Source organism: Hordeum vulgare, chromosome 5H, assembly GCF_904849725.1.
Source record: "Hordeum vulgare subsp. vulgare chromosome 5H, MorexV3_pseudomolecules_assembly, whole genome shotgun sequence".
Lineage (NCBI taxonomy): Eukaryota > Viridiplantae > Streptophyta > Magnoliopsida > Poales > Poaceae > Hordeum > Hordeum vulgare.
In genome coordinates, this window is record NC_058522.1 from 42,924,772 (window position 1) to 43,213,129 (window position 288,358).

A 288,358-nucleotide genomic window follows, 5' to 3' on the forward strand; every position below is an offset into this window, starting at 1 on the left:
TAGGTACAAGTTGAAATAGCACTTGTGGAATAAAAGAGAGAAAAGGTTTGACACTGACAAGGGGGGTTTGAAAAGAAAGCCAAGCACCACACTCCACTACTTCACACCACAAAATCACATGTGCAATATCAACACATGTAATCACAAGATCACAAAATCACACCTAGCAAGATATGTGCACACAAGACATGACATGAAGCATTATGGTTTGTATGCATGCAAGGGAAACTAAATAAAAAATAAATAAGAGACACATAAAATCACAAGGACAAGGAGATGATATGATATGTTATGCTATGCATGCATGCAAGGAAGGTATGCAAGGGACACAAGGTGACACAGGAAATCATAGACACAAGTGACATCATCATATCTATGACAAGGTGGACCCACAAGAGATAGGTTCCAAATATGGCAAGTTTTACATCTGGGGCACTACAAAGAATCAACGCGAAACGATGCCCGAGGGGGTCACGAGCCCAGGAGACGCGCCCTACCCCCCAGGCGCGCCTGGCAGGCTCGTGACATATCCCTAAGGTGGTTCGGGCCCTTCTTTCGCCGCAAGAAAGCTAATATCTGGAATAAAGTCGTCTTAAAAGGACAGCTCAATCGAAGTTACGGATCTCCGGGAATTTAAGAAACGGTGAAAGGCCAGAATCGGTGAGCGCAGAAATAGAAGGACACAAAGAGAGAGATCCAATCTCGGAGCGGCTCTTGCCCGTCCGCCGCCATGGAGACCATGGACCAGAGGGGAAACCCTTCTCCCATCTAGGGAGGAGGTCAAGGAAGAAGAAGAAGAAGGGATGCTCTCTCCCCTCTCTCGCGGCGGCGCCAGAACGCCGCACGGGACATCATCGTGTGACGGCGATCTACGACAACACCTCCGTCATCTTCACTAACACCTTCATCACCTTCCCCCATCTATATTCAGAGGTCCACTCTCCCGCAACCCGCTGTACCCTCTACTTGAACATGGTGCTTTATGCTTCATATTATTATCCAATGATGTGTTGCCATCCTATGATGTCTGAGTAGATTTTCGTTGTCCTATCGGTGATTGATGAATTGCTATGATTGGTTTAATTTGCTTGTGGTTATGTTGCTGTCCCTTGGTGTCCATCATATGAGCGCGCGCGTGGATCACACCATAGGGTTAGTAGTATGTTGATAGGACTATGTATTGGAGGGCAAGGGTGACAGAAGCTTCAGCCTAGCATAGAAATTGATGCATACGGGATTGAAGGGGGACCAATATATCTTATTGCTATGGTTGGGTTTTACCTTAATGAACGTTAGTAGTTGTGAATGCTTGCTAATAGTTCCAATCATAAGTGCATAGAATTCCAAGTAAGGGATGACATGCTAGCAGTGGCCTCTCCCACATAAAACTTGCTATCGGTGTAGTAATGTAGTCAATTGCTTAGGGACAATTCCGCAAGTCCTACCACCACTTTTCCACACTCGTTAAACTAACGTAATTGTTTCTTTATCTAAACAGCCCCTAGTTTTTATTTACGTGTTCTTTATTATCTTGCAAACCTATCCTATCACACCTACAAAGTACTTCTAGTTTCATACTTGTTCTAGGTAAAGCGAACGTAAAGTGTGCGTAGAGTTGTATCGGTGGTCGATAGAACTTGAGGGAATATTTGTCCTACCTTTAGCTCCTTGTTGGGTTTGACACTCTTACTTATCGAGAAAGGCTACAATTGATCCCCTATACTTGTGGGTTATCAAGACCTTTTTCTGGCGCCGTTGCCGGGGAGAGATAGCGTGGGGTGAATATTCTCATGTCTGCTTGTTTCCTTTATCACTAAGTAGATTCATTTGCTGTTCTAAGTTGTTCTCTATCTTTAGTTATGGATATGGAACACAAAATACCAAAAAAATTAGGTGTACTTGCTAGTCATGGAGATGAGGAACCTCCTAAAACCCTCGAGGCTCGTTATGTGGAAAATATTATGCACTTCTTTAATAATCCTGAGAAAACCCCATTCAATTATACAATGGGATACTCGTTCGACCAACATGAATACTTTAGGGTTATCGCTTGACTCAAAAAGGGAAACTATTATGGGATCAAATTCATAAGTTGAAATGGTATGCTTGGGATCTATGCTTGAGATATGATATTAGTTGTTGCTCTAGGATGAAGGCTAAACACCTTCCCTTTTCTTGTAAATTTAATGCTAATGAAACCATGGCTTCTTATGCTAATGGTATATATGATTACTATGATGTGGAACAAATAGAAGAGTTTGTTGCTTTTATGGGTGCTTATGAAATTGAATCTCTGTTTAAAAAGTGTGATGATAATGATGATGCTGTTTACCGATCTGAAAATTTGGTTATGCTTCGTTATTGTTATACTAATTATGAATATAATGCCCATATTTATTGATTAATGGATAAATTCTCTGCTGTCCAAGAAGAGACTAATATTTTGCAGGAAACTATGGAAGAAGAAAATGCTGAAACTGTGAGCTCATTAGATGAAAAAGATGACGAGGAGAGCGAAGAACAAAAGGAGGAAGAGCGGACTAGCTACCCGTGCCCACCTTCTAATGAGAGTAACTCTTTCAACTCATACATTGTTTAATTTCCCTTCGTTCTTATCGAAGGATGAATGCTATGTTGATTGCTATGATCCCTTGGATTCGTTTGAAATATCCCTTTTTGATGAACTTGATGCTTGCTATGCTTGTGGCCATGATGCCAATATGAATGATGCTTATGAAGATGAACTTGCTATAGTTCCTTATGTTAAACATGAAATTGTTGCTATAGCACCCACTTATGATAGTCCTATTATCTTTTTGAACTCTCCCAACTACACTATATTGAACAAGTTTGCTCTTATTAGGGATTACATAGATGGGTTGCCTTCTACTATTACACATGATGATTTTGATGAATATAATATGCATGTGCTTGCTGCTCGTACTTGCAATTATTATGAGAGAGTAACTACATCTCCACCTCTCTACGTTTCCAATACGATAAAATTGCAAGAAACTGCTTATGCTATGTATTGGCCTTTACTTGATGTGCTTGAATTGTTCTTTTATGACATGCCAATGCATAGGAAGAGAGTTAGACTTCGTCATTGCATGATATATGTTACCTTGTGATCACTACTAAATTACAAATCATTGTTAATTGAAATTGGCTTTGATATACCTTGGGATTCGGGTGGATCCATTACTTCAGCACTTTATGCCTAGCTTAATTGCTTTAAAGAAAGCGCTGCCTGGGAGACAACCCGGGAGTTTTAGAGAGTCATTTATTTCTGTTGAGTGCTTTTATATAGTTTAAAAACAAAAAAAATATAGAGGGGAACTTAAAACTTTTTCAAAAAGAGAAGCGATTGAAAGGTGATGCATTGCAGAAGTAAGGGTCGACCTTGAACACTTGTGTTCATGCTCATGGAAAAAATGTAGAATTTTTCATGGAAGTTTCTCGCAAAAATAATTATCCCCTTGTACAATTCCATTGTATTATAAAAATAATGTGCCAAGTAAAGCCTTTATGATTAGTTTGGGTAATAGTTGTTTGATCATGCTGAGAAAGACAGAAACTTTGCACTCACGAAATCATTTCTTATTTCTATACAGAGAGTGATATTGAGTTGATTATTTTTGATGCTGATTGATATACAAATTTCCTTGATAATCATAATTTGTTCAGAATTTTTGGAGTATCAGAAGTATGGTATATGTTCATATTACTACAGATTGTTCTGTTTTTGACAGATTCCGTTTTCTATGCATTGTTCTCTTATTTTGATGAATCTATGGGTAGTATCGGGGGGTATGAACCATGGTGAAGTTGGATTACAGTAGATATAATGATAATATGAATTTGGAATGAGTTCACAACAGTACTTAAAGTGGTGATTTACTTTATTATACTAACGGATCTCACGAAGGTTTTGTTGAGTTTTGTGTGATTGAAGTTTTCAAGTTTTGGGTGAGACCACGATGGATGAAGGAATAAGGAGAGGCAAGAGCCTAATCTTGGGGATGCCCGAGGCACCCCAAGGTAATATTCAAGGAAGACTCAAGTGTCTAAGCTCGGGGATGCCCCAGAAGGCATCCCCTCTTTCGTCTACAATCTATCGGTAATTTTACTCGGAGCTATATTTTTATTCGTCACATGATATGTGCAAATGCTTGGAGCGTCTTTTGTGTTTATTTTTCCTTTTTATTTTATGCACCGTGCTGGTATGAGATAGACCCTGGTTGATTTATAGAATGCTCTTTGCACTTCACTTATATCTTTTGAGTATGGCTTTGTAGAATGCTTCATGTGCTTCACTTATATCATTTGAAGTTTGGATTGCCTGTTTCCCTACACATAGAAAACCGCCATTTGTAGAATGCTCTTTTGCTTCACTTATATTTGTTAGAGCAGGGCATATCTTTTGTAGAAATAATTAAACTCTCATGCTTCACTTATACCTATTTAGAGAGTTAACAGGAGTTGGTCATTCACATGGTTAGTCATAAAATCCTACATACAACTTGTAGATCACTGAATATGATATGTTTGGTTCCTTGCAATAGTTTTGCGACATGAAGATGTGATATTAGAGTCATTCTAGTGAGTAATTGTGTATTCATAGAAATGCTTGTGTTAAGGTTTGTGATTCCCGTAGCATGCACGTATGGTGAACCGTTATGTGACGAAGTCGGAGCATCATTTATTTATTGATTGTCATCCTTTGTGTGAAGGTCGGGATCGTGTGATGGTTAACTCCTACCAACCCTTCCCCTAGGAGCATGCGTGTAGTACCTTGTTTCGATGACTAATAGACTTTTGCAATAAGTATGTGAGTTCTTTATGACTAATGTTGTGTCCATAGATTGTACGCACTCTCACCCTTCCACCATTGCCAGCCTCTCTAGTACCGCGCAACTTTCGCCGGTGCATTACACCCACCATATACCCTTCGTCAAAACAGCCTCCATACCTACCTATTATGGCATTCCCATAGCCATTCCGAGATATATTTCCATGCAACTTCCATCGTTCCGTTTATTATGACACGCACCATCATTGTCATATTGCTTTGCATGATCATAAGATAGCTGGCATGATATTTTCATGGCTTGTCCCTTTTTTTGATGTCATTGCTACGCTAGATCATTGCACATCCCGATACACCGCCGGAGGCATTCTTATAGAGTCATATTTTGTTCTAAATATCGAGTTGTAAGTAAATAAAAGTGTGATGATCATCATTATTAGAGCATTGTCCCATGTGAGGAAGTAATAAAAGAGGCCAATGAAGCCCAGATAAAAAAAAGAGGCCAAAGAAGCCCACTAAAAAAGAGAAAAATAAATAAATAAAAATAAATAAAAATAAAAAATGAGATAAAAGAGAGGAGGGACAATGCTACTATCCTTTACCACACTTGTCCTTCAAAGTAGCACCATGATCTTCATGATAGAGAGTCTCCTATGTTGTCACTTCCATATACTAGTGGGATATTTTCATTATAGAACTTGGCTTGTATATTCCAATGATGGGCTTCCTCAAATTGCCCTAGGTCTTCGTGAGCGAGCGAGCTGGATGCACACCCACTAGTTTATTTTTGAACTTTCATACACTTATATCTCTTGTGCATCTGTTGCATGGCAATCCCTACTCACTCACATTGATATCTATTGATGGATATCTCCATAGCCCGTTGATACACCTAGTTGATGTGAGACTATCTCCTCCATTTTGTCTTCTCCACAACCACCATATTATATTCCACCTATAGTGCTATGTCCATGGCTCACGCTCATGTATTGCGTGAAAGTTGAAAAAGTTTGAGAACACTAAAGTATGAAACAGTTGCTTGGCTAAAACGAGGGTTGTGCATGATTTAAATACGTTGTGTGGGGAAGATGGAGCATAGCCAGACTATATGATTTTGTAGGAACAACTTTCTTTGGCCATGATATTTTGAGAAGACATGATTGCTTTGTTAGTATGCTTGAAATATTATTGTCTTTATGTAAAATGATAAACTATTGCTTCGAATCACTCGTGTTTTAGTATTCATGACATGATTAGATTATATGATCAAGATTATGCTAGGTAGCATTCCACATAAAAAATTATCTTTTTTATCATTTACCTACTCAAGGACAAGCAGGAATTAAGCTTGGGGATGCTGATACGTCTTCGTTGTATCTATAATTTTTGATTGTTTCATGCCAATATTCTACAACTTTCATATACTCTTGGCAACTTTTTATACTATTTTTGGGACCAACATGTTGATCCAGTGCCCAGTGCTAGTTCGTGTTTGTTGCATGGTTTTTGTTTCGCGGAATATCCATACCAAATGAATTCCAAACGCAATAAAAACCTACGGGGAATTTTTGGAATATTTATGATTTTTGGGAAGAAGAATCAACGCGAAACGATGCCCGAGGGGGTCACGAGCCCAGGAGGCGCGCCCTACCCCCCAGGCGCGCCTGGCAGGCTCGTGACCAATCCCTAAGGCGGTTGAGGCCCTTCTTTTGCCGCAAGAAATGTAATATCCGGAAGAAAATCGTGTTAAAAGGACACCTCAATCAGAGTTACGAATCTACGGGAATTTAAGAAACGGTGAAAGGCCCAAATCGGTGAGCGCAGAAACAGAAGGACACAGAGAGAGAGATCCAATCTTGGAGGGGCTCTCGCCCCTACGCCTCCATGGAGACCATGTACCAGAGGGGAAACCCTTCTACCATCTACGGAGGATGTCAAGGAAGAAGAAGAAGGGGGGCTCTCTCCCCCACTCTCCCGGCGCCGCCGGAACGCCGCCCGGGACATCATCGTGTGACGTCGATCTACACCAACACCTCCGTCATCTTCACCAACACCTCCATCACCTTCCCCCATCTATATTCAGCGGTCCACTCTCCCGCAACCCGCTGTACCCTCTACTTGAACATGCTCCTTTATGCTTCATATTATTATCCAATGATGTGTTGCCATCCTATGATGTTTGAGTAGATTTTCGTTGTCCTATCGATGATTGATGAATTACAACGATTGGTTTAATTTGCTTGTGGTTATCTTGCTGTCCTTTGGTTCCCACCTATGCGCGCACGCGTGGATCACACCATAGGTTTAGTAGTATGTTGATAGGACTATGTATTGGAGGGCAAGGGTGACAGAAGATTCAGCCTAGCATAGAAATTGATGCATACGAGATTGAAGGGGGACCAATATATCTTATTTCTATGGTTGGGTTTTACCGTAATGAACGTTAGTAGTTGCGGATGTGTCACGCCCAACATGCGACCCTATCCTCAATTTGACACGAGGGCCTCGTCAGGGATAGAAGCGCATCTCGTTGTGTCGCAAGAATGGATATCGTTACAAGTACATGTACTGAAAAGGAGAGATATATAAATAGAGTTGGCTTACACTCGCCACAAGCTACATCAGAGTCACATCGGTACATTACATATTCATCAAGAGTAAGAGCAGGGTCCGACTGCGGACGAAAACAAACGGCAAAAGAAGAACGACGTCCATCCTTGCTATCCCAGGTTGCCGGCCTGGAACCCATCCTAGATCGAAGAAGAAGAAGAAGCAACTCCAAATGAACAATCAACGCGCTCGCGTCAAGTAACCTTTACCTGCACCTGCAACTGGTGTTGTAGTAATCTGTGAGCCACAGGGGACTCAGCAATCTCATTTCCAAAGGTATCAAGACAAGCAAAGCTTAATGGGTGAGGCGTGGCTAAGTGGTGAGGTTGCAGCAGCGGCTAAGCATATGTTTGGTGGCTAAACTTACGAGTACAAGAAATAAGAGGGGGAAGATCTACGCATAACGGACGTGTCTGCTGATGATCAAATGAATGATCCTGGACACCTACCTACGTCAGACATAACCCCACCGTGTCCTCGATCAGAGAAGGAACTCACGAAAGAGACAGTCACGGTTACGCACACAGTTGGCAAGTTTTAGTTAAGTTAACTTCAAGTTATCTAGAACCAGTGTTAAACAAAGTATCCACGTTGCCACATAACCGCGGGCACGGCTTTCCGAAAGATTTAACCCTGCAGGGGTGCTCCAACTAGTCCATCACAAATTACCACAAGCCGCACAGAAATCCTCAATCACGAAGCTCGCGATCTCGTCGGATTCCCTAGTGGAAAACCTCAACTCTAAGATTACCCAAAGCATCACCGGAATCCCGATGCACAAGATATCTCGTCAAAGGTAAAACTAATCCAGCAAGGCCGCCCGACATGTCGACGATCCCGATACGAGTCGCGTACCTCGTTCTCAGGACACGACGGATGAGCGATGGTTACCACGCCAAACGCCGAGTTGCCCCGGGTAGCGTTAATAAGCTGCTCTGTTTTGGACCAACACTCATGAGGAGCACTGGCCTGGGGGTTGATTAAATTAGTCCGCGGGTGCCGGCGGGTCCCTATGCAATTTTTATTAGGTGATTAGGCAAATGTAGTACCAATGTTGGGCCTTGCCAGACCAGCTTTAATCTAAAACGAATTATCAAGGGGGTCCCCATAACAACCCCGATCGTGTTAGGAGCGCTCATTTATGGACCATAACACCGGTAGCCGGTAACTAAAGGGGGCAAAGGTGGAACAAAACACCAGGCTAGAAAGGCCGAGCCTTCCACCTTTTACCAGGTATATAGGTGCATTAAATTAAATAGCATTAATATGGTGATATGACAAGGAACCCATGCTTTGCATGGAAGCATCTGCACCTGCAACTAGCAACGCTATCAACAGGGTTAAGAAAGCAGTAACATAGCCAATCAGTGGTTTGCTAGGTCGAACAGGTTGAAGGTTAACATGGCATTGTTGAGAGGCTGGTATTTAACATGTGGTAGGCAACGAGACATTATCGACAGAAACGGTAAACTAGCATGGCAATGATAGTAATGGTATCTGGGGAAATGATCATCTTGCCTGAGATCCCGCTTGGAAGAAGAATGCCTCCGTGAAGCAGACGAACCGACGTAGTCGAACGGGTCCTCACAATCCGACGCGCTTGCGGAACTCTATCGAGACGGGGAAACCGGAAACAAGCATCAACACACGATATTCACTATGTGATGCACAACACATATGATGCATGAGCTACTGAATACATGCAAGTCACGGCATGACAAAACACACAATCAAACACTACACATTAAGTGAAGTTCAATATGCACGCGTTGCATATTGACGAAACTCAACGTTAATTATTTAGTTCACTCCCGGTTATCTACACGGAAATATTAATGTTGTCAAACATGTAATAGGTGAAGCGGAAATTAAACTACCTATCTAGAAATTTTAAATGAGGTCGGAAATGACATATAGCACCTCCGAAACGACCTCACATGTTAATTTACAATTCAGTCCAGATCTGAATTAACACCTTTAATTAGTTGTTAAACAGCAAAACAAATAGGTTCACGTGATTCTACGCGTCAAGGCAAGCAATCTACACATAAAGAACATCTCCAACGGAGCTACGGGTCAAAAGTGACAAGCACCACAAGATATGATGGCATGAATGCAATATGTGTGCAACAGCGGCTACAAGCACTTCATCACATGCAACCAGCAAGAGAAAATGAAAGTACACGAGATTCTAAGAAAGTTTCATGTAGGGCACAATAAAAAAGGATCTACGGTTCGAAAACTACGAGCAAAACAAGAAAACGCTACAATCTGCCAAAATCAGCCACATAGCATTTTCTACGCCCCACAACTACGGCTACACGACTCCGATGAGGTCAAGCAAGGCATGGCACGGAGGAGGTCAAGAAGCACTACAACAAACAACTAACAACAACTAGCATGGCAGCAAGGAACACTAGGGAAAGAAGTCACAAAATGGCTTCCCACACACTATTTCAGACTTAGTGAAAGTAACACCTCATGAAAGTGCAATTTTCAGCCTGAAGGCATATTGACAGCAGCAAAAACCTAAGTTACAGGTCTCCAAATGGCATGAGAATTTACAGCATGCTAGAGAAACACAAGGGGTTCAACTAACTCCATTGGCCAACCTCAAAAGAGCTACAGATCACAAGATGCAAGCAAGACAAGATAGCAACAAAATATAACAGATATCAGACTTAGAAATATTTCAGCTCCTCTAAAACAGCACTATTTCTAGCAACTTGAGAGCAAGCAATTCACACCTAAATATGCATTTCTATTGCAACCAAAAATACCAGGGACTAAACAAAACATCCAAGATCAACTCTCTAGTTGACAATTCCGTCAAACGACGCACGGAATAAATCCTACGAATTAAAAAAAAGGGCATCACGGCAAAATATCTCGCGAACTAACTTACTCAAAAGCTAAAACTAATTGCACAGAAAAATCCATGGGATTTTTCTACCCCGGAAACATATAAAATATGTGGGGTTTGCAACACAAAATAACGCCACACATTAATGCGATATAATCACCTAGATACGGGAAAATAAATTACCCGCAAATCCCACACGCAAAAATACGAGTGACCGCTCTAAAAAGCAAGGAAAAAATGGTCCCTAAAACATAGGCATTTCTATCATGGCATACGAGTAATCCGGACTTGCGAGAAAAATAAATACGGGGCGAAACCAAATAGGACAGCACGTTAAACTAGGCGTTCGGCACGTAAAACTACGTCAACTAATTATGCAAGTAGTGAAATCATGATCTACGCGCAAATCTACCTCAAAACCATATATTACACGTCGCAAACCGACTAACGGTTTAAAAGTTACGGACGTTTTAAATAACTGATAAAACCTGAAATTAACTAATTCGAAAGAACCCTAAAAATACTATCGGGCCGAAACTATTTATTAATGGGCTTCAGAGCATGGGCGTAACATAAAAAAAACACGCGGGCGAGGGTTGAACTCGGATGGAGGTACTGGTGTGGGCCAGCGGTGCAGCTGGGCCCCGGGGGCGAAGCAGGCTGGGCCGCGAGGCTTGGCGGTGCTGGCGAGTAGCGGGGTGCTCGTCCCCGTCCCCGATCCAGAACAGGAGCGAGGGAGCGGCGGCGGCGGCTGACCGGCAGGGCTCGAGGCAACGGGGGGGGGGGGGGGGGGGGGCTGGCCAGGAACGGTCGGGCGGCGGCTGGATCTGACCCGCCATGGCCGATTACGGCCATCACCGGCGGCGGCGAGGGCTGGGCCGCGCGGGACAACGAGGCGGCAAGGCTAGGGCGACGCGATCCAACGTCGGGGCCCCGGTAGCCGATGGCGACGAGGGGCTCTCCGGCGGCTTGCCGGTGACGGGCCGGCGGCGGGCATGGGGTAGGCGGCGGCGGCCCATAGGGAGGCAGTGGCGGCGCAGCGGGGAGGCTCCGCGCAGGGACGAGAACGGGGCAGCGGTGGCGCCCGGATGGGCCTGCCCGGGCCCGATCTGGGCTCGGAGGGCCCGCGGCGGCTGGGGGAGGAGAGAGGCTGTGGGGGCGGCTAGGGTTTCGGGATGGCGCGGATCCCGAGGTGGAGAGGGGCTGGTTCCCTAAAATTAAGGAGGAAGCCTATTTATAACAAATGGGGGGGGGGCTAGGTTTATCGGTTTTCCGCCCCGGATTCAACGGCGCGGGCGGATTCGGCTAATTCCGAACGCGTGAACGGGTACGTGGCCGTGTAGAGGGGATATCCAGAGACGAGAGGGAGAACGGGCGGCGCGGCACGAATTTTAAAAACACCGACAGACGTCCGACGAATAACCGAAGACGGTGCCGCTACAGGCGACCGTTCGTGTACCAGACGGTCTCCGATCGCGACGAAATTCGACAAGCGGCCTCGCTATAACTAAACACGACCGCACGTCAAATCTCAACCCGATCAGAGAAATTTTTAAACGCACTTTAAAAACAGGGTTTCGACGGTACCGCGGGCGCGTGCGTGTGCGGTCGGGCTCAGAACGGGCAACGACGAGAACCGGCAACTACTAACGGGTGCAAGTTTTGACAACGGGCGGCAACGGAGACGCCGATGCAATGCAGATGATGCGCATGATGCGATGATGATGCGGCAACTGAAAAATACCCACACGACGAAAACGGAAAGGAAAGGGAAGCTTCTGGGATGTCGGCATCGGGCTGTCACAACTCTCCTACACTACAAGAGGATCTCGCCCCGAGATCCAAGAATGAAAGGGGGGAGGATGAGGAAGAACAAGAGGTAAAAACTTAGTCGCTTCTTTGACAAACGAGTGAAACCAACGATCCTTGAAGGTTGCAAGGAGATGATGAATGACATGAGAAAGAAGCAAGAATTCACGGAAAATTTCTGCGGCACTTCGGTAGGAAAATGGGACAAAAAATTCGGAAAGGTGGAAGAAATAGACAATATACATAACAAACAACTAAGTAGAACAAAGGAACACCATGATCTTGACAGAACAAGATGATAGACCCCAAAGAGCAACATCACCATGCCTCTGGAACAAGAGAATAGGAACTAGCTCAAGCGGAAGGAGAGAATGAAGAAAAGAATGACAACTATCAACTCCAGTGAACTTGACAAGCATCCTTGCAAGAAGAATTGAACGAAGTTGTTGGAAAACAACAACGAAAAGAACAAGACAGTAGTGGGCTTATGAAAATCATCTCACAAATATGAGGTGACAACCAAACACTAAAAGAAACAAGGATAGATTGGGAGAAACAAGATATGAACAAACTTACACCAAGAGGATGCATTGAGAACTTAGATTAATGACAAGCACCATGATAGCATAATCCATAGGAAAAGCTTTAGGTGAAATCCACACCAAGATAGCTCAATGAACAAATCCTGGGTTGAAAATACCCCATGATCAAAGAATTGGTGGGTTTAATTATCTCATTCTTGAAAGGAAAACTCTTCGAGGCTCCTACACTAACAAGAAGGCTATAATACCACCTCAAAGGATAAAGGAAGAACAATTGCACATATAAATGCAAGAGAAAGGATACTTGAGGCTCTTCAACAAGAATCTTGAAGAACACTTGAGAATGAATTGAAACTTTGATGAAACACCATGAAGGACCTCCGTATACAAATGAATGATGCACAGACAAGAAGGTAGAAAAGAATAAGATTATGGCCTTGCCAGGATTTAGATGAAGCCTCACAAAGAGATACTTAAAAGAACTTGGAACTTCGGAAAAGAAAGATAAGCACACTAGAGAAAAGGAATTGATATCATGAGCCACTCGGGAAGAATAATTCAGATTACTATTAACAAGAATAAGAATTATGTTATGCTTGTCCTTCATCAAGTTTAATTGATGACAAGCACCGGACTTAGCATATCACTTATTCTTCTTGAAAGAATCTTGAAGAGAGAGATAGATATGCACCACATGAAGCATAATTGAAGGAAGCACCGGTAAGAAATCACCATTGAATGGGAATACCAAGGAAGCATGGAGACACATGAGAATGGAGAGATCATAAGCCACGTGAGAGAAAACTTGAACAAGGCACCGGATAATCGAGAGACGAACGAAGAGACAACAATTGAGAAGAATTGAGGATGAAAGCTGAAAGCTGAGAACAAAGAAGTCTTCTAAAAATGATGGCCTACAAAGGATCGAGATATAAAACCAACTCAGAAAAGCACCGGATAGCACGAAAGGAATTACTCATGATTGGAAACAATTCCAGATTATAACACAAGGCTGAAATGATGAATATCCAAGAGAATGAACCAAGATTCGAGAAAAACACTCCTTCGAATTGCAAGCTGAGAATGAAGACGAGAGCAACACCAAAATTAATGAGACACTCCGGAATAAAAAGAATGCAAGGTTGAGCCAAACATGAGAATTAACTCAAATAGATCTTGAAGAAGTAATAAGACTGATGAAAAACATACTTACGTCATAGTTGACAAGAATTAAAGATCTCTGAGAAAAGATTAAAAGAGCCAGGAGAGATCCTGGGAAAGAACCTGTGGGTTATGGGCCCACTCAAAGAAACCACCGTTGAAAAGCTTGCTAGAACGAGAGATATTGCACCGGTACAAGAAAACTAGATGAGGTTAGCACCTCGAAATAATTGAAGGAATTGATAACAAGAAACAACCGGGATATCTTCAACGCTCCGGACAGAATAGAGATAAATGCCAACAGAAGACAAGATAAAAATTTCCAACACAGGAAAGAATTACAAGGATGAAAAGGATATGATGACACGGAGAACTGAATTAAATTCACCGGTAAGGAAGACAAGAATGAACAAATATGACACGAAGCTCCTGAGAATCTTCACGATGAATCACCGGATAGGAGATGGAATAAAAGATAGCTGAAGCAGAATGAAAAGAATGCGCTTGGATGAAATCCAATCATCGAAGAAAAAGGGTGGGAGGGCGGGGAAAAACAAAGACGACTCGGGACAGATGAGATGAACTCCGGATGAAATGAGAGAACGATCTTGCAAAATTAGAGAGGATAGACTACACTTGGAGAGAAACACACCGGTTAAAAAGGAATTAACATGACGACTCCGGTTAACAAGAATTGACAAGACAACTGATTAAGCAAAAGAATCGGCATTCCCATAAAAATATGAGAACACCTCTTGGAAAAGATCTGAGATCACCACTTGACATCGACGCAACTTGAATTACCATATTCAACAAAAGAAAGGGTGAGGCTTAAGAAACAAGCTAGAACAAACTCATGAGAAAGATTTCGTCCGATATTTTCGTGGACAGAATCGCACGGGCACGATTTAGAGTAGTCATCAAGTGCAAGGCAGTGCACGTGACATACGAAGCGTCCCCGAGTCGTAGCAAGCTACAAGGACTCTTTAAGACACAACGTGTACCGCTGTAAGACGACCGTGAACAAACGAATCCACTAGATGTCGAACCCCAACCTAACATCATGTATTTGTTGGAAGATTGTCCTATAAGTACCTACTTGAATTCCCACCTATGAATTCCCGAAATATCTGGTCATGCAATCTGGTACACGGATACAAGGAGTAATATCACACAACTCCTATACTAACCCGTCACCTGTATGACATCCGTCAACACACAACCAGAATCTCGGACCTTCATCTACAACAGATCCTCGTGATCACAACGATACAAGTATGGCAGTACTCCCGAACAATCTGCACCAGTACTGGGGACATCGGGGTTATCTCGCCACTACTAGTATTGAAGCAATTACGAACATCCTTCGTTCTGAGATACTAAGAAATCTAAATGATAACGATGTGCTCAAGAATCCCCTGGAGCTCAACGCCCCGGAAGAAAATCAAGTCAGACAGGAGGCACCAAGACAGAACTCCGTCACATCGGCATCATATAGATTCCAAAAATATCCACGTGATCCTAAATTTTTTTTTTGAGTGAGAAGAGGAGTAGAATGAAAATATTACGTCAAGTTTCCTCACCAGAGCATAGAAGAGGAGAAAAAAAGAATCCTACTCTCCGATATATAACTAGACTCAAAGTATTTTTTACTAGGCTCGACTCGGCCAAGTTCGATCAATCAAGGGGGCTCCTAGGTCGGTCCTTGCTCTGATACCAACTTGTCACGCCCAAGATGCGACCCTATCCTCAATTTGGCACGAGGGCCTCGTCAGGGATAGAAGCGCATCTCTTTGTGTCGCAAGAATGGATATCGTTACAAGTACATGTACTGAAAATGAGAGATATATAAATAGAGTTGGCTTACACTCGCCACAAGCTACATCAGAGTCACATCAGTACATTACATATTCATCAAGAGTAAGAGCAGGGTCCGACTACGGACGAAAACAAACGGCAAAAGAAGAACGACGTCCATCCTTGCTATCCCAGGCTGCTAGCCTGGAACCTATCCTAGATCGAAGAAGAAGAAGAAGAAGAAGCAACTCCAAATGAACAATCAACGCGCTCGCGTCAAGTAACCTTTACCTGCACCTACAACTGGTGTTGTAGTAATCTATGAGCCACAGGGGACTCAGCAATCGCATTTCCAAAGGTATCAAGACTAGCAAAGCTTAATGGGTGAGGCGTGGTTAAGTGGTGAGGTTGCAGCAGCGGCTAAGCATATGTTTGGTGGCTAAACTGACGAGTACAAGAAATAAGAGGGGGAAGATCTATGCATAATGGACGTGTCTGCTGATGATCAAATGAATGATCCTGGACACCTACCTACGTCAGACATAACCCCACCATGTCCTCGATCGGAGAAGGAACTCACGAAAGAGACAGTCACGGTTACGCACACAGTTGGCAAGTTTTAATTAAGTTAACTTCAAGTTATCTAGAACCAGTGTTAAACAAAGTATCCACGTTGCCACATAACCGCGGGCACGGCTTTCCGAAAGATTTAACCCTGCAGGGGTGCTCCAACTAGTCCATCACAAATTACCACAAGCCGCATAGAAATCCTCAATCACGAAGCTCGCGATCTCGTCGGATTCCCTAGTGGAAAACCTCAACTCTGAGATTACACAAAGCATCACCGGAATCCCGATGCACAAGATATCTCGTCAAAGGTAAAACTAATCCAGCAAGGCCGCCCGACGTGTCGACGATCCTGATAGGAGTCGCGTACCTCGTTCTCAGGACACGACGGATGAGCGATGGTTACCACGCCAAACGCCGAGTTGCCCCGGGTAGCGTTAATAAGCTGCTCTGTTTTGGACCAACACTCATGAGGAGCATGTTGGAATTATGCCCTAGAGGCAATAATAAATATAGTTATTATTATAATTCCTGTATCAAGATAATCGTTTGTTATCCATGCTATAATTGTATTGAATGAAGACTCATTTACATGTGTGGATACATAGACAAAACACCGTCCCTACCAAGGCTCTAGTTGGCTAGCCAGTTGATCAAAGATAGTCAGTGGCTTCTGATTATGAACGAGGTGTTGTTGCTTGATAACTGGATCACGTCATTAGGAGAATCACATGATGGACTAGACCCAAACTAATAGACGTAGCATGTTGATCGTGTCATTTTGTTGCTACTGTTTTCTGCGTGTCAAGTATTTATTCCTATGACCATGAGATCATATAACTCATTGACACGAGAGGAATGCTTTGTGTGTATCAAACGTCGCAACGTAACTGGGTGACTATAAAGATGCTCTATAGGTATCTCCGAAGGTGTTAGTTGAGTTAGTATGGATCAAGACTGGGATTTGTCACTCCGTGTGAACGGAGAGGTATCTCGGGGCCCACTCGGTAATACAACATCACACACAAGCCTTGCAAGCGATGTAACTTAGTGTAAGTTGCGGGATCTTGTATTACGGAACGAGTAAAGAGACTTGCCGGTAAACGAGATTGAAATAGGTATACGGATACTGACGATCGAATCTCGGGCAAGTAACATACCGAAGGACAAAGGGAATGACATACGGGATTATATGAATCCTTGGCACTGAGGTTCAAACGATAAGATATGGGCATCCAGGTCCCGCTATTGGATATTGACCAAGGAGTCTCTCGGGTCATGTCTACATAGTTCTCGAACCCGCAGGGTCTGCACACTTAAGGTTCGACGTTGTTTTATGCGTATTTGAGTTATATGGTTGGTTACCGAATGTTGTTCGGAGTCTCGGATGAGATCACGGACGTCACGAGGGTTTCCGGAATGGTCCGGAAAGGAAGATTGATATATAGGATGACCTCATTTGATTACCGGAAGGTTTTCGGAGTTACCGGGAATGTACCGGGAATGACGAATGGGTTCCGGGAGTTCACCGGGGGGGGGGGGGGGCAACCCACCCCCGGGAAGCCCATAGGCCTTGAGGGTGGCACACCAGCCCTTAGTGGGCTGGTGGGACAGCCCAAAAGGGCTCTATGCGCCAAGAAGAAAAAATCAAGAGAAAAGAAAAAAAAGGAGGAGGTGGGAAGGAAGGGGGACTCCCTCCCACCAAACCAAGTCCAACTCGGTTTGGGGGGGGGGGAGTACTCCCCCCTTGGACTCGGCCGACCCCCTTGGGGCTCCTTGAGCCCCAAGGCAAGGTCCCCTCCCTCCCACCTATATATACGGAGGTTTTAGGGATGATTTGAGACGACTTTTCCACGGCAGCCCGACCACATACCTCAACGGTTTTTCCTCTAGATCGCGTTTCTGCGGAGCTCAGGCGGAGCCCTGCTGAGACAAGGTCATCACCAACCTCCGGAGCGCCGTCACGCTTCCGGAGAACTCTTCTACCTCTCCGTCTCTCTTGCTGGATCAAGAAGGCCGAGATCATCGTCGAGCTGTACGTGTGCTGAACGCGGAGGTGCCGTCCGTTCGGTACTAGATCGTGGGACTGATCGCGGGATTGTTCGCGGGGCGGATCGAGGGACGTGAGGACATTCAACTACATCAACCGCGTTCACTAACGCTTCTGCTGTACGATCTACAAGGGTACGTAGATCACTCATCCCCTCTCGTAGATGGACATCACCATGATAGGTCTTCGTGCGCGTAGGAAAATTTTTGTTTCCCATGCGGCGTTCCCCAACAGTGGTATCAGAGCTAGGTTCATGCGTAGATGTCTTCTCGAGTAGAACACAAAAGTTTTTGTGGGTGGTGATGTGCGTTTTGCTGCCCTCCTTAGTCTTTTCTTGATTCCGCGGTATTGTTGGATTGAAGCGGCTTGGACCGACATTACTCGTACGCTTACGAGAGACTGGTTTCATCGTTACGAGTAACTCCGTTGCTCAAAGATGACTGGCAAGTGTCGGTTTCTCCAACTTTAGTTGAATCGGATTTGACCGAGGAGGTCCTTGGATGAGGTTAAATAGCAACTCATATATCTCCGTTGTGGTGTTTGCGTAAGTAAGATGCGATCCTACTAGATACCCATGGTCACCACGTAAAACATGCAACAACAAAATTAGAGGACGTCTAACTTGTTTTTGCAGGGTATGCTTGTGATGTGATATGGCCAATGATGTGATGTGATATATTGGATGTATGAGATGATCATGTTGTAATAGAAATATCGACTTGCACGTCGATGGTATGGCAACCGGCAGGAGCCATAGGGTTGTCTTTATACTAACGTGTGTGCTTCCAGATGCGTTTACTATTTTGCTAGGATGTAGCTTTAGTAGTAATAGCATGAGTAGCACGACAACCCCGATGGCAACACGTTGATGGAGATCATGGTGTGGCGCCGGTAACAAGAAGATCGTGCCGGTGCTTTGGTGATGGAGATCAAGAAGCACGTGATGATGGCCATATCATGTCACTTATGAATTGCATGTGATGTTAATCCTTTTATGCACCTTATTTTGCTTAGAACGACGGTAGCATTATGAGGTGATCTCTCACTAAAATTTCAAGACGAAATTGTGTTCTCCCCGACTATGCACCGTTGCTACAGTTCGTCGATTCGAGACAGCACGTGATGATCGGGTGTGATAGACTCAACGTTCACATACAACGGGTGCATAACAGTTGCGCACGCAGAACACTCGGGTTAAGCTTGACGAGCCTAGCATGTGCAGACATGGCCTCGGAACACATGAGACCGAAAGGTCGATCATGAATCATATAGATGATATGATTAGCATAGGGATGCTTACCACTGAAGCTATACTCAACTCACGTGATGATCGGACTTGAGCTAGTGTAAGTCGATCATGAACCACTCAAATGACTAGAGAGATGTACTTTTTGAGTGGGAGTTTAGCGAATAATTTGATTAAGTTAAACTCTAATTATCTTGAACATAGTCTAAGTCCACTTTGAATATATTTGTGTTGTAGATCATGGCTCACGCGACAGTCATCCTGAATTTTAATACGTTCCTAGAGAAAGCTAAGTTGAAAGATGATGGAAGCAACTTTGTAGACTGGGCTCGTAATCTTAAGCTAATCTTACAAGCTGGGAAGAAGGATTATGTCCTTAATGCTGCGTTAGGAGATGAACCACCCGCTACGGCTGATCAGGATGTTTAGAACGCTTGGTTAGCACGTAAGGAGGACTACTCAATAGTTCAATGTGCAGTCTTGTATGGCTTAGAACCGGGACTTCAACGTCGCTTTGAGCGTCATGGAGCATTTGAGATGTTCCAGGAGTTGGAGTTTATCTTTCAGAAGAACGACCGGATCGAGAGGTATGAGACCTCCGATAAATTCTATGCTTGCAAGATGGAGGAAAACTCATCTGTCAGTGAACATGTGCTCAAAATGTCTGGGTACTCAAACCGTCTAGGTGAGCTGGGGATTGAACTCCCGCAAGAAGCTATCACTGACAGAATCCTTCAATCACTGCCGCCAAGCTATAAAGGCTTTGTGTTGAACTACAACATGCAAGGGATGAACAAGTCTCCCGGCGAGTTGTTTGCGATGCTGAAAGTCGCAGAGTCTGAACTCCGTAAAGAGCATCAAGTGTTGATGGTGAATAAGACCACTAGTTTCAAGAGAAACGGCAAAGGCAAGAAGGGCAATTCGAAGAAGAGCGGCAAGCCTGTTGCCAATCCGACGAAGAAACCCAAAGCTGGACCTAAGCCGGAAACGGAGTGTTACTATTGCAAGGGTATGGGTCACTGGAAGCGCAATTGCCCCAAGTATCTGGCAGATAATAAGGCGGGCAAAGAAAAATCAGGTATATTTGATATACATGTTATTGATGTGTACTTAACCGGCTCTCATAGTAGTGCCTGGGTATTCGATACCGGTTCTGTTGCTCATATTTGCAACTCGAAACAGGAACTGCGGAATAGGCGAAGGATGGCGAAAGATGAAGTGACGATGCGCGTAGGAAATGGTTCCAAGGTTGATGCAATCGCCGTCGGCACAGTGTCACTTCAGTTACCGTCAGGATTAGTGATGAACTTAAGTCATTATTATTTGGTGCCTACGTTGAGCATGACCATTATATCTGGATCTTGTTTATTGCGAGACGGTTACTCTTTTAAGTCAGAGAATAATGGTTGTTCTATTTCTATGAGTAACATCTTTTATGGTCATGCACCAAATGTGAGAGGATTGTTCATATTGAATCTAGATAACGATACACATATACATAACATTGAGACCAAAAGAGTTGGAGTTAACAATGATAGCGCCATATTTTTGTGGCACTGCCTCTTAGGTCATATTGGTGTAAAGCGCATGAAGAAACTCCATGCTGATGGACTTTTGGAGTCACTTGACTTTGATTCACTTGACATGTGCGAACCATGCCTCATGGGCAAGATGACCAAGACTCCGTTCTCAGGAACTATGGAGCGTGCAAGTGACTTGTTGGAAATCATACATACCGATGTGTGTGGACCGATGAGCGTGGAGGCACGCGACGGATATCGTTATTTTCTCACCTTCACTGACGATTTAAGTATATATGGTTATGTCTACTTGATGAAGCACAAGTCTGAAACATTTGGAAAGTTCAAGCAATTTCAGGGTGAAGTGGAGAATCATCGTAACAAGAAGATCAAGTTCCTACGGTCTGATCGTGGGGGTGAATATCTGAGTTTCGAGTTTGGTGCTCACTTAAGACAATGTGGAATTGTTTCACAGTTAACACCGCTTGGAACACCACAGCGTAATGGTGTGTCCGAACGTCGTAATCGTACTCTATTAGAGATGGTGCGATCTATGATGTCTCTTACTAATTTGCCGTTATCATTTTGGGGCTATGCATTAGAAACAGCTGCATTCACTTTAAACTGGGCACCATCAAAATCCGTTGAGACGACACCATACGAACTGTGGTATGGCAAAAGGCCATAGTTGTCGTTTCTTAAAGTTTGGGGATGTGATGCTTATGTCAAAAAGCTTCAGCCTGAAAAGCTGGAACCCAAAGCGGAAAAGTGCGTCTTCATAGGTTACCCAAAAGAGACAGTTGGGTACACCTTCTATCTCAAATCCGAGGGCAAAGTGTTTGTTGCTAAAAACGGAGCTTTTCTCGAGAAGGAGTTTCTCTCGAGAGAATTGAGTGGGAGGAAGATAGAACTTGACGAGGTTGTCAAACCTCTCATCCCTCTGGATGGTGGCGCAGGGCAAGGGGAAACCTCTGTCATTGCGACGCCGGTTGAGGAGGAAGTTAATGATGATGATCATGAAACTCCAGTTCAAGTTTCTGTCGAACCACGCAGGTCGACGAGACCACGTGCCGCTCCAGAGTGGTACGGTAATCCCGTCTTATCAATCATGTTGTTAGACAACAATGAACCTGCGAATTATGAAGAAGCAATGGTGGGCCCAGATTCCAACAAATGGCTGGAAGCCATGAAGGCCGAGATAGGATCCATGTATGAGAACAAAGTGTGGACTTTGGAGGTACTGCCTGAGGGCCGCAAGGCCATTCAGAACAAATGGATCTTTAAGAGGAAGACGGACGCTGACGGTAATGTGACCGTTTATAAAGCTCGACTTGTGGCAAAGGGTTTTTCACAAGTTCAAGGAGTTGACTATGATGAGACATTCTCACCCGTAGCGATGCTTAAGTCCGTCAGAATCATGTTAGAAATAGCTGCATTTTTCGATTATGAAATCTGGCAGATGGATGTCAAAACGGCGTTCCTTAACAGTTTCCTTAAGGAAGAGTTGTATATGATACAACCCGAAGGTTTTGTCGATCCTAAGAATGCTAACAAGGTGTGCAAGCTCCAGCGATCCATTTATGGACTGGTGCAAGCATCTCGGAGTTGGAACAAACGCTTTGATGAGGTGATCAAAGCATTTGGGTTTATACAAGTGGTTGGAGAATCTTGTATCTACAAGAAAGTGAGTAGGAGCTCTGTGGCGTTTCTAATATTATATGTGGATGACATATTGCTGATTGGAAACAACGTAGATTTTTGAGAGAGCATAAAGGATTACTTGAATAAAAGTTTCTCTATGAAGGACCTAGGAGAAGCTGCTTACATTCTAGGCATTAAGATCTATAGGGATAGATCAAAACGCCTGATAGGACTTTCACAGAGCACATACCTTGATAAAGTTTTGAAGAGGTTCAAAATGGAACAGTCCAAGAAAGGGTACTTGCCAGTTCTACAAGGTATGAGATTGAGTAAGACTCAGTGCCCAGCATCTGATGAAGATAGAGAGCATATGCGCTCCGTCCCCTATGCTTCAACCATAGGTTCTATCATGTATGCGATGATGTGCACTAGACCGGATGTTAGCCTAGCCATAAGTATGGCAGGTAGGTTCCAGAGTAATCCAGGAGTGGATCACTGGACAGCAGTCAAGAATATCCTAAAGTACCTGAAAAGGACTAAGGAGATGTTTCTCGTGTATGGAGGTGACGAAGAGCTCGCCGTAAAAGGTTACGTCGATGCAAGCTTTGACACAGATCCGGACGATTCTAAGTCGCAAACCAGATACGTATTTATTCTTAATGGGGGTGCAGTAAGCTGGTGCAGTTCCAAGCAAAGCGTCGTAGCAGATTCTACATGTGAAGCGGAGTACATGGCTGCCTCGGAGGCGGCTAAGGAGGGTGTCTGGATGAAGCAGTTCATGACGGATCTTGGAGTGGTGCCAAGCGCACTGAATCCAATAACCTTGTTCTGTGACAACACTGGTGCCATTGCCTTAGCAAAGGAACCACGGTTTCACAAGAAGACCAGACACATCAAACGACGCTTCAACCTCATCCTCGACTACGTCGAGGGAGAGGACGTGAATATATGCAAAGTGCACACGGATCTGAATGTAGCAGACCCGCTGACTAAACCTCTTCCACGGCCAAAACATGATCAACACCAGAACTGTATGGGTGTTAGATTTATTACAATGTAATTCACATGGTGATGTGAGGGCTAGATTATTGACTCTAGTGCAAGTGGGAGACTCTTGGAATTATGCTCTAGAGGCAATAATAAATATAGTTATTATTATAATTCCTGTATCAAGATAATCGTTTATTATCCATGCTATAATTGCATTGAATGAAGACTCATTTACATGTGTGGATACATAGACAAAACACCGTCCCTAGCAAGCCTCTAGTTGGCTAGCCAGTTGATCAAAGATAGTCAGTGTCTTCTGATTATGAACAAGGTGTTGTTGCTTGATAACTGGATCACGTCATTAGGAGAATCACGTGATGGACTAGACCCAAACTAATAGACGTAGCATGTTGATCGTGTCATTATGTTGCTACTGTTTTCTGCATGTCAAGTATTTATTCCTATGACCATGAGATCATATAACTCACTGACACCGGAGGAATGCTTTGTGTGTATCAAACGTCGCAACGTAACTGGGTGACTATAAAGATGCTCTACAGGTATCTCCGAAGGTGTTAGTTGAGTTAGTATGGATCAAGACTGGGATTTGTCACTCCGTGTGAACGGAGAGGTATCTCGGGGCCCACTCGGTAATACAACATCAAACACAAGCCTTGCAAGTGATGTAACTTAGTGTAAGTTGCGGGATCTTGTATTACGGAACGAGTAAAGAGACTTGCCGGTAAATGAGATTGAAATAGGTATACGGATACTGACGATCGAATCTCGGGCAAGTAACATACCGAAGGACAAAGGGAATGACATACGGGATTATATGAATCCTTGGCACTGAGGTTCAAACGATAAGATCTTCGTAGAATATGTAGGATCCAATATGGGCATCCAGGTCCCGCTATTGGATATTGACTGAGGAGTCTCTCGGGTCATGTCTACATAGTTCTCGAACCCGCAGGGTCTGCACACTTAAGGTTCGATGTTGTTTTATGCGTATTTGAGTTATATGGTTGGTTACCGAATGTTGTTCGGAGTCCCGTATGAGATCACGGACGTCACGAGGGTTTCAGGAATGGTCCGGAAACGAAGATTGATATATAGGATGGCCTCATTTGATTACCGGAAGGTTTTGGGAGTTACCGGGAATGTACCGGGAATGACGAATGGGTTCCGGGAGTTCACCGCGGGGGGGGGGGGGGCAACCCACCCCGGGGAAGCCCATAGGCCTTGAGGGTGGCACACCAGCCCTTAGTGGGCTGGTGGGACAGCCCAAAAGGGCTCTATGCGCCAAGAAGAAAAAATCAAGAGAAAATAGAAAAAAGGAGGAGGTGGGAAGGAAGGGGGACTCCCTCCCACCAAACCAAGTCCAACTCGGTTTGGGGGGGGGAGTCCTCCCCCCTTGGACTCGGCCGACCCCCTTGGGGCTCCTTGAGCCCCAAGGCAAGGTCCCCTCCCTCCCACCTATATATACGGAGGTCTTAGGGCTCATTTGAGACGACTTTTCCACGGCAGCCCGACCACATACCTCCACGGTTTTTCCTCTAGATCGCGTTTCTGCGGAGCTCGGGCGGAGCCCTGCTGAGACAAGGTCATCACCAACCTCCGGAGCATCGTCACGCTGCCGGAGAACTCTTCTACCTCTCCGTATCTCTTGCTGGATCAAGAAGGCCGAGATCATCGTCGAGCTGTACGTGTGCTGAACGCGGAGGTGCCGTCCGTTCGGTACTAGATCGCGGGACTGATCGCGGGATTGTTCGCGGGGCGGATCGAGGGACGTGAGGACGTTCCACTACATCAACCGCGTTCACTAACGCTTCTGCTGTACGATCTACAAGGGTACGTAGATCACTCATCCCCTCTCGTAGATGGACATCACCATGATAGGTCTTCGTGCGCGTAGGAAATTTTTTGTTTCCCATGCGGCGTTCCCCGACAGAGCACTCGCCCGGGGGTTGATTAAATTAGTCCGCGGGTGCCGGCGGGTCCCTATGCAATTTTTATTAGGTGATTAGGCAAATGTAGTACCAATGTTGGGCCTTGCCAGACCAGCTTTAATCTAAAACGAATTATCAAGGGGGTCCCCATAACAACCCCGATCGTGTTAGGAGCGCTCATTTATGGAACATAACACCGGTAGCCGGTAACTAAAGGGGGCAAAGGTGGAACAAAACACCGGGCTAGAAAGGCCGAGCCTTCCACCTTTTACCAGGTATATAGGTGCATTAAATTAAATAGCATTAATATGGTGATCTGACAAGGAACCCATGCTTTGCATGGAAGCATCTGCACCTGCAACTAGCAAGGCTATCAACAGGGTTAAGCAAGCAGTAACATAGCCAATCAGTGGTTTGCTAGGTCGAACAGGTTGAAGGTTAACATGGCATTGTTGAGAGGCTGGTATTTAACATGTGGTAGGCAACGAGACATTATCGACAGAAACGGTAAACTAGCATGGCAATGATAGTAATGGTATCTTGGGAAATGATCATCTTGCCTGAGATCCCGCTTGGAAGAAGAATGCCTCCGTGAAGCAGACGAACCGACGTAGTCGAATGGGTCCTCACAATCCGACACGCTTGCGGAACTCTATCGAGACGGGGAAACCGGAAACAAGCATCAACACACGATATTCACCATACGATGCAGAACACATATGATGCACGAGCTACTGAATACATGCAAGTCACGGCATGACAAAACACACAATCAAACACTACACATTAAGTGAAGTTCAATATGAACGAGTTGCATATTGACGAAACTCCATGTTAATTATTTAGTTCACTCCCGGTTATGTACGCGGCAATATTAATGTTGTCAAACATGTAAGAGGTGAAGCGGAAATTAAACTACCTATCTAGACATTTTAAATGAGGTCGGAAATGACATATAGCACCTCCGAAACGACCTCACATGTTAATTTACAATTCTGTCCAGATCTGAATTAACACCTTTAATTAGTTGTTAAACAGAAAAACAAATAGGTTCACGTGATTCTACGCGTCAAGGCAAGCAATCTACACATAAAGAACATCTCCAACGGAGCTACGGGTCAAAAGTTAAAAGCACCACAAGATATGATGGCATGAATGCAATATGTGTGCAACAGCGGCTACGAGCACTCCATCACATGCAACCAGCAAGAGAAAATGAAAGTACACGAGATTCTAAGCAAGTTTCATGTAGGGCATGATCAAAACGGATCTACGGTTCGAAAACTACGAGCAAAACAAGAAAACGCTACAATCTGCCAAAATCAGCCACATAGCATTTTCTACGCCCCACAACTACGGCTACACGACTCCGATGAGGTTGAGTAAGGCATGGCACGGAGGAGGGCAAGAAGCACTACTACAAACAACTAACAACAACTAGCATGGCAGCAAGGAACACTAGGGAAAGAAGTCACAAAATGGCTTCCCACACACTATTTCAGACTTAGTGAAAATAACACCTCATGAAAGTGCAGTTTTCAGCCTGAAGGCATATTGACAGCAGCAAAAACCTAAGCTACAGGTGTAACATCCCAAAATTATAAATTTTGGAATGTTAATAATATTATTAGATTTGCTTGTTTGTTGGTTGCCTCAGTGATTGAAACTTGTGTGAAATTTGAAACTTTTTCAAACTTTCGAGAGGGAATAAAATGACTTTCCCCTTCTCCGATGAATTCAAATTCAATCTTTTAAAAGCAAAGAGAGAAGATGACATGACTTCTTCAACTATACAAAATTCGAACGAAGATATTTGCATTGAATTATTTTGCATTTCTATTCGTTTTCTTCGTGCAACAAAATGCCGGGAAATACATTCTAGAGCGGAGGAACATGACCCTCGAACCCACGGGCATTTAGAAAGTTATTTGAACCCTCAAACCTAGAGGGTCATTAGAAAATTATTTGCAAAAGAAAATAAACCTTTTGGCAATTTTGTGAAAATAATTTTTTTGAAGTTTTTATTTTTGCCGTGGAAAAAATGCCCATCTTTTATATTTTATTTTTCTGATAATTTTAGTATATAAAAACTCTTTATTCCGAATTGATTTGATTTCCTTTTTATCGTTTTAGTTTCCTTGTTTTGAAAATAGGAAAGAAATCGTTTCTATTAGGAAATACCTGCTGGCCCATTAAGACACATTCCTATTTCAGCCCAAGAAGATCATCTTCTTCCTCCTCTCTCCCTCACGTTACAGGAAACTTGCCTTCCATGGAGAGGAGATCCCCACCTCCGAGATTCGCGAAGCTCATTCCTTCCCGGCGCTCCCGTCGCCTCTATAAAAAGCCCCACGTCCTCCTCGTTCCATTCCCGTTGAAACCGCCGCCTCTCCTCGCCTCTAGCTCGCGCACCCCTCGCCGGAGTCGGCACCGGAGAAACATCATAGGAGCTCTCTGCACCTCCTCCACCTCCACCCTTCGGCCACCTCTCCCCACCACTTCGGCCCCCTCCACCGCCGCCCCCTTAACACCCTCTCGCCACACCACCTTCGGCCCCCCTGCTGCCCCATCCCCATCCCCATCGCCATTGCTACGAGCAGCAGCACACCAGCAGTTTTCCTCCTCCACCTCGCCCCCCTGCAGCCCCCTTGCCCACCTCGCCCCCTCCCCTCCCAGGAGCACCCCACCCCTTCGCCCCCCCTCCACCACTCCTCTCGCCGGCCACCACCCCCTTCCCCACCGGCGACCAGCCCCCTCGGCCACCATCAGCCACGGGAGCAGCTCCACCACGGTAAGGACCCTCTCCTCTCTCTGTTATTTCTCTTTTATTGTTTTGTAGCCCTTAGATCTCTAGTAGATGGTGTAGATTAGATCTTAGGATAACCTTTCGGTTTAGAGTAGAAAACCAGCGGTTTTTATTTCACTTATGTTTTAGCCAACCAGTTTTATTAGCCTCGGCCGTTTGCTCCAAACATTGCGACAAACAGCACCCGCAGCCTACAGCAACATGCCACATGTACCCCTTTTTTAGTTACTAGTTAGCTTCAGTTTTTCTGTCTAAATTGCAAAAACAGAAAGTTTCTGTTTTGTTTTGGCCATAATGTTTGATCCCGAAGTCCAATAGAGTTGATTCTTTTTCCAGTAGCTCACAAATTTCCTGTAGTTTTTAAAAACATATAATTTGTCTATGTTTGAAATTTTCAAATATAAGTTAGATCAGATTTAGTTTAAACCTTGTTTTTCCTATTCGAGGAGTTTAAAAATAGCTTTTAGTTTGATTCCTTTTGGTACTGATCACTAGTGATCTTATATATCAGTGGTAAAAATTTAAGATTTGTTTGAGTATTTTAGCTCACAGTTTCATGTGAAACAATTTCTGTTTCACCTCCTTTAGGCTTTCGGCTAATTCCTTTTCTACTTTTGTTTTAAAATATTTTCTTTATTATTTCAGAAATATTATGTTTTGTTTCTGTTAGTTAAACAGTAGTTTTGCAACAAGTTTTTATTTTATTTTATTTGTTATCATGAAATCAATTCTAGTTCCTTAGTAACTTGCAATTGGTTTCCGCATTGTTTCGAATCCCGTTTGGGAATACTTTCAAAAAGTCTTGTGAAAAATACTTTATTTTATCTTAGTTAAACTTATATCTTAGTTCCTTGTTATTATTTTCTGTTAGACAAAAACTATTTAGTGTTTGACGTAGTAGAAGACTCCCTAGTCTTATTTGAAGTTTCTTTCGGAATTCCTATTCGCTCTCTCTTTTGTTTTGATTGTTAGAATGATTGCTAGTATGAGTGCTTATGTGAATGATATGTTTGTTATATAGATTTCATCGGAGAGTGACGAGTAGTCTATCAAGTTATTTTCTCGAGAAATTCTTCTTCGTCAACATCACAGGCAAGTCACTTTGATCATACTATCACCTATGTTTTATGCATCGTAGTTCTACCATCCTATGCCCAATTGCATGCTGAGCAGGTACTTGGAAATTTTAGTATAGTTTGTAGTATCATGTGGTAGGCACACAACAACCCCGATACTTGGCCCCGGGACGACAAAGTTCATATTGCTATGCTTGAGTAGACGGGATTTCGGTTGAGTGCATAACACGAGTGATGCGAGGTTGATTAAATAATCAAGACCGGTTAACACAAGATTTTCAAGACCTCGGACGCAATGCAACTCTGGGTGAAGGACGGTTGATCGGCTCCCTGGGGAACCCAGTGGATGCCCGGGATGCTGGGGACGGCCATGACATCCTGCGGAAAGCTTCACCCAGGCTCAAAGAGACGGACGGATATTTTCAAGACCCAAGGCTTACCTGCACAGCCACAAGTCATTATGGGCTCTGGCTTGGTTGGACAACGCGGCGACTCTAGACAGGCGGTGCTAGCAGATGTAGAAGAACAGTAGGAATGGATAGGCACCGACAGGGATTCAGAGGGACCCGTTGAAAGACCATGTTTTCATCATCCGGTCTTCAAACACCATAAAGTACGAGGACATACACGGAGGCGATCAAATCTTGTGGGGAACGTGTGCAAAACTCTGCAGAGTACTCAAACCTAATCGATTAGCCGTGTCCACGGTCATGGACAACTTGAGCCAAAGGAACTGAAGTTATCTAGATTTCTCAACACCATTAAATATATTTGATGAGGGTAATTATGGACAACTCGGGTACGAGAACTGGTTGGCGGAACCATCTCGTTAACAACCAACAATGTAGTAACATTTTACTTTTAGCCCCCTCTTGATGTAGGAGAAAACTTGCTTTTCGCTAAAAACTTATAGCCCCACCTGCCATATATGCATATAGTATAGATGATTACTTTTCACCTCTCTCTGATGTGACTTGCCGGCATATTCAATATGCTGACCTACACAGCTGCAACGTCTTATGTTGCAGATATTTTTCTTCGACGAGTAAGAGTACGATTCAGGGTTATGGTCTACACTCAACCTGTCGTTGGTGTTTATTGGGACTCCACTCCCTTGACCGCTTCCGCTGAGATATTTAAGGTATATATCAGTTTTACGCTATTTTACATGTGATTGCACTTTGATATATACATTGATGTACTGTGTGTGCCAGCATACTGATCCAGGGATGGCACAGATACACAGAGGCTTGACTCGTCTTGAGTCGGGTCGCTACAGAGATGGTATCAGAGCACATGTTGACTGTAGGACGTGACCCTAAAAACTGGAAATTTCTTAGGAAAGGATCTCTCAATTTTTTTTATTTTCAACAACACCTTTTACTTCTCATCTCTTCCGATTTCATCGAATGTTCTCTCTCACCTCAAATAGTTAGACAATACCCTTACCCCTTTGACGACATGAAGGATCAACTGAGTCCCACTTCAATGTAAAGAGGATTTCATCATGCATTGAAGAATTGAAGCTGCACCAATTGAAGACTCTCAAGACCCGAAGAATTCAAAGACCCTGAAGCGTTCGAATATTTATATGACCATTAGAAGTCCAAACCCCTGTTATATACCCACGTTAGATACGATGATTTGTGAGCCGTCATTGGTGTGTGTTTTCCGACGGCCACAAGTAAAACCCATTCTCAAAAATATTGTTTGTATTGTGTGTATCTCCCTCCCTATCTTACCCGTCTCATCCCCAAAACATCAACCCTACCAGATGGAGTATGAAGCTGGACTTGTAGTCTCTGGACCAATGACCCAGCTAGAGGCTGAAATATGGATTTAGAACATGGAGAACGACTTCGGGAGCAACTTGATCTCAAGGAAATATGAAGTGGAACACGCTCTCCAGTACTTTACACAAGGTGCTGCAATCTGGTGGAAAATGCATCATGCCATACAAGGATTTAGTGGAGCAGAAAGTTGGGAAGAATTCAAGAAGACTCTGTTAAGATCCTGACTTATTCAGAAGGGCTATGACAATCCGAAGGAGAAGACTTGTGCATGCAAGATCTGTGGAGAAATAGGACACACCCAGGAAGAACACAAGGATGGATGCACTCATTGTGAATAAAATCACCCAGCTTAGGAGTGCCCAAGTAGTCAGGTGACTTGTTTCTTGTGTGAAGGAACCAACCACTACCCAGCTCAGTGTCACATTTACCCCAAGGTGCAACAAGTTGTCAAGCAACAGAAAGATGCAGTGAAGGAAACCCTCAAGAAGAAGATTCTAGAAGAACCTGTGATGAACAAAAATATTGAAGACCCTGATGGACAAGGCCTGACCAGATTTTTCTCCAATGCATGCTACTCATGTGGAGAAGAAGGACATTATTCACAGGACTGCACGAAGAGAAGCCAAGAGTATCTGGGAAACTTCCCGACGTAAGAAGTGGAGTTTGATCCACTTGAAATAGAAGAACTGGCCAAAATAAAGGAGTTCGGAAAGAAGAAAAAGTACCCTCGGAAGAACCAAATCTCTGCGGACATAGACCCGAGTCATGTCAGATGTTACAAGTGTATGAAATTTGGCCACCACAAATACATGTGCTCAGGAAGGAAGCCAGGAATCCAAGGAGCAAAAGCAGAAGCTAAGAAGCCTCGAGACTTGTTAGAAATCATTTGCTTTTGTTGCAAGGAAGCAGGACATTTTGCCAGCGATTGTCCACAAAGGAAGAAAGCTAGAATGGAGTAGTTAAGTTTTGACCATGGCAATAAGTGTAATCCGAAGCACTCTTGTTTTTCATGAGATCATGGAGTGCATTTTTTTTGTAACAGAAGTCCCTGAGATTGTAATAACATCATGAATAAATGGAATTTATTGTCTCATGATTGTCTATGTTGAAACTGTATGCGTTGTTTCTCTTCAAACAAAGATCTCTGAACAATTATGAGGATATGAGAAAATATGGTCTATGCAGGCATGAGTATAATTCATTTAAGTGTGGTAGTAATCGGTAAACCCACAGGATCCATTGAGTAGGAGTGTACCATGATTACCAAGGAGACACATACATTCCTCTGAGTACCTATTCACTGACACCTGCAGATAACAACTCTCTACGAGTCATTCCTCAAGGGACCAGAAACGATCATGACTCTGACCAGCGATCATGATTACCCGAAAATCCTGAAGGACATGATGAAGCACATTCACCTTGAAGGAGATGCAGTCTACAAAGGCTACCCATTCATGGAGAATGAAGTGGAACTTTGGTACGTGGAAGTACACCTCCACCATGTGAAAGAAGTTTGTCCAAAGACTATGGGGCAATACCTTTTCATTTCATGCATACCACGAGAAACCTTCTTTGATGCTGTTCGTGAAGCTGCCATGGAAGCCATACGTCAGATTGGAGAAATACTTGAAGCAAGACTCCATCATACCGAGGAATACATGAGTGAGGTACGTGCGGAGATGATGGAGATGAAGCTCATGACCACCATGATGAAGCGAAAGATGGATGATTTCAGGGAGCACCTCGGAAAGTTCAAGTGGAACTAAAGTACCTCCAAGAGAGGCCGTTGAATAAAGTTGGCAGAAATGCTCGACCATACCGAACCATGTGGATGGTAGCATTTGTAATAAATTACTTTTGAGTTGGAATTTTGAAGAAAGCAAGGATGTAATAAAGGATTGATTATGAAATGAATATGATTTATGGAAGAAGCTATGATGGATCAGCAAACGTTTTCTTAGGAACATACGAAAGCCAGAGAGTTGTGAAGATACGATAGATGTTTTGTTTAGCTTGCAGAACCAATGGATTATCCGAACTCCGTTCGTGGACAAGAGAAATTCTGCAACGCTTGTGAGGATGCCCAAGTGTTAGAATACGAGATTCACTAAACCTTATATAGAGAAATGATTTGGGTGCGGAATGGATTTATCACCATGACGACTTACTCTTATCATTGATGTTGCTATTCGGAATGGTAAATCTGAGAGACTTACCCATAGTGAGAGACGACATTCTTTGAAGCTTTTGTTTAAGCCTTAGAGTGGTATAAGAAAAGCCCATGTACATGGCACTTGTTGTCACGCGTATGAAATTTTACGGTGAGGATGAAAACCAAGACCCCTCTCTCTGCAGGATAACCACAAATGATAGACCACCATGAGAACCATCGATATGTTATTTAGAATTGACCACGAGGCTGTCAGTTAAGAAGACCAGTAACGGAAGAAGCTTATATCAATGGAAGAGCACTCGATTTTGATGGAAAACGTTATAAATATAACGAGAGAGCATCACCAAAGGATTGAATATGAAGACTATGAGAAGTCAGTTGCCAAAACCCAGAGGATCGTTAAAGCATTTTGAGGGACCAGTATCTCTCATTTTAAGTGTGGTAGCACCCCACCTTGCCGGAGATTGGATTTGTTAGAAGGCCCCCAAACCCTAACCTTTCTTTCTAGCCTCTTCGAATCTCGAGGACGAGATTCATTTTAAGTGTGGTAGTTTGTAACATCCCAAAATTATAAATTTTGGAATGTTAATAATATTATTAGATTTGCTTGTTTGTTGGTTGCCCGAGTGATTGAAACTTGTGTGAAATTTGAAACTTTTCGAAACTTTTGAATGAGAGGGAATAAAATGACTTTCCCCTTCTCCGATGAATTCAAATTCAATCTTTTAAAAGCAAAGAGAGAAGATGAAATGACTTCTTCAACTATAAAGAATTCGAACGGAGATATTTGCATTGAATTCTTTTGCATTTCCATTCGTTTTCTTCGTGCAACAAAATGCCGGGAAATACATTCTAGAGCGGAGGAACATGACCCTCGAACCCACGGGCATTTTGAAAGTTATTTGAACCCTCAAACTTAGAGGGTCATTTGAAAATTATTTGTAAAAGAAAATAAACCTTTTGGCAATTTTGTGAAAATAATTTTTTTGAAGTTTTTATTTTTGCCGTGGAAAAAATGCCCATCTTTTATATTTTATTTTTTTGATAATTTTAGTATATAAAAACTCTTTATTCCGAATTGATTTGATTTCCTTTTTATCGTTTTAGTTTCCTAGTTTGGAAAATAGGAAAGAAATCGTTTCTATTAGGAAATACCTGCTGGCCCATTAAGACACATTCCTATTTCAGCCCAAGAAGATCATCTTCTTCCTCCTCTCTCCCTCACGTTACAGGAAACTTGCCTTCCATGGAGAGGAGATCCCCACCTCCGGGATTCGCGAAGCTCATTCCTTCCCGGCGCCTCCCGTCGCCTCTATAAGAAGCCCCACATCCTCCTCGTTCCATTCCCGTTGAAACCGCCGCCTCTCCTCGCCTCTAGCTCGCGCACCCCTCGCCGGAGTCGGCACCGGAGAAACATCATAGGAGCTCTCTGCACCTCCTCCACCTCCACCCTTCGGCCACGTCTCCCCACCACTTCGGCCCCCTCCACCGCCGCCCCCTTGCCACCCTCTCGCCACCCCACCTTCGCCCCCCCTGCTGCCCCATCCCCATCCCCATCGCCATTTCCACGAGCAGCAGCACACCAGCAGTTTTCCTCCTCCACCTCGCCCCCCTATAGCCCCCCCTCCCCACCTCGCCCCCCTGCAGCCCCCCCTCCCCACCTCGCCCCTCCCCTCCCAGGAGCACCCCACCCCTTCGCCCACCCCTCCACCACTCCTCTCGCCGGCCACCACCCCCTTCCCCACCGGCGACCAGCCCCCTCGGCCACCATCAGCCACGGGAGCAGCTCCACCATGGTAAGGACCCTCTCCTCTCTCTGTTATTTCTCTTTTATTGTTTTGTAGCCCTTAGATCTCTAGTAGATGGTGTAGATTAGATCTTAGGATAACCTTTCGGTTTAGAATAGAAAACCAGCGGTTTTTATTTCACTTATGTTTTAGCCAGCTAGTTTTATTAGCCTCGGCCTTTTGCTCCAAACATTGCGACAAACAGCACCCGCAGCCTACAACAACATGCCACGTGTACCCCTTTGTTAGTTACTAGTTAGCTTCAGTTTTTCTGTCTAAATTGCAAAAACAGAAAGTTTCTGTTTTGTTTTGGCCATAACTTTTGATCCCGAAGTCCAATAGAGTTGATTCCATTTCCAGTAGCTCACAAATTTCCTGTAGTGTTTAAAAACATATAATTTGTCTATGTTTGAAAGTTTCAAATATAAGTTAGATCAGATTTAGTTTAAACCTTGTTTTGCCTATTCCAGGAGTTTAAAAATAGCTTTTAGTTTGATTCGTTTTGGTACTGATCACTAGTGATCTTATATATCAGTGTGTTTGAGTATTTTAGCTCACTGTTTCATGTGAAACAATTTCTGTTTCACCTCCTTTAGGCTTTCGGCTAATTCCTTTTCTACTTTTGTTTTAAAATATTTTCTTTATTATTTCAGATATAGTATGTTTTGTTTCTGTTAGTTAAACAGTAGTTTTGCAACAAGTTTTTATTTTATTTTATTTGTTATCATGAAATCAATTCTAGTTCCTTAGTAACTTGCAATTGGTTTCCGCATTGTTTCAAATCCCGTTTGGGAATACTTTCAAAAAGTCTTGTGAAAAATACTTTATTTTATCTTAGTTAAACTTATATCTTAGTTCCTTGTTATTATTTTCTGTTAGACAAAAACTATTTAGTGTTTGACGTAGTAGAAGACTCCCTAGTCTTATTTGAAGTTTCTTTCGAAATTCCTATTCGCTCTCTCTTTTGTTTTGATTGTTAGAATGATTGCTAGTATGAGTGCTTATGTGAATGATATGTTTGTTATATAGATTTCATCGGAGAGTGACGAGTAGTCTATCAAGTTATTTTCTCGAGAAATTCTTCTTCGTCAACATCACAGGCAAGTCACTTTGATCATACTATCACCTATGTTTTATGCATCGTAGTTCTACCATCCTATGCCCAATTGCATGCTGAGGAGGTACTTGGAAATTTTAGTATAATTTGTAGTATCATGTGGTAGGCACACAACAACCCCGATACTTGGCCCCGGGACGACAAAGTTCATATTGCTATGCTTGAGTAGACGGGATTTCGGTTGAGTGCATAACATGAGTGATGCGAGGTTGATTAAATAATCAAGACCGGTTAACACAAGATTTTCAAGACCTCGGACGCAATGCAACTCTGGGTGAAGGACGGTTGATCGGCTCCCTGGGGAACCCAGTGGATGCCCGGGATGCTGGGGACGGCCATGACATCTTGCGGAAAGCTTCACCCAGGCTCAAAGAGACGGACGGATATTTTCAAGACCCAAGGCTTACCTGCACAGCCACAAGTCATTATGGGCTCTGGCTTGGTTGGACAACGCGGCGACTCTGGACAGGTGGTACTAGCAGATGTAGAAGAACGGTAGGAATGGATGGGCACCGACAGGGATTCAGAGGGACCTGTTGAAAGACCATGTTTTGATCATCCGGTCTTCAAACACCCTGAAGTACGAGGACATACACGGAGGCGATCAAATCTTGTGGGGAACGTGTGCAAAACTCTGCAGAGTACTCAAACCTAATCGATTAGCCGTGTCCACGGTCATGGACAACTTGAGCCAAAGGAACTGAAGTTATCTGGATTTCTCAACACCATTAAATATATTTGATGAGGGTAATTATTGACAACTCGGGTACGAGAACTGGTTGGCGGAACCATCTCGTTAACAACCAACAATGTAGTAACATTTTACTTTTAGCCCCCTCTTGATGTAGGAGAAAACTTGCTTTTCGCTAAAAACTTATGGCCCCACCTGCCATATATGCATATAGTATAGATGATTACTTTTCACCCCTCTCTTATGTGACTTGCCGGCATATTCAATATGCTGACCTACACGGCTGCAGCGTCTTATGTTGCAGATATATTTCTTCGACGAGTAAGAGTACGATTCAGGGTTACGGTCTACACTCAACCTGCCGTTGGTGTTTATTGGGACTCCACTCCCTTTACCGCTTCCGCTGAGATATTTAAGGTATATATCAGTTTTACGCTATTTTACATGTGATTGCACTTCGATATATACATTGATGTACTGTGTGTGCCAGCATACTGATCCAGGGATGGCACAGATACACAGAGGCTTGACTCGGAGTCGGGTCGCTACAACAGGTCTCCAAATGGCATGAAAATTTACAGCATGCTAGAGAAACACAAGGGGTTCAACTAACTCCATTGGACAAACCTCAAAAGAGCTACAGATCACAAGATGCAAGCAAGACAAGACAACAACAAAATATAACAGATATCAGACTTAGAAATATTTCAGCTCCTCTAAAACAGCACTATTTCTAGCAACTTGAGAGCAAGCAGTTCACACCTAAACATGCATTTCTATTGCAACCAAAAATACCAGGGACTAAACAAAACATCCAAGATCAACACTCTAGTTGACAACTCCGTCAAACGACACACGGAATAAATCCTACGAATTAAACAAAAGGGCATCACGGCAAAGTATATCGCGAACTAACTTACTCAAAAGCTAAAACTAATTGCATAGAAAAATCCATGGGATTTTTCTACCCCGGAAACATATAAAATATGTGGGGTTTGCAACACAAAATAATGCCACACATTAATGCGAGATAATCACCTAGATACGGGAAAATAAATTACCGGCAAATCCCACACGCAAAAATACGAGTGACCGCTCTAAAAAGCAAGGGAAAAAATGGTCCCTAAAACATAGGCATTTCTATCATGGCATACGAGTAATCCGGACTTGCGAGAAAAATAAATACGGGGCGAAACCAAATAGGACAGCACGTTAAACTAGGCGTTCGGCACGTAAAACTACGTCAACTAATTATGCAAGTAGTGAAATCATGATCTACGCGCAAATCTACCTCAAAACCATATATTACACGTCGCAAACCGACTAACGGTTTAAAAGTTACGGACGTTTTAAATAACTGATAAAACCTGAAATTAACTAATTCGAAAGAACCCTAAAAATACTATCGGGCCGAAACTATTTATTAATGGGCTTCACAGCATGGGCGTAACATAAAAAAAACACGCGGGCGAGGGTTGATCTCGGCTCACCATGGGCCTTGGCCCGGCTCGGCGTTCGAGAATGGAGCGGGCCGGCTCGGATGGAGGTACTGGCGTGGGCCAGCGGTGCAGCTGGGCCCCGGGGGCGGAGCAGGCTGGGCCGGCCCAGCTGGCCGACTGGGCCGCGTGGCTTGGCGGTGCTGGCGCTCAGCGGGGTGCTCGTCCCCGTCCCCGATCCAAAACGGGAGCGAGGGAGCGGCGGCGGCGGCGGCTGACCGGCAGGACTCGAGGCAACGGGGGGGGGGGGGGGGGGGTGGCCAAGAACGGTCGGGCGGCGGCTGGATCTGAATCGTTATTGCCGATTACGACCATCACCGGCGGCGGCGAGGGCTGGGCCGCGCGGGACACCGAGGCGGCAAGGCTAGGGCGACGCGATCCAACGTCGGGGCCCCGGTAGCCGACGACGACGAGGGGCTCTCCGGCGACGGGCATGGGGTAGGCGGCGGCGGCCCACAGGGAGGCAGCGGCGGCGCAACGGGGAGGCTCGGCGCAGGGACGAGAACGGGGCGGCGGCGGTGCCCGGATGGGCCTGCCTGGGCCCGATTTGGGCTCGGTGGGCCCGCGGCGGCTGGGGGAGGAGAGAGGCTGTGGGGGCGGCTAGGGTTTCGGGACGGCGCGGATCCCGAGGTGGAGAGGGGCTGGTTCCCTAAAATTAAGGAGGAAGCCTATTTATAACAAATGGGGGGGCTAGGTTTATCGGTTTTCCGCCCCGGATTCAACGGCGCAGACGGATTCGGCTAATTCCGAACGCGTGAACGGGTACGTGGCCGTGTAGAGGGGATATCCGGAGACGAGAGGGAGAACGGGTGGCGCGGCACGAATTTTAAAAACACCGACAGACGTCCGACGAATAACCAAAGACGGTGCCGCTACGGGCGACCGTTCGGGTACCAGACGGTCTCCGATCGCGATGAAATTCGACAGGCGGCCTCGCTATAACTAAACACGACCGCATGTCAAATCTCAACCCGATCAGAGAAAGTTTTAAACGCACTTTAAAAACAGGGTTTCGACGGTAGCGCGGGCACGTGCGTGTGCGGTCGGGCTCAGAACGGGCAACGACGAGAACCGGCAACTACTAACGGGTGCAAGTTTTGACAACGGGCGGCAACGGAGACGCCGATGCAATGCAGATGATGCGCATGATGCGATGATGATGCGGCAACTGAAAAATACCCACACGACGAAAACGGAAAGGAAAGGGGAAGCTTCTGGGACGTCGGCATCGGGCTGTAACAGGATGCTTGCTAATAGTTCCAATCATAATTGCATAGAATTCCATGTAAGGGATGACATGCTAGCAGTGGCCTTTCCCACATAAAACTTGCTATCGGTCTAGTAACGTAGTCAATTGCTTAGGGACAATTCCGCAACTCCTACCACCACTTTTCCACACTCGTTAAACTAACGTAACTGTTTCTTTATCTAAACAACCCCTAGTTTTTATTTACATGTTCTTTATTATCTTGCAAACCTATCCTATCACACCTACAAAGTACTTCTAGTTTCATACTTGTTCTAGGTAAAGTGAACGTAAAGTGTGCGTAGAGTTGTATCGGTGGTCGATAGAACTTGAGGGAATATTTGTCCTACCTTTAGCTCCTCATTGGGTTCAACACTCTTACTTATCGAGAAAGGCTACAATTGATCCCCTATACTTGTGGGTTATCAGTGGTACTATCATTACTAACTTTACATCTTTTGGCATCAATACTATGAACATGTGTATCACTAGGATCGAGATTCAATAAACCATTCATCATGGGTGCATGATCGTATAAGATATTATTCATGTAAACAGAATAATCCATTATTCTTTAACTTACATAAATAATCATCTCACAATAAACAAAATTAATATAATGTTCATGCTCAATGCAGACACCGAATAACATTTATTTTGGTTTACCACTAATCCCAAAGGTAGATGGAGCGTGCGATGGTGATCACATTAACCTTGGAAACAGTTCCAACATCCATCGACACCTCAGCCTGAGCTAGTCTTTGCTTATTCCGTGACTCCTGTTTTGAGTTACTAGTATTAGAAACTGAAGCGGTATCAAATACCCAGGGGCTACAACGAGCACTAGTAAGACACATGTCAATAACATGTATATCCAATATACTTTTGTCGACATTGCCAGTCTCCTGATATGCTGAGGATCCGGGGCAGTTCTTCTTCCAGTGACTGTTCCCCTCACAACAGAAGCACTCAGTCTCAGGTTTGGGTTCAACCTTGGGTTTCTTCACTCGAGCGACAACTGGCTTGTCATTCTCGAAGTTTCCCTTCTTGAACCAGTGGTTTTACTAACCATCAACACTTGATGCTCCTTCTTGATTTCTACCTTCCCAATGTCAAACATCACGAACAGCTTAGGGATCATCATCTCCATTCCTGGTATGTTATAGTTGATCATGAAGCTCCAATAGCCTGTTGACATCGACCTGGAGAACTATGTCAATCACTATCTTATCTGGAAGATCAACTCCCACTTGATTCAAGTGATTGTAGAACTTAGACAATTTGAGTACATGCTTGCCGATTGAGCCATTCACCTTCATTTTTTAGGCAAAGAATCTTGTTAGAGGTCTGCTACCTCTCAACATGGGCACGAGCCTAAAATCCTAATTTCAGCTCTTGGAACATCTCATATGCTCCGTGACATTCATAACGTCTATGGAGACTCAATTCAAAGCTGTAAAGCACGACACACTGAACTATCAAGTAGTCATCGAAAGCGTGTTTGTCAAATGTTCACAACATCCACATCTGACGCTTGGGGATGTCACACCGAGCGGTGCATAAGGACATAAGCCCTCTGTGGAGCAATGAGGACAATCCTCAGTTCTACGGACCCCGTCCGCATAATTGCTAATATCATCTTTCAAATTAGTTTTCTCTAGGAACATATCAAAAATATACAGGGGAGCTACAACGCGAGTTATTGTTCTACAACATATTTTGCAAATACAACTTAGACTATATTCATGATAATGAGTTTAATTAATCATTTACTTAAGAACTCCCACTCAAATTAACATCCCTCAGATTGTTCGAGGGTAACATGATCCAAATCCACCAACCCAAGTCCGATCATCACGTGAGATGAGGTGGTTCCAACGGTGAAGATCTCCATGTTGATCATATCTACCTTATGACTCATGTTCGACCTTTCAGTATCCTGTGTTCCGAGGCCATGTTTGTACATGCTAGGCTCATCAAGTTTAACCCCAAGTGTTCTGCATGTGCAAAACTGGCTTACACCTGTTGTATGTGAACGTAGAGTCTGTCGCACCCGATCATCACGTTGTGCCTCAAAACGACGAACCTTCGCAACGATGCACACTTGGGGCGAACACAAATTTATCTTGAAATTTTAGTGAGGGATCATCTTATAATGCTACCTCGTCCTTAGAAGAATAAGATGCATAAAAAGGATTAACATCACATGCAAATCAAAATAGTGACATGATACGACCATCATCTTGTGCTTTTGATATCCATCTCCAAAGCACCGACATGATCTCCATAGTCACTGGCATGACACCATGATCTCCATCATCGTGTCACCATTGAGGTTGTCATGCCAACTATGCTTCTACCACTATTGCTAACTCATAGTGATCAAGTAAAGCAAAAAGTCAAAAATAATTAAAGACAACCCTATGGCTTGTGCCTGTTGCCGTACTCATCGACATGCAAGTCGTGATAATCTATACAAAACAGGATTATTTCATACATCACATATATCTCATCATGTCCTTGGTCATATCATATCACAACATACCATGCAAAAACAAGTTATACGTCCTCTACTTTGTTGTTGCATGTTTTACATGGATGCTATGGGTAACTAGCAAGAACCGTTCTTACCTACGCAAAGCCACAACAGTGATATTCAAGTTGCTATTTAACATGCTACAAGGACCGCCTTTGTCGAATCCAATTGAACTAAAGTGGGAGAGACAAACACCCACCAGCCATCTTTATGCAACTAGTTGCATTTCAGTCAATGGATCCAGTCTCTCGTATGTGGACGAGTAATGTTGGTCCGGGCCGCTTCATCCCACAATACCGCCGAATCAAAATAAGACTAAGTAACTAAGCAATCTGAACATCAAGGCCCATAAAATCTTTTGTGTTCTACTCATGCATATTATCTGAATATCGCATGGTAAACAAAAAAGTTCCTATGCTCACCAAGATCAATCTATGGAGATCAATGATACGTCTCCAACGTATCTATAATTTTTGATGGTTTCATGCTATTATCTTGTCAAACTTTGGATGTTTTCCATGCCTTTTATATATTTTTTGGGACTAACTTATTAACTCAGTGCCAAGTGCCACTTCCTGTTTTTTCCATGTTTTTGACACCTTTCAGAGGAGGATTTTGATCGGAGTCCAAACGGAACGAAACTGCCAAAAAGATTTTTTCCGAAACAGAAAAAGATCGGTAAGCCTCAGAATCAGGGCAGGGGGCCTGCAGGGACCCCAAAAGCCCCCTAGCCGCGGTCAGGGGGGCCCGCGCCTCCCTGGCTTGTGGGCACCCTGGGCCACCTCTGCCCTAGGACTTTCGCCTACAAATTCCCTAAAATCCCAGAAAAAATCAGGAGATCATCGAAAGTACTTTTCCGCCGCCGCAAGCTTCTATCTCCGCAAGATCCCATCTGGGGCACGTTCTGGTGCCCTGCCGGAGGGGGGATTCGGACACGGATTTCTTCTTCATCAACACCATGACCTCTCCGATGATGCATGAGTAGTTCACCATAGACCTACGGGTTCATATCTAGTAGCTAGATGGCTTCTTCTCTCTCGTGGATCTTCAATACAAAGTTCTCCATGATCTTCATGGAGATCTATCCGATGTAATCTTCTTTTGCGGTGTGTTTGTCGAGATCCGATGAATTGTGGATTTATGATCATATTATCTATGAATATTATTTGAGTTTCTTCTGATCTCTCTTATACATGATTTCATATCCTTGAAATTCTCTTCGAGTTGTGGGTTTTGTCTGGCCAACTAGATTTATGATTCTTGCAATCGGAGAAGTTCTTGGTTTTGGGTTCATACCGTGTGGTGACCTCACCTAGTGAAAGAAGGGGTAGCGAGGCACGCATCGTGTTGTTGCCATCAAGGGTAAAAAGATGGGGTTTTCATCATTGGTTTGAGATTATCGCTCTACATCATGTCATCTTGCTTAAGGCGTTACTCTGTTCGTTATGAACTCAATACACTAGATGCATGCTAGATAGCGGTCGATGTGTGGAGTAATAGTAGTAGATGCAGAAAGTATCGGTCTACTTGTCTCGGTCGTGATGCCTATATGTATGACCATTGCCTTAGATATCGTCATGACTTTGCGCGGTTCTATCAATTGCTCGACAGTAATTTGTTCACCCATCGTAATATTTGCTATTTTGATAGAAGCCTCTAGTGAACACTATGGCCCCCGGGTCTACTCCACACCATATTTTCAGCCTTACACTTTTTCTTCGTTGCACTTTCCGCTTTCAGATCTCACTTTGAAATCAATCTTGAAGGGATTGACAACCCCTTTATAGCGTTGGGTGCAAGCTCTTTGTGTTTGTGCAGGTACTCTGGACTTGACGAGATTCTCCTACTGGATTGATACCTTGGTTCTCAAATTGAGGGAAATACTTACTGCTCCTGTGCTGCATCACCCTTTCCACTTCAAGGGAAAAACCAACGCAAGCAAGTCTCCGTCAACGTGTCAATTTTTGGCGCTGTTGTTTGAGAAGTAGCAAGAAGAATTTCTAGCGCCATTGCCAGGGAGGATCAAGTCAAGAACTCATCCAAGTAAGTGTCGCAAACTCATCTCTCGCATTTACTTTTTTGCCTCTCGTTTTCCTTTCCCCCACTTCTGAAAAACAAAAAATTACAAAAAAATATTTGCCTTTTTCTTCGTTTGCCTTTTTCGTTCGCCCTTTTCTTTCGATTGCTTTCTGTTCGCTTTTGTGCTATGTGCCTTCAATATGCTTGCATCTTCGCTTGCTGAAAATCTAGTGATATGGATCCTCATCCACTTGCTAATCTCTTTAAGAGATCCAATTATGTTGATCCAATTGCTAGTGAGTTTAGTGCAATTGACTTTCTCTATGGAGTTTTGCTTGAGATGCGTGAATCTGAAAATCGTGATGAAGAAATTTATGAAGTGATTCACGAGGGCTCCTTGAATGAAATGCATGATTGCAATGGTTTCACTATAAATTCTATTAGTGACAATCATGCTAAAAATATGCAAAACCCTAAGCTTGGGGATGCTAGTTTTGCTATGTCCACTACTTGTTGCAATGATCGTGATTGGGGTAATGATTTTTCTTATGATCTTGAAAATTTGTTTAAACCTCAAGATGATTATGATATTTGCAATATTATTGAAAGTGGGTTTGGAGAAGTCATGACTTTAGTTGATGATAATCCCACTATTTTTGAAGAGGGTCAACTTTGCATGCATGTGGATCATGAAAAGAATATCCTATGGGATAGATATATTGTTGAATTTGAATATAATCCCACATGTCATTGCTATGAGAGAGGAAAATATCGTGGTAGAAACTTTCATGTTACCAAATTACCTCTCGTCATGTTGAGATTGATATTGTCTCTTTCCTCTTCCTTGCATATGGTAACTATTGGTTGTCTTGACAATCTGTTTTCCTATAAAATGCCTATGCATAGGAAGTATGTTAGACTTAGATGTTATTTTCACGTGCTTCATGATGCTCTCGTTGTGCTTCAATTCTTGTCTTTTGTGTGAGCATCATTGAACTATCAATGCCTAGCTAAGGGCGTTAAACAATAGCGCTTGTTGGGAGGCAATCCAATGAATTTATCTTTTTATTTCTCTTTTGTTGCGTCCACACCATCATAATTCTGTTGTGTTTGTGTTTTTTGTGTTTCTTTTAGTGTTTGAGCCAAGCAAAACCTTTATGACTAGTCTTGGTGATGGTTGTTTGGTCCTGCTGGAAAAAGACAGAAACTTTTCGCTCACGAGATGATTTTTCATTTTTATTCAGAAAGAGATTTTGAGTTGATTATTTTTTCTTATGGTTGGTATGCCATTTTCCCAGGCATTCGTAATTTTTCAGAATTTTTGAGGTACCATAAGTATACGAAGTATACAAATTGCTACAGACTGGTCTGTTTTTGACAAATTGTGTTTTTGTTGAGTTGGTTGCTTGTTTTGATGAAACTATGGATAGTATCAGGGGGGGGGGTACTAGCCATGTAAAAGTGAGAATATAGTAGCCCAACACCAATACAAATATAAATCAAGATTTCTAGAGTACCTAAAGAGGTGGTAGTTTGTTTTCTTGTGCTAATGTTATCACAAGTTTTTGTTTAAGTTTTGTGTTGTGAAGTTTTCAAGTTTTGGGTGATGTTCTCATGGACAAAGAGATAAGGAGTGGAAAGAGCTCAAGCTTGGGGATGCCCAAGGCATCATAAGCCAAATTCAAGGACACTAAAAAGCCTAAGCTTGGGGATGCCCCGGGAAGGCATCCCCTCTTTCGTCTTCAATCCATCGGTAACATTACTTGGAGCTATATTTTTATTCACCACATGATATGTGTTTTGCTTGGAGCGTCTTGTATCATAGGAGGCTTTTCTTTTTGCTGTGTCACAATCATCCTTGCAGCACACCTTTAGAGAGAGACATGCACTCATCGTGATTTTGCTAGAATGCTCATAGTGCTTCACTTATATCGTTTGAGCTAGATAATTTTGCTGTATGTGCTTCACTTAGATCTTTTAGAGCACAGCGGTGCGTGACTTGGTAGTTGGCTTATGCTACAAAAGTAGTTCCAAAGGTGATAGGTACCCAAAGAGGATACAAAAACCTCCATCTTCATGTGCATTGAGTCGAAAGAGAAGTTTTGATTCCTCTCAATTAGTTTTGAGGCGTGGATTTGGTAATATTAAGAGTTATGTTAGTATGTTGTTGTGAATCTAGAAATGCTTGTGTTAAAGTTAGTGATTCCCGTACCATGCACGTATGGTGAACCGCTATGTTAGGAAGTTGGAGCATAATTGATCTATTCATTGTCATCCTTTGTGTTGCGGTCGGGATCGCGCGATGGTTAACACCTACCAACCCTTCCCCTAGGAGTATGCGTTTAGCACTTTGTTTCGATTACTAATAAAAACTTTCGCAACAAGTATGTGAGTTCTTCATGACTAATGTGAGTCCATGCTAAGATGCACTTTCACCTTCCACCATTGCTAGCTTCTCTAGTGCCGCACAACTTTCGCCGGTACACAAACCCACTATATGCCTTCGACAAAACAGCCACCATACCTACCTACTATGGCATTTTCATAGTCATTCCGAGATATATTGCCATGCAATTCCCTCCGTTCCATCTCATGACTTGTGCCGTCACTCTCATATTGCCATTGCATGATTGTAAGATAGCTAGCGAGATGTTTCAACGTCATACGCCTAGCTAGATCGTTGCACATACCGGTACACTACCGGAGGCATTTCCTATAGAGTCATCATCGTTCTATGCTTTGAGCTGTGAGTAAATAAAAGTGTGATGATCATCATTATTAGAGCATTGTCCCATGTGAGGAAGTAATAAAAGAGGCCAATGAAGCCCAGATAAAAAAAAGCGGCCAAAGAGCCCAAAAATAAAAAAATATAGAAAAAAGAGGCCTAAGAGCCCAAATAAAAAAAAGAGAGAAAAAGAGAGAAGGGACAATGCTACTATATTTTTCCACACTTGTGCTTCATAATAGCACCATGTTCTTCATGATTGAGAGCTTCTTCCTTTGTCACTACAATATGCTAGTGGGAATCTTTATCATATAACTTGGCTTGCATATTCCAATGATAGGCTTCCTCAAAATTGCCCTAGGTCTTCGTGAGCAAGAAAGTTGGATGCACACCCACTAGTTCTACTTTTGAGCTTTCACATACTTATAGCTCTAGTGCATCCCTTGTATGGCAATCCCTACTCATTCACATTGATATCTATTAATGGGCATGTCCATAGCCCTTTGATATGCTGAGTCAATGTGATCATCTTCTCCTTTTTGTCTCACAACCACCACCACACTCTATTACACCTATAGTGCTATATCCATGGCTCACACTCATGTATTGCGTGATAGTTATAAAAAGTTTGAGAAAGTAAGAGTGTGAAAACTATTACTTGGCCAATACCAGGGTTGTGCATGATTTACATTAGTTGTGTGAGGATGATGGAGCATAGCCAGACTATATGATTTTGTAGGGATAACTTTCCTTGGCCTTCTTATTTTGAAAGTTCATGATTACCTTGCTAATTTGCTTGAAGTATTATTGTTTTCATGTCAATAGCAAACTATTGTTTTGAATCTTACCGATCTGAACATTCATGTCACATGAAAGAAGTTGCAAAGGACAACTATGCTAGGTAGCATTCCATATCAAAAATTCAGTCTTTATCACTTCCCTACTCGAGGACGAGCAGGAGTTAAGCTTGGGGATGCTTGATACGTCTCCAACGTATCTATAATTTTTGATGGTTTGATGCTATTATCTTGTCAAACTTTGGATGTTTTGCATGCCTTTTATATATTTTTTGGGACTAACTTATTAACTCAGTGCCAAGTGCGAGTTCCTATTTTTTCCATGTTTTCGACCCCTTTGAGAGGAGGATTTTAAATGGAGTCTAAACGGAACGAAACTGCCAAAAAGATTTTTTCCGAAACAGAAAAAGATCGGGAAGCCTGAGAATGAGGGCATGGGGCCTGTAGGGACCCCACAAGCCCCCTAGCTGCGGCCAGGGGGCCCACGCCTCCCTGGCTTGTGGGCTCCCTGGGCCACCTCTGCCCTAGGACTTTCGCCTATAAATTCCCTAAAATCCCAAAAAAAATCAGGAGATCCTCGAAAGTACTTTTCCGCCGCCGCAGGCTTCTGTCTCCGCAAGATCCCATCTGGGGCACGTTCTGGTGCCCTGCCGGAGGGGGGATTCGGACACGGAGGGCTTCTTCATCAACACCATGACCTCTCCAATGATGCGTGAGTAGTTCACCATAGACCTACGGGTCCATAGCTAGTAGCTAGATGGCTTATTCTCTCTCTTGGATCTTCAATACAAAGTTCTCCATGATCTTCATGGAGATCTATCCGATGTAATCTTATTTTGCGGTGTGTTTGTCGAGATTCTATGAATTGTGGATTTATGATCGGATTATATATGAATCTTATTTGAGTTTCTTCTGATCTCTCTTATGCATGATTTCATATCCTTGTAATTCTCTTCGAATTGTGGGTTTTGTTTGGACAACTAGATCTATAATTCTTGCAATGGGATAAGTGCTTGGTTTTGGGTTCATACCGTGCGGTGACCTCACCCAGTGACAGAAGGGGTAGCGAGGCACGCATCGTGTTGTTGCCATCAAGGGTAAAAAGATGGGGTTTTCATCATTGGTTTGAGATTATCTCTCTACATCATGTCATCTTGCTTAGGGCGTTACTTTGTTCGTCATGAACTCAATACACTAGATGCATGCTAGATAGCAGTCGATGTGTGGAGTAATAGTAGTAGATGCAGAAACTATCGGTCTACTTGTCTCGGACGTGATGCCTATATGTATGATCATTGCCTTAGATATCATCATGACTTTGCGCGGTTCTATCAATTGCTCGACAGTAATTTGGTCACCAACCGTAATATTTGCTATTTTGAGAGAAGCCTCTAGTGAACACTATGGCCCCCAGGGTCTACTCCACACCATATTTTCAGCCTTACACTTTTTCTTCGTTGCACTTTCCGCCTTGAGATCTCACTTTGCAATAAATCTTGAAGGGATTGACAACCCCTTTATAGCGTTGGGTGCAAGCTCTTTGTGTTTGTGCAGGTACTCTGGACTTGACGAGATTCTCCTACTGGATTGATACCTTGGTTCTCAAACTGACGGAAATACTTACTCCTCCTGTGCTGCATCACCCTTTCCTCTTCAAGGAAAAAACCGACGCAAGCAAGTCTCCGTCAACGTGTCAACTTTTGGCGCTGTTGTTTGAGAAGTAGCAATCAACAACTACGAGTGGGAGAGTGCATCTACATACCCTTGTAGATCGCTAGGCGGAAGAATCAGGAAATGCGGTTGATATAGTTGAACATCTTCGCGATCCAATAACGATCTGTCCCGCGATCCAATCATGAACATCCCGATCAAGTGCCGAACAGACGACACCTCCGCATTCAGCACACGTATAGCTCAATGATGTCTTCACCACCTCGATCTAGCGATCCTGGGTGAAGTAGTAGTTGAGTTCTGAGGCAACACGACAGCGTGGCAGCGGCGGCGGTGGTGCTATTCCGGCAGGGCTACGCCGAGCGCAACCAAAACCTTAAACGGAGGAGAAAACAATCGAGGGAGAGAGAGGGGTGCCAAGGGCTTGGTGTGTCCTCTTGGAGCGCCCCTCCCCTCTATATATAGGTGGAGGGGAATGGAGAACAGACCCTCCAAGCCCTAGGGCGCAACAAAGGTGGGAGGAGGTGGAATCCTAGTCCTCCTCCTCCCCTTCTATACAAAGGTGTACTTTCCACCTTTCCCATCTACTTGGGCCTTGAGGAAGTTGTGTGCCTGGCCCAATAAGGCCATGGTGCCTCCCATGAGCTCATGCAAACCCTTCATGCAAAATCGAAACTTTTTTGGTAGCCAAAATATGACTTCCCATATATAAATCTTGACCTCCGGACTATTACGGAGCTCCCTTTGATGTTCAGGAGATCATCCGGGACTCCGAACAACATTCAGTCACCAACACAATAACTCAACTATGTCTATATCATCACCGAATGTTAAGTGTGCAAACCCTGTGGGTTCGAGAACTATGAAGACATGACCGAGACACCTCTAAGGTCAATAACCAATAGCGGGACCTAGATCCCATATTGATTCCCACACATTCTACAAAGATCAATATCGGTCGAACCAACAATATCAAGGATTCAGTTAATCCCGTATGCAGTTCCCTTTGTCCATTGGTATATTACTTGCCCGCTTATTGTGATGTTGTATGACTGAGTGGGCCCCGAGATACATCTCCGTCACATGGAGTGACAAATACCAGTCTTGATCCATGCCAACTCCACACACACCGTCGGAGATACGTGTAGAGCATCTTCATAGTCACCCAGTTACGTGATACGTCTCCAACGTATCTATAATTTTTGATCGTTCCATGCTATTATATTATCAACTTTGGATGTTTTATATGCATGAATATGTTATTTTATATTATTTTTGGGACTAACCTATTGACCTAGAGCCCAGTGCTAGTTCCTGTTATTTCCTTGTTTTGACCTTTTTCAGATAGGAATATCAAACGGAGTCCAAACGGAATAAAACTTTCGCCGTGATTTTTATGGAAAATATCAAAAACACCAGAAGAAAAAGATACCAGAGGGGAGTCCCGAGGAAGCCATGAGCCAGGGGGGCGCGCCTGGGGGGCTCGTGACTCCCTCTTGGGTCCCCCTAACTTGTTCTCGACGCCATCCGCTCCTATAAACACAGAAACCTCCAGAAATAAACCTAGATCGGGAGTTCCACCGCCGCAAGCCTATGTAGCCACCAAAAACCAATCGGGATCCCGTTCCGGCACCCCGCCGAAGGGGGAATCCATCTCCGGTGGCCTTCTTCATCATCCCGGTGATCTCCATGACGAGGAGGGAGTAGTTCTCCCTCGGGGCTGAGGGTATGTACCAGTAGCTATGTGTTTGATCTCTATCTCTTGTGTTCTTGAGATGTCATGATCTCGATGTATCGGGGGCTTTGCTACTATAGTTGGATCCTATGATGTTCTCCCCCTCTCCCTTCTTGTAATGAATTGAGTTTCCCCTTTGAAGTTATCTTATCGGATTGAGTCTTTAAGAACAGTTGATGTATGTCTTGCACGTGTCTATCTGTGGTGACAATGGTATATTCATGTGAGTACTTGATGTATGTTTTGGTGATCAACTTGCGGGTTTCGTGACATCGGGACCTTATGCATATGGGTTGGCACACGTTTTGACTCTCCGGTAGAAACTTTGGGTCACTCTTTGAAGTTCTATGTGTTGGTTGAATAGATGATTCTGAGATTGTGTGATGCATATCGTATAATCATGCCCACGGATACTTGAGGTGACAATGGAGTATGTAGGTGACATTAGGGTCTTGGTTGATGTGTGTCTTAAGGTGTTATTCTAGTACAAACTCTAGGATAGATTGAACAGAAAGAATAGCTGCGTGTTATTTTACTACGGACTCTTGAATAGATCGATTAGAAAGAATAACTTTGTAGTGGTTTCGTACCCAACAATAATCTCTTCGTTTGTTCTCCTCTATTAGTGACTTTGGAGTGACTTTTTGTTGCATGTTGAGGGCTAGTTATATGATCCAATTATGTTATCATTGTTGAGAGAACTTCACTAGTGAAAGTATGAACCCTAGGCCTTGTTTCCACGCATTGCAATACCGTTCATGCTCACTTTTATTATTAATTACCTTTCTGTTTATTTTCAGATTACAAAAACTTATATCTATTATCCATATTGCACTTGTATCACCATCTCTTTGCCGAACTAGTGCACATATACAACTTACCATTGTATTGGGTGTGTTGAGGACACAAGAGACTCTTTGTTATTTGGTTGCAGGGTTGCTTGAGAGAGACCATCTTCATCCTACGCCTCCCGCGGATTGATAAGCCTTAGGTCACCCACTTGAGGGAAAATCGCTACTGTCCTACAAACCTCTGCACTTGGAGGCCCAACAACGTCTACAAGGAGAAGGTCGCGTAGTAGACATCAAGCTCTTTTCTGGCGTCGTTGCCTGGGAGGTTAGCGCTTGAAGGTATATCTTTAGATCTTGCAATTGAATCTTTTAGTTTCTTGTTTTATCACTAGTTTAGTTTATTAATAGAAAACTACAAAAAAAATGGAATTAAGGTTGCCTCATATTCATATTTTTAATGTCTTTCGTGAAAATGATGGGAAGGAAAATTGTGCTCAAGTGCTAGAAGAAGAATTACATAGAATGCTTGGCATAAAATATGTGAATGATGAGCATGATTGAAATGTTGTTAGTATGAATTCTTTGAATACCCATGATTCTAATGATATGCCAAGCCACAAGCTTGGGGATGCTATGTTTGATGAAGACGATCTTTTTAGTTCCCCCACTTTGAATGATCAAATTTATTATGATGAAAGCATGCCCCCTATTTATGATGATTATTGTGATCATACTTATGCTATAAAGAAGAAAGATGATAAAACTTGTCGCAATTATGAGTACCCTTTTATCGAACATTACTCTTTTAATGTGGAAACAATTTGTAGTGTTCAAGTCTTTTACGATACTCCCACTACTATTGATGAGAATAAATTTCCTTATGTGGAGAGTAGTAAAATTTTATGCTTGTAGATCACGAAAATAATGCTTTAGGTGCTGGTTATATTGTTGAATTCATTCATGATGCTACTGAAAATTATTATGAGAGACGATCATATGCTTCTACATATTGCAATAATATCAAGCTTCCTCTCCATGTGTTGAAACTTTTGAAGTCATGCTTGTTTTATCTTCCTATTCTAGTTGATTCTTGCTCCAATAAATTGTCTGATCACAAAATCCCTATGCATAGGAAGTGGGTTAGACTTAAATGTGCTAGTCATATGCTCCATGATGGTTCCATTATGTTTCAATCCTTATCTTTTATGTGAGCATCATTGAAATCATCATGCCTAGCTTGAAAGGCATTAAAGAAAAGTGCTTGTTGGGAGACAACCCAATATGTATCCTTACTGTTTTTGTGTGTTTACATGATTAAGCTACTGTATTAATCATGTTTTATTGCGTTAGTTTCAATAAAGTGCCAAGTAAAGCCTTTATGATTAGTTTGGGTGATAGTTGTTTGATCATGCTGAAAAAGACAGAAACTTTGCGCTCGCGAAATCATTTCTAATTTATATACAGAGAGTTATTTTAGGTTGATTCTTTTTTCTGCTGATTGATATAGAAATTTCCTTAATTTTCATAAATGTTTCAGAATTTTTGGAAGTGCGGAAGTATGGTTATCATTCAAATCATTACAGACTGTTCTGTTTTTGACAGATTCTATTTTCAATGCGTAGTTTGCTTTTTTGGTGTTTCCATAGATTATATTGAGTAATATAAATTGTGGAAATAGTAAGATACCGTAGGCATTGTGTAAAAATAATTATGAGTCTTGTTTTGACAGTACCCAAGTGATTGAGTTGCTCGTTATCATACTAACCCATCTCACGAAGTTCCGTTAAGTTTTGTGTTGTGAAGTTTTCAAGTTTTGGGTAGAGTTTCGATAGACTATGGAACAAGGAGTGGCAAGATCCTAAGCTTGGGGATGCCCAAGGCACCCCAAAGCCATATTCAAGCACACCAAAGAGCCGAAGCTTGGGGATGCCCCGGGAAGGCATCCCCTCTTTCGTCTTCAATCCATCGGTAACTTTACTTGGGGCTATATTTTTATTCACCACACGATATGGGTTTTGCTTGGAGCATCATTTTCTTTTATTAGTACTTGTTTGATGTTATTTATATTAATGTTTTGCATCATTTAGTTCAATAAAAATGTCAAGGATAGCCTTTACCATGCTTAATTTGCAAGTTTAGGAGTTGTTGTTCCAAAATAGAAAGTTTGCTTGTAGTGCAAAAATTCCCTAGAATTTTCTGTATGGCAGAATAACTTGAAATTTGGACACAGTATGATCTTATAAATTATCTACAGCGTGCAATTGTTTCAGATTTTTTGGAGTTAATTAAGTATGGAGCTTGCTGCATTCTTCACAGTCTGTTCTGTTTAGGCAGATTGTTGTTATGTTTGCATTGTTCGCATATGTTTGCTTGTTTAATGATTCCATTTGAGGATGGGAGTTTTAAATATGCAGAGGCATTTAGTATGCAATGTCAAATAATTATTATAGTGATTTTCTACAGTAGAGGATGATAAAGTTTTGATTGATTTATACTAACCTATCTCACGAGTTCTTGTTGAGTTTTGTGTGAATGAAGTTCTTAAGATTTCGGAAACCGTCATATGAGAGGAATTAAGGAGACACAAAAAGCCCAAGTCATCCTCAATCCGTATTTCAAGAATTCTCAAGCGTCTAAGCTTGGGGATGCCCCGTTTGGCATCCCACCTTTCTTCTACAACAATTATCGGTTAGTATCGGCTGAACCTAAGTTTTTGCATCTTCACATGTTTCGTGCTATACTTGAAGTTTTTTTTATTTTGTTTGAATAAGGTACTTATGATATGAAATTCTTAGATGGGAGAGTCTTCACATAGCCAAATAATTATTCAACTACTCATTGAGCTTCGCTTATATCTTGTGGAGTGATGTCTACTACGCAACCTTCTCCTTGTAGACGTTGTTGGGCCTCCAAGTGCAGAGGTTTGTAGGACAGTAGAAATTTTCCCTCAAGTGAGTGACCTAAGGTTTATCAATCCGCAGGAGGCGTTGGATGAAGATGGTCTCTCTCAAGCAACCCTGCAACCAAATAACCAAGAGTCTCTTGTGTCCCCAACACACCCAATACAATGGTAAGTTGTATAGGTGCACTAGTTCGGTGAAGAGATGGTGAAACAAGTGCAATATGGATGGTAGATATAGGTTTTTGTAATCTGAAATTACAAAAAAGCAAGGTAACTAGTAACAAAAGTGAGCACGAACGGTATTGCAATGTGTGGAAACAAGGCCTAGGGTTCATACTTTCACTAGTGAAGTTCTCTCAACAATGATAACATAATTGGATCATATAACTAGCCCTCAACATGAAACAAAGAGTCACTCCAAAGTCACTAATAAGGGAGAACAAACGAAGAGATTATTGTCGGGTACGAAACCACCATAAAGTTATTCTTTCTGATCGATCTATTCAAGAGTTCGTACTAGAATACCACCTTAAGATACATATCAACCAAGACCCTAATGTCACCTAGATACTCCATTGTCACCTCAAGTATCCGTGGGCATGATTATACGATATGCATCACACAATCTCAGAATCATGTATTCAATCAACACATAGAACTTCAAAGAGTGCCCCAAAGTTTCTACCGGAGAGTAAAAACGTGTGCCAACCCCTATGCATAGGTTCCCAATGTCACGAACCCGCAAGTTGATCACCAAAACATACATCGAGTACTCACATGAATCCACGTGTGCCAACCCATATGCATAGGTTCCCAATTGTCACATACCCGCAAGTTGATCACAACAGATAGACACGTGCAAGACATACATCAAGTGTTCTCAAAGACTTAATCCGATAAGATAACTTCAAAGGGGAAACTCAATTCATTACAAGAAGGGACGGGGAAGAACATCATAAGATCGAACTATAGTAGCAAAGTCCACGGTACATCGAGATCAAGACATCTCAAGAACATGAGAGAGAGAGAGATCAAACACATAGCTACTCGTACATATCCTCAGCCCCCGAGGGAGAACTACTCCCTCCTCGTCCTGGAGATCGCCGGATGATGAAGATGGCCACCGGAGATGGATTCCCCCACCGGCAAGGTGCCGGAACGGGCTCCAAATTGGTTTTTCGTGGCTACAGAGGCTTGCGGCGGCGGATCTCCCGATCTAGGTTTCTTTCTAGAGGTTTCCGTATTTATAGGAATTTATGGCGATGGAATTGCGTCAGTTCGGCCCACGAGGGGGTCACAAGCCTGCACGGTGCGACCTGGGCGGTAGGCCGCGCCCCATGGGCTTGTGACTCCCTCATGGCTCTTCTGGTCTTCTTCCAAAGCTTCGGGGGTCTCTTTTGGTCCAAAAAAATCATTGTAAAGTTTCATTCCATTTGTACTCCGTCTGAAAAAGGGTCAAAAACACGGAAAAAACAGAAACTGGCACTTGGCATTGAGGTAATAGGTTAGTCCCAAAAAAGATATAAAATAGCATGTTCATGCATATAAAACATCCAAAGTTGACAAGATAATAGCATGGAACCATCAAAAATTATAGATACGTTGGAGGCGTATCAAGCATCCCCAAGCTTAACTCCTGCTCGTCCTCGAGTAGGGAAGTGAAAAAGAATGAATTTTTGACGTGGAATGCTACCTAGCATAGTTTTCCTTTGCAACTTCTTTCACGTGACATGAATGTTCAGATCCGTAAGATTCGAAACAATAGTTTTCTACTGACATGAAAACAGTAATAATTCAAGCAAAGTAGCAAAGTAAGCATGAACTTTCAAAATAACAAGGCCAAAGAAAGTTATCCCTACAAAATCATATAGTCTGGCTATGCTCCATCATCCTCACACAACTAGTGTAAATCATGCACAACCCCGGTATTGGCCAAGTAATTTTTTTCGCACTCTTACTTTCTCAAACTTTTTATAACTATCACGCAATACATGAGCGCGAGCCATGGATATAGCACTATAGGTGGAATAGAGTGTGGTGGTGGTTGTGAGACAAAAAGGAGGAGATGGTCACATTGACTCGGCGTATCAAAAGGCTATGGAGATGCCCATTAATAGATATCAATGTGAATGAGTAGGGATTGCCATACAAAGGATGCACTAGAGCTATAAGTATGGGAAAGGTCAAAAGGAAAACTAGTGGGCGGGCATCCAACTTGCTTGCTGACGAAGACCTAGGGCAGTTTTGAGGAAGCCCATCATTGGAATATACAAGCCAAGTTATATAATGAATATTCCCACTAGTGTATATGGTGGTGACAAAACGAGAGGCTCTCAATCATGAAGAACATGGTACTATCATGAAGCACAAGTGTGGAAAAAGATAGTAGCAGTGTCCCTTCTCTCTTTTTCTCTTTTTTTCATTTGGGCTCTTAAGCCTCTTTTTTATTTTCTTTTTTGTTTTGTTTTTGGGAACTTTGGCCTCTTTTTTTTTAATTCCTCACATGGGACAATGCTCTAATGATGATCATCACACTTTTATTTACTCATAGCTCAACGATCACAATGATGATGACTCCATAGGAAATGCCTCGCGCAATGATCTAGCGTAGCAATGACATCAAAAAATGGACAAGCCATGAAAACATCATGCAAGCTATCTTACGATCATGCAAAGCAATATGACAATGATGGTACAAGTCATGAGACGGAACGGTGAAGGTTGCATGGCAATATATCTCGGAATGGCTATGAAAATGCCATAATAGGTAGGTATGGTGGCTGTTTTGAGGGAGGCATATGGTGGTTTTGTGCACCGACGAGAGTTGCGCGGTACCAGAGAAGCTAGCAATGGTGGAAGGGTTAAAGTGCGTATAATCCATGGACTCAACATTAGTCATAAAGAACTCACATACTTGTTGTGGAAGTTTTTATTAGTAATCGAAACAAGGTGCTAAACGCATACTCCGAGGGGAAGGGTTGGTAGGTGTTAACCATCGCGCGATCCCGACCTGAACACAAAGGATGACAATCAATAGATCAATTATGCTCCGAATTCCTAACATAGCGGTTCACCATACGTGCATGCTACGGGAATCACCAACTTCAACGCAAGTATTTCTAGATTCACAACACCCTACTAACATAACTCTTAGTATTACCGAATCCGCGTCTCAAAACTAATTGAGAGGAATCAAAACTTCTCTTTCTATTCAATCCACATGAAGATGGAGGTTTTTGTATCCTCTTTGGGTACCTGTCACATTTGGGACTACTTTTATAGCATAAGCCAACTACCAAATCTCGCACCACCGTGCTCTAAAGATATAAGTGAAGCACAAGGGCAAAAGTATCTAGCTCAAAAGATATAAGTGAAGCACAAGAGCAAAAGTATCTAGCTCAAAAGATATAAGTGAAGTACTATGAGCATTCTAGAAAAATCACGATGAGTGCATGTGTCTCTCTCTCAAAAAGGTGTGCAGAAAGGATTATTGAGACCAAACAAAAAGAATAGACTCCTAAGATACGAGACGCTCCAAGCAAAACACATATCATGTGGTGAATAAAAATATAGTCCCAAGTAAAGTTACCGATGGATTGAAGACGAAAGAGGGGATGACTTCCCGGGGCATCCCCAAGCTTAGGCTTTTTGGTATCCTTGAATATGGCTTGGGATGCCTTGGTCCTCCCCAAGCTTAGACTCTTTCCACTCCTTGTTCCATAGTCCATCGAAACTCTACCCAAAACTTGAAAACTTCACAACACAAAACTTAACGGAACTTCGTGAGATGGGTTAGTATGATAACGAGAAAATCAATCACTTGGGTACTGTCAAAACAAGACTCATAATTATTTTCACACAATGCCTACTGTATCTTATCATTTCCAAAATTTATCTTACTCAAAATAATCTATGTAAACACCAAAACAAGCAAACTATGCATTGAAAACAGAATCTGTCAAAAACAGAACAATCTGTAATGATATGAATGATAACCATACTTATCCACCTTCAAAAATTCTGAAAATTATTAAAATTAGGTAAATTTGCATACCAATCAGAAGCAAAAAGAATCAAGTCAAAATATTTTTCTGGATAGAAATGAAAAATAATTTCGTGAGCAGAAAGTTTCTGTCTTTTTCCAGCATGATCAAACAACTATCACCCAAGCTATCATAAAGGCTTTACTTGTCACAAACGCAAAAAGAAACACAAAAAACACAATCAGAACAGAATTATGATGGTGTGGAAAAAGAAAAACAGAAAAAAAGCAAAAATAAATTCATTGGGTTGCCTCCCAACAAGCGCTATTGTTTAACGCCCTTAGCTAGGCATGATGATTTCAATGATGCTCACATAAAAGATGAGGATTGAAGCACAACGAGAGCATCATGGAGCATATGGCTAGCACATTTAAGTCTAACCCACTTCCTATGCATAGGGATTTTGTGATCAAACAATTTATTGGAGCAAGAATCAACTAGCATAGGAAGGCAAAACAAGCATAGCTTCAAACATTTCAAGACATGGAAAGGAAGCTTGATACTATTGCAATAAGTAGAAGCATATGATTCTCTCTCATAGTAATTTTCAGCAGCATCATGAATGAATTCAACAATATAACCAGCACCTAAAGCATTCTTTTCATGACCTACAAGCACAGAAATTTTACTACTCTCCACATAAGGAAATATATTCTCAAGAATAGTAGTGGGAGTATCGTAAAAGACTTGAGCACTACAAATTGTGTCCACAATGAAAAAGCAAGGTTTAGCAAAGGGGTTTTCGAAAGTATGACAAGTTTTATCATCCCTATTCTTCAAAGCATAAGTATCCTCACAATAATCAACATAGATATGGGGCATGATTTCATCAAAATGATTTTGATCATTCAAAGTTGAAGAACTAGAAAGATCATCTTCATCAAATATAGCATCCCCAAGCTTGTGGCTTTCCATATCATTAGCATCATGGGTATTCGAAGAATTCATGCTAAGAACATTGCAATCATGCTCGTCATTCACATATTCTATGCCAAGCATTCTATGTAATTCTTCTTTCAACACTTGAGCACAATTTTCCTTCCCATCATGCTCACGAAAGACATTGAAAAGATGGAGCATATGAGGCATCCTCAATTCCATTTTTTTGTAGTTTTCTAGAGAAAGAACAATAAACAAAAAGATTTGATTGCAATATCTAAAGATTTACCTTCAAGCGCTAACCTCCCCGAAAAATGCTTTGTTGACGGGATGTTAGTGCCGCTTAGCTAGCCTCCCCGGCAACGGCGCCAGAAAAATGCTTGATGTCTACTACACAACCTTCTCCTTGTAGACGTTGTTGGGCCTCCAAGTGTAGAGGTTTGTAGGACAGTAGCAATTTTCCCTCAAGTGGGTGACCTAAGGTTTATCAATCCGCGGGAGGCATAGGATGAAGATGGTCTCTCTCAAGCAACCCTGCAACCAAATAACAAAGAGTCTCTTGTGTCCCCAACACACCCAATACAATGGTAAGTTGTATAGGTGCACTAGTTCGGTGAAGAGATGGTGAAACAAGTGCAATATGGATGGTAGATATAGGTTTTTGTAATCTAAAATTACCAAAACAGCAAGGTAACTAGTAACAAAAGTGAGCACGAACGGTATTGCAATGCGTGGAAACAAGGCCTAGGGTTCATACTTTCACTAGTGAAGTTCTCTCAACAATGATAACATAATTGGATCATATAACTAGGCCTCAACATGCAACAAAGAGTCACTCCAAAGTCACTAATAGCGGAGAACAAACGAATAGATTATTGTCGGGTACGAAACCACCATAAATTTATTCTTTCTGATCGATCTATTCAAGAGTTCGTACTAGAATAACACTTTAAGATACATATCAACCAAGACCCTAATGTCACCTAGATACTCCTTGTCACCTCAAGTATCCGTGGGCATGATTATACAATATGCATCACACAATCTCAGAATCATCTATTCAACCAACACATAGAACTTCAAAGAGTGCCCCAAAGTTTATACCGGAGAGTCAAAACGTGTGCCAACCCCTATGCATAGGTTCCCAATGTCACGAACCCGCAAGTTGATCACCAAAACATACATCGAGTACTCACATGAATCCACGTGTGCCAACCCATATGCATAGGTTCCCAATTGTCACAAACCCGCAAGTGAACACAACAGATAGACACGTGCAAGACATACATCAAGTGTTCTCAAAGAGTCAATCCGATAAGATAACTTCAAAGGGGAAACTCAATTCATTACAAGAAGGGAGAGGGGGAAGAACATCATAAGATCCAACTATAGTAGCAACGCCCATGGTACATCGAGATCAAGACATCTCAAGAACACGAGAGAGAGAGAGAGAGATCAAACACATAGCTACTGGTACATACCCTCAGCCCCGAGGGAGAACTACTCCCTCCTCGTCATGGAGATCGTCGGGATGATGAGTATGGCCACCGAAGATGGATTCCCCCTCCGGCAGGGTGCCAGAGCGGGCTCCAGGTTGGTTTTTGGTGGCTACAGAGGCTTGCGGCGGCGGAACTCCCGATCTAGGTTAATTTCTGGAGGTTTCCATATTTATAGGAATCTATGGCGGTGGAATTGCGTCAGTTGGGCCCACGAGGGGGTCACAAGCCTGAACGGTGCGACCTGGGGGTAGGCCACGCCCCATGGGATTGTGACTCCCTCGTGGCTCTTCTGGCCTTCTTCCAAAGCTTCGGGGGTCTCTTTTGGTCCAAAAAAAGTCGTAAAGTTTCATTCCATTTGGACTCCGTCTGAAAAAGGGTCAAAAACACGGAAAAAACAGAAACTGGCACTTGGCACTGAGTTAATAGGTTAGTCCCAAAAAAGATATAAAATATCATATGCATGCATATAAAACATCCAAAGTTGACAAGATAATAGCATGGAACCATAAAAAATTATAGATACGTTGGAGACGTATCATGGAGTAGTTTGTCTTTTGCTCTAGTGCTTCACTTATATCTTTGTAGAGCATTGAAATAGTTTTATTTTATAGTAATAGTTGAACTCTCATGCTTCACTTATATTATTTTGAGAGTCTTAAACAGCATGGTAATTTTATTAGGTTATGAATCTAGTCCTAATATGATGGGCATCCAAGAGGGATATAATAAAAACTTTCATATAGAGTGCATCGAATACTATGAGAAGTTTGATTCTTTGCATATAGTTTTGAGATATAAAGATGCTGATAATAGATTCATGCTAGTGAGTAATTATGGATTGGTAGAAATTCTTGTGTTAGAGTTTTTGATTCCCGTAGTATGCACGTATGGTGAACCGCTATGCTAGGAAGTCGGAGCATGATGTTTTTATTGATTGTCATCCTTTGTGTGGCGGTCGGGATCGCGCGATGGTTAACTCCTACCAACCCTTCCCCTAGGAGCATGCGTCTAGCACTTTATTTTGATTACTAATAAAACTTTCGCACCAAGTATGTGAGTTCTCTCTGACTAATGTGAGTCCATGGTATATACGCACTCTCACCCTTCCACCAATGCTAGCCTCTCTAGTGCCACGCAATTTTTGCCGGTGCATAAACCCACCATATACCTTCCTCAAAACAGCCACCATACCTACCCATCATGGCATTTCCATAGACATTCCGAGATATATTGCCATGCAACTTCCACCGTTCGGTTTATTACGACATGCATCATCATTGTCATATTGCTTTGCATGATCATGTAGTTGACATCATATTTGTGGCAAAGCCACCATTCATATCTGTCATACATGTCACTCATGATTCATTGCGCATCCCAGTACACCGCTAGAGGCATTCATATAGAGTCATATCTTTTGTTCTAAGACTCGAGTTATAAGTAAATAAAAGTGTGATGATCATCATTATTAGAGCATTGTCTCATGTGAGGAAAGGAAGGAAGCTATGATTCCCTCACAAGTTGGGATGACACTCCGGACTATAAAAATAAAATAAAAGAGGCCAAATAGCCCACAAAAGAATGAAAATGAAAAAAGAAAAAAAGAAAAAAAGAGGCCAAAGAGCCCAAACAAAAAAAATGAGAGAAAAAGAGAGAAGGGACAATGCTACTATCCTTTACCACACTTGTGCTTCAAAGTAGCACCATGATCGTCATGATAGAGAGTCTCATATATTTTCACTCTCATATACTAGTGGTAATTTCATTATAAAACTTGGTTTGTATATTCCAATGATGGGCTTCCTCAAATTGCCCTAGGTCTTCGTGAGCAAGCAAGTTGGATGCACACGCACTTAGTTTCTTTTTGAGATTTCATACACTTATAGCTCTAGTGCATCCGTTGCATGGCAATCCCTACTCACTCACATTGATATCTATAGATCGGCATCTCCATAGCCCGTTGATACGCCTAGTTGATGTGACCATATCCTCCTTTTGCCTCATAACCTCCACCATATTCTATTCCACCTATAGTGCTATGTCCATGGCTCACGCTCATGTGTTGCGTGAGAGTTGAAAAGGTTTGAGAAAGTAAATGTGTGAAAACAATTGCTTGACTAAGACCGGGGTTGTTCATAATTTAAATACGTTGTGTGGGGATTATGGAGCATAGCCAGACTATATGATATTGTAGGGATAACTTTCTTTGGCCATGTTATTTCGAGAAGACATGATTGCTTTGTTAGTATGCTTGAAGTATTATTGTTCTTATGTCAATATTAAACTTTTTTGCTTTGATTCATATGGATATGAATATTCATGTTACAATATATGTTAGGTAGAATTCCACATCAAAAATTCTGTTTTTATCATTTACCTGCTCGAGGACGAGCAGGAATTAAGCTTGGGGATGCTTGATACGTCTCCAACGTATCTATAATTTTTGATCGTTCCATGCTATTATATTATCAACTTTGGATGTTTTATATGCATGAATATGCTATTTTATATTATTTTTGGGACTAACCTATTGACCTAGAGCCTAGTGCCAGTTCCTGTTTTTTCCTTGTTTTTGACCTTTTTCAGATAGGAATATCAAACGGAGTCCAAACGGAAGAAAACTTTCGCCGTGATTTTTTATGGAAAATATCAAAAATACCAAAAGAAAAAGATACCAGAGGGGAGTCCCGAGGAAGCCACGAGCCAGGGAGGCGCGCCTGGGGGGCTCGTGTCTCCCTCGTGGGTCCCCCTGACTTGTTCTCGACGCCATCCGCTCCTATAAATACACAAACCTCCAGAAACAAACCTAGATCGGGAGTTCCGCCACTGCAATCCTGTGTAGCCACCAAAAACCAATCGGGATCCCGTTCCGGCACCCTTCCGGAGGGGGAATCCATCTCCGGTGGCCTTCTTCATCATCACGGCGATCTCCATGACGAGGAGGGAGTAGTTCTCCCTCGGGGCCGAGGGATGTACCACTAGCTATGTGTTTGATCTCTCTCTCTCTCTCTCTCTCTCTCTCTCTCTCTCGTGTTCTTCAGATGTCATGATCTGGATGTACCGCGGGATTTGCTACTATAGTTGGATATTATGATGTTCTTCCCCCTCTCCGTTCTTGTAATGAATTGAGTTTCCCCTTTCAAGTTATCTTATCGGATTGAGTCTTTAAGAACACTTGATGTATGTCTTGCACGTGTCTATCTGTGGTGACAATGGGATATTCATGTGAGTACTTGATGTATGTTTTAGTGATCAACTTGCGGGTTTCGTGACATCGGGAACACATGTATATCGGTTGGCACACGTTTTGACTCTCCGGTAGAAACTTTGGGCCACTCTTTGAAGTTCTATGTGTTGGTTGAATAGATGATTCTGAGATTGTGTGATGCATATCGTATAATCATGCCCACGGATACTTGAGGTGACAATGGAGTATATAGGTGACATTAGGGTCTTGGTTGATGTGTGTCTTAAGGTGTTATTCTAGTATGAACTCTAGGATAGATTGAACGGAAAGAATAGCTTCGTGTTATTTTACTACGGACTCTTGAATAGATCGATCAGAAAGAGTAACTTTGTGGTGGTTTCATACCCGACAATAATCTCTTCGTTTGGTCTCCGCTATTAGTGACTTTGGAGTGACTCTTTGTTGCATGTTTAGGGCTAGTTATATGATCCAATTACGTTATCATTGTTGACAGAACTTCACTAGTGAAAGTATAAACCCTAGGCCTTGTTTCCACGCATTGCAATACCGTTCGTGCTCACTTTTATTATTAATTACCTTGCTGTTTTTATATTTTCAGATTACAAAAACTTATATCTATTATCCATATTGCACTTGTATCACCATCTCTTCGCCGAACTAGTGCACCTATACAACTTACCATTGTATTGGGTGTGTTGGGGACACAAGAGACTCTTTGTTATTTGGTTGCAGGGTTGCTTGAGAGAGACCATCTTCATCCTATGCCTCTCGCGGATTGAGAAACCTTAGGTCACCCACTTGAGGGAAAATTGCTACTGTCCTACAAACCTCTGCACTTGGAGGCCCAACAACGTCTACAAGGAGAAGGTTGCGTAGTAGACATTATTACGTTGTGACGTTGGATACACACGAGGCATTCGTAGGGTGTCGGTGAGTTGCATGATCTCATGGTCATAGGAACAGATACATTGACATGCACAAAGCAATAGAAGTAACTGGATACGATCAAATGCTATGCGTAATGTTTGGATCTTGTCCATCACATCATTCTCCTAATGATGTCATCCCGTTATCAAATGACAACTCATGTCTTTGGCTAGGAAACCTTAGCCATCTTTGATCAACGAGCTAGTCCAGTAGAGGCTCACTAGGGACATAGTGTCGTCTATGTATCCACACATGTACTTGAGTTTCCAATCAATACAATTATAGCATGGATAATAAATGATTATCATGAACAAGGAAATATGATAATAACTAATTTATTATAGCCTCTAGGTAATATTTCCAACCATACTTGTGGGTCATCAAGACTCTTTTCTGGCACCGTTGCCGGGGAGTGAAGTGCCTTTGAAAGTGGAAATTGGTAAGGAAACATTTTCGGTACGTACTGAAATTTACTTTTGCTTGTTACTATGGATAGTCACACTTTGAGTGGCATGTTCGAGGCATATTTGGCTCAAACAAAAGTGTAAAAGGTTGTATCCCAACCTACTGAACCTACTGAAAATATTTATTATGAGATTTCTTTGGGTATGGTAGAGAAACTGCTAGCTAATATGTATGATGGTACAACTCATCCTGGTTACCACTTGATATATGTCAATGAGATTTGTGGATTATTTAAGCTTGCAAGTTTATCGTGAGAAAAATTTAAGAAGAAGGTTTTCCCTTAATCTTTGGAGGGAAAGATATTGATATGGTACACACTATTGGATGATATTCAATCAAGGGACTCGAATTTCTTGAAGTGGAATTTCATCAGAAGTTTTATCCTCTGCATATAGTCCATCACGATTTGAACTTTATATATAATCTCTGGCCTCATGAAGGAGAAAGTATCAATCAAGCTTGGGGGAGGCTTAAATCTAAGATGCACACTTGCCCCAACCAAGATCTCTCAATAGAAATGATTACACAAATGTTTTATGCTCGGGTTTCTCAAGATGATAAATTACTACTCCATTCTTCTTCTACTGATTCCTACATGAAGATGACTACTCGATTCAAATGGGTCCTTATAGAAAGAATTAAACGCAACTCTAAAGATTGGTAATTCTACATAGGTAAAGATTCAGGTATAAATCTTCATTTTTATTGTGTCAAATCTCTTATGGAGACCGATACTTTCCATGAGTTTAGCAATAAATATGGGGCTTGACTCCGAGATAGTAACTTTTTTCTGTGTATCATTTGCTACTTGTGTTGATCTCCGTTAGGAGAAGTGGTTTAAATATCATCCACCTATTCAAAAAACCATTAGAGGAACCTATTAAAGTTAAAGAGGAAAAAAATGTTTATCATGTTGATCCAGTTGTACCTACTGCTTATATTGAGAACCTCTTTTTCCTATTAGGATTAAGGAACATGCTAAAGTTGAAATTGTGGCTAATAAAAGTTATATTAGGACACCTAAACCCTTTGAACAAATAAATGTTGAACCTAATATTGCTATGGTCAAATATTTCCTACCTAATAACATTTATGGTCAGTTTATTTACTTATGTTATGAAGCTACTAGAATTGCAAAACAGGCTAGAAGCCATGGGGATAAGTTGTAAAAAATAAACCAGTTATTGGCATGCCTATCGTTTCTGTTAAGACTGGAGATCATTTTTATCATGGCTTGTGTGAAATGGGTGCGAGTGTTAGCGATATAAATTTTACTTTATATCAAGAAATTATGAATGAAAAGCACGCTTTGAGATTAAACATATTGATGTCACCATTAAACTTACAAACAGAGACACTATTTCACCACTTGGGATTGTTAGAGATATGGAAGTCTTGTGTTGAGAAATTAAGTACCATATGAATTTTTTTTGTATTTGGTTCACAACAAGATAATTTTTGTGCCATTCTTTTTGGTAGACCTTTCTTCAATACTTTTAATGTTGAAATTAATTGTGCTACTGAGAAGGTCAAAGTAAGCTTTGGTGATGTGTCTCATGAATTTAATTTTTCTAAGTTTGGTAGACAACAACAAGATAAATAATTACCAAGTAAGGATGAAATAACTTGTCTTGCTTCTATTATCGTGCCTCCTACCGACCCATTAGAAAAATATTTGCTAGACCATTAAAATGATATGCATATCAATGTAACAAATGAGATAGATGATATATTTCTTAGACAAACACCTATTCTTAAACACAACTTACGAGTTGATATCTTAGGGGATCCTCCTCCACCCAAGGGAGATCCCGTTTTTGATCTAAATAAGCTACCGGATACTTTGACATATGTTTATCTCGATGAAAAGAAGATATATCCTATTATTATCAGTGCTAACCTTTCAGAGCATGAATAATAGATTACTTAAAACTCCGAAGAAGCACAATGCTGCTATTGGATATACTCCTGATGATCTTAAGGGCATATGCCACACTCTATGTCAGCACAAGATTAATATGGAACCAGATGTTAAACTAGGATGAAGGAAGTGGTAAGAACTGAAATACTAAAGCTTCTGGAGGCACATATAATTTATCATATTACTGATAGTAGATGGGTAAGTCCTTTTCATTATGTTCCTAAGAAAGGAGGAATAATTGTTGTCTCTAATGATAAAATGATCTTATCTCAAAAAGAACCGTAAGTGGTTATAGGATGGTGATTTGAAGAAATTAAACAATGCTACTAGAAAGATCATTACACCTTCCCTTTTACTGATCAAATATTACAAAGGCTATCTAAGCACACACACTTCTATTTCCTTGACGGATATTCTGGGTTCTCTCAAATACTTGTGTTAAAAGAGGACCAAGAGAAAACTACTTTCACATGCCCTTTTGGAACTTATGCTTATAGACGTATGCCTTTTGGTTTATGCAATGCACCTACTACCTTTTAAATAGGTATGACTGCTATATTCTTTGACTTCTCTAAAAAGATTGTTGAGGTTTTCATGGATGATTTTTCCATATACGGGACTTCTTTTGATGATTTCTTGAGCAACCTTGATCGAGTTTTGCAGAGATGCAAAGAAACTAATTTTGTCTTGAACTCGGATAAGTGCCACTTTATGTTAAATTAAGGTACAGTACTTGGGTATAAAATCTCTGAACAAGGCATTGAGGTAGAAAAACAAAAAATTGAAGCAATAGATAAAATGCTATGTCCTTAAGATATCAAAGGTATAAGATGTTTCCTTGGTCATGCTTGTTTCTATAGGCGCTTCATCAAAGATTTCTTGTCCACTAACTAATCTTATTCAAAAATACATTCCTTTTGTTTTTGATGATGATTGTGTATAAGTCGTTGAAATACTTAAGAAATCCTTGATGTCTGTACCTATTGTTTAACCACCTGATTGGAATTTATCATTCGAGATTATGTGTGATGCTAGTGACTATGTTTTTGGTGATGTTCTTGGGAAAAGAGTGCACACGAAACTGATTTTTATTCATTATGCTAGTAAGACCCTAAACAATGCTCAAAGAAATTATGCTACTAGTGAGAAGGACTTTCTAGAAGTTGTGTTTGCATGTGATAAGTTTAGACCTTACAATGTTGATTCCAAAATTACTATTCACACTGTTCATGCTGCTATTAAATACCTTATGGAAAAAATATTCTAAACCTAGGGTAATTAGGTGGGTGCTTTTACTTCAAGAGTTTCATTTTCATATTGTTGATAGAAAGGGACCTGAAAATTCTGTAACAGTTAATTTGTCCTGAATGGAAAATGTACTTGATGACCCACTGCCTATTCATGATAATTTTCATGATGAGCAATTAGCTAATATAAATGCTTCTCGTAGTACTCCTTGGTATGTTAATTACATTGTTGCTAAATATATACCACCTATTTCTCTTACGAACACAAGAAAAAGTTATTTTATGATTTAAGACATTACTTTTGGGATAACCCACATGTTTATAAATAAGGAGTAGATGGTGTTATTAGACATTGTGTACCTGAGCATGAACCGGAACAAATCCTACAAAAGTGCCATTCCGAGGCCTATGGAGGGCACCATGCTAGTGACAGAACTGCACACAACGTATTACAATCCGATTTTTATTGGCTTACTCTTTTTAAAGATGCTCGTAAGTATGTCCTATGATGTGATGAATGTCAAAGAATTGGTAACATTTGTAAACGTCAAAAAATACCTATGAATTATTCACTTGCAATTGAACCATTTGATGTTTCAGTCTTTGATTATATTGGAACTTTTCCTTCTTCTAATGGGTATTGACGGGGGGATAACCCCGGGGTAGGCTCATCGAGCCTACTCCATTGCCTTCTATATTGAAGGAAAAGCACGACTCATTCTATGCGACCCAATCCCCCTGGACGGCTAGGAAGCTCTTGTCGGCTAGGGGCGAGACGGTCGAATCTCGTTGGCCGGCTAGGAAGCTCCCGCGTCTAGGGGCGAGACGCCTACCTCCCTCTGGCCGTCTAAGCAGCGCCGGTCGGCTAGAGGCGAGACGACCATTCCCAGGCCAGCTAGTGAGGCGGTTAGCCGGCTAGGGAGCTCAAGTCACATCAGATCGTAGGTCATGACGATACCCTATGGTTAAAGGTGAATACACGTCAGCCAAGGTACAAGATTGGAGTGCACGGTAGGTATAGTGTCTGTGGCCATGCTGCTGACCTACTCCGTCTCTGATCCGTCAACCATGCACAGTATCAGCCCGTCGAACACCCACTCCATTACCACACTCGGCGTTGGAACAGTGGATACGACCGTACTGGCAACCCATGACGAATCTCGCAAGACGACGCCGGACGTACAACATGTGTCCCATGTCGTCTCTACGCGAGAGCCTCATTGGCTAGCCGGCGGGTCCCATAGCCAGATAGCACCTCGTAGTCGGCGACCCCCTCCAGCGACAAGACAAGACCACTGTGGCCCCCCTGGCCAGCCGGCGAGGCTGCCAGCCGGGTCCCACTCATGTACTTCTATCCTTATTATAGGTTGGTGGGTTCGTCTACCCGACCCCCTCCATGCAGAGGGCCGGCCAATCCTTCACACACACACTCATAAAGGAGAGGTAGACGCAAGCCGGCTGCTGTTTCTTCCTCCTCCGTAGAACAGCTCCAGGAGCACATTGTAGCCTCATTGGTGCATTATACATTCCGACAGGATTAGGGGTGTTATCTCCACGAAGAACCCCGAACCTGGGTACATCGTGTGTGCCATGCTTGTGCCATGCTTGTACCAACCCCGTCCCCAGTGCCCGCCGGTGTCCTTACGGTTGCCACCATGTTTAGCCTACCCATGGCATATGTTGTGAGTAAACACCGACATTTGGCGCCCACCATGGGGCCATCCGCGGCATCAGCCGTATTTACGCGCTGGGCGGGGCCCTTCGCCAACACCTTTGGATGCTTCACGTCTGGACCGATGAGCATGCCCGTGGAGCCTACCCTCGAGGAGGTTTCTGCAATGTTGATCCGTCTCATGGATTCTGATGGGGAGTCTAACGACGAGTCACTCCCCAGCATCCTCATCACTGCTGTTGCGAACCTCGGCGTTCTCTTCAGAGACCTACGCCTCGACAATGGACCTCGCTACGTCGGCGAGGACATCGACATCGACGCGTTATGCGTCAGCTTCAGTAGACTCTCTCTCGGGCAGACGCCTGCGCTTGATGAGTACCCCAGCGAGGTGCGCGTCTTCGATGGTCAACCATCATCTACGGGGTGTCTTGCCCCGCATCATATCACCATCGTCTCCAACCTCATGGAGGTGATGGTCATTGGCGCCGACACTATCAAGACTCACGGCAAGGAGACAGCAGATGCGACTGATTCCACTGCAGGATCAGCCGATACGCTTCATGCTACCCTTGCCGGCTTGAAGACGCATATCGCCACCTCCGCAAACCCCACCGACGCGTGCGCCTTGCTCAAGGAGGCTCACAGGCAGATCCCAAAGGAGGGCATTGTCATCGCCGCGGCAAAACGCTGGATGGAGGCCGCGCAACGCGAGTATAACTCCGCTTACGACCTCACTCCAGCTGCTGATGGTCCTAGCCGGCTTGGCGCGGTCCGTGGCCGCGACCGGGTCATTGCCGATATCCTAGGTGGCAAGCAGCCCATCTACGATACCCATGCGGCCAACTTGCGGGCTGCTCAGGCGACCATGACAGAAATGCCAAGTTTGGAGGGCGAGGAGTGCGTCCTTTAGGAGAAGCGGGTCAAGGATCTCCTTGACCCCTCAAATGCGCAGCAATCACTTCTTGACCCTGGTCAGGCACAATCGGAGTCTCCGGGAGCCGATCCCGGAGCACGTCGCAACCCCAGTGGTCGTCATCACGCCGAGGGATCTTCCTCGCATTGCACTTTCGGCCGTAAGGGCAAGGGCAGCCAAGACAAGCGTTCTCTGCGCCAGAGTGAGCCGTCTTCAAGCCCGTGTTGTAGAGATGGTGGCGACGAGGGGGATTCGGTGCGTGAGGTTCCTCCTTCGAAGTATCGGGAGGGGGCCAACGCCACAAGTTCCTAAGATACCCTTCCGATCACGGCCCGAATCGGCCATCGCGTCCCGCATAGCGACAACGATGCTCGCAGACGCCTCAACCTCCTGGCGCAGTCGGCTCTCCTAGAGGAGGATGACCCCATCGGTCCGGCGTGCTTCGGCCCTCGGATCCGAGGGGAGCCGTTTCCCACAGGCTTCACTCTCCCTCGGGACACCCCCAAGTACAATGGCACGGCCAAGCCATAAGACTGGCTGATCGACTACACCATCACAGTCGGCATCGCTCGGGGCAACAAGCGCGTAGCTGTCCGCTACGTGCCTCTCATGCTAGCCGGCTTGGCGAGGACATGGCTTAATAGCCTTCCAGCTAGTAGCGTCAACTCTTGGGTTGATTTTGAGGAGGCGTTCGTCCGGAACTTCACTGGCACCTACAAGCGCCCTGGTCGGCCTCGCGAGCTGGCCATGTGCGTCCAGAGGACGAACGAACCCCTTCATGACTACGTCACACGTTAGACAGAGCTGCGCAACTCCTGCGAAGGAGTGCATGAGGTGTAGGGTAACATAGCATAAATTCAAAATTTTCCTACGCATATTCAGATCTTCCTATGGAGAGACCAGCAACGAGAGAGGAGTAAGAGCATCTTCATACCTTTGAAGATCGCTAAGCGGAAGCGTTGCTAGAATGCGGTTGATGGAGTCGTACTCGCAGCGATTCCGATCTAGTGCCGAACTACGGCACCTCCGCGTTCAACACACGTGCAGCCCGGTGACGTCTCTCGCACCTTCATCCAGCAAGGAGGAGGGAGAGGTTTGGGAAGAACTCCAGCAGCACGACGGCATGGTGTCGATGGAGAGACGAGGTCTCCCGGCAGGGCTTCGCCAAGCACCGTCAGAGAGGAGGAGGAAGAAGGGCAGGGCTGCGCCGAGAGAGAGGGAAAAGTCTATCTCCCAATGGTCAAAAGTGCCCCGTATATATAGGGGAAGGGAGGGGCTGCGCCCCCTTGAGGGTTTCCCCCTCCTCGGGGGCAGCAGCCCGAGATGGGGGCTGGTGCGGCGGCCAAGGGGGGGAGGAGGGGTGTGGCGCACCTTAGGGTTTGCCCCCCCTTTTCTCTCTTGTGCGCATTGGGCTGAGTGGGGAGGCGCACCAGCCCACCTAGGGGCTGGTTCCCTAACCTACTTTGCCATCTTACCTCCCGAGGTCGTTGCCCCTTTCAGTGGACCCCCGGGGCCACCTCCGGTGGTCCCGGTGGTCCCGTTACGTTACCGGTGATGCCCGAAATACTTCCGGTGTCCAAAACCATCCGTCCTATATATCAATCTTTACCTCCGGACCATTCCGGAGCTCCTCGTGACGTCCGTGATCTCATACGGGACTCCGAACAACTTTTGGTAACCTCGTATAACAAATCCCTATAACCCTAGCGTCACCGAACCTTAAGTGTGTAGACCCTACGGGTTCGGGAGACAGGAAGACATGACCGAGACACTTCTCCGGACAATAACCATCAGCGGGATCTGGATACCCTTGGTGGATCCCACTTGCTCCACGAAGATCTCATCGGATGAACCACGATGTCAAGGATTCAATCAATCCCATATACGATTCCCTTTGTCTGTCGGTATAGAACTTGCCCGAGATTCGATCGTCGGTATACCTATACCTTGTTCAATCTCGTTACCGGTAAGTCTCTTTACTCGTTCCGTAGCACGTCAAAGTGTGACTAACTCCTTAGTCACATTGAACTCATGATGATGTTCTACCGAGTGGGCCCAAACATACCTCTCCGTCACACAGAGTGACAAATCCCGATCTCGATTCGTACCAACCCCACAGACACTTTCGGAGATACCCGTAGTGCACCTTTATAGTCACCCAGTTACATTGTGACGTTTGATACACCCAAAGCACTCCTACGGTATCCGGGAGTTGCACAATCTCACGGTCGAAGGAAAAGACACTTGACATTAGAAAAGCTTTAGCATACGAACAATACGATCTAGTGCTATGCTTAGGATTGGGTCTTGTCCATCACATCATTCTCCAATGATGTGATCCCGTCATCAATGACATCTAATGCCCATGATCAGGAAACCATGATAGTCTATTGACTAACGAGCTAGCTAACTAGAGGCTTGCTAGGGACACATTGTGATCTATTTATTCACAAATGTATTATTGTTTCCTGTTAATACAATTATAGCATGAACAATAGACGATTATCTTGAACAAGGAAATATGATAATAACCATTTTATTATTGCCTCTAGGGCATATTTACAATAGTCTCCCACTTGCACTAGAGTCAATAATCTAGTTACATTGTGATGTATCGAACACCCATAGCAGTATGGTGTTGATCATGTTTTGCTCGTGGAAGAGGTTTAGTCAACGGGTCTGCAATATTCAGATCCGTGTGTACTTTACAAATATCTATTACTCCACTCTGGACATGGTCCTGGATGGAGTTGTAGCGGCGTTTGATGTGCTTCGTCTTCCGGTGAAACCTGGGCTCCTTGGCTATGGCCATGGCCCGAGTGTTATCACAGAAGAGTGTCATTGGACCCGACGCGCTTGGAACCACTCCAAGGTCGGTGATGAGCTCCTTCATCCAAATTCTTTCATGAGCCGCTTCTGAAGCAGCTATGTACTCTGCTTCACATGTAGATGCTGCCACGACTTCTTTCTTGCTGCTGCACCAGCTCACTGCCCCACCATTCAAAACATATACATATCCGGTCTGTGACTTAGAGTCATCCGGATCTGTGTCGAAGCTAGCGTCGGCGTAACGCTTTACGACGAGCTCTTCGTCACCTCCATAAACGAGAAACATTTCCTTAGTCCTTTTCAGGTACTTAAGGATATTCTTGACCGCTGTCCAGTGCTCCATACCGGGATCACTTTGGTACCTCCCTACCAAACTTATGGCAAGGTTTATATCAGGTCTGGTACACAACATGGCATGCATTAGAGAGCCTACGGCTGAAGCGTAGGGGACATAACTCATCTTCTCTCTATCTGCTGCCGTGGTCGGCGACCGAGTCTTACTCAATCCCATACCTTGCAAAACTGGCAAGAACCCTTTCTTTGAGTTTTCCATATTGAACTTCTTCAATATCTTGTCAAGGTATGTACTTAGCGAAAGACCTATGAGGCGTCTTAATCTCTCTCTATAGATCTTGATGCCTAATATGTATGCAGCTTCTCCAAGGTCCTTCATTGAAAAACTCTTGTTCAAATAGGCCTTTATGCTCTCCAACATCTCTATATTATTCCCCATCAATAATATGTCATCCACATACAGTATGAGGAAAGCTATAGAGCTCCCACTCACTTTCTTGTACAGACAGGCTTCTCCGTAAACCTGTATGAACCCAAACGCTTTAATCACCTCATTAAAGCGAATGTTCCAACTCCGAGATGCTTGCACCAGCCCATAGATGGAGCGGTAGAGCTTGCACACTTTGTTAGCACCCTTAGGGTCGACAAAACCTTCTAGTTGCATCATATACAACTCTTCCTTAAGGTTCCCGTTAAGGAACGTTGTTTAGACGTCCATTTGCCAAATTTCATAATCATAAAAGGCGGCAATTGCTAACATGATTCGGACTAATTTCAGCTTCACTACGGGAGAGAAAGTCTCTTCATAGTCAACACCTTGAATTTGTCAAAAACCCTTTGCGACAAGTCGAGCTTTGTAAACGGTTACATTACCATTTGCATCAGTCTTCTTCTTGAAGATCCATTTATTTTCTATGGCTCGCCGGTCATCAGGCAAGTCCACAAAAGTCCATACTTTGTTCTCATACATGGATGCTATCTCGGATTTCATAGCCTCAAGCCATTTGTTGGAATCCGGGCCCGCCATCGCTTATTCATAGTTCGAAGGTTCACCGTTGTCTAACAACATGATTTCCATCACAGGTTGCCGTACCACTCTGTTGTGGAGCGTGCCGTTGTGGACCTTCGCGGTTCAGTAGTAACTTGATCCGAAGCTTCATGATCATCATCATTAACTTCCTCTTCAGTTGGTGTAGGCGCCACAAGAACAACTTCCCGCGCTGCGCTACTATCCTGTTCGAGAGGGGGTGTAATTACCTCATCAAGTTTTACCTTCCTCCCACTTACTTCTTTCGAGAGAAACTCTTTCTCTAGAAAGGATCCGTTCTTGTCAACAAAGGTTTTACCTTCGGATCTAAGATAGAAGGTATACCCAATAGTTTCCTTAGGGTATCCTATGAATACGCATTTCTCCGCTTAGGGTTCGAGCTTTTCTAGTTGAAGTTTCTTCACATAAGCATCGCAGCCCCAAACTTTAAGAAACGACAACTTAGGTTTCTTGCCAAACCATAGTTCATACGGTGTCGTCTCAACGGATTTAGACGGTGCCCTATTTAAAGTGAATGCTGCAGTTTCTAATGCGTATCCCCAAAATGATAGCGGTAGGTCGGTAAGAGACATCATAGATCGTACCATATCTAATGAAGTGCGATTACGACGTTCAGACACTTCGTTGCATTGTGGTGTGCCAGGCCGCGTCAGTTGTGAAACGATTCCACACTTCCTTAGGTGTGTGCCAAACTCGTGACTCAAATATTCTCCTCCACGATCAGATCATAGACACTTGATTTTTTTGTCACTTTGATTCTCGACCTCACTCTGAAATTCCTTGAACTTTTCAAATGTCTCAGATTTGTGCTTCATCAAGTAGATATACCCATACCTACTCAAGTCATCGGTGAGAGTGAGAACATAACGATAGCCACCGCGAGCTGCAACGTTCATTGGACCACACACATCAGTATGTATTATTTCCAATAAGTCGGTTGCTCTCTCTATTATTCCGGAGAATGGAGTCTTAGTCATATTGCCCATGAGGAACGGTTCGCATGTGCCAAATGATTCAAAGTCAAGAGACTCTAATAGTCCATCAGTATGGAGCTTCTTCATGCGCTTAACGCCGATATGACCAAGGCGGCAGTGCCACTAGTATGTGGGACTATCATTATCAACTTTATATCTTTTGGTACTCACACTATGAATATGTGTAACATCACGATCGAGATTCATCAAGAATAAACCATTCACCAGCGGAGCATGACCATAAAACATATCACTCATATAAATAGAACAACCATTATTCTCTGACTTAAATGAGTAGCCGTCTAGCATTAAGCAAGACCCTGATACAATGTTCATGCTGAAAGCTGGTACTAAATAATAGTTATTAAGGTTTAAGACTAATCCCGACGGTAGATGTAGAGGTAGCGTGCTGACGGCGATCACATCGACCTTTAAACCATTCCCGACGCGCATCGTCACCTCGTCCGTGGCCAGTCTCCGCATATTCCCCAGTTCCTGCTTTGAGTTGCAAATGTGAGCAACAACACCGGTATGAAATACCCAGGAGCTACTACGAGCGCTGGTAAGGTACACATCAATAACATGTATATCACATATACCTTTAACATTGCCGGCCTTCTTGTCCGCTATGTATTTGGGGCAGTTCCGCTTCCAGTGACCCTTTCCCTTGCAATAGAAGCACTCAGTCTCAGGCTTGGGTCCATTCTTTTTCTTCTTCCCGGCATCTAGCTTACCGGGCGCGGCAACAGCTTTGCCGTCTTTCTTGAAGTTCTTCTTACCCTTGCCCTTCTTGAAACTAGTGGTCTTGTTGACCATCAACACTTGATCCTCTTTCTTGATTTCTACTTCTGCAGACTTGAGTATCGAGTACAACTCGAGAATGGTCTTCTCCATCCCTTGCATGTTGTAGTTAAGCACAAAGCCTTTGTAGCTTGGTGGGAGAGACTGGAGGATTCTGTCAATTATAGCATCATCCGGAAGTTCGACTCCAAGTGAAGTCAGACGACCGTGTAACCCAGACATTTTGAGTATGTGGTCACTGACAGAACTATTCTCCTCCATCTTACAGTTAAAGAACTTGTCGGAGACTTCATATCTCTCGACACAGGCATGATCTTGAAAAACTAGTTTCAGCTCTTGGAACATCTCATATGCGCCGTGTTGCTCAAAACGCCTTTGGAGCCCCGTTTCTAAACTGTATAACATGCCACACCTAACCAGAGAGTAGTCATCACTCCGCGTTTGCCACACGTTCAGAATGTCCTGGGCTGCTGTGGGAGCGAGAGGGTCACCTAGCGGCGCATCAAGGACATAAGCCTTTTTAGCTGCTTCAAGGATGAGCTTCAAGTTGCGAACCCAGTCCGCATAGTTGCTACCATCATCTTTCAGCTTGTTTTTCTCTAGGAATGCGTTGAAATTGATGTTGACGTTGGCCATCTACAATATTTATAAAGACAACTTTTAGACTAAGTTCATGACAATTAAATTCATTTAATCATATTAAGTATGAACTCCCACTTAAATCGACATCCCTCTAGTTATCTAAGTGATACATGATTCATGTTGACTAACCCGTGTCCGATCATCTCGTGAGATGGACTAGTCACCATGGTGAGCAACTTCATGCTGATCGTATTCAACCATACGACTCATGTTCGACCTTTCGGTCTCTTGTATTCGAGGTCATGTATGTACATGCTAAGCTCGTCGAGTCAACCTAGGTGTTTCGCGTGTGTAAATCTGGCTTACACCCGTTGTATGCGAACGTTAGAATCTATCACACCCGATCATCATGTGGTGCTTCAAGAAAACGAACCTTCGCAACGGTGCACACTTAGGGGAATACATTCTCGAAATTTTAAGAGGGATCATCTTATTATGCTACCGTCGTTCTAAGCAATAAGATGAAACACATGATAAACATCACAATGCAATCATATAGTGACATGATATAGCCATTATCATCTTTGGCCTTTCGATCTCCATCTTCAAGCATCGCATGATCATCATCGTCACCTGCGTGACACCATGATCTCCATCATCGTGTCTCCGTGAAGTCGTCACGCCAACTACCTCTATCACTACTACTACAGCTAACCGTTAGCAATGAAGTAAAAGTAGTAAGCACATCGTGTTGCATCTCATACAATAAATTAAGACAACCCCTATGTTCCTGCCGGTTGTCATACTCATCGACATGCAAGTTGTGAAACCTATTACAATAACATGATCATCTCATACATCATACATGCAACATCACAACTTTGGTCATATCACATCACATGTCAAACCCTGCAAAAACAAGTTAGACGTCCTCTAATTGTTGTTGCAAGTTTTACGTGGCTGATTTGGGTTTCTAGCAAGAACGCCTTCTTACCTACGTGCCAGCCACAACGATGATATGCCAAAGCTATTTACCCTTCATAAGGAACCTTTTCATCAAATCCAATCCGACTAGAGTAGGAGAGACAGACACCCGCTAGCCACCTTTATGCACGGTGTGCATGTCTGTCGGTGGAACCAGTCTCACGTAAGCGTACGTGTAAAGTCGATCCGGGCCGCTTCATCCCACAATACCACCGGAAAAGAATAAGACTAGTAGCGGCAAGCAAATTGACAAATCATCGCCCACAACTTTTGTGTTCTACTCGTGCATAGAATCTACGCATGGAAAACCTGGCTCTAATACCACTGTTGGGTAACGTAGTATAAATTCAAAATTTTCCTACGCATATTCAGATCTTCCTATGGAGAGACCAGCAACGAGAGAGGGGTAAGAGCATCTTCATACCTTTGAAGATCGCTAAGCGGAAGCGTTGCTAGAACGCGGTTGATGGAGTCGTACTCGCAGCGATTCTGATCTAGTACCGAACTACGACACCTCCGCGTTCAACACACGTGCAGCCCTGTGATGTCTTCTGCAGCTTGATCCAGCAAGGAGGAGTGAGAGGTTGGCGAAGAACTCCAGAAGCACGACGGTGTGGTGTCGATGGAGAGACGAGGTCTCCCGGCAGGGCTTCGCCAAGCACCGACAGAGAGGAGGAGGAAGAAGGGCAGAGCTGCGCCGAGAGAGAGGGAAAAGTCTATCTCCCAATGGCCAAAAGTGCCGGTATATATAGGGGAAGGGAGGGGTTGCGCCCCCTTGAGGGTTTCCCCCTCCTGGGGGGGGGGGCGGCAGCCCTAGATGGGGGCTGGTGCAGCGGACAAGGGGGGGAGGAGGGGTGTGGCGCACCCCTGGTGGGCCTTAGGCCCACCTGGCTTAGGGTTTGCCCCCCCTTATTTCTCCCCTGCGCATTGGGCTGAGTGGAGAGGCGCACCAGCCCACCTAGGGGCTGGTTCCCTCCCCTACTTGGCCCATCTTACCTCCCGGGGTCGTTGCCCCCCTTCGGTGGACCCCCAGGGCCACCTCCGGTGGTCCCGGTGGTGCCCGTACGTTACCGGTGATGCCCGAAACACTTCCGGTGTCCGAAACCATCCGTCCTATATATAACTCTTTACCTCCGGACCATTCCGGAGCTCCTCGTGACGTCTGTGATCTCATCCGGGACTCCAAGCAACTTTCGGTAACCTCGTATAACAATTCTCTATAACCCTAGCGTCACCGAACCTTAAGTGTGTAGACCCTACGGGTTCGGGAGATAGGCAGACATGACGGAGACACTTCTCCGGACAATAACCATCAGCGGGGTCTGGATACCCATGGTGTCTCCCACTTTCTCCACGAAGATCTCATCGGATGAACCATGATGTCAAGGATTCAATCAATCCCGTATACGATTCCCTTTGTCTGTCGGTATAGAACTTGTCCGAGATTCGATCGTCGATATACCTATACCTTGTTCAATCTTGTTACCGGTAAGTATCTTTACTCGTTCCATAGCCCGTCATCGTGTGACTCACTCCTTAGTCACGTTGAGCTCATGATGATGTTCTACCGAGTGGGCCCAAAGATACCTCTCCGTCACACGGAGTGACAAATCCCGATCTCGATTCGTACCAACCCCACAGACACTTTTGGAGATACCCGTAGTGCACCTTTATAGTCACCCAGTTATGTTGTGACGTTTGATACACCCAAACCACTCCTATGATATCCGGGAGTTGCACAATCTCACGGTCGAAGGAAAAGACACTTGACATTAGAAAAGCTTTAGCATACAAACAATACGATCTAGTGCTATGCTTAGGATTGGGTCTTGTCCATCACATCATTCTCCAATGATGTGATCCCGTCATCAATGACATCTAATGCCCATGATCAGGAAACCATGATCATCTATTGACTAACGAGCTAGCTAACTAGAGGCTTGCTACGGACACATTGTGATTTATTTATTCACACATATATTACTGTTTCCTGTTAATACAATTATAGCATGAACAATAGACGATTATCATGAACAAGGAAATATGATAATAACCATTTTATTATTGCCTCTAGGGCATATTTCCAACATGAGGTACAAGCCATTCAATATTTTATTGACGGCTGCCGAGACGACACTCTACTCAAGCACAAGCTCATGTGCTCCGAGCCCACCTCTCTGGCGGTGCTCATGGCCAAGGCGGACAAGTACTCCACGGACGACTCCGCAATGCGGGTCATGGTCAGCGCCTTGGACAAAATTGTCCCCACGCCCACTACTCCCAAGCCGGCTGGTGACAACCAAGGCGGCCAGAACAACAAGTGCAAGGCGGATCAACTTGATTCGCGCCCCTCAAGCAAGGAGGTGGCTAGCATGGAGGAAGACGCGCCGGCTACTCAAGCCGGCTCTCAGCAGCAACGGGCCGGCAAAAACAACTGGCAGCCCAAGCTCACCTTTGAGCAAATGCTCTACGCGCCATCAAGATGCATACTGGGGCGAAGCCGGCCACTCATATCCTCCGAAAGTGTACCTTTGCACAGCGACTATCGCGAGGAGAGGGTCTGCCAGCTCCCCCTGGGGCAGTTGCTGTGCCTCGTGCTCCGGCTCCTAGGCCGACTCCAGCTCCACCACCACCGCCTCACAACGGCGGCTGTCTCCACGACGATTACCCCATCAAGTTGGAGCTTAACTCGTCTTCAACAGCGCTGGTGATGACAAGCACAGCGAGCGACAACGCCGACGTGAGGTGAACGCCACGGTCCCCCCGGTTCCCCAATTCATGCATTGGTCTCAAAATCCAATTACGTGGAGCCGGGCTGACCATCCTGCTGTGATGCCAAACCCTGGCTCATACGGGCTCGTCCTCGACCCCACTTTCGCCTCCAAGAGGCTCACCTGCCGGTTGCTACTTCAACAAAAGACGTTCCAACGGCGCTAGAAATAGGAGTGTTGCTTGATACTCCTCAGCAACGGCACCAGGAATCCGTCAGCTGCGGCTACGCCTTAAGGGACTTCCTATGCAAGTATGCAAAGGATTTCCCCCGTGGCCTTGGAGCCTTGCGTTGGTGTTCCCTCAAAGCGGAAAGGGTGATGTAGCGTAGCGGTGGTAAGTACTTCCCTCAGTTTGAGAACCAAGGTATCAATCCAGTGGGGGAGTATCTCAAGATCCTGCACAAACACAAAAACTTGCTCCCAACGCTATGAAGGGGTTGTCAATCCCTTATAGATTGTTTTCCAAGTGAGAATTGAAAGCAACAAAGTAACAAAGCAAAGTAAAATTGGAGGTGTAAACGATGGATGTGAATAGACCCGGAGGCCGTAGTGTTTACTAGTGGCTTCTCTCATGAAAGCAAGTAGACGGTGGGTGAAAAAATTACTGTCGAGCAATTGATAGAACCGTGCAAAGTCGTGACGATATCTATGCGATGATTGTTTCTATAGGCATCACGTCCAAAACAAGTAGACCAATACTTTTTGCATCTACTACTATTGCTCCACACGTCAACCGCTATCCAACATGCATCTAGTGTATTAAGTCCATAAGGACATAGTAACACCTTAAGTAAGATGACATGATGTAGTGGGATAATCTCAAACTAATGATAAAAACCCCATATTTTTACCCTTGATGGCAACTACTTGATGTGTGCCTTACAGCCCCTACTGTCACTGGGAAAGGTCACCACATGGTAGAACCCAAAACCAAGCACTTCTCCCATTGCAAGAATCATAGATCTAGTTGGCCAAACAAAACCCAAGACTCGGAGAGACTTACAAGGATATCAAATCATGCATATAAGAAATCAGCAAAGACTCAAATATATATCATAGATAATCTGATCACAAATCCACAATTCATCGGATCTCGACAAACACACCGCCAAAGAAGATTACATCGGATAGATCCCCATGAAGATCACGGAGAACTTTGTATTGAAGATCCAAGAGAGAGAAGAAGCCATCTAGCTACTAACTACGGACCCGTAGGTCTGAAGTGAACTACTCACGAGTCATTGGAGGGGCGATGATGATGATGAAGAAGCCCTCCAACTCCAACGTCCCCTCTGGCAGGGTGCCAGGAAGGGTCTCCAGATGAGATCTCGTGGAAACGGAAGCTTGCGGCGAGGGAAAAGTATTTTCGAGGATCCCCTTATTTTTTGCGGAATATTTGGGAATTTATAGGCCAAAGACCTAGGTCAGGGGGTGGCTAGGGAGGCCACAATCCTGCCCACCGCCGCCTCCCCCTGGTGGCGGAGTGGGGGCTTGTGGGCAACCTGGAGCCCACCTGGCTTGGCCCAAAAGCCCCTTGGTCTTCTTCCGTTCGGGAAAAAATCATTTCAGGTTTTTTCTTCCGTTTGGACTCCGTTCCAAAATCAGATCTGGAAAGTGTCAAAAACACGGAAAAAACAGGAACTGGCACTTGGCACTGAATTAATAAATTAGTCCCAAAAAAGATATAAAAGGTACATAAAACCACCAAAGAAGACAAGATAACAGCGTGAAACCATCAAAAATTATAGATACATTTGAGACGTATCACCGGTTCTCCCGGGTGTTGGTCGACGGCGGCAGCAGCATAAACATCCTCTACCACGATACTTTTCTCAAGCTTGGGCGAGAGGAGAAGGATCTCCAGACGACCAACCTTGTCTTCCACGGCATCGTGCCGGGACAGTCCTGCTCGCCGATCGGCAAAATCCAGTTGGATGTCCTTTTCAGTGACAAGGCGCACTTTCGCCAAGAGCCAATATGGTTCGAGGTGGTGGATCTCAACAGCCCATACCACACGCTGTTGGGTAGGCCGGCTCTGGCCAAATTCATGGCCATCCCCCACTGCGCCTACCTCAAGATGTAGATGTCGGGTCCAAAGGGCATCATCACCATTGCTGGTGACTACGAGAAGTCGCTCGAGTGCGCACAAGACAGCAGCCGTTTGGCCGACGCCATGGTGATTGCTCAGGAGAAAAGGCAGATCGACCGGCTCGTGGCTCAGGCTACCAAGTAGCCGGCGATCCCTACTCACCATCTCAGTCGGCCGACGAGGGCTCATTCAAGCCGGCCAAAGAGACCAAGCAAGTGCATTTCGACCCTCCGAACCCCAAGCAGTGCGTCACCATCGGTGCTAACCTCAGCACCAAATAGGAAGGCGAGCTCGTCGACTTCCTCCGTGAGAAGAAATCGCCCGGCTGCTCGCAGCCGGCTTCATAATGGAGGTTTTCCACCCAGACTGGTTGGCCAATCCAATCCTGGTGCTTTAGAAGAACAACACATGGCGAATGTGTATTGACTACACGAGCCTGAATTAGGCGTGCCCGAAAGACACTTTTGCCTTGCCCTGGATAGATCAAGTGATCGACTCCACAATCGGCTGTGAACTGTTGTCCTTTATGGACGCCTAATCCGGCTATCATCAGATCAAGCTAGACCCGGCAGATCAACTGAAGACCTCCTTCATCACGCCCTTCGGGGCCTACAGCTATACCACCATGACCTTCAGTCTGAAGAACGCTCGTGCCACGTTTCAGCGCTGCATGCAGCAATGCCTCCTGCCACAGATCGGCAGGAACATCCACGTCTATGTGGATGACATCATCCTCCAAACCAAGCAGCACTTCAGTCTCCTTGAAGACTTGCGGGAGACATTCGCCAATCTGCGCGAATACAAGATCCGGCTGAACCCGGAGAAATGCGTATTTTGGGTTCCAGGTGGCAAGCTCTTGGGGTTCTTTGTGTCCTCTCGTGGCATCGAAGCGAATCCTGAGAAGATCGGAACCATCGAGCGGATTATGAAGCCAGCTCGAATTCTCGACGTCCAGAAGTTCGCCGGCTGCCTGGCGTCCCTTAGCCGGTTCGTCAACCGGCTGGGCAAGAAGGCGCTTCCACTCTATCAACTATTGAAGAAAACGACCAAGTTCAAGTGGAACGACCAGGCGGACGAAGCCTTCCACGACCTCAAGCGCATCATCTCAAGCTTGGCAATCTTCGCGGCGCCGGGTGAAAGGGAACTACTATGTCGACAGAATCCTTCTGTCGTCTCTTGAGCTTGCGTTGGTTTTCCGTTGAAGAGGAAAGGGTGATGCAACGCAGGAGCAATAAGTATTTCCCTCAGTTTGAGAACCAAGGTATCAATCCAGAAGGAGAATCTTTGTCAAGTCCAGAGTAACTGCACAAACACAAAGAGCTTGCACCCAACGCTATAAAGGGGTTGTCAATCCCTTCAAGATTGATTGCCAAGTGAGATCTAATGGCGGAAAGTGCAACGATGTAAAACAGTAAGGCTGAAAATATGGTGTGAAGCAGACCTGGGGGCCATAGTGTTCACTAGAGGCTTCTCTCAAAATAGCAAATATTATGGTGGGTGAACAAATTACCGTCGAGCAATTGATAGAACCGCGCAAATTCATGACGATATCTAAGGCAATGATCATACATATAGGCATCACGTCCGAGACAAGTAGACCGATACTTTCTTCATCTACTACTATTACTCCACACATCGACCGCTATCCAGCATGCATCTAGTGTATTGAGTTCATGACGAATAGAGTAACGCCTTAAGCAAGATGACATGATGTAGAGAGATAATCTCAAACCAATGATGAAAACCCCATCTTTTTACCCTTGATGGAAACAACACGATGCGTGCCTCGCTACCCCTTCTGTCACTGGGTGAGGTCATCGCACGGTATGAACCCAAAACCAAGCACTTCTCCCATTGCAAGAATCATAGATCAAGCTGGCCAAACGAAACCCACAACTCGAAGATATTACAATGATATGCAATCATGCATATAAGACATAAGAAGAAACTCAAATAAGATTCATAGATAATCTGACCATAAATCCACAATTCATCGGATCTCGACAAACACACCACAAAAGAAGATTACATCGGATAGATCTCCATGAAGATCATGGGGAACTTTGTATTGAAGATCCAAGAGAGAGAAGAAGCCATCTAGCTACTAGCTATGGACCCATAGGTCTATGGTGAACTACTCACGCATCACCGGAGAGGTCATGGTGATGATGAAGAAGCCCTCCGTATCGGAATCCCCCCTCCGGTAGGGCACCAGAATGTGCCCCAGATGGGATCTTGTGGAGACAGAAGCTTGCGGTGGCAGAAAAGTACTTTCGATGATCTCTTGATTTTTTCTGGAATTTTTGGGAATATTTAGGCGAAAGACCTAGGACAGAGGTGGCCCAGGGAGCCCACAAGCCTCGGAGGCACGGGCCCCCCTGGCCGCAGCTAGGGGGCTTGTGGGGTCCCTGGTGGCCCCTGCCTTGGATCTCAAGTTCCCCAATCTTCTTCTGTTTCGGAAATAAAAAATTTGGAAGTTTCGTTCCATTTGGACTCCTTTTAAAATCCTCCTCTGAAAAGGGTCAAAAACACGAAAAAAACAGGAACTGGCACTTGGCACTGAGTTAATAAGTTAGTCCCAAAAAAGATATGAAAGGCATACAAAACATCCAAAGTTTGACAACATAATAGCATGAAACCATCAAAAATTATAGATACGTTGGAGACATATCGGGAACCCATTCTCATATACATCACAGCAACCACTCGCGTGGTTAGTGTGGTTCTAGTAGTAGAACGCAAGGAGGAGGGCAAGGTACTGTTAGTGCGACGCCCTATCTATTACCTCAGCGAGGTCTTGTCCGCCTCCAAGCAAAACTACCCCCACTATCTGTCGTGGGTATAAGTCTAACAGTAGAAGTGTAGGGGGTACGAAAGGATGGGAAGAGCCTTAGCTACGGCGAGGATGTATGAGTTCAGGCCCCTCTACGGTGGAGGTAAAAGCCCTACGTCTCAGTGCTCTTGGGAGCTTAGTGTCGAGTGGATTATAGGATTACAGCAAGTGCCAACCCTTGCACCAGTGGGGAAGGGCGTCTTATATAGAGTGCGCTGTCCTTCATACTGGCCCCATGGACAAGGGTGGAATAGTGGCGAATAAATGCCTACGTGACAGGTAACGTAAGCCTTAAATGCTAATAATGGTGTATGAAAACGTATGACCGTTTCCCTCTTGGGAGGTTACGATGTACAGAGTGGATTCCAGTCGGTACGTTAAATATGCTCCGAGCGCTCGTCGCCGACTGGATGATGGGGGCGTCCTTAGTTCAGTCGGAACTGTCTAAGGGCCTTGTCCTCTATGAAGGGTAGTCCTTGGGTAGGACCTATAGGGAAGACCTATGACCCTACCCTGGGACTATAACCCCATCATTAGTCCCCGAATGGATCGGGGTTGGAACGATGAAGTGAAGTTCGGAGTATGGAACCGACTGGTATGGAGGTGACTTTAGCGTTGTTTGCCTTGATCCATTTTTTCCTTTCAACAAGTGATCTGAGTGAATATACCAATGAAACGAACCGTCAGGGACCGAGTGCTTCCGTGGAATCTTTCGACGTGATTCGTCAAACTGACAACGCCGGATTTTCCGGGATCCTCAAATTTCGGTTGCCGCGCGCTCAGTGGGGATGACGACATCGCCATCGAGTAGGTTTTGCCTCCTCGATTACCGCGCCTTTATCTTCTCCACTAACCTTGCAGCGGCCGGTTGGGGGGATAAGATCTCGGGTTCACCTGTTAGTGACCCAGTCGGAAGCTTATTTAAGCCTCCCCGGCGGGATTTCCTGTTGCGCTGCTCAAACTCCTCTCATTAATACTGCTCCTCTCGCAGCTCTCTGCACGCCTCAAGCCTCCTCCTTCCCCTCCTCCTCTGCGGATCCGTCGCCTTCGCAATGACGAAGGGGCAGACCAGCAAACTCGAGTCGCAGAAGAAGAAGAAGAAGAAGGGGGCGGCCCCTACTCAGCGGCGGCAGCGAGCGCTGCCGGCGGGTTGGATCCAGGGGGATTTCCTCCCCTCCTCGGTGACGGAGAACGACTTGCTGGAGCTGGTGGAGCATGGCATGATCGTCAACAAGTCCTGGAGGCTGCCGGAAGGCGAGACGGAGCCGGCGCCGAAGGAGGGGGAGCGCGTTCTGCTGCTCAGCCATGTGTTCAGAGGCTTCTCCTTGCCTCCCCATTATTTCTTCCGAGGTATCATGACTTACTTCGGAGCGCAACTCCATCATTTTCCTCCGAACGCAATAGCCCACCTTGCTGCATTCGTCACCCTCTGCGAGTGCTTTATTGGATGTCCCCCCCACTGGGGGCTCTTTAAGTATGTCTTCTCCGCTAGATCCCAAACCGTCAAAAAGCTTAGCCAGTCGGACGATAAGACCCATATCCTCCCGCTCTGCGGGGGTTTAGGCTTCCAGAAGAAAACAAAGAGTAGCTATCCCTCCCTCCAGCCGTCCGAGTCAGTTAGGAACTGGCAATCGTCCTGGTTCTATTGCTAGGACATTGCTTGTCCGAATGCTTCGAGTGGGTTGCCACCTTTCAGTTTAGAACGTTCGGGCCCTCCTAGGAAGCTTGCGCTCTCTAAGTGGGAAAGGATCCAGATCAAGTCTTTAGTCGACGCGCTGATAGCCGTCGTCCGTAAGGGAGTCACCGGCAGGGATCTGTCGGAGACTTTTTTGGGTCGGCGCATCCAGCCGCTGCAGGCCCGACACCACGCCATGTGGCACTACACGGGGCCTTCGGATTCCACTCGGTCTCATCCAGAGTGCGTGAGCGGGGAGACTGTGAGTGCGTGGGTCTGCGGCATCACATGCGCGTGTGATAACCCCGTGGGAGCCCGGCGGGTGAAGCCCTTCCGCGCCGACAATCCTCCTCTGAATGAGGTGAGTACATCTTGTCGAGTGCTTTTAATCTTCTTAGATTTATTGCTTTTCTTGTCCCGCTGACTGACGTTGCCGACTGTGTTTTGTGCAGGAGTGGACCAACTGGTATTCTGCCGTCTCAAACGGGAATCCAGCCGAGGAAGGGGAGGGCAACCAGGAGGGCAGCGCAGATAGCGCCGAGTACGTCTCCGACAGCGGGGAAACGGAGGAGGAGACGAAAGAGGAGGAGGAGGAGGATGGGGAGCAGAGCTCGCCACCCTCACCACCAGAGCATTGAACCAACCGCCGTCATGACCCCGCTGCTCCGCCGGCTCCTCTAGCGGCCCCGAGTGCTACGCCAGCTCCTCCCGTGGCTTAGAGTGCTCGGAGTGTGAAGAGGACCAGGGACGCTGCTGCCGAGTCCGTGAACCAGCCGTCCAAGGTGGCCAAACCTAGTGGGCCTAAGCCTCGGAAAGCTTTGCCTGGGATGAGGATCGTTGTTCCGGCCGCCTCACCGTAAGTACCTTGTTCTTCCATCTCCCTTCAGTATCCGATTGAACACCTCTTTTTGGGAACTCATGCTTATCCGTCGAGTGGATTTCACTCAACAGAGCTGCTACCTACGCCACCTCTCTGCCGCGCCAGGACGATGATCCTATGGACACGGATAATGCCGCCACGTCCCAGCAAGGTACGTTGTCACGACTCCGAGAGCTGTATTATTGTTTCGCGAGTGCTGTCTTTGATCTTGACCTTTTTCTGTAATTTCATTTCGTTCAGTCGGGCTTCCTTCGGAGGTGATCCATCTGGAGGACGAAGACCAAAGGGGGTCGGAGCCAGCTTTGGCGCCTATCCCTGAGGTTGTCCCATCTACTGCTGCTCCCACCATGAACGTGCCGCCGACTGAGACGGTGCCCCTCACGGCGGAACCGACTTGAGCGGAGCTCGGGATGCCCAGGGAGTCTTCTACCGCGCCGGGTCCGTCAACTGTTCAATATGACGCCCGACGCCTCCCGGAAGACCAGGTGGGGCCGCCAAGGACGCCATGGTGCAGGTGGAGCTGATGGTGGGTGACGCGAAGGGAGCGTATGACTCCATCGCGTCTTTGTATAAGAAGAGCTTGGAGCTTCGGGACGATATCCGAGTAAGTGCGCTAGTAAGTGTTTACTTTCCTCTTGTTACCCACTAGGGGTTTCAGCGAAACATTCGGATACAGTAGGATGATTTTGCAGTGGGTTCACTCCGAGTGAACCCAGTGGGTGTAGTCCCCGAGACTTCTGCCGAGTGCTTGCGCCGGCCGTTGTCTTTATATGTATTTTCCGTAATCTGAACAGATCAGAGCTGATTTGCCCGAATGGTACCAGTGGGGGCATGCCGAGTGCACCCACTAGGTGTAGTCCCCGAGAGTAGTGTTACTCGGGTCGAGAGATAGGAATCTCATAGTGTTGTTGGTTTGTTATGGAGCTCAATAGGGCCGGCCTGTTCGAGCTTCATGGCAGTGGGGTCACTCTCAGTGAACCCACTGGGTGTAGTCCCCGAGACCGCTGTCGATTGCTTGCATCGGCAGGGGTCTGAAGAACTTTGAGCTTTGATTGTTTTGTTATATCTGTCCAGACTTTTTCCTTGTGGAATGTGTCTGATCCTCCCTTTGTGTGTCTTTGGCAGAAGACTTGTGAAATGGGATCTGCATACAATGATCTAAAGGCTGAGAAGATTCAGCTTGCTGCGCACTTGGAGGTGGCTGTGAATGACCTGGCTGGTGTGAAGGAGGCTCTTGCTGACGGAGAGAAATTTTGGAGAAGTCTCGGGAGACCAACAAGGCATTGCTAGCCGAAGTAGAAAAAATGAAGAGTCAGAGATCCGAATGGATGGGCCAGCTGAAGGTGATGAACACTCGGTGCATGGCGCAGGAGAACTACGTTAGCGACTGGGCAAGGAAGATGGTCGCACTTCTTGTTGGTAAGTTGTTGCCGAGTGCTTCTTGACTTTGGAGTTCACCCTGTCGTGCTTACTTTCTGCTTGTCTTTTCTTTGCAGACTTATGTCGGGATGTTGAGGCTGAAGCAGCCGAAATTGAACGGTCGCTTGTTCCGAATGTTCCACTCGGCGATGAAGCCAACCGGGACATGCTCCGAGCACATTCTCGCCTTAACAGGGTGGGACCTTTCATTGGCTGCCTGAGAAAAGTTGTTGGCCGAATCGACAAGGAGCTGTGGCCAGAAGGCGACTCCCGGAGTGAAATAGATGGGTTGATGACTCGGCTGGAGGACGTCCCAGGCAGAGTGCAGGCATGGAAGAAGTCTGCCACTTGGTGTGGTGCGGACGTGGCGCTATCTCTGGTCCGAGTGCACTACAAGGAAGCCCGCGAAGAAAAGCTGAAGACGTTGCAGGTCGCCAACACCAAGAAGCTTCGATTCGAAGATTTCATGGAGACCTTCCTCGACACAGCCACTCGCATTGCAGACGGAATCGACCTTGACACCTTTGTGGAGCCTGCCAGTCCCGGCGATGCTTGAAAAAACTTTATGCTGAACGCGCATTTACCTCGGTATGCCGAGTGGTATCTGTATTAAACTTTGGCCACTGTTGTTGGCCGTCACATTCGTGGTTCGGTGTGGATAAACTTGATTCACACCGAGCCGACTGATCGTGGATCAAACTTGAATTCAAATCGGATCTTTTGCTCTTCTTTCGCTGAGTTTTTTTTGACACGATTTTGGCTCGTGGTTTTTGTTTTGCATCTCTTGGCGAAGCCAATGGAAAACATGCGGAGCATGTAGTTGTCAGTTGTCTTCACATCCACATGAGCCTCAATGAGGGTCTGCTAAGCCTCCGAGTGCGCACTCGGAGCGATTTTTTACTTAGGCGACTCTGGGTCGCGGCTAAGTCTCTGAGTGTGACTGTTAGTGCGCACTCGGAGCGAGTTGTTACTTAGGCGGCTCTGGGTCGCGGCTAAGTCCCCGTGTGTGACTATTCGTGCACACTCGGAGTGAGTTGTTACTCATGTAGTTGTCACTTGTCTTCACATCCACATGAGCCTCAATGAGGGTCTGCTAAGCCTTCGAGTGTATCTCAAGTATACACTCGGAGGAAGCTTTTTACTTAGGCGACTCTGAGTCGCAGCTAAGTCCCCGAGTGTGACTGTTAGTGCACACTCGGAGCTAGTTTGTACTTAGGCGACTCTGGGTCGCAGCTAAGCCCCCGAGTGTGACTGTTAGTGCACACTCGGAGTTAGTTTTTTAGACCGGAGTCTATAAACGCGGAAGAATTTTGAATCGGCAAGAAATCAATCTGCTTTGTATTACTTCAGTGATACTTGTTCTTTAAATTGTCTCCGTCGGCGGTTATGTGTAGAAGCGCTTCAGGAGATCTCCATTCCATGCTCGCGGCTCGTCCGTTTCCCTGTCGAGGTTGTAGAGTCAATATGCTCCGTTGTTCAGCACCTTAGAGATGATGAAGGGTCCTTCCCAGGCGGGAGCCAACTTGTGTGGTCTCTGCTGATCCACTCGGAGCACCAGGTCGCCTGCTTGGAATGTGCGGCTCCTGACGTGCCGTGCGTGAAATCGCCGCAGATCTTGTTGATAAATTGTTGAACGAGTCAGTGCCATCTCGCGCTCTTCTTCTAGAAGATCCACTCCGTCTTGCCTGGCTTGCTCTGCTTCGGCTTCGGAGAAGAGTTCGACTCGTGGAGAGTTGTGAAGCAAGTCACTCGGAAGGACTGCCTCTTCTCCATAAACGAGGAAGAATGGGGATCGCCCTGTATATCTATTCGGAGTTGTGCGGAGGCCCCACAGCACTGAAGGCAGCTCGGTGACCCATGCGCCGGCGGCATGTCCAACTTCTCGTAGGAGTCGAGGCTTCAACCCTTGAAGAATAAGTCCATTCGCCCGCTTTGCTTGCCCGTTTGTTTGGGGGTGCACCACGGATGCAAAATCCACTCGGATACCTTGGCCTGTGCAAAAACCTTTGAACCTGTCCGAGTCAAAGTTTGTGCCATTGTCGGTGATTATGCTGTGAGGAACCCCGTATCTAGCGATGATGTCTCTGATAAATTTGATGGCCGTAAGGGCATCAAGCTTCTTGATGGGCTTGGCTTCAATCCACTTGGTAAACTTGTCGACTGCTACCAACAGATGAGTGAATCCTCCTTGGCCTGTTCTGAATGGTCCGACTGTATCTAATCCCCACACGGAGAATGGCCAAACAAGAGGAATTGTCTTCAGCGCAGACGTTGGCTTGTGGGACTTGTTTGAATAGAACTGACAGCCTCCACAACGGTCGACCATATCTTTTGCCATTTCATTCGCCTGCAACCAGAAGAAACCAGCTCTGAATGCTTTGGCAATGATTGCCCTTGAGGAGGCATGATGACCGCAGGTTCCCGAGTGAATTTCTTCCAAGATTAACTTTCCCTCCTCGGGGGAGATACACCGCTGAAGGACGCCTGAAACACTTTCCCTGTACAACTGGCCATCAATGATAGTGAAGGACTTCGACCTGCGGACGATCTGCCTAGCTTGGACTTCGTCTTCTGGTAACTCTTGCCTCAGGATGTACGCAATGAACGGCACGGTCCATTCGAGAATGACAGCTAGAATCTCCATGATCAAATCAACCACTGCGGGGACCTCGACTTCAGTCAGATCTGTTGAGCTCTTCGGTTGTACTGGTTCATCTATAAAATGATCTTCTTTCACCGAGTGGAGGTGTAGGTGCTCGAGGCAAACATCACTCGGGACCGGTCTCCGAGTGGATCCAAGTTTTGCCAATTCATCTGCTGCTTGGTTTTTCAGTCGAGGAACATGGTGAAGTTCCAGACCTTCAAACTTCTTCTCGAGCTTCCTTACTCCGTTGCAGTATGCAGTCATGGTGGGGCTCCTTACATCCCATTCCTTCATTACTTGATTAACCACCAGATCTGAGTGGCCATAGACCATCAGGCGACGGACGCCGAGTGTGATGGCCATGCGCAACCCGTAAAGGAGAGCTTCGTACTCTGCTTCGTTGTTGGAAGAATCAAAATGTATCTGCAACACATACTTGAGTTTATCACGTTTTGGAGATATGATCACTACGCCGGCGCCGGAGCCATTCAACATCTTGGACCCATCGAAGAATATGGTCCAATGAGCCGAGTAGATGTGAGTCGGTTGTTGTTGTTCTACCCATTCTGCTATGAAGTCAGCCAGAGCTTGAGACTTTATAGCTTTCTTGGCTTCGAACTTGATGTCGCAGTATAGCATCTCCATTGCCCACTTTGCCACTCGGCTTGATGCATCCTGATTGTGGAGAATTTCCGACAACGGAGCATCAGATATGACAGACACCGAGTGGTCTTGGAAATAATGAGCCACCTTCTTTGCAGTCATGTAGATCCCATAAATAAGCTTCTGATAATGGGGATACCTCTGTTTGGAAGGAGTCAGGACTTCGGAGACATAATATACTGGCCGCTGAACCTTGTACGCTTTGCCTTCTTCTTCGCATTCGACTGTCAGAACGGTGCTGACGACTTGATTTGTAGCCGCGATGTACAGAAGAAGGGGTTCTTTACTGAGCGGGGCAGTAAGAACCGGCTGGGTGGAAAGCAGGGCTTTGAGGTCGTCGAATGCAATTTGGGATTCGTCTGTCCACTCGAAGGTATCTGACCTCGTCATGAGTCGGTACAGAGGTAACGCCTTCTCGCCGAGTCGAGCGATAAACCTGCTCAAAGCCACTAGGCAACCTGTGAGCCTTTGAACATCATGTATTCTTACCGGCCGCTCCATTCGGACAATGGTCCCAATCTTTTCGGGGTTGACATTGATCCCTCGTTCGGAAATGAAGAAACCGAGTAACTTCCTGCTGGGAACGCCGAATGAACACTTGGCTGGGTTGAGCTTGATATTGTACCTACGTAGGTTGGCGAATGTTTCTGCCAAGTCAGTCAGCAGGTCGGAACCTTTGCGTGACTTGACTACGATATCGTCCATATATGCCTCCACATTTCGACCGATCTGGTCAAGGAGGCATTTCTGGATCATGTGCATAAAAGTTGCTCCTGCATTCTTCAAACCGAATGGCATAGTGATGTAACAGAAACACCCGAATGGGGTGATGAAGGCTGTTTTTAATTCATCCGGACCATACAGACGGATCTGATGATAGCCCGAATAGGCATCAAGGAAGGATAAACGCTCGCAACCCGCAGTCGAATCAACAATTTGATCAATGCGGGGGAGCGGGAAGTGATCTTTCAGACATACCTTATTGAGATGCTTGAAATCGATGCACATATGGAGAGACTGGTCCTTCTTGGGCACCATGACAACATTAGCGAGCCACTCGGAGTGGTGTACCTCGCGAATGAAGTTGGCTGCCAAAAGTTTAGCCACCTCCTCTCCGATTGCTTTTCTCTTGTGCGCGGCGGACCGACGTAGGAGTTCTTCGACGGGCCGAGCGGCAGGATCCACGTGCAGTCGGTGCTCACCCAACTCCCTGGGTACACCTGGCATGTCAGCAGGCTTCCATGCAAAAATGTCCCAGTTCTCACGGAGGAATTGGATGAGCTCGGCTTCCTATTTTGGATCAAGGGTGGTGGAGATGTCTGTCGGGACGCGGTGTCGTCCGTCGGATGGATGCTGACTTTCTTCGTGTGACTCGCCGACTGGAATGCGGACTCGGAAGCTGGCTTCTTTGAACGCATCAGGTCAGCGGGGTCAGTGGTGTTCTTGTACTCATCCAGCTCGAGAATAGCCATCTGCTGATCAGCAATCCTCGACCCCTACTGCAGACACTCCTCGGCCCGCTGCCGATTGCCCGTGACCGTAATCACACCTTTGGGGCCTGGCATCTTGAGCTTCAAATAGACGTAACATGGTCAGGCCATGAAACGCGCATATGCCGGACGGCCCAGAGTCGCATGGTATGCACTCTGGAAGTCCACCACCTTGAATGTCAGCTTCTCCTTGCGGAAGTTCTTGTCAGAGCCGAAGACGACATCCAACGCGATCTGGCCGAGTGATTTGGCCTTTTGTCCTGGGACGATTCCGTGGAACTGCATACTGCTCTCGCTAAGTTTGGACATCGGAATGCCCATTCCTTTGAGAGTGTCGGCGTACATGATGTTCAACCCGCTGCCGCCGTCCATGAGGACTTTGCGCAGCCTGACTCCTTCCGCCACCGGGTCGACGACCAGAGCATGCCTCCCTGGGGTGGGTACGTGTGCTGGGTGGTGTGACTGATCAAAGGTGATCGCAGTCTGTGACCACATGAGGAACGTGGGAGTGGATGGGGTTGCCAAGTTCACCTCCGTGTTGACCAGCTTCAGTCGACTTTTGCTTGCCACATCAGCAAAAATCATCAATGTTGCATGGACTTGGGGGAACGGATCCTCCTCTTCGCCATCCTGCTCGGTGTCCTTCTCACTCGGCTGTCCGTCGCCGAATCCTTGGACCAGGAGGCGACACTGCCGAGTGGTATGCTTCGGCAATATGAAATTGCCTTCTTCATCCGTCTTCGTGTGAATTGGACACGGTTGATCCAGGATGAAGTTTCCTGACTGCTTCTTCTTGGGGGTGTACTGAGCTTTCCCCTTTCCTTTGAACTTGGCATTCGTAACGGCTGCTGCCTCTACCTGCGGAGTGGATTGAGCTTTCTGCTTCTGCTTCCGATTGTTGTTCCCATCTCCATCGGCGACTGACTTCTGCTTGCCACTACGTATGCGGTCCTCTTGTTCGCCATTTGCATAGCCTGCGGCTATCTCCATCATCTTGCTCATGGAGATGTCGCTTGTCCGACCGAACTTCAGGTACAGATCTCTGTACCGCACGCCTGCCTTGAAGGTGCAGACTGCTTGATGCTCTGTGACGTTCTCCATCGTGTGGTAGAGGGTCGTCCAGCGCTGGATGAAATCGCGCAAGGGCTCGTTCTGCTTCTGGACACAGTGCTGGAGCTCTACGACACCAGCAGGGCGTTTGCACGTACCCTCGAAGGTCCTGATGAAGACTCGAGACAGATCTACCCAGCTGTAGATGCTTGACGGAGCCAACCGGTTTAGCCAAGCTCGCGCCAAGCCGTCGAGCATCAGGGGGAGATGTTTCATGGCGACATGGTCATCTCCGCCACCGATCTGGACCACCACTCTGTAGTCGTCCAACCAAGTTTCTGGCTTGGACTCTCCTGTGAACTTGCTAATTCCCGTCGCCAATCGGAAGTTGGGAGGGATGTCAGCTGAACGGATGGCCCGACTGAAGCACTCGGGGCCAGAGACGACGGTCCTGCTTCCACTCGGACGGTCTCTATCGTGACCATCACGGTGGGCTCGACTTTTGTCGACCTTCTTCTGGGCGATGTACCCTCTTGCGTTGGGCCTTGGATCATGCGCGTCACCGACTGAACGACGATCATCGTGATGCCGGGGCCCGTAAGGCCCACCCCACGGAGGGGTGCGCGAATGGCGACGATCTTCTGGATGAGACCGAATGGGAAGCGGATTCCGACTCGGGTCCCTGGAACGGCTGCCTCCTCTGCGCCGCTGATGAGAGTCAGGACTGAAAACCGACCGATGCATGTTCGCGTGAACAGAACTGTTGTGGATCCTGTTGTGCGACTGGGACAGCGCCGAATTTTGCTGCTGCGCCGTATGCAACAGGGCACGGATCTGCTCGATCCCTCTACCAGCCTCTGAATCGGTCGGCTGGAGAGAATCGGCTATCCTGGCAGCTGCAGCCAGGTTGAGGATGGATGTGCGGAACACCTCGACGTTGCTCTGGCGAGTGCGTCGACTGGCAGAACGATGGTGTTGACGACGATCGCCGGACGATTCTCCGACCTCATGCTCGTTCCGACCAGTCTGGAGGGGACTTTCATGGGAATCAACCATGAGAACTTCGGTTGCAGGCCCGTGACCCAGGTATTCGGAAGGTAGCTCAGTCGGAACTGAGTCCAAGCACTGGGATGGCGGCGGGACCACAACCGATTCGAGCACCGCCACTTGAGAGGACGCGCTCTGCCACGCCTGGGCGTGTTGCACGCAACGCTGGAGTCGCGAACGACGAGATCGCTTGTTGCGATGTCTGACGGGGGCGAAGATCGACACCGGGGCCGATGGCTGGAGAAGAAGAACACCGCAGGAACTGGCACGGAAGTGCGTAGCCCCGCGACTGGGAAGCGCCTCGACGTCGAGGGGCGCATCCGAAGCCATGCCAAATCGTCGGCGATGAAGGAGAGAGCACCGAAGAGGATATGACGACCCATGCACAGATCTCCACTGGACGACATGACGAAAGTATGAAATCCCAAACTCGCCGGAAGTCGCTTAGACGCCTGCCACACGGTGGGCGCCAAATGTCGTGGGTATAAGTCTGACAGTAGAAGTGTAGGGGGTACGAAAGGATGGGCAGAGCCTTAGCTACGACAAGGATGTATGAGTTTAGGCCCCTCTATGGTGGAGGTAAAAGCCCTACGTCTCAGTGCTCTTGGGAGCTTAGTGTCGAGTGGATTATAGGATTACAGCAAGTGCCAACCCCTACACCAGTGGGGAAGGGCGGCTTATATAGAGTGCGCTGCCCTTCATAATGGCCTGGTGGATAAGGGTGGAATAGTGGCGAATAAATGCCTACGTTACAGGTAACGTAAGCCTTAAATGCTAATAATGGTGTATGAAAGTGTATGACCGTTGCCCTCTTGGGAGGTTACGATGTACATAGTGGATTCCAGTAGGTACGTTAAATATGCTCCGAGCGCTCGTCGCCGACTGGATGATGGGGGCGTCCTTAGTTCAGTCAGAACTGTCTAAGGGCCTTGTCCTCTATGAAGGGTAGTCCTTGGGTAGGACCTATAGGGCAGGCCTATGACCCTACCCTGGGACTATAACCCCATCACTATCAAAAGATCTGTTATGGTGTTTACCTTGCCACAAAAAAGTTGAAGCAATACTTCCAAGAGCATGCCAACACCGTGGTAAGAACTGCTCCACTTTTAGAAATCTTGGGTAACCGTGATGCTACTGGCCGGATTGCCAAGTGGTCCATCTCCATGGCCGACCACGACTTCCGCTATGAGCCGCACACTGCCATAAAATCCCAGGTGGTGGCCGACTTCCTCGTCGATTGGGCTGAAATCCAATTCATGCCGCCGCCTCCAGACTCCACTCATTGGCGGATGCACTTCGACGGCTCGAAGATGCGAACTGGTCTGGGTGCTGGCATCGTCTCGACGTCTCCGAAAGGATACAAACTCAAGTATGCTCTCCAGATACACTTCGCCGCCTCCAACAACGTCGCCGAGTACGAAGCACTCGCTCATGGCCTCCGGCTTGCCACAAAGATTGGCATCCGGCGGATCCTTTATTTCGGCGACTCGAATCTCGTGGTGCAGCAAGTCTCCGGCGAATGGGACGCCAGGGACGTCAATATGGCGAGCTATCGCTTCCTCATCCAACAGCTCAGCGGCCCTTTCGAGGGCTGTGAGTTTCATCATGTCCCCAGGGCGGACAACGAGGCGGCCGTTACCTTAGCCAAGATTGGCTCTACAAGGCAGGCAATCCCAGCCAGCGTCTCCCTCGAGCAATTGCACAAGCCATCCATCAAGCCGTCTCCGGAGTCGGCGTCGATCTTTGTGCTGTCAGATCCTTCAGCACCAACGACGTCGGCTACGCCAGTTTCGCCGGTTACACTGGCTCTGCTGACTCCAACTACTGTGCTGACTACAACTGCTTCGCCCACTACAACTGCTTTGCCGGCTACAACAACAATCCCGGCTACGCCAAGCTTCGAATCTTGTTGGCTCGACACCCAGTGGGTGGCCGTCATGAAGGTAGACGGCGTGCCGGCTGCCACAACGGCATCGGAGACAGAAAGTCTCGAGCCTGCGACCACATCAACAACCGCGGGGGCTGCAGAAGTTCCTAACACTCAAGTCGAGACGGAGCCATCTCTTGTGTCCGCTCCGTCGTGGCCTCAACCCATCTTGGCCTTCCTTCTTCACGGTGAACTTCCTCAAGATGAGGCGGAGGCAAGGCAGATTCAGCGTCGATCAGCAGCCTACGCCATCATCAATCGCGAGATGGCGTATTCTAGCATTACGTCGAGTCAGAAAAGGGGCAAGAGATCCTCACAGACATACATCAGGGTGAGTGTGGGCATCATGCCTCCTCTAGAACCCTGGTGGCCAAGGCGTTCCGCCGTGGATTCTACTGGCCCACGGCCCTCGAGGAGGCTGTGGAGATGATCAACAAATGTGAAGGCTGCCAACGCTTCGGCGCTCAGAGCCACATGCCGGCTTCAGCCCTCAAAGCCATCCCCCTATCATGGTCGTTTGCTGTCTGGGGGTTCTATATGGTGGGGCCATTCAAGACTGCTCGAGGTGGCATGACGCACCTCTTGGTGGCTATTGATAAGTTTACCAAGTGGATTGAGGCTAGGCCCATAAATAAGCTTCACGGCCCCACGGCCGTCAGGTTCATCAAGGACATCGCTGTCCGCTACGGCGTCCCCCACAACATCATCACTGACAATGGTACCAACTTAGCCAAGGGTGCTCTAGCACTCTACTTCTCCAAGGAAGGCATCCGACTCGACTTGGCTTCGGTGGTGCACCCACAATCCAATGGCCAGGTGGAAAGGGCGAACGACCTATTCCTAGCCGGCATCATGCCAAGGCTAGTGGCGCCACTTGTCAGGTCAGCCGGCTACTAGATTGAAGAGCTATTGGCTGTGTTGTGGAGCCTCTGCACCATGCCGAACCGGTCAACCGACTTCACACCATTCTTTCTGATATACAAGTCCGAGGCAATCATCCCCACGGATGTCGAGTTAGACTCGCCTCGGGTCACCTTATACACAGAGACGGAGGCGAAGGAGGCAAGAGAAGACGACGTCGATCTGCTCGAGGAGGCACGGGATCTGGCCCTGAGCCGGACGGCCATATATCAACAGAACCTGAGGTACTACCATAGCAGGAAGATCAAGCCTCTCTCCTTCTGAGAGGGGGACTTGGTGCTCATAAGAATCTAGCGAACAGCCGGCCAGCGCAAGCTGTCTTCCCCATGGGAGGGACCTTTCATCATAGTCGGGCGTTGCATAACAATGCATACTATCTGATCGACGCCCATAAGCCAACGAAGCGCAAGAGAGAGAACTCCGGCCTGGAGACAGGGCATCCATGGAACGCGGCATTGCTTCACCCATTCTATTGCTAAGAGTGCAAAAGAAAAAGAAAGAGCATGTATGTATGTATCTTTTTCCCTTTTCGGGATTTTTCAATGAATGAATGCAATGGGTGTTTCAAGCCGGTGCTTGAGACACACCTCTTTCAGATTCATGCCAAGAGTTTCTCACTCATTCGCGAGTTCCCTGATCCAGCTCTACGGGCTCGGGGGTTCGCCAGCCGGCCCAAAAGGTTTCCTTAGTTGTAGCCCAGCGTGTAGTGTACGCTGATACGTCTCAAACGTATCTGTAATATTTGATGGTTTCACGCTGTTATCTTGTCTTCTTTGGTTGTTTTATGTACCTTTTATATCTTTTTTGGGACTAACTTATTAATTCAGTGCCAAGTGCCAGTTCCTGTTTTTTCCGTGTTTTTGACTCTTTTCAGATCTGATTTTGGAACGGAGTCCAAACGGAAGAAAAACCCCGAAATGATTTTTTCCCGACCCGAAGAAGACCAAGGGCTTTTGGGCCAAGCCAGGTGGGCTCCAGGGAGCCCACAAGCCCCCACTCCGCCACAAGGGGGGAGGCGGCGGTGGGCAGGCTTGTGGCCTCCCTGGCCGCCCCCTGACCTAGGTCTTTGGCCTATAAATTCCCAAATATTCCGCAAAAAACCAGGGGAGCCTCGAAAATACTTTTCCGCTGCCGCAAGCTTCCGTTTTAGCGAGATCTCATCTGGAGACCCTTCCCGACACCCTGCCGGAGGGGACTTTGGAGTTGGAGGGCTTCTTCATCATCATCATCCCCCTTCCAATGACTCGTGAGTAGTTCACTTCAGACCTATGGGTCTGTAGTTAGTAGCTAGATGGCTTCTTCTCTCTCTTGGATCTTCAATACAAACTTCTCCATGATCTTCATGGAGATCTATCCGATGTAATCTTCTTTGCCGGTGTGTTTGTCGAGATCCGATGAATTGTGGATTTGTGATCAGATTATCTATGATATATATTTGAGTCTTTGCTGATTTCTTATATGCATGATTTGATATCCTTGTAAGTCCCTCCGAGTCTTGGGTTTTGTTTGGCCAACTAGATCTATGATTCTTGTAATGGGAGAAGTGCTTGGTTTTGGGTTCTACCAAGTGGTGACCTTTCCCAGTGACACTAGGGGCAGCAAGGCACATATCAAGTAGTTGCCATCAAGGGTAAAAAGTGTTGGAAATATGCCCTAGAGGCAATAATAAATTAGTTATTATTATATTTCTTAGTTCATGATAATCGTTTATTATCCATGCTATAATTGTATTGATTGGAAACACAATACTTGTGTGGATACATAGACAAAACACTGTCCCTAGTAAGCCTCTAGTTGACTAGCTCGTTGATCAAACATGGTCAAGGTTTCCTGGCCATAGGCAAGTGTTGTTACTTGATAACGGGATCACATTATTAGGAGAATCATGTGATGGACTAGACCCAAACTAATATACGTAGCATGTTGATCGTGTCATTTTGTTGCTACTGTTTTCTGCGTGTCAAGTATTTATTCCTATGACCATGAGATCATATAACTCACTGACACCGGAGGAATACTTTGTGTGTATCAAACATCACAACGTAACTGGGTGGCTATAAAGATGCTCTACAGGTATCTCCAAAGGTGTCCGTTGAGTTAGTATGGATCAAGACTGGGATTTGTCACTCTGTGTGACAGAGAGGTATCTCGGGGCCCACTCGGTAATACAACATCACACACAAGCCTTGCAAGCAATGTGACTTAGTGTAAGTTGCAGGATCTTGTATTACGGAACGAGTAAAGAGACTTGCCGGTAAACGAGATTGAAATAGGTATGCGGATACTGACGATCGAATCTCAAGCAAGTAACATACCGAAGGACAAAGGGAATGACATACGGGATTATATGAATCCTTGGCACTGAGGTTCAAACGATAAGATCTTCGTAGAATATGTAGGATCCAATATGGGCATCCAGGTCCCGCTATTGGATATTGACCGAGGAGTCTCCCGGGTCATGTCTACATAGTTCTCGAACCCGCAGGGTCTGCACACTTAAGGTTCGACGTTGTTTTATGCGTATTTGAGTTATATGGTTGGTTACCGAATGTTGTTTGGAGTCCCGGATGAGATCAAGGACGTCACGAGGGTTTTCGGAATGGTCCGGAAACGAAGATTGATATATAGGATGACCTCATTTGATTACCGGAAGGTTTTCGGAGTTACCGGGAATGTACCGGGAATGACGAATGGGTTCCGGGAGTTCACGGGGGGGGGGGGGGGGGGGGCAACCCACCCCGGGGAAGCCCATAGGCCATAAGGGTGGCGCACCAGCCCTTAGTGGGCTGGTGGGACAGCCCAAAAGGGCCCTATGCGCCAAGGATAAGAAATCAAAGGAAAAAAAAAGGAGGAGGTGGGAAGGGAGGGGGACTCCCTCCCACCAAACCTAGTCCAACTCGGTTTGGGGGGGAGAGTCCTCCCCCTTCGACTCGGCCGACCCCCTTGGGGCTCCTTGAGCCCCAAGGCAAGGCCCCTCCCTCCCACCTATATATACGCAGGTTTTAGGGCTGATTTGAGACGACTTTTCCACGGCAGCCCGACCACATACCTCCACGGTTTTTCCTCTAGATCGCGTTTCTGCGGAGCTCGGGCGAAGCCCTGCTGAGACAAGGTCATCACCAACCTCCGGAGCGCCGTCACGCTGCCGGAGAACTCTTCTACCTCTCCGTCTCTCTTGCTGGATCAAGAAGGCCGAGATCATCGTTGAGCTGTACGTGTGCTGAACGCGGAGGTGCCGTCCGTTCGGTACTAGATCGTGGGACTGATCGCGGGATTGTTCGCGGGGCGGATCGAGGGACGTGAGGACGTTCCACTACATCAACCGCGTTCTCTAACGCTTCTGCTGTACGATCTACAAGGGTACGTAGATCACTCATCCCCTCTCGTAGATGGACATCACCATGATAGGTCTTCGTGCGCGTAGGAAAATTTTTGTTTCCCATGCGACGTTCCCCTACAGTGGCATCATGAGCTAGGTTCATGCGTAGATGTCTTCTCGAGTAGAACACAAAAGTTTTTGTGGGCGGTGATGTGCGTTTTGCTGCCCTCCTTAGTCTTTTCTTGATTCCGCGGGATTGTTGGATTGAAGCGGCTTGGACCGACATTACTCGTACGCTTACGAGAGACTAGTTTCATCGTTACGAGTAACCCCCTTTGCTCAAAGATGACTGGCAAGTGTCGGTTTCTCCAACTTTAGTTGAATCGGATTTGACCGAGGAGGTCCTTGGATGAGGTTAAATAGTAATTCATATATCTCCGTTGTGGTGTTTGCGTAAGTAAGATGCGATCCTACTAGATACCCATGGTCACCACGTAAAACATGCAACAACAATTAGAGGACGTCTAACTTGTTTTTGCAGGGTATGCATGTGATGTGATATGGCCAACGATGTGATGTGATATATTGGATGTATGAGATGATCATGTTGTAATAGTTAATATCGACTTGCACGTCGATGGTACGGCAACCGGCAGGAGCCATAGGGTTGTCTTTAAACTAACGTTTGTGCTTGCAGATGCGTTTACTATATTGCTAGGACATAGCTTTAGTAGTAATATCATGAGTAGCACGACAACCCCGATGGCGACACGTTGATGGAGATCATTATGATGGAGATCATGGTGTGACGCCGGTGACAAGAAGATCGTGCCAGTGCTTTGGTGATGGAGATCAAGAAGCACATGATGATGGACATATCATGTCACTTATGAATTGCATGTGATGTTAATCCTTTATGCACCTTATCTTGCTTAGAACGACGGTAGCATTATGAGGTGATCTCTCACTAAAATTTCAAGACAAAATTGTGTTCTCCCCGACTGTGCACCGTTGCGACAGTTCTTCGTTTCGAGACACCACGTGATGATCGGGTGTGATAGACTCAACGTTCACATACAACGGGTGCAAAACAGTTGCACACGCGGAACACTCGGGTTAAGCTTGACAAGCCTAGCATGTGCAGACATGGCCTCGGAACACATGAGACCGAAAGGTCGAGCATGAATCGTATAGTTGATATGATTAGCATAGAGATGCTTACCACTGAAACTATTCTCGACTCACGTGATGATCGGACTTGAGATAGTGGATTTGGATCATGTACCACTCAAATGACTAGAGAGATGTACTTTTTGAGTGGGAGTTCTTAAGTAATATGATTAATTGAACTAATTGTCATGAACATAGTCTAATGGTCTTTGCGAATTACGATGTAGATTGCGCTATAGCTCTATTGTTTTTAGATGTTCCTAGAGAAAATTTAGTTGAAAGTTCATAGTAGCAAACTTTGCAGACTGAGTCTGTAAAACCGAGGATTGTCCTCGTTGCTGCGCAGAAGGCTTATGTCCTTAATGCACCACTCGGTGTGCTGCACCTCGAGCGTCGTTTGTAGATGTTGTGAACATCTGACATACACGTTTCTGATGACTACACGATAGTTCAGTGCAAAATACTTAATGGCTTAGAAGCAAGGCGCTGAAGACGTTTTGAAACGTCAGAGAACATAAGAGATGATCTAAAGAGATGAAATTGTGATTTCATGCTTGTGCCCTTGTTAAGAGGTATGAGACCTCCGACAAGATTCTTTGTCCACGAAGTAAAGGAGAAAAGCTCAATCGTTGAGCGTGTGCTCAGATTATCTGAGTACGGCAATCGCTTGAATCAAGTGGGAGTTGATCTTCCAGATAAGATAGTGATGGTACTCCAAAGTCACTGCTACCAAGCTGTGAGAGCTTCGTGATGAACTATAACATATCAAGGATAGATACAATGATCCTTGAGCGATTCGCGATGTTTGACACCGCGAAAGTAGAAATCAAGAAGGAGCATCAATAGTTGATGGTTAGTAAAACCACTAAGTTTCGAGAAAGGCAAGGGCTAGAAGGGATACTTCGTGAAACGGCAAAATAGTTGCTGCACTAATGAAGAGACCCCAGATTAAACCCAAGCCCAAGACTAAGTGCTTCTGTTATGAGGGGAACGGTCACTGAGGCGGAGCAACTCTAGATACTTGGTAGATAAGAAGGCTGGCAAAAGTCGAAAGAAGTATATTTGATATACATGATGTAGATGTGTACTTTACTAGTACTCCTAGTAGCACGAGGGTATTGGATACCGGTTCGGTTGCTAAGTGATTAGTAACACGAAATGATAGCTACGGCATAAACGGAGACTAGCTAAAGACGAGGTCATGATACATGTTGGAAGTGTTTCCAAGGTTGATATGATCAAAACGTCGCACGCTCCCTCTACCATCGGGATTGGTGTTAAACCGAAATAATTGTTATTTGGTGCTTGCGTTAAGCATGAACATGATTGGATTGTGTTTATTGCAATACGGTTATTCATTTAAAAGAATAATGGTTACTCTATTTGCTTGAATAATCACCTTCAATGGTTTATTGAGTCTCGATCGTAGTGTTACACATGTTCATGATATTGGTGCCAAAAGATATGAGGTAATGATGATAGTACCACTTACTTGTGGCACTGCCGCTTGAGTCATGTTGGTATAAATTGCATGAAGAGGCTCCATGCTGATGGATCTTTATACTCACTTGATTTTGAATCACTAGTGACATGCAAATCATACCACATGAGCAAGGCCTTGTTTTCATTGAGATGAAACAAGATAGTAACTTGTTGGAAGTGATACATTTTGATGTATGCAGTCCAATGAGTGTTGAGGCACGCAGTGGATATCATTATGTTCTTACTTCAATAACGATTTGAGTAGATACAGGAGTATTTACTTAATGAATCACAAGTCTGAAATATTGAAAAGTTCAGTTCTGTTTCAGGAGTGAAGTTCGTCGTAACAAGACGATAAACTATCTACGATATGATCATAGAAATGAATATCTGAGTTACGAGTTTTGGTACGCAGTTAAGACAACGTGGAAATTGTTTCGCAGTTCATGCCACCTGGAACATCATAGTGTGATGATGTGTTTGAACGTCATAGCCACGCACTATTTGGTATGGTACATGCTATGATGTCTCTTATCGAATTACCACTATCGTTTATGGGTTATGCATTAGAGACAACCGCATTCACTTTAAATAGGGCACCGCGTATTTCCGTTGAGATGACACAGTATAGACTCAGGTTTAGAGAAATCTAAACTGTCGTTTCTTGAAAGTTTGGGGCTTCAACACTTATGTGAAAAAGTTTCACTCTGATAAGCTCGAACCCAAAGCAGATAAATGTGTCTTCATAGGATATCCAAAACAGTTGGGTACATCTCCTATCTCAAATCTGAAAGCAAAGTGTTTGTTTCTAGAAATGGATCCTTTCTCGAGGAAAGGTTTCTCTCGAAAGAATTGAGTGGGCGGGTGGTAGAACTTGATGAGGTTATTGAACCATCACTTCAACCAGTGTGTAGCAGGGCGCATGAAGTTGTTCCTGTGGCGCCTACACCAATTTAAGTGAAAGCTGATGATGGTGATCATCGAGCATCGGACCAAGTTACTACAAACCTCGTAGGATAACAAGGTCGCGTACTACTGCAGAGTGGTACGGTAACCCTGTCTTGGAGGTCATGTTGTTGAGCAACAGTGAACCTACGAGTTATGGAGAAAGCAATGGTGGGCCCGGATTCTGACAAATGGCTGGTAGCCATGAAATCCGAGAGGGGATCCATGTATGAAAACAAAGTGTAGACTTTGGAAGAACTACTTGATGGTCATAGGACTATTGAGTAAGGATGGATCTTTAAAAGGAAGACAGACGATGATGGTGATAAGTCACTATTAAGAAAAGCTCGACTTGTCGCAAAGATGTTTCCGACAAGATCAAACAGTTGACTATGATGAAACTTTCTCACTCGTAGCAATGCTGAAAGTCTGTTAGAATTATGTTAGTAGTTGTTGCATTATTTATGAAATATTGCACATAGGATGTCAAAACATTGTTTCCTCGACGGTTTCCTTGAGCAAACATTGTATGTGATACAACCAGGAGGTTTTGTCGATCCTAAAGATACTAACAAGTATGCAAGCTCCAGCGATCCTTCATTGGACTGGTGCAAGCATCTCGGAGTTGGAATATACACTTTGATGAGATGATCAAAGATTTTGGGTTTGTACAAGGTTTATGAGAAACTTGTATTTCCAAAGAAGTGAGTGGGAGCACTATAGAATTTCTATAAGTATATGTGGTTGACATATTGTGGATCAGAAGTAATGTAGAATTTCTGCAAAGCATACAAGGTTGTTTGAAAGGAGTTTTCAAAGGAGTACCTGGATTGCGCTACTTGAACATTGAGCATCAAAGATCTATGGAGATAGATCGAAAGCGCTTAATAGAAGTTTCAACAAGATGCATGCCTTGACAAGTTTTTGAAGGAGTTCAAAATAGATCAGCAAAGAAGGAGTTCTTGGTTGCGTTGTGAGGTGTGAATTTGAGTAAGACTCAAAACCCGACCCCGGCAGAATAAAGAGAATAGACGAAGGTCGTCTTCTATGCCTTGGCCGTAGAATCTGAAGTATGCCACGCTGGGTACCGCACCTGATGTGTGCCTTGACTCAAAGTCTGTTGAGAGGTACAGAGAGTGATCCATGATTGAATCACTAGCAGCGGTCAAAATTTATCCTTAGTAACTGATGGACTAAGGAATTTTTTCTCGATTATGGAGGTGGTTAAAGAGTTCGTCGTAAAGGGTTACGTCGATGCAAGCTTTGACACTAATCCGAATAACTATGAGTAATGAAACGGATTCGTATAGTAGAGTAGATATTTGGAGTATTTCCGAATAGCACATAGGAGCAGCATCTATAAGATGACATAAAGATTTGTATTGAACACACGGATCTGAAAGTTTCAGAACCGTTGACTAAAACCTCTCTCACGAGCAAGACGTGATCAGACCCCAGAACTATATGGGTGTTGGATTCGTTGAAATCACATGGTGATGTGAACTAGATTATTGACTCTAGTGCAAGTGGGAGACTGTTGGAAATATGCCCTAGAGGCAATAATAAATTAGTTATTATTATATTTCTTAGTTCATGATAATCGTTTATTATCCATGCTATAATTGTATTGATTGGAAACACAATACTTGTGTGGATACATAGACAAAACACTGTCCCTAGTAAGCCTCTAGTTGACTAGCTCGTTGATCAAAGATGGTCAAGGTTTCCTGGCCATAGGCAAGTGTTGTTACTTGATAACGGGATCACATTATTAGGAGAATCATGTGATGGACTAGACCCAAACTAATATACGTAGCATGTTGATCGTGTCATTTTGTTGCTACTGTTTTCTGCGTGTCAAGTATTTATTCCTATGACCATGAGATCATATAACTCACTGACACCGGAGGAATACTTTGTGTGTATCAAACGTCACAATGTAACTGGGTGGCTATAAAGATGCTCTACAGGTATCTCCAAAGGTGTCCGTTGAGTTAGTATGGATCAAGACTGGGATTTGTCACTCTGTGTGACGGAGAGGTATCTCGGGGCCCACTCGGTAATACAACATCACACACAAGCCTTGCAAGCAATGTGACTTAGTGTAAGTTGCAGGATCTTGTATTACGGAACGAGTAAAGAGACTTGCCGGTAAACGAGATTGAAATAGGTATGCGGATACTGATGATCGAATCTCAAGCAAGTAACATACCGAAGGACAAAGGGAATGACATACGGGATTATATGAATCCTTGGCACTGAGGTTCAAACGATAAGATCTTCATAGAATATGTAGGATCCAATATGGGCATCCAGGTCCCGCTATTGGATATTGACCGAGGAGTCTCTCGGGTCATGTCTACATAGTTCTCGAACCCGCAGGGTCTGCACACTTAAGGTTCGACGATGTTTTATGCGTATTTGAGTTATATGGTTGGTTACCGAATGTTGTTCGGAGTCCCGGATGAGATCACGGACGTTACGAGGGTTTCCGGAATGGTCCGGAAATGAAGATTGATATATAGGATGACCTCATTTGATTACCGGAAGGTTTTCGGAGTTACCGGGAATGTACCGGGAATGACGAATGGGTTCCGGGAGTTCACCGGGAGGGGGGGGCAACCCACCCCGGGGAAGCCCATAGGCCAGAAGGGTGGCGCACCAGCCCTTAGTGGGCTGGTGGGACAGCCCAAAAGGGCCCTATGCGCCAAGGATAAGAAATCAAAGGAAAAAGAAAAAAAAAGGAGGAGGTGGGAAGGGAGGGGGACTCCCTCCCACCAAACCTAGTCCAACTCGGTTTGGGGGGGGAGAGTCCTCCCCCTTGGACTCGGCCGGCCCCCTTGGGGCTCCTTGAGCCCCAAGGCAAGGCCCCCTCCCTCCCACCTATATATACGGAGGTTTTAGGGCTGATTTGAGACGCCTTTTCCACGGCAGCCCGACCACATACCTCCATGGTTTTTCCTCTAGATCGCGTTTCTGCGGAGCTCGGGCGGAGCCCTCCTGAGACAAGGTCATCACCAACCTCCGGAGCGCCGTCAAACTGCCGGAGAACTCTTCTACCTCTCCGTCTCTCTTGCTGGATCAAGAAGGCCGAGATCATCGTCGAGCTGTACGTGTGCTGAACGCGGAGGTGCCGTCCGTTCGGTACTAGATCGTGGGACTGATCGCGGGATTGTTCGCGGGGCAGATCGAGGGACGTGAGGACGTTCCACTACATCAACCGCGTTCTCTAACGCTTCTGCTGTATGATCTACAAGGGTACGTAGATCACTCATCCCCTCTCGTAGATGGACATCACCATGATAGGTCTTCGTGCGCGTAGGAAAATTTTTGTTTCCCATGCGACGTTCCCCTACAAAAAGATGGGGTTTTTATCATTGGTTTGAGATTATCCCTCTACATCATGTCATCTTGCTTAAGGCGTTACTCTGTTCTTATGGACTTAATACACTAGATGCATGCTGGATAGCGGTCGACGTGTGGAGTAATAGTAGTAGATGCAGAAAGTATCGGTCTACTTGTTTCGAACGTCATGCCTATAGAAACAATCATCGCATAGGTATCGTCACGACTTTGCGCGGTTCTATGAATTCCTCGACAATAATTTGTTCACCCACCGTCTACTTGCTTTCATGAGAGAAGCCACTAGTAAACACTACGGCCCCCGGGTCTATTCACATCCATCATTTACATCTCCGCTTTTACTTTGCGTTGTTACTTTGTTGCTTTCAGTTCTCACTTGGCAAACCATATATAAGGGATTGACAACCCCTTCATAGCGTTGGGAGCAAGTTTTTGTGTTTGTGCAGGATCTTGAGATACTCCTCCACTTGATTGATACCTTGGTTCTCAAACTGAGGGAAGTACTTACCACCGCTACGCTACATCACCCTTTCCGCTTCGAGGGAACACCAACGCAAGGCTCCAAGGCCACAGGTGAAATCCTTTGCATACTTGCCTAGGAAGTCCCTTAAGGCGTAGCCACAGCTGAAGGATTCCTGGTACCATTGCTGAGGAGTATCAAGCAACACTCCTATTTCTGGCGCCGTTGGAAGGTCTTTTGTTGCAGTAGCAGAAGTATTTCTGGCGCCTTTGCCGGGGAGGAGAAATCAAGATCTATCCAAGTAGATCTCACAAACTCTTCTCTTGCATTTACTTTTGTTGCCAATTGCCTCTCGTTTTCCTCTCCCGCACTTCACTTTTGCCGTTTTCATTTGCCTTTCTCCTTTGCCTTTTTCGTTCGCCCTTTTCTCTCGCTTGCTTTCTGTTCGCTTGTGTGCCATGTGCCCTCAATATGCTTGCATCTTCGCTTGCTGAAAATCTAGTGATATGGATCCTCATCTACTTGCTAGTCTCTTTAAGAGACCCACTCGTGTGGAACAAATTGCTAGTGAGTTGAGGGCAACTGACTTTTTGTTTGGAGTTTTGCGTAAGATGCGTGAATCTGAAAATTGTGAGGAAGAAATTCATGAAGTGATTCACGAGGGCTCCTTGGATGAAAAGCATGATTGCAATGGTTTCACTATAAATTCTATTAGTGATAATCATGCTAAAATTATGCAAAACCCTAAGCTTGGGGATGCTAGTTCTGCTTTGTCCACTACTTGTTGCAATAATCTTTATTGGGGTGATGATCTTGAAAATTTGTTCAAGCCTCAAGATGAATATGATATTTGCAACAATATTGAAAGTGGGATTGGAGAAGTCATGACTTTGGTTGATGACAATCCCACTATTTTTGAAGAGCGTCAACGTTGCATGCATGTGGATCATGACAAGAATATCCTATGTGATAGTTACATTGTTGAATTCGAATATGATCCCACATGTAATTGCTATGAGAGAGGAAAATATTATGGTAGAAACTTTCATGTTACCAAATTACCTCTCGTTATGTTGAGATTGCTACTGTCTCTTTCTTCTTCCTTGCATATGGCAACTATTGGTTGTCTTGACAATCAGTTTTACTATAAAATGCCTATGCATAGGAAGTATATTAGAATCAGATGTGATTTTCACATGCTTTAGGATACTCTCGTTGTGCTTCAACTCTTGTCTTTTATGAGAGCATCATTGAATGCCTGGCTAAGGGCGTTAAACAAAAGCGCTTGTTGGGAGGCAAACCAACGAATCTATCTTTTTTCTTTCTGTTTTGTGTTTTCCACACTTTCATAATTCTGTTATGATTGTGTTTTTTTGTTTATTTTTGAGTTTGTGCCAAGCAAAACCGTTATGATTAGTCTTGGGGATGATCATTTGGTCATGCTAGAAAAGACAGAAACTTTCTGCTCACGAAAAGAATTTTCATTTTTTTATGTAAGACCTTTTGAGTTGATTCTTTTTGCTCCTGATTTCTACGCAAATTCTTCAGACTATCGTAATTATTCAGAATTTTTGAAGTACCAGAGGTATACGAAATATACAGATTGCTACAGACTGGTCTGCTGTTAACAGATTCTGTTTTTGTTGTGTTGGTTTCTTATTTTGATGAAACTATGGATAGTATCGGGGGGTATTGGCCATGGAAAATTGAAAGTACAGTAACCCAACATCAGCAGAAGTAGAATTTATGTTTGCTACAGTACCTAAGGAAGTGGTGGTTTGCTTTCTTATACTAATGTTATCACGAGTTTCTGTTTAAGTATCGTGTTGTGAAGTTTTCAAGTTTTGGGTGAAGTTCTTATGGACAAAGAGATAAAGAGTGGCAAGAGCTCAAGCTTGGGGATTCCCAAGGCACCCCAAGAGATTCAAGGATTCGGTAAAAGCCTAAGCTTGGGGATACCCCGGGAAGGCATCCCCTCTCTCGTCTTCAATCCATCGGTAACGTTACTTGGGGCTATATTTTTATTCACCACATGTTATGTGTTTTTGCTTGGAGCGTCTTGTATCATAGGAGTCTTTTATTTTTTTTGTTGTGTCACAATCATCCTTGCTGCACACCTAGAGAGAGAGACTTGCACACACCGTGATTTTATTGAGCTTCACTTATATCTTTTGGTAGACAATTCAGCTCACATGTGCTTCACTTATATCTTTTGAGCTAGATACTTTCGCTCTTTGTGCTTCACTTATATCTTTTAGAGCATAGTGGTGCGTGGCTTGGTAGTTGATCTATGCATTGAAAGTAGTCTCAAAAGGGGTAGTTATCCAAAGGGATACGAAAACTTCCACCTTCATGTGCATTGAATAGTTAGAGAAGTTTGATTCATCTCAATTAGTTTTGAGTTGTGGTTATGGTAATATTGAAGTCATGCTAGTAAGGTGTTGTGGATCTAGAAATACTTGTGTTGAAGTTAGTGATTCCCGTAGCATGCACGTATGGTGAACCGCAATGTGATGAAATCTGAGCATGATTAGTATATTGATTGTCATCCTTTGCGTGGCGGTCGGGATCGCGCGATGGTTTATACCTACCAACCCTTCCCCTAGGAGTATGCGTTGAATACTTTGTTTCGATTACTAATAAATTTTTTGCAACAAGTATATGAGTTCTTCATGATTAATGTTGAGTCCATGTTTTATATGCATTTTCACCTTCCACCATCACTATCTTCTTAGTGCCGTGCAACTTTCGCCGATGCACAAAACCCACCATTAGCCTCCCTCAAAACAGCCACCATACCTACCTATTATGGCTTTTTTAAAGTCATTCCAAGATATTTTCCATACAACTACCACCATGGCATGTGCCACCACGTCTACTTTGCCTTTGCACGATCGTAAGATAGCTAGCATGATGTTTCCATTGATGTCTATGCCATGCTAGATCATTGCCACGGTACACTACCGAAGGCATTCCATATAGAGTCATAGTTGCTGCAAGTTTTGAGTTGAAAGTGTGATGATCATCATTATTGGAGCATTGTCCCATGCAAGGAAACAGAAGAGGCCAAAGAAGCCCATAAAAAAGAGGCCAAACAGACCACAAAATAAATAAAAATGAGAGAAAAAGAGAGAAGGGACAATGCTACCACTTTTTCCACACTTGTGCATATTAAGCACCATGAACTTCATGATTGAGAGTCTCTCGTTTTGTCACCACCACATAGCTAGTGGGAAATTTTCATTAGATAACTTGGCTTGTATATTCCAATGATAGGATTCCTCAAAATTTCCTTAGGTCTTCGTGAGCAAGCTAGTTGGATGCACACCCACTAGTTTTCCTTAAGAGCTTTCACATACTCGTAGCTCTAGTGCATCATTTGTATGGAAATCCATACTCATTCACATTGATATCTATTGATGGGAATCTCCACAGCTCATTGATATGCCTAGTTAATTTGACTATCTTCTCCTTTTTTTGTCTTGCAACCTCCACTACATTCCACACCATCTATAGTGCTATAACCATGGCTCACGCTCATGTATTGCGTGAAAGTTGAAAATGTTTGAGAAAGTAAAGGTGTAAAACAATTACTTGGCCAATACCGGGGTTGTGCATGATTTAAATTCATTGTGCAATGATGATAGAGCATAGCCAGACTATATGCTTTTGTAGGGATAACTTTCTTTTGGCCTTGTTATTTTGAAAGTTCATGATTACTTTGCTAGTTTGCTTGAATTATTATTGTTTCCACGTCAATAGCAAACTATTGTTTTGAATCTAATGGATCTGAACATTCTCGTCACATAAGAGGAATTACAAAGGACACCTATGCTAGGTAGCATGAAAGCATCAAAAATTCATTCTTATCACTTCCCTACTCGAGGACGAGCAGGTGTTAAGCTTGGGGATGCTTGATACGTCTCAAACGTATCTATAATTTTTGATGGTTTCACGCTATTATCTTGTCTTCTTTGGTTGTTTTATGTACCTTTTATATCTTTTTTGGGACTAACTTATTAATTCAGTGCCAAGTGCCAGTTCCTGTTTTTTCCGTGTTTTTGACTATTTCCAGATCTGATTTTGGAACAGAGTCCAAACGGAAGAAAAACTCCGAAATGATTTTTTCCCGAATGGAAGAAGACCAGCGGGCTTTTGGGCCAAGCCATGTGGGCTCCAGGGAGCCCACAAGCCCCCACTCCGCCACCAGGGCGAGGCGGCGGTGGGTGACGTCAGCTGTGCTTCCCTGGCAATGGCTCCAGAGAAGGACTGATCCTGCAATCTCTGGCGTTAGCTAGACGAATGCTTATGACAACAAACCTTCCCCTGCAACGGCACCAGAAGAATGCTGAAAGCACTCCCCAGTAATGAAACTAGAAGAATGTTGTTGATGGCCCATCAGCGCGTGGGTTTGCCCATCAGCGCGTGGGTTTGCAGCAGTTTTCGAGGGTAGAGTATTCGACCCAAATTTGTAGGTAAGCCAGTCAGGAGGTGAGAGTATACTCTCAAGTATTAGCACCTGAATTTGTCGGATTCAACCACACCTGAAAGATTAGTATCTGCAAGTACAGTAGTAACACCAAAGTGTTGGAAATATGCCCTAGAGGCAATAATAAATTAGTTATTATTATATTTCTTAGTTCATGATAATCGTTTATTATCCATGCTATAATTGTATTGATTGGAAACACAATACTTGTGTGGATACATAGACAAAACACTGTCCCTAGTAAGCCTCTAGTTGACTAGCTCGTTGATCAAAGATGGTTAAGGTTTCCTGGCCATAGGGAAGTGTTGTCACTTGATAACGGGATCACATCATTAGGAGAATCATGTGATGGACTAGACCCAAACTAATAGACGTAGCATGTTGATCGTGTCATTTTGTTGCTACTGTTTTCTGCGTGTCAAGTATTTGTTCCTATGACCATGAGATCATATAACTCACGGACACCGTAGGAATGCTTTGTGTGTATCAAACGTCGCAACGTAACTGGGTGACTATAAAGATGCTCTACAGGTATCTCCGAAGGTGTTCGTTGAGTTAGTATAGATCGAGACTGGGATTTGTCACTCCGTGTGACGGAGAGGTATCTCGGGGCCCACTCGGTAATACAACATCACACACAAGCCTTGCAAGCAATGTAACTTAATGTAAGTTGCGGGATCTTGTATTACGGAACGAGTAAAGAGACTTGCCGGTAAACGAGATTGAAATAGGTATGCGGATACTAACGATCGAATCTCGGGCAAGTAACATACCGAAGGACAAAGGGAATGACATACGGGATTATATGAATCCTTGACACTGAGGTTCAAACGATAAGATCTTCGTAGAATATGTAGGATCCAATATGGGCATCCAGGTCCCGCTGTTGGATATTGACCGAGGAGTCTCTCGGGTCATGTCTACATAGTTCTCGAACCCGCAGGGTCTACACACTTAAGGTTCGACGTTGTTTTATGCGTATTTGAGTTATATGGTTGGTTACCGAATGTTGTTCGGAGTCCCGGATGAGATCACGGACGTCACGAGGGTTTCCGGAATGGTCCGGAAACGAAGATTGATATATAGGATGACCTCATTTGGTTACCGGAAGGTTTTCGTGCATTACCGGAAAAGTTTCGGGCTCATCGGTAGTGTACCGGGAGTGCCGGGAGGGGTGCCGGGGACCATCGGGAGGGGTGTCACGCCCCAAGGGGTCTCATGGGCTATGGGAACAGATAAACCAGCCCCTAGTGGGCTGGAATAAGTTCCCACTAAGGCCCATAAGGTTTGAGAAGGAAAAAACACAAGGTGGAAAGAGTTTCCAAGTGGGAAGGTGGAATCCTACTCCAAGTAGGATTGGAGTAGGACTCCTCCACCTCCAATTTCGGCCTAACCTTTAGGTTTTGAGGCTGCCTCCTCCCCTCCCTCCCACCTATATATACGGAGGTTTTAGGGCTGATTTGAGATGACTTTTCCACGGCAGCCCGACCACATACCTCCACGGTTTTTCCTCTAGATCGCGTTTCTGCGGAGCTCGGGCGGAGCCCTGCTAAGACAAGATCATCACCAACCTCCGGAGCGCCGTCACGCTGCCGGAGAACTCTTCTACCTCTCCGTCTCTCTTGCTGGATCAAGAAGGCCGAGATCATCGTCGAGCTGTACGTGTGCTGAACGCGGAGGTGCCGTCCGTTCGGCACTAGATCGTGGGACTGATCGCGGGATGGTTCGCGGGGCGGATCGAGGGACGTGAGGACGTTCCACTACATCAACCGCGTTCAGTAACGCTTCTGTTGTACGGTCTACAAGGGTACGTAGATCACTCATCCCCTCTCGTAGATGGACATCACCATGATAGGTATTCGTGCGCGTAGGAAATTTTTTGTTTCCCATGCGACGTTCCCCAACACAAAGTAGTATGATAACAACGGTGTTAGAAATGATCTGTTGACGGCAGACTATTCCTAACAATTGTATCAATGGCGCCTCCGTTGCCGCGTCGACGGAAGTTGTCAATTCCCGTCAACGGTCTAGCGAATCAACAGTGTAGCAGGTAGTAGCAGTGTAACGAGCAATAGCAGTGGCAAGGAACATCAGTAGTGACAACAGTAGCAAGTAGCAACAGTAGCAAGCGCCAGTAGTAGCAACAGTAGCAGCAGTAGCAGAGCAAAACAAGTAGCAGCAGTAGCAACAGTAGTAGCAGCAGAGCAAGACAAGTAACATCAGTAGCAACAGTAGTAGCAGCAGCAGAGCAAGACAAGTAACAGCAGTAGCAACAGTAGTAGCAGCAGCAGAGCAAGACAAGTAACAGCAGTAGCAACAGTAGTAGCAACAGCAGAGCAAGACAAGTAATAGCAGTAGGACAAGCTCGTAGGCAATGGGTCGGTGATTTGTTTGGATGATATTCATCATGCAATAGCTATAATACGGAGAGATGTGTGGCTAGCTCCCGTTCGTCAGTGTGATGTAGGCATGCATTCCGTGTGTCGTCATACATGCTTAGGGAAAAGAACTTGCATGACATCTATTGTCCATCCCTCCCGTGGCAGCGGGGTCCAAAAGGAAACTACGGGATATTAAGGTTCTCCTTTTAATAAAGAACCGGACCAACGCATTAGCACTTGGTGAACACATGAACTCCTCAAACTATTGTCATCACCGGGAGTGGTTCTGGTTATTGTCACTCCGGGGTTGCCGGATCATAACACATAGTAGGTAACTACAACTTGCAAGATCGGATAGAAAACACACATATATTGGTGACAACATAATAATTTCAGATTGAAATCATGGCACTCGGGCCATAGTGACAAGCATTAAGCATGGAAAAGTAGTAGCAACATCAAATCTCAGAACATAGTGGATACTAGGGATCAATCCCCATCAGAACTAACTCGATTACATGATAGATCTCATCCTACTCATCACCGCCCAGCGAGCCTATGAATAGATTACTCAGGAACGACGAAGAGCTTCATAGAATTGGAGAGGGAAGAAGGTTGATGATTAGGATGGCGATGATTTCCCCTCTCCGGAGCCCAAGACGGACTCCAGATCTGCCCTCTAGATGAAGAACAGGTGGTGGCGGCGCCTCCATATCAAAAACGCGACGAAAACTTCTCTTTTCATTTTTCTGGGACGCAAGACAACTTATAGAGCTGGAGTTGGGGGCGGCAGGTGCCTGTGGGCCCCACAAGCCTGCCCACCGCCACCAGGGAGGTGGTTGCAGAGCAGGGGCTTGTGGCCCACTGACCCACCCCCTGAGGTGGAACTTAGCGCATATAGTTTTGATATTTTCCAAAACTGCTCCCCGTAAATTTTCACGGCGTTTGGAGAACTTTGCTTTTTGCACAAAAATAACACCAAGGTAATTCTCCTGAAAACAGCGTCAGTCCAGGTTAGTTCCATTCAAATCATGCAAATTATAGTCCAAAACAAGGGCAAAAGAGTTTGGAAAAGTATATACGTTGGAGACGTATCAACTCCCCCAAGCTTAAAACCTTGCTTGTCCTCAAGCAACTCAGTTGAAAAACTGAGAGAGAAAGAAAAACTTTGACAAACTCTGTTGGATCTTGTTGTTGCAACTATGTCTAACTCATAACCAGAATTTCAGCAAGATCACAAGTTGACCACGTAAGCAAATGACACAAAGATATCACGCTAAACTAATATCAATGGCATAATCAGCTAACGAGCAAATAATAATGAGTTTCAAATACCAACACTTCAGTCAAAACAAGCATGAAGCAATATGAATAGGTGGTATCTCGCTAGCTCTTTCTGAGACCGCAAAACATAAATCCAGAGCACTTTCAAAGATCAAGGGCTCACTAAACATTGTAATTCATAGCAACGAAGATCCAGTCATAGTCATACTCAATATCAATCAAAAGAAAAGCATAAAAAGATAGAGGTGCTCTCTAATTGGTGCTTATATAAGAGGAGGATGACTCGACAGGAAAATAAATAGACAGGCCCTTCGCAGAGGGAAGCATTGATTTGCAGAGGTGCCAGAGCTCAAGCTTTTGAAAACAGAGATAATAATTTTGGGTGGCATGCTTTCATTGTCAACGCAATGACCAAGAGTTCACAATAGGCGGTTCCCAAACAGAAAAGTAAAGTTTTAACTCCCCCACCACCAATCAATCACACTCCACGGCTAGCCGAATCCTCGGGTACCGTCCATACTAACATCAATCTAGGGGGAGTCTTGTTTTATAGTTATGTTTTCGATTTAAGCATCGAACTGGGCATCCCAAATACCGGCCCCTTTCTCGTGAATGACTGTGAATAAACACATGTCGAGGATAACACTCCTAGCATGGAAGATACCAATAGCCCTCTGTCACCACCTGAGCGGTTCGGGCATGCAAAACAGATTTATTTCTTGAAGGTTTAGAGAATGGCACATTCAAATTTACTTGGAATGGAAGGTAGATACCGCAAATAGGTAGGTATGGTGGACTCTCATGGAAAAACTTTTGGGTTCATGGAAGTGGATGCACAAGCAGCATTCCCGCTTAGTACAAGTGAAGGCTAGCAAAAGACTGGGAAGCGACCAACTAGAGAGCGACAACATTCATCAAGATACAATGAGTTTGACTAACATTAAATGCAAGCATGAACATGATATAAATCACCATGAATACGAACATCATAGAGGCTATGTTGATTTTGTTTCAACTACATGCATGAATATGCGCCAAGTCAAGCCACTTGAAACATTCAAAGGATAATACCATCCTATCATACTACATCATAGTCATCTCAAAATATATGTTGGCAATCAAGACAAACCATTATAAGCTCTCAGCTAAGTAAGCATGGCATCGGAAACTATGATCTCTAAGTTGTCATTGCAAACATGGTTCTCTCACAACAAAGCTAAATCTGGGCCGACAAGCTAGACATACTTACAAAAACAAAATAGATAGAGTTCATACCAGCTTTTCAGTCTCAGTCACTTCATCATATATCATCATTGTTGCCTTTCATTTGCACGATCAAACGATGAAAACAATAATAAGCGCATTGGACTAAGCTGAATCTGCAGGCAAACACAAAGGAGAAGACAAAATAATATGGCTCTTTGAAAGCTAAACAGGTAAGCATGTAAGAACCACTAAACATTGTAACCAATATCTTCTACCTTGACACAAAGAAAAAGAAAGCTATTTACACGGGAAAGCTCCCAACAAGCAAAAGAAGAAAGAAAAATCTTTTTGGGTTTTCTCAAAAGGACACAAAACAAGAAAACAAGAAAACGAAAAGAAACTAGCATGGATAATACAGTGGCAAAGTGTAAACACCAGCTAACAGAGTGAAAGCATAAGCATGAATGTAAAGTTGGTGAGAACACGTACTACCCCAAGCTTAGGCTTTTGGCCTAGCTTGGTCTTCTCCCATGGTGGGAAATAACCAGCTCCAGGATACTTCGGAGCAAACTGTGGATGCCACTGCTGTATGAGCTCCTCTGGCTCCCACTGATAAACTGGCATCTGGTACTCGACTGGCGGCTCGGGCATGGGCGCCTGTGGTTGGGCCAAGCCCCAATATGCGTAGATGTCTGCGGGCATAATAGTGTACCTGCCTGCATGAAGATCAAACAAATAAGGAGCATGAAAAGTAATAGTCTCTCGAGTACCCTGACTAAACACCAGGTTATAAATCATCCGTCTACTAGCATTTCTATCCAGAAAATCATGGCGAACCATGCTGTCATAATCCAGATATCTCTTAGGGAGAAGCATCTCTCCTTCCTCTCCCAGTCTAATGGGTATCTCAAAGTGTGTGGCAAGACGGGTAGCATAGATACCTCCATAGACGACACCTTTAGGACTGTTCAGGTTCAACCGTTGAGCTACTATAGCGCCCAAGCTATAAGTCTTATCGTTATAAAGGCCTTCGCGCAAAACCGCAAGGTCTGGAGAACTAAGTGATCCAGCCTCCCCGCGGACAATTAAACATTTTCCCACAAATAGTGAGAAGTAACGAAGCACAGGAAAATGTATGCTAGCAATTCTAGCGCGAGACACTCCTCTCTCCTCTGCAGCAGCAATAGAACCAATGAAATCCTCCAAGTCCCATGGACGAGGGTCACGGATATCCCCAACATAAGGTAATTTCCATACATTGCAAAAATCCTGTAGTGTCATGCACCGGGGAACATCGTATATCATGAACTCAACCATGGGAGGATTCTTCCTCGGATAAAAGTTGAAGCTTTGAACGAAAATATTGGTGAGGACGAGATATTGTGGGCACTTATCTTCAACGAACGCAGTAAGACCTGCGTTCTCCACCAAGTAATAAAAGTCTTCATAAAGTCCGGCGGCGCGCAAAAATTCATCACTTGGCCACTCGCACGCTCGAACTTCTGTGACTCGAGGGACTACGTACTTGGGGTGATTCTTCTCGTCCTCCTTGTGGTTACGGCTTGAAGAGCCTCTCAAGAACCTCCTCATCTCTTCCTTTTTCTAGCTCTGAAAAATTCTAAAATTTTTAGAGACTTCGAAAGAAAAGTGAATAAGGATTAACCCAACTTGTAGCAACTACTCCTACTAGTGCCTAGAGACCGTATCACGCGCTAAAACTACTTGGAACCAGCTAAAATCAACATTTATAGCTCAAGAACAGGGTCACCAAGGTAGCAAGAATTCGCGAAGGATAAAGCACAAGAGCAAAAACTAATTGGACCAATGGAGGAGTCAATTACCAAGGAGTAATTTCCCCAAAACAGTTCGGAGAATGGTGCTTTGAGCAAGGAGATCAAAAATCACAGCCAAATGAGCAAGAACACGGGTTTGAGCTGCGAAACAATTTTTTTTGGAGGTGGAAGAAGAGGCTGAGAGCTGGAGTGAGTGGAGGGGGTGCCTGTGGGCCCCACAAGCTTGCACCCCACCACCAGGGGGTAGGTGGCAGTGGGGGGGGGGGGGGCTTGTGGCCCACTAGTCAAGCCCCCTGACCAGCTCTCAGGGCCAGAAATTTTCAAAAATTCCAGAAAAAATCATACTAAATTTTCAGGACCATCGGAGAACTTTTATTTTCGAGGTATTTTTCTCCGGGACGCTAAAACAGAAAACAGGAAAAGCTAACTAATTCTATCATTTTTCTTCTAAGCAACAAAAAAAGAAAACTCAAAACAGAGGTATGTGACTCTCTGATTCATCCGTTTCATGGTCATCGGAAGAAATTCATCAGTGGGGTTGATCAAATCCTTATGACAAGCCTACTCGAATCACAAGAGAGAACGGAGAATTTTCGAGTAGCCACTAAGTCACCTCAATGGGGATATGGATCTCCCCAACAAGCAAATCATACTTCATCTTGACATGAGGAATAGGGCATTCAAAGCTCCCAATGAGAATCGATGAAGTCTTTTCGATAGCATTGATGCAATGTACTGGATATCGTTTCTTCAGAAAGTGCACTGTGTGCTCATTACCGTTGACATGGAAAGTGACATTGGTTTTGTTGCAATCTATAACAGCCCCCGCAGTGTTTAAAAAGGGTCTTCCGAGGATGATAGCCATGGTATCGTCCTCGGGAATATCCAAGATAACAAAGTCTGTTAAGATAGTGGTATTAGCAACCACAACAGGCACATCCTCGCAAATGCCGATAGGGAAAGCACTTGATTTGTCGGCCATTTGCAGAGAAATTTCAGTGGGTGGCAACTTATCCAACTCAAGTCTACGATAAAGAGAGAGCGGCATAACACTAACACCAGCTCCAAGGTCACATAAGTCAGTTCTTACGTAGTTTCCTTTAATGGAGCAAGGTATAGTGGGCACTCCGGGATCACCAAGTTTGTTAGGAGTTCCACCTTTGAAAGTATAATTGGCAAGCATGGTGGAGATATCAAGATCTGGTATCTTCCGTTTATTAGTTAGGATATCTTTCATGTACTTGGCATACGGAGACATCCTGAGCATATCAGTTAACCGCATCTGCAGAAAGATGGGTCTTATCATCTCAACGAAGCACTCAAAATCCTCATCATCCTTTTTCTTGGATGTCTTAGGAGGAAAGGGCATAGGTCTCTGAACCCATGGCTCTCTTTCTTTACCATGCTTCCTAGCACTGAAGTCATTCTTGTCATATTTCTTAGGTTGTGGATTATCAGGATTAACCGTAGGTTCAATCTCCACATCCTCGTCATGGCTAGGTTGAGCATTATTATGAACATCACTGACCACATTTTCACCAGGTTCATGTTCATCACCTGATTGTGTTTCCGCATCAGACGAAGAAATATCATTAGGTTCTTCAGGTGTGATAGTATTTGGTGAACTGGTGTGGAGGTTTCTATCATCCTTCTTCTTCTCCTTAGGATTACTAGGTGTATCAGCATTGATTCCTTGAGAATCTCGATCAATTCTCTTAGGATGACCTTCAGGATACAAAGGTTCCTGAGTCATTTTGCCTCCTCTAGTAATGACTCTGACAGAGTTGTCATTTAATTCATTGAGGAGGTCATTCTGAGCTTTAAGTACTTGTTCTACCTGAGTAGTAATCATAGAGGCATGTTTACTCAGAAGCTTCAGAGCATTGACATTTCTGTTTACACAAGCACTTAAATGGCTAAGCATACGAGCACTTTGTTCCAAATGTCTGCTAACATAATCATTGAAACTCTGTTGTTTGGCAACAAAGTTGTCAAATTCATCAAAGCATAGGCTAGCAGGTTTATCAAAAGGAATATCACTCTCATCAAACCTACGCAGAGAATTCACTTCTACTACCTGTATCGGGTTATCGAGACCATGGTCTCTTGCATAGATTTCTTGGCTTCTTGCATATCTTCGGGACTGAGGAATAGAATACCTCTTTTCTCAGGAGTTGGCTTAGGAGGTGGTTCGCGAATAGTCCAAGCATTATCGTTAATCAAGATTTGATTCAGTAGGGTCTCAGCTTGTTCTACAATTCCTTCCCTAAAAACACAACCGGCACAACTATCTAGGTGGTCTCTAGAGGCATCGGTAAGTCCGTTATAGAGGATTTCAAGTGTCTCGTTCTTCTTAAGAGGGTGATCAGGCAAAGCATTCTGTAGCTGGAGGAACCTCCCCCAAGCTTGTGGAAGACTCTCTTCTTGGAGTTGAGCAAAGTTATTTCCTGGAAGGCAACTTGCTTCTTGTGGGCAGGGAAATATTTCTCACAGAAGTAATAGACCATCTCCTGGGGACTACGCACACATCCAGGAGCAAGAGAGGTGAAACAGGCTTTAGCGTCATCCTTTAGAGAGAAAGGAAACAACTTAAGGATATAGTAGTGGCGGATCTTCTCCTCATTAGTGAAAAGGTTGGCTATTTCGGATAGTTTGGCAAGATGGGCTATGACCGTCTCAGACTCATAACCGTGAAAAGGATCAGATTCGACTAGAGAGATTATCTCAGGGTCGACAGAGAATTCATAATCCTTATCGGTGACAAAGATAGGCGAAGTGGAAAACTTCGTATCATTTTTCATCCTAACTTCCCGAGATTTTTCCTTCCACTTGAGAATTAATTTCTCAGCGTCATAGGCATCCTTACACGCAAGAAAATCCTCAGCTATCTCTCCCTCCATAACGTAACCCACAGGTATATCAGGAAATTCATATCTAGGAGAGCTAGACCTAACAGGAGCAAAAGCACGTTCTATCTCAATAGTATCGGTAGTATCAGAAGCATCACGAGCATTGGTAGTAACTCTAGCAATATGAGCATCAAGGAACACTCCTAGTGGAACATCAGGCAAAGGAGTATCTCTAGCAGTATCAAGCATAGCATCATCAGGCAAAATAGCATCTCTAGCATCGTCAGGCAAAGCAGTATCAAGCATAGCATCTCTAGCAGTAGTATCACAAGCATCATCAAGCACAGGTGACATATCAAGATTTCTAGCAGGAGGTGATGTCGCAAACTTACTCATAACTGAAGGTGAATCAAGTGCAGAGCTAGATGGCAATTCCTTACCTCCCCTCGTAGTTGAGGGCAAGACTTTGGCCTTTGGATCCTTCAGATTCTTCATAGTGATCAGCAGATATAAATCCCAAGTGACTCAGAGAATATAGCAATACCTCCCCGGGAACGGCGCCAGAAAAATGCTGACGTCAGCTGTGCTTCCCTGGAAATGGCTCCAGAAAAGGGTTGATCCTGCAATCTCTGCCGTTAGCTAGACGAATGCCTATGACTACAAACCTTCCCCTGCAACGGCACCAGAATAATGCTGAAAGCACTCCCCAGTAATGAGACTAGAAGAATGTTGTTGATGGCCCACCAGCGCGTGGGTTCGCAGCAGTTTTCGAGGGTAGAGTATTCGACCCAAATTTGTAGGTAAGCCAGTCAGGAGGTGAGAGTATACTCTCAAGTATTAGCAGCTGAATTTGTCGGATTCAACCACACCTGAAAGATTAGTATCTGCAAGCACAGTAGTAACAACAAAGTAGTATGATAACAACGGTGTCAGAAACGATCTGTTGACGGCAGACTATTCCTAACAATTGTATCAATGGCGCCTCCGTTGCCGCGTCGACATAAGTTGTCAATTCCCCTCAACGGTCTGGCGAATCAACAATGTAGCTGGTAGTAGCAGTGTAACGAGCAATAGCAGTGGCAAGGAACAGCAGTAGTGACAGTAGTAGCAAGTAGAAACAGTAGCACGCGACAGTAGTAGCAACAATAGCAGTAGTAGCAGAGCAAAACAAAGTAGCAGCAGTAGCAACAGTAGTAGCAGCAGAGCAAGACAAGTAACATCAGTAGCAACAGTAGTAGCAGCAGCAGAGCAAGACAAGTAACAGCAGTAGCAACAGCAGTAGCGGCAGCAGAGCAAGACAAGTAACAGCAGTAGTAAGAGTAGTAGGAGGAGCAGAGCAAGACAAGTAACAGCAGTAGCAACAGTAGTAGCAGCAGCAGATCAAGACAAGTAACAGCAGTAGGACAAGCTCATAGGCAATGGGTCAGCAATTTATTTGGATGATATTCATCATGCAACAGCTATAACACGGAGAGATATGTGGCTAGCTCCCGTTCGTCAATGTGATGTAGGCATGCATTCCGTGTGTCGTCATACGTGCTTAGGGAAAAGAACTTGCATGACATCTATTGTCCATCCCTCCCGTGGCAGCGAGGTCCAAAATGAAACTACGGGATATTAAGGTTCTCCTTTTAATAAAGAACCGGACCAACGCATTAACACTTGCTGAACACATGAACTCCTCAAGCTATGGTCATCACCGGGAGTGGTTCCGGTTATTGTCACTCCGGGGTTGCCGGATCATAACACATAGTAGGTAACTACAACTTGCAAGATCGGATCTAAAACACACATATATTGGTGACAACATAATAATTTCAGATCTGAAATCATGGCACTCGGGCCCTAGTGACAAGCATTAAGCATGGCAAAGTAGTAGCAACATGAAATCTCAGAACATACTGGATACTAGGGATCAATCCCCATCAAAACTAACTAGATTACATGATAGATCTCATCCTACTCATCACCGCCTAGCGAGCCTACAAATAGATTACTAACGAACCACGAAGAGCTTCATGGAATTGGAGAGGGAAGAAGGTTGATGATGACAATGGTGACGATTTCCCCTCTCCGGAGCCCAAGACGGACTCCAGATCTGCCCTCTAGATGAAGAACATGTGGTGGCGGCGCCTTCGTATAAAAAACGCGACGAAAACTTATATTTTTATTTTTCTGGGACGAAAGACAACTTGTAGAGCTGGAGTTGGGGGCGGCAGGTGCCTGTGGGCCCCACAAGCCTGCCCACCGCCACCAGGGGGTGGTGGCGGAGTAGGGGCTTGTGGCCCACTGGCCCACCCCCTGAGGTGGAACTTGGCGTAGATATTTTTGATATTTTCCAAAACTGCTCTCCGTAAATTTTCACTACGTTTGGAGAACTTTGATTTCTGCACAAAAATAACACCAAGGCAATTCTGCTGAAAACATCGTCAGTCCAGGTTAGTTTCATTCAAATCATGCAAATTATAGTCCAAAACAAGGGCAAAAGAGTGTGGAAAAGTAGATACGTTGGAGACGTATCAGTGGGCAGGCTTGTGGCCTCCCTGGCCGCCCCTGACCTAGGTCTTTGTCCTATGAATTCCCAAATATTCCGCAAAAAACCAGGGGAGCCTCGAAAATACTTTTCCGCCGCCGCAAGCTTCCGTTTCCGCGAGATCTCATCTGGAGACCCTTCCCGGCACCCTGCCGGAGGGGACTTTGGAGTTGGAGGGCTGCTTCATCATCATCATCGCCCCTCCAATGACTCGTGAGTAGTTCACTTCAGACCTACGGGTCCGTAGTTAGTAGCTAGATGGCTTCTTCTCTCTCTTGGATCTTCAATACAAAGTTCTCCATGATCTTCATGGAGATCTATCTGATGTAATCTTCTATGGTGGTGTGTTTGTCGAGATGCGATGAATTGTGGATTTGTGATAAGATTATCTATGATATATATTTGAGTCTTTGCTGATTTCTTATATGCATTATTTGATATCCTTGTAAGTCTCTCCGAGTCTTGGGTTTTGTTTGGCCAATTAGATCTATGATTCTTGCAATGGGAGAAGTGCTTGGTTTTGGGTTCTACCATGTGGTGACCTTTCCCAGTGACAGTAGGGGCAGCAAGGCACACATCAAGTAGTTGCCATCAAGGGTAAAAATATGGGGGTTTTATCATTGGTTTGAGATTATCCCTCTACATCATGTCATCTTGCTTAAGGCGTTACTCTATTCTTATGGACTGAATGCACTAGATGCATGCTGGATAGCGGTCGACGTGTGGAGTAATCGTAGTAGATGCAGAAAGTATCGGTCTACTTGTTTCGGACGTCATGCCTATAGAAACAATCATCGAATAGAAATCGTCACGACTTTCCGTAGTTCTATCAAATGCTCGAAAGTAATTTGTTCACCCACCGTCTACTTGCTTTCATGAGAGAAGCCACTAGTAAACACTACGGCCCCCTGGTCTATTCACATCCATCGTTTACATCTCCGCTTCTACTTTGCTTTGTTACTTTGTTGCTTTCAGTTCTCACTTGGCAAACAATCTATAAGGGATTGACAATCCCTTCATAGCGTTGGGAGCAAGCTTTTGTGTTTGTGCAGGATCTTGAGATACTCCTCCATTGGATTGATACCTTGGTTCTCAAACTGAGGGCAGTACTTACCACCACAAAGCTACATCACCCTTTCCGCTTCGAGGGAACACCAACGCAAGGCTCCAAGGCCACGGGGGAAATCCTTTGCATACTTGCCTAGGAAGTCCGTTAAGGCGTAGCCGCAGCTGAAGGATTCCTGGTGCCGTTGCTGAGGAGTATCAAGCAACACTCCTATTTCTGGCGCCGTTGGAAGGTCTTTCGTTGCAGTAGCATACGCCAGGTCGAACCCTTGTCATCCCGCACAAGCTACAGTCCGGCTCCCGGCTGTCCGGCTAACGAGACGGTGGCAGGGAAAGCAGGCTGCATGAAAAGCTTACACTACAAAGAAGGCTACCGGCTCGGGTCGGTTTTGACCGCTTTCGATCTTATTCTCTAGCCAGCCTCTGTTGTCTCGCTCTCTAGTGTAAAAGTCTTGATGGCTTCGAAAAATCTAAGTCCAAAAGTTCTCAAAGGCAGAAGCCTCGTCCTAATCATAGACTGGTTCCCGGCTGTCGGGCTGGTGAGGCGGATGTTAGAGAGAACAAAAGAGTTGGGTGAAAAGGAGTCCAACATGAATCAAAAGATGAAAAAGCGAGTCAACAAGCATAGTGCTTACGAATTTAATGCAGAATAACATAGCATATATTACATTCAAAAGCATTCAAAGGCCCACGGCCGAAGTTCATTACAATAAGACATCCCCAGTGGGTGGAACTGTTGGACTGATGATAGAATGCGGACGAAAAACAAAAAGGACAAGCTAAGGGGCGACGGCAAAAGACCACGTTGCCATCTTCATCACGCTCCAAGCCGAACTCGTCCCAGGCGGCAAAAGAAGTAATGCCGCTATCCCTCACTTGTAGCTGATCCTCCAGGGCCTGCAGCTCCCCCTCCAAGCCGGCGTGCTGCGCTGCAAGCTTGCCCAAGTCCAGATTTCAGTACCAACACTTGGCCTAGCAAAGCGCTAGCTATGCACAAGCGCGCGCGGCTGAGGCACGCCAAGGGTCGAGGCGGGCGCTGCCGGCTTCAAGCCAACGAGACAACCGACTCATTGATGCTGGCTCCACGGTGTTGGGCCACAGCGCCTTCACCATCTCCACGCCCGCGCTCTGGAGCCGCTCCAGGGAGCGGGCCAGTACGAGCAGGCGGGCCTTGATGCCAGTGGCGATCTCCTCCACACACCAGACGACGTCGGCATCCACCTCCTCACCAGGAGTACGACGCTCCTCGCAGCTGTTCTCCACAGCCGTTTCAGCCGCTTCCCGTGTCCCAGGAAAGATCCCTGGGGTATGGGAAGTGGTGTGAAGAGGAATAAGGGGGGAGGCCAACAAAAAAGAAAGATCAAGCTAAGATGAAGAAAAGCTTACGGTTGAAATGGATGTCATTCTTGCGGGCCTCCTCTAGGGCCTCGCGCTCCCATGTCGTGCTCTCTTGAGCCACATGGGAGAGCTCGCCTTGGAGGGCCTGGGCCGCCTCCGTATCCTTCGACAGCTGTGCCTGCATTTCGGTCAGGGTGGCCTCCTTCTCCTTCAGCGCAGGGTCCTTGAGCTTCATCTCCTCGAGATGAGCCGTCTTAAGGCGCTCCGTGTCGGCAGCATGGGAGGTGTCCTTCTCCTGAAGGGTGGCGCGCAGCTGCTCCAGCTCTGCCTGATGGGTCGTCTCGCGATCCTTCTTCTCTGTCTGGAGAAGACTCAGCTGCTGCTGGAGCTGCTTTTCCGCCTCGCGCAAGGTGTCTCGCTTTGAGAAGGCAGCATCCAGTCGGCCCTGAAGATCACCGACTTGTCCTTCAGCCGCCTGGATCTGGGCCCGCAGTATGTTATACGCCTGCACTTGGGCGTTATGAAGCTCCTACGAACAAGGAAAATAAAGCAAGAAGTAAGATTCTGCCCAGCTAACTCTTAGCTAGCCCGATTCTCGGGGTCTTCACCCAGTGGGTGCGCTAGCGCGCCCCCACTAAAAAGCAAATGTGAGCATAGCACAATGAGATTCGCCCCGGCCAATGCTTGGCCGGCCCGATTCTCGGAGGCTACACCCAGTGGGTGCGCTGGCGCGCCCCCACAGATTCAAGAGAAAGAAAGAAAAAGCCAAACCGAAGAAGAGAAAATGCAAAAGATAGAGGACTCACCTTGGTTCGGTCTTCAAGGTGTTCCAGGTCGTACTTGGCCACCAGGGCTGCCTGCTTCACCTTGTCACGACTGCTGGAGAACAACGGCACCAGCTCCGGGACGCCGCTGAGCCCGGCGCCTGGGGAAATGTTGCACGCTCAGCATTGACCACGCACCAGGTCTTCATGGGCTGGCTCCCAGCGATGGGGCCAGCTCCTGGCGCGGCCGGGCCGCTGTTGACCACGACGATGGTGCCGTCTCCAGGTGGTGGGTTGGCAACCGGCTCCCTTGACGTTCCGACTGGCACCGTCTTCGCAGTCAGGGTGGATCGGCCGTCTCCGGCGCCTCTATTGTCTCCTCTGGCGCCTCCATGGTCATCTCCGGCGCGCCGTCTACATCAGCTTCACGCGTGTCGGGGATCATTTCAAGGTCCACTAGCGTGGAGGCGGCCGACTCAGCAGATTTGGACGGCTCGCCCCCGTGGGCGCGCTTTGGAGCCGCCTCGCTAGCTGGCTCCTCCACGCGCGCTCGCTTGGCGGGGTCGTGCTTGGTCTTCGACCGTTTCTCCTTGGCGGGATTTTCGGCCCGGTTCGGCTAAGATTGGCCCACGGCTGTCTTGCGAGCCGTTGTTTCCCAGCGAAGGGTGAACTCATCGTCCAACGCCTTCTTGGCAGCGTCAGCAGCCGCCCAGGCGGCTCGCTCGGTGGCAGAGGCGGTTTCCTCGTCCACATCTTCGGCGTCCCTGCCAAGTACAATTTGAGGAATCTATCCTCGCACAACAAATAGAAAAGGAGATAACAAAGAGAACTTACTCGGCCATGACGGGCACCCGTTTCCTGCCGGCACCGAAGCGGTGCTTCTTAACGACGGCGCCTCGACCTCCGACTGGAGGTCCTATTGCGGCACGCTTAGAAGCCGACTTGGATGTGGTGGCCCCCTTTCCTTGTTCCGGGCCGCCTCGCTAGGCGCCGCCGTCTCGCCAGCAGTGCGACGGCCTCGAGTCGGGGGATGGCTGGAGACTTCCTCTAGATCCTCTAGATCCTCTCCGAAGGCTGCATCGTGCAGAGTAGGCGGTGTCTCGTCATCGTCTGTCCAGTCAAGAAGGGAAGGCTTTAAATGCTCAGGAGGTGGCTCGGAACCCTCCGATTCCAACGTTTCCTCCGAGTCTTCGGAGACGGCAGCTCGTGGCTCCATCATCCCCTCATCCTCAATCTCTAAGGGGTCCGACGCCTCCATGTTGTCGGCTGGCGGATCAAGCTCGTGTAGGCGCTCGACCAGCTGGATAAACGAGTTGGCATCCGGCTCAACAAATCAAAACAACAAGTTCATGATCAATAAAGGGGATTTGAGAAGGTACTTACCACCGGAGCCGGATGGGCTCGGTCGTAGGGGGCCATTCCCCAATCCCAATCTCCGCCGTCATCCATGTTGGTGGAGGAGATCGGGTACACGTTCTGGGCCACCGCACCGGGTTGGAAATTCTTGGTGGAGAGCCGGGAAGGGTCGTGACGGCCGCCCATCTGACAGATCAGATGCGTTCATCTCTACAGAGGCAGGATACGGCGGGAGATCATGGTGGCGAGTAGGTAGCGGCCTAGAACGCCGCGAATCTTCTGGTTGTCCAGGTGGGCGCATATCTGCGCCACCTCGTCGATGTGCTTTGGGTACGTAGCCTTCCAGTTCGTCTTCACCATCGAAGGAGCGACGGCGAAGGGGGGCAGGTTGATGCTGTCGTGGGAGGGATCGATGTTCTTCACGTACAAGAACGCCTTCTGCCACATCTTGCTGGAGTCTTGAAGCGGCATTTGGGGGAAGCCGTACGACGTCCGGTGATGCACCAGCGCGCCGCCGCATGGCGTCATTGGCCGGGATCCCTTGAGCTTGGCCACCGCTGCCTTGTCCATCTTCACAGATTGTTGTTTAAAGAAAAATAGCTTCTGCCAGAGGTCGAGGCGGGGCTCAATCCCTAGGAAGCCCTCGCATAAGACAACGAAGGAGGTGAGATGGAGAATCGCGTTAGGCACCAGATGATGCGGCTGCAGGCCGAAGAAGTGGAGGAAGCGGGCGAAGAAATCTCCCACTGGGAGCCCGAAGCCTCGGTAGAAGTGTTCCTCGAACACTACTACCTCTCCCTCCACCGGAGTTGGAGCCGCTTTGGCTTCGGGCACCCGTGCCGCCACAAGTGTTGCGGGAGGCAGCATACGGCGGTGGCGGAGCACCTCAATGTTGCCGTCGCAAATGTCGCTGCCTACCCAAGGTCCGCTGAGCTACCCCTTCTTAAGGGCACTAATGGACATGGTGGCGGGCGGCGATGACTAGGTTGAAACTCGAGGTGGTCGGCGGCAACGGATTGCGTGACGACAAAGACGAAGCAAGGCTTCTTACTTCTCTAGGCTCAGGGAAGGAAGGGGCACAGGTGCAGGGTGAGAAGGGGGCGAATGGCCTCCTCGGTGCTCCCGCACCCCATTTAAACCCCCACGAAGGATCGTGGGGAGGGGATCCGGTGTGCACGATGCCCACCTCACCCGAATATTACGGGCACATTAACGCCCCTTGGAGCCTAACCGTCGCGGAGTATATCCGCAAAGGATCCTTCACGCAGAGGCCGAGAGGGCATCGTGGCGGGACCCAGGGATCAGGTCCAGTCCCGTCATCTGTTCAAATCATCATCACATCAGGCCAGGGCTTGGCACGTGGCGCAACATGTGCAACTTGCGGTGAAGCCGAGGCATTCCTTGGAAGCCAACCGGCTTCCGAGCCGACGCCTCCTGCCGCAGGAGGCTAATGGAGATCAACAACAAATAGCTCAAGCCGGCGAGGCCTCCCGCTCCGAGGCGGCGGGCCTCCGCTGATTTAGGGACTACTGACGGGGGGATAACTCCAGGGTAGGCTCATCGAGCCTACCCCTTTGCCTTCTATGTTGAAGGAAAAGCACGACTCATTCTATGCGGCCCAATCCCCCTGGCTGGCTAGGAAGCTCCTGCCGGCTAGGGCGAGACAGCCGAATCTCCTTGGCCGGCTAGGAAGCTCTGATCCGTCAACTATGCACACTAACAGCCCGTCAAACATCCACTCCATTACCACACTTGGTGTGGGAATAGTGGAGACGGTCGTACTGGCAACCCATGATGAATCTGCAAGACGATGCCGGACGTACAACACATGTCCCGCATCGGCTCTACGCGAGAGCCTCATTGGCTCGCCGGCGGGTCCCATAGCCAGATGGGACCTTGCAGCCGGCGGACCCCTCAAGCGACAAGACAAGACCACTGTGGGGCCCCTGGCCAGTTGGCGAGGCTGCCAGCCGGGTCCCACTCATGTACTTCTATCCTTATTATAGGTGGGTGGGTTCGTCTATAAACCCCCCCGACCCCCTCCATGCAGAGGGTCAGCCAATCCTTCACACACACACTCATACAGGAGAGGTAGATGCGAGCCGACTGCTCCTTCTTCCTCCTCCGTAGAACAGCTCCAGGAGCACATTGTAGCCTCATTGGTGCATTATACATTTCGGCAGGATTAGGGGTGTTATCTCCACGAAGAGCCCCGAACCTGGGTACATCGTGTGTTCCATGCTTGTACCAACCCCGTCCCTAGTGCCCGCCGGTGTCCTTTCGGTTCCCACCATCTTTAGCCTACCCATGGCATATGTTGTTTGTAAACACCGACATGTACACTCGTATTTTAGTTGCTGTTGATTATGTTACGAAGTGGGTAGAAGCTATTCCAATTAGTAGTGTTGATCGCAACTCTTCAATTAAAATGCTTAAAGATATTATCTTCCCAAGTTTTGGAGTCCCTAGATACTTTATGACTCATGGTGCTTCAAATTTTACCCATGATGCATTTCATAAACTTCAATGATGTTAACCATAGAATTGCATCACCTTATCATCCTCAGTACAGTGTCCAAGTTGAATTGAGTAATCGAGAAATAAAATTGATCCTGCAAAAGATTGTTAGTACATCTAAAAAGAAATGGTCTAAGACACTTGTAGATGCTTTATGGGCTTATAGAACTACTTATAAAAACCACATGGGAATGCCCTCCCATAAAATGGTCTATGGATAAGCATGTCATTTACCTCTTGAGTTAGAACATAAAGCTTATTGGTCAATTAAAGAACTTTACTATGACTTTAAACTTGCCGGTGAAAAGAGGGTACTTGATATTAGTTCATTAGAGGAATGCAAGACACAAGCTTATGAAAATTCCAAGTTGTTCAAAGAAAAGGTGAAAAGATGGCATGGCAAAAGAATCCAAAAAATGGGTATTCAATGTAGGAGACCTAGTTATTTTGTACAATTCTTGTTTCAAATTTTTTGCAGCTAAGTTTATCTCCAAATGGGAATGCCCTTATGTCGTTGAGGAAGTCTACCTCTCTCGTGCTATCAAGATTAACAAATTTGAAGGCAAAAATCCGAGAGTGGTAAATGGGCAAATAATTGAACACTATATCGTACGTCCGTCAATGTTGAAAGTAATATTATTCAAGTGACGACTTCGGAAGAACACATAAGAGAGACCTTCCGCAACACTCCAGAAAGCTGAAAAGGGGTAGGTATGTGGTAAGTATACCGACTCTAAAAATTCCAAAAAATATGTTCTATTGGTGTTGGTATTTTAGAAAATTCAAAATATAAAATCGAGTTAGGGGCCCCACAAGGGAGGCACAAGCCAACAGGGCACGCCACGCTCACCCTGGTAGCTTGTGGGCCCCTCGTGTGCCCCCTGAGACTCTTTTTTCTTCCTCAACATGTATTCTGACCTAGGAAAAATCATTATATATACCCCTGTCTATTTTGACCACCGCATCGTGAGTTTCTCCTCTATTCTTGTTTTGGGCTGTTTTTTTGACAAACGTCTCAAGGTTTGAAAGTTGTGTCTTCGTCCTCCTCCAACTACATCGAGGACGAGGCTTGGCTGTTGCAAATGAAGTTTAAAAGAGAAGGGGACGAGTAATTTATGTTAGGGGAAGGACATATGGACTCTATGGAAGTGCACTCCCTCCTTCAGATCGTGGGACACTAGCAGACATCTCCACCTCTCTGAATCACTGCCCACCAATGCAGAGGAGAACTCAGCTAGCCTAGGAAGCATAAGGCGAAGCTACTCCAAGGAGGTCCCTCGGCAGGTTATATGCAAATAACTTTCACAATTTGATTCACAACTATAGAGTTGACAATATTTCTCGCTCACGCATACCTTCCAATTTGGACATCTCTCGTCCAATTGAAAGTGATGCGGTAAAAAACTATTGGGGACTAGAAAATAAACATATTATGGTGGAAGTGCAAAAGAACGCTACAATGATCGAGAAACTACTTTATGAGATGAGGGAATTAAAAGCTGCCCTCCTATCCATTGTGAAGGACAAGCCTTGTGCATCACCGCCATCATTACCCAAGATGGACGCTTGCGTGCATTGGTATGGGCACCACCCTTAGCTTGTTCTAAGCTTGGGGGAGGTGCTCCGGTATCGTATCACCATGACTTTTACCACTATCATCTATCTTAGTTCGATTCTTTGTATATCGTGATTTAGAGAAATAAAATTTCAGATTTTCTTTGCTTATAGTTTTCCCTTGATATCTATCTATCCTTGCAATTGAGCATGAGAGTTATATAATAAATATTAGTCTGAGTATGCTTGCTTTACTTTCATGCATCAATATTAGCATTGAAATAAAATAAATAGATAAAACACATGCTAATACCATGGGGAGTACTGAATTCACATAGGAAAAAAGTATAAGTGATAAAAGTTGTATAGAGTTAACAAACATAGTGTTAGTCATTAATACAATACATGCAAATTTGATAGAGAAGAGGAGATTCACATGCAAATACACTATCTTGGACATCTTTTACGTTTGTTTGCCTTCACCAAATATTACATAATGATCAAGTGTTGATGTTGGACATGGAAGACAATGTAATGGTCATGATTGTTTACATTCACATAGAAGTTATATGGTCATGGATTCTTTAACATGTGGTGCTTGCTTTAGATCTTCTGCTAGCCAAAAATTTTGCCGCACTATGTAGAGATAGTACTTGTGCGTCCATAACTTATGGATTGAGTAAGATCCTTCAAGTAAGTTGTCATCGGTGTTTGAAGCAATAAAAGTTGCTCTTAAATATGTATAATCTTTTATTGTAAGGGAAAATAAGATTTGTACGATCTTATGATGGCAAAGAAATAAAAGTGATAGACTACATAATAAAGTTTGCTATCACAAGGGGCAATACAAAGTGACGTTCCTTTACATTAAGAGTTTACAAACCTGAAAACTAAAAAGCGCATGACAACCTATGCTTCCCTCTGCGAAGGGCCTTTCTTTTACTTTCAAGTATTTATTCTCATGCAAGAGTCAACACATGTTTATCCCAATTCCTACCTATTATCTCTCTGGTTGAGAAGTATCATGTGGTGGGGAAAGATCCGGATATATATATCCACATGGATGTTGGTGATCATGATTCATTATTGTTGACATTATCCCTGAGGTAAATAAGTTGGGTGGCAAAGACAATAAATCCCCCATACTCTTATGTGTCTGATGGAAACATTAGCTCTAAGAAAACGCAATGAGTGCCAACAGTCATAGAAGACCAAATGATGTTGAGTATGTGAACTTATTAGAATGAAAGCTCTAACATAGACTCTTCTCTGGAATATGATGAATTGTGATTACCTCAATGACTAAAGACATATTTTGTTGATTTTTAATAAAGTTTATACTTCATACTTCAACAATTGTGAATAGATTGTTACTTGTTCATGAGAATCTGTACGACGAAATTTTTTCTTCTATGTTAATATTAATGACGCTCTCATGGCCGTATTATGTTTTTACTAACACCTCTCTCTCAAATTATGTGGCCATTATTATCGAGTTCGACCTTCGCTTAAGGAGAAACAAGGTCTAAGCTTGGGGGAGTTGATGCGTCCATTTTGCATCATGAATTCTTGTTGATATTTATGTTATTATTTTCCATCATTCCTCATTATGATTCCATTCTTATGCATTTTCTCTCTGAATATGCAAGGTACACCACAAAGAGCGAATTTACTGAAAACTGGAATTCTGGACTTGAAAACCAACAAAATGGCTGAAAATTCACTGGACTCCAAATGACTTGAAACTTCACGGAGAATTTTATGGAATATATTAGAATTATTGGGCCAAAAATATAAGAGAGGGGGCCACCTGCTGGACACAAGCCAATAGGGCGCGCCCACCCCCTAGGTGTGCCTTGTTGCCTAATGGGGGCCCAGCAGGTCTCCCGAGCCGCCCTCTTCTCCTATATCGTGTGTTTTACCCTAGAAAAAGTCATAAGGATACTTTCGGGACGAAGCGCATTCATTTTGAGGTGGAAACCAGGGCAAAGGCCCTTTTTCTGTCCAACCGAGAGATTCTAGTGGGGAAACTTCCGTCCGGGAGGGGGAAATCTAAGCCATCGTCATCACCAATGCTCCCTCCTTCGTGCGAGGAACAATATTCATAAACATCTTCACCAATGCCATCTCATCTCAAACCCTATTTCATCTCTTGTATTCAATGTCTGTCTCAAAACCTCAGATTGGTACCTCTGGGTTACTAGTAGTGTTGATTACATCTTGCAGATGATGCTTATTGGTTTATTTTGTGGAAGATATTATGTTCAAATATTTTCTCACCATTATTATACCTCTTATCTTGAATATGTTGATGAGGTGTGAGTAGTTACTATTGTTCCTAAGGACATGGGAGAAGTCGTGTTATAAGTAATCCTGTGAAATTAGTATTCGTTCGATATTTTCATGATGTGTATGTTGTTTTGCTTCTCTTAGTGGTGTCGTGTGAACGTCGACTACATGAAACTTCACCATTATATGGGCCTGAGGGAAGGCATTGCAGAGTAACGGGTAGATGATGGGTTGCGAGAGTGACAGAAGCTTAAACCCAAGTTTGTGCGTTGCTTCATAAGGGGCTGATTTGAATCCACGAGTTTCATGCTATGGTTAGATTTATCTTAATTCTTCTTTAGTAGTTGTGGATGTTTGGGAGAGGGGGTAATCATAAATGGGTTGCTTCCTCAAGTAAGAACAACACCTTAGCACCGGTCCACCCACATATCAAATTATCAAAGTAACGAACGCGAATCAACTCAACATGATGAACATGACTAGACAGAAAAACCCATGTGTCCTTGGGAGCATTTTCTTCATATAAGAGTAATTTGAAGCCTGTCCTTTCTATAAAAAGGATTAGGCTATCTTTCTGCATACTTGCTACTATTGTTACTTATCACTCATTACGAACTATCTTGCTACCAAACTATCTATCATTGTTATTCATAGCACTTGCACAGAATACCTTGCTAAAACTGCTTGCCATTTCCTTCTAACCCTCATTGGGTTCAACACTCTTACTTATCGAATGAACTCCGATTGATCTCCTATACTTGTGGGCCATCAAACCCCGTGCATCAAGCCTATCTCCATCGAGTTCCTTGTTGAGGGAGTCAATTCTCAGGCCAAGGTTGGTCTCCACAGGTTGATATGTGCCTCTCCACCTTGTTCAACACATACCCTCGTGTATCCTCCAATGCCAACACATATGCGGGCTGCACACTAGGATCATACACGGGAAGTGGCACTGCCTCCTCCACAAGGCACCCACCTCCATACACACCATCAACACTGCTGGACCTCCCACTACTAGGAGAAAGCCTACCAGTAGCGCTGGTGTTTTCCTTTACCTGCAGCAGTGGGGGCAGCGCTACAACTAACCTGTTAGCAGTAGTGCTTGATTTAAAGCGCTACTGGTATCTATATTAGCAGTAGCGTTGGAATATATAAAGCGCTACTACTAAGCCAACGCTACTGCTAATATTCCTTCTTCCAATATTTAATTCCCGTTGTATTTATGCCCCCTCTACGTATTTGTGCATGCTCTAAACAAAAGTTTCATCGTATCATAATAAACATGCATTATTCTCATCATATCATACACACAAGTCATGGCACAAAAGTCAGGTCATATAACTCATCATCATCTTACGTACTCATCTAACAACTCATCATCATCTTAATCATATACCAAGTTAAAATCTCATAAAACAGAAAAACATCATAATAGTCATCATATGCATGCATCGTAATCGATCATGCCAAGTTAATATAAACCAGAAAAACTTGTCTCTCACAAGACCTAGTCCTCGCTCCTAGGTATAATGTCATAAAACAGAATAACACATGTGTCTCCATGATGAAGCACAGAGATCCAACGGTCTCCAACTTGTGGCTTGCGATCCTTCTTTATTTCTCTCCATGCTTCAATTTGGAGCCTTTTTGATTTGCGCTAGTCGAGTATGGAGCATCGAACTCAGCCTTCAACGGGATTTTAATTTTCATATGAACTTCTGGGTGCATCAACAGAGGCACTACATCATTTGGCAGTTGCTGTTGAAGAACATAATAATAACCTAGTTAGCAATGTAATCAACACCATTTTGCAATAGTAGAGCATACTTAATTAACAAGCTCTTACCAAGATATTTCAGTGAATGTCATCCGCCCTCAACCTATGCACTAGTGGCATGTGAAATGTATAATTTGGGCCAATTCCCAAATTATACGGGAAGTTCTCCCTACCAGCTAGGACACCAACATGAAAGTATAGAAGAACATCCTTCTCCTCCCAAGTTAGATGTGATCCATACGTGTAGTGTGTTGTGTCAATTAATTTCCGTAATTCAGTCGAAGAAATGAAATAAGCTGTAAATTATAATTTAAGAAATTTAGTATATGGATGAACACCAACTATTTCTAAATATAGAATGCAAATTACTTGACAAATATGGTCGAGGAACTCACATGGAGGTAAAACAGGAAGCATATCGACAACCACCCAAATGTTGATGTTGCCTGGCATATTGTCTTGAGGACATAGATCGAAGGTTATTTCCATACCCTTCTGAAATCCATATGACTTGCAAAGATCTTCCCAATTTGGGCACCCTATTTCTGTGTTCAAAATTGAATTCATTACTCTCGTATCCATACTCTCATGGTCTTTGAAACCGAGCCTCTCCAACACATATCTTCTTGCATGGAAAGGGAGGAACTAGTCGAATTGTATAAAATAGAAATTACACGTTGAAGCAAAGAAACATAAGTCCTGCATGCTTAATTACGAAAAAACACTTGTCATTGTTGCGTACCATAGAATCTTCGAAGGTCTCGTCAAGCTTGATGCTGAAGAACCTGTTGTCTCGCAAGTGAGGTATGTCACACAAACCCCGATATTCGCTGCAATATTCACACTCCCAATAATCATCGTCAGACATTTCTTGTTTCAATGTGGTAATTTAACTTATAATCCATGGAACATGTTTGTAAATGCGTAAACAACAACCGTGACACTATATCGAAAGAATTAAACATCTATATATAAACAGAAGCGTGAATAATAAAAGGGGGACTATATTTGGTCGAATGTTGATCCATTCCCCTTTCTGACAATTCCCGAGCACTCAATATGTCCTAGTTTCTCGCACAAGTCATGCCGAAATTCACGGAAATTTTCGGCATGGCCTTTGCTAAAAAGTGGACATATGGAGCGCCTGAAATTTGCCGGAACGGAAATGATTCAACATTTCAGCAAAATATAGGCCACTCGGACATTCCGGCAAAACTGAGGATATTTTCAATTTGCGTGACCATGGCAGAAACAACCAACATTACTGAACGGAGTACTTAATGAACACAAATCTATATGTGATGAATTGACACAAACTTAGCAAGCAAAATTAATACCAATGACAAAAAAACAGATTTAACCTAGCACACTAGCTAACCTATTTCTTCTTCTTCCTTTTCTTCTCTTCTTCTTCTTCTTTTCTTCTCCGCTTCTTCTTCTCCTCCTTTTCTTCTACTTCTCCTCTTCTTCTACTTCTCCTCTTCTTCTCCTCTGCTCCTCTTATTATTCACCTTCTTCTTCTACTTTTCTTATCCTCGTCATCCACTTCTTCTTCTTCTTCTTCTTCTTCTTCTTCTTCTTCTTCTTCTTCTTCTTCTTCTTCTTCTTCTTCTTCTTCTTCTTCTTCCGACGGGTGGCAGCGGTGACACATGAGGGTGTGGGAGAGAGGGGGAGAGGGAAAGAGTGGAGGGAGAGTTAGGGGATTTTCGAGCCGACATAGGAGCACGCGTACTAGTAGCGCTGATTCCCCAAGAGCGCTACTACTATTCTACTTAGCAGTAGCATTTTTCCCAAGCGCGCGCAGCTACTATTGCTATCGTCGGTGGGCTCGTTGGGCCATGTTTAGCAGTAGCGTTGTTTACATATCAAGCGCTACTGCTAAGGCCATTATCAGTAGCGCTTGGCAGAGCCAGCGCTACTGACGGTACCCTGATCCTAAGCCATAGGAATCCAACGTGTAACACACACCATCACTTTGCGGTCTCACATACGGTTAACCCCACGGCTGCCACCTTACATTGGCCGGGACCATTTGCGTCTTTTGACTCACGTATGCAACGTGTCTCTAGCATTCCAATGTCAAAGAACTCGGGTCACATAACTAGTTATAAACCCAAGTGGCACATCCGTACAAAGACAGGCATACATAACCCAGCAAAGCAGGTGTCGGTCATCAGCATGTGTAGACGAGTCGTAGCAAGCTACAAGGACTCCATTACACTACGAGACATTTCCCCAAAGGAACAGACACATCATCTAAGAAGGATACATGCTAGTTAACCAATGTGTCCGGGGCAGTAGCAAGCTACCAGGGCTCAGTGGAATCACAAAGGGGCATTTCTCTATAAAGAGTACTACTAAAGGCGCACAACTAGGTGTCGAACCCCATACATATCATAGCACATCACACATACGCATGACTTACTCAATATGCATAGATACAACAATGGCATCACAACATAACGATACAACATCACATCATTTATTTAGAAGGCTCGGAAGAAAGGCAAAGGCATTAAGCCTGACAATCTACAGATCCCTTCCGAACGGGCCAGGTCGTAGATGGGACACCAGCTACTCGTCATCATCGGTGTCTAGGTAGAACCCACCAAATGGTTCATGGGTATCTTCTGCAACGGTTATTAAGCAAACATGAGTACGCAAGTACTCACCAAGACTTTGAATCAGATCTATCTACTCATGCACAAGTATCAACAAAGGGGGTTGTGGGGTTTCATGCAGCAAGCCAGCTTTGACTCTTGGCTAATCTATACTACGACTACAAGTATTTTTGAACAAGTTTTGATAAGTCATACATGATTCCACTACCTCCACACCAATCTTTCCCATCTCCCTATGAGAATGCCATCCTTGATACTCACACTTATCTTGATACATTTATGAGTAACCATTAAAGTTATCTATGAACAACATATGTCTCCAAGTAGTCCATATCCACGGACCCGGCTATTTGAATAGATCCTAACCCTGCACGGGTGTACTTCTTCACACAAGCTCTTGCCACTTATCTCCATGTGCACTTCACGCACCTCGGCAACTTCAAGCGGAAGCCTAGCGAGGGAGTCGGCCACGACCATTAACCAAGCTAACAACTAGTCTAGGTTTATCGCCTATTTGAGAGTGAACCCGCACGAAAGTCCGGCCAAAGTTTCTGCTACGGACTGAAACAATGTGTGCAGGGTTCCCAAGCCCACCATCCGGGTGCTACTTGGTACACCGTGCCACTTCCTACCATGTCACAGCCCACCTCTAAGGTCAGCACTATGCACGGCCTCCGGCATAACTATAAACACTATAAACTACTTGCAACTCCTCGATAGAGTATTAGGAGGTTAATAAGCCGAGAGTGTCAATTAAGTATCCCAACGTGTGGAAGTGATACGTCTCCAACGTATCTATAATTTTTGATGGTTCCATGCTATTATCTTGTCAACTTTGGATGTTTTGTATGCATGAATATGCTATTTTATATCTTTTTTGGGACTAACCTATTAACTCAGTGCCAAGTGCCAGTTCCTGGTTTTTCCGTGTTTTTGACCCTTTTCACAGGAGATTATTAAACGGAGTCCAAACGGAATAAAACCTTCGGAAAGATTTTTTCTGTAACAGAAGATATGCAGGGGACTTAAGAACCAAGGGAAAGGACCCCACGGGAGGTCACAAGCCCCCTGGCCACGAAAGTACTATTCCGCCGCCGCAAGCTTTTGTCTCCGCAAGATCCCATCTGGGGACCGTTCTGGTGCCCTGCCAGAGGGGGGATTCGGACACGGAGGGCTTCTCCATCAACACCATTGCCTCTCCGATGATGCGTTAGTAGTTCACCACAGACCTTCGGTTCCATAGCTAGTAGCTAGATGGCTTCTTCTCTCTCTTGGATCTTCAATACAAAGTTCTCCATGATCTTCATGGAAATCTATCTGATGTAATCTTCTTTTGCGGTGTGTTTGTCGAGATCCGATGAATTGTGGATTTATGATCAGATTATCTATGAATATTATTTGAGTCTCCTCTCATCACTTATATGCATGATTTCGTATCCTTGTAATTCTCTTCGAGTTGTGGGTTTCGTTTGGCCAACTTGATCTATAATTCTTGCAACGGGAGAAGTGCTTGGTTTTGGGCTCATACCATGCGATGTCCTCACCTAGTGACAGAAGGGGTAGCGAGGCACGCATCGTGTTGTTGCCATCAAGGGTAAAAAGATGGGGTTTATATCTATTGCATGAATTTATCCCTCTACATCATGTCATCTTGCTTAAGGTGTTACTCTGTTTGTTATGAACTCAATACACTAGATGCATGCTGGATAGCGGTCGATGTGTGGAGTAATAGTAGTAGATGCACACAGTATCGGTCTACTTGTCTCGGACATGATGCCTATATGTATGATCATTGCCTTAGATATCATCATGACTTTGCGCGATTCTATTAATTGCTCGACAGTAATTCGTTCACCCACCGTAATACTTGCTATCATGAGAGAAGCCTGTAGTGAACACTATGGCCCCCGGGTCTACTTCACATCATATTTTCAGCTCTAACACCTTTACTTTGTTGCACTTTCCACCTTCAGATCTCACCTTGCAACTAATAGGGAAGGGATTGACAACCCCTTTATAGCGTTGGGTGCAAGTTTGTTTCTTTTTGCGCACGTACATTGGTGACTTGTCTTGATACTCCTACTGGATTGATACCTTGGTTTTCAAACTGAGGGAAATACTTACTGCTACTGTTCTGCATCACCCTTTCCTCTTCAAGGGAAAAACCAATGCAAGCTCAAGAGGTAGCAAGAAGAATTTCTAGCGCCATTGCCGGGGACTATCAAGTCAAGAATAGTCTCCCTTCAACCTGTCAATTTCTGGCGTCGGGCACTATTCTAAGTGAAGCTTATCCAAGTAACTTTCGCAAAATCATCTCTTGCATTTATGTTTTTTTGCCTTTTGCCTCTCGTTTTCCTCTCCCCCACTTCTGAAAAACAAAAATTTACAAAAATATTTGCCTTATTCGTTTGACTTTCCTTTGCTTGTGTGCTTTGTGCCTTCAATATGCTTGCATCTTCACTTGCTAAAAATCTATTGATATGGATCCTCACCCACTTGCTAATCTCTTTAAGAGATCCAATTATGTTGAACCAATTGCTAGTGAGTTTTGTGCACTAGATTATCTTTATGAAGTTTCTCTTGAGATGCATGAATCTGAAAATTGTGATGAGGAAAAAATTTATGCAGTGATTCACGAGGGCTCCTCGAATGAAAAGCATGATTGCAATGGTTTCACTATGAATTCTATTAATGTCAATCATGCTAAAAATATGCAAAACCCTAAGCTTGGGGATGCTAGTTTTGCTATGTCCACTACTTGTTGCAATGATTATGATTGGGGCAATTATTTTTCTTATGATCTTGAAAAAAAATTTAAGCCTCATGATGAATAGTATATTTGCAATAATATTGAAAGTGGGTTTGGAGAAGTCATGACTTTAGTTGATTATAATCCCACTATTTTTGAAGAGCGTCAACTTTGCATGCATGTGGATTATGAAAAGAATATCCTATGTGATAGCTATATTGTTGAATTTGATTATGATCCCACATGCAATTGTTATGAGACAGTAAAATATTGTGGTAGAAACTTTCATGTTACTAAATTACCTCTCGTTTTGTTGAGATTGATATTGTCTCTTTCTTCTTCCTTGCATATGGTAGTTATTGGTTGTCTTGATAATTTGTTTTCCTATAAAATGCCTATGCATAGGAAGTATGTTAGACTTAGATGTGATTTTCACATGCTTTATGATGCTCTCGTTGTGCTTCAATTCTTGTCTTTTGTGTGAGCATCATTGAAATATCAATGCCTAGCTAAGGGCGTTAAACAATAGCGCTTGTTGGGAGGCAACCCAATGAATTTATCTTTGCTTTTTCCTTTCTGTTTTGTTGTGTCCACACCATAATAATTATGTTATGATTGTGTTTTTTATGTTTCTTTTTGTGTTTGTGCCAAGTAGAACCTTTATGATCAGTTTTGGTGATGGTTGTTTGGTCGTGCTGAAAAAGACAGAAACTTTGTGCTCACGAAATTATTTTTCATTCCTATCCAGAAAGAGATTTTGAGTTGATTCTTTTTGCTGCTCGTTGATACGCAAATTTCCCAAATTGTCATAATTGTTCAGAATTTTTGGGACACGAGAAGTATACAAAGTATACAGATTGCTACAGACTCCTCTGTTTTTGGCAGATTCTGTTTTTGTTGGGTTGAGTGCTTATTTTGATGAAACTATGGATAGTATCGGGGGGTACTAGCTATGGAAAAGTAAGAATAAAGAAATATAACACCAATATAAATAGAAATCAATTGTTCTACAGTACCTAAAGAGGTGGTGGTTTGTTTTCTTATGTTAATGATATCACAAGTTTCTGTTTAAGTTTTGTGTTGTGAAGTTTTCAAGTTTTGGGTGATGTTCTCATGGACAATGGGATAAAGAGTGGAAATAGCTCAAGCTTGGGGATTCCCAAGGCATCCCAATCCAATTCAAGGACACCAAAAATCCTAAGCTTGGGGATGCCCCGGGAAGGCATCCCCTCTTTCGTCTTAAATCCATCGGTAACGTTACTTGGAGCTATATTTTTATTCGCCACATGATATGTGTTTTGCTTGGAGCGTCATGTATTATAGGAGTCTTTTCTTTTTGTTTTGTCACAATCATCCTTTTTGCAAACTTTTTGAGAGGGACATGCACTCATCGTGAATTTGCTAGAATACTCATTGAGCTTCACTTATATCTTTTGAGTTAGGCAATTTAGCTCGCATGTGCTTCACTTATATCTTTTGAGCTAGATAACTTTTCTCTAGTTTGTCACTTAGATCTTTTTAGAGAACGGCGGTGTCTTATTTTGGAGAAATAAGAACTCTCGATCTTCACCTATATCTTTTTAAGAGTGCTCTCTCTGAGTAACTTGGTAGTTGGCGTGTGCCATGAAAGAGTCCTAAAGATGATAGGCATCCAAAAAGGATATGATAAAAACTTCCCTATTCAAGTGCATTGATTAGTAAGAGAAGTTTGATGCCTAACAATTAAGTTCTGAGATATGGATTTGGTAATATTAGAGTTATGTTAGTAGGGTGTTTTGAATCTAGAAATACTTGTGTTGAAGTTAGTGATTCCCGTAGCATGCGCATATGGTGAACCGCTATGTTAGGAAGACGGAGCATAATTGATTTATTGATTGTCATCCTTTGTGTGGCGGTCGGGATCGCGCAATGGTTAAAACATACCAACCCTTCCCCTAGGAGTATGTGTTTAGCACTTTGTTTTGATTACTGATAAAACTTTCGCAATAAGTATATGAGTTCTTCATGACTAATGTGAGTCCATGGTATAGATGCACTTTCACCTTCCACCATTGCTAGCCTCTCTAGTGCCGCGCAACTTTCGCCGGTGCACAAACCCACCATATACCTTCCTCAAAACAGCCACCATACCTACCTACTATGGAATTTTCATAGCCATTCCGAGATATATTGCCTTGCAACTCCCACCGTTCCGTCTCATGACTTGTGCCGTCACTTTAATATTTCCATGGCATGATCGTAAGATAGCCAGCGAGATGTTTCAACGTCATACGCTAAGTTAGATCATTGCACATCCCGGTACACCGCTAGAGTCATTTCCTATAAAGTCATCATTGCTCTACGTATTGTGTTGTGAGTAAATAAAATTGTGATGATCATCATTATTAGAGCATTGTCCCATGTGAGGAAATAAATAAAATAGGCCAAAGATGCCCACCAAAAAAATGGGAAGAGGCCAAAGAGCCCAAACAAAAAAGAGAGAAAAAGAGAGAAGGGATAATCCTACTATCTTTTTCTACACTTGTGCTTCAAAATAGCACCATGTTCTTCATGATAGAGAGTCTCTCGTTTTGTCACCTCCATATACTAGTGGGAATTTTCATTATATAACTTGGCTTGTATATTCCAATGATGGGCTTCCTGAAAATTGCCCTAGGTCTTCATGAGCAAGCAAGTTGGGTGCACACCCACTAGTTCTCCTTTTGAGCTTTCACACACTTATAGCTCTAGTGCATCAATTGCATGGTAATCCCTACTCATTCAAATTGATATCTATTGATGGGCATCTCCATAGCCCGTTGATATGCCGAGTCAATGTGACCATCTCCTCCTTTTTGCCGCACAACCTCCACCACACTCTTTTCCACCTATAGTGCTATATCCATGGCTCAGGCTCATGTATTGCGTGAGAGTTGAAAAAGTTTGAGGAAGTAAGAGTGCGAAAACAATTACTTGGCCAATACTGGGGTTGTGCATGATTTAAATTCATTGTGTGGGGATGATGGAGCATAACCAGACTATATGATTTTGTAGGGATAACTTTCTTTGGCCTTGTTATTTCAAAAGTTCATGATCACTTTGCTAGTATGCTAGACATACTATTGTTTTCATGTCAATAGTAAACTATTGTTTTGAATCTTACGGATCTGAACATTCATGTCACAAGAAATAAGTTACAAAGCACAAATATGTTAGGTAGCATTCCACATCAAAAATTCAGTCTTTATCACTTCCCTACTCGAGGACAAGAAGGTGTTAAACTTGGGGATGCTTGATACGTCTCCAACGTATCTATAATTTTTGATGGTTCCATGCTATTATCTTGTCAACTTTGGATGTTTTGTAAGCATGGCATATGCTATTTTATATCTTTTTTGGGACTAACCTATTAACTCAGTGCCTAGTGCGAGTTCCTGTTTTTTCCGTGTTTTTGACCCTTTTCAGAGGAGATTATTAAACGGGGTCCAAACGGAATAAAACCGTCGGAAAGATTTTTTTTCCGTAACAGAAGATACGCAGGGGACTTGAGAACCAAGGCAAAAGACCCCAGGGGCGGTCAGAATTCCCCTAACCGCGGCCTGGGGGCGCCAAGCAGGCTTGTGGGCCCCTCGTGGCTCCTTTGCCCTACTTCTTCCGCCTATTAACTCCCTAAAAATCCATAACTTCCAAAGAGAGCCACGAAAATACTTTTCCGCCGCCGCAGGTTTGTGTCTCCGCAAGATCCCATCTCGGGACTGTTCTGGTACCCTGCCGGAGGGGGGATTTAGACACGAAGGGCTTCTCCATCAACACCATTGCCTCTCTGATGATGCGTGAGTAGTTCACCACACACCTTCGGGTCCATAGCTAGTAGCTAGATGGCTTCTTCTCTCTCTTGGATCTTCAATACAAAGTTCTCCATGATCTTCATGGAGATCTATCCGATGTAATATTCTTTTGCGGTGTTGTCGTGGTTTTGTCACGGCAGATGTCCTCGTGAAAGGACTTAGTATGGGAACCATCGCACTTTGGTGGCGACTCAAAGGGGTTGAACAGGAGGAACGCGGCGGGTTACCCAGGTTCGGCCCCTCGCGTGGAGGTAATAGCCTACGTCCTGCTTGGCGTGTATTGATGTGGATTCGATTACAAGAAAGGTGTAACTCGCCTTACCTAGCACTCGACAATTTCTAACCTGCCTATCCCCCTTCAAGCTCGCCTTTATATAGAGGTCGAGGCTTTAGGGTTTACAAGAGTCCCTTCCTCTTTACAAATCGTGACCACCGCGGCCTCTGAGTCGCCGTCTTGCAAAACCCAGAGACCTTCCACAAATCACAACCATCTTGCGGCCTTAAACCGCCCAGGCTGAGGCCCAAATGAGTCAAAGGATGAACCGCCTTACTAGTAACCCGGCCCATATTGGGCGGGTCACTTTAATAAGCAATATCCCCAACATTGTGAGCATATAAGAGATCTGATGAATTGTGGATTTATGATTAGACTATCTATGAATATTATTTGAGTCTCCTCTGATCTCTTATATGCATGATTTCGTATCCTTGTAATTCTCTTCGATTTGTGGGTTTCGTTTGGCCAACTTGATCTATAATTCTTCCAATGGGAGAAGTGCTTGGTTTTGGGTTCATACCATGCGATGTCCTCACCCAGTGACAGAAGGGGTAGCGAGGCACGCATCATGTTGCTACCATCAAGGGTAAAAAGATGGGGTTTATATCTATTGCATGAATTTACCCCTCTACGTCATGTCATCTTGCTTAAGGCGTTACTCTGTTTGTTATGAACTAAATACACTAGATGCATGCTGGATAGCGGTCGATGTGTGGAGTAATAGTAGTAGATGCAGACAGTATCGGTCTACTTGTCTCGGACGTATGCCTATATGTATGATCATTGCCTTAGATATCATCATGACTTTGCGTGATTCTATCAATTGCTCGACAGTAATTCGTTCACCCACCGTAATACTTGCTATCATGAGAGAAGCCTCTAGTGAACACTATGGCCCCCGGGTCTACTTCACATCATATTTTCAGCTCTACACTTTTACTTTGTTGCACTTTCCACATTCAGATCTCACCTTGCAATTAATCGTGAAGGGATTGACAACCCCTTTATACCGTTGGGTGCAAGTTTGTTTGTTTTTGCGCAAGTACATTGGTGACTTGTCTTGCTACTCCTACTGGATTGATACCTTGGTTCTCAAACTGAGGGAAATACTTACTGCTACTGTGCTGCATCACCCTTTCCTCTTCAAGGGAAAAACCAACGCAAGCTGAGGATATAGCAGGAAGCAGCTACTCTTGGATCACATACACATAACTCAGTTCCTAAGAACAGTTCCAATGAGACAACTCACCATGTGCTCCTACATAGCCTCTTATTGGTACCTTTACCAAATCAGATTCAACACTTATCCTTTGTCACGAGAACACATTTGTATACTCCAGTTCATCACCGAGACGAAACATGCCTAACACAACTCTAAGCATAGCAAGCATAGCAGGTAAAGCACATCATGGCTCAAACATCTACCACGTATGCTGGGTTGCAAGATTTAGCTATTTAGTGTGACAAGGACAATTCATGAAGAGGAATGGGTTCAACTAGGACGGTAAAAGCATTTATCACGATGTGTCCTAATGCAATAAATGGGAGCAGGAGCGAGAACATGGGATTTTATCGGAATGATCAAAAGGGGTGCTTGCCTTGTGGATTAGCAGAGGGATACACTCCTTCAGTTGGATACTCCAGAGTATCCCGTGGAGCGGAGGCTACCTAAACAAACAATCACAATCAATACACGACAAGTGCAACAATATGATGCATTATCATGGCATGACATGGATAGGATGGATGGGCTAATGAATCTAATATTGAATTGGTTTAAGCTGGTTTGAATCAAAAATTCAAATGCCACTTCAAATAAGGTATTTTTAATTTACCTTTAATTGATTTGACCTGATGCTCAGGTATAGCTTGTTCTATCATGCATGAAATAGCACCAATGGATTCCTTGAATTATTCTGATAAATTTTCATATATAAATTACTTTAATCTGAGTTACAGATTAATTTCTATGATTTTTAGAAGTTTATAACTATTTATGGAATTTTATTAATTACACAATATCAGTTATTGCGCCAGCATGACATCAACTTTGCCCCAACTGGTCAATTTGACCGTTGGAGGTCAAACCTGACCAGTGGGGTCCACCAGTTAGTGACACTGACACTAACAGAGATAAAACTAAACTAAATAGCAAGTTAGCAAGGCTGGGCCCACTAGTCAGTGAGTGATTAGGTTAGTTAATCCTAAAAAATTAGTTAGTCTAACTAAACAGGGCCGTGACCCCACATGTCATCGACCCTGGAAGGTCAAACCCCTGGTCGATGGGGTCAAACCCACTGGATGTGAGTCGCTGGCAACACCAGGGATGACAGAGGTGATCGGAAACCACTCCGGCGACCATTTGGGCAGATGAGACCATGGACGGATCGGCCTCTCGTTCGCGCATCTATTTGAGGAAGTCACATGAGCTGGGGTGGCCAGAGACAACACCGACTACGACCTAGGCGGCCACCAGAGTTCGGCCTTCATCGAGCTCGACGAAATAGAGTGTAAAAGGACCTAAGCTAAGCACCTACGGCACCTACGCGACAACGTGAAGCCATTGGTGGCCTCGGTCAGGCTCGAGGACCATCGGAACCTCCCTCGCGATGAGCTCCCGCAGTGGAGCTCTTCGTCCGTCGGTGGAAATGCCAGCTATGACTCGCGAACGAAGGGCAAAAGAGGGAAAATGGATCCTACGGCTCATGAGGATTGTAGAGGCATCGATAACGGGCTCGAAGATGGCCCGACGACAGAGAATTTGATGGCGGCAACCTCGGTGACCGAAGGTGGAAGACGATGGCGCGATGACGATTGGAGGCGCCTAGCTTCGGTTCCTCTCGCGTGGAGCTTCAGTGCGACGAGGCGGAGCGTTTGAGCATCTCAGAGTCGAAAGGGAACGGTGGGGTCATCCTAGCAGCGGCGAGCCGAAGGTGCGGCCATGGCGGGAGAGAGGGGAGAGGAGAGGAGAGGGGCAAATGGCGAGGATGGGGTGATGGGGACAACTCGTGTGGAGTCTATCCACCTCACCAGCACGACGGGGAGGGCTAAGCAGGCACGCAGCTGCATGCCAGAGGCATAGAAGGCGGCGAGCAGGTCCTCCTCTGCCTACTGGCAGAGGTAGAATACGACAGGGAGGCCCAGATGGGCTGGGCCAGGCGCCACGTATGTTCTTTCTCCTTTTTTTTGTTTTTCTATTACTGACATGTGTTTTAATTTGTTTGGGCTCAAATCCTAACCCAAAAACCCTGGAAATAAATAGGAGTTATATTTGGAATATTTCCAAACTCCATAAAATATTTCACATTTTTGAGTGATCTAATTATTTATAGGTTATTTATTTTGACCAATTCAGTGGATTAACTAAAATTCCAATTGTGTTTGAAGAATAAAGTTCATCCCTAAAATGTCGTTACCGACATTTATCAAAAAAGATGAACATTTTTTAAAGCCATTTTGGGTTCATTGAAAATCACACTTAGTTGAATTTCTTATATTAGAGTGAGGTGCTAGGGTTTTTCTTAATCCACATTTCACTTTAATGCAAAAAGAAGATATGATGCACACTCTATCTAGGCACCAAGTAATGAAACCAGGGATGTGACAACTCACCCCCACTCAAAAGAATCATGTCCCGAGATTTTGGAGTCATCGGGAAGAGCGGGGGGGGGGGGGTACTCTAAACAAAGACGATCCTCCCTTTCCCAGGTTGCTTGTTTTTCAGAATGATTTGACCACCGAACCTTGAGAAACTTGAGGTTTCGATGTCGATTGGTACGCTCAGCTTGGTCAAGAATACGAACAGGGTATTCTCGATATGCAAGGTTATCCTCGAGATCAAGCATTTTGTGGTCCACTTCACAGATGGGATTCGAGAAGCAACGCTTGAGTTGCGAGACATTGGAAACATCATGGACCTTGGAAAGATGTGGAGGAAGTTCCAATTGGTGGGCAACTTCTCCTCGTTTGGCAAGATAACAAAAGGGTCCAATGTAACGAGGAGCCAATTTTCCTTTGATACCGAATCGATGGGTACCCTTCAGAGGTGTAACCCGGAGGTAAGCCTTCTCGTCAACTTCAAAAGTCACAGCCTTATGATGACAATCATATTGGCTCTTTTGACGAGATTGGGCTGTTTTCAACTTTTCACGAATAATGTGAACTTGCTCTTGTGCCTCCTGGATCATATCCGGACCAAACAGTTGTCTCTCTCCGGTTTTTGACCAGTTAAGAGGTGCTCGACACCTTCGTCCATAGAGAACTTCAAAAGGAGCTTTGACCAAGCTTGATTGTTAACTATTGTTATAAGCAAATTCGGCAAATGGAAGACATTTCTCCCAATTCATGCCAAAAGATATAACACAAGCTCTAAGCATGTCTTCCAGGATTTGATTGACTCGTTCTACTTGACCACTTGACTGAGGATGGAAAGCAGTGCTAAAGGAGAGATGAGTCCCCATGGCATTTTGAAAGCTTTCCTAGAAATGAGAAGTAAAGAATATTTTCGCGGTCTGAGTTAATCTCCAAAGGAACACCATGAAGAGACACTATTCGAGAAATATATAACTCCGCTAGTTGAATACTATTATACTTTCTCGAAAAGGAAGAACATGAGCCACTTTGGAAAGACGGTCGATGACCACAAAGATAGCACTATTCCCTCTCTTGGTCCTCGGAAATCTGGTGATGAAATCCATACCGACTTTATCCCATTTCCAATCAGGAATAGCTAAAGGTTGAACGGTACCAGCAGGCCTTTAATGTTCTACTTTAACTCGACGACAAACATCGCAATTTGCAATAAACTGAGCAATTTCTCTCTTCATCCTAGTCCACCAGAACCTCTTGATGTTGACCTTGTTGTAACACCAGATTGTTACAATAAGACTTACGACTTAGTGCATTAGCCATGACACTTTCCCCCGGGTGTAAGTTATCCCTAAGTCGTAATCTGTAATCAACTCGACCCATCGTCTTTGCCTGACGTTCAAATCCGGCTCGGTGAAGATGTATTTCAGACTTTGGTGATGAGTATAAATTTCGCAACGATTACCCAGAAGGTAACGTCGCCAGGTTTTTAGTGCATGGGCTACAGCTCAAGCTCAAGCTCATGTGTGGGATAACTATCCTCATGTGTGTGCAACTGTCGAGATGTCTATGCAATCACATGACGATCCTGCATGAGAATGCAACCTAATCCTTGTCACGAGGCGCCACAATAGATAATAAAGTTCTTGGAGAAATCTGGTGGTACCAACACGGGTGCAGAGGTCAGGCGTATTTTCAGTTCCTGAAAACTATGCTCGCATTGTGGGGTCCACTCAAACTTTTTATCTTTCTTAAGGAGTTCAGTTAGAGGCTTTGCAACCTTGGAGAAGTTCTCAACAAAGCGGCGATAATAGCTCGCTAGACCAAGATAACTCCTAACTTGCTTAACCGATTCAGGTTAAGTCCAATCAAGGACAGCTTGAACTCTCTTGGGATTGACAGCAATACCTTTACCAGTAATTACATGGCCTAGATAGGTCACTTCTAGTAACCAGAATTCACATTTAGAAAACATGGGATAAAGGTGATGCTCTCGATGTTTCATCAATACCAGCCTTAGATGCTCGACTTGTTCTTGTCCGTTCTTCGAGTATATGAGTATATAGTCGAGGTAAACCATGCCGAATTTATCCAAGTACTCCGTTAAGATCGAATTCATCAAGCGAGAGAAAGTGGCTGGAGCATTAGTTAAACCGAAGGACATGACGGTGTACTCGTATTGTCAATAACAAGTAACAAAGGCCATTTTTGGAATGTCCCCGTTCTTGATCTTGATTTGATGGTAGCCCAACCTCAAATCCATCTTAGGGAAGACGGAGTATCCAGCGAGCTGATCATACAGGTCATTGATCCTGGGGAGTGGATACTTATTTTTTATGGTAACCAGATTAACTGGTCGATAATCTACAACCATCCGATCCATTCCATACTTCTTATTAACGAAGAGGACATGACAAGCCCAAGGAGAAGAGCTAGGATGAATGAAATCTTTATTCAAGGCATCATCTAGTTGTTTCTTATGTTCGGCTAGCTCTAAGGGTGCCATCTTATAGGGTCTGCTGGCTATTGGGACGGTTCCCGGGATAAGATCTATCACAAACTCTACATTCTTGTCAGGTGGAATGCCTGGCAGTTCTTCTGGAAAGACATTCGGTAAGTCACGCACTACATGAATATCTTCTAGGTGTGGAAGAGGGCTAGCATTGAGGGAATAGAGTTGGAACCACTAATGGGATAAAGTTGGGCCCTACGACAAGACCCAGCAGCCGGTGGGTCCCCCTAGGCCTGGTAGAGGCTGACGGTTGGGTCCCACCGGTGATCTTATCCTCAACAGTGTACCACTATGGTTGCACTATAAAGCCTCCCCCAGCCCCCCCGAGAGAGGGGCTGGTTCCCTTCGATTAGCGCACACGTATATTACACCGATATAGCTCCACGAGCGCCATAGTACTGTGACCCCATATAGTCATACAGACAGGACGTAGGGGTATTACCTCACCGGAGTGCTCTGAACCTGGTAACACCGGCGTCATGTGTCTTGCGCCCAAACCCGTTCCCAGACGCCGCCGATGCCCATCGGCCCCAAACCATGAGATAAGCCACCCTATGGCATCTGTCCCGGAAATACCATGACAAGTTGGCTTCACATAGAATGATGTGCCTGGCTTGCCACGTCCAACAGCCTTTCTAGGTTGATTTGTGGCGTTATTCTAAGGACACTCACGTGAATATTGACCTGGTTCTCAACACTTGTAGCAAACCACTTGATTGGCACGTGGTGCAGCATTGGCAACTGGACCACCATAAGTCTTGGCTGGAGGGTTGGTTTGATTTGCATGAGGCGCCACATAGGATGGCCTCGCCGTGTATCTTGGCGAGACACAACTATTCGGGACCCACACCCGGTGCTTCTGAAATGCTGAGCCGGATGAGGAGCCAAAATCACGGAAGTGCTTCCTTGTTGCTTCATAATCAGTATGTCCAATTTCAGCACTGATCGCCTTATTGACAAGAGCTTGGAAGCTCGCACATTCATGAAGGCGCATATCACGATGAAGTTTAGGGCTTAGTCCCTTGCGGAACCTCGCTTGCTTCTTAGCGTCAGTTGATACCTCTTCAGTTGCATAGCGGGCGAGATTTCCAAACTCATGGCTATATGTATCCACAATGAGCATCCCTTGAGTAAACGCACAGAACTCCTCTCTCTTGCGGTCCATTAACCCTTCTGGAATGTGATGCATACGGAAAGCTGCCCTGAAATCCACCCAGGTGGCTGCTGGTCTAGCAGGGCGCATAGCTTCATAATTCTCCCACCACAGATTGGCGGGGCCTTCCAGAAAGTAAGCAGAAAATGTCACCTTCTCAACCTCAGCGACATTGGCAGAACGTATCTTGCGTGAAATACTACACAACCAATCATCAGCGTCGAGGGGGTCGACAGAATGATGCAACTTGGGTGGATTGAGCTTCACAAAGTCATTTAGGGTCATTAAGTCATTTCGCTGCTGACGAGTCATATTCTTCTCAATACGCTCTAACAGATGATTGGTTTTTCTCTTGTTCCTTTATGCCTCTAGAATGACCTCCGCTAGAGAGGTCTGGTGAGGTATTATTCCTCAGGTGCTTGACTACCTTCTCCCTGCTCATGGACACGGGCATGGTTGAGCCTGGTGAACACCATCCTGACAAACAAACTCATAGCTTAGACTAGATCAACATCAACTCTAGCAAAGGGGTTAAGAAATGTACTGAACAATATGGAATGTGAAAACAACATTGGAATATCATGGTAATAAGCAAACCACCATATATACACCATGGTTCATACACACCATAACATAGTTCAGTACAAACTCAAGCTGAAGAGCAAACTACTGAAAAGATGATACTACTCATCAGAGGCTTTTCAAGCTTCCTATACATTATTTATCTATGCCTCCGGAACTCATCTAACACTCATTCATATTCCACACGACACGCGGGACTGTGGACAATATAACTGCTACAATACTACTGCACCACTCACGAACTCAAGCATCCGCGTAGAACATCTCATACAGGTTTCCTCCGTGACGTGGGAGCTGAACCTGAGGGTCAGGAAACACCCTAGCCTGAGATCCCTGGAATCCATAAGGACACGGATGTGACCTCAATCCCCTGACTGGCGGCAACAGAGGTCCACAAAGAGGGGTGACACCTCCAATAGCAGGCGAATCTACGTGAGCTGGCAAATGAGTTCGAACTGGGTTCAACATCTTCATGTCTCCATATCTTGTCTAAACGACAGGAGCCAGCCGTGTCAAAGTTGTCCACAGATGGGCACGAGTAGCATAAAGCTCCATGCAAAGAGCACGAGCATCTCGGTCTCTATTCTCTAACATCTGGGTGGTAACGTGCAGCAACGGGTCCTCCAAGGAAAAATCATAGTAAACTCCACTAAGATAACCTTCTTCTCCTCGCTGACAAGCTGGGATATAACAGAACTCTGAATTCTAGAGCAGTGCATGATTTGCTCTCATGATGGTCAACATTGAGTAGGCGGCATCGAGGACCGCCATGTCAATGGTAACCCCCAACCCATAAGACCAATGGATTGGCTCCTCAGCTCCAGGGTAATCTGGATATACCCTAACAATACACATATGCTCGCTCTGGTTATAGTCCCAGTACTGCTCCTCCACTGTATACTCTGGGTACCAGCGGTAATAGGCTACTCACATCATCTTGACTAACATGGTCGTGTGACCCGGTACATCAATGCACCTAGTCAAACGGAATACCCAACAAGAAGGATGAGGAGGCATCTGAAATAGAGAATAATGCATAGGCATTAGAGCTCTAGCAAAAATCAGGCAGCATAACGGCTGAAAATGCTCAAAAAATTTGAGACATCCTGCAAAAGATTGGATAGCATAACCACTCAACTCTCAAGTTCAGGGTTCCATGGTCAACAATTTTTCTCAAAAGGAAACTTGAAACTCGAATTGACTTCAAACCATTTTCCCTGCAAGTCTATGGAGTAGCAACACGTGATCCTCACAGATAGATAAGAAGCCTAGTTCTTAATCCCCGTAGAAAATATGAGAGTGACCAGAATAGAATGACTTGAGAAGAGAAGCAAAAAGAGCCTTACGTTCCCTTCCACAATCAATTCCCTTATATATAATTAAAGAATTTCTAGACTCGATTTCGACCAGCTTGGCTTGGTAATCCTCCAGTCAGCCAGGCTCAGATACCAACGTTGTTGGGACCCCGATCCTAAGACATTGGAATCCAGCCTGCAACACACATCGTCACTTTGCGGTCTCACACACGGTTAACCCCACGGATGCCACCTTACCTTGGCCGGGACCGTTTGCGTCTTTTGACTCACGTATGCAGCGTGTCCCTAGTATTCCAATGTCAAACAACCTGGGTAGACATAACTAGTTATAAACCCAAGTGGCACACCCGTATAGAGACATGCATACATAGCCCAGCAAAGCAGGTGTCAATCATCAGCGTGTGTTTACGAGTCGTAGCAAGATACAAGGACTCCATTACACTGTGAGACATTTCCCCAAAAGGAACGGACACAACATCTAAGAAGGATACATGTCAGTCAACCAATGTGTCCGGAGCAGTAGCAAGCTACCAAGGCTCAGTGGAATCACAAAGGGGCATCTCTCTATAAAGAGTACTACTAAAGGCGCATAACTAGGTGTCAAACCCCGTAAATATCATAGCACATCACACGTACGCATGACATACTCAATATGCATAGATATACCTATGGCATCACAACATAACGATACAACATCACAACCTTTATTTAGAAGGCTCGGAAGAGCCTTGCATAATAAGTTCATACAGGTAGGGGTCTGATGACGAGTTGATGAATATACTTCTCGCCCCTTGTTGGTTACCCCAAGTGGAAGGTGGAGATGTAGTCAACAACAAGTTTCCCTTACACGGAGGCTATAAGGTTTATCGAACCAGGAGGACTCCGAGGATCAACAAGTAGGTGTCCGCTTCCCTCGCGCTAGCAGAAGACATGGACCTGCACACACAACAAATAACTTTTCTCCCAACGAGTACAGAGAGGTTGTCAATCTCTCTGGCCTTGTAGTTTGCAAAGGATCAAAACACAAGCGGGAATAGCGATAGTGATTGCAATGGAAAATAAATGGAAGTAGTAAATGATGGAGGTGTAAGCAATATGGTGGTGATATGGACCTGAGTCACATGATGTTCACTAGTGATGTCTCTCTCCCAAAAGACGATAAACAACTATGCTTCGGTAAATAAATTGCAGCTGGGAAATTGACAGAATTATAAACGCACCGCAATGCTAATTATGCTACTTGAAAGTTAGAGGCTCAATAGTAATGGGCAGTACGCCAAGACAAGTAGACCGTTTATTCATCAACATTTACTTACTGATCATCCACCTTGAGATATCTATGCAGAACATCTCGCTGGTGTTAAGTTGCGAGCCCCACCCAAAGTGTAAACTCAAAGCAACGGACAACTGCATTAACGAACTATGCGTAAGTTAAACAATCCTTGCAACTGTGGTCAGAAGCACCATTGTTTTCTCCCTGGTGGCAACAACACATCCCCTAGTCTCATGTTTCTGTCACTCAAGCTAGACATTAGGGGGTATGAACCCACAATCATGCATAACGCTCCCTCTTGGAGTTACAATATACTACTCGGCAAAGCAATAAAGAGCAACGGAGAACATGCATGAATCACTAAAGAACATAATATAAAAGGATAATCAAATATATAACTCATAACAATATGAACATAATATCATAATCCATCAGATCCCAACAAACCGAGCATAGCAATAGCAGGAAAATTACATAGATGCCTTGATCATGTAGGGCAGCTCACAAGGGCTAATCATGGAAGCACAAGATTGGAGAGAAGACATCACATAGCTACTGGTCACGGACTCATGGTCCAAGTAGGACTACTCACGGCACGTCCGGGAAGAGTCCGTGGCGGTGGAGAAGCTCCCGGAGGTCAATCCTCCCTCCGGTAGGGTGCCGGGAAGAGGTCTCCTGACGCTCTCGATATCGGAAGCGCTGGGCGGCGGAACGATGGACAAATTCATGATTATGGATATGCTTGAAGGGTTTCCAATTGGAGGGGTAAATATAGGCCAAAGGAGGGCGTCAGAGGAGGTGGGGCCCACCCAAGCGGCCTGTGGGCGCAGCCAGGGGCCAGGCTGTGCAGGGTGGCCGTCTGGGCAGCCCCTAGCTCCCCTCTCGCCCATCTTCGGTGATCTGGAAGCTTCCGGTACACTGATTTTTATATATTTTTCTCTGGTTTTTAGGGCTCTCGAAATTTGGATAAAAGCCCTTGCAAAAAAGGCATCAGCAGACAGAAACTGGCACTGGGTGCACTGAGTTAGTAGGACAGTCCAAATATGTGTAAAAATATATAAAAGTGTATCAAAACATATAACAATGTCACCCAAAAGATCATGGAACAAGCAGAAATTATAGATACGTTTGGGACGTATGAACATCCCCAAGCTTAATTCCTGCTCGTCCTCGAGTAGATAAATGATAAGACAAATAATTTATGTGGTAACATGCTAACGCACATATGAGAACTTCAAAGTAAAGCAAGTAAGATATGCAATTCAAGTCAAGACAATAACAAGCAAGAGTCTATATATAGTATTGAAATTAGGAAAGTAAGAACATAAAGGTGGAAGAGAACTCGTTGTCTGTGACTCGAATGTCTCCAAATGGTGTTTGCGTGCAAGAAGTGGGAGATGGATTTAGAGCATAAAATATTTTTTAATTGAGAACTCAATCTACTAAACCTCACACTTGGTCTCCTTCAGAATCTTATTTTGACTCATCCCCAGACCACTAGTTAGGCACAAGTCAAAATGATCTTCTCCCTTTCGACTTTGTTCACTCATGCAATGGATGAGCGCAAGTAAGATATGTTCGCACTTAGGATGGCAAATATAATAATGATGGGGATGGAAGACAAAAAGGTGTGAAAGGCTCACATCAATGAGGACAACCATAGGCGAGAGAAAGCCAAATGATAGATATAATGTGAGGAGTAGGGATTGCCATGCAACGGATGCACATATGAGCTAAGGTAATCTCTCCAATGGAACTAGTGGGGGTGCATCCAACTTTCTTGCTCATGAAGACCTAGAGCTCATTTGAGGAGGCTCATCATTGAAATATACAAGCCAAGTTCTATATTGTAAGGGCCTCCACATAATTATGCATGAATGATAATCTCTATGGAGTACAAATATAGCAGTGGAGTACGAGTGTGGATCTTTCAAAAGGAATAGTAGTGTTGCCCCCTTCTCTCTTTTATTTTATTTTTTTGTGGCCTCTTTGGCTCTTTCTATTTATCTCTCATTTGTCCTCTTTGGGATCTTTTCATTTGTCCTCTTTGGGATCTTTTAATTTGTCCTCTTTGGGATATTTTCCTCACTTAAGGGCAACACTCTATGTTTTACAAGAATAAAAAGAAGATCATCACACTTTATAAGAAGTACTAAACATAAATACAAGTGAGAACTATCATGATGTATGCAAATGTGTGCCTATGCCAGTGTAGCAGGATATGCAATGATACTAGCGCGTCATGTAGCAATAATAAGGGCAAAGCCCAACTAGCATGCGGCTCGGCAATCAAGCAAAAGCATGTATGACATGAAGATCAAGTCATGAGATGGTGGATGTTGCATGGCAATGTATCTCGGAAAGGCTATGGAAATGCCTTAATAGGTAGGTGTGGTGGTTGTTTTGAGGAAAGATATAATGAGGCTTATGATGATAGAGCGTATCATGCCAAGGGTTTCGATGCATCGGCGAAGTTTGCACCAACTCTTAGGCTTTGTTTGGTAGAAGTGGATTGGGGAGGTTTGGGAAGAAGAGGATTTGAGGGGATTTGGTGAATCCCTTCCTTCCACCCAATCTTCTCAAATCCTTGGGGTTGTGCTTCCACCAGTCCCTCGAGGAGGGTCCTGAAACGCTTGGATAGGAAGGGATTGAAGGAGAATGGAGGGGGTCCGGCTAAGCAAACCCCTCTTACCTCCCGATCGCACCCGCACCCATTGGGTGCGGGTAGAGCTCAACAAAACCCTCACCCGTGTCCTTAAATTTTAACCACACCCGCACCCGCATCCACGTGTGGGTAAAAAATTTATACCATACCCGCACCCATGTGGGTATTAAAAACCCACGTGTAAACCGAGCAAAAAAACTCAACATGATATACTATGATGTATATCAAAATAACAACACTATGTAATTCAAAAATAACATTAATGCACATGTTGCATGTCACGCCCTATTTTTGGCTTTTCTCACTAATTAACTTATTTCGAAAATTAGGACCAATTAAAAAAAATTGTGAATGCTTGTGATGCTTGAACTAACTATTGATTGCCTGCTTGCTTAAATGCATGTGATTGCTCCCCATTAATTCTTGCCATCCTCCAACTCACCTCCTCATCCCATGTTCTCCTGCCTAATGATCATGCCATGTGTTTAGGACAAATAACCATTTTTACCAAATATTATTTTTACCAAAAAGGCATTTCTTTGAATTGAACTTTCTGACCCCTCAGGTGAGGTTTGTACTACAAGTCCTCAATTAGGAAAACTATTTTTGCACCAATTATTTTATTTATAACCTATGATCAAAATGTCTTCCAAAAACCACAATATTATTATTTTAAAAGTTACTTTATTATTTTAATTAAATGCCTTTCTGTGAGGCCGGAAATGGTCTCATATGAAGGGGAGTTATTTTTATTGCTTTCAAAATATTTAAGAAAATTTATTAGGGAAACTCAGTGGATATACTTATTCAATATATATGAGTTTCAACACATGGTCATGTTCAAAATATTGGGCAAACCCCTCCAAAACCATTCCTGCCTATTTCATGCTTTGGAAATATTTCTATAAGAAATATTCTCAATAAATTCTAGTAAAATTCCAGCATGTCATCTATGATATTCTTGATGATCTTGCCAAGTTTCAACTCAATCCAAGTGGATTTGGCTCCCCTAATTATTCTAAAACCATATCTGTCAAGATTCAAATTTGAGCAACTCTACATTGTGAAGTGTCTCCAATTGTGCTCAAATTTGGTGGACATGTTCTAATACTCCAATAAGGCATCCACACCAAGTGGTACATCAAGGAGAATAGAAGAACTTGTCCTAAGACCCTCAAAACCCTCTCTGTTCGTTTCTGACTTTGGGAAACTTTACATTGCAAAGTTTCTCCAATTGACCTCAAACTTTTTGTGCATGCCTTAATGCTCAAATAATGCCCCTACACCAAATATTGGATTTGTGGGAATGGATTTGAATAGGGTTGTAAGCAGAAAGCCATTTCTTCCCATTTCATGGGTTTTCCAAGTCTACATTGGAAAATTTTCTCTAGCAAATCCCAAATTTGGTGTGCAAGCTTATTTTCATGTATTATTTGATCTTGTTAAATTTCATAGCCATTGGAATCCATCTGGTAGCCTAACCACAGATCAAACACCTTGTGTGCACTCACTAAATTGACTCCTTTCATCCCTTCCACTTTTTCCCTTGAGCTCAACTTTCTACCACAGCTATCTATAGTTACGTTTTACCCCCAGTAACATTCCCATGGCGACTGGTCAATTATTGGGGAAAGACTCTATGTAACTACCTCTCATTTTCACCCTTGGCAGCACTGTTTTACCTCTCTTCCCATACTTCTACTTAAGCTAATACCCCAACTCTTTCCAGAGCATCTCTAGTATGCCAATGCTTCATTTAAAACCAAGAGAAGGCATGCTCATGTGGAGCAAATGAGCAGCACATCCTCAAGTTGATTTATAGCTGAAAGGTAGCTTTGTACAGGAAGTGCTAGCTGTTGGGGAACGTCGCATGGGAAACAAAAATTTTCCTACGCGCACGAAGACCTATCATGGTGATGTCCATCTACGAGAGGGGATGAGTGATCTACGTACCCTTGTAGATCGTACAGCAGAAGCGTTTAGAGAACGCGGTTGATGTAGTGGAACGTCCTCACGTCCCTCGATCCGCCCCGCGAACAATCCCGCGATCAGTCCCACGATCTAGTACCGAACGGACGGCACCTTCGCGTTCAGCACACGTACAGCTCGACGATGATCTCGGCCTTCTTGATCCAGCAAGAGAGACGGAGAGGTAGAAGAGTTCTCCGGCAGCGTGACGGCGCTCCGGAGGTTGGTGATGATCTTGTCTCAGCAGGGCTCCGCCCGAGCTCCGCAGAAACACGATCTAGAGGAAAAACTATGGAGGTATGTGGTCGGGCAGCCGTGAGAAAGTCGTCTCAAATCTGCCCTAAAAGCCCCATATATATAGGAGGAGGGAGGGGGACCTTTCCTTGGGGTCCAAGGGATCCCCAAGGGGTCGGCCGAGCCAGGGGGGAGGACTCTCCCGCCCCCAAACCGAGTCCTACTTGGTTTGGTGGGAGGGAGTCCTTCCCCCTTCCCACTTCTTCCTTTTTTTTCCTTTCCTTTGATTTTTTCTCTCTTGGCGCATAGGGGATTGGTGGGCTGTCCCACCAGCCCACTAAGGGCTGGTGTGACCCCCCCAAATGCCTATGGGCTTCCCCGGAGTGGGTTGCCCCCCTCCGGTGAACTCCCGGAACCCATTCGTCATTCCCGGTACATTCCCGGTAACTCCGAAAACCTTCCGGTAATCAAATGAGGTCATCCTATATATCAATCTTCGTTTCGGACTATTCCGGAAACCCTCGTGACGTCCGTGATCTCATCCGGGACTCCGAACAACATTCGGTAACCAACCATATAACTCAAATACGCATAAAACAACGTCGAACCTTAAGTGTGCAGACCCTGCGGGTTCGAGAACTATGTAGACATGACCCGAGAGACTCCTCGGTCAATATTCAATAGCGGGACCTGGATGCCCATATTGGATCCTACATATTCTACGAAGATCTTATCGTTTGAACCTCAGTGCCAAGGATTCGTATAATCCCGTATGTCATTCCCTTTGTCCTTCGGTATGTTACTTGCCCGAGATTCGATCGTCAGTATCCGTATACCTATTTCAACCTCGTTTACCGGCAAGTCTCTTTACTCGTTCCGTAATACAAGATCCCGCAACTTACAATAAGTTACATTGCTTGCAAGGCTTGTATGTGATGTTGTATTACCGAGTGGGCCCCGAGATACCTCTCCGTCACACGGAGTGACAAATCCCAATCTTGATCCATACTAACTCAACTAACACCTTCGGAGATACCTGTAGATCATCTTTATAGTCACCCAGTTATGTTGCGACGTTTGATACACACAAAGCTTTCCTCCGGTGTCAGTGAGTTATATGATCTCATGGTCATAGGAATAAATACTTGACACGCAGAAAACAGTAGCAACAAAATGACACGATCAACATGCTACGTCTATTAGTTTGGGTCTAGTCCATCACGTGATTCTCCCAATGACGTGATCCAGTTATCAAGCAACAACACCTTGTTCATAATCAGAAGACACTGACTATCATCGATCAACTGGCTAGCCAACTAGAGGCATGCTAGGGACGGTGTTTTGTCTATGTATCCACACATGTAAATGAGTCTTCATTCAATACAATTATAGCATGGATAATAAACTATTATCTTGATACAGGAATTATAATAATAACTATACATTTATTATTGCCTCTAGGGCATAATTCCAACAGTCTCCCACTTGCACTAGAGTCAATAATCTAGCCCTCACATCACCATGTGAATTACATTGTAATAAATCTAACACCCATACAGTTCTGGTGTCGATCATGTTTTGGCCGTGGAAGAGGCTTAGTCAGCGGGTCTGCTACATTCAGATCCGTGTGCACTTTGCATATATTTACGTCCTCCTCCTCGACGTAGTCGCGGATGAGGTTGAAGCGTCGTTTGATGTGTCTGGTCTTCTTGTGAAACCTTGGTTCCTTTGCTAAGGCAATGGCACCAGTGTTGTCACAGAACAAGGTTATTGGATCCAGTGCACTTGGCACCACTCCAAGATCCGTCATGAACTGCTTCATCCAGACACCCTCCTTAGCCGCCTCCGAGGCAGCCATGTACTCCGCTTCACATGTAGAATCTGCTACGACGCTTTGCTTGGAACTGCACCAGCTTACTGCACCCCCATTAAGAATAAATACGTATCCGGTTTGCGACTTAGAGTCGTCCGGATCTGTGTCAAAGCTTGCATCGACGTAACCTTTTACGGCGAGCTCTTCGTCACCTCCATACACAAGAAACATCTCCTTAGTCCTTTTTAGGTACTTCAGGATATTCTTGACCGCCGTCCAGTGATCCACTCCTGGATTACTCTGGAACCTACCTGCCATACTTATGGCCAGGCTAACATCCGGTCTAGTGCACAACATTGCATACATGATAGAGCCTATGGCTGAAGCATAGGGGACGGAGCGCATATGCTCTCTATCTTCATCAGTTGCTGGGCACTGAGTCTTACTCAATCTCGTACCTTGTAACACTGGCAAGAACCCTTTCTTGGACTGTTCCATTTTGAACCTCTTCAAAACTTTATCAAGGTATGTGCTTTGTGAAAGTCCTATCAGGCGTTTTGATCTATCCCTATAGATCTTAATGCCTAGAATGTAAGCAGCTTCTCCTAGGTCCTTCATAGAGAAACTTTTATTCAAGTAACCTTTTATGCTCTCCAAAAGCTCTACGTTGTTTCCAAACAGTAATATGTCATCCACATATAATATTAGAAACGCCACAGAGCTCCCACTCACTTTCTTGTAAATACAAGATTCTCCAACCACTTGTATAAACCCAAATGCTTTGATCACCTCATCAAAGCGTTTGTTCCAACTCCGAGATGCTTGCACCAGTCCATAAATGGATCGCTGGAGCTTGCACACCTTGTCAGCATTTTTAGGATCGACAAAACCTTCGGGTTGCATCATATACAACTCTTCCTTAAGGAAACCGTTAAGGAACGCCGTTTTGACATCCATCTGCCAGATTTCATAATCGAAAAATGCAGCTATTGCTAACATGATTCTGACGGACTTAAGCATTGCTACGGGAGAGAAAGTCTCATCGTAGTCAATTCCTGGAACTTGTGAAAAACCTTTTGCCACAAGTCGAGCTTTATAAACGGTCACATTACCGTCAGCGTCCGTCTTCTTCTTAAAGATCCATTTGTTCTGAATAGCCTTGCGGCCCTCAGGCAGCATCTCCAAAGTCCACACTTTGTTCTCATACATGGATCCTATCTCGGATTTCATGGCTTCTAGCCATTTGTTGGAATCTGGGCCCACCATTGCTTCTTCATAATTTGCAGGTTCATAGTTGTCCAACAACATGATTGATAAGACGGGATTACCGTACCACTCTGGAGCAGCGCGTGATCTCGTCGACCTACGTGGTTCAACAGAAACTTGAACTGGAGTTTCATGATCATCATCATTAACTTCCTCCTCAACCGGCGGCGCAATGACAGAGGTTTCCCCTTGCCCTGCGCCACCATCCAGAGGGATGAGAGGTTCGACAACCTCGTCAAGTTCTATCTTCCTCCCACTCAACTCTCTCGAGAGAAACTCCTTCTCGAGAAAAGTTCCGTTCTTAGCAACAAACACTTTGCCCTCGGATTTGAGATAGAAGGTGTACCCAACTGTCTCTTTTGGGTAACCTATGAAGACGCACTTTTCCGCTTTGGGTTCCAGCTTTTCAGGCTGAAGCTTTTTGACATAAGCATCACATCCCCAAACTTTAAGAAACGACAACTTTGGCCTTTTGCCATACCACAGTTCGTATGGTGTCGTCTCAACGGATTTCGATGGTGCCCTATTTAAAGTGAATGCAGCTGTTTCTAATGCATAACCCCAAAACGATAACGGCAAATCAGTAAGAGACATCATAGATCGCAGCATTTCTATCAAAGTACGATTACGACGTTCGGACACACCATTATGCTGTGGTGTTCTAGGCGGTGTTAACTGCGACACAATTCCACATTGTCTTAAGTGAGTACCAAACTCGAAACTCAGATATTCACCCCCACGATCAGACCGTAGGAACTTGATCTTCTTGTTACGATGATTTTCCACTTTACTCTGAAATTGCTTGAACTTTTCAAATGTTTCAGACTTGTGCTTCATCAAGTAGACATAACCATATCTACTTAAATCGTCAGTGAAGGTGAGAAAATAACGATATCCGCCGCGTGCCTCCACGCTCATTGGACCACACACATCGGTATGTATGATTTCCAACAAGTCACTTGCACGCTCCATTGTTCCGGTGAACGGAGTCTTAGTCATCTTGCCCATGAGGCATGGTTCGCACGTGTCAAGTGAATCAAAGTCAAGTGACTCCAAAAGTCCATCAGCATGGAGTTTCTTCATGCGCTTTACACCAATATGACCCAAGCGGCAGTGCCACAAAAATATGGCGCTATCATTGTTTACTCTAACTCTTTTGGTCTCAATGTTATGTATATGCGTATCTCTATCAAGATTCAATATGAACAATCCTCTCACATTCGGTGCATGACCATAAAAGATGTTACTCATAGAAATAGAACAACCATTATTCTCAGACTTAAAAGAGTAACCGTCTCGCAATAAACAAGATCCAGATATAATGTTCATGCTCAACGCAGGCACTAAATAACAATGATTTAAGTTCATCACTAATCCCGATGGTAGTTGAAGTGACACTGTGCCGACGGCGATTGCATCAACCTTGGAACCGTTTCCTACGCGCATCGTCACTTCGTCTTTCGCCAGCCTTCGTCTATTCCGCAGTTCCTGCTTCGAGTTGCAAATGTGAGCAACAGAACCGGTATCGAATACCCAGGCACTACTACGAGAGCCGGTTAAGTACACATCAATAACATGTATATCAAATATACCTGATTTTTCTTTGCCCGCTTTCTTATCTGCCAGATACTTGGGGCAATTGCGCTTCCAGTGACCCATACCCTTGCAATAGAAGCACTTTGTTTCAGTCTTAGGTCCAGCCTTGGGTTTCTTCGGCGGATTGGCAACGGGCTTGCCGCTCTTCTTCGAATTGCCCTTCTTGCCTTTGCCGTTTCTCTTGAAACTAGTGGTCTTGCTCACCATCAACACTTGATGCTCTTTACGGAGTTCAGACTCTGCGACTTTCAGCATCGCAAACAACTCGCCGAGAGACTTGTTCATCCCTTGCATGTTGTAGTTCAACACAAAGCCTTTATAGCTTGGCGGCAGTGATTGAAGGATTCTGTCAGTGATAGCTTCTTGCGGGAGTTCAATCCCCAGTTCAGCTAGACGGTTTGAGTACCCAGACATTTTGAGCACATGTTCACTGACAGACGAGTTTTCCTCCATCTTGCAAGCATAGAATTTATCGGAGGTCTCATACCTCTCGATCCGGGCGTTCTTCTGAAAGATAAACTTCAACTCCTGGAACATCTCAAATGCTCCATGACGCTCAAAGCGACGTTGAAGTCCCGGTTCTAAGCCATACAAGACTGCACATTGAACTATTGAGTAGTCCTCCTTACGTGCTAACCAAGCGTTCTTAACATCCTGATCAGCCGTAGCGGGTGGTTCATATCCTAGCGCAGCATTAAGGACATAATCCTTCTTTCCAGCTTGTAAGATTAGTTTAAGATTACGAGCCCAGTCTACAAAGTTGCTTCCATCATCTTTCAACTTAGCTTTCTCTAGGAACGTATTAAAATTCAGGATGACACTTGCGTGAGCCATGATCTACAACACAAATATATTCAAAGTGGACTTTAGACTATGTTCAAGATAATTAGAGTTCAACTTAATCAAATTATATGCTAAACTCCCACTCAAAAAGTACATCTCTCTAGTCATTTGAGTGGTTCATGATCCACTTACACTATCCCAAGTCCGATCATCACGTGAGTCGAGAGTAGTTTCAGTGGTAAGCATCCCTATGCTAATCATATCAGCTATATGATTCATGATCGACCTTTCGGTCTCATGTGTTCCGAGGCCATGTCTGCACGTGCTAGGCTCGTCAAGCTTAACCCGAGTGTTCCGCGTGCGCAACTGTTTTGCACCCGTTGTATGTGAGCGTTGAGTCTATCACACCCGATCATCACGTGGTGTCTCGAAACGACGAACTGTAGCAACGGTGCACAGTCGGGGAGAACACAATTTCGTCTTGAAATTTTAGTGAGAGATCACCTTATAATGCTACCGTCATTCTAAGCAAAATAAGGTGCATAAAAGGATTAAGATCACATGCAATTCATAAGTGACATGATATGGCCATCATCACGTGCTTCTTGATCTCCATCACCAAAGCACCGGCACGATCTTCTTGTCACCGGCGCCACACCATGATCATCCATCAACGTGTTGCCATCAGGGTTGTCGTGCTACTTATGCTATTACTACTAAAGCTACATCCTAGCAAAATAGTAAACGCATCTGCAAGCACATATGTTAGTATAAAGACAACCCTATGGCTCCTGCCGGTTGCCGTACCATCGACGTGCAAGTCGATATTTCTATTACAACATGATCATCTCATACATCCAATATATCACATTACATCATTGGCCATATCACATCACAATCATACCCTGCAAAAACAAGTTAGACGTCCTCTAATTTTGTTGTTGCATGTTTTACGTGGTGACCAAGGGTATCTAGTAGGATCGCATCTTACTTACGCAAACACCACAACGGAGATATATGAGTTGCTATTTAACCTCATCCAAGGACCTCCTCGGTCAAATCCGATTCAACTAAAGTTGGAGAAACCGTCACTTGCCAGTCATCTTTGAGCAAAGGGGGTTACTCGTAACGATGAAACCAGTCTCTCGTAAGCGTACGAGTAATGTCGGTCCAAGCCGCTTCAATCCAACAATACCGCGGAATCAAGAAAAGACTAAGGAGGGCAGCAAAACGCACATCACCGCCCACAAAACCTTTTGTGTTCTACTCGAGAAGACATCTACGCATGAACCTAGCTCATGATGCCACTGTTGAGGAACGTCGCATGGGAAACAAAAATTTTCCTACGCGCACGAAGACCTATCATGGTGATGTCCATCTACCAGAGGGGATGAGTGATCTACGTACCCTTGTAGATCGTACAGCAGAAGCGTTTAGAGAACGCGGTTGATGTAGTGGAACGTCCTCACGTCCCTCGATCCGCCCCGCGAACAATCCGATCAGTCCCACGATCTAGTACCGAACAGACGGCACCTCCGCGTTCAGCACACGTACAGCTCGACGATGATCTCGGCCTCCTTGATCCAGCAAGAGAGACGGAGAGGTAGAAGAGTTCTCCGGCAGCGTGACGGCGCTCCGGAGGTTGGTGATGATCTTGTCTCAGCAGGGCTCCGCCCGAGCTCCGCAGAAACACGATCTAGAGGAAAAAACTATGGAGGTATGTGGTCGGGCAGCCGTGAGAAAGTCGTCTCAAATCTGCCCTAAAAGCCCCATATATATAGGAGGAGGGAGGGGGACCTTTCCTTGGGGTCCAAGGGATCCCCAAGGGGTCGGCCGAGCCAGGGGGGAGGACTCTCCCGCCCCCAAACCGAGTCCTACTTGGTTTGGTGGGAGGGAGTCCTTCCCCCTTCCCACTTCTTCCTTTTTTTTCCTTTCCTTTGATTTTTTCTCTCTTGGCGCATAGGGGATTGGTGGGCTGTCCCACCAGCCCACTAAGGGCTGGTGTGACCCCCCCAAATGCCTATGGGCTTCCCCGGAGTGGGTTGCCCCCCTCCGGTGAACTCCCGGAACCCATTCGTCATTCCCGGTACATTCCCGGTAACTCCGAAAACCTTCCAGTAATCAAATGAGGTCATCCTATATATCAATCTTCGTTTCCGGACTATTCCGGAAACCCTCGTGACGTCCGTGATCTCATCCGGGACTCCGAACAACATTCGGTAACCAACCATATAACTCAAATACGCATAAAACAACGTCGAACCTTAAGTGTGCAGACCCTGCGGGTTCGAGAACTATGTAGACATGACCCGAGAGACTCCTCGGTCAATATCCAATAGCGGGACCTGGATGCCCATATTGGACCCTACATATTCTACGAAGATCTTATCGTTTGAACCTCAGTGCCAAGGATTCGTATAATCCCGTATGTCATTCCCTTTGTCCTTCGGTATGTTACTTGCCCGAGATTCGATCATCAGTATCCGTATACCTATTTCAACCTCGTTTACCGGCAAGTCTCTTTACTCGTTCCGTAATACAAAATCCCGCAACTTACAATAAGTTACATTGCTTGCAAGGCTTGTATGTGATGTTGTATTACCGAGTGGGCCCCGAGATACCTCTCCGTCACACGGAGTGACAAATCCCAGTCTTGATCCATACTAACTCAACTAACACCTTCGGAGATACCTGTAGAGCATCTTTATAGTCACCCAGTTACGTTGCGACGTTTGATACACACAAAGCATTCCTCCGGTGTCAGTGAGTTATATGATCTCATGGTCATAGGAATAAATACTTGACACGCAGAAAACAGTAGCAACAAAATGACACGATCAACATGCTACGTCTATTAGTTTGGGTCTAGTCCATCACGTGATTCTCCCAATGATGTGATCCAGTTATGAAGCAACAACACCTTGTTCATAATCAGAAGACACTGACTATCATCGATCAACTGGCTAGCCAACTAGAGGCATGCTAGGGACGGTGTTTTGTCTATGTATCCACACATGTAAATGAGTCTTCATTCAATACAATTATAGCATGGATAATAAACTATTATCTTGATACAGGAATTATAATAATAACTATACATTTATTATTGCCTCTAGGGCATAATTCCAACACTAGCTACACTTCTTTGCTTGAGCTGAAATTTTGCAGATGTGTAGTCCTGCCATACCAGATGCTCCAAGACATGGTTTCACCTCCCATCTCTGCGTGGGAAAATCACTTGTATCAGCCTCTAGTTTCTTGCTGAAATGTTTACCTCAATCAACTGCCATTCGAATCAACTCCACTTGAAGCCAAACTCCTCACTCACCTTCCAGGTACCAAGCCCCACCTCCCAGACATGTTTGACTGGTCATTTGGACCCTGTAGGCACAGGTGACCGTGGTGACCACCACCCTGGACTGCAGTATGGGTGCTCTGCGCCTTGTCTCCTTCTTCCAGACCTCTTTCGACCATTGCAGCACGTCTGAGAGCACCGAGGTATCCCATTTGACTGGTCCAAGCTCCTCCATGCGCTGGTTAACCTCCAAGACACACCAGGGACGCGTGTCTCTTGCATGTCAGAGAGCTCCGGGAGCTCTCGAGCTCACCTTCGGTTTACCCTCTCCTTATGACTTTCCCCCGAGCGCCCTGAGCCTCCAAACCCTCTCTCTCTCTCTCCCTGGTACCACCCTAGAACCCCCTTCTCCCTCCCAAGCTCTCCTTCCCTCCTCTTCTTCCATGGCTGCCATGGCCGATTTGGCCAAGATCGTGTCCGAGCTTGCGCAGCTCCCTCCTTCCCATCTAGATACCCCCAGGGGCACCCCAATAACCACAACTACTTCCCCCTCATTCCCCTCCCCTCCCGATGGCCGGGGCACTGCTCCCCATGGCCACCATCGCTGCTCTCCTCCGCGGCTAGTGGCGCGCAGGCCCTAGACCTCCCGAGGCTCCTGGGGCAGCCAGGTTGGGCGGCGCGTCCTCCTGAGCACACCGGTGCTCTCACCTGGGCAGAGGGTGGCCTGGGACGCGGCAGCCGCGCGGCAGCCTCCATCCCCGTTGCTTCCCCCGTGCCGCCAAGAGGAAGGGGACGAACCTGCAGGCGGGGCCCCCTGGTCAGCCACTCCAGCCGGCCCAGCAGGATTAAGTGGTCGCGCCCCGTCTGGCGGGCGTTTCCCTCGCGCGGTGGTGCATTCCCAGAAGTACGCATCCAACGTGGTCGGTTGCTCGCGACTGAAGCCATTGGGCCGGCCCATCTCCCAATCTGCCGCTTTAGGCGTAGGTTAATCTCTGGTTGGGATCCCCTTTTTAGATTATTCTTTTAGCAGGATATTCAAAAAATACTTAGAAAAACCATACTAAATCCAAATTGCTTGATTCAAATTTCTACAGGCTCCTAAATTCAAGATCTATCCACATATGTGCTTTGCACATTTTTCTAGGAAAATTTCCTGTAGTGTTTTTACTCAAAATCCAAATATGGATATAAGTATCCCTCCTTTCAAAATTTCCTAGCAGATTCAAATCAACTCCAAATGGAGTGATTCCAATTCCTAGGGCCATCTAAAATCATTCCCTAATTTTAGAACCTTGGTCAACATTTTACTCAGGCTTTATTCTATTGAAATAAATAAATAGCTTCCTATTGCTATTTATTCCATATTAGAAAACTCCTAGAATATTCTTCTCAACTCCAAATTCAGTGAAACAACTTCCAAAATATTTCTAAAATCATGCTCCGTTTATTGAGTGCCTCTACTCATTTTTAAGAGAATGATTTTTGTAGGCTTCTTTAATATTCACCTATTCCTCCTTTCGTCCATTCAACAATCCTTGATGATCCAAACCTCCTACGGAAAGCTTCAGGTATTTTTCTTATGACCAGAGAGGTCCAAGAAAAATAAAACTTCTATTTTTGTGGCACTTTTATTTCTGCTTGCTGTGTGGCTTACCGTGGTTGTTTCCGACGATACTTGACGGGTAGACGGAGTATTCGGAGTTGGAGCGGAAGACCTTGAAGACCCCGAGGACTTACGTGAGCAAGGCAAGCAGCCCTTTGACCATGACTGGGCATATGTTATTTTGCATGGTAAGATAGCAAGTATTCCCGTTGCATATGATCATAAGTGCCGGTAATCATTTGATATAATTTTACCGAAGGCTCCCCCGGAGCACATGCATTGAGCTTGACCCTACCCCTTGAGGGTCATGCTAATACCATGTTGACAAGTAAAGATAGAAGTAGTATTACCATGAGCATGATGTTGACATAAAGCAAGAGTTTACTAAAACCCCGTCGGGTGCCACTAATGCCCGAGGGTGATGATGAGTTAGGTGGTCACTTTCGGTGAAGTGATGCACCCAGTATTTGTGTGAGTATGGTTTCGGAAATGGGATTAGATTTATGATGTGTCGACCATCCCAACCTTACCAGTACGACCATGTTACCCCTCGTGGGACGAGGCTATGTTAATTACTGTGGTCGGTGCTAGGAAAGAGCCACATTACTAGTGGCGGGAGTGATGTGTGGTCACTATCGTGATAGGGTCGTGCCGGGTAGGATGACTATGCCATTTTTATGAGTTCCGGTCACACCGTTGGTCCCTGCTTGGTTGGTACTGTCCAGAGTTGGTGCTCGTAAGACGTACAACATATGGGCTGGGTACCAATCGAGTGGACCTCTTTGTCTAGTATCGTCAAGGGAAAGGCATTGATCGGGTACTTACCTCGGGTATGTTATATACCGCGAGTCGTGGATGACACGGAAGTTTCCCGGATCTCGTGGGTCCAGCGTACTACCTCTGCAGAGTGTAAACTATTCGAATAGCCGTGTCCACGGTCAAGGACAGTTGGGTAGTCCTGCTTAAACTACGTCCAGTTGTTTCCGCATAAACCAAGTGTGTATGAGTGTATGTGTGTGTGGTGTTGAAAAAAAGGTGTTGCTATGAAAGTAATGATATGACCAAGTTTGGTGACTTGGCATATAGGGTGAACCCGGATGATTCAGCCCTCAATAGATATATTGATATCTATAACCTGTTCTTCAAAAGTAATTCTTTAACTTGATGCATATTCATGATCATCCCACCAAGGTGAGTTACACCAAAGATGCATGATATTGTTATCCTTCACTTTCAATGTTCATATCATGGGCTGTTTGCGAGTATATTCAAAGTACTCATTGGCTTGCCACTGGTTATTTCATTGACCAGGTATGAAAGAACAGGATATGGTGAAGATTAACTCGATGACGTTCTTGCGAGCTAGGATGCTTCCCAGTTAGAATGCCTGTAGGTTAAGGCTGATGGCATGGGTTCACGCTTTCAACCCATAATTCCGCTATTGGTCCAGTTTGGAGTGTAGGCCTTTAAGGTCCTATATATGTAAGACTCGACCGAGGTGATCATTTAGTGTATCAAACGGTATGTATGGATGTAAGACTCTTTTATTCGGTATCTGTGTTCGATGAGCATTGATCTCTGGGATCACTGAGCATGGCGATCTCGACTCGTAAGTCGGGGTCCCCACATTGCAGCCCAACATAAGGTGCATAGAAGCATAACAAATATATATATATAGTTCTAACTTCGACCAGTACATGTGCAAAACAATCACATAGCATGTCAGAATCAACTTGAGAAGTCCGCAATTTAACTATTACAATAAAGGTTCATATGACAGGGAATATAAGAATATAACTAAGTTTATCACACACAAATAAATTGCTTCAATTCTCCACATCTCCAGCAAGCAAACCAACGCAAGTCTCCAAGTTCTTCCAAGTCAAAATGCAAAATCCTAGTTCAAAAAAATTTGCAAAACATGAGAACATGATAGCAGTTAGAATATTTCAATTACACAAAGATATGTTGGTATACCGTAAGCGCCCACTTGCTTCATGTCGTAGTCATGCAGCGAGAGATGTTGCTGTCTCAGAACCACTCTCCTTCTTCTTGCCTGCATTCTCCTTCTCCTGCTCGCGTTCGGACCTTAGCTGCGGTGCAGCACAAGGTCGTCGTGTTCCATCTCCTCCTGCTCCAGCAGGGCGTCACCCATGCGGAGCTCACCTCCGCTAAACTCCATGGCGACCAGAGCCACTGGTCAGAATCAGCAGGGCGGTGAGCTGAGGTCGTGACTTGTGAGGTGGAGAGTGAGGTGAGGAGAAGATAAGATGGGAGGACGAAAAGGCAGGGCGTGGCACAGGGCGGTGATTGAGGAGATCAGGAGATGCGGGAGGAAACAAGGGCATGGGAGTCGAGAAGTCCAACCTCCAGCGTTAATTACGACTACCAGCGATACGAGGAGGCTCGAGGCAGGACGTGATTGCGTCACCGTGGACTAATAGATTTATTTGGGACTTTTTCAGAATTACCTTGGTTCACATACCCACATGTCATATATATCGGGTATGTGGGTACGCGGGTATGGGTTTTGATATATCTTGCCCGCACCCACAATACCCAACGGGTGCATACTTTTTACCATTTATTTACCCATGGGTAAAGATTTTTTTTCCATACCCTTACCCTAATGGGTAAATACCCACTGGGTATGCGGATAATGGGTACCCATTGCCATAAGGACTCTTACCAAATGAGTGACCGAGGTTCTCTGGGGTTTCTGGCCCTCCCGGGGATTTTCCTCTCGAAACCTCCCGAATCCCCCCGTGTGAAACGAGGCCTCAAGGTAAGAAAGGGCAATGCACGGTACATAAGAGGCTAGCGAAATATGGATGGTGGAAGTGCCAACAATCGAATACTCACATTAGTACGAAGAACTCATACACTTATTATCGGTAACTCTCTATCTAGTCAGGAAATTCAAAAAGAGACAAGTACCCCGAGGAGGAGTGTTTGGGGGTTTGGTTATCCTTGCGCATCCTCGACCCATGGTAACGTGAGGGTACTCTATATATTCCAACCCCTCCAGAGGTTAGCGATCAATCTAGTAGATAGGGTTCTCAACTAATTTTTAGTTTTTGAAAAACACACGGATTTCCCAAAATACGACACCTATCACTAATAGGCTCAAGCTCTTGGCACCAATAGTCCAAACATTACTAAAATCAATACCTCAAAACTATTGCAAGTTACTACAGTACTTGAATAGCAACCTCAGTTACCTACTCTCAGTGCAACAAGCCAACTCTCTAAACAAGATAAGCATGATAACTCAAGAGAGTTCCAAAAGCAACCTAAATAAAAGCTCTTAAAAAGATATAGCATGAAAACTAAGAGCTAAGCATGACAACAGCTATGTAAAGATAGAGAACACACAAAAAAGATAAGCATGAAAACCTATGTTGTGTTCTAGAGTGGAATGGAGTGTGTTTCTCTCCCAAACAAGGAAGTATAGGTTCCAACTTGTTATGAACATCAAAAAAACTAAAACAAACTAAAAAGTAAAGAGCAGGACGCTCCAAGCATAGCACATAACATATGAAGTGATAAAATATAGCATGGAGATGGACGAACTGATGATTGTTGATTGAGAAGGGGATGCACAGGGGCATAGCCAAGATTAGACACTTGAGTCTCCTTTAATATTTCTTGGGGGTGCATGGGGCATCCCCAAGATTAAGCGCTTGACACTCTTGGATCTTCTTTCATCATCTTGCATCGCATACTTGAAAACACCCTTCATACGAAACAAATCATAAGCTGATTAGAGTGGTTAGTACCCATGATAAAATAATTCATTACCTACTGGAAATAAAGATTTTCATGAAAATCTACTGTTTCTCATGATTGCAAAAAGGTTTTTGCAAAGGAAAATCAAGCTTAAGACTTGCAAAATGATGAAAACGCAAAACGTGGCAGAATCTATGAAAAGTGGAACAACAGGTAGTAAATAATTTTTTTGGAGCACTTCCACAAGTCAAATCAAAACACTCAGAACAGATGCCAGAAATAAAATTATATAGATCATGCTGTCAAAAAAATCAGATCAAAAAGATGATCTGGTGATTTTTGGCGAATTTTTCCATCAAGTAGAGAGAATCTGTTTCTGGACAGCATGTCACAAGTTTTGAACTTTCTTGCAATCAGAGGCTAAATCTTGGAACAAAGCTTAAAAATAAATATACAATGATGTTGCTACAGTAGTAACAAGCATCAAGACCACTAAAAATGAAAATAAAAACAAATTGGGTTGCCTCCCAACAAGCGCTTTCTTTTATGCCTTTGAGCTAGGCATGATGCAAAAAAGATCAAGTATTATCAACTCCATAAGAATAACTTGCCCGAATAATGGACTCATAAGGTAACTTAATCTTCTTTCGAGGCAAGTGTTTCGTTCCCTTTTTAAGGAGAAATTGGAACCTAATGGTCCCTTCTTTCATGTCAATGATAGCACCAACGGTGCGGAGAAAAGGACATCCCAAAATAATTGGACATGAGGGATACTCAATGTCCATAATAAAAAAATCAACGGGCACATAATTATCATTTACAACAATAATAACATCATCAATTCTCCCTAAAGGTTTCTTTATGGAAGAATCAACAAGACGAACACCAAAATAACATTGATCAAAAGGTTTCAAATCAAGCATATCATACATTCTTTTGGACATAACGGAGGCACTAGCTACAGCATGACATAAAGCAAAGCAAGAGATATTATTCAATTTAATCTTGACCATAGGATCCCAACCATCTTCTAGTTTCCTAGGAATATAAGTCTCTAGCTTTGATCTTCTCCTCCCTAGCTTTGATAAGAGCATTGGTAATATGCTCGGTGAAGGCAATATTGAATGTACTAATGTGGGGGTCTTTAGCCATTCTTTGCAAAAAAAGTGATAACTTCAGAAAGACTACAATTGTCAAAATCAAGATTACTACCATTAATTAAAGTGGTGTTAATGTCATGTAAGCTCATTCTTTTGGTGGTCTCTAAATTCAAAGGACCTTCTTGTCCTATAGTTGAGGTATTAGCATCACCATTAATAGGTCTATTGGGACTAGGGGTGTGATGGGTGCTAAAAATTTTGAGATCCTCAACAACTTGTATAGTAGCAATGGTAGTATGTGTAGGAAGGCTCTTAATCCTATCTTCCTGTTCTTTTTCTCTAGCCCATCTATCTTTAAGTTTGGCTAGCATTCTAATGTTCTCATTAATTTGGACTTGGATAGCATTCATGGGTGTGGTTTTCCTTTCCTCAAGGGGGAAGTTCTAATTTTAAGCATCTCTACATCATGAGTTATGTTGTATACCTTCAAAGAGAGACTATCTAATCTTTCTAATTTCTCTTCTACACTCTTATTGAAGGCTTTTTGAGAAGTGATAAAGTCCTTAAGCATGCTCTCCAATTCAGAAGTGGAGTTTTTGGTGCTAGGATAAGTGTTGTTGTTCTGTGACAGCCCGATGCCGATGTTCCAGAAGATTCCCCTTTCCTTTCCATTTCCGTCGTGTGGGTATTTTAATTTGTTGCATCATCATCGCATCATTTGCACCATCTGCATTGCATCGGCATCTCCGTTGCTGCCAGTTTTCAAAACTTGCATCCGTTAGTAGTTGCCGGTTCTCGTCGTTGTCCGTTCTGAGCCCGAACACACATGCACGCGCCCGCGGCATCGTCAAAACCCTGTTTTAAAAGTGTGTTGAAAACTTTCTCTAATCGAGGTGAAACTTAGCATGCGGTCGTGATTAGTTATAGCTAGGCCGCTTGTCGAATTTCATCGCGATCGGAGTCCGTCTGATACCCGAACGGTCGACCGTAGTGGCACCGTATTTGGTCTACCGTCGGACGTGTTTCGATGTTTTAAATCTTGTTGCCGCGCCGCGCTATTTCCCTCTCACCCCTACATAGCCCATCTACACAGGTCAGTAGTGCCACCTAGCCACTTCCTCCGTTCGTGGTCATCGGATCGCGGTCGGACGGACGAGGTCCACCCCACCTTAGACCAACCCTTTATAAGCTCCACCCCCTAGAGAGAGCCCTCTCACTTCACTAGGGTTCCCCCTAGCCATTTTTGCAGCCACCCCCCTAGAAATCCCCACCTGCTAGCCCACACCCTTCAAATCCCGCAGCCCCAAGCTCCATAGCCTTTCTCAGCCTTCGGATCTGAGATATGGGGCTCAGATTCGCCCAAATTCCCACCTACCGGACATGTCCGTGGTCAAATCGGACATGTCCGGGCGACCACAGGAGATCCTCCCCGAGCTGCTCCCCGATCCAGCAGCCGTGCCAACCTCCCGTCGACGCCTTGCCCTGCCAGCAGCGCCCCCCCCCCACGTGCTGCAGTCGCCGCCCTGCGCAGCCCGCCGCAGCGAGCCGCCGCTCGCCCCGCTTGAGTAACGTGTCGGCCATGGCCGTCGAGCGCAGGCCCTCCCATGGCCGTTGGGCGCCTGCTGCAGCCGCCGCCGCCTTGGGCCATCGCCATAGTCCGGATCCCGCCGGATCCGCCTCCGCGAGCCTCTTCCCGTCGGTCCCGAGATCCCTGCTGCCGGAGCCCCACCTCGTCGGGTTCCTCGCCGCCGCCGCCCTGGTTCCCGCTCGGGAGGAGCCCGACGGGAACCGCCCTGCTCCCGCACCGCGCGTGGCCGCTCGGCTGGGCCCCGAGCCGGCCCAGCTACGTGCCGCCAGCGCCGAGGCCCGTCGCTCCCGCGGCCCCGTTGACCCTGTGGCAGCGTAGCACATGGGCCGTGCCTGGCCAGCGCCCCCCGAGTCGGCCCAGCACCGGCCTGCCTCCGCCGCCGAACCGAGCTGGCCCAAGGTGAGCCTGCCCTCTATCCAGCGCTCGTGGCGCCTTATAGCAATATGTTGCTCGCTGTGGATTTGGCCCATATTAGGAATTCGGCCCGATAGTATTTTTTTAGGGTTTTCGAATTAGTTAAATTTCAGGAAAATAGGCATATTAAAACGCGCGTATCTTTTAATCCGCAAGTCGGATCGCGTCGTGTTGTATATGGATTTTGGGTAGTTTTGCGCGTAGAATCTGTTTTTGCAACTTGCATTTTTGTTTGACGATGTTTAGCGTGCCGTATGCATAGTTTAGCGTGCTGTCTAGATAGGATAGACGCCGTAATTATTTCCCGCGCGTGTTCGAATACCCCGAACCCCGTAGATAAAATTCCCATGTTTTAGGGACACCTTTGCCATGTATTTTAGAGCGGTCATTGATATTTTTCATGTATTTTTGCGTGTAGGGATTGCCGCTAGTTTATTTTTCCGTGTCTAGGGTATTTTTCTTGCATTTTCGTGTGGCATTATTTTGTTGCGCAACCCCATATATTTTATATGTTTTCCGGGGTAGAAAAATCCATTGGATTTTTCTGTGCAATTAGTTTTAGCTTTTGAGTAAGTTAGTTCGCGCGATATTTTGCCGTGATACCCTTTTTTTTAATTTGTAGGATTTATTTCGTGCTTCGTTGGATTAAGTTGTCAACTAGGGAATTGTTCTTGGATGTTTAGACTAGCCCCTGGTATTTTTGGTTGCAATAGAAAAGCATGTTTAGGTGTGGTTTGCTTGCTCTCAAGTTGCTAGAAATAGTGCTGATTTGGAAGAGCTGAAATATTTCTAAGTCTGGAATCTGTTATATTTTGTTGCTGTCTTGTTTTGGTTCTATCTTTTGATCTATAGATCTTTTGAGGTTGGTCCAATGGAGTTAGTTGTAGCCCTTGTGTTTCTCTAGCATGCTGTGAATTTTCATGCCATTTGGAGTCCTGTAGATTAAGTTTTTGCTGCTGTCAATATTGCTTCAGATCAAAAACTGCACTCTCATGAGGTGTAATTTTCACTAAGTCTGAAATAGTGTGTGCGATGCCATGTTGTGTCTTCTTTTCCTAGTGTTCCTTTCTGCCATGATAGTTGTTGTTAGTTGTTTGTACTAGTGCTTCTTGCCCTATTTCATGTCATGCCTTGCCTGAGTATATGGGAGATGCTTAGTTCGTAGTTGTGGGGCGTAGTAAATGCTATGTGGCTGATTTTGGCAGATTGTAGACATTTCTTGTTTTGCTCGTAGTTTTTGATCCGTAGCTCCGATTTGATCGTGTGCTACATGAAACTTGCTTAGAATCTCGTGTAGTTTCATTTTCTCTTGCTGGTTGTATGCTTTGAAATGCTCGTGACCGTCATTGCATGCATATTGCATTCATGCCATCTTATCTTGCGGTGCCCGTATCTTTTGAACCGTAGCTCCGTTGGAGATGTTCTCTATGTGTAGATTGCTTGAAATGACACGTAGAATCACGTGAACCTATTCGTTTTTCTGTCTAACAACTAATTAAATGTGTTAGTTCAGATCTGGACAGAATTGTAAATTAACATGTGAGGTCATTTCGGAGGTGCTATATGACATTTCCGACCTCATTTAAAATGCCTAGATAGGTAGATTAATTACGCTTCACCTCTTGCCATGTTTAAAAACATTTAATATTGTCGTGTACCTAATCGGGATAGAACTAAATAATTAAACGTGGAGTTTCGTCAATATGCAACTCGTTGCATATTGGACTTCACTTAATGTGTAGTGTTTGTTTGTCGTGAATTGTCATGCCGTGACTTGCATGTATTCAGCTGTTCATGCATCATATGCATTGTGCATCGTATGGTGAATTCTCTGTGTTGATTTGTGTTTCCGGTTTGCTTCATCTCGATAGAGTTCCGCAGCGTGCCAGATTGTGAGGACCCGTTCGACTACGTCGGTTCGTCTGCTTCACGGAGACATTCTTTTCTAGCCTGGTGTTTTGTACCACCTTTGCCCCCTTAGTTTCGGCTACCGGTGTTATGTTCCATAATTGAGCGCTCCTAACATGATCGAGGTTGTTATGGGGACCCCCTTGATAATTTGTTCTAGATTAAAGCTGGTCTGGCAAGGCCCAACTTTGGTACTACATTTGCCTAATCACCTAATAAAATTGCATAGGGACTTTCCGGACCCCGAGGATAATTTAATCAACCCCCGGCCCAGTGCTCCTCATGAGTGTTGGTCCAAACTGGACAGACTACGGGGCCACCACGGGGCAACTCGAGGTTTGGCACATATAGGCTTTTCCATCCGTCGTGTCCTGAGAACGAGATACGCGGCTCCTATCGGGTTCGTCGACACATCGGGCGGCCTTGCTGGATGAGTTTTACCTTTGACGAGATATCTTGTGCATTGGGATTCCGGTGATGCTTTGGGTAATCTCAGAGTTGAGGTTTTCCACTATGGAATCCGACGAGATCGCGAGCTTCGTGATTGAGGATTTCTATGCGGCTTGTGGTAGTTCGTGATGGACTAGTTGGAGCACCCCTGCAGGGTTAAATCTTTTCGGAAAGCCGTGCCCGCGGTTATGTGGCAACGTAGAAACTTTGTTTAACACTGGTTCTAGATAACTTGAAGTTAACTTAATTAAAATATGCCGGATCTCGCCCCCCCGGCGCGAAAGCAGTTGGTTCCGTAGTTTGAGAATTCTACTAATTCCAAGTATTCCATTATTATTATTAAATAAGAGAATATAAAAAGTAAAGAGGAGAAGACATAACCAAAAGAATTGTGAGAAATAAGTCAATTTATCAAGTTGAGGCATTTCGATTTGAACTGTGTGCGTAACCGTGACTGTCTCTTTCGTGAGTTCTTACTCTGATCGAGGACACGGTGGGGTTATGTATGACGTATGTAGATGTTCAGGATCATTCATTTGATCATCAGTAGTCACGTCCGCTATGCATAGATCATCCCCCCTCTTATTTCTTGTACTCGTAAATTTAGCCGCCAAATATATGCTTAGCTGCTGCTGCAACCTCACCACTTAACCATACCTTACCCATTAAGCTTTGCTAGTCTTGATACCTTTGGAAATGAGATTGCTGAGTCCCCTGTGGCTCACAGATTACTACAACACCAGTTGCAGGTACAGGTAAAGGTTACTCGACGCGAGCGCGTTGAATGTTCATTTGGAGTTGCTTCTTCTTCTTCTTCTTCATTGATCTAGGATGGGTTCCAGGCCGGCAGCCTTGGATAGCAAGGATGGACGTCGTTCCTCTTTTCTCGTTTGTTTTCGACCGTAGTCGGACCCTACTCTTATTCATGGTGATATGTATTGTACTGCTGTGACTCTGATGTAGCTTGTGGCGAGTGTAAGGCAATTCTATATATATATATATATATATATATATATATATATATATATATATATATATATATATATCTTCTTTTCACTACATGTACTTGTAACGATATACATTCTTGCAACACGACGAGATGCGCTTCTATCCCTAACGAGGCCTTCGTGCCAAATTGAGGATAGGGTCGCATCTTGGGCGTGACGTGTTCCCATAGTTGTTGGATGGGAATGGTCTAGGATTGCTACCAAAATTACTCCTATAAGCATTATGATTAAAGTTGTTCCTAGAGATAAAATTAACATCAACTTGCTCTCTTTCTTGAGAAACCAAAGAATTTAAAGGAACATCACGAGGATCAATAGGAGCTTGTTTAGTAAGTAAAGTCATGATCATGTCAACCTTATCATTAAGGAATGAGATCTCCTCAACAGAGTTTACCTTCCTACCTGTTGGAGCTCTCTCAGTGTGCCATTGAGAATAATTTGTCATCATCTCATACAATAGCTTTGTGGCAGCACCAAGTGTAGTTGACATAAAGGTTCCTCCTGCGACCGAGTCTAACAGATTCCGCGAGGTAAAGTTAAATCCTGCATAGAAAGTTTGTATAACCATCCAAGTAGTCAAACCATGTGTAGGGAAATTCTTAACAAGAGATCTCATACGTTCCCAAGCTTGAGCAACATATTCATTATCCAGTTGCCTAAAATTCATAATGTTACTTCATAACTGGATAATCTTAGCAGGCGGGTAATACTTCCCAATAAAAGCATCTTTGCACTTATCCCAAGAATATATGCTATTCCTAGGCAAAGATTGAAGCCACACTTTAGCTCCTCCTCTCAAGGAGAAATGAAAAATCTTAAGTTTAACAATATCACCACCTAGTTCTTTATATTTTTTCAAATCACAAAGCGCAATAAAATTATTCAAGTGCAAAGCAGCATCATCTCCAGCACCGGAGAATTGATCTTTCATAACAAGGTTCAGTAAAGCAAGTTTAATCTCATAGGAGGTAGCCCCAGTGGCGGGAGGGGCAATAGGAGTGCAGATAAAGTCATCGTTGTTGTGACTAGTGAAGTCACATAACTTGGTGTTTTCAGTGGAACCCATAGCAGCAGCAACAAGCAAGAACAAAACAACTTTTTTGTGGTTTTTGGTATAAGACTCTAAAGCAAAACTAGAAAGCAAACTAACAAGACTAAAAAGCAAAGGTAAAATATAGCGTGCAACTCCCCTATCTTGAAGACTGGAGTCCCCGACAACGGCGCCAGAAACTTTCTTGATGACGAGTTGATGAATATACTTCTCGCCCCTCGTTGGTTACCCCAAGTGGAAGGTGGAGATGTAGTCAGCAGCAAGTTTCCCTTACACGGAGACTGTAAGGTTTACCAAACCAGGAAGACTCCGAGGATAAACAAGTAGGTGTCCGCTGCCCTGGCGCTAGCAAAAGACGTGGACCTGCACACACAACAAATAACTTTGCTCCCAACGAGTACAGAGATGTTGTCAATCTCTCCAGCCTTGTAGTTTGCAAAGGATCAAAACACAAGTGGTAATAGTGATAGTGATTGCAACGGAAAAGTAAATGAAAGCAGTAAATGATGGAGGTGTAAGCAATGGTGGTGATATGCACCTGATTCACATGATGTTCACTAGTGATGTCTCTCTCCCAAAAGACGATAAACAACTATGCTGGGGTAAACAACTTACATATGGGCAATTGACAGAATTATAAACGCACCGCAATGTTAATTATGCTACTTGAAAGTTAGAGGATCAATAGTAATGGGCATTACGCCAAGACAAGTAGATGGTTTATTCATCAGCATCTACTTACTAATCATCCACCTTGAGATATCTATCCAAAACATCTCATTGGTATTAAGTTGCGAGCCCCACCCAAAGTGTAAACTCAAAGCAACGGACAACTGCATCAACGAACTATGCGTAAGGTAAACAAGCCTTGCAACCATGGTCACTAGCACCGTTGTTTTCTCCCTGGTGGCAACATCACATCCCCTAGTCGCATGTTTCTGTCACTCAAGCTAGACATCAGGGGGCATGAACCCACAATCATGCATAACGCTCCCTCTTGGAGTTACAATCTACTACACGGCCAAAGCAATAAATAGCAATGGAGAACATGCATGAATCACTAAAGAACATAATATAAAAGGATAATCAAATATATAACTCATAACAATCTAAACATAATCTCATAATCCACCGGATCCCAACAAACTGAGCATGGCTATAGCAGGAAAATTACATACATGCCTTGATCATGTAGGGCAGCTCACAAGGGCTAATCATGGAAGCACAGCATTGGAGAGAAGAGATCACATAGCTACCGGTCATGGACTCATGGTCCAAGGACTACTCACGGCATGTCCGGGAACCGTCCATGGAGGTGGAGAAGCTCCCGGAGGACAATCCTCCCTCCGGTAGGGTGCCGGGAGGAGGTCTCCTGACGCTCCCGATCTCGGAAGCGCTGCAGCGGCGGAACGATGGAGAAATTCGCGATTCTGCATATGCTTGAAGGGTTTCCGATCGGAGGGGTAAATATAGGCCAAAGGAGGGCGTCAGAGGAGGTGGGCCCCAACCAGGCAGCCTGTGGGTGAGGCCAGGGGCCATGCCGTGTAGGGTGGCCGCCTAGGCAGCCAGAGGCTCCCCTCTGGCCCATCTTCTGTGATCTGGAAGCTTCCGTTACACTGATTTTTATATATTTTTCCTGAGATTTTTTGGGGCTCTGGTAATTTGGGTAAAAGCCCCTGCAAAAAAGACATCAGCAAATAAAAACTGGCACTAGGTGCACTTAGTTAGTAGGTTAGTCCAAATATGTGTAAAAATATGTAAAAGTGTAGCAAAACATATAACAATGTCACCCAAAAGATCATGTAGCAAGCAAAAATTATAGATACATTTGGGATGTATCAGGGTCACATGACCCGACACTCAAGTCAGACACACAAAGTCATACAAGCCATGCGGAAGCATTAAAGCAGTCTGGATACAGACATATGAAAGGAAAAGGCATTAAGCATGACTATCTGTAGATCCCTTCCGAAGGGGCCAAGCCGTAGCTGGGACACCAGCTACTCGTCATCATCAACGTCTAGGTAGAACCCACCAGATGGTTCGTGGGTATCTTCTACAACAGTTATTAAGCAAACATGAGTTTGAAAGTACTCAACAAGACTTTAAATCAGATCTATTTACTCATGCACAAGTATCAACAAAGGGGGTTGTGGGGTTTCATGCAGCAAGCCAGCTTTGACTCTTGGCTACTCTATACTACGACTACAAGTATTTTTGAAGAAGTTTTGATAAGTCGTACACGAGTCCACTACCTCCACAATAATACACCATCATGGATTCTTTCCCATCTCCCTACGAGAAGGCCATCCATGACACTCACACTTATCTTGGTACTTTTATGAGGAGCCATTAAAGTTACCTATGAACAACATATGTTTCCAAGTAGTCCATATCCGCGGACACGGCTATTCGAATAGATCATAACCCTGCAGGGGTGTACTTCTTCACACACGCTCTCGCCACTTATCACCATGTGCACTTCACGCACCTCAGTAACCTTCAAGCGGAAGCCCAGCGAGGGAGTAGGCCACGACCGTTAACCAGGCTAACACCTAGTCCAGGTTTATTGCCTATTTGAGAGTGAACCCGCACGGAAGTCTGGCCGAAGTTTCCGCTACGGCCCCAAACGATGTGCGTAGGGTTACCAATCCCACCATCTGGGTGCTACTTGGTACACCGTGCCACTGCCTACCGTGTCACATCCCACCTCTAAGGTTAGCACTAAGCACGACCTCCAGCATAACTATAAACACCAGAAACTACTTGCAACTCCTGGACAGAGTATTAGGCGGTTAATAAGCCGAGAGGGTCAATTAAGTATCCCAACATGAGGTAGCAGCTAGTCTTGGATCACATACACGTAACTCATTTCCTAAGAATGGTTCCAATGAGACAACCCACCATGTACTCATACACAGCCTCCCATCGGTACCTTTACCAAATCAGATTCAACACTTATCCTTTGTCATGAGAACACATTTATACACTCCAGTTCATCACCGAAATGAAACTACCCTCTCACAACTCTAAGCATAGCAGCTAAAGTACATCATGGATCAAACATCTACCAGGTATGCTAGGTTGCAAGGTTTTGCTATTTACTGTGACAAGGACAGGTCATGCAGAGGAATGGGTTCAACTACCGTGGTAAAAGCATTTATCATGATGTGTCCTAATGCAATAAATGGGAGAAGGAGCGAGAACATGGGATTTTATAGGATTTATCAAAAGGGGTGCTTGCCTTGTGGATCAGCGGAGGGATACACTCCTTCAGTTGGATACTCCTGAGTATCCTGTGGAGCGGAGCCTACCGAAACAAACAATCACAATCAGTACATGGCAAGTGCAACAATATGATGCATGATCATGGCATGACATGGATAGAATGGATGACATAATGCATCTAATATTGAACTGGTTGAAGCTGGTTTGAATCAAAAATTAAAATGACACTTCAAATAAGGTATTTTTAATTTACCTTTAATTGATTGGACCTGATGCTCAGGTATAGCTTGTTCTATCATGCATGAAAATAGCACTAATGGATTCCTTGAATTTTTCTAATAAATTTTCATATATAAATTATTTTAATCTGCGTTACAGATTAATTTCTATGATTTTTAGAAGTTTATAACTATTTTTGGAATTTTATTAATTACAGAATATCAATTATTGCGCCAGCATGACATCAGCATTGCCTCAGCTGGTCAAACTAACCTTTGCAGGTCAAACCTGACCAGTGGGGTCCACTGTTCAGTGACACTGGCACTAATAGAGATAAAACTGAACTAAATAGCTAGTTAGCAGGGTTGGGCCTACTAGTTAGTGAGTGATTACGTTAGTTAATCCTAAAAAAATAGTTAGTCTAACTAGTCAGGGGCCTGGCCCCACATGTCATCGACCCTTGGAGGTCAAACCCATGGTCGATGGGGTCAATCCCACCGGCCATGAGTCGTCGGCAGCACCAGGAACGGTGGAGGGGGTCGGAAACCCACCTCCGGCGACCATTTGCGGCTGAGAACTTGGATGGATTGGCCTCTCACTCGTGCATTCATTTCAGCAAGTCACACGAGCTGGGGTGGCCAGAGACAACGCCGGCGACGACCTAGGCATCTACCGGAGTTCGGCCTTCATTGAGGTCGACCAAACAGAGCGCAAAAGGACAGGAACTAAGCACCTATGCGACAACGTGAATCCATTGGTGGCCTCGGTCAGGCTCGAGGACCACCAGAACCTCAGTGGCGATGAGCACTCGCGGTGGAGATCTTCGACCGTTGGTGGAAATGGCAGCTACGGCCCATAAATGAAGGGGGAAATAGGGAAAATGGATCCTGCGGCTCACGAGGATTGCAGACGCATCAAGAACGGGCTCGGAGATGGCCTGACGATGGATAATTTGACAACGGCGAACTCAGTTACCGAAGGTGGAAGACTATGGCGCGACGGCGATTGGAGACGCCTGGCTTCGTTCCTGTGGTGTGGAGCTTTAGTGCGACGAGGCGAAGCATTTGAGCATCTCAGGTTCGAAAGGGAACGACGGGGTCGACCTAGCGGTGGCGAGTCGTAGGTGCGGCCATGGCGGGAGAGAGGGGAGATGAGAGGAGAGGGGTGAATGGCAAGGATGGGGCGATGGGGACGGCTCCTGTGGAGTGTATCCACCTTGCCAGCACGACAGGGAGGGCGAGGCAGGCACGCAGCTGCGTGCCGGAGGCACAGCAGGCAACGGCCAGCTCCTCGTTGCTATCCCACAGACAACAGCATCAGAAATTGACACGTTGACAGATTATGGGCTTGCGTTGGGTCTTTCCTTGAAGAGGAAAGGGTGATGCAGCACAGGAGCAGTAAGTATTTCCCTCAGTTTGAGAACCAAGGTATCGATCCAAAAGGAGGGTCTCGTCGAGTCCAAAGTACCTGCGCAAACACAAACAAGCTTGCACCCAACGCTTCAAAGGGGTTGTCAATCCCTTCAAGATTGTTTGCAAACTGAGATCTGAAGGCGGAAAGTGCAACGAAGTAAAAAGTGTAAGGCTGAAAATATGGTGTGGAGTAGACCCTGGGGGCCATAGTTTTCACTAGAGGCTTCTCTCAAAATAGCAAGTATTACGGTGGGTGAACAAATTACTGTCGAGCAATTAATAGAACCATGCAAAGTCATGACGATATCTAAGGCAATGATCATGCATATAGGCATCACTCTGAGACAAGTAGACCGATACTTTCTGCATCTACTACTATTACTCCACACGTCGATCGCTATCCAGCATGCATCTAGTGTATTGAGTTCATGACGAACAGAGTAACGCTTTAAGCAAGATGACATGATGTAGAGGGATAATCTCAAACCAATGATGAAAACCCCATCTTTTTACCCTTGATGGCAACAACACGATGTGTGCCTCGCTACCCCTTCTGTCACTAGGTGAGGTCACCGCACGGTATGAACCCAAAACCAAGCACTTCTCCCATTGCAAGAATCATAGATCTAGTTGGCCAGACAAAACCCACAACTAGAAGAGAATTACAAGGATATGAAATCATGCAAAACAGAGATCAGAAGAAACTCAAATAAGATTCATAGATAATCTGATCATAAATCCACAATTCAGCGGATCTCGACAAACACACCGCAAAAGAAGATTAAATTAGATAGATCTCCATGAAGATCATGGAGAACTTTGTATTGAAGATCCAAGCGAGAGAAGAAGCCATCTAGCTACTAGCTATGGACCCATAGTGTTGGGGAACGTCGCATGGGAAACAAAAATTTTCATACGCGCACGAAGACCTATCATGGTGATGTCCATCTACGAGAGGGGATGAGTGATCTACGTACCCTTGTAGATCGTACAGCAGAAGCGTTAGAGAACGCGGTTGATGTAGTGGAACGTCCTCACGTCCCTCGATCCACCCCGCGAACAATCCCGCGATCAATCCCACGATCTAGTACCGAACGGACGGCACCTCCGCGTTCAGCACACGTACAGCTCGACGATGATCTCGGCCTTCTTGATCCAGCAAGAGAGACGGAGAGGTAGAAGAGTTCTCCGGCAGCGTGACGGCGCTCCGGAGGTTGGTGATGATCTTGTCTCAGCAGGGCTCCGCCCGAGCTCCGCAGAAACATGATCTAGAGGAAAAACTATGGAGGTATGTGGTCGGGCAGCCGTGAGAAAGTCCTCTCAAATCTGCCCTAAAAGCCCCATATATATAGGAGGAGGGAGGGGACCTTGCCTTTGGGTCCAAGGGATCCCCAAGGGGTCGGCCGAGCCAGGGGGGAGGACTCTCCCCCCCCCCAAACCGAGTCCTACTTGGTTTGGTGGGAGGGAGTCCTTCCCCTTTCCCACTTCTTCCCTTTTTTTTCTTTCCTTTGATTTTTTCTCTCTTGGCGCATAGGGGATTGGTGGGCTGTCCCACCAGCCCACTAAGGGATGGTGTGACCCCCCCCAAATACCTATGGGCTTCCCCGGAGTGGGTTGCCCCCTTCCGGTGAACTCCCGGAACCCATTCGTCATTCCCGGTACATTCCCGGTAACTCCGAAAACCTTCCGGTAATCAAATGAGGACATACTATATATCAATCTTCGTTTCCGGACTATTCCGGAAACCCTCGTGACGTCCGTGATCTCATCCGGGACTCCGAACAACATTCGGTAACCAACCATATAACTCAAATACGCATAAAACAACGTCGAACCTTAAGTGTGCAGACCCTGCGGGTTCGAGAACTATGTAGACATGACCCGAGAGACTCCTCGGTCAATATCCAACAGCGGGACCTGGATGCCCATATTGAATCCTACATATTCTACGAAGATCTTATCGTTTGAACCTCAGTGCCAAGGATTCGTATAATCCCGTATGTCATTCCCTTTGTCCTTCGGTATGTTACTTGCCCGAGATTCGATCGTCAGTATCCGTATACCTATTTCAACCTCGTTTACCGGCAAGTCTCTTTACTCGTTCCGTAATACAAGATCCCACAACTTACACTAAGTTACATTGCTTGCAAGGCTTGTGTGTGATGTTGTATTACCGAGTGGGCCCCGAGATACCTCTCCGTCACACGGAGTGACAAATCCCAGTCTTGATCCATACTAACTCAACTACCACCTTCGGAGATACCTGTAGAGCATCTTTATAGTCAACCAGTTACGTTGCGACGTTTGATACACACAAAGCATTCCTCCGGTGTCAGTGAGTTATATGATCTCATGGTCATAGGAATAAATACTTGACACGCAGAAAACAGTAGCAACAAAATGACACGATCAACATGCTACGTCTATTAGTTTGGGTCTAGTCCATCACGTGATTCTCCCAATGACGTGATCCAGTTATCAAGCAACAACACCTTGTTCATAATCAGAAGACACCGACTATCATCGATCAACTGGCTAGCCAACTAGAGGCATGCTAGGGACGGTGTTTTGTCTATGTATCCACACATGTAAATGAGTCTTCATTCAATACAATTATAGCATGGATAATAAACTATTATCTTGATACAGGAATTATAATAATAACTATACATTTATTATTGCCTCTAGGGAATAATTCCAACAGTCTCCCACTTGCACTAGAGTCAATAATCTAGCCCTCACATCACCATGTGAATTACATTGTAATAAATCTAACACCCATACAGTTCTGGTGTCGATCATGTTTTGGCCGTGGAAGAGGCTTAGTCAGCGGGTCTGCTACATTCAGATCCGTGTGCACTTTGCATATATTTACGTCCTCCTCCTCGACGTAGTCGCGGATGAGGTTGAAGCGTCGTTTGATGTGTCTGGTCTTCTTGTGAAACCTTGGTTCCTTTGCTTAGGCAATGGCACCAGTGTTGTCACAGAACAAGGTTATTGGATCCAGTGCACTTGGCACCACTCCAAGATCCGTCATGAACTGCTTCATCCAGACACCCTCCTTAGCCGCCTCCGAGGCAGCCATGTACTCCGCTTCACATGTAGAATCTGCTACGACGCTTTGCTTGCAACTGCACCAGCTTACTGCACCCCCATTAAGAATAAATACATATCCGGTTTGCGACTTAGAGTCGTCCGGATCTGTGTCAAAGCTTGCATCGACGTAACCTTTTACAGCGAGCTCTTCGTCACCTCCATACACGAGAAACATCTCCTTAGTCCTTTTCAGGTACTTCAGGATATTCTTGACCGTCGTCCAGTGATCCACTCCTGGATTACTCTAGAACCTACCTGCCATACTTATGGCCAGGCTAACATCCGGTCTAGTGCACAACATTGCATACATGATAGAGCCTATGGCTGAAGCATAGGGGACGGAGCGCATATGCTCTCTATCTTCATCAGTTGCTGGGCAGTGAGTCTTACTCAATCTCGTACCTTGTAACACTGGCAAGAACCCTTTCTTGGACTGTTCCATTTTGAACCTCTTCAAAACTTTATCAAGGTATGTGCTTTGTGAAAGTCCTATCAGGCGTTTTGATCTATCCCTATAGATCTTAATGCCTAGAATGTAAGCAGCTTCTCCTAGGTCCTTCATAGAGAAACTTTTATTCAAGTAACCTTTTATGCTCTCCAAAAGCTCTACGTTGTTTCCAATCAGTAATATGTCATCCACATATAATATTAGAAACGCCACAGAGCTCCCACTCACTTTCTTGTAAATACAAGATTCTCCAACCACTTGTATAAACCCAAATGCTTTGATCACCTCATCAAAGCGTTTGTTCCAACTCCGAGATGCTTGCACCAGTCCATAAATGGATCGCTGGAGCTTGCACACCTTGTCAGCATTTTTAGGATCGACAAAACCTTCGGGTTGCATCATATACAACTCTTCCTTAAGGAAACCGTTAAGGAACGCCGTTTTGACATCCATCTGCCAGATTTCATAATCGAAAAATGCAGCTATTGCTAACATGATTCTGACGGACTTAAGCATCGCTACGGGAGAGAAAGTCTCATCGTAGTCAATTCCTGGAACTTGTGAAAAACCCTTTGCCACAAGTCGAGCTTTATAAACGGTCACATTACCGTCAGCGTCCGTCTTCTTCTTAAAGATCCATATGTTCTGAATAGCCTTGCGGCCCTCAGGCAGCATCTCCAAAGTCCACACTTTGTTCTCATACATGGATCCTATCTCGGATTTCATGGCTTCTAGCCATTTGTTGGAATCTGGGCCCACCATTGCTTCTTCATAATTTGCAGGTTCATTGTTGTCTAACAACATGATTGATAAGACGGGATTACCGTACCACTCTGGAGCAGCGCGTGATCTCGTCGACCTGCGTGGTTCAACAAAAACTTGAACTGGAGTTTCATGATCATCATCATTAACTTCCTCCTCAACCGGCGTCGCAATGACAGAGGTTTCCCCTTGCCCTGCGCCACCATACAGAGGGATGAGAGGTTCGACAACCTCGTCAAGTTCTATCTTCCTCCCACTCAATTCTCTCGAGAGAAACTCCTTCTCGAGAAAAGTTCCGTTCTTAGCAACAAACACTTTGCCCTCGGATTTGAGATAGAAGGTGTACCCAACTGTCTCTTTTGGGTAACCTATGAAGACACACGTTTCCGCTTTGGGTTCCAGCTTTTCAGGCTGAAGCTTTTTGACATAAGCATCACATCCCCAAACTTTAAGAAACGACAACTTTGGCCTTTTGCCATACCACAGTTCGTATGGTGTCGTCTCAACGGATTTCGATGGTGCCCTATTTAAAGTGAATGCAGCTGTTTCTAATGCATAACCCCAAAACGATAACGGCAAATCAGTAAGAGACATCATAGATCGCACCATTTCTAACAATGTACGATTACGACGTTCGGACACACCATTACGCTGTGGTGTTCCAGGCGGTGTTAACTGCGAAACAATTCCACATTGTCTTAAGTGAGTACCAAACTCGAAACTCAGATATTCACCCCCACGATAAGACCGTAGGAACTTGATCTTCTTGTTACGATGATTTTCCACTTCACTCTGAAATTGCTTGAACTTTTCAAATGTTTCAGACTTGTGCTTCATCAAGTAGACATAACCATATCTACTTAAATCGTCAGTGAAGGTGAGAAAATAACGATATCCGCCGTGTGCCTCCACGCTCATTGGACCACACACATCGGTATGTATGATTTCCAACAAGTCACTTGCACGCTCCATTGTTCCGGAGAACGGAGTCTTAGTCATCTTGCCCATGAGGCATGGTTCGCACGTGTCAAGTGAATCAAAGTCAAGTGACTCCAAAAGTCCATCAGCATGGAGTTTCTTCATGCGCTTTACACCAATATGACCCAAGCGGCAGTGCCACAAAAATATGGCGCTATCACTGTTTACTCTAACTCTTTTGGTCTCAATGTTATGTATATGCGTATCTCTATCAAGATTCAATATGAACAATCCTCTCACATTCGGTGCATGACCATAAAAGATGTTACTCATAGCAATAGAACAACCATTATTCTCGGACTTAAAAGAGTAACCGTCTCGCAATAAACAAGATCCAGATATAATGTTCATGCTCAACGCAGGCACTAAATAACAATGATTTAAGTTCATCACTAATCCCGATGGTAGTTGAAGTGACACTGTGCCGACGGCGATTGCATCAACCTTGGAACCGTTTCCTACGCGCATCGTCACTTCGTCTTTCGCCAGCCTTCGTCTATTCCGCAGTTCCTACTTCGAGTTGCAAATGTGAGCAACAGAACCGGTATCGAATACCCAGGCACTACTACGAGAGCCGGTTAAGTACACATCAATAACATGTATATCAAATATACCTGATTTTTCTTTGCCCGCCTTCTTATCTGCCAGATACTTGGGGTAATTGCGCTTCCAGTGACCCATACCCTTGCAATAGAAGCACTCTGTTTCAGGCTTAGGTCCAGCCTTGGGTTTCTTCGGCGGATTGGCAACAGGCTTGCCGCTCTTCTTCGAATTGCCCTTCTTGCCTTTGCCGTTTCTCTTGAAACTAGTGGTCTTGCTCACCATCAACACTTGATGCTCTTTACGGAGTTCATACTCTGCGACTTTCAGCATCGCAAACAACTCGCAGGGAGACTTGTTCATCCCTTGCATGTCGTAGTTCAACACAAAGCCTTTATAGCTTGGCGGCAGTGATTGAAGGATTCTGTCAGTGATAGCTTCTTGCGGGAGTTCAATCCCCAGTTCAGCCATACGGTTTGAGTACCCAGACATTTTGAGCACATGTTCACTGACAGACGAGTTTTCCTCCATTTTGCAAGCATAGAATTTATCGGAGGTCTCATACCTCTCGATCCGGGCGTTCTTCTGAAAGATAAACTTCAACTCCTGGAACATAACAAATGCTCCATGACGCTCAAAGCGAAGTTGAAGTCCCGGTTCTAAGCCATACAAGACTGCACATTGAACTATTGAGTAGTCCTCCTTACGTGCTGACCAAGCGTTCTTAACATCCTGATCAGCCGTAGCGGGTGGTTCATCTCCTAGCGCAGCATTAAGGACATAATCCTTCTTTCCAGCTTGTAAGATTAGCTTAAGATTACGAGCCCAGTCTACAAAGTTGCTTCCATCATCTTTCAACTTAGCTTTCTCTAGGAACGTATTAAAATTTAGGATGACACTTGCGTGAGCCATGATCTACAACACAAATATATTCAAAGTGGACTTAGACTATGTTCAAGATAATTAGAGTTCAACTTAATCAAATTATATGCTAAACTCCCACTCAAAAAGTACATCTCTCTAGTCATTTGAGTGGTTCATGATCCACTTACACTATCCCAAGTCCGATCATCACGTGAGTTGAGTATAGTTTCAGTGGTAAGCATCCCTATGCTAATCATATCAACTATATGATTCATGATCGACCTTTCGGTCTCATGTGTTCCGAGGCCATGTCTGCACGTGCTAGGCTCGTCAAGCTTAACCCGAGTGTTCCGCGTGCGCAACTGTTTTGCACCCGTTGTATGTGAGCGTTGAGTCTATCACACCCGATCATCACGTGGTGTCTCGAAACGACGAACTGTAGCAACGGTGCACAGTCGGGGAGAACACAATTTCGTCTTGAAATTTTAGTGAGAGATCACCTCATAATGCTACCGTCGTTCTAAGCAAAATAAGGTGCAAAAAAAGGATTAACATCACATGCAATTCATAAGTGACATGATATGGCCATCATCACGTGCTTCTTGATCTCCATCACCAAAGCACCAGCACGATCTTCTTGTCACCGGCGCCACACCATGATCATCCATCAACGTGTTGCCATCGGGGTTGTCGTGCTACTTATGCTATTACTACCAAAGCTACATCCTAGCAAAATAGTAAACGCATCTGCAAGCACAAACGTTAGTGTAAAGACAACCCTATGGCTCCTGCCGGTTGTCGTACCATCGACATGCAAGTCGATATTTCTATTACAACATGATCATCTCATACATCCAATATATCACATCACATCGTTGGCCATATCACATCACAATCATACCCTGCAAAAACAAGTTAGACGTCCTCTAATTTTGTTGTTGCATGTTTTACGTGGTGACCAAGGGTATCTAGTAGGATCGCATCTTACTTACGCAAACACCACAACGGAGATATATGAGTTGCTATTTAACCTCATCCAAGGACCTCCTCGGTCAAATCCGATTCAACTAAAGTTGGAGAAACCGTCACTTGCCAGTCATCTTTGAGCAAAGGGGGTTACTCGTAACGATGAAACCAGTCTCTCGTAAGCGTACGAGTAATGTCGGTCCAAGCCGCTTCAATCCAACAATACCGCGGAATCAAGAAAAGACAAAGGAGGGCAGAAAAACGCACATCACTGCCCACAAAACCTTTTGTGTTCTACTCGAGAAGATATCTATGCATGAACCTAGCTCATGATGCCACTGTTGGGGAACATCGCATGGGAAACAAAAATATTCCTACGCGCACGAAGACCTATCATGGTGATGTCCATCTACGAGAGGGGATGAGTGATCTACGTACCCTTGTAGATCGTACAGCAGAAGCGTTAGAGAACACGGTTGATGTAGTGGAACGTCCTCACGTCCCTCGATCCGCCCCGTGAACAATCCCGCGATCAGTCCCACGATCTAGTACCGAACGGACGTCACCTCCGCGTTCAGCACACGTACAGCTCGACGATGATCTCGGCCTTCTTGATCCAGCAAGAGAGACGGCGAGGTAGAAGAGTTATCCGGCAGCGTGACGGCGCTCCGGAGGTTGGTGATGATCTTATCTCAGCAGGGCTCCGCCCGAGCTCCGCAGAAACACGATCTAGAGAAAAAACTATGGAGGTATGTGGTCGGGCAGCCGTGAGAAAGTCGTCTCAAAGCTGCCCTAAAAGCCCCATATATATAGGGGGAGGGAGGGGGACCTTGCCTTGGGGTCCAAGGGATCCCCAAGGGGTCGGCCAAGCCACGGGGGAGGACTCTCCCCCCCCCCAAACCGAGTCCTACTTGGTTTGGTGGGAGGGAGTCCTTCCCCTTTCCCACTTCTTCCCTTTTTTTTTCTTTCCTTTGATTTTTTCTCTCTTGGCGCATAGGGGATTGGTGGGCTGTCCCACCAGCCCACTAAGGGCTGGTGTGACCCCCCCAAATACCTATGGGCTTCCCGGAGTGGGTTGCCCCCTTCCGGTGAACTCCCGGAACCCATTCGTCATTCCCGGTACATTCCCGGTAACTCCGAAAACTTTCCGGTAATCAAATGAGGTCATCCTATATATCAATCTTCGTTTCCGGACTATTCCGGAAACCCTCGTGATGTCCGTGATCTCATCCGGGACTCCGAACAACATTCGGTAACCAACCATATAACTCAAATACGCATAAAACAACGTCGAACCTTAAGTGTGCAGACCCTGCGGGTTCGAGAACTATGTAGACATGACCCGAGAGACTCCTCGGTCAATATCCAACAGCGGGACCTGGATGCCCATATTGGATCCTACATATTCGACGAAGATCTTATCGTTTGAACCTCAGTGCCAAGGATTCGTATAATCCCGTATGTCATTCCCTTTGTCCTTCGGTATGTTACTTGCCCGAGATTCGATCGTCAGTATCCGTATACCTATTTCAACCTCGTTTACCGGCAAGTCTCTTTACTCGTTCCGTAATACAAGATCCCGCAACTTACACTAAGTTACATTGCTTGCAAGGCTTGTGTGTGATGTTGTATTACCGAGTGGGCCCCGAGATACCTCTCCGTCACACGGAGTGACAAATCCCAGTCTTGATCCATACTAACTCAACTACCACCTTCGGAGATACCTGTAGAGCATCTTTATAGTCACCCAGTTACGTTGCGACGTTTGATACACATAAAGCATTCCTCCAGTGTCAGTGAGTTATATGATCTCATGGTCATAGGAATAAATACTTGACACGCAGAAAACAGTAGCAACAAAATGACACGATCAACATGCTACGTCTATTAGTTTGGGTCTAGTCCATCACGTGATTCTCCCAATGACGTGATCCAGTTATCAAGCAACAACACCTTGTTCATAATCAGAAGACACCGACTATCATCGATCAACTGGCTAGCCAACTAGAGGCATGCTAGGGACGGTGTTTTGTCTATGTATCCACACATGTAAATGAGTCTTCATTCAATACAATTATAGCATGGATAATAAACTATTATCTTGATACAGGAATTATAATAATAACTATACATTTATTATTGCCTCTAGGGCATAATTCCAACACATAGGTCTATGGTGAACTAGTCATGCATCATCGGAGAGGTCATGGTGTTGATGAAGAAGCCCTTCGTGTCCGAATCCCCCCTCCGGCAGGGCACCAGGACGTGCCCCAGATGGGATCTTGCGGAGAAAGAAGCTTGCGGCGGCGGAAAAGCGATTGCGATGATCTCTTGGTTTTTTCTGGCATTTATGGGAATATATAGGCAAAAGACCTAGGTAAGGGGACGTCCAGGGGGCCCACAAGCCTGGATGGCGCGGCCCCCCTGGCCGCGGGGTGGGGGCTTGTGGGGCCCCTGGGCTCCCTGCCTTGGCTCCCAAGTTCCCCGATCTTCTTCCGTTCCAAAAAAATCTTTTCGGGGATTTTCGTCCGTTTGGACTCCGTTTCAAAATCTCCTCTGAAAGGGGTCAAAAACATGGAAAACAGGAACTAGCACTTGGCACTGAGTTAATAAGTTAGTCCCAAAAAATATATAAAAGGCATGCAAAACATCCAAAGTTTGACAAGATAATAGCATGAAACCATCAAAAATTATAGATACATTGGAGACGTATCAAGCATCCCCAAGCTTAACTCCTTCTCGTCCTCGAGTAGGGAAGTGATAAAGAATGAATTTTTGATGTGGAATGCTACCTAGCATAGTTGTCCTTTGCAACTTCTTTCACGTGACATGAATGTTCAGATCTGTAAGATTCAAAACAATAGTTTGCTATTGACATGAAAACAGTAATACTTCAAGCAAACTAGGAAAGTAATCATGAACTTTCAAAATAACAAGGCCAAAGAAAGTTATCCCTACAAAATCATATAGTCTGGCTATGCTCCATCATCCTCACACAACTAATGTAAATCATGCACAACCCCGGAATTGGCCAAGTAATTGTTTTCGCACTCTTACTTTCTCAAACCTTTTATAACTATCACACAATACATGAGCGCGAGCCATGGATATAACACTATAGGTGGAATAGAGTGTGGTGGTGGTTGTGAGACAAAAAGGAGGAGATGGTCACATTGACTCGGCGTATCAATAGGCTATGGAGATGCCCATTAATAGATATCAATGTGAATGACTAGGGATTGCCATACAAGAGATGCACTAGAGCTATAAGTATGTGAAAGCTCAAGAGGAAAACTAGTGGGTGTGCATCCAACTTGCTTGCTCACGAAGACCTAGGGCAATTTTGAGGAAGCCCATCATTGGAATATACAAGCCAAGTTATAAAACGATGATTCCCACTAGAATATGGTAGTGACAAAGCAAGAAGCTCTCAATCATGAACAACATGGTACTAACATGAAGCACAAGTGTGGAAAAAGATAGTAGCATTGTCCCTTCTCTCTTTTTTTCATTTGGGCTCTTAGGCCTCTTTTTTCTCTTTTTTTTGGGGTTCTTTGGCCTCTCTTTTTTATTTCCTCACATGGGACGATGCTCTAATAATGATGTTGATCACACTTTTATTTACTCACACCTCAAAGATCACAATGATGATGACTCCATAGGAAATGCCTCCGGCAGTGTACCGGGATTTGCAACGCTCTAGCATGGTGTATGACATTGAAACATATCGCTAGCTATCTTACGATCATGCAATGGCAATATGAGAGTGACGGCACAAGTCATGAGACGGGGCGATGGGAGTTGTCTGGCAATATATCTCGGAATGACTATGAAAATGCCTTAGTAGGTAGGTATGGTGGCTGTTTTGAAGAAGGAATTTGGTGGGTTTGTGCACCGGCGAGAATTGCGCGGCACTAGAGAGGCTAGCGATGGTGGAAGGTGAAAGTGCATCTATACCATGGGCTCACATTAGTCATGAAGAACTCACATACTTATTGTGAAATTTTTTATTACTAATCAAAACAAAGCGCTAAACATATACTGCGAGGGGAAGGGTTGGTAGGTGTAAACCATCGCGCGATCCCGACCTCAACACAAAGGATGACAATCAATAGATCAATTATGCTCCGACTTCCTAACATAGCGGTTCACCATACGTGCATGCTACGAGAATCACTAATTGCAACACAAGTATTTCTAGATTCACAACACCCTACTAACATAACTCTCAGTATTACCGAATCCACGTCTCAAAACTAATTGAGAGGAATCGAATCTTCTCTTTCTACTCAATGCACATGAAGATGGAGGTTTTTGCATCCTCTTTAGGTACCTAGCACATTCGGGACTTCTTTAATAGCATAAGCTAACTACCAAGTCATGCACCACCGTGCTCTGAAGATATAAGTGAAGCACAAGAGCAAAAGTATCTAGCTCAAAAGATATATGTGAAGCACTAGAGCAAAAGTATCTAGCTAAAAAGATATAAGTGAAGCACTATGAGCATTCTAGCAAAATCATGATGAGTGCATGTCTCTATCTCAAAAAGGTGTGCAGCAAAGATGATTGTGACACAACAAAAATAAAAGACTCCTAAGATACAAGACGCTCCAAGCAAAACACATATCATGTGGTGAATAAAAATATAGCTCCAAGTAATGTTACCGATGGATTGAAGACGAAAGAGGGGATGCCTTCCCGGGTCATCCCCAAGCTTAGGATTTTTGGTGTCCTTGAATTTGGCTTGGGATGCCTTGGGCATCCCCAAGCTTGAGCTCTTTCCACTCCTTATCTCTTTGTCCATGAGAACATCACCCAAAACTTGAAAACTTCACAACACAAAACTTAAACAGAAACTTGTGATTACATTAGTACAAGAAAACAAACTACCACTTATTTTGGTACTATAGCAAACTTGAATTCCATCTATATTGCTGATGGGCTACAGTATTCTCACTTTTCCATGGCTAGTACCCCCCTATACTAACCATAGTTTCATCAAAACAAGCAACCAACTCAACAGAAACAGAATCTATCAAAAACAGACCGGTCTGTAGCAATCTGTATACTTCGTATACTTCTGGTACCTCCAAAAATCTGAAAAATTACGACAGCCTGGGGAAACTTCATATCAATCAGAAGCAAAAAGAATCAACCCAAAAGCTCTTTCTGAATAAAACTCAAAAATCATCTCGTGAGCGAAAAGTTTCTGTCTTTTTCCAGCAGGATCAAACAACCATTACCAAGACTAGTCATAAAGGTTTTGCTTGGCTCAAACACAAAAAGAAACACAAAAAACACAATCATAACATAATTGTGAAAGTGTGGACGCAACAAAACAGAAATAAAAAGATAAATTCATTGGGTTTCCTCCCAACAAGCGCTATGGTTTAACGCCCTTAGCTAGGCATAGAAGCGATAGAATCACGTATCGTCGTCTTTGGTGCTCAAACCATAAGTGGCGTGATCACTTATCATCTTGAGGTTTCTATCTTTCTTGCTGGATGATTCACCACTACTTTTAGGAACAAAGACAGACTTTCTGATTTTATTGTGGGCAAAATTTGGAGTATTCCGCACAGCGGCAAAATCGGAACCCAAGTTCGTTATAACATCCTCTAGATTGCCAATCCTAGAGGAATCATGACCTATCTTTTCGTTAACTGTGGGTTCCTTCTCCATTAAATTTTTCAAAACCATTCCCACCTTGGATCCGTACTGAGTGATTTGATTGTGGATCTTTTTATCCAAATTCTCAATGAGTTCAATCGTAGCAACTTTATTTTCAATAACGTCCAGCCTACGCATCACATGTTCCAGAGTTAAGGTAGTTCCGTTAACCAAGAGTGGGGGTGAGCCTACCAAATTTATCACAACTCCATAAGAATCAACGGTATGGCTACCCAAGAAATTTCCAGCTATGATGGTGTCAAGAATACACCTATTCCAAGGAGAAACACCCACATAAAAACTGCGAAGCAAGACGGTAGTGGATTGCTTATGAGTAGATCTACTCTGAGCGTTGCAAATCCTATACCAAGCGTCCTTTAAGTTTTCTTCCTCAATTTGTTTGAAATTGAGGACTTCGCTCTCGGGAGTATCGTTTGAAGTGGTGGATCTAGCCATGAGGGTAGACTATCCCACACAGACGAGCAGAAAGCAAGCGAGATAAAAGGGCGAACAAAAAGGCGAACGAAAGAGGCGAACGAAAAAGGCAAATTGGTGAAGTGGGGAAGAGGAAAATGAGAGGAAACTGGCAAACAAAGTAAATGCAAGATATGAGTTTGCGACACCTACTTGGATGAGTTCTTGACTTGATATTCCTCCCCGGCAACGGCACCAGAAATTCTTCTGCTATCCCACAGACAACAACGCTAGAAATTGACACGTTGACAGAGGCTGGGCTTGCGTTGGTTCTTCCCTTGAAGAGGAAAGGGTGATGCAGCACAGGAGCAGTAAGTATTTCCCTCAGTTTGAGAACAAAGGTATCGATCCAGAAGGACGGTCTCGTCAAGTCCAAAGTACCTGCGCAAACACAAACAAGCTTGCACCCAATGCTTCAAAGGGGTTGTCAATCCCTTCAAGATTGTTTGCAAAGTGAGATCTGAAGGCAGAAAGTGCAACGAAGTAAAAAGTGTAAGGCTGAAAATATGGTGTGGAGTAGACCCTGGGGGCAATAGTTTTCACTAGAGGCTTCTCTCAAAATAGCAAGTATTACGGTGGGTGAACAAATTACTGTCGAGCAATTGATAGAACCGCGCAAAGTCATGATGATATCTAAGGCAATGATCACGCATATAGGCATCACGTCCGAGACAAGTAGACCGATACTTTCTGCATCTACTACTATTACTCCACACATCGACCGAGCATGCATCTTGTGTATTGAGTTCATGACGAACAGAGTAATGCTTTAAGCAAGATGACATGTTGTAGAGGGATAATCTCACACCAATGATGAAAGCCCCATCTTTTTACCCTTGATGGCAACAACGCGATGCGTGCCTCGCTACCCCTTCTGTCACTAGGTGAGGTCACCGCACGGTATGAACCCAAAACCAAGCACTTCTCCCATTGCAAGAATCATAGATCTAGTTGGCTAGACAAAACCCACAACTCGAAGAGAATTACAAGGATATGAAATCATGCAAAAGAGATATCAGAAGAAACTCAAATAAGATTCGTAGATAATCTGATCATAAATCCACAATTCATCGGATCTCGACAATTCAAAAGAAGATTACATCGGATAGATCTCCATGAAGATCATGGAGAACTTTGTATTGAAGATCCAAGAGAGAGAAGAAGCTATCTAGCTACTAGCTATGGACCCATAGGTCTATGGTGAACTACTCACGCATCATCGGAGAGGTCATGGTGTTGATGCAGAAGCCCTCCGTGCTCGAATCCCCCCTCTGGCAGGGCACTAGGACGTGCCCGAGATGGGATCTTGCGGAGACAGAAGCTTGCGGCGGCGGAAGAGCGATTGCGATGATCTCTTGATTTTTTCTGGAATTTATGGGAATATATAGGCGAAAGACCTAGGTCAGGGGACGTCCAGGGGGCCCACAAGCCTGGATGGCGCGGCCCCCTGGCCGCGGGGTGGGGGCTTGTGGGGCCCCTGGGGCTCCCCTACCTTGGCTCCCAAGTTCCCCGATCTTCTTTCGTTCCAAAAAAATCTTTTCGAGGATTTTCTTCCGTTTGGACTCCGTTTCAGAATCTCCTCTGAAAGGGGTCAAAAACATCGAAAAAACAGGAACTGGCAATTGGCACTGAGTTAATAAGTTAGTCCCAAAAAATATATAAAAGGCATGCAAAGCATCCAAAGTTTGACAAGATAATAGCATGAAACCATCAAAAATTATAGATACGTTGGAGACGTATCCCTCCTGTGCGTACTGGTAGAGGTAGAAGACGACATGGAGGCCCAGGTGGGCTGGGCCAGGCGCCAGGTAAGTTCTTTCTCCTTTCTTTCCTTGTTCTATTATGTTTTCTATTACTGACATGTGTTTTAATTTGTTTGGGCTCAAATCCTAACCCAAAAACCCTCAAAATAAATAGGAGGTATATTTGGAATATTTCCAAACTCCATAAATTATTTCAACATTTTTGAGTGATCTAATTTTTTATAGGTTATTTATCTTGACCAATTCAGTGGCTTTTGTGGATTAACTAAAATGCCAAAAGTGTTTGAAGAATAAAGTTCATCATTGAAATGTTGTTACCAACATTTATGAGAAAAGATGAACATTTTTGAAAGCCATTTTGGGATTATTGAAAATCACACTTAGTTGAATTTCTTATATTAGACTGAGGTGCTAGGGTTTTTCTTAATCCCCATTTCATTTTAATGCAAAAAAGAATATATGATGGACACTCTAGCTAGGCACCAAGTAATGAAAACCAGGGATGTAATAGCTACTCTAAGTAGTAGCAGCGCTTGATATTTTCCAGCGCTACTACTAAGATCTTACCTATAAGGTTTTTCCTACTAGTGTCCTCGAACCATAGAAGCTTCTCAAGAACAAAATCAGCAAGAGCAAAAGTAGCACCATGAACAACCTAAATCTCTGATGCCAAGATGATGCAGTACACCACTGAAAACGATCTTTCACGTTGCCAAACAACTCACAAGGAGCATCAACTTTCTCCCTCAAGGTGGTTAAGAAGAACAAGAAACACTCTCAAATGAATTGCAGCGGATAACTAGCTTGGTTTACAAGAACGCAACCCAAACCATGAAACTTATGAAACTATGTCGAATCACAAAAGGGGACCACAAGGATCCTATATGAATTGAGGACAAGCCCTCCAACTCACACACACGAGCTAAGACTCAAAGATACTAGTGCTCTTAGCACAGTACTACCTCACTGGATGTACTAGTGCTCTACAAACATATACTTAGATATCTCACACCCCTTCACAAGGAACAGCTGGGGAGTACTTATGCTACAAGCACCCACTAGTTAGGTGTGAAAATAACTCAAAATGAAGGGTAAATTCGTGATCCCCAAGCTGTAGCAGGAGCAAACTCGTTGAGCCTCATGTTGTAATTAATTTCTCGATAGCTTGAATGCGAACTTGCACAACTTTTGGTTCACGACCTCAAATGATGCACCGTTTTTTGTTTGAAGGAAAGATGAATTGAACTACCATTTTATGCAGCCCCTAAAATGTTCTAGACCTTCCAGAATTAATTAGGTTTGGGTGGGCAGTTGCAGCTGGAAAACTGATGTGGCATTCCCTCCAAAATAGGCGTGAGAGGCTTCCCAACATAGATAATGGTTTTTCCCATGTCTTCCTTTGGTTGGTCTATTGGTTTAACATTTGTGCTATCATGAACCTCACTCTTTGATGCCTCGGTCATGATCTGGTCCACATCACCAAGGTATTTGTCAGGCATATCTTATGTCATGATATTTACACCGAGAAAAAATGTGCCTTCAAATCAACATCAACATTGGGGCTAAAATAATTGTTGTATTTTTCTTCACTAACCTTCTATCCAAAACTACCACAACATTGATCAATCACTTATCTCAATGAGGTTGCATTAACAAAGTTTGCCCTCTTAAGGGTTACAGAATCATCAACAAAAAGTAAATGTGATACTAATATCGCACTTCTACACACCCTTACCTCTTCAATGCAACAAATCTTCTCTTTCTGAGCCAAAAAACTTGATAGACCATGTGGACAAATCAGAAATGAAAAATATAAATAAAGGATCTCCTTAGCAAAGACCCCGAGTTGGAACAAATTGGCCAGTTTCTTGATTGTTGAATCTCAGCTTATAATTTAGTGACTCCACACATGCCACAAACGATCAAGAAACTATATGTAAAAACCCTAATGCAACATCATTTTGTCCAGAAAAATTCACTCAACCTGGTCATAGGCTTTGTGCATGTCAATTTTCAATCCAAAGCACTTGAGATAATGTCATCGAGAACATGCTTAAATCTCATAGCTATCATTTTTACATGGTTTTCTATATCACATTACATTTTTTGTATACTCATGAAACATTTTTATACATGTTTAATAGTTTTCGAAATACATGGTGTATATTTTCTCATAATACATGTTTTGTATATATTTTTAATGCATGTTAATCATTTATAAAATACATGTTTAAAGAAACATTTTTAATAATGGTACACATTAATTTTCTAAAACTATGCAAACATTTAGCTCATTCTATAAACATTTAAATGGAAAACCAAAATATTTTTTATAAACACGTGAACATTTCTTTTCAATGTCACGAGAATTTTCTTAACGGGATAAACATTATTCTGAATGGTACACATAATTTTGTAAAGTCATGAACATAATTTTTTGAAACTTGTGACACTTTTTTTGAATGCTACAAACATTTTATTAGTTATGTAAACTTATTTTTGCATTGTATATGTATTTTCAAGTTTTCATAAACATAACTTTGAAATGCATGAACAGTTTTTAAACGTCACAAACATTTTTTTGAGTGGTACACAATATTTTTTTTAAATTATGCAACCATTTTTATAAATGTATAAAAATTTTGAATGTGTGGTGAACAGTTCATAAATTAAATAACCTTTTGAAATATATATAATTCTAAAATATGTAAAAGCTCAAAAACAAGAGAAAAAACAAACAAATTAACAAATACAATGCAACAGACACATAACAGGGCGAGGAGCAACATGGGTCCGACTTCATTAACTTGCAATGCGGTCGACCACACTGTGCGCCTAACATATAGCAATGCATAGACCCTCCCAACTGTTACGAAATCACTAATTGAGGAGTACTTCTTTCACAAATCATTCTTAATTCTTCGGGTTGAGATAAGTTGCATGTTACATGTGTGTCACTTGTCGTAAGCTGAAAGTTTTCTTTTTTTCGTAGATCTGTTTATTCAAAATATTTCATCTCTAAAATCATGCGTCCAAATCTCAAACCGTTTTTATCATTGAATTCCTCGCATCGAGAATTTCAAAACTAGATCCTATATTGATACTTTTCGTCGAATTTTGTTTTATGAAAAAAGGACAAAAAACCAAACTGAGAGCATGTATTTTTTCCTTTATAGAAGTAGTTTCCGAGAGGCACGGCCATGCCTCTCGCAAAAGAAAAATCATGCCTCTCGCGAAAGAAAAAAAAATGTATTTTTAGTTTCCAAGAGACACAGCCGTGCCTTTCATAGAAGAAAAACTGTGTCTCTCACGGAAGAAAAACAAAAGTGTGTCTTTTTTCATTTTCGAAAGGAACGGGCGTACCTCTCGCGGAAGCAAAACCGTGCCTCTCACGAAAAGAAAAGAAAATGCATTTTTTCATTTTCGAGAGGCACGGCCGTGCCTCTCTCGAAAGCAGAAGTGTGTCTCTCGCGGAAAACAACATGTGCCTCTCACAGAAAAAAAAAAAGAGAAAACGTGTTTTCCCCTTTTCAAGAGACATGGCCATGCATCCCGCGGAAGCAAAATCATGCTTCTCACGTAAGCTAAAAACGTGTTTTCATGCTTTTTTCAATTTGTTTGTGACAAAATACTCAAAAAGACCAGTGCAAAAAAAAGTAAATAAAAAACATCCAAAAAACCGAAAATGCATGTAGAAAAATAGAATAAAAATTGAAATCCGGAGGACACGCCCAAAGCACTCCAAGCGGTTCGCTCATAATTCATACCAAATGATTGTTGGGAGGCTCCCGAAGGAATGCTCGACAACTAATTACTCTCCTACTGTTAATGTTGTTCGTGACACCATTAGTGCTGAATAGTGCTCGGCCAAAACAGTTGGGAATTTCCTATTTGACAAATCAAACACAATAAGCTATGGAGGATGGGTGCGATGTGAACTATGCCACGTCGGATCGCTAGGAGACAAAAAAAGATCGTTGGGAGAGAAAAAATATGGCCTCCATGGGCAGCCGCTAGCATGAGTCATCATAGGGACAACATACAAAATGCAGGTCGCTTTCGTCATCCGTTTCCTTCCCCACTAAGCTTCCTCTTCCAAAAAATCTCCCCTTTCCTTCCTCCATTCCCCGGGTGGGCTAGGGTTGCCACCGCCGCTGCCGTCGCCCCATCGACGCATCCTACACTCTCCAGCGCTAGCAACAGCTGAAAAGGATCGAGATGGACCTAGAGGGGGGTGAATAGGTACAAATCCAAATTTAAATAATTACTTAGCAATTTTAGGCTAAAGTGCGGAATATGAGTGTAAGTCTAATAATTGCTACGACAAAGAGTAACCTATTAGGAGTGAAGCAAGGCAAGCGGTAAACAATAATCAAATACAAGTATGTAATAAGGATTAACACAAGTAGAGAGTTAGGGTTAGGAATAACCGAAACTCCGAGGGAGACAAGGATGTATCCCGATGTTCACTTCCTTGGAGGGAAGCTATGTCACCGTTAGAGGGGCGGATGTTACCACGAAGGCACACCAATGCCACGAAGGCTCACCCTATTCTCCCTTTGAGATAACTCCACGAAGGCATTTCTCAACCACTAGTGGTAAGCCTTGAGGTGGCTTCCAAACCTTCACAAACTTTCCGGGGGATATCACAATGGTTTGATTCCTCTCCGAAGACTCCTACCGCCTAGGAGTCTCCAACCTCCAAGAGTAACAAGATCACGGGGATTGCTCAAATCACAAATCACTTTGGTGGGAAGGAGGAGAGGGAGACGATCTATCTTTTGGTTGGAACAACACTCAAAGGGACTCACAAATGCTCTTGGGATCTAGGATTTTGTGTAGACAAGAGTGAGTGAGAGGAAAGGTGTTCTTGGGTGTATTCTAGCTGTGTTGAACACCCTTTCACGAGGTGGGAGAAGAGTATATATAGTGTGGAGTGAAATCCAGCCGTTGGAGGTGCATTAAGTCACACAGGGTCCGGACGTCCGACACTTGCCGGAAGTCCGGGCGTCCGTGAGGGTCCGGACATCCGACAGTGGTCGGTCGTCCGAGACCTGTAGGCATGACTGGAACTCTTTTGGATTCATCAGCAACCGGACGTCCGACAGGGGTCGGTCGTCCAAGGCCTGTAGATACAACAGAACCTATTTGAATTTATCAGCGTCCGGACGTCCGGAGTGGACCGGAAATCCGTGTTATGCAGTTCAATTTCTACTAGTGGTGGTTTCCGGATTTCCGATGTGGGTCGAACGTCCGGCGCTCGGACGTCCGGAGGGAGCCGGATTTCCGAGATATAGAACGCAAATTCTACTGGTGTAGACTTCCGGATTTCCGGACCTTGGCCGGACGTCCGGCCCTCGGATGTCCGCAGGGAGCCGAATTTCCGAGTTATATGCCTCACAAACTACTGGTGACGGGCTGCGGATTTCCGAAGCCAGCCGGACGTCCGGCACTCGGACGTCCGGAGAGAGTCGGATGTCCGAGGCAATGGACATGTTTTGAATTGAAGACAGAGAGGAGAGTATGTGGTGTTTGGTATGAAAGTAAAGATGTGGTATGATCAAGTTCATCGCAAAACCTGTGATCCCCTCTTAATAGTGCGGGATCCCTATACTCAATATGAGTAAACTCAAAAGACTACTCTACAGCATCTCTTCTTAATCCCGAGCCTTCTCGAAATATAAATCACCAATCTTTTCAGGCAACCTTTGGCACATAAATCTCAATCTACTAAAGTACTTGCCGTCCTGAGATACACTCAACAAATAGGATTAGTTTCCTATGTATGTGTTGTCATTAACACCAAAAGACGATTAGGGGCATAGCATGCACTTTCAATCTCCCCCTTTTTGGTAGTTGATGACAACATATACATAGGTCTCAAAAAGATTTAACATACATTATAGTCTAGGAGATATCTAGTACGGAGCTCCCCCTTAAGATATGCATGATAAAGAAATCGAAGCTCCAATGGATCTACATGTAAAGATAATAAATCATCATAGAAATAAGGAAGCAAGACATAATAGTCTATGATGATATCGTAGCAAGTCACAACCATTCATAGGTAGCCATACATGAGTTTTATCCATTACATTAAATCTCCAAAGACTAAAAATAACGGTAATAAAGGCTTAACTACGATACATTACTCCCCCTTTGGCACCAAGTACCAAAAAGGGAGCCATCAACAGCACCAATCAAACTCAAAGCTCATCACCATCATCATCAGCATCATCAGCCAAACCACTGCCCCCAGCCTCGTCAAGGAAATCAGACCACTCAGTACTAGAAGGGAAGCCAAAATCAGTGGGAGGAGCAGCAGGAGGGGCCTCATCATCACTCACGTCAAGAGCGCCCAAGGCTCTCAGACGAGCCTTGAGGGCATTCTTGGAGGAGACTAAGCAGGAAACCACATCATGGGTTTGACCACACTGGAAAGAGATGGCCTCATTAGCGCAGAATGTGCCTTGCCAAGAAATTTGGCAATGCGACCGAGAGGAGCGGAGCTAGATGAGGGGGTGGCGGCTCGTGCAGCAGTGCGGCGAGTGGATGTGGAGGATGAGGGGGCTTTCTTGGGAGCAAAGTCATCCGCCATGTGAGAGGGAATGACCCACTTGCGATGGGTGTGAGTGACAGCCATAGAGAAACTAGCAACATGGTTAATAAGTGCCTGGATGAAAGGAGCGTGAGGAAAGGCTCGCTCGTATTGAAAGCTAGCAAGCCGAATCTCATGCCATAGAAAATGAGGCACATTGATTTTGCCCTGGGGGTGCTCGAACAAGTGATACATGATGTCGATACAATAGCCACTGCAAGAACCCTTATCACCCATCTTGGGATAGATGGTGCGGATGAGACACTGAAAAATAATGAAGTAAGGTGAGCGCCAGATGGATACCTGGTTAAGGTCCTTCATGCGCTCATCCGCATCAAGCTCACGTAGTGGCTTGAGAAGATGTCCACACACGTCAATAGACTTAGGCGCATGGTTAGGGTCATCCCTATGTATTTTGAAACTGGAATTGGGGAAACCCAGTGCGGCAACAAATGTAGCATAAGAAGCTTCGAAGCGAACGTCAGAGGTGATCCAACTGACAGTGTTGTCGGAGCCAAAATGGCATGTGGCATAGAACTGGTGAGTGGCAGCAGCATTAAAGTCGCAATGAAAGGCAAACGGGGCGGCAAGCCCCGATGCCTCAATAAGCTCAATGGCACCCGGATATTTCGCCGGGTGCATGCGAATATGCTCAACATCAATAAAGTGATGAATAGATAACCCCTTAGGAACTATGACTGTGGTAAAGATGTCTGCTTGGACGTTTGTGCGGAAACGTGAGTCCGTAGAGTCACCTGCGACCTCGTATTGATCTATGTCGCGGCGGAAAGTGAGATATGAAGCTGCGCCAAGTGTGGTGAAATTTGTGATAGCACGACCTAACGTGGCAGGAGGTTCTAGTGAAATGCGGCGAGCTTCACCTGCGGGCTGGGCAGGAGGAGGTTGTGGCATGTGGGACGCCCTGCGAGTCCCGGGCTTTGGCTTGGACCATCGAGTGACGTGCTCAGGAAGGTCCTCGGTGGCAAGCTCCTCCTCGAAGTCGGGGTCAGCACCATCAGACGACGAGGGAGACGGCGAACGCCGAGCCGGAGAACGCCGGGCAGTCCGTTTGAAGGGACGAATTTGCTCATCCGAGTCCGACCCCGTGTGCATAGGGGTGCAAGAGGATGAGCCGGCCACGGTCTTCCGAGCGGTGTGCTTGGTCTTGCCCATGAAGCTCAACACCTACGCGGATGAAATATCCCCAAATGAAGAACGAACATGGAGATGCATGGGAGAGGAAATCAAATCCAACGTGAAAGGAGACGGAGGAGCGACCTGAGGATGGATCCCGTGAATAATACGGAGGAAGAAGTGGGGGATCCGCAGAGGAGATAGGCCCAATCTCGAGGTTGGCGGCGATGGGCAAGAGCTCCTCGAGCAGCTCCTCGAGCTGGCGGCGGTGGCTGGGGGAAAAGGGGGCGCTGGGGGTTAGGGCAAAAGCCCAGCCCCGCGCCCAGCTTTATATAGAGGCCCCGAGGCGTCGGACGTCCGAGAGGCGGCGGACGTCCGGAGTTTGTTTTGGCGTCGGACGACCGACACTGGTCGGACGACTGGAGGAGATTTTGCCGCCGGACATCCGAGATGAGCCGGACGTCCGAGAAAGCAGAGAAGGGAGAGGCCAGTTCTGGTAATTTTTGTTTTGATGATGGTGACTTGCATGGTATCGCAAAAAAATACGACCACTGTTTTCCTAGAAGCATTACATGCATGAAATGAGTTGTGCGTACGTTGTAAGCTTAAAAACACATAGAATTGCGACTCACTCCCCCTAAATATATGCGCACATCAAGACACAACCATAATGTGAGTGTATGTATGTGTGCAAGGTTTCAAGATATGTTGTCAAGCTCCAAGATACCAAGTTCATGCCTAAGTTGACAGAACCTAGCTACGCTAAGTGGCTTGGTGAAAATGTCGGCTAACTGCATGTCGGTAACCACATGGGTAATATCAATGTCACCCTTTTGGACATGGTCTCTCAAGAAATGATACCTAATATCAATATGTTTTGTGCGAGGGTGATCAATGGGGTTCACGGAGATCTTTATGGCACTTTCATTACCACAGAGAAGAGGAACGTGTCGATACGTGATACCATAATCCTTTAGTGTTTGCCTCATCCATAGCAATTGAGTAGCACAGCTTGCGGCTACAATATATTCGGCCTCGGCCGTGGAGAGAGAAACACAGTTCTACTTCTTCGAGGACCAACTTACCAACAAGCGTCCAAGAAACTGACATGCACCGGAAGTGGATTTCCGTCCCACTTTATCACCGGCCCAATCCGCATCAGAATACCCAATAAGATCAAACTTTGCATCCTTAGGGTACCATAAGCCTAACTTTGGGGTGTGAACAAGGTATCTAAGAATATGCTTAACCGCCGTGTGATGGCTTTCCATAGGGGAAGCTTGAAATCTAGCACATATTCCTACGCTTAACATGATGTCCGGTCTAGATGCGCAAAGATAAAGCAGCGAACCAATCATGGAGCGGTAAGTAGATGGGTCAAAAGGAATACTGTTTGAGTCTTCATTTAGAACTACATCGGTGGCCATAGGTGTCTTCATTGGTTTAGCATTTTTCATATCAAATTTCTCAAGAATGTCCTTGAGGTACTTAGTTTGAGACAAGAAAATCCCTTCTTGAAATTGTTGTATTTGAAAACCAAGAAAGAACTTCAAGTCCGTGTTGAGTGACATCTCAAAGGTCTTGGTCATGGAGGCCGCAAACTTCTTGCACAAATTGATGTTAGGAGAACCAAAAATGATGTCATCTACATAGATTTGGCATAAGATCAAATCACCATTTTCCCTCTTCGTAAAAAGAGTGGGATCGATCACCCCCACCACAAAGCCATCATCGAGTAGGAACTTCTTAAGATGATCGTACCAAGCACGGGGTGCTTGTTTAAGACCATACAGTACCTTGTGAAGTTTATATACATGGTCTTTGTGATGAGGGTCAACAAACCCAGGTGGTTGTGATACATATACCTCTTCTTGTAGAGGACCGTTAAGAAAAGCACTTTTCACATCCATTTGATGCAAAGTAAAACCATTGAAAGCAGCATAGGCCAACAAAATGCGAATGGACTCAAGACGAGCAACAGGGGCGAAAGTTTCACCAAAGTCCAAACCTTCAACTTGGAAGTACCCCTGTGCTACTAACCTTGCCTTGTTGCGTAGGACAGTCCCGTTCTCATCTTCCTTGTTCTTGAAAATCCATTTAGTTCCAATGACATTATGTTCCTTAGTTGGTCGTTCTACCAATGACCATACTTCATTGCGTGTAAAACTGTTTAGCTCCTCTTGCATAGCAAGTAGCCAGTCATTGTCACATAATGCATCCTGAACCCTGTGTGGCACGGTACTAGAGACAAACGAAAAGTGAGCACAAAAGTTTGTTAATTGTTTACGAGTCACTCTACCTTCCGACACGCCTGTGAGGATTTGATCAATATCAACACGACCGGCCACACGTGGCATGATGGAGGTCAAGGTTTCACGAGGTTCAACCTCGTTTCCATCATCAACGTCCTCAACATATGGATCATTTATGTGCGGAGGTAGATATTCCTCTTCCCGTTGCACCTGTTGTGGTTCATCATAAACATACCCATACTTTGGTCTACCTCGTGAAGATCAACTTGTTCTTGAGTGTCATCAGGGTGAGAGACATGTTCTCCCACTTGATCCTCAACAACTGGCATGATGGGTATGCTAATATCTTGTGGAGGTACGGGCAGTGAGCTGTCTTGAGGATGCGAGATACTCTCATCATCTTCATCATCATCATGGGGTCTTTGTTCCATAGGCAGAAGTGCACCTACACCCATGTTTAAGATATCTTGTGGGGAGTCTTCTTCACCTGCATCATTTAGATCAACTTGCTCCCCATGGGAGCGGTTAAATTCATCAAACGTCATGTCACAGGTTTCTATAACACATCCAGTGGATTTGTTGTAGACTCTGTAGGCGTGAGAGTTTGACCCATAGCCAACAAAAATCCCTTCAGTTGTTTTGGATTGAAATTTCCCTAACCGTTCCCGTTTGTTGAGGATGAAGCATTTGCATCCAAACACACGGAAGTACTTAACATAGGGCTTGTTCCCAGTTAGGAGCTCATATGGAGTTTTCTCCAATATTGATCGGAGGAAGAGCCGGTTTGATGCATGACATGCTGTGTTGACGGCCTCAGCCCAAAAACTATGTGGTGACTTCTATTCATCTAACATGGACCTTGCCATTTCCACAAGTGTCTGGTTCTTCCTCTGTGCCACACCATTTTGTTGAGGGGTGTAAGGTGCGGAGTACTGATGTTCAATCCCCTCATCACTAAGAAATTCTTCTAGGGTGTAGTTCTTGAACTCAGAGCCATTATCACTTCTTACTGCCTCGATGTCCTTGTCAAACTTTTGATGGGCTTGTTTGGCAAAGTCAATGAAAGTGATCTTCGTCTCGTCATTGGACTTGAGAAAGAACACCCATGTATATCTTGAGTAATCATCAACAATGACTAGGCCATACTTTATCCCTCCAAGGCTTGCCCATGAAGGAGGCCCAAACAGATCCACATGAAGGAGCTCTAACGGCCTCGAAGTGGATACAATGTTCTTGGGTGGATGTCTTGATTGATGTTGTTTCCCAGCTATGCATGCACTGCACACACGATCTTTCTTAAAAGATACATTTGTTAGTCCAAGGATGTGATTGCCCTTTTAGAGATTTTGAAGATTTTTCATGCCAACATGGGCGAGCCGGCGATGCCATAGCCATCCCATGTCGGCCTTGGCCATTAGACAAGTTGTATGGAAAGTGTTCTCTTTCGAGAAATCAACCGTGTAAAGGTTGCCATCCAACTCTCCAACAAAGGCCACTTCGAGAGTGTCTCTCTTAAAGACTTTCACATCCGTTAGTCCAAATTATGTGTCATAACGGACGGAAGCCAATTGGCGAACTAAAAGTAAATGATATTGAAGGGATTGGACAAGCATGACATTTGCAATAGACAGGTCATTAGTGATTGCCACCTTGCCCAACCCAATTACTTGCCCTTTCGACCCTCCACCAAATACAATGCTCATGTATGGTCGAATGGCTTGCATGAAGTCATAGAGCAAGTTACTATCTCTGGTCATATGATTGGTGCATCCACTGTCGATCACCCATTTGGCTCCACCGGAGAAAACAGCCTGTAACGAATTAAGACTTGGTTTGAGGTACCCATTTTGTCATGGGGCCTTTCACATTAGTTACAAGAGTCTTACGGACCCAAATAGCATAGAATCGAAATGCATTACGGGGACCAACGAATTTGGCATAGACCTCTCCTTCCTTTGATTTGCGTAGTACATAGGATGGAGGCATGAATTCGGTTATCTTGTTGTGAATAGACGAACCCCTAGTGGCCGATCCACTCACAACCTTACCTTTCTCCGTGTGTCCCTCTCGTACAAATATTTCCTTAAGAGGAGTGGTACACTTGAGAGGAGATGCACTTTTCTTGGCAGTGCTTGGGTTGAACCCAAGCCCTTCCTTGGCGAAACCTCCATTGTGTCAACGTAAGATCTCATTGAGAGTCTTTTGTCCTTGTGCACATGTCATGAGACCTCTGTCTAGCTGTGCCTTTAACGAACAGTTTTCCTCAAGGATAGATGTCAGTTCACTACCAGGGTTAGTAGTGGAGGTATCAACATTGATAATAGGTGAGGAGTAGGCCTTAGCTAGAGTATCAAGATAAGTGACCTTAAGTGCCTCAAAGCTCTTTGTAAGAACAATGAGTTTCTCTTCCTTGTCTTTGAGAGACAAGGATAGACGCTCACAGTCCTTAGAAAGAGAAGCATGAGAGTTCACAAGTTGGTCTTTATCATTTAGTAATTCTCTGCACACATTTTCAGCCTTTTTCAGTGCGGCGATTGATACTCATGGGAACAGAAGTGTGCTCAACCCGCCCAGCTGCTCACCATCCACGTCAGTGACTATGGCGAGTTCCTCTCCAACGTTGCCATACACGCGATGGAGCTGTTGGATGATCCAGCCAGGGCACTCTACCCCCGCTACCTCCAGCGGACGCCCCGGAGTGTTGCCTCCTCTCATCGCAGGCTTTGGATGGCACCGATTCGGTCAGCACCATTCATCTTCGTGCTCTGGTGGGCAATCAGGTGATGCTTCTCCTCCTCGACTCAAGCAGCACCCACAGCTTTGTCAACAAATCCTTCGTCGAGCGAATTGGCACCAAGACCGAGGACGTCGCACTAGTGGATGTACGGGAGGCCAATGGGGATCGACTAACTTGCAATCGCATGGTGCCTGAGATAAAGTGGTGGATGCATGCGCACACCTTCTCTACACCAATGCGGGAGTTGGAAATTGGCGCATACGACGACATCCTGGGGATGGACTGGCTTGCTTAGCATAGCCCTGTGACTTGCCATTGGCAAGACAAGTGGGTCAAGTTCTAACACGCCGGCGTGGTGGTCAACCTCCGTGTCGTGAAAATGACAGCAACACTAACTCTTAAGCCCACGACTTCAGAGGAGCTCTGCAAGATGATCGCGGGCAACGATGTCTAGGAGATGGCCCTGGTGGACACCGGCGGCTGACCCCCTCCTCTGACACATAAGGGCATCAGTAATGCTCCTCTCACCGACCTGCTCGACGAATTCACCGACATCTTCGCGATGCCATGAAACCTTTCTCCTCATCGTCAATATGGCCACACAGTTACGCTGGTGGAGGGAGCGGCCGCTACCAACACAAGACCGTAACGCTACTCGCCTCTCCAAAAGGATGAAATAGAGCGCTTGGTCAAGGAGATGCTGGATACCGGGGTGATCACACACAGCGTCAATCCCTATGCCGCCCCGGTGCTACTTGTCAAGAAGAAGGATGAGATGTGGCGCTTCTGCATCGACTACCGTTGCCTCAACGATGCAACAATCAAGAACAAATTTCCCCTGCCCATCGTCGACGAGCTTCTGGACGAACTAGCTTGCGCAACGGTGTTCTCCAAGGTGGACGTCGTGTGACATCCTCGGATTATGCTACAGTAATCATTGTAATTAAGCTACAATGATGGCGAATATTAAGCTAATGCTTTTGCTAATCTAGTTATGATCGTTGTTGGTATAGAACTATGACTCAATTTCCTTGTGGCAATTCAAAATCATTTCAAAGGTGGATTTAAAAGTTTTGCAAACTTCAAATTAAAAATCATGCTTAGGATGTAAATATTCCCTAAGCTTTCATAAAATATAAACCATCATTTTTATAACTAATTAAAAGCTCTAAAAGAATTAAAACAGAAGCCCAAACGAATAAATAGAAGGCCTTTTGAGTGATGAAAATATCCAAACCTATTTCAGTTGCCCCCAAACTTTTTGGTGGCATTACCTATTATACAACATGAATAATAAACCAAGTTACAAAAATTACAAATGTAATTTTTATATTAAAAATAAACTAGAAAAGTTTTATATAAAAAATGATAATAAAACAAACAATAATAAAAAGGGGAAAAGAAAGGAAAACCCCCCACCCACCCTCATTGGGCCAGCCCGAGCCAGCCCAACCGGCCCAAACCGGGCCACGAGCCCATCTAGAATTGAGGGGTATGAAAACCCCCTAACCTAAAAGCCACCCAGCCACCTCACTAACTCCGTCCCCTCCCCACCGAGCATCCCTCCTGTGGCGACTCCCCTGCGCCTCCTCGGGCCGGCCACTCCGACGAGCCACCGGCACCCGCCGGCCGCCTCACCTCTGACACCTCGCGTCCCCGTCCTCCCCCTCGACGACTTCATCATGCCTCAACGACCCGCTGTCCTTCAACCTCGGTGACACCATCAGGATCCACCCCCATCTCCTTCCCCACACTCCCTCTGGCGAGCTCCGCGTCACCTCCAGCCACCATCGGCCCCACAGCTCTGGCACCCTCCTCTCCTCTCACTCGCAACATCGCCCCACCCCGTGCGTCGCCCTGCGCTCGCGCCCGCGTCGGCCATCGGCCACGCCCCGGCCTTCCCACTGTCGCTGCCTCGCACCTCCCTGCCAGCTCGGTTCCTCCCCTAGCGTTGTGCGCCCCCTCCGGCCGCACACAACTGCATCCACCCACGCCTGCATGCGCCATTCCCTCGCCGCCTGCCACAGCCATCGTTGCAGCTGTCGGTACCCCCCGGCTCCGCTTGCCACTGCTGCCGTGTCCCGCAGCCACCGCGTCGCCGGCGCCTCTCCACGGCCGCCTTCCCTCGTCGGAGGCCTCGGGCACAGCCAGGCCCTTGCCTGGGCTGATCTAGTTAGTGGGGATTAGGCCCCCCACTAACCCTTTCCCTAGTGTATGACACACGGGGCCTACGCCCCCTAAACGGTAAAAAAATGATTTAAATATATATAAATAAATAATTAAAAATAATAAGTAATTAATTATTTAATTAAGACTAATTAATTGACTTAATTAAATCCCTAATAAATTATGTCTAATTTAATTAAAGTATTTTATTAGGGTAATTAATTTGGTTGATTAATTAGGTTAATTAAACCTAAGCTAAATTAATTAAAATATGCTAACTAATTTAATTAAGTAGATAATGACTGGTGGGTCCCACCCCCCTAAATTAATCTGATTAACTATTTATTAAATTAAATGGAAATGTGAGTATGACACGTGCACGTGGGACCCACTAGTCAGTTTGACTAGTCAACATGGCTGTTGACTGCTGATGTCAGCATGACATCATGCTGACGTCATATCTATTTATTGAATTTAATTAAATCTATTTAATTCCTAATTAATTAATAAAACTATAAAAATTAATATAAAATAACCCGTAATCCGTATTAAAATATTTTGTACATGAAAGTTGATTAAAAAAGAGACAAACCCGGATCCGCTATCCGTTCGTGTGTCACGCATCTCTAGCATAGTGAACATGGAACTTTTCCATCCATTTCGTTAGTCCGATAGTAGCTAGAGACCCGAGAAATATCGTCAGATATTTTCCGATCCGTCTATGACGTGTAATACTGCGTTACTGCATACCTAGCCCTCCATATTACCATGCCATGCATTCTGTTGCATCTGGGCTTTATATTTATTGTTTCTTCCCCTTCTTCTCTTTGGTAGACCCCGAGACTAACACTGCTGCTGGGTACGACTACCCTCGTGACGACCAGCCCTTTGCCGCAGAGGAACAAGGCAAGCAAAACCCCCTTGATCATTCCTATATCGCCTATTTTTTCTCTCTCATGCTTGCATTAGAAATTTTGCTACTGTTGTAGATAAATCCTATTCTGATGCATAGCCTGTTTTTGATGAACTACTACTTTACCCTACCGCACTTTAAACAATTTGTTATAGGTGGGCCAGTGATCCCCTTTGCCCCCTTAATCCAGTGGCCCCCGTCTTATCATCAAGTCTCAATCATCTAATCGACGAGCCAAGACCCGACATTGCACTTCACACCCCCTTAGTTGTACGACGTTGTAGAGCTACTATCGAGTACCGAGGGTGACACCTCGTTATGTACTCCGATATTAGCGTTGTAGTGTAGTTGACCGGCGGTGGTTCTCGGAGGGTGATTCCTCCTTCAGCACCTCTGATAATGACTCTATTGTACAACCCATCAAGCGTGGTCCATCGAGGGTGATTCCTCCCTGGCCACCATGACGGTCGCATCGTTTGGAATCCATTGAGGGTGATAACTTGGATTCATCGGATGTTATAGCCACACAGTTAGTTGACCTTGTTACTGGGAACTTTAATGAATGGTGTGTTGCGGATGGATACCCGCATGAATGTGACAATGAGTTAATTAAAATGCTAATGGGTTTGGGTATTTTGATCTGGGTTGGTCGTAGACCTTTTCGCAGTAACCTTCACGTGGGAGAAGTTATGGGTACTCGACATCATGGTATCAACCGAAGCTCTTCGGATGTCAGCAATGGAGCGGCGCGTGCCGAGTGGTCCGCGTAAGCATCGTCTTGTATAAGAGGTGCCAGGACTCACTTTGGCCGCCCACGCATCATGTAGGAGCGAAAAGGGTGATGGGTCCATGACCCCTGCGCGCTTAGGATTTAGAACAGAGGGCTGGCCTCTCTGTTGAGCCTAGGTGGGGCTGTGACGTGTTGATGTTCCAAGGCCGGGCATGACCCAGGAAAGTGTGTCCGGCCAGAGTTTATCAAGCGTGTTGGGTACTGTGGTGCACCCCTGCAGGGATGAAAATTAATTATTCGAATAGCCGTGTCCACCATTATAGGATGGCTTGGAGTTGTGCCTCGATATTATACAACTAGAATTGTTGCTTAACTGGAATGTTTGCTCTGTGATTGCTTCCTCGCAGGGAGACGAGGAAGAATCTTTGGGCGTGACCTCATATTAAAATTGTTGCAACAATATGACTATATTTGTGTTACTTGCTCTACTCTCGTCTATTGCTGCAAGACGCCGAAGATGCTAGTCTTCGATAGGACTAGTCCTTCTCTAGCTGACAACCAAGGGTGATCCCGTGTTTGAGCTTAAACAATTACCTGACACTCTGAAGTATGCTTATCTTGATGAAAAAGAGATATATCATGTTATTATTAGTGCTAACCTTTCAGAGCATGAAGAAAAGAGATTATTGAAAACTCTCAGGAAGCAATGTGCCGCTATTGGATATACTCTTGATGATCTTAAGGGCATTAGTCCCACTCTATGTCAGCACAAAATCAATATGGAGCCTGATGGTAAACTAGTTGTTGATCACCAATGACGATTAAATCCTAAAATGAAGGAAGTGGTAAGAAATGAAATACTAAAGCTTCTGGAGGCAGATATAATTTATCCTATTGCTGATAGTAGATGGGTTATCCCTGTTCATTGTGTCCCTAAGAAGGGAGGTATTACTGTTGTTCCAAATGATAAATATGAATTGATCCCACAAAGAATTGTTAGAGGATATAGAATAGTAATTGATTTCAGGAAATTAAATAAAGCTACTAGGAAAGATCATTACCCTCTACCTTTTATTGATCAAATGCTAGAAATATTATCCAAACATACAAATTTTTGCTTTCTAGATGGTTACTATGGTTTCTCTCAAATACCTGTATCAAAAGAGGATCAAGAGAAGAATACTTTTACTTGCCCCTTCTGTACCTTTGCTTATAGACGTATGCCTTTTGGTTTATCCAATGCACCTGCTACCTTTCAAAGATGTATGATGGCTATATTCTCTGACTTTTATGAAAAGATTGTTGAGGTTTTCATGGATGATTTTTCCGTTTACGGAACTTCTTTTGATGATTGCTTGAGCAACCTTGATCGAGTTTTGCAGAGATGTGAAGAAATTAATCTTGTCTTGAATTGGGAGAAGTGCCACTTTTATGGTTAATGAAGGCATTGTTTTGGGACTCAAAATATCCGAAAGTGGTATTGAAGTTGATAAAGCTAAAGTTGATGCTATTGAAAAAATGTCGTGTCCAACAGATATTAATGGCATAAGAAGTTCCCTTCGTCATGCTGGTCTCTATAAGAGATTTATTAAAGACTTCTCTAAAATTTCTAAGCCTCTCACTAATATTTTGCAAAAGGATATTCCATTCATTTTTATGTTGATTGTGTAGAAGCATTTGAAATTCTTAAGAAAGCCTTGATAACTGCACCTGTTGTTCAACCACTTGATTGGAACCTACCCTTTGAAATTATATGTGATGCTAGTGATTATGTTGTTGATGTTGTTCTGGGACAAAGAGTTGATAAGAAATTAAATGTTATCCATTACGCTAGTAAAACTCTAGGCAGTGCTCAAAGAAACTACGCTACCACTAAAAAGGAATTCTTAGCAGTTGTGTTCGCTTGCGATAAGTTTAGACCTTATATTGTTGATTCCAAAGGAAATGTTCAAAAGATCACGCTGCTATTAAGTACCTTATGGAAAATAAAGATGCTAAGCCTCGACTTATTAGATGGGTTCTTCTGCTACAAGAATTTGATTTGCATATTATTGATAGAAAGGGCGCTGATAACCCCGTAGCAGATAACTTGTCTAGATTAGAGAATGTTCTTGATGACCCACTGCCTATTGATGATAGCTTTCCTGATGAACAACTAGCTGCTATATATGCTTCACACAATTCTCCTTAGTATGCTAATTATGCTAATTACATTATTGCTAAATTTATACCGCCTAGCTTCACATACCAACAAAAGAAAAAGTTCTTCTATGATTTAAGACATTACTTTTGGGACGATCCACGCCTTTATAAAGGAGTAGATGGTATTATTAGATATTGTGTACCTGAGCATGAACAGGGACATATCTTATATAAGTGTCACTCCAAGGCCTACCGAGGACATCATGATGGAGATAAAACTGCACACAAGGTATTACAATCTGGTTTTTATTGGCCTATTCTCTTCAAGGATGCTCGTAAGTTGTCTTGTATTGTGATGAATGTCAAAGAATAGGTAATATTAGTAGACGTCAGGAAATGCCTATGAATTACTCTCTAGTTATTGAGCCATTTGATGTTTGGGGTTTTGATTATATGGGACCATTTCCAAAATCCAATGGGTATACTCATATTCTAGTTGTTGTTGATTATGTTACTAAGTGGGTAGAAGCTATTCCAACTAGTAGCGTCGATTATAGCACTTCTATTAAAATGCTGAAAGAAGTTATTTTCCCTAGATTTGGAGTCCCTAGATATTTAATGACTTATGGTGATTCACATTTTATTCATGGTACTTTCCGTAAATTGCTTGCTAGGTATGATGTTAATCATAGAGTTGCATCTCCTTATCATCCTCAGTCTAGTGGGCAAGTAGAATTAAGCAATATGGAAATTAAGTTGATCTTGCAAAATACCATTAATATATATATAAAGAATTGGTCTAAGTAACTGGATGATGCATTACGGGCTTATAGAACTGCTTACAAAAACCCTATGGGTATGTCTCCTTATAAAATGGTTTATGGTAAAGCATGTCACTTACCTCTAGATCTAGAACATAAAGCTTATTAGGAAATTAAAGAGCTTAATTATGATTTTAAACTTGCCTGCGAGAAGAGGCTATTTGACATTAGCTCACTTGATGAATGGAGAACCCAGGCCTATGAGAATGCTAAGTTGTTTAAATAAAAACTTAAGAGATGGCATGATAGAAGAATACAAAAGGGTGAATTTAATATGGGTGATCATGTCCTGCTATACAACTATCGTTTAAGATTTTTTGCAGGAAAACTTCTCTCTAGATGGGAAGGACCTTACATCATCGAGGAAGTGTATTGTTCCGGTGCCATCAAGATCAACAACGTCAAAGGCACAAATCTGAAGGTGGTAAATGGGAAAAGGATCAAACATTATATCTCACTTATTCCCATAAATGTTGAAACTAATATTATCAATACCATAACCCAAGAAGAGTACATTAGGGAGACCTATCAGAACGCCTCAGACTCCGAAATGGAATAGGTATGTGCTACGGTCCAAAAACCGACTCCAAAACGTTTTCAATGGCAATTTTTACCAGTTTTGGAATATTAAGAAAATTAGGAAAATTTAAAGTAGTCTTAAGAATGCACGAGGAGGGGACAAACCCGGGGGGCGCGGCCTACCCCCTGGTCGCGCCCTGCAGGCTTGTGGCCACCCCGTGCACCCTCCGGGCTCCATTTTCTTGTGCAAGACTCCTTCAGGTCGGGCAAAAATTCATTATATAATCTCCCAAAGGTTTTGACCTCTGTATCTCGAAAATATATCCCGTTTTCGCTTTGAGATATTTCTGCAGCAGATTTAGAGCAATATGTCTTTGCAAGAATATGTTGGGAGAACCGTGTCGGGCAGATCACGGAGGAAAAGGTGGAAGCTGACTTGAAAGGAACGATGCTATGGAGGAAGACCAAGAAGTCACCTCTCGTTTACAACCTGAAGCCATGTTGGAAGAACTTAGGAGCTCAGAAATTCCGAATTTGGTTATCCCTCCTAATGCTAAATTTTCACTTATGAAAATATGAAAAAGAGTGTTGCCTTTTCCCCCGCAGCAATGGAACATCCATGGGTTATGGGAGCTCTAACCGTCACTCGAAAACTCCACAAGGAAATAATGGATCTCACACGGCGAAATAATAAGCTTGAGGAGGAGAATCTCATTCTGAGGGGCATCATCGGCAAGAATATAACACCACTACCTCCGAAGAAAGACAACTAAACACATGGATATGGCCACTCCCCTTGGCTTGTGCCAAGCTTGGGCGAGGTGTCCCGGTATCGTATCACCATCACACCTTTTTTTACTTTTTTGTTTACTTTTCTTTTTCTTCGTTTGATCTTTTTAGTTATATCTTGATCTAGTAGAATAAAGTTTTAGAGTGATCTAGTTTAGATTTTTATTTTTGTCCCCCCCCCTATGTAAGCAAGTACGAGAGTTATATAATAAAGAGTAGTTTTGAATTGAGGTCTTTGCTTGCTTGCTATGATCATGAGAAAAAGAAATAGAAAGAAGTATAGAATAAAAGCAATAGAGCATACATAATGATCTTATGGGGAGTGATGACTTCACATATAAAAAGTATATTGATTGAAATTTGTTGTGAGTTGACAAACAAAGATATTGGTCATTGTTGCAATTAAAAGGAAGTAATAAATAAAGAGAGGTTCACATATAAATATATTATCTTAGACATCTTTTGTGATTGTGAGCACTCATTAAAATATCATATGCCAAAAGGTTGATGTTGGACAAGGAAGACAACATAATGAGTTATGTTTGCTTATTTCCGAATAGAAGTTATATGGTTATAGATCCTTCAACATGTGTCGCTTGCTTCCACCTCATATTAGCCAAAAGAAACTCCTGCACCAAGTAGAGATGCTACTTGTGCATCCCAAAACCTTTAACCCAGTTTTGCCTTGAGAGTCCACCATAACTACATATGGATTGAGTAAGATCCTTCAAGTAAGTTGTCATCGGTGCAAGCAATAAAAATTTCTCCTTAAATATGTGTAGTTTATTAGTGCGAGGAAAATAAAGTTTATACGAACTTGTGATATAGAAGACATAAAAGCGACGAACTGCATAGTAAAGTTCTTTATCACAATGTGCAATATAAAGTGAGGTTCTTTTGCATTAAGATATCGTGCATCCAACTATAAAAGTGCATGACAACATGTGCTTCCCTCTGCGAAGGGCCTATATTTTACTTTTACTTTCTAAGTATTTACCTTTATGTAACATTCATGGTGATCTTCACCATTTCCTTTGTTTTGCCTTTATCTTTTGGCAAGCGTCATGTGTTGGGGAATGATCTAGACAAATATATCCACTTGGATGTGGGTGATCATGAGTTACTATTGTTAACATTACCCTTGAGGTAAATAGTTGGGAGTCGAAAATATAAGCCCCTATCTTTCTCTGTGTCCGATTGAAGCTTTGACCTCATAGGTATCGCGTGAGTGTTAGCAATTATGAAAGACTATAAGATGATTGAGTATGTGGATTTTCTATACAAGCTCTTATATTGACTCTTTCCTACGTTGCGATAAATTGGAATTGCTTCAATGACTGAAATCATAGTTTGTTAGTTCTCAATAGAGTTCCTGATTCATACTTTACCTTGTGAATGAATTGTTACTTCAGTATAAGATACTCTACGTCAATGTGTATTGATGTTCTAAAGATAACCATGATGCACCTCATGTTCCTATTTTATTTTATCGACACCTCTATCACTAAACATGTGGCCATATTTATTGATCTCGGCTTTCGCTTGAGGACAGGCGAGGTCTAAGCTTGGGGGAGTTGATATGTCCATTTTGCATCATGCTTTTATATCAATATTTATTGCATTATGGGCTGTTATTACACATTATGGTACAATACTTATGCATTTTCTCTATTTTACAAGATTTACATGAAGAGGGAGAATGCTGACAGCTGGAATTCTGGACTGGAAAAGGAGCAAATCTAAGAGACCTATTCTGCATAGCTCCAAAAGTCCTGAAAAGTTACGGAGAACCATTTTGGAATTTATAAAAAATAATGGGCGAAATAAATACCGGAGGAGATCCACCAGGTGGCCACAAGCTCAGGGGGCGCGACCTACCCCCTGGTTGCGCCCTGCAGGCTTGTGGGGCCCCTAGCAGGCCTTCGGTGCCCATCTTCTCTTATATGAAGGGTTTTGACATGGAAATAATCATATCAGGCCTTTAGGGACGCGAGGCCGCCGTCTCGAGGCGGAACTTTGACAGAACCAATCTAGAGCTCTGGCGTGATTTCGCTGGGGAAACTTCCCTCCTAGAGGGGGAAATCAAAGCCATCGTCATCACCAACGATCCTCTCATCGAGAGGGGGTCAATCTCCATCAACATCTTCATCAACACCATCTCCTCTCCAAACCCTAGTTCATCTCTTGTATACGATCTTTGTCTCAAAACCTCAGATTGGTACGCGTGGGTTGCTAGTGTTCCAGGTCATGTCGTTCGGCCTCACCAACGTGCCATCAACCTTCCAGTGCCTCATGAACGCCATATTCAGTAAGCATGTGTGCAAGTTCTTCATCATTTTTTTGGATGACATCCTCGTATTCAATGAAACTATGGAGGAACATCTCGAGCACCTGCGCATTGTCTTTGAACTCCTCCGAGCGGACCAGATGTCCTCCAAGGAGTCCAAGTGCAGCTTCGCGTGCGACCACGTCGTCTACCTCGGACATGTGATCTCCAAGGAAGGGGTGTCCATAGACAAGGAGAAGACCCAGGCCATGGAGCAATGCCCAACGCCGACCAACGCAACTGAGCTACGGGGATTCCTGGGCCTCAATGGCCATTACAGAAAAATCGTACCCTCATCGCCAAGCCCCTTACTCAGTTGGTCACCAAGAAGGGCTTCGCATGGACTGAGCAAGCTCAGATTGCTTTAGATATGCTAAAGAAGGCAATGATGAAAATACCGGTCCTGGTGCTGCCCAACTTTGACAAGCCCTTCGCCATCTTAACGGATGCTTGTGACACCGGGGTGGGTGCGGTGCTGGTCCAGGACGGCCACCCCGTCGCTTTCTTCATCAAGGTGTTGAGAATCTGCAACCAGCAGTTGTCAACTTACGAGAAGAAGTTTATCGCGTAGATGATGGCGGTCGACAAATGGCGTCAATACCTGCAGCGTAGGACTTTTGACATCCTCACCGACCACAAGTTGTTGTGCAATTTAGGGTAGCAACGACTGGAGACAAAGTTGCAGCGCAAGGCCATGGCAAAACTTGTCGGCATCTAGTTCAGGTTCCAATATAAGCACAGCCTGGACAACGGTGTCGCGGATGCGCTCTCCCGGTTGGGCAAGCAGCTCGACCTCGCCGCCGTGTCGACGTGCCAGCCCATGTGGATCCAAGAGGTGGTCAACTCCTACACCACGGACGCCGATGCGCAACATCGTCTCCAGCAACTCACCATCACCAGTCCGGACACGGAAGGCTATGAGTTGCATCGGGGCGCCGTCCGTCATGTCGGCCGCATATGGATCGGCACCAACACCATGCTCCGTACCAAGCTCATTGCCGCCCTGCACAACAGTGCAATGGGTGGGCACTCGGTTTCTACAGCAACCTACCAGCGAGTGCGCAAGCACTTCGATTGGCGCAGGCTGAAGCGCAACATTGACGAATTCGTGCAGCAGTTTCACGACTTGCCAGCAGGCCAAGCATGAGCACTCCAAGCCGGAAGGACTCTTGGCACCCCTGTCGGTGCCAACAACTCCTTGCGAGTACCTGACCATGGACTTTGTGGAGGGGTTTCCTGTGTTCGAGGGCTTCGACACAATCATGGTGGTCGTTGATGACTTCATCAAGTTCGCCCACTTTATCCATGTTCGACACCCATTTTGAAGCAACACAGGTGGCACGCGCATTCTGGGACAACATCGTCAAGCTGCACGACATTCCCTCCTCCACCGTCTCCGATCGCAACAAGGTCTTCACCAGCAACCTCTAGCACGAGTTGCTTCCCGTGCAGGCACTGAACTACTCTTCTCCACCGCATACCACCCGTAGACCAACTGACAGAGAGACCGCGTCAATCAGTTCATGGAGTTGTACCTCCGTTGAGCCGTGCACGATGTGCCTCGACGGTGGCGCTAATGGCTGCCCATGGCAGAGTTCTGGTACAACTCCACATTCCATTCTTCCCTTAACTGCACTCCCTTCAAGGCTCTGTTTGTCAAGGATTCCAACCTGGGGGCGATGGCCAGATGGCCGGCGGAGGCACCCACTAGTGACGACATGGACTGGGCGGCGCGCACAATATTGATTGAGCGCAGCTGGAACAAGCAGAGCGATGGTTCAAGAAGTAAGTCGATCGCAATCGCACGGAGCGCAACTTCGAGGTGGGGGAGCAAGTACTTCTGAAGCTGCAACCTTATATTCAACAGTATGTAGTTAGCCGCCCCTGCGCCAAACTATCTTTCAATTTCTTCGGCCCATACACGGTGTTGGAGAAGATCGGTCCATTGGCGTACAAGCTGGACCTCCGAGAAATGAGTAGAGTGCATCCCGTCTTCCACGTATCCCACCTGAAGCCATTCACGCTGGAATACACTCCAGTCTTTGCCGAGCTACCGAGTGTTCCGGACCTATCTACTTTGGCCATGGAGCCAACCATGATCCTGGAGCAGCGCATGACCAAGCGGGGGAACATCACCATCGTGCAACTCAAGGTCCATTGGGGCGTGGGAACAACTCCAGCCACGACCTGGGAGGACTACGACGTGCTTCGACAACGTTTTCCGATGGCGAACATCTGGGCAATGAAGACCAGGGCGCACAGAACGATGACAATGCTTAAGGAGGGGAGAATGTCACACCTGGCCACACCTAGCAGGTGTGACCTGGCGTGCCAGTGGGCAACAGGGGTTAAGTGTGATTGGGTTATATAAGCAGCCGCTTGTGGCATGTGCGAGTATGTTGTTGTGAGAACCATTCTGTACATATCTAAGATTCCTCTACTTACCCACCTACTCATCTCCTCAAGTCTCATCCCCTTTCTCCCCTCTTTTCACCATCCCATCCAATCTCGATTCCTCACCGCGAGGTCGTGACACGACCACGCGACAATGTTCGGCTGTTAACAAGATCCTCTCACACCATCTTGTTCTCGCCTTGGTTCGATTTGATTTGGATGTTGTGTTGTCGTTACTCACCTTGGTCTGATTTGTTTCCCCGCGTAGGTCTGATTTGTTTCCTCGCGTAGCATGTCATCTTCGTCAAGGCCTGGAGCTGACTGCGACCAAGCACACACTACCTTTAGCATGTTCAAAGGATCGATATGGTTGACTAGAGGGGGGTGAATAGGCAATTAACAAATTTTAAACTTTTATTTCAACAAATTAGGTTTAACAACAAATAGGTTGTCTAGATATGCAACTAGGTGAGCAACATATATACGCTAACAACAATAATAAGCAAGAAGTAAATACAAGTAAAGGTAAGAAATAACCACAAGTGGAACCGATGAAGACGAGCATGTGTTTCCGAAGTTCCTTCCCTTTGAGGGGAAGTATGTCTCCGTTGGAGCGGTGTGGAGGCACAGTGCTCCCCAAGATGCCACTAAGGACACATAATTCTCCTCACACCCTCACACAATGCGAGGTGCCATGATTCCACTAAGTGTTACCCTTGAAAGCGACTGAACCTTTACAAACAAGGTTGGGGCTATCTCCACAACTTAATTGGAGGCTCCCAACAAGAACACAATCACCACAATGGAATATGGCTTCGAGGTGACATCAACTGTCTAGGGTGCTCAAACACCCAATAGTAACAAGATCGGCAAGGGATTAGTGGGGGGAATCAAATTTATCTTGGTGGAAGTGTAGATCTAGGCCCTCTCAACCAAACCCTAGAATATCAACAAGTTTTGTTGGCTAGGGAGAGAGATCAGGCTAAAATGGAGCTTGGAGCAACAATGGAGCTTTGGGGGGGGGGAAGGTGAGTCTCCTTGGGGAAGAAGATCCACTTATATAGTGGAGGAACAAAGCGACCGTTTTCTTCCCAAAAACTGTGCAGGACTGGTAGTACCACTCAGAGGAGCGGTACTTGGGCTTGCACAGAAGAAATGGGTCGAGTAGCCAAACACACAGGAGAAGAGGAGCGGAAGTTCCGCTGGAGCGGTACTACCACTCCGGTCAGCAGTACTACTGCTCAGTCAGATAGAGAAGAAATAGAGCAGAAGTATCGCAAAGGGCGGTACTTCCGCTGCAAACTTCCGTTGAGAAATAAATGCTAAACATAATCGAATTTTCTGGAAAGTTAAGCGATAGTTGGGGCGGAAGTAGGGAGCGGCAGTACCGCGCAAGTGGTACTACCGCCCAACTCCGAGCGGTACTTCCACTCACCAATCAATTGCTAAATAGAACCAAAATTTGGAGAAAGTTAAGCGCTAGTTTGGGCGAAAGTAGGGAGCGGTAGTACCGCGCAAGCGGTACTACCACCCAACTCCGAGCGGTACTTCCTCTTACTATACAGCAAGAAGATGGCTCCAAAGAAATGAGAAGGAAAGCTCGTGACGGATGTGTACGTGAATGATTATCCCAACTTTTCCAAATGCGGACCCCCTCTTGATAGTGCAGACTATCCTATGACTCAGGTCCACCAACAATATATCATACGAAGCACACCGTCTTCTCGATTAACATCCGAGGGGAAGAATAACCGTCTCATGCCACCTGATAACCTCTGAAAGCTCAAAGCACACGATTAATCCGCAAAGGTGTTGTCATCAATCATCAAAGCAACTTAGGGAAGATTATGCTCTTACAATCTCCCCCTTTTTGGTGGGTTGATGACAACACCGGATTTGCCACAAGAATGTAAGAGAAAGGTTAGGCAAACCCACTAATTACAAAATATAGACGGGCTCCCCTAGATGTGTTCTCTATTTGAATATGCTTTTGGAATGCAAAGAGCACACACTAGGATCATACTCCCCCTATATTTTATAGACAATAAACAGAAGAAGAGTAAAATAAGAAAGCAAGCATATAAGAGATGGGATCTCACAACATAAAGATAATAGACATAATAGGATAGGTAGGGTATCATATGTCTTACACCATACATAAGTTCACACGAGTCTTGGACACACATAAACCAAAGCGAATGATAAATGAGTTCACGAGGTAGAGAAAACACGTGCAAAGAAACACACTCGTAACTCAGGAAGGCAAATCCCTAATTCTCCCCCATTGGCATTGAGACACCAAAAAGGGACAAAGAGAACGAAAAGTGAGAGACGGTGATGCCAAGCCCAAAGAGATTAGTCCTCCTCTTCATGAGAGGCAGCAGGAACATCCTCATCGGACTCATCCCATGGACAGTTCTTCTTGACCCATTCCTCCTCATTAGTAATCCGGTCCTCAGGCATGCTATCAACAGGCAGACCCATCTTCCTCATGATGATCTTGTCATGAGTGCGAGCTTTATTGGAGTCCACATGGGCCTTGTACTACCCCTTGACCTGAAAGCATAGAAGGTTCTGCAACTTTGTCTTGAGCTTGGCTACCCAAGATAGAACGTGCTCAGAAGGAGGAACATAGGTGTCAATAGTGTAATCCGGCTCAGGCTCATCGTCACAGCCGGTGGCAGCATTTTCTAGACCCACTCGTGCAGTGTCCCAGTTTTCCTTCACACGAAGTTTAAGGACACCATGAGACACCATATGATCAGCCACCATGAGCTCATGAGGAAACGTAGCATCCCAAGTATCCTCGATGATCTTGAACAGATATGGCCCATAGATGGGCACTTTCTTGCCATGAACCGCAAACCGAAGATCATTCCACATGATGCGGGAAACATCCAAAGTAGAATCAGTACCTTTTTTATGCACATAAGCAGAAGATTCACAAGATAGGAGTGAACTTGATCCTTGTTACCAAACCGAGGAAACGGGGTATTGCGGAAGATGCGATGCATAATATACAGAAAAGGAACAAGCTCAGTGCGAGTACCCTTGGCAGTCTGGACAACCTTGGAATGTCAAATGAGCATGTTCTTGTGAATGGGCCTCTCCTCAGTGTGTGGCCTCAGCACAATAGGCTCATTCAGTCCACGATCTTCATAGCCCAAGGAGTGCATGAATGTTTTCCAGTCAGAGTGAAAAACCCGATCGCTAGTCATCCAAGTCAAGCAACATTTCTCGTTAGTGTGAAAGTGAACGGTGGCATAAAATCGAGCCACAACTTTGCAATCGAAATACTTGTTGAAGCTGATGATTGGATTAAGACCCCATTGTGCACACAGAGCCCGGGCCTGAGCAAATTAGGCAGTGTGGGGATTGTTGCCCATGTGCTCTATGTCGATGGACTTGACGTCAGGCACAAACAGGTTAGTTTTGTTCTTCAGAATCCTTGTAAGAATGATAGATTGCTCTTTGGTCCAGAAGGGACGACCAACCATGTTTTTTTCCTGAGGAAGATGGCACGGGTTCCGCTTGTGAAATTCCACAAATTCAGCATTGGTCATCTCATCAGGGCCTTTGGGAGCTTGCGAACAGCCCGCTTCACGTGTTGCCGAGGTTGCTTGGAATTGGCACTAGCTTCGGCAACGTCAGTCATACGGTACCGCTTGGAACCAGCCCGAACGGGATTCACGCGAAGATGAGGGACATAGTCACCATCACCTAGAACTTGAAACAAAAGGTGGAGAAGAGACAACACACAAGTGAATACCAAGTAGCAACCAAGAAAACAACAAAAAAATAGAGAGAACGCTAAAAACACAGAAAAAGAGAGGTATGGAGTACCAGCAGTAGTACCGTGCTTGTGAGTTGTACTTCTGCTTGCATGGTAGTACCGGACACCTAGCAGCGTACTACCGCCCGGGCGGCGGAAAACTGCTTCCGTGGCACTACAGATCTCATACAAAAAGACTACACCTAGAAGGATTGCAGATTCAGGATGACAAATGTTGACTTCCTTATGCCAATACTCCGCTAAATAATGTAGAAACTCATTGCACATATTGCCCTAAAATGAGATGTGAGAAGCCCAACACAAACAAAAGGAAAAGGTGATGGCAATACTGGAGTCCATGGTGCAAGGAGGGAGGGAGGGGGAGGAGCCCCGCCGACTAGAAGATCCAGGAACGACCCGGAGGGGGAGATCCAGAGCCGGCCTCCACGGGGGTTGCGGCCGCCTGTGAGAGGAAGAACGAGAGGGAGGAGAATAGAATGGGTATGGGGGAAGTTAGAACCTCCCCTGCCCATCTCATAACCCTCAGGCGGTTCCCGAAGCGGTAGTACCGCGGACATGTGCGGTAGTACCGCTTGCAGGATAGTATCGGCCATGCCAGAGCGGTAGTACCGCTTGCACGGTAGTACCGACCATGCCAGAGAGGTAGTACCGCTTGTGTCACAGGATGGGCCAGCCCCAAAACAATGAAGAACAACATGGCAAAATTTCCAGAAAATTCAACCAAGACAAAAGATGAGAATAAGCTCAAGGGAAATAAAAATACAACAAGGAAGAGTTAAAAAGAGCAAAAGTCTCACAAGGAATGGGCGGTGGCCGAGGCCACCTATGTTTGAGTCAAATGGTATGGCACCGCGAAGATTTTAACCTTGGGACCATGACCAAAACTCGTCTTTGAAGCACTAGCACCAAAAATGGTCAAAGTGAAAGACTTGATTGATTTATGCATAATAGAGGGAGAGAGAGTTCATTGAGAGAACAACACTCCCCCTAAATCCATGCCTACACCTAAACAAGATAAAATGATGAGAGTGGTGGGGTGTGCCTAGTTTCAATCCACATTGCTCAAATCAATGATATTTAGCTCATGCCTTAACTCGCGAAATCTTGCTTAATTCAAAGGCTTCCCCACGGTTTGATATGCACCTGGATGAAATGGTGGTGAATACTTATATGCTTCGTCTTGCAATGCTAAATAGGGTTGTTGGAGATCGAGATAGCACTAATATTATCATAATAAAGAGGCACTTTGTCACAAGTGACACCGTAATCCTTTAAAGTTTGCCTCATCCAGAGCAACTGAGCACAACAACTGGCACCAGCTACATATTCGGCCTCGATGGATGAGAGATAAACACAATTTTGTTTCTTTGAAGACCTACTTACCAGAGAGTGACGAAGGAATTGCCAACCTCCGGAAGATGACTTCATATCCACACGGTTTCTAATAACCCACAAGTGTAGGGGATCGCAACAGTTTTCGAGGGTAGAGTATTCAACCCAAATTTATTGATTCGACACAAGGGGAAGCGAAAGAATATTCTCAAGTATTAGCAGCTGAGTTTGTCAAGTTCAACCACACCTGAAAGATTAGTGTCTGCAAGCAAAGTATCAGTAGCAAAGTGGTATGATAGCAACGGTGCCAGAAAAAGATCTGTTGATGGCAGACTATTCCTAACTTGTTGTATCAATGGCGCCAGTAAATAGCACGTTAACAGGGGACTATTCTTCCCTAGCAACGGCTCTAGAAAATTCTTGCAACAAGTAGCAGCAAAGTAGCAAGTAACAGCAGTAGTGACAGCAACAGCAAGTAACAGGAGTAGCAATAGTAGCAGCAGAGTAATAGCAGTAGCAACAGTAATAGCGACAAAGTAACGTAGCAAGGACCAGTAGTAAAAGACTCGTGGGCAGTGGATCGGTGATGGATGAGTATAACGGATGTGATTCATCATGTAACAGCTATAACACGGAGAGATAAGTAACTAGCTCCCGTTCGTCAATCTAATGTAGGCATGTATTCCGTATGTAGTCATACGTGCTTAGGGAAAAGAACTTGCATGACATCTATTGTCCATCCCTCCCGTGGCAGTGGGGTCCTAATGGAAACTACGGGATATTAAGGTTCTCCTTTTAATAAAGAACCGGACCAACGCATTAACACTTGGTGAATACATGAACTCCTCATACTATGGTCATCTCCGGGAGTGGTTCCGGCTATTGTCACTCCGGGGTTGTCGGGTCATAACACAGAGTAGGTGACTACAACTTGTAAGATAGGATCTAAAACACACATATATTGGCGACAACATAATAGGTTCAGATCTGAAATCATGGCACTCGGGCCCTAGTGACAAGCATTAAGCATGGCAAAGTAGTAGCAACATCAATCTCAGAACATAGTGGATACTAGGGATCAATCCCCGTCAAAACTAACTCGATCACATGATAGATCTCATCCAACTCATCACCGTCCATCAAGCCTACGATGAGATTACTCACGAACGGTGAAGAGCATCATGGAATTGTCGATGGAGGAAGGTTGATGATGACGATGGCGACGATTTCCCCTCTCCGGAGCCCAGAACGGACTCCAGATTTGCCCTCCAGATGAAGAACAGGAGGTGGCGGCGCCTCCGTATCGTAAAACGTGATGAATCCTTCTGTCTGATTTTTTCCGGATGAAATGGAATATATAGAGCTGAGTTTGGGGGCGGTGGTGCTACGTGGGCCCCACAAACCCTCACGGCGCGTCCAGGGGGGTGGCCGCGGCCCAGGGGCTTGTGGCCCACTGGCACACCTCCTCCGGTGGATCTTTGCGCAGGTATTTTTCATTTATTCCAGAAAAAATCTCCGTAAATTTTCAGGACATTCCGAGAACTTCTATTTCTGCACAAAAACAACACCATGGCAATTCTGCTGAAAACAGCGTCAGTCCGGGTTAGTTCCATTCAAATCATGCAAATTAGAGTCCAAAACAAGGGCAAAAGAGTTCGGAAAAGTAGATACGACAGAGACGTATCAACTCCCCCAAGCTTAAATCCTTGCTTGTCCTCAAGCAATTCAGTTGACAAACTGAAAGAGACAAAAGAAAAACTTTGACGAACTCTGTTTGGTCTTGTTGTTGCAACTATGTCTAACTCATATCCATAGTTTCAACAAGATCACAAGCGAACCACATAAGCAAATGACATCTAGGTATCACGGTAAACTCATATCAATGGCATAATCAACTAGCGAGCAAATAATAATAAGCCTCAAATGTCAACACTTCAATCAAAACAACATGAAGCAGTGCGAACAGATGGTATCTCGCTAGCTCTTTCTGAGACCGCAAAACATAAATGCAGAGCACCTTCAAAGACCAAGGGCTGACTAAACATTGTAATTGAAGGCAATGAAGATCCAGTCACAGACATACTCAACACAGTTAAAAGCAAAGCATAAAAATGACAGAGGTGCTCTCTAATTGGTGCTTTTGTAAAAGGAGGATGACTCAACAGGAACATAAATAGACAGGCCCTTCGCAGAGGGAAGCATTGATTTGCAGAGGTGCCAGAGCTCAAGCTTTGAAAAGAGAGATAATAATTTTGGGTGGCATGCTTTCATTGTCAATGCAATGACTAAGAGTTCTCAACATCTTCCACGCTACACATGCTATAGCCGGTTCCCAAACAGAAAAGTAAAGTTTTGACTCCTCCACCACCAATCAATCACACTCCACGGCTAGCCGAATCCTCGGGTACCGTCCATACCAACATCAATCCTGGGGGAGTTTTGTTTGTAATTATCTTTTTGATTTGAGCATGGAACTGGGAATTCCAATTACCAGCCCCTTTCTCGTGAATGATGGTGAATAAACACATATCGAGGATAACACGCCTAGCATGGAAGATACCAATAGCCCCCTGTCACCACATGAGCGGTTCGGGCATGCAAAACAGATTATTTCTTGAAGGTTTAGAGAGTGGCACATGCAAATTTACTTGGAACGGCAGGAAGATACCGCACATAGGTAGGTATGGTGGACTCATATGGAACAACTTTGGGTTTATGGAAGTGGATGCACAAGTAGTATTCCCGCTTAGTACAAGTGAAGGCTAGCAAAAGACTGGGAAGCGACCAACTAGAGAGCGACAACAGTCATCAAAATGCATTGAGATTAACCAACATTGATTGCAAGCATGAGTAGGACATAAATCACCATGAACATGAACATCATAGAGGCTATGTTGATTTTGTTTCAACTACATGCGTGAACATGCGCCAAGTCAAGCCACTTGAATCAATCAAAGGAGGATACCATCCTATCATACTACATCATAGTCATCTCAAAATTCATGATGGCATTCAAGACAAACCATTATAAGCTACTAGCTAAGTAAGCATGGCATAAGCAACTATGATCTCTAAGTTGTCATTGTAAACATGTTTCTCTCACAACAAAGCTGAATCAGGCATGATGAGCTAGTCGTATTTACAAAAACAAAATAGATCGAGTTCATACCAGCTTTTCCAGGCTCAGTCACTTCATCATATATCGTCATTATTGCCTTTCACTTGCACGATCAAACGATGTGAACAATAATAAGAGTGCTCGTGCATTGGACTAAAGCTGGAATCTGCAGGCAAACACAAAGGAGAAGACAAAGTAATATGGCTCTATTAAAGCTAAATAGGTATGCATGCAAGAGCCACTAAACATTGTAACCAATATCTTCTACCTTGACCCAAAGAAAAAGAAAACTATTTACACGGGAAAGCTCCCAACAAGCAAAAGAAGAAAAAGAAAATCTTTTTGGGTTTTCTCAAACTAGACAGACACACGAAAAGAAAACGAGAAAAATAAAATAAACTAGCATGGATGATACAGTGGCAAAGTGTGAACACCGGCTAACAAAGTGAAAGCATAAGCAAGAATGTAAAGTCGGTGAGAAACACGTACTCCCCCAAGCTTAGGCTTTTGGCCTAAGTTGGTCTACCCCCAAGGAGGGAAATAACCAGCTCCGGGGTACTCCGGAGTGGACTGAGGATGCCACTGCTATGTGAGCTCCTCCGGCTCCCACTGATAAACTGGCGTCTGGTACTCGACTGGTGGCTCGGGCACGGGCACCTGTGGTTGGGCTAAGCCCCAATATGCGTAGATGTCCGAGGGCATAATATTGTACCTGCCTGCATGAAGATTGAACAAAGAAGGAGCAGGCAAAGTAATAGTCTGACGAGTACCCTGACTAAATACCAGGTTATAAATCATCATTCTATTTATATCTCTATCAAGAAAGTCATGGCGAACCATGCTATCGTAATCTAGATATCTCTCGGGAAGAAGAATATCTTCTTCCTCGTCCAGTCTAATAGGTATCTCAAAGTGTCCAGCAAGACGAGTAGCATAGATACCTCCATAGACAATGACCTTAGAACGGTTCAGGTTCAACCATTGAGCTACTATAGCGCCCAAGCTATAAGTTTTATCGTTATAAAGGGCTTCACGCAAGACCGCAAGATCTGGGGAACTAAGTGACCCAGCTTTCCCACGGCCAATCAAACATTTTCTCACAAATAGTGAGAAGTACCGAAGCACGGGAAAATGAATGCTAGCAGGTCTAGCACAAGACACTCCTCTCTCCTCTCCTACAACAATTGTATCGATAAAAGCTTCCAAGTCCCGTGGACGAGGTTCATGAATATCCCCAACATAAGGTAATTTGCAAACATTGCAAAAATCCTGGAGTGACATGCGCTGGGGGATATCATAAAGTTTGAACTCAACCATAGGAGGATTCTTCCCCGGATAGAAGTAAAGCTTTGTACGAAGATATTAGTGAGGAGGAGGTATTGCGGACACTTATTTTCAACGAAGGCGGTAAGGCCTGCGTTCTCCACCAAGTAATAAAAGTCCTCATAAATTCCAGCGGTACGTAAGACACGTCGCTTGGCCACTCGCACGCTCGAACTTCTGCGACTCGAGGGACCAGATACTTGGGCTTCTTCTCACTCCCATCATCCTTGGGGTCACGGCTTGACGAGCCTCTTAAGAACCTCCTCATCTTTTCCTTTTTCTATCTCTGAAATTTTTAGTGATTCCAAGGAAAAGTGAATAAGGCTCAACAAAACTTGTAGCAACTGCTCCCAGAAGTGCCTAGAGGCCATATTACGCATCAAAACTACTTGGGACCAGCTAAAATCAGCATGCAAGGCTCAAGAACATGGTCACCAAGGTAGCAAAAATACGCGGAGTATAAGGCACTAGAGCAAAAACTAATTGGACCAATGGAGGAGTCACTTACCAAGGAGTAATTTCCCCAAAACAGTTCGGACAACGGTGATTTGAGTAAAGAGATCGCAAATCCCAGCAAGAGGAGCAAGAACACGGGTTTGAGCTGCGAAACGATTTTTTCTGGAGGTAGGAGAACCAGATGAGAGCAAGAATGAGTGGAGGGGGTGCCTATGGGCCCCACAAGCCTGGGAGGCGCGGCCAGGGGGTGCCCGCGCCGTTAGGGCTTGTGGCCCACTAGTGCAGCCCCCAGACAAGCTCTTTGTCTCTGAATTTTTCAAAAAATCCAGAAAAAATCATACTTGATTTTCAGGACGTCAGAGAACTTTTATTTTGGGGGTACTTTTCTACCGGACGCTAAAACAGAAAATAGGGAAAACTAAACTAAATCTATCATTTTTCTGCTAAGCAACCGAAGGTGAAAGCTTGGAACAGAGGTTTGTGACTCCTCGATTCATCCATCTCATGGTCATCGAAAGAAATCCGTCAGTGAGGTTGATCAAGCCTCCTCGACAAACCTTTTCGAATCGCAAAATAGAACGGAGAATTTTGTCAAATGGTCACTAGGTTACCTCAATGGGGATGTGAATCTCCCCAACAAGCAAATCATACTTCATCTTGACACGAGGAATACGGCATTCAAAGCTCCCAATAAGAATCGATGAAGTTTTTTCGATAGCATTGATGCAATGTACTCGATATTGTTTCTTCGGAAAGTGCACCATATGCTCATTACCGTTGACATGGAAAGTGACATTGCCTTTGTTGCAATCTATAACAGCTCATGCAATGTTTAAAAAGAGTCTTCCGAGGATGACTGCCATGGCATCATCCTCAGGAATATCCAAGATAACAAAGTATGTTAAGATAGTGACATTAGCAACCACAACAGGCACGTCCTCGCAAATGCCGATAGGGAAAGCAGTTGATTTGTCGGCCATTTGCAGAGAGATTTCAGTGGGTGTTAACTTATCCAGTTCAAGTCTACGATAAAGAGAGAGAGGCATAACACTAACACCGGCTCCAAGGTCGCATAACGCAGTTCTAACGTAGTTGCCTTTAATGGAGCAAGGTATAGTGGGCACACCGGGATCACCTAGTTTCTTAGGAGTTCCATCCTCGAAGGTATAATTAGCAAGCATGGTGGAAATCTCAACCTCAGGTATCCTCCTCTTATTAGTCACAATATCTTTCATGTACTAAGCATACGGAGACATTTTGAGCATATCTGTCAAACGCATTTGCAGAAAGACCGGTCTGATCATTTCAACGAATCGCTCAAAATCCTCATCATCCTTTTTCTTGGATGGTTTGGGAGGAAAGGGCATAGGTTTCTGAACCCATGGTTCCCTTTCTTTACCATGCTTCCTAGCAGTGAAGTCATTCTTATCGTATCTTCTATTCTTAGGCTGTGGGTTATCAAGATCAGCAGGTTCAATCTCCACATCCTTTTCATTGCTAGGTTGAGCATCATCATGAACATCACTATTGATATTATCATTAGGCTCATGTTCATCACCAGATTGTGTTTCAGCATCAGAGAGAGAGACATCGTTTGGACTCTCAGGTGTAGCAGCAACAGGGTTGCTAGCGTGCAAATCCCTATCATCTTTCTTCTTCTTTCTAGGATGAATAGGTGCATCAGCGCTAACTCCTTGAGAATCTTGTTCAGTTCTCTTCGGATGACCCTCAGGATACAAAGGTTCCTGGGTCATTCTACCACCTCTAGTGACGACTCTGGCAGAATTATCATTCAACTCATTGAGCAAGTCATTCTGAGCCTTAAGTACTTGTTCTACCTGAGTAGTAACCATAGAGGCATGTTTACTCAGAAGCTTAAGATCATTGACATTTCTGTCCACACAAGCACTTAAATGACTAAGCATACGAGCATTCTGTTCCAATTGTCTGCTAACATAATCATTGAAACTCTATTGTTTGGCAACAAAGTTATCAACTTCATCTATGCATAGGCTCGCAGGTTTATCAAAATGAATATCACTCTCATCAAACCTACACACAGAATTTACTTCTACTACCTGTATCGGGTTATCGAGACCATGGATCTCTTCGATAGGTGGTAGATTTTTGACATCTTCAGATTTAATGCCTTTCTCTCGCATAGATTTCTTGGCTTCTTGCATATCTTCAGGACTGAGGAATAGAATACCTCTTTTCTTCGGAGTTGGCTTAGGAGGTGGTTCGGGAATAGTCCAAGCATTCTCATTGCACAAGATGTTATTCAGTAGAATCTCAGCTTGTTCTACGGTTTGTTCCCTAAAAACACTACCGGCACAACTATCTAGGTGGTCTTTAGAAGCATCGGTAAGTCCATTATAGAAGATATCAAGTATTTCATTCTTTTCAAGGGGGTGATCACGCAAAGCATTTAGTAGCTGGATGATCCTCCCCAAGCTTGTGGGAGACTCTCTTCCTCAGCTTGAGCAAAGTTGTATATTTCCTGCAAGGCAGCTTGCTTCTTATGGGCAGGGAAATATTTTTCAGAGAAGTAGTAGACCATATCCTGGGGGCTACGCACACAACCAGGAGCAAGAGAAGTGAACCAGGTCTTAGCATCATCCTTTAGCAAGAAAGGAAACAGCTTGAGGATATAGTAGTGGCGGATCTTTTCCTCACTAGTGAATAGGGTGGCTATATCATGCAGTTTGGTAAGATGGGCTACAACCATTTCAGACTCATAACCATGAAAAGGATCAAATTTGACCAGAGTGATTAACTCAAGGTCGACAGAGAATTCATAATCCTTATCGGTCACAAAGATAGGCGAAGTAGCAAACTTCGGGTCATATTTCATCCTAGCGTTCAGAGATTTTTCTTTCCACTTGCACAGTAGTTTCTCAACATCATAGCTATCCTTACACGCAAGAAAATCCTCAGCTATCTCTCCCTCCATAACATAGCGTTCAGGTATAACACGCAATTCAGGCATAGTAGCAGGTTCTACTTCAATAGTATCAGCAGTTTCAGAAGTATCATCACGTCTAGCAGCAACTCTAGCAATTTGTGCATCAAGGAATGCACCTAGTGGCAAAGTAGTATCAAGCATAGCATCATCAGGCATAGTATCAAGCATAGCATCATCATGCATAGTATCAAGCATAGCATCATGGGCAGAAAAAGTAGCATCATCAAGCACAGGCGACATATCAAGATTTCTAGCAGGAGGCGATGTCGCAAACTTACTCATAATTGAAGGTGAATCAAGTGCAGAGCTAGATGGCAGTTCCTTACATGTCCTCGTAGTGGAAGGCAGGATTTCAGTTCTTGGATCTTTCGGATTCTTCATAGTGATCAGCAAACGTCAATCCCAAGTGACTAAGAGAATATAGTTGTGCCTCCCCGGCAACGGCGCCAGAAAATAGTCTTGATAACCCACAAGTGTAGGGGATCGCAACAGTTTTCGAGGGTAGAGTATTCAACCCAAATTTATTGATTCCACACAAGGGGAAGCGAAAGAATATTCTCAAGTATTAGCAGCTGAGTTTGTCAAGTTCAACCACACCTCAAAGATTAGTGTCTGCAAGCAAAGTATCAATAGCAAAGTGGTATGATAGCAACGGTGCCAGAAAAAGCTCTGTTGAGGGCAGACTATTCCTAACTTGTTGTATCAATGGCGCCAGTAAATAGCACGTTGACAGGGGACTATTCTTCCCTAGCAACGGCTCTAGAAAATTCTTGCAACAAGTAGCAGCAAAGTAGGAAGTAACAGCAGTAGTGACAATAACAGCAAGTAACATCAGTAGCAACAGTAGCAGCAGAGTAACAGCAGTAGCAACAGTAGTAGCGACAAAGTAACATAGCAATGACCAGTATTAAAAGACTAGTAGGCAGTGGATCAGTGATGGATGAGTATAACGGATGTGATTCAATATGTAACAGCTATAACACGGAGAGATAAGTAACTAGCTCCCGTTTGTCAATCTAATGTAGGCATATATTCTGTATGTAGTCATGCGTGCTTAGGGAAAAGAACTTGCATGACATTTATTGCCATCCCTCCCGTGGCAGCGGGTTCCTAATGGAAACTACGGGATATTAAGGTTCTCCTTTTAATAAAGAACCAGACCAACGCATTAACACTTGGTGAATACATGAACTCCTCATACTATGGTCATCTCCGGGAGTGGTTCCGGCTATTGTCACTCTGGGGTTGCCAGGTCATAACACATAGTAGGTGACTACAACTTGCAAGATAGGATCTAAAACACACATATATTGGCGACAACATAATAGGTTCAGATCTGAAATCATGGCACTCGGGCCCTAGTGACAAGCATTAAGCATGGCAAAGTAGTAGCAACATCAATCTCAGAACATAGTGGATACTAGGGATCAATCCCCGTCAAAAATAACTCGATTACATGATAGATCTCATCCAACTCATCACCGTCCAGCAAGCCTACGATGAGATTACTCACGAATGGTGGAGAGCATCATGGAATTGTCGATGGAGGAAGGTTGATGATGACGATGGCGATGATTTCCCCTCTCTGGAGCCCAGAACGGACTCCAGATCTGCCCTCCAGATGAAGAACAAGAGGTGGCGGCGCCTCCGTATTGTAAAACGCGATGAATCCTTCTATCTCATTTTTTCCGGGCGAAACGGAATATATAGAGCTGAGTTTGGGTGCGGTGGTGCCACGTGGGCCCCACAAGCCCTCACGGCACGGCCAGGGGGGTGGTCGCGGCCCAGGGGCTTGTGGCCCACTGGCACACCTCCTCTGGTGGATCTTTGCGCAGGTATTTTTCATTTATTCCAAAAAAATTCTCCGTAAATTTTCAGGACATTCCGAGAACTTCTATTTCTGCACAAAAACAACACCATGGCAATTCTACTGAAAACAGCGTCAGTCCGGGTTAGTTCCATTCAAATCATGCAAATTAGAGTCCAAAACAAGGGCAAAAGAGTTCGGAATATGATGGAGACGTATCAATTTCCCGCCCAATCCGAGTCCGGATATTCTATGAGATCAAATGAAGCACCTTTGGGATACCATAATCCAAAGTTCGGGGTATGAGCAAAATATCGAAAGATTCGCTTGAACGCCACATAGTGGCTTTCCTCAGGTGTGGATTGTAATCGTGCACAAATTCCCACACTCAACATAATATCTGGTCTAGATACACAAAGGTAAAGCAGAGAACCGATCAAAGAGCGATATACCTTTTGATCCACGGCTTTACCATTGGGATCGAAGTCAAGATGGCAATTGAGAGGCATGGGAGTGTTGGCCTTGGTCGGTTTTAGATCATCCATAAGCATGTCTTTACTATATTTTTCTTGATTGATGAAGGTTCCTTGACTTCATTGCTTGACTTTGAATCCAATGAAAAACTTCGACTCTCCCATCATAGACATCTCAAACTCTTTAGTCATTAGCGCGGAGAATTCTTCATTAAAAGCTTTGTTAGGAGAACAAGCATATTTCATTAATATCATCAACAAATAGTTGGCATATTAACAAGCTCCCCTTAACCTTCTTAGTAAAAAGAGTGGGGTCAATTTTCCCAACTTCAAATCCAGTGTCATGTAACATCTCGGTAAGGTGCTAATACCACGCACATTGGGCTTGTTTAAGGCTATAGAGTGCCTTATCGAGAACATACACATGATTAGGGAACCTGGGATCCTCGAACCCTGGGGGTTGCTTGATATAAACCAACTCCTTAATGGGACCATTAATAAATGCACTCTTCATATACATTTGGTATAATTTGAAGTTATGATGAGAAGCAAATGCAAGCAACATGCGAATAGATTCAAGGCGAGCGACAGGAGCAAAGGTTTCACCGTAGTCGATGCCCTCAACTTTGGAGTAGACTTGTGCTACCAATATTTCCTTGTTACGAGTGACGACACCGTCCGCATCTTGCTTGTTCTTAAAGATCCACTTTGTCTCAATGACATTGTGGTTCCCCTTTGATCTTGGCACCATTAGCCACACTTTGTTGTGCTCGAAGTTGTTGAGTTCTTCATGCATGGCTTCAACCCAATCCATGTCTTCAAGATCCTCTTGTACCTTTAATGGTTCAATGCAAGGAACAAACGCATGATGGGCACTAAAGTTTGATAATTGATGACAAGTGGTTACCCCTCTTCGTAAGCTGTCGTAGACATTCTCCAATACATGAGAATTATTATTTAGCGTTTTGGCATTCTTGGTCGCACGTATTTCTTGAATATCCTCAGGGGTAACCTGAGGAGCCTATTTGAGACTTTTACCGCCTTTGCGAGTTTGCCCTTGATCTTGAGCTTCGTCTTGATCTTGAGCGTCCTCACAGGGGTGAGCTTGATCAAGGACATCACTTGGTGCAGGACCATCCTGAGGTTGATCTTTTCCTTGATCAAGATCACAGGGTTGAGGGCCTTCAGAGTGTTCTTTGGAAGCGTGTGGGTCTTGTGTCAGTGATGGTTCCACATGAGTGGAACATTGTCCTTCTCCTTCAGCCACAGGGGGTTCCTCAACGGGAGGAAGTGTCCCACGCCCATTCTTCTTATGGCTTGGGGAGGAATTTCATCACCTACATCACAAAGACCACTTTGCTCCACTTGGGACCATTTATTCTCATCAAACTCCACGTTACATGTCTCCTCAATGAATCCAGAGGACTTTTCGAGGACACGGTAAGCGCGAGAGTTTGTAGCATAACCAACAAATATGCCCTCTTGAGCTCTAGGTTCAAATTTAGACAATCAAGCACCTTTCTTAAGAATAAAACACTTACAGCCAAACACCTGCAAGTACTTGAGATTGGGATTGTTATCGGGAATAATTTCATATGGAGTCTTGTTCAAGCCTTTGTGAAGGTAGAGCCGATTGGATGCATGACATGCGGTGTTGATGGCTTCAGCCCAAAAGTTATACGGAGATTTAAACTCTGCCATCATGGTTCTTGCCGCATCCATCAACGTCCGGTTCTTCCTTTCGACCACACCATTTTGTTGAGGAGTGTAAGGAGCGGAGTATTGATGCTTGATTCCTTCATCACTCAGAAATTTATTTAGGGTGTAATTCTTGAACTCGGTGCCATTGTCACTTCTAATCATCAATATCTTTGCATTATGTTAGCATTGAGCTTCATTATCAAAGTTGATGAAGGTTTGTTGAGTCTCACTCTTTCTCTTGAAAAAGTATACCTAGGTATATTTTGAGTAATTATCCACTATGACCAAGCAATACTTTCTTCCCCAAGACTAGCATAGGATGGAGGACCAAAGAGATCCATGTGGAGGAGCTCCAAGGTCCTTTTTGAGTAGATAATAGTCGGGGGACGGTGAGCTGTCTCATGAATCTTTCCTTCAATACCCGCACTGCAAGCACGATCTCTGGCGAAACTCACATTTGTTAGTCCGAGAACGTGATCCGCTTTGAGGAGAATTTGCAAATATCTCATACTGACATGGGCTAGCCGATGATGCCAAAGCCATCCGACATCAACTTTAGCCATTACGCAAGTCGCGGTCTTAGTGGGTCGCTCCAAAAATTTAACCACATAGAGACCGTTCTTGACATGCCCAACAAAGGCTACTTTAAGAGTCTTGCTGGACAAAAGGGCCACAGAGTCAATGCCAAAGAAGGTACTAAAGCCCATAAGTGAAAGTTGATGAACGGAAAGTAAATTGTATGCGAGGGTCTCAACAAGCATAACCTTTTCAATGGTAAGTTCCGGACAAATTACCACCTTGCCAAGACCGAATAACTTTGAAATCGCATCATCAACAAAGGATACTTGGGTGGCAATGGATGGGTCGGGATGAACGTCCACCACCAAGTCCTTGCTTCCGGACATATGATTTGTTGCTCCATTATCAAGCAACCCTGACACCCCACCAGAAGCAAAATCCTTGTTAGATGCCTTGGCCATAAGGCACTTGGCAATGTGGTTCCCGTTAGGGGCGTTGAAGAGGTACACCTTGCTTGGAGAAGAGGATGCAATGGCCACGGTGGCCATCCCCATCACTTCACTACTTGCATCATCATCATCATCCTCATCGGAGAGGTACTCCTCTTGAGCCATTAACACATTTTGGGTCTCGATCTTGAAGAAGTTGTTATTGTTGGGGAAGGGCTTGGCTTTGTCTTTCCAAATAAGTTTGACACCATTGTCTTCCCACTCTCATAAGGACAGTCAGCCAAAACGTGACTCACATTGGCATAGTTGTAGCAAGTCCTCGCATATTGCTTTCCTTTGGGCCCATTTGAGTTGTTCTTGGAGAAATTTGGCTTTGAGTTTCTCTTGTTGCCCCAAAATTGTCTTGAGGCAAGAGCCATATGCTCATGATAAGCATACTTGGTGTCTTCAGGGCACAATTCCTCTTGTTCTTCCTCATCATCCTCCAACTAGCCTTTGCCTTCAAGGAAAGGTTGGGGAGTCTTTTCTTGACCGTTGAACATGAGCAAGAGCATTGTCAGCGGTCTTGTTCAATATGTTCATGGCAATAAACTCATCCAACACATCGCTTGAAGACATGGAGTGAAAGTCTGGCCTCTAATGGATGACGGAGGACATGGATTTGTTCAAGGGCATAATAGCCTTGAGAAACTTACGCTTGATCCAATTGTCGTCCACATCCTTGCTTCCATGATCTTGAAGAGCGACAACAAGAGTCGTCACCCTTCAATATAGTTCACGAGGATCTTCATCCTCAATCATAACAAATTCATCGGCCTCATCAAGTATCACTTCATAGTTTTACCGTTGAGTACTAGAACTTCCCTTGTACATGGAAATGATGTGCTCCCAACAATCTTTGGCATCAGTGAAGGGACGGACGGAAATGTGCAAGATCTTCAATGGGAACAACTGCTTGAAGGATGAACAAGGTTGAATGATTGAGCTGATTGGCAACCTCTTCTCTTGGAGTGAGGTTTCTTGGATCATGAGGGTAGTAGACTTGCTTAATGATTCTACAAATCTGCATTGAGCTGTGATTCAAATGAGCCTTCATACCAAAAACCCAGTTAGCAAAGTCATTTCTAACAAGCTTTGGTGGAGGATGCTACCTCTTGAGCTTGCGTTGGTTTTTCCCTTGAAGAGTCAAGGGTGATGCAGCACAGCAACAGTAAGTATTTCCCTCAGTTTGAGAACCAAGGTATCAATCCAGTACGAGTATCAAGGCAAGTCTCCAACGTACCTACGCAACACAAACAAACTTGCACCCAACGCTATAAAGGGGTTGTCAATCCCTTCACGATTAAATGCAAGGTGAGATCTGAAGGTGGAAGTGCAACAAAGTAAAAGTGTAGAGCTGAAAATATGATGTGAAGTAGACCCGGGGGCCATAGTGTTCACTACAGGCTTCTCTCATGATAGCAAATATTAAGGTGGGTGAACGAATTACTATCGAGCAATTGATAGAACCGCGCAAAGTCATGATGATGTCTAAGGCAATGATCATACATATAGGCATCACATCCGAGACAAGTAGACAGATACTTTATGCATCTACTACTATTACTCCACACATCGACCGCTATCCAGCATGCATCTAGTGTATTGAGTTCATAACAAACAGAGTAACGCCTTAAGCAAGATGACATGATGTAGAGGAAAAAATTCATGCAATAGATATAAACCCCATCTTTTTACCCTTGATGGCAACAACACGATGCGTGCCTCGCTACCCCTTCTGTCACTGGGTGAGGACACCGCACGGTATGAACCCAAAACCAAGCACTTCTCCCATTGCAAGAATTATAGATCAAGTTGGCCAAAAGAAACCCACAACTCGAAGAGAATTACAAGGATACGAAATCATGCATATAGGAGATGAGAAGAAACTCAAATAATATTCATAGATAATATGATCATAAATCCACAATTCATCGGATCTCGACAAACACACCGCAAAAGAAGATTACATCGGATAGATCTCCATGAAGATCATGGAGAACTTTGTATTGAAGATCCAAGAGAGAGAAGAAGCCATCTAGCTACTAGCAATGGACCCGAAGGTCTGTGGTGAACTACTCACGCATCATCGGAGAGGAAATGGTGTTGATGAAGAAGCCCTCTGTGTCCGAATCCCCCCTCCGACAGGGCACCAGAACGGTCCCCAGATGGGATCTTACGGAGACAGAAGTTTGCGGCAGCGGAAAAGTATTTTCGTGGCTCTCTCCCGTGGTTTCAGTTTTTTAGGGAATTTATAGGCGGAAGAGGTAGGGCAAAGGAGCCACGGGGGGGGGGGCACAAGCCTAGTAGGCGCGCCCCCCAGGCCGCGGCTAGGGGGCTTGTGGCCTCCCCCGGGAGCCTTTGCCTTGGTTCTCAAGTTCCCTGCATATCTTCTGTTCCGAAAAAAATCATTCCGAAGATTTTATTCCGTTTGGACTTCGTTTGATATCCTTCTCTGAAAAGGGTCAAAAACACGGAAAAAACAGGAACTGGCACTTGGCACTGAGTTAATAGGTTAGTCCCAAAAAATATATAAAATGCATACAAAACATCCAAAGTTGACAAGAAAATAGCATGGAACCATCAAAAGTTATAGATAGTTTGGAAACGTATCAAGCATCCCCAAGCTTAGCTCCTGCTTGTCCTCGAGTAGGGAAGTGATAAAGACTGAATTTTTGATGTGGAATGCTACCTAACATATTTGTCCTTTGCAACTTCTTTCATGTGACATGAAGGTTCAGATCCGTAAGATTTGAAACAATAGTTTGTTATTGACATGAAAACAATAATACTTCAAGCAAACTAGCAAGGTAATCATGAACTTTAGAAATAACAAGGCCAAAGAAAGTTATCCCTACAAAATCATATAGTCTGGCTATGCTCCATCATCCCCACACAACGAATTTAAATCATGCACAACCCCGGTATTGGCCAAGTAATTATTTTCGCACTCTTACTTTCTCAAACCTTTTTCAACTCTCACGCAATGTATGAGCATGAGCCTTGGATATAGCACTTATAGGTGAAATAGAGTGCGTTGGTGGTTGTGAGGCAAAAAGGAGGAGATGGTCACATCGACTCGGCGTATCAAAGGGCTATGGAGATGCCCATCAATAGATATCAATGTGAATGAGTAGGTATTACCATGCAACGGATGCACTTAGAGCTATAAGTGTGTGAAAGCTCAAAAGGAGAACTAGTGTGTGTGCATCCAACTTGCTTGCTCACAAAGACCTAGGGCAATTATGAGGAAGCCCATCATTGGAATATACAAGCCAAGTTATATAATGAAGATTCGAACTAGTATATGGAGGTGACAAAACGAGAGACTCTCTATCATGAAGAACATGGTGCTATTGTGAAGCCCAAGTGTGGAAAAAGATAGTAGCATTGTCCCTTCTCTATTTTTCTCTCTTTTTCTGGGCTCTTTGGCCTCTTTTTTTATATTTTATTGGTGGGCATCTTTGGCCTTTTTTTATTTCCTCACATGGGACAATTCTCTAATAATGATGATCATCACACTTTTATTTACTCAAAACTCAATACTTAGAGCAATGATGACTCTATAGGAAATGCCTCCGGCAGTGTACCGGGATGTGCAACGATCTAGCTTAGTGTATGACATTGGAACATCTCGCTAGCTATCTTACGATCATGCAAAGGCAATATGAAAGTGACAGCACAAGTCATGAGACGGAACGGTGGGAGTTGCATGGTGAAAGTGCATGCTATGCCCCTAATCGTCTTTTGGTGTTAATGACAACAAATACATAGGAAACTAATCCTATTTGTTGAGTGTATCTCAGGACGGCAAGTACTTTAGTAGATTGAGATTTATGTGCCAAAGGTTGCCTGAAAAGATTGGTGATTTATATTTCGAGAAGGCTCGGGATTAAGAAGAGATGTTGAAGAGTAGTCTTTTGAGTTTACTGATATTGAGTATAGGGATCCCGCACTATTAAGAGGGGATCACAGGTTTTGCGACGAACTTGCTCATACCACATCTTTACTTTCATACCAAACACCACATACTCTCCTCTTTGTCTTCAATTCAAAACATGTCCATTGCCTCGGACATCCGGCTCTCTCCGGACGTCCGAGTGCCGGACGTTCGGCTGGCTTCGGAAATCCACAGCCCGTCACCAGTAGTTTGTGAGGCATATAACTCGGAAATTCGGCTCCCTCCGGACATCCGAGGGCCGGACGTCCGGCCATGGTCCGGAAATCCGGAAGTCTACACCAGTAGAATTTGCATTCTATATCTCGGAAATCCGGCTCCCTCCGGACGTCCGAGCGCCGGACGTCCGACCCACATCAGAAATCCGGAAGCCACCACCAGTAGAAATTGAACTGCATAACACGGATTTCCGGTCCACTCCGGACGTCCGGACGCTGATAAATTCAAATAGGTTCTGACGTATCTACAGGCCTCAGACGACCGACCCCTGTCGGACGTCCGGTTGCTGATAAATCCAAAAGAGTTCCAGTCATGCCTACAGGCCTCGGACGACCGACCACTGTCGGACGTCCGGCCCCTCGCGGACGCCCGGACTTCCGGCAAGTGTCGGACTTCCGGACCCTCTATGACTTAATGCACCTCCAACGGCTGGATTTCACTCCACACTATATATACTCTTCTCCCACCTCGTGAAAGGGTGTTCAACACAGCTAGAATACACCCAAGAACACCTTTCCTCTCACTCACTCTTGTCTACACCAAATCCTAGATCCCAAGAGCATTTGTGAGTCCCTTTGAGTGTTGTTCCAATCAAAAGATAGATCGTCTCCCTCTCCTCCTTCCCACCAAAGTGATTTGTGATTTGAGCAAGTTTTGAGCAATCCCCGTGATCTTGTTACTCTTGGAGGTTGGAGACTCCTAGGCGGTAGGAGTCTTCGGAGAGGAATCAAACCATTGTGATATCCCCCGGAAAGTTTGTGAAGGTTTGGAAGCCACCTCAAGGCTTACCACTAGTGGTTGAGAAACGCCTTCGTGGAGTTATCTCAAAGGGAGAATAGGGTGAGCCTTCGTGGCGTTGGTGTGCCTTCGTGGTAACATCCGCCACTCTAACGGTGACGTAGCTTCCCTCCAAGGAAGTGAACATCGGGATACATCCTTGTCTCCCTCGGAGTTTCGGTTATTCCTAACCCTAACTCTCTACTTGTGTTAATCCTTATTACATACGTGTATTTGATTATTGTTTACCGCTTGCCTTGATTCACTCCTAATAGCTTACTCTTTGTCTTAGCAATTATTAGACTTACACTCATATTCCGCACTTTAGCCTAAAATTGCTAAGTAATTATTAAAATTTGGATTTGTACCTATTCACCCCCCCCCCCCCCTCTAGGTCTATCTCGATCCTTTTCAATTGGTATCAGAGCCTCGTGCTCTATTTGTGTGGCTTAACCGCCCTAGAGCGAGATGGACGTGAATCCAGCTACGGTAGCTCCAGTGCAGAGGGACGGGACTTCCTCAAAAGTTAAGTCTTTCACCTCTGAGGACCTGGAACGGGCCCTTGCCAAGCAAAAAGAGGAGCATGATGCTTCTCTTGAGACCATGATCCAAATGAGACTAGCATCACTAACCACGGGGACAACCACGTCCCCGAGGGCCTCAGGGCCCCATGTGCACGGTACTCCATTTGGCCAACCTCCTCCAGAGAGGAACCAAACCAGTGTTCCGTGGCTTTATGCTAGATCTCAAATTGAGAAACCTAAGTACAATCCTGGAGGAAAACCTCCCTTGCTTGATGAAAATTCCGATTTTGCTTTGTGGAGAGTTGGTATGCAGGATCATCTTAGGTACGCCAATGATGAGATGCTGGACATCCTCGAGCATGGGTACAATCCCGTTGATCCAAGATGCCTCACGCCCAGAGAAACTTATGACAAGCATCTCAATGACACTGCGATCATGTGCATAAGAAAAGGAATGAATGACAAGCAACGAAGACCTTACATTCACATCACAAGTGCCAAGGAATTGTGGGACAGCATCATAAGGACCAAGACCAGTACCTCCACTCTTCGGCTTGCTCAATATGAAATTGCCAAGGGGCAATTACAGAATTTCTGTATGGAAAAGGGTGAATCTCCCAAGCAACTACTAGAACGGCTCATGACTCTCGCCATAGACATTGAATCATGTGACTGTGACAAGACGCAAGATGGTTTCAATCTGACCAAGAGATTTCTTGTGGACAAGTTACTTCACGCTCTTGCTCCGTATCACCATCAAATGGTATGGGACATGAGGCAGCATCATGGTTTCAAAGAAATGACTCCAGATGACATCATATCCACCTTCCAATTATTTGAAGAGTCAAAGGCAAATGCAACAAAGCACCTAGCCATGCATGGCAGTTCAACATCAAAGATCAATCTTGCTTTGAAAGCCAAGCATGAGTGTGACGAAGAAGAAAGTGAAGAAGAAGAGAGTGATGATGACTGCAAAGATGGTGATGATGTTGACTCTGATGAAAGCACATCTTTTGAGGACATTGCTCTCTTTGTAAAGAAGTTCAGTGAAGGGAAGTTCAAGGGAAGATTCCCAAAGAAGAAGGTAAGGAAATGCTATAACTGTGAGGAAACCAACCACTTCTCCAATGACTGCCCTTATGAGAAGAGAGAAGACAAACCAAGGTTTCCAAAGATCTTTGTAAAGAAGAAGCTGCCAAACCCTATGAACTCCAAGTTCAAGAGGACAGATGGAAGAGCAATGGTTGCACAAGAAGAATCAGATCCAGAAGATGTTGGTGGAGTTGCCGGAGTAGCTCAAGATACACAGAGCACCTTGAGGCTAGTCAACAAAAGTGGTGATGTTGTTCACTACAACTATATGAAGGACTACAAGGGCAACGCTCACAAGTGTTTGATGGCAAAGACTGCCATGGGAAATGGGGAAGACCAAAGCTCCCATGATAAGGTTAAGGTAACCCAACGGTTAAACTCTTTCAGTCTAGTTTCTACTCCTTCTGATGAGTATCTTGATGCGGAAGATCACTATGAGGATAATGATCTAGATCATCCCATGTTTGCTAAAATAAACAAATTTATGTGCTCTCTTAAAGGAAAGAAGTTCACTATGTTTCGCATACTTATGGAAATGGTGAGTAAGCACACCAATACCATCAAGGAACTCGAAACCCTCGTCACTGAGGAGAAGGAGAGAAACGAACTCCTTGAGCAGAAAGTCCTGTATGAGGAAGCACAAAATGATGCACTATGTTCAAAAGTAGGTGAAAACCTTGATAAACATGCTAATGATCTTGCCTCCTTGAAAAAGGCTGAAAATGTGTGCAGAGAATTACTAAATGATAAAGACCAACTTGTGAACTCTCATGCTTCTCTTTCTAAGTACTGTGAGCGTCTATCCTTGTCTCTCAAAGACAAGGAAGAGAAACTCATTGTTCTTACAAAGAGCTTTGAGGCACTTAAGGTCACTTATCTTGATACTCTAGCTAAGGCCTACTCCTCACCTATTATCAATGTTGATACCTGCACTACTAACCCTAGTAGTGAACTGACATCTATCCTTGAGGAAAACTGTTCGTTAAAGGCACAGCTAGACAGAGGTCTCATGACATGTGCACAAGGACAAAAGACTCTCAATGAGATCTTACGTCGACACAATGGAGGTTTCGCCAAGGAAGGGCTTGAGTTCAACCCAAGCAATGCCAAGAAAAGTGCATCTCCTCTCAAGTGTACCACTCCTCTTAAGGAAATATTTGTACGAGAGGGACACACGGAGAAAGGTAAGGTTGTGAGTGGATCGGTCACTAGGGGTTCGTCTACTGACAACAAGATAACCGAATTCATGCCTCCATCCTATGTACTATGCAAATCAAAGGAAGGAGAGGTCTATGCCAAATTCGTTGGTCCCCGTAATGCATTTCGATTCTATGCTATTTGGGTCCCTAAGACTCTTGTAACTAATGTGAAAGGCCCCATGACAAAATGGGTACCTCAAACCAAGTCTTAATTCGTGACAGGCTGTTTTCTCCGATGGAGCCAAATGGGTGATCGACAGTGGATGCACCAATCATATGACCGGAGATAGTAACTTGCTCTATGACTTCATGCAAGCCATTCAACCATACATGAGCATTGTATTTGGTGGAGGGTCGAAAGGGCAGGTAATTGGGTTGGGCAAGGTGGCAATCACTAATGACATGTCTATTGCAAATGTCATGCTTGTCCAATCCCTTCAATATCATTTACTTTCAGTTCGCCAATTGGCTTCCGTCGGTTATGACACATTATTTGGACTAACGGATGTGAAAGTCTTTAAGAGAGACACTCTCGAAGTGGCCTTTGTTGGAGAGTTGGATGGCAACCTTTACACGGTTGACTTCTCGAAAGAGAGCACTTTCCATACAACTTGTCTAATGGCCAAGGCCGACATGGGATGGCTATGGCATCGCCGGCTCGCCCATGTTGGCATGAAAAATCTTCAAAATATCTTAAACGGCAATCACATCCTTGGACTAACAAATGTATCTTTTAAGAAAGATCGTGTGTGCAGTGCATGCATAGCTGGGAAACAACATCAATCAAGACATCCACCCAAGAACATTGTATCCACTTCGAGGCCGTTAGAGCTCCTTCATGTGGATCTGTTTGGGCCTCCTTCATGGGCAAGTCTTGGAGGGAAAAAGTATGGCCTAGTCATTGTTGATGATTACTCAAGATATACATGGGTGTTCTTTCTCAAGTCCAAGGACGAGACGAAGATCACTTTCATTGACTTTGCCAAACAAGCCCAACGAAAGTTTGACAAGGACATCAAGGCAGTAAGAAGTGATAATGGCTCTGAGTTCAAGAACTACACCCTAGAAGAATTTCTTAGTGATGAGGGGATTGAACATCAGTACTTCACACCTTACACCCCTCAACAAAATGGTGTGGCAGAGAGGAAGAACCGGACACTTGTGGAAATGGCAAGGTCCATGTTAGATGAATACAAGTCACCACATAGTTTTTGGGCTGAGGCCGTCAACACAGCATGTCATGCATCAAACCGGCTCTTCCTCCGATCAATATTGGAGAAAACTCCATATGAGCTCCTAACTGGGAACAAGCCCAATGTTAAGTACTTTTGTGTGTTTGGATGCAAATGCTTCATCCTCAACAAATGGGAATGGTTAGGGAAATTTCAATCCAAAACAACTGAAGGGATTTTTGTTGGCTATTGGTCAAACTCTCACGCCTACAGAGTCTACAACAAATCCACTGGATGTGTTATAGAAACCTGTGACGTGACGTTTGATGAATTTAACCGCTCCCATGGGGAGCAAGTTGATCTAAATGATGCAGGTGAAGAAGACTCCCCACAAGATATCTTAAACATGGGTGTAGGTGCACTTCTGCCTATGGAACAAAGACACCATGATGATGATGAAGATGATGAGAGTATCTCGCATCCTCAAGACAGTTCACTGCCCGTACCTCCACAAGATATTAGCATACCCATCATGCCAGTTGTTGAGGATCAAGAGGGAGAACATGTCTCTCACCCTGATGACACTCAAGAACAAGTTGATCTTCACGAGGTAGACCCGTTGATCTTCACGAGGTAGACCAAAGTATGGGTATGTTTGATGATGAACCTCAACAGGTGCAACGGGAAGAGGAATATCTACCTCCGCACATAAATGATCCATATGTTGAGGACGTTGATGATGGAAATGAGGTTGAACCTCGTGGAACCTTGACCTCCATCATGCCACGTGTGGCCGGTCGTGTTGATATTGATCAAATCCTCACAGGCGTGTCGGAAGGTAGAGTGACTCGTAAAGAATTAACAAACTTTTGTGCTCACTTTTCGTTTGTCTCTAGTACCGTGCCACACAGGGTTCAGGATGCATTATGTGACAATGACTGGCTACTTGCTATGCAAGAGGAGCTAAACAGTTTTACACGCAAGAAGTATGGTCATTGGTAGAACGACCAACTGAGGAACATAATGTCATTGGAACTAAATGGATTTTCAAGAACAAGGAAGATGAGAACGGGACTGTCCTACGCAACAAGGCAAGGTTAGTAGCACAGGGGTACTCCCAAGTTGAAGGTTTGGACTTTGGTGAAACTTTCGCCCCTTTTGCTCGTCTTGAGTCCATTCGCATTTTGTTGGCCTATGCTGCTTTCAATGGTTTTACTTTGCATCAAATGGATGTGAAAAGTGCTTTTCTTAACGGTCCTCTACAAGAAGAGGTATATGTATCACAACCACCTGGGTTTGTTGACCCTCATCACAAAGACCATGTATATAAACTTCACAAGGCACTGTATGGTCTTAAACAAGCACCCCGTGCTTGGTACGATCATCTTAAGAAGTTCCTACTCGATGATGGCTTTGTGGTGGGGGTGATCGATCCCACTCTTTTTACGAAGAGGTAAAATGGTGATTTGATCTTATGCCAAATCTATGTAGATGACATCATTTTTGGTTCTCCTAACATCCATTTGTTCAAGAAGTTTGCGGCCTCCATGACCAAGACCTTTGAGATGTCACTCAACACGGACTTGAAGTTCTTTCTTGGTTTTCAAATACAACAATTTCAAGAAGGGATTTTCTTGTCCCAAACAAAGTACCTCAAGGACATTCTTGAGAAATTTGATATGACAAATGCTAAACCAATGAAGACACCTATGGCCACCGATGTAGTTCTGAATGAAGACTCAAACGGTATTCCTTTTGACCCATCTACTTACCGCTCCATGATTGGTTCGCTGCTTTATCTTTGCGCATCTAGACCGGACATCATGTTAAGCGTAGGAATATGTGCTAGATTTCAAGCTTCCCCTATGGAAAGCCATCACACGGCGGTTAAGCATATTCTTAGATACCTTGTTCACACCCCAAAGTTAGGCTTATGGTACCCTAAGGATACAAAGTTTGATCTTATTGGGTATTCTGATGCGGATTGGGCCGGTGATAAAGTGGGACGGAAATCCACTTCTGGTGCATGTCAGTTTCTTGGACGCTCGTTGGTAAGTTGGTCCTCGAAGAAGCAGAACTGTGTTTCTCTCTCCACGGTCGAGGCCGAATATATTGCAGCCGCAAGCTGTGCTACTCAATTGCTATGGATGAGGCAAACACTAAAGGATTATGGTATCACGTATCGACACGTTCCTCTTCTCTGTGATAATGGAAGTGCCATAAAGATCTCCGTGAACCCCATTGATCACCCTCGCACAAAATATATTGATATTAGGTATCATTTCTTGAGAGACCATGTGCAAAAGGGTGACATTGATATTACCCATGTGGGTACCGACATGCAGTTAGCCGACATTTTCACCAAGCCACTTAGCGTAGCTAGGTTCTGTCAACTTAGGCGTGAACTTGGTATCTTGGAGCTTGACAACATATCTTGAAACCTTGCACACATACATACACCCACATTATGGTTGTGTCTTGATGTGCGCATATATTTAGGGGGAGTGAGTCGTAATTCTATGTGTTTTTAAGCTTACAACGTACGCACAGCTCATTTCATGCATGTAATGCTTCTAGGAAAACAGTGTTCGTATTTTTTTTTGCGATACCATGCAAGTCACCATCATCAAAACAAAAATTACCAGAACTGGCCTCTCCCTTCTCTCCTTCGGACGTCCGGCTCATCTCGGATGTCCGGCGGCAAAATCTCCTCCGGTCATCCGACCAGTATCGGTCGTCCGACGCCAAAACAAACTCCGGACGTCCGCCGCCTCTCGGACGTCCGACGCCTCGGGGCCTCTATATAAAGCTGGGCGTGGGGCTGGGCTTTTGCCCTAACCCCCAGCGCCCCCTTTTCCCCTAACCACCGCCGCCAGCTCGAGGAGCTCCTGCCCAGCGCCGCCAACCTCGAGATCGGGCCGATCTCCTCTGCGGGTCCCCCACTTCTTCCTCCGTATTCTTTGCGGGATCCATCCTCAGGTCGCTCCTCCGTCTCCTTTCACATTGGATTTGATTGCCTCTCCCATGCATCTCCATGTTCGTTCGTCATTTTGGGATTTTTCATCCGCGTAGGTGTTGAGCTTCATGGACAAGACCAAGCGCACCGCTCGGAAGACCGTGGCCGGCTCATCCTCTCGCACCCCTATGCACACGGGGTCGGACTCGGATGAGCAAATTCGTCCCTTCAAACGGACTGCTCGGCGTTCACCGTCTTCCTCGTCGTCTGATGGTGCTGACCCCGACTTCGAGGAGGAGCTTGCCACCGAGGACCTTCCTAAGCACGTCACTCGAAGGTCCAAGCCAAAGCCCGGGACTCGCAGGGCGTCCTACATGCCACAACCTCCTCCTGCCCAGCCCGCAGGTGAAGCTCGCCGCATTTCACTAGAACCTCCTGCCACGTTAGGTCGTGCTATCAAAAATTTCACCACACTTGGCGCAGCTTCATATCTCACTTTCCGCCGCGACATAGATCAATACGAGGTCGCACGTGACTCTACGGACTCACGTTTCCGCACAAATGTCCAGGAAGACATCTTTACCACAGTCATAGTTCCTAAGGGGTTATCTATTCATCACTTTATTGATGTTGAGCATATTCGCATGCACCCGGCGAAATATTCGGGTGCCATTGAGCTTATTGAGGCATCGGTGCTTGCCGCCCCGTTTGCCTTTCATTGCGACTTTAATGCTGCTGCCATTCACCAGTTCTATGCCACATGCCATTTTGGCTCCGACAACACTATCAGTTGGATCACCTCTGACGTTCGCTTCGAAGCTTCTTATCCTACATTTTTTGCCGCACTGGGTTTCCCCAATTCCGGTTTCAAAATACATAGGGATGACCCTAACCATGCGCCTAAGTCTATTGACGTGTGTGGACATCTTCTCAAGCCACTACGTGAGCTTGATGCGGATGAGCGCATGAAGGACCTTAACCAGGTATCCATCTAGCGCTCACCTTACTTCATTATTTTTCAGTGTCTCATCCGCACCATCTATCCCAAGATGGGTGATAAGGGTTCTTGCAGTGGCTATTGTATCGACATCATGTATCACTTGTTCGAGCACCCCAAGGGCAAAATCAATGTGCCTCATTTTCTATGGCATGAGATTCGGCTTGCTAGCTTTCAGTACAAGCGAGCCTTTCCTCACGCTCCTTTCATTCAGGCACTTATTAACCATGTTGTTGATTTCTCTGTGGCTGTCACTCACACCCATCGCAAGTGGGTCATTCTTGCTCACATGGCGGATGACTTTTCTCCCAAGAAAGCCCCCTCATCCTCCACATCCACTCGCCGCACTGCTGCACGGGCCGCCACCCCCTCATCTAGCTCCGCTCCTCTCGGTCGCATTGCCAAATTTCTTGGCAAGGCACATTCTGCGCTAATGAAGGTCGTCTCTTTCCAGTGTGGTCAAACCCATGATGTGGTTTCCCGCTTAGTCTCCTCCAAGAATGCCCTCAAGGCTCGTCTGAGAGCCTCGGGCGCTCTTGATGTGAGTGATGATGAGGCCCCTCCTGCTGCTCCTCCCACTGATTTTGGCTTCCCTTCTGGTCCTGAGTGGTCTGATTTCCTTGACGAGGCTGGGGGCAGTGGTTTGGCTGATGATGCTGATGATGATGGTGATGAGCTTTGAGTTTGATTGGTGCTGTTGATGGCTCCCTTTTTGGTACTTGGTGCCAAAGGGGGAGTAATGTATCGTAGTTAAGCCTTTATTATCGTCATTTTTAGTCTTTGGAGATTTAATGTAATGGACAAAACTCATCTATGGCTACCTATGAATGGTTGTGACTTGCTATGATATCATCATAGACTATTATGTCTTGCTTCCTTATTTCTATGATGATTTATTATCTTTACATGTTGATCCATTGGAGCTTCAATTTCTTTATCATGCATATCTTAAGGGGGAGCTCCATACTAAATATCTCCTATACTATAATGTATGTTAAATATTTTTGAGACCTATGTATATGTTGTCATCAACTACCAAAAAGGGGGAGATTGAAAGTGCATGCTATGCCCCTAATCGTCTTTTGGTGTTAATGACAACACATACATAGGAAACTAATCCTATTTGTTGAGTGTATCTCAGGACGGCAAGTACTTTAGTAGATTGAGATTTATGTGCCAAAGGTTGCCTGAAAAGATTGGTGATTTATATTTCGAGAAGGCTCGGGATTAAGAAGAGATGTTGTAGAGTAGTCTTTTGAGTTTACTGATATTGAGTATAGGGATCCCGCACTATTAAGAGGGGATCACAGGTTTTGCGACGAACTTGCTCATACCACATCTTTACTTTCATACCAAACACCACATACTCTCCTCTTTGTCTTCAATTCAAAACATGTCCATTGCCTCGGGCATCCGGCTCTCTCCGGACGTCCGAGTGCCGGACGTCCGGCTGGCTTCGGAAATCCGCAGCCCGTCACCAGTAGTTTGTGAGGCATATAACTCGGAAATCCGGCTCCCTCCGGACATCCGAGGGTCGGACGTCCGGCCATGGTCCGGAAATCCGGAAGTCTACACCAGTAGAATTTGCATTCTATATCTCGGAAATCCGGCTCCCTCCGGACGTCCGAGCGCCGGACGTCCGACCCACATCGGAAATCCGAAAGCCACCACCAGTAGAAATTGAACTGCATAACACGGATTTCCGGTCCACTCCGGACGTCCGGACGCTGATAAATTCAAATAGGTTCTGTCGTATCTACACGCCTCGGACGACCGACCCCTGACGGACGTCCGGTTGCTGATAAATCCAAAAGAGTTCGAGTCATGCCTACAGGCCTCGGACGACCGACCACTGTCGGACGTCCGGCCCCTCGCGGACGCCCAGACTTCCGGCAAGTGTCGGACGTCCGGACCCTATGTGACTTAATGCACCTCCAACGGCTGGATTTCACTCCACACTATATATACTCTTCTCCCACCTCGTGAAAGGGTGTTCAACACAGCTAGAATACACCCAAGAACACCTTTCCTCTCACTCACTCTTGTCTACACCAAATCCTAGATCCCAAGAGCATTTGTGAGTCCCTTTGAGTGTTGTTCCAATCAAAAGATAGATCGTCTCCCTCTCCTCCTTCCCACCAAAGTGATTTGTGATTTGAGCAAGTTTTGAGCAATCCCCGTGATCTTGTTACTCTTGGAGGTTGGAGACTCCTAGGCGGTAGGAGTCTTCGGAGAGGAATCAAACCATTGTGATATCCCCCGGAAAGTTTGTGAAGGTTTGGAAGCCACCTCAAGGCTTACCACTAGTGGTTGAGAAACGCCTTCGTGGAGTTATCTCAAAGGGAGAATAGGGTGAGCCTTCGTGGCGTTGGTGTGCCTCCGTGGTAACATCCGCCCCTCTAACCGTGACGTAGCTTCCCTCCAAGGAAGTGAACATCGGGATACATCCTTGTCTCCCTCGGAGTTTCGGTTATTCCTAACCCTAACTCTCTACTTGTGTTAATCCTTATTACATACTTGTATTTGATTATTGTTTACCGCTTGCCTTGCTTCACTCCTAATAGCTTACTCTTTGTCTTAGCAATTATTAAACTTACACTCATATTCCGCACTTTAGCCTAAAATTGCTAAGTAATTATTAAAATTTGGATTTGTACCTATTCACCCCCCCCCTCTAGGTCCATCTCGATCCTTTTCACATGGCAATATATCTCGGAATGGCTATGAAAAGGCCATAATAGGTAGGTATGGTGGCTGTTTTGAGGAAGGTATATGGTGGTTTTGTGCACCGACGAAAGTTGCGCGGCACTAGAGAGTCTAGAAACGGTGGAAGGTGAAAGTGCATCTATACCATGGACTCACATTAGTCATGAAGAACTCATATACTTATTGCGAAAGTTTTATTAGTAATCGAAACAAAGTGCTAAACGCATACTCCTAGGGGAATGGTTGGTAGGTGTTAACCATCGCGTGATCCCGACCGCAACACAAAGGATGACAATCAATAAATCAATTATGCTCTGACTTCCTAACATAGCGGTTCACCATACGTGCATGCTACGAGAATCACTAACTTTAACACAAGTATTTCTAGATTCACAACACCCTACTAACATAACTCTAATATTACCAAATCCATGTCTCAAAACTAATTGAGAGGAATCAAACTTCTCTTTTCTAATCAATGCACATGAATATGGAAGTTTTATTATATCCTCTTTGGATGCCTATCATCTTTAGGGCTACTTTCATAGCACACGCCAACTACCAAGTTACTCAGAGAGAACACTCTCAAAAAGATATAAGTGAAGATCGAGCGTTCTTATTTCTCCAAAATATGACACCGCCATACTCTAAAAAGATCTAAGTGAAGCACTAGAGCAAAGTTATCTAGCTGAAAAGATATAAGTGAAGCACATGCGAGCTAAATTGCCTAACTCAAAAGATATAAGAGAAGCTCAATGAGTATTCTAGAAAATTCACGATGAGTGCATGTCTCTCTCAAAAAGGTGTGCATCAAGGATGATTGTGACACAACAAAATATAAAAGCCTCCTATAATACACGACGCTCCAAGCAAAACACATATCATGTGGTGAATAAAAATATAGCTCCAGGTAATGTTACCGATGGATTGAAGACGAAAGAGGGGATGCCTTCCCGGGGCATCCCCAAGCTTAGGCTTTTTGGTGTCCTTGAATTTGGCTTGGGGTGCCTTGGGCATCCCCAAGCTTGAGTTCTTTCCACTCTTTATCCCATTGTCCATGTGAACATCACCCAAAACTTGAAAACTTCACAAAACAAAAAACTTAAACAGAAACTCGTGATATCATTAGCACAAGAAAACAAACTACCAACTCTTTAGGTACTGTAGCAAACTTGATTTCTATTTATATTAGTGTTATATTACTGTATTATCACTTTTCCATGGCTAGTACCCCCCGATACTATCCATAGTTTCATCAAAATAAGCAATCAACACAACAAAAGCAGAATCTGTCAAAAACACACCAGTCTGTAGAAATCTGTATACTTCGTATACGTTTGTTATCTCAAAAATTCTGAAAAATTACGACAATTAGGGCAATTGGCATATCAACCAGTAGCAAAAAGAATCAACTCAAAATATCTTTCAGGATAGGAATGAAAAATAATTTCGTGAGCGCAAAGTTTTTGTCTTTTTCAGCAAGATCAAACAACCATCACCAAAACTAGTCATAAAGGTTTTACTTGGCTCAAACACAAATAGAAACACAAAAAACACAATCATAACAGAATTATGATGGTGTGGACACAACAAAACAGGAAGCAAAAAGCAAAGATAAATTCATTGGGTTGCCTCCCAACAAGCGCTATTGTTTAACGCCCTTAGCTAGGCATTGATAATTCAATGATGCACACACAAAAGACAAGAATTGAAGCACAACGAGAGCATCATAAAGCATGTGAAAATCACATCTAAGTCTAACATACTTCCTATGCATAACTACCATATGCAAGGAAGAAGAAAGAGACAGTAGCAATCTCAACATAACGAGAGGTGATTTAGTGATATGAAAATTTCTACCACACTATTTTCCTCTCTCATAATAATTGCATGTGGGATAATATTCAAATTCAACAATGTAGCTATCACAAAGGATATTCTTTTCATGATCCACATGCATGCAAAGTTGACGCTCTTCAAAAATAGTGGGATTATCATCAACTAAAGTCATGACTTCTCCAAACCCACTTTCAATAATATTGCAAATATCATATTCATCATGAGGCTTAAACAAATTTTCAAGATCATAAGAAAAATCATCACCCCAATCATGATCATTGCGACAAGTAGTGGACATAGCAAAACTAGCATCCCCAAGCTTAGGGTTTTGCATATTTTTAGCATGATTGGCAATAATAGAATTCATAGTGAAACCATTGCAATCATGTTTTTCATTCAAGGAGCCCTCGTGAATCACTTCACAAATTTCTTCATCACAATTTTCAGATTCACGCATCTCCAGCAAAACTCCATAAAGATAGTCAAGTGCGCTCAATTCACTCGCAATTGGTTCAACATAGTTGGACCTCTTGAAAAGATTAGCAAGTGGATGAGGATCCATATCAATAGATACTTAGCAAGAAAAGATGCAAGCATATTGAAGGCACATAGCACACAAGCAAAGGAAAGGCAAACGAAAAAGGCAAATATTTTTGTAATTTTTGTTTTTCAAAAGTGGGGGAGAGGAAAAAGAGAGGCAAAAAAGTAAATGCAAGACATAAGTTTGTGACAGTTACTTGGATAAGCTTCACTTAGAATAATCCCCGGTGCCAGAAATTGACACGTTGAAGGAAGACTATTCTTGACTTGATACTCCCCGGCAACGGCGCCAGAAATTGGCACGTTGACGGGAGACTATTCTTGACTTGATCCTCCCCGGCAAAGGCGCCAGAAATTCTTCTTGCTACCTCTTGAGCTTGCGTTGGTTTTTCCCTTGAAGAGGAAAGGGTGATGCAGCACAGCAGAAGTAAGTATTTCCCTCAGTTTGAGAACCAAGGTATCAATCCATTAGAAGTATCAAGGCAAGTCTCCAAAGTAATTGCACAAAAACAAACAAACTAGCACCCAACGCTATAAAGGGGTTGTCAATCCCTTCACGATTAAATGCAAGGTGAGATCTGAAGGTGGAAAGTGCAACAAAGTAAAAGTGTAGAGCTGAAAATATGATGTGAAGTAGACCCGGGGGCCATAGTGTTCACTAGAGGCTTCTCTCATGATAGCAAATATTACGGTGGATGAACGAATTACTGTCGAGCAATTGATAGAACCGCGCAAAGTCAAGATGATATCTAAGGCAATGATCATACATATAGACATCACGTCCGAGACAAGTAGACCAATACTTTCTGCATCGACTACTATTACTCCACACATCGACCGCTATCCAGCATGCATCTAGTGTATTGAGTTCATAACAAACAGAGTAACGCCTTAAGCAAGATGACATGATGTATAGGGATAAATTCATGCAATAGATATAAACCCCATCTTTTTACCCTTGATGGCAACAACACGATGCGTGCCTCGCTACCCCTTCTGTCACTGGGTGAGGACACCGCACGGTATGAACCCAAAACCAAGCACTTCTCCCATTGCAAGAATTATAGATCAAGTTGGCCAAACGAAACCCACAACTCGAAGAGAATTACAAGGATACAAAATCATGCATATAAGAGATCAGAAGAAACTCAAATATTATTCATAGATAATCTGATGATAAATCCACAATTCATCGGATCTCGACAAACACACCGCAAAAGAAGATTACATCGGATAGATCTCCATGAAGATCATGGAGAACTTTGTATTGAAGATCCAAGAGGGAGAAGAAGCCATCTAGCTACTAGCTATGGACCCGAAGGTGTGTGGTGAACTACTCATGCATCATCGGAGAGGAAATGGTGTTGATGAAAAAGCCCTCTATGTCTGAATCCCCCCTCCGACAGGGCACCAGAACGGTCCCCAGATTGGATCTTGCGGAGACAGAAGCTTGCGGCGGCGTTAAAGTATTTTCGTGGCTGTCTCCCGTGGTTTCAGATTTTTAGGGAATTTATAGGCGGAAGAGGTAGGGCAAAGGAGCCACAGGGGGGCCCACAAGCCTGGTAGGGGCAGACCCCCCCCCCCTCCCAGGCCGCGGCTAGGGGGCTTGTGGCCTCCCTCGGGAGCCTTTGCCTTGGTTCCCAAGTTCCCTGCGTATCTTCTGTTCCAAAAAATATCATTCGGAAGATTTTATTCCATTTGGACTCCGTTTGATATTCTTCTCTGAAAAGGGTCAAAAACAAGGAAACAACTGGAACTGGCACTTGGCACTGAGTTAATAGGTTAGTCCCAAAAAATATATAAAATGCATACAAAACATCCAAAGTTGACAAGATAATAGCATGGAACCATCAAAAATTATAGATACGTTGGAGACGTATCAGAGGACCAAGATTAATACTATGTGGTGCGTAGACCGGTACCCCATAGACCATGGTAGGAGGAACCGAGGCAAAGGTATATGCCCCACTCATTCCTTGAGGCAATTTATCCTTTCCACTACTAGCATTTTCATTTTCAGAATTGTCCCCCGTATCCGAAGTTGTGAGATTAGCCACCAACAACTGGTCAGTAGACGGTTTGTAAATATCAAGGAAATCCTTAAGCATGTTTTTGACTTCGATAGCCACTTAAATGTGGACATGACCTCATTTAATTCCTCTCGGGTGACCGAGTTCGCGACAACTCCCTCAGGCACCTCCTCAACCCGGTCCTCATTGCCAGCCATACTCTTTGGGTGGTGAAACCTTTAATAAAGAGATGATGCTCTGATACCAATTGAAAGGATCGATATGGTTGACTAGAGGGGGTGAATAGGAAACTAACAATTTTTAATGTTTTCTTAAAAAAAGGTTTAACAACAAATAGGTTGTCTAGATATGCAACTAGGTGAACAACCTATATGATGCTAACAACAACAATAATAAGCAAGAAGTAAACATAAGTAAAGGTAAGAAATAACCACAAGTGGAACCGATGAAGACCAGGATGTGTTTCCAAAGTTCCTTCCCTTTGAGGGTAAGTACTTCTCCATTGAAGCGGTGTGGAGGCACAATGCTCCCCAAGATGCCACTAAGGTCATTGTATTCTCCTCACGCCCTCACACAATGCAAGGTGCCATGATTCCACTAAATGGTGCCTTTGAAGGCGGCGGCCGAACCTTTACAGACAAGGTTGGGGCTATCTCCACAACTTAATTGGAGGCTCCCAACAAGACCATGAAGCTTCACCACAATGGAATATGGCTTTGAGGTGACCTCAAACGTCTAGGGTGCTCAAACACCCAAGAGTAACAAGATCCGCAAGGGATTAGTGGGGGAATCAAATTTATCTTGGCGGAAGTGTAGATCTAGGCCCTCTCAACCAAACCCTAGAATATCAACAAGTTTTGTTGGCTAGGGAGAGAGATCGGGCTAAAATGGAGCTTGGAGAAACAATGGATCTTTGGGGGGAGGTGAGTCTCCTTAGGGAAAAAGACCCACTTATATAGTGGAGGAACAAAGTGACTGTTTTCTGCCCAAAAACTGTGCACGAGCGGTAGTACCACTCAGAGGAGCACTACTTCCGCTTGCATGGAAGAAATGGGTCGGGCAGCCAAACACACAGGAGAAGAGGAGCGGAAGTTCCGTTGGAGGGTACTACCGCTCCGGTCAGTGGTACTACCGCTCAGCTCAGATAGAGAACAAATAGAGAATAAGTACCGCACAAGGCGGTACTTTCGCTCCAAACTTCCGCTCAGAAATAAATGCTAAACAAAATCGAACTTCCGGGAAAGTTAAGCGGTAGTTGGGACGAAAGTAGGGAGCGGTAGTACCACGCAAGAGGTACTACCTCCCAACTCCGAGCGGTACTTCCGCTCACCAATCAATTGCTAAATAGAACCGAAATTTCGAGAAAGTTAAGTGCTAGTTTGGGCGGAAGTAGGGAGCGGCAATACCGCGCAAGCGGTACTACTGCCCAACTCTGAGCGATACTTCCGCTTACTATACAACAAGAAGATGGCTCCAAATAAATGAGAAGGAAAGGTGGTGACGAATGTGTGCATGAATGATTCTCCCAACTTTTCCAAATGCGTACCCTCTCTTGATAGTATGGAGTATCCTATGACTCAGATCCACCAACACTAAATCATATGAAGACTCCATCTTCTTGATTAACATCCGAGGGGAAGAATAACCGTCTCGTGCCACCTGATAACCTCTGAAATCTCAAAGCACATGATTAGTCCGCAAAGGTGTTGTCATCAACAATCAAAACAACTTAGGGAAGATTATGCTCTTACACACATTCTCCAGCATGCCTGCACTTGCACGGTTAATTGGCATGAGTTTCTCCACGCACAGACGACAAGCACGACGACCATGATCAAGGTGTTCTAGCCCTTCTTCTCCTTCCCATGACTCTGTCCCTCTTTCCATGTTCGATTTGCCAGATTTTGTGGCTCTGTTGGTGAAGCTCCTTCTATGTTGCAGGAGAACTTGAGATGTAAGATCGACGTGATGGTTATAGATCAGACAGGAAACTTCTTGTCAAAGGAAGGTAGAATGCCAATGCCTTGATTCATATTGGATTGCACGTGTGGTGCTTTGGTGTTACTTCAGTCATGGGTCTAGGTTAGGAAGTACATATGGACGTAGATCTACTATTTGTTGTGCAGCTATGAATCAACTATGCAAGAATTGAAAAGGGAAGATTGAACAGGTTCAGAGCTGCTATCTGGAACCATGAGAATGCAAGTTTCACAAAATAGTTTGGATGCAAAATCAAAACAATACAAGCCTGTGTATACTATTATATTTGCCATGATGTTTCCATGCTCGACAATTTTAGACCAGCTGGATGATATAGATCTCCGTTGTGCGTTAGAACATCTTCGGCAAATGCAATATGTGTGATACAATAAGCTTAAGAAGGTGTGGTGCTATTATTAGAGAATGATACATTAGCCATTTCCCTTTTTTTGTGGGGCTTTCCTTCAATTTTGGTGGTGTTTTTCTAATTCATTGATTGTTCAAGTTCAACTTGCTACTTGTAGAACGAGGATAGAGTACATGGTCACTATATTCGTTCAGTTATAATGTATGTATTCATCAATCGGCAAGTAGAAAATAGAAACCCTTTTACACATAGCGTCTGGATAGAATTAGTTTATGGGTTTTGTTTATTTTAATTGATGTAAGTTTAGTCAGGCCCAAAAATTAGTATTGTTTCCTTCCAATCTTTGGAGAAAAATATATGTTTTGCATTGCATGTCGTGCTCATTTTTGTGATGTATAAACTATATGTGTTCATCCTTCCAACATTTCGTTCGTAAGTTTTTTTGCTAATTTTCCTCATCACTTCACCATTTCAACACCCGTTCCTGTTTAGATTTGTCTATAGTAGTACAACTTTCATAGTCATACTAACTTGATATCTCAAACATATCTGGTTAACTCAAATTTGATTAAATAAGTTGCCTTGTCTCTCTACAAAGAAGTGATATAATTCTTTGTTTGTCCATGATATACCAATCTATTCTCTGCAGGAAAAGCCTTAATGGAGAAGTTTCCATACCACATCTCCCTGGGTGGCTACTTCATCTAGGAGGTCATTACATGTACGTGGTTTACGCATATGCAAAATTTCCATACTTTTGGATTTATTTGTTTTCTTCCAATTTGACTCTGCTTGTTCTGATTCTCTGTTTGTGTTTCTCTTCTTCTTCAGAGGATAAGGTGTTGTACAGGACCAAGGAACTTGAGGAGAAGCAGACCTAGATATCTGACGTCCATGGCCATGGTTTGTACTTTTCCCATGCCAACTTTGTTTTGGAGAGCTCCCTTTTATTCTTGCCGAACTGCACATAAATTTATTTATTTCGATATGCTCAATGGTTGTTGACAAGAGGAAATCTCAAGGTTGTTGCAGATTATGTTTCAAAAATGCATCACGCAGAGCCCTCAAATATAAGGACAAGAATGCCAAAAAAATTGTTGTGGGTTTTGCAACCTGTTTACTTTCTGGTTTTCAATTATGTCTTCTGCCATTTACTTTTAAACTCATTCTCATTCTCTATCTATATATGTAGTGGCATTGAAATCGGATTTGTTCTGTGTGGTCATTGTACTGATGAATTTGATGACCAGAGTGTACATTCTATTGGCAAGAGGTCCCAGTTATTGTGTGAGCGCACTGCCAAAAAACTTGCAAGGACCTTATTTTAACCACAAGTTGCATCACCTCAAAATTTATTCCTCTCTAATAAGCACAGTATGGTCATAATGATTTCATGATTTTGCTTTGATGTACCAGTGATAAACCATTGATTTTTTGTCATTTGTACTCATTGCAGTCTAAGATAACTATACTTACTATTTTTTTCTTGTAAAGCATTGTGCATTACAACGATCTTTTAAGTGGTCCGGGCATGTGGATACTGGACGCTATGTTTTTGTCTAGCTTGGTCTTAATATCTACATGTAGCTTCTTGGTTCTATTTGTGAATACTTAAGGGTCGACCAGGATGTTTAATTTGCTAACACAATGAATATGGTGTTTCAAATGATTCTTGACACCAAGAGATGATATTAGTTTGTTTGGGTTCCCAAGAATACATCACATGGATCCGACGACATTCATAGGATACTGTCATGAAGATGGGAGAAATATCCTGGTCTATGTAGCAAATAAGACATCCATTTTTTATGACCCTACCTTAGAGATACAAGAGTACTTGAATAAGGAATGACATTATGGACTTACAGGTTCCATGCAATTCATAAAATAAAACTGGCAGTCTTTCCAAGGATACATCAAATCATTGCACTACCATTGTGGACAACCTAAAAAATCACCCTATGTGTGCAGCAAATGAATTTAAAAAAGTTCTTACCATGCGTACATAGGTTAGATAAAGTTAGTAAATGTGATTTTCTGATTCATATAGATTGGCACCATGTTTTTTTCTTTGATATTTCGATAGTGTCTTCATTATAAACGGTGTACTTATCGTGTTTCTTTCTGAATGTGTAGAATTTGAAGGTTCATGAGAATAGGAGGCAAATGTTCTCTTCAGCTGCAAAAGATGCATAAAATCCAATCATTCATCAGCGGCCCCTAGTTCCGAGAGAGGCATCCAACACTGCACCCCAGTACAATGGGCGAGTGACTCTACAACTACATTGTTTCCGAGGTACTATTCCAAGTATTAGATTTGATCAATGTGTAATTTCATTTTGATATGTACATTGGTGAAGCCGCTAGCGATTCTTTGTCGTGAACTCTCTTTTGTACTTTGATTTGTTTTTCTTCTTGGTACAACTTAAGACCATCCTGTCATATTAGCTTACATTATCATTTGTATTTTAAAAAAGAAAAGTTGTTATCACTAGACTATTATCATAATTATTAGCTTACATTATAACTTAAGATCTTCACAGTATGGCCTTTCCTAATTTCATATTAGCTATCTCAGTCTCAATTTTATACATCATAAAGAAAAGTTATTATCACTAGACTATTATAATAATTATTGTATTGCTAATCTAGGAACTTTTAGCCATAGAATTTGATGGGGATATGCCTAATGGAACTCTTTAATTATCTCGACGCTTTGTGAGGCCTGTTAGAGTAGCTTCGCCGGTTGCTGCAGTTTGAGGGGATGAGGGAGGGCTTCCTCGCTAAGCTCATTGTGGAGTGTGGTGTCGGGTCATCACCAAGGTCTCCTTTTTTATTTTGAAATGTCGTGCTTAAGCTGGGTTGTCACGGATGCCGCTGTTTGGAGAACTTAAGGTTTCTTCATTAAAGATGGTTCATTTCTTTTATTTTGAAAGGTTCAATTTGCTCTTTTTGTCCGTTCTAGATTCTAGAGATTTAAAGGTTCAACTTACAATGGTTTCTATATAATACACTAATACTTCAATGCTCATAATGGTTCAGAAGAATGATGGTGTGGCAATATCACCACTTCTTGCCATTCAGCTTCTTCATGAACATCATCTACATTGATGTTACAGAGATAAACAAGATATTTATACTCCATTTGTTGCACTCATTGATCTTACTATACAATACAAAATTATTTGTTTATAACAGTCTAGTACTTATGTTGTGTGAAGTATGTATTTTTGGAGAAGTATGTATTTTTGGAGTTAGCTCATCCTGTATGTAGGTCGTTCTTGTTTCATCAGGTTTTCATTATTTGCATCAACTATAGGTTTACATTCTGCAAATTACAATAACAAAAATAGTATGACGCAAATGCAGGTGATGACCAACCGAGAGGTTGTTGATGGGATCAACGAGACTAGAGTTTCAATCGTTGAACAGGAGGAGCAGAGACAACTGCTCCGTCATCGTAAACATCCACTGCTTGCCGAGTTTCAACCTCCTAGCCTTTCAAGTATACAAAAGTTTGTTTTATGCGAGATTGGTTTTACAATTTTTTGTTGTTATTCGTAAAATAGTGTTTAATCTGGTTGGGAATAATCCACCACCCATGGGATCAAGGTCTCTAGAACATTGTTGTTTGTTTTGTTAACAAACTTCCTTGAAGGAGACACCACAGGTGGCCCCCCAACCCCTAGTTAAGCATCAAATTGTCGTAGTTCTCCATAGACTTTCAGGAGAAAAAGGAGAACGGGCAATGGAAATGAGACAGAATGTTTCGAACCGGTTTGGGAACCATCCAAAAGTTTCCTAACTGGTTTTTTATTTTTATTTTTCATTTCTTTGTAGGTTTACTTCAAAAAAATATATGTATTTGAAATAATCACTTCAAAAATCATTTGTATGTTTTAAATTGAAAATAATTCATATTTCAAAAAAAATTATTTTGGAAAATGTTTGATTTTCTACAAGGTATGTGATTTTTGTATTCACACTTTATTTTTTATTTACACATTTCGGAAAGAGTGAATGATTTGTAAACTGATTTTTATACTAATCAAAGAGATCACTAATTAAGGATACTTCTTGCAAAGGTTACTCCCACCTTCTTGGGGTGAACAAGTGATGCACTTTATGTGGCTAATATTTTTAAATAATATATATTTTTTTATTAAATTTTAAAAATATAATGCAGGTTCAAAAAATTCAGAACTAATACACTGTCGACCTAGCCAAAGCCTACTGGATCTAGTCGGCCTAGCCGAAGCCGATTAGTCCGTGTTGGCCTTGGCTGGGACGATAAGTCTCTCGACCCTGTCTAGTTGGTACTAATCGGCTTAGCCGTCATTAGAAAATGTTAGTTACTAAAAAATTATGCATGCACCTATCGGCTTTGCTAATACAAATTAGTATTATTTGGTCACCAATAGGCCGATTAATACTAATTAATGACGACTAAGCCGATTAGTACCAACTAGACATGGTCGAAAGGCCTATCGGCCTAGCCAAGGCCGAGAGGGACTAATCAGTTTCGGCCAGGCCAACTGGATCCAGTCGGCTTTGACTAGGCCGACGGTGTATTAGTTTTGAATTTTTTTAAAACCACGCAATATATTTCAAATTTATTTAAAAATGTATTATTTTAAAAAAAAATAGTGTGCCACTTGTTCTTCTTTTTTCTAAGATTCATTTGTTAAATGTTTTATCTCATTAACCGTGTGTTGAAATCCCGAACAATCTTTACATTGGATGTCTCGTCCCAAGGTCTTTAAAACTAGACCCGATGTTAATAGGTTAGGAAGAACATTTTTTCTAAGAAAAAACAGGAAAAACCCAAGCCCAAAGCATGCATTTTATTTACTTTTTTCTTTTTGTGAAAGGCACAGTTATGCCTATCGCGGAAGCAAATTTGTGCCTTAATAAGGAAAAAAATGCTTCTCAAAAAAGCAAAAAACAATATGAAAAACATTTTTTTCTTTTTGAGATACACAGATGTGCCTGTCACGAGAACAAATATATTCCTCTAATGAAAGGAAGAAAGAAAAATGCATTTTCTCCTTTCCTGAGAGGCATAGTTTGCTAAAGAAAATCTTTGCCTCGCTTGGATGCAAAAAACGTGTTTTTTTCTTTTCTAATAACACAGTTGTGCTATCTCGGAAGCAAATTAGTGCCTGCCGTAGAAGAAAAAAAACATGTTTTATTTTTCCTTTCTAAAAGGCATGACTATGCCTCATGGTGTGTAAAACCAAACAGAAAACCAAAAACCAAACCAAACTGAAATTTTGGAACTTTTTTTTGGCTTAGTTACGATTTCTAGATGTGAAATAGTGAAAACCGATTGGTCAAACCAAATAGTTGAAAGTATGTGAACTACACAATCGCGAAAATATAATTTGCACGTACCTGTCCACTTGAGTTTGCTGATTTATGCTGTGAAGGAAAAATTATATTCTTAATATGCATATACCATTCTACCAATTCAGCATAGAAGTCACCATCCACCTGTAGAAAGTTGTCCGAGCAAGACATATAAAACTTTTAAGCATAACTAAGATGGATAAACCACTTAATAAGGATTTGATAACAAACTTTATTACCAGGTATTGTAGGCAAAATATGTGGAACAATGCAACATACTTCACTCCTTGATTATCCCTCAACTGAATATTGAAATTTTTGAAAAAATGATTCTTTGTTAAAATTCATGTCAATTTTGGTTAATTTGGTTATAACCGGAATTAAATGGTTGTTACAGAAAATAAACTGAATTCTTATACAAATCCATATAAAACAAAATACAAAAATCACATTGACCAAAATACTTATAAATTAAACCGAATCAAACCGAAAATCCCGAATGCACACCCGGAGATGTGCCTCTCGCGAAAGTAAACTTGAGTCTCTCGTTGAAGAAAAAAACCACGTATTTCTTGCATTTATATTTTATTTTTAAGTAACTTTTGTGGGGCTCCTGCAAATGGCATCACTTGATTAGTTGCCCCTGTGCGGGAAGCCCGCAATTTGACGTTTAATTCATCGTATCAACTGGAATTCCGTATTCACCGCTCGTTGAGAAGGAAAACCTTATTTCACAAATAGGCTGCAAATGCACAGAAGCCGGCCATGGACGGGTTTGGACCAGCCCATTAGCAATCCCGATTTTGGGAAGGTTTCCAATCAGTTTTTTCCAGTTTTGGAAACTTTCTACAAGATTCCCTGAATCGGTTTTTCATTTTTTAGCTTTTTTTCCTTTATTCTTTTCTATTTCTTTTTTTATGCTCCCGTTTAAAAATGTTTGTATTTTCAAAAAAAGGTTTCGCAATTTGAAAAAATGTTCTAGAATTTTTAAAAAAGTTTGGAACTTGCCAAAATGTTTTGAAATTTGACAAAATGTTCTGGAATTTGAAAAAATGTACCTAAATTTGAAAAAATGTTCCCGATTTTCAAAAAATGTTCCATAATTTGAAAAAAAGTTCCGAAATCGAAAAACTGTTCTGGAATATGAAAAAATCTTCCAGATATTCAAAAAATGGTCTGGAATTTGAAAAAATGCTCTGGAATATGAAATCATGTTCCGGATTTGGAAAAAAGTCCCGGAATTTGAAAATGTGTTGCGGAATATGGAAAATTTTCCATAATTTGAAAAAATGTTCCGCAATTTGAAAAAATGTTCTTGAATTAGGGAGAATGGTCTGGATTATCAAAAAACGTTCCGGAAATTTAAAAAATGTTCTGAAATTTCTAAAAATTGTTCTGTAATTTTGCAAAACTGTTCAGGAATTTGAAAACTTGTTCTGGAACTTTTATCAAAATAATTCATCTTTTTCAAAAAATGGTTCCAAAATTTGAAAAATATTCCGAAATTTGAAACATTTCCGGATTTAAAAAAATATTCTGGAATTTGCAAAAATATTCCTAAATTTCAAAAAAAATCACAATTTTTTAATTTTGTTCATAATTTGAAATCTATTCATGTTTCGAAAAAAATTATAATTGAAAAAATGTTTTAGGGTTTCAAAATTTGTTCATGTTTCAAATTTTGTTCGCAATTTGAAAACTGTTCATGGTTTCAAAATATTTTTCCAGCTTCGAAAAATGTTCAAGGTTTTATAATTTTGTTCCTGAATTTGAAATTTGTTCATATTTCATAATTTGTTAAAAATTCAAAACATGTTTACTATTTCAAAAAATGTTCTGACTTTTAAAATATTATTCTTCAAATTCCAAAAATGATTTGCTTCAAATTAGAAAAAAGGAAAAAGAACCGAAAAAGAAAAAAAAATAGGCAGAAAAGGAAAAAGAAACAGAAAAAAAAAACAAATCTGGACCAACCCAGTCGGGCAACCTCAGAACTTCAGCGCCCAGGTGTTAGAAACTTCCAGACGGTTTTTACCGGTTTTTGAAAACTTCTAGAAGGTTCCTTGAATAGAAATTTCTTATTTTATTCGTCTATTTCTTTTTATTCTTTTATATTTCTGTGTGATTTTTTTTTGAATTTTTAAAAATTGTTCTAAATTATCAAAAATTATTCTTCAAATTTGGAAAATGCTTTTGCTTTTGAAAAAATGTTCGAGAATTTTGAAAACTGCTCTTTATTTTAGAGAAATGTTCTGGATTTTTCAAAAGTGCTAGGGCTTTTGAAAAACTGTTCTGGATTTTCAAATAATGTTCGGGGTTTACAAAATTGTTCTAATATTTTAAACTCCTTGTTGTTTTTTAGAAAATGTTCTGGATTTTCAGGAAATATTGGGGATATTAAAAAATGTTCAGCATTTCTAAAATATCTTCTGGACTTTCAAAATTGTTCTTAAAATTCAAAAACTCTTGGAAAATGGTTGTTGATTTAGATTTTTCTCGATTTAAAAAAGTTTGAAATTATTTAAAAAATGGTTCGTGCTTCCAAATTTGTTCACGATTTTTCAAAATTCTTCTCGGATCAAAAATTTGTGCTCAAGATTCACAAAATGTTTGTGCATTAAAAAATTGTCCGTGCTTTCAAATTTGTTCTCCGTTTTAAAAATTGTTCAAAATTGTCCGCGCTTCCAATTTTTTTGGGTTTTCTAAAATTGCTCTCTGTTTCAAAATTTTGTTCTCCAGATTCAAAAAATGTTCGTTCTTTAAAAAATTGTTCGCGCTTCCATATTTGTTCAGGATTTTTCAAAATTGTTCTCGCTTTCAAAATTTGTTTGAAGAATTAAAAAATTTCCTGCTTTAAAAAATTGTTCGCCCTACCAAATTAATTTGTGTTTTTTCAAAATTGTTCTCTATTTGAAAATTTGGTTCTCAAAGTTCAGAAAATGTCCTTGCTTTAGAAATTTGGGACTGAGAACAATTTTGAAAAATCCTTCTTTGAAAAATGTTCTCAAGATTCAAATTTTGTTCGCATTTTCAAAACTGATCTTCTTTAGAAAATGTATGGAACACCAGAATTCATTGTCATTTTCAAAAAAATATTTAAATATATGAGAAAGAAAATAAAGAGTTTGGCTACGATAACGAACAAATAGGGGACACAGCCGATCACTGACTGGACGCGTTCGTAGACATTTAGGAAGTCATATTTGCAATGTCGAGTTGTAGATGCTCTAGGCGATCTATGGAGTAGACCTAGGTGGTGGTTGGTGGGATTGACTGACTGGGGGCATATTTTTTTAGTGCAACATGCAAATCATAATATTTCAAACGATATCTTATAGATCCGTCGAGAACATGTACATGTTTGCGTTGAATCTTTTCCTATTTCTTTTGAACTTGAATATCATTTTGAATCATTTGAAATAAAGTCACACGATGCAACTGTCCTTAGGAAACTTCGCACTCCACGTTTGGCCGCTTACCAATGTTTGATCTCTCCACGTGTGCAGAAGTACAGGGTGACCAAGGTGGACCGTGACCCACCATGGTTTGAGAACTCAACCAATATACCATAGCAAAATAGATATAACAACCAAATAGAAATAAATATTTATGAATGTATGCATTGTTGGCCCATCCTGACCCGGTGGGTTGGGTCTGCCACTTGCATGTATCTAGAGGCGTAGCTATTAGATTCTTTGTAACACCGCTTTGATGGTGTCGGTGTCGTCATCCCGGCTTCAAGCAGGAGGCCTCGTGGTGTGCGCGCCCAAGAGCAAGGTCTGTCAGCCCGCGCAGCCCCTTCCTCGGCCCCTAAAAACAACGAAAGATCGTAGCCGCCCAACATACTACACAGCATCATGGTTTGAATTGTGGATGATCATACAAAAGTTTTATGCGGGATTGAATTTTGTTTCTAGAAATCCTTTATATTCTGCCACGGGTGGTACTTTTATGAAAATTACTTTGTGTGATGCTACTAAATTGCTTGATAATATTATGGCTAATTATTCACAATGGTCTACTGAAAGAGCTCCTACTAGTAAAAAAGTTAATTCTATTGAAGAAATTGATGCTTTGAGTGATAAAGTTGATGCTTTTATGAAATTGGTTGCTAGTAAGCATGCTCCTATTGATCCTAATGATGTGCCTTTTTATACTTTGATTGAGAAAAATCATGATCCCGTAGATGTGAACTTTGTCTCACGAAACAACTTTAATAATAATGCTTATAGGAACAATTTTAATCCTAGGATGTATCCTCGAAGTTATTCAAATAATTATGGTAATTCCTATGGCTCATAAAAATAATGCTAGGTTACCCTCTAATCTTGAGAGTAATATTAGGAATTTATCAATGCACAAAAATCTTTCAATACTAAGATAGAAGAAAAGTTGAATAAGATTGATGATATGTCTAGGAGCATTGATAGAATTTCGCATGATGTAGAAAATCTCAAGAATAATTTTTTTCCTAAGGTTGATATTAATGAATCAATTCAAGCTTTATATGTTTCCATAGATGAAAGTAAGAAAAGAACCATTATGCTTAGAGAAAAAAGAGAATTTCTAGAAAAAGCATCTCCCGGTTGCTTTCATAAAAATGATGAAGAGATTAAAATTATTAGTGTTTCTTCTATTTATTCCATGTTTAGTAATGTTAAAATTAATGATGAGGGAACTGAAGAAGAGACAACTTTAGCTAGAGGGCATTCCCATGGTTGAGAGGGTGTAAATCCTATTGAAAAAAATGATAAAGGTGGGATTGAAGGGGTCAAAACTTTAGCTAGTGATGCAGCCACTATTTCGGATTGCAAAAACTTTAATTTTGATAGCTGCTCTTTGATTAAGTGTATTTCTATGTTGTAATCTATGATAAATTCACCCAATGCCTATGAACAAAATAAAGCTTTTACTAAACATATTTCGGATGCGGTAATAAAAGCTTTGGAAGAAAAGTTAGAGCTAGAGATTTCAATTCCTAAAAAATTACATGATGAACGGGAACCTACCATTAAGATCAAGAATTTTGAGTGCTATGCTTTATGTGATTTGGGTGCTCGTGTTTCCACAATTCTGAAATCTCTTTGTGATGTTCTTGGTTTTACCAATATAGAAGGATGTTCTCTCAATTTGCACTTGGCGGATTCTACTATTAAAAAACCTATGGTAAAAATTAATGATGTTCTTATTCTTACAAATAGGAATTATGTGTCCATAGATTTTATTGTTCTTTATATTGATTGCAATCCGACTTGTCCAATAATTCTTGGTAGAATGTTCTTGCGTACTATAGGGGTCGTGATTGATATGAAAGAAGGGAATATTAAATTTCAGTTTCCACTAAGAAATGGCATGGAACACTTCCCTAGAACTAAATATAAATTGCCATATGAATCTATCATGAGGGCAACCTATGGATCAATCGTTAAGGATCACATCACTTAAAATCTATGTTATATGCCTAGCTAGGGGCATAAAACGATAGCGCTTGTTGGGAGACAACCCACTGAATAAAATTTATTTTTCATGTTTGCTTTATGTTCTTGAGTGTTTGCAAAATTATGCTAGTGTTATAATTGTGTTTTTTGTGTGTTTTGTTTAGTGTTTGTGCCAAGTAAAGCCTTTGGGGTCATGTGGGGTGTTAGTTGTTTTAATCCTGTTAAAAAACAGAAACTTTTGCATCCAATAGAAAAATCCTGAAATAACAAAACGACAAAAAATTCTGAACTTTTTTCAAAAAATTGATATACAAATTCTCTATGTTGTCCTATTTTTTAAGAATTGTTGGAGTTACAGAAGTATGAGTAAAATTTGAATATTTACAAACTTTTTGTTTTTGACAAATTTTGTTCTCTTTGCGTTATGTGTTTGTTTTGATGATTATATGGTTTGTATCGGGGGTACAAGCCATGTTAAAGTTATAATACAGTAGGCATAATGCAAAAACGAAATTATAATAGGTTTTCAACAGTACCTAAAGTAAGGTTTGGTTTTCTTATACTAACGGATCTCACAATATTTTTGTTGAGTTTTGTGTGATTGAAGTTTTCAAGATTTGAGTGAGATCATGTTGTTTGAAGGAATAAGGAGTGATAAAAGCCTAAGCTTGGGGATGCCCCATGGCACCCCAATATCTAAGGAGTACCAAGCAACTAAGCTTGGGGATGACCCGGAAGGTATCCCCTCTTTCTTCTAATAACCATCGGTAATTTTAATTGAAGCTATATTTTTATTCGTCAGATATCATGAGTTTTGCTTGAAGCGTCTTGTATCATTTGTGTCTTTGCTTTCTTTGTTGGTTAGTTTGTCATAATAAACCTTATTGGACACACTCATTTGAGAGAGCTAAATTATGCTATTATTTGTTATAATCGCTCTTTATGCTTTATATCAATTTTTTGAGCTATGGAATTGCTCAAGTACTTTACTTATATTATAGTTGTCATCAAAAAAATGTTAGTTAGTAAAAAAAATTATGCATGGACCTATCGGCTTTGCTAATACCAATTAGTATTATTTGGTCACCACTAAGCCGATTAGTATTAATTGATCACAACTAAGCCGATTAGTACCACCTAGACATGGCCGAGAGGCCTATCGGCCTAGCCAAGGCCGAGAGAGACTAATCGGCTTCGGCCAGGCCAACTGGATCCAGTCGGCTTTGGCTAGACCGACGGTGTATTAGTTTTGAATTTTTTTGAAACCGCGCAATATTTTCCAAATTTATTTAAAAAATGTCTTATTTCAAAAAAAATATTGTGCCACTTGTCCTTTTTGTTTTCTAAGATTCATTTGTTTAATGTTTTATCTCATAAACCGTGTGTTGAAATCCCGAACAATCTTTACGTTAGACGTCTCATCCCAAGGTCTTCAAAACTAGACCCGGTGTTAATAGGTTAGGAAGAACATTTTTTCCATGAAAAAAAGGAAAAACCCGAGCCCAAAGCATGCATTTTATTTACTTTTTTTCTCTTTGTGAAAGACACAGTTATGCCTTTCGCGTAAGCAAAGTTGTGCGTCCATGAAAAAAATTGCTTCTCAGAAAAGCTTTTTTTTCGATATACACAGATGTGCCTATCACGAGAACAAATATATGCCTCTAATGAAAGGAAGAAAGAAAAATGCATTTTCTCCTTTCCTGAGAGGCATAGTTCGCTAAAGCAAATCTTTGCCTCACGACGCAAAAAAGTGGTCTTTTCTTTTCTAAGAACACGGTTGTGCTATCACGGAAGCAAATTAGTGCCTGCCGTAGAAGAAAAACAAACACGTTTTATTTTTTCCTTTCTAAAAGGCATGACTATGCCTCAGGGTGTGTAAAACCAAACAAAAAACCGAAGACCAAACCAAACTGAAATTTTGGAACTTTTTTTTGGTTTAGTTACGATTTCTAGATGTGAAAAACTGAAAACTGATTGGTCAAACCAAAAAGCTGAAAGTATGTGAACTACACAATCGCGGAAATATAATTTGCACGTACGTGGCCAGTTGAGTTTGCTGATTTATGCTGTGAAGGAAAAATTATATTCTTAATATGCATATAACACGATGACAAAATAAAATGGCAATGGATAATACGAGTACAAATTTACCATGGCATGGATAATAATTACCTTACATATTCTCAATAATTTTAAATGCCACACGCGGCAAGGTACGAAAGACAAAGGGGCAAGAGAAGAAGGAAATCGCAGACAACGATCTAGGTCGCTATTGTCTCTACTCCTCGATGGATCCCCAGGCGACGAGTTGCTCCATCTCGTTGAAATCATCATGACTTTGCTTGACAGCACCCATGGATTCCTCCACCTCCTGCTCGCGCTCGATGCTGAGCTTCCTCAAGTCTTCCATAAGTTCCTCGACAACTGCTTTCAGTATCAACCCCGAGGCACTGCTCTGCTCATGCAGCTTCTTCCAACCGGCGGCCTCCTCGTCCTTCTTGCAAGCTCCTTGAGGAGCTTTGCATTTTCACCCATGAGTCGCACGACGAGGCCGGCCGCCTCCTCAGCTGAGGCATCGCTAATCTTGAGCAGCTTCACCAATCTAGCAATTAGCTCCTCGTGCCTAATTAGGCTAGCAAGATTAGCATCGTCGATGGCCGAGGACTTCAGCACCGCCATTTCTTCGCATTCGCCGATGCGGTGAGTGCACTTGTGAGAGCCCTCGCCTGCCGGTGAGAGCTTGTTCGAGGGCTTTGCGGTGCGCCAGGATATCTTTGTTGCATTTGTCGCGCAACGGCGAGACCTCTCTATTGCTTCTATGGCTTCGATCTTTGCTCTCTGGTTATATGTCCACCCGAAACTCCTCCTACCGGTCATGACAGAATGACTTGATAGGAAAGACATGTTTAGTGGGTGACAAGGAGAGGAAATGAGAAGTAATTTTTGAGTGGGTAGTTTCTATAGCCCGGTGATAAGTGTGAACAATTTAGGTTTGATCGGTGTGAACAGATTCGTAATTACTAATTGCATGGTAATCTGGAATGTGATGAGAAACAAGCTCAAAATTTATTGATGGTTCTGGGCTCGAAACCCGAAACACAATAAGTCGCGCTCAGTTTCACGTGCTCTGCTAGCGGTTGGGGCTGTCGCACAACCCATCTTGTTAACTTCAACCATTTCTGTTGTGTTCCCTAATCAAAAATATTTCGTCCGAGTGAACCGTATGACGCTCTGCCAATGGTTGGAGCCTGCCCACGATCACGTTCGGGGCTCCATATGCATGCGGTTGTGCCACAGGCGTTGCCCTATGCCTGTTTTCCACGATGTATGGCCCCTATTTATACCTGCGACCATTAACCATAATCTCTTTACGCTTTCGATCGTGCCCCACAACACAATAAGCGCACCCTCGACGACGCATACAAAGAAGATATCCAGCGGCGCTGCAATGGATTTCGGCATGCATCTTGTGGAGACCCACGTGAGGAAGATGGATGATACGTCTCCAACGTATCTATAATTTTTATGGTTCCATGCTATTATCTTGTCAAACTTTGGATGTTTTGTATGCCTTTTATATCTTTTTTTGGGACTAACTTATTAACTCAGTGCCAAGTGCCAGTTCCTGTTTTTTCCGTGTTTTTGACCCTTTTCAGAGGAGGATTTTAAACGGTGTCCAAATGGAATAAAACTTCCGAAAAGATTTTTTCCGGAACAGAAGATACGCATGAGACTTGAGAACCAAGGCAGGGGCCACCAGGGGACCCCACAAGCCCCCTAGGCGCGGCCAGGGCAGGCTTGTGGGCCCCCTGTGGCTCGTTTGCCCTACCTCTTCCGCCTATAAATTCAGAAAAATTCCAAAACTGCGAGAGAGATCCACGAAAATACTTTTCCGCCACCGCAAGCTTCTGTCTCCGCAAGATACCATCTCGGGCACGTTCTGGTGCCCTGCTGGAGGGGGATTCGGATACGGAGGGCTTCTTCATCAACACCATGACCTCTCCGATGATGCGTGAGTAGTTCACCATAGACCTTCGGGTCCATAGCTAGTAGCTAGATGGCTTCTTCTCTCTTTTGGATCTTCAATACAAAGTTCTCCATGATCTTCATGGAGATCTATCTGATGTAATCTTCTTTGCGGTGTGTTTGTCGAGATCCGATGAATTGTGAATTTATGATCAAATTATCTATGAATCTTATTTGAGTTTCTTCTGATCTCTTGTATGCATGATTTCATATCCTTGTAATTCTCTTCGAGTTGTGGGTTTTGTTTGGCCAACTTGATCTATGATTCTTGCAATGGCAGAAGTGCTTGGTTTTGGGTTCATATCGTGCGGTGACCTCATCCAGTGACAGAAGGGGTCGCGAGGCACGTATCGTGTT